Genomic DNA, 286501 nt, shown 5'->3' on the forward strand with positions numbered 1-286501 from the left:
GGGATGGGCTTCCGAACACTGCATGAGGGAAAAACAAGCACGAAATGTTTGAGTCTATAACTGTACCCTCACTGTGACTCACTAATTAAAAAATAGAAAAAAAGAAAAAAGAAAAAATATATATTATTTGAAGCAGTTGCCATAGTAGTTAGGTAAGGAATATATATATATATATATATATATATATATATATATATATATGTATGTGTGTGTGTATACATATATATATAAAGGCTATCCAGATAGGAAAGGAGGAAGAATTCAAGCTCTCACTATTTGTAGATGACATTATATTATACTTATAGTATCATAAAAACTCCTAGAAACAATATATTTATATAGCAGATTGCAAAGTTAATACCCATGGCTTAGCAATACCCCTACTGGGAATATACCCAGGGGGACCAAAATACACGCAGCAGAAATACCATATGCACACTTATGTTTATTGTAGCAGTATTCACAATAGTAAGAATCTGGAAACAACCTGGAGTAATAGCACAGCGGGAAGGGCATTTGCTTTGCACGCGGCTGACCCGGGTCCGATTCCCAGCATCCTATATGGTCCCCTGAGCACTGTCAGGGGTGATTCCTGAGTGCAGAGCCAGGAGTAACCCCTGTGCATCGCCGGGTGTGACCCAAAAAGCAAAAAATAAAAATAAAAAAAAAATAAAAGAAGAAACGAGGAAATGGAAAGACATCCCCTGCTCATGGATTGGGAGAATTAACATCGTCAAAATTGCAATAGTCCCCAAAGCATGGTACAAATTCAATGAAATCCCTATAAGGATACCCATGACATTCTTCAAAGAAATGGAGTAAACACTCCTGAAATTCGTATGCAACAACAAGTCCCCATGAATAGCTAAAGCAATTCTTGGGAAAAAGAAAATGGGAGGCATCACCTTCCCCAACCTCAAACTCTACTACAACGCGGTAATAATTAAAACAGCATGGGACTGGAGTGATAGCACAGCGGGTAGGGTGTTTGCCTTGCATGAGGCTGACCCGAGTTCGATTCCCAGAATCCCATATGGTCCCCTGAGCACCGTCAGGGGTGATTCCTGAGTGCAGAGCCAGGAGTAACCCCTGTGCATTGCCAGGTGTGACCCCCAAAAAGAAAAAACAAAAACAAAAAAAGCAAAACTAAACAGCATGATACTGGAACAAAGGCAGAGCTCCAGACCAGGATTGAATATCCTGACACACACCCTCAAATATATGATCATCTAATCTTTGATAAGGGAGCAAGAAATGTGAAGTGGAGCAAGGAAAACCTCTTTAACAAATGATGCTGGCAACAGTGGACAGCTACGTGTAAAACAATGGGCTCAGACCTCTACCTAATACCATGCACAAAAGTCAGAACAAAATGGATTAAAGACCTCAACATCAGAGCACAGTCCATAAGGTACGTTGAAGACAAGGTCGGCAAAACCCTTCACGACATCGAAGTTAAAGGTATCTTTAAAGGCGACACACCACTGGCCAAGCAAGTGGAAACAGAGATAAACAAATGGACTACCTTAAACTGAGAAGCTTCTGCACTTCAAAAGATACAGTGACCAAAATACAAAGACAGTGTACAGAATGGGAAAGAATATTCACCCAATACCCATCTGATAAGGGGTTGATATCAAGAATTTACAAGGCATTGGTTGAACTCCACAAAAAGAAAACATCCAAACCCACCAGAAAGTGGGGCGATTAAATGAACAAAACCTTTCTCAAGGAAGAAATCTAAATGGCCAAAAGACACATGAAAAAATGCTCCTTATCACTAATCATCAGGGAGATGCAGATCAAAATAACCATGAGAAACCATCTCACAACACAGAGACTGGCACGCATCCAAAAGAACAAAAGCAACCGGTGATGGTGCAGATATGGGGAGAAAGAGAATCTCATTCACTGCTGGTGGGAATGCTGACTGGTTCAGCCCTTTTGGAAAACAATATGGACGCTTCTCAAAAAACTAGAAATTGAGCTTTCATTTGACACAGCAATACCACTTCTGGGAATATATCCCAGAGATGCAAAAAGGTATAGTAGAAGTGCCATCGGCACTTATATGTTCATTGCAGCACTGTTTACAATAGCCAGAATCTGGAAAAAATCCAAGTGCCCGAAAACAGATGATTGGTTAATGAAAATTTGGTACATCTACACAATGGAATAGTATGCAGCTGTTAGAAAAGATGAAGTCACAAAACTTGAATATAGGTGGATCAACATGGAAAGTATCGTGTTTAGTCAAATAAGTCAGAAAGAGAGGGATAGAAATAGAAAGATTGCACTCATTTGTGGAATATAAAGTAACATAATGTGAGACTAATACCCAAGAACAGTAGAGATAAGTACCAGGAGGATTACTCCACAGCTTAGAAGCTGGCCTCAAATGCTGGGGGAAAAGGCAGCTCAGATAGAGAAGGGCCACCAAGTAAAGTGTGCTATGAGGACCCGTTCGGGATGGAAGATGTGGGCTGAAAGTAGACTATAGACCAAACATGATAGCCACTAATACCTCTACTGCAAACCACAACACCCAAAAGGAGAGAAAGAGAGCAAAAGGGAATGCCCTGCCATAGAGGCGGGGTGGGGTGGAGAGGACAAGGTGGGGGTGGAAGGGTGGGGTGGGAGGGATGCTGGGATTATTGGTGGTGGGAAATGGGCACCGGTGGAGGGATAGGCATTCAACCACTGTATGACTGAAACACAAGCATGAAAGTTTGTAGGTCTGTAACTGTACCCCACGGTGATTCACTAATAAAAATTTTTTAAAAACTGAACACAACTTTCTGCTGCATACAAGAAACAAATCTGTATAGTCAGTGTGAATGCATTTTCAAAGAAAAAGACTAGAAAACAATTTTATGGACAAACAATTCTTCTAAAAAGGCAGTGGTGATTAGATAAGACAAAACATACTGGGCATTATTTTTAAGGTTTTTGGCACAATAATATGAAACAAATTTATCATATGCCTGCCAATCGTGCAAAAATGCCACAATTATGACAGGGAAAATATGATGATTACTGCAAAAAGATTCATTCAAGTACAAAATAAAATTGAATGCTATATACTGTAGATGCCAGAGTTGAAAACTTCATTATGTAAGTGAGAATAGGCAGCATACCATATTGTATTAAATGATTTTCATTTCCTTATTTGCATAGTTTTAATCTATTTCATACAGAAATTAATCACTAGAAATTGAATTTTATTTTCTGATAATTCCATTTTTAATTGTTTTTTTGTATTTTTCTCTAATTTTATTTTATTTCAATAAAGTAGTTCACAGTAATTTACCACATTCAGTATTCCAACATCAATCCCACCATTATAACAACTTCCCACTGCCTTTAGTTACCCTACCACCCACCCAAGCTTATCATGGGACTGAAGTATTAAAAAAAAAACCTCACAGCCACTTCTACGGCCAGACACTCCAGGGAATTTGAGATTTTAGATAGGCTGATTCAACTTGTGGCTCTCTTGCGAGATTTACTTGTGAGTCTCTGGATCATGGCATTAATGAGTTTAAATGGCGATGGAGGTGGTTCATGGGCATGGCCACCAGGCTCTGGGAAAACAGGAATATGGGTGGAAGTCACCCACTCCCATCTCCTAAAGAGCCTGGAAGTTCTGGTCACAAAAGCCACATATCTGAGGTTTTCAACAGATTCATTCTAATGCGTGAGGGGTTTGACCCCAGCCCGTGGAGATCAGTAATGAGCATGGTGGCAACTGGGTTCGGGGGGGGGGGTTCGGCTGCTGGGTTTGATTGAGGCAGGCAGAGGGACTCACCTGCCCTGGTCCAGTTGTGCTGGATGAAGTTCAGCCTAGTGCAGCATCTGGGGTCATCTCTGCAGCTTGTGGCTCTCTCGCAAGATTTATTTGTGAGTCTCTTTGTCATTTCTTTAAGTTTTGTTGGAGCGAGCAATATGAAATAAATTTGTTATATTCCTGCCAAGAGAACAGATGGCAGAGATCCTTGGAATAATGGTCATGGGGTTAGTGTTGCAACAGTGTATGAATGAAACTATTCTCTTATGAACAACTTTGCAAATGACTGTGTCTTGACTATAAAATATATATATGTAAAACAACTTACTATTGTCAAAATAGCAAAGCATTGTACAGATTCAATGAAGTCACTATTAAATACCCATAAAATGTAAAAATATAAATCAAATGCTCTTGAAGTTTATATGAAGTAATAACTCCCCTCCCCCCCAAAAAGGCAAAGCAATACAAGGGAAATAGATAACTTAGGGATAGTTATAGATAACTAAGTTATAGATATCCATAACAAAGTTATAGATAACTTTGCCTTCTCTTTCCCCAACTTCAAACTGTACTATCAAGCTGAGGTGATTAAAATATTGTGGTACTAGAATAGGGACAGACTCTCAGAGCAGTGAAATAAAATTTAAAATGCAGAGACACATCCTCAGGTATTTGGACAGGTAATCTTTAACAAAGGAGCAAAAAGTGCAAGGAAAGCCTCTTCAGTAAATAGTGTGGGGAAAACCTGTTAGTCCCATTAAAAAAAAATTCAAACCCTTCTCTCACACTATGAACAAAAGCCAAATCAACATGGACTTAAAACCTTGATATAAGACCTGAATCTGTAATTACATTGAGGAAAACATAGAACACTTCATGACATTAAATCTATAGGTAATGGCCAATGCCACTGGCCAAACGAATGTAAGCAAAACTAGACAAATGTGGAACTACATCAAAATATTCTGAACTGCAAAAGAAATAATGACCAAAATAAAAAAAATACCCCCCACACTGGGTAAAATTATTTGCCCACCATTCATCAACAAAGGATTAATATCCAAAATATATAAAGTACTGGTACTTAATAAGAAAAAATATTCCATAAAAAATGGGGGAAGAGATGAGCAGAAACTACCTCAAAAAAGACATGCATAATTCTTTGCATCATTTGCAGTCTCTGATACTGGCACATATCAAAAAGAACAATAACAGCAAGCATTGTCCTAGATGTTGGGAGAAAGGACTCTCATTCACTTCTGGTGGGAATTCTGTCTGGTCCGTACTTTTTGGAAAACAGTTTGGTCACTTCTCAAAACACTAAGAATTGAGCTTCCACATGACCCAGCAATTACACTTCTTGGAATCTACCTCAGGGCCAAAAACTATATAGAAAAGCCATTTCTACTCCTATTTTCATTGTAGCACTATTCAGAATAGCCAAAATATGCAAACAACCCAAGTGTTCAAGAACATATGCCTAGATAAAGAAACTATGATACATATAACAGGGACTACAAGGAAGACAAAACCATGCATTTGCTGCTATCTGAATGTATCTGAAGAGTAACAAGCTAAGTCAGGAAAAGCTCAAATGCTGTTTTTCTTTTTTAAATTTTATTGAATCACTGTGAGATACTTACAAGCTTTCATGTTTGGGTTACAATCACACAATGAACAAACACCCATCCCTCCACCAGTGCACATTCCCCACCACCAATATCCCGGGTATTCACCCCCTTTCCCACCCTACCCCTGTCTCCACGGCAGACAATATTCCCCATACTCTCTCTCTACTTTTGGGCATTATGGCTTGCAACACAGACACTGAGAGGTCATCATGTTTGGTTCATTATTTAATTTTGGCACACATCTCCCACCCCGACTGATTCCTCCATCCATCATGTTCTTAGTGATCCCTTCTCTATTCCATCTGCCTTCTCCCCTCAGCTCATGAAGCTGGCTGTAGGCTTCCATCAGTGGGGCAACCCTTTTAGCCCTTGTATCTACTGTCCTTGGGTGTCAGCCTCATGTGATGTTATTCTATACTCCACAAATGAGTGCAGTCCTTCTATGTCTGTCCCTCTCTTCCTGACTCATTTCACTTAGCATGATACTCTCCATGTCTATCCATTTATAAGCAAATATCATGACTTCATCTCTCCTAACTGCTGCATAGTATCCATTGTGTATATGGACCAAAGTTTCTTTAACCAGTCATCTGTTCTAGGGCACTTGGGTTATTTCCAGATTTTGGCTATTGTGAATAGTGCTGCAATGAACATATAGATAAAGACGTCATTTCTACTGTGGTTTTTTGCATCCTCGGGACATATTCCCAGAAGTGGTATTGTGGGATCATATGGAAGTTCAATTTCTAGTTTTTGAAGGACTGTCCATATTGTTTTCCAGAAAGGTTGGACCAGTCGGCATTCCCACCAACAGTGAAAGGGCGTCCCTTTTTCCCCACATCCATGCTAGCACTGGTTGCTTTTGTTCTTTACTCCTCTCGGCTTCATCATGATTTTCTCTTGCTATCTGTTCCCCGATTGTCAGTCTCTTTTCCATTTTCTGTTCTTTTCTAGAGAGTCTCTGGACTTCACCTTTGAGCTCACTGATTCTGTCCTCAGCAGCTGTTACTCTGCTGCTGAGGCCTTCTACTGAGTTTTTTAATTCGCCTACCAGGTTTTTCAGGTCTGACATTTCCGTTTGTAATTTTGTTTGCCTTTTCTGCATTTCTACCTTCAAATTCTCTTGTATTTTATTGGCATTGCTTTCCATTGTTTCTTTTAGCTCCCTAAGCATTCTCAGTAGCTCCCTTCTAAATTCTTTGTCAGAGAGGTTATCTAGCACTTCATTGCTGTTGGGGTCTACTGTGCTAACCTCTTCAATAAGTAAGCTTGGTAGGGTTCTGCATTGCTTTATCATTGTGATCTATGTGGCTTAGCCCTTCACGGCTCACTGTTACTATTCTGCTTATGATGCAGTATTAATTGAGGTGAGTTACTGGCTAATGTATTTCTGGTGGTTAAGCTAACCTGGTGAAAGTTCCAACTAAAAGGGTAACTTATGGTTCTTATAGGATATGGAGGGCAGAGAATAACTCGCAGTTACATTAGCGGCTGCAGCTCCAGGAAGGAATTCTGACCCGGCTCGGATATCTGAATGGGATGAGCATAGGGTGCCCGGAACATTGCAGCTTGGAGTGCATGCACAGTGTGCCTCAATTCCCATCCCCCGCAGATCAAGGATGAAAACTGGCCTCCCCGGGGTCTGATTAGAATTGCGGCTCCGGGAAGGAGCTTTGACATGGCCCGGATACCTGAATGGGATCCAAATACTGTTTTCACTATGTTAGTGTAATGTTTTCAGTAATCTGTGGCATACATGACACAAACTGTACTATCTCTCCAGTTCCAAAGAACTTTCCTCAATATAATTACAACTGTTTAACACAAACCCACACATAACATCATACTCACTGGTTAGAAACTGAAAGTCTTGTTTCTAAGATCAGGCACAAGATAAGGTTGTCCACTCTCACCACTGTAATTCAGCATAGTATTGGAATTCCTTGTCATAGCAATTAGACAATAAAGAGATATTAAGGGGATCCATATTTAAAAGAAATCAAACAATCACTGTTTGACGACATGCTTCTATATTAGAAAACTCTAAATACTCTTTTTAGAAATAGTACACTTGTACAGTAAGGTCACAGGCTACAAAATCAACACAAATAAATCCACGGCATTTCTATATGCAATAAAATGAAAGACAAGGATTTTATTTTTAGATTTTTTTTCTCTTTTATTTTTTTATTGATGAATCACCATGAGGTACAGTTACAAACTTATGGACTTTCATGTTTGCATTTGGTTTACATCTCTCCACCAGTGCCCGTTCTCCCCCACCAATACAAGGATTTTTAAAATGCCATTCACAATTTTGCCTCAAAATAGCAATTACAGGGAAACAGATTAACAAAAAAGGTGAAAGACTTATACTATAAAACTACATCCTTTTATAAAGAAATAGAAGAAGACACAAAGAAATGAAAACATTTTTTTCTTATTTTTGGAGTCACACCTGGCAATGCACAATGGTTACTCCTGGCTCTGCACTCAGGAATCACCCCTGGCAGTGCTCAGAGTACCATATGGGATTCTGGGAATCGAACCTGGGTCGGCCTCATGCAAGGCAAACGCCCTACCCGCTGTACTATTGCTCCAGCCTCAGAAATGAAAACATTTTCTGCTCATGGATCTGAAGGATTAAGATTGGCAAAATAACCACCCCACCAAAGCACTACACAGAATCCATGTAATTCCTATAAAACTTTTATAGCAATTTAAGGAACATAAACCAAATGCTGTTAAAATTCATAAGAGTGGGTGGGTCACAGAGATAGTACAGCACGTAAGGTGCATTCATTGCATGTGGCTGACTGGGATTCAATATCTGGAACTGCATATGGTCTCTTAAGCCTCACCAGGAATCATCCTTGAGCACAGAGCCAGGAGTAAGACCTGAGCAAACTGGGTGTAGCAAATCTCTCCGAATATGGAATCATTAGCCTGTCCAAATATCCAGATAAGCCCTAAAAATTTAGGATACTTTTCTTTCCCTAACTTTAAATTATACTATAAATCTGTAGTAACTAAGAACGTGTGGCACCAGAATAAAGAAAATTGGCTCTCAAGCCAATGAGAGCCCAGAAAGAGACCCTTAAGAGTGTTAATAGCATATATTCAACAAAGGATCTAAGAGTATAAAGTGAAGCAGAGAAACCTCTTTGACAAATGATGATGGGGAAACTGGTCAGCCACATGCAAAATTTTTTTAATCCAGACCCTTTTGTCATCTCATACACAAAAGTCAATTCATAATTGGTAAAATACCTCTATGTCAGACCTCAAACCATAAACCATATTGAGAAAAACATAGGCAGAACTCTTTATGATAATGACTTTGAGGCATCTTTAATGATCAATGCCATTGGCCAAGAAAACAGAAGCAAAGATAAACAAATGAGATGACATCAAATTAAGAAACTGCTGCAAAACAAATGAAGTGATGACTAGAATATGAAGACATCCTGGGATATACATCCTACTGCAAAACAAATGAAGTGACTAGAATATGAAGATAGACTGGGAGAAAATATCTAGCAATTCATATGTAAGATATATAGAATAATTATAAAACTTAATTTAATATTCATCAAAAATGAGAAGAGATGAAGAGACGTTTCCTCAAAGACATTCAGATGACCAATATGTATATGAAATGTGTTATTAATAATCATAGAAATGAAAATCAAAAGAACAATGAGAAGATTGGCACACATAGAACAGAATAGAAACAGGACAAGAGCTAGTACAGTGCTTGCCTTGCACACGACTGACACTGGTTTGATTCCAAGCAACCCTTATGGTCCCTGATTCTACCAGGAGTGATTTCTGAGTGCTGAGCCTGGAGTAATCCCTGAGCACCACTGGTGTGGACCCCACCCCGCCCCCCAAAAACAAACAAAAAAACAGAATAAAAACAAACATTGATGGGGTGGGAGTTGAGGAAAAAGGAACCTCGTCCACTGTGTGTCAGAATGTTGAGTGGTTTAGCCTCTGTGGAAAACAATATGCAGACTTATCAATAAATTAAGAATTGAGCTTCCACATGATTCAGCAATTCCACTTCTTGGCCTCTGCCCCAAGGACCCAAAAATGCTATTTCAAAAAGACATTTCTACTCCTATGTTCATTGCAGCACTACTCACAATAGCCAAGATCTGAAAACAACCCAAGTGACTAAGAATAATGAGTGGCTAAAGAAACAGTAGTATACATATATAATGGGTTTTACTTAGCTATAAGAAAAGATGAAAAACATGTAATTTGCTGCTACGTGGATCAAACTATAGTATCATGATGCATGAAGTCCATCAGAAGAAGAGGGACAGAGAATGTTTTATCTCATATGTGGGATATATAGAATATAGTAAAGGAGTAACAAATGGCCAAAGGCAACAAAGTCTGAAATATGGCCAACAGGACTGAGTTTTACAAGGCAGAGAGGGGAGATGAAGGTGGTTAGGAGAGGATCTTGGGACATTGGTGGAGGGACACTGACACTCATATTGTATGTGGTATTAGAACATTGTATACATTAAACTTTATCTTTAACAGCATTGTAAACCACAGTCTCTCAATAAAATTGGAAAAAATCAAAATAAACAATTGCTATGAAAGAAACTAAAGGTCTTGTCAAAGAGTTATTACACCCATTGGAGCCAGAGTGACAGTACTGCAGATAATATACTTGCCTTGCACGAGGCTAACTCATGTTGGATCCCTGGTATCCCATATGGTCCCTTGAGCACCACCAGGGATAACTCCCGAATGCAAGTCAATCCTTGAGCATCCCCAGGTGTGGCTCCAAAAACAAACAAAAAGAATTTTTACTCCAGCAATGTAAGGTATTGAAAAAAGTCAAATTTTCAACCAAATTTTCAACTCCTCAATAGCACAGCAGGTAGGGTTAGCTTTGCATGTGGCTGACCCAGGTTTGATTCCTCTGTCCCTCTTGCTGATCCTGGAAAGCTACCGAGAGTGTCCTGCCCACATGGCAGAGCCTGGCAAGATACCAGTGGCATATTCAATATGCCAAAACAGTAGCAACAAGTCTCACAATGGAGACATTACCCGCTCGAGCTAATTGATGAACAATGGGATGACAGTGTTACAGTGCTATTTCAGTTCTCAAATTAAAAAAACCAATCTTTAAATTAAAAAACAATTCATTATCATATATGAATATTAATGCAAAACCCTATATAAAATATTTTTAAAGTTGAATTATTTCATTGAAATAGTAGCATGCCAAGTGGTTGTAATTCTGAAAGGACATTTTCCTTCCTATGTTATGTTGCCATTTTTGTGATGTTCAGGAGTTCCAACCTGACTGTGATGATTACATACATTTGCTTGTGGTACACTTGAGATCACAAGCTTTTTTGTGGTGCCAGAGATCACAAAATGTGCTACTAAGGTAACACTTGACATGGGTGTCAGTTCTGGGATTCAAACTCATGGCCTTATGCTTGCAAGGCAGATGCTCTACCACGGAACATGGCCCTCAGAAATAACGTCTTTTTTAACTTTAGTAAGCCATTAGTATAAATCTCTATATTAACAGTTCAAGAGTGAATATGATAATTTCCATAAGTGTTGAAAATGTATTTGATAAAACTTGACATCCATTGATTATCTAAAACAATAAACTAGGACTAGATATATTTGCTTAGCATTATAGTATTGAAAAGACTTTAATACTGATGTGTTAAATAGACAGAAGACATGGCAATGGAACAGAATACAATACAAAAATACAGTTAAATATAAGGTAACTATAGTAATAAAAAATACATTTTAGATCCTTACTGGAAACAGTTGTACTGAACAGATGGTGTAACAACTGGCTAGAGATATAACAGGACATCCCTATAATGTTCTTTATACCAAAACAAATTCCAGCTAGGACTAGTTTTATAGAAACTAAAACAGGAGTTAGGGTGTGTCTCAGTGGTCGAATGCATGCCTTCTGTGTGTGAGTCCCAAGGCTCCATTCCTGCCCCCCACCCACCCAAATATAGTATTTTAAAAATTCACTGGTTGTGTTTATGATCTTAGGATCAGAAAGAAGCATTTATTTGCCTGTTTGTTTATTTTTGGTTTGGTGTTCAAGGCTTGGTCTTTTCAGTGTCCAAAGGACCATATGCAGTGCAGGGGATAGAACTTCATATAATTCATGTTCATTTACAATCTCTGCAGCCCAGAAACGAACACTTAGGGGCCCAGTGATGTGAATCATTGGTAGAGGACCTCTTTTGTAGACATCGGTTCAGTCCCGAACATTCCGCCACTATAATTCTTGGCACCACACACAAAGTGGTTGACACATCCAATTAAATGTGCTTGCACTGCAATAACAGGAATGCAACCTGCATTCATTGTAATAATAGCAAAGGGAAATCCAGAGACATAATACATGAGTTAAGATACATGCTTTAAAAGTGGCTAACACTAGTTCCATCTTTGGCATTGCATGGACCCCCCAAGCAACTCAGGGAGTGGCTTTGAGCACTTCCATGGGTGGCCCAACCCCTCCCCAAATAAAATCACAAAAGAAACAGTAAATTGAAGGTAAGGGAAATACAATTAATTAAAATAAAAAGCCCACTGGGGCGGGGATGATAGTACAGTGGATAGGGTGTTTCCTTGCACATAGCTGACCAGGGCTCGATCCCAGGCATTCCATGTGGTCTCCTGAGCACTGCCTGGAGTTATTCCAGAGTGCAGAGCCAGGGGTAACCCCTGAACACAGCTGGGCATGGGCCCCCAAAGCAAACAAAAAAAGAAAAAATGCCCATTTCAACCAGATGTGAAATGCAAAATTCATAAGGAAAATTGATATATTTGACATTAAAATAATCTGCAAGACATTTACTATTTGGATGGATCTGGAGAATGATGGCTGAGTGAAGTTGGTCAGAAAGATACGGCCAGGCACAGAATGGTCGCTCTCCTATATGGGATATAAATCACAGTAAGTGAAAAATAAATGGTCAAAGGCAACAGAACATGAAAGCTTATCTACAGAATTGAGATTACACAACAGAGGCATGGGAGTTTGAAGTGGTGGAGGGAGACACTAAGACTGTGTGGATGGAATTGGACACTGGTGGACGCTGTCTTGTTGGCACACTGTAATGCATGAAACAATATCATTACAATATTATAAATCATTGTTTCTCAAATAAAATTTAGGAAAAAAATCTGCTGGGGAAAACACTATTGAGAGCAATATAAGTCTAGATTGATCAAATATTTAAACTTGCTTTGTTTTTTTGGGGGCGGGGCACATCTGGTGTTGCTCAAAGGAAAATCCAAGCTCAGTGATTGTGGTCACTTCTGGCATTTCTTAGAAGACCAAGCAGTGTTGGGATCAAACCTGAGACTTCTTGCATGCAAAACATGTGCTTCAGCACACTGAACTATCTCTCCTGTCCTAAACACTTCTTAATTATAAAAAATTATTTAAACAAATTTCATTGTTGGGAAGGATTTTTCCAACAGGGCATAAAATCCAGCACCCATAAAAATGCTGAAAAATGTAGCACTGTAGCACCGTAGCACTGTTGTCCCATTGTTCATCAATTTGCTCGAGTGGGCGCCAGTAATGTCTCCATTCATCTCTGTCACGAAGGCAAAGGAAAAGGAAAAACACTATAACAATGCAAATAATGCAAAGGAGAAACACTATAACAAAGTCATACGATAAGTTGGACCAACATTGGCAATTCATATTATAGTGCCTGTTTCCATAATGTATTTACAGTTCTTATAATAAAGGCCAATAGGTGTAAGATATGGGTTCATCATCATCATCATCATCATCATCGTTATCATCATCATCATCATCATCCCGTTGATCGTCGATTTTCTCGAGCGGTCTCAGTAACATCTTCATTTGTCCTAACCCTGAGATTTTAGAAGCCTCTCTTTACTTGTCCTTCCTAACGGTGCCGCATTGGGCACTGGAGGCTCTTTCAGGGTCAGGAGAATGAGCCCCATCATTGTTACTGGTTTTGGCATGTAAATATGCCACAGGGAGTTTGCCAGACTCTCCCATGTGGATGGATTGATAGTTCACAAAATAAAGAAACTGTGTCACAGATACAATACAGGAGTTAAGGTGCTTGTTTGCCTGAGACTGACCCTGCTTACATTCCCAGTACCACATGGTCCCCTATACTGTGTTTGAAATGAGCCCAAGCACAGTGCCTGGAATAGCCCCCCAAAACCTCCAAATGTCACCCTCACAAAAAGATAAAATTGCTTTGTTAAGGTCAAAATTACTGAAGCTCATCCACATTGAAAGAGACATGCATTTTTTTCTTTTTCTTTTTCTTTTTCATTTTTTCATTTTTTATCTTTTTTATTAAAAAAATTGAATCACTGGGACTGGAGTGATAGTACAGCAGGTATGGCATTTGCCTTGCACTCAGTCAACCTGGGTTTGATTCTCAGCATCCCATATGGTCCCCTAAGCACCGCCAGGAGTAATTCCTGAGTGCATGCGCCAGGAGTAACCACTGTGCATCGCCGGGTGTGATTCAAAATGAAAAAAAAATTGAATCACCGTGTGATACACAGTTATAAGGTTGTACATGAGTAGGTTTCAGTCATACAATGTTCCAGTACCCATCCCTTCACCAGTGTACATTTTCCACCACCAATGTCCCCAGGTTCCCTCCTGTCTCCCTCCCCACCTTCCCCCACCACCACACCTACCACAGAATACCTCTATGGCAGGCATTTTTCTTCTTTCTGAACTCAGGCTTCACTAATGGAGTGCTCAGGGGACAGTATGGAATACCAGGGATTGAACCTGGGTCAGCTGCATGCAAAGCAAGTGCCCTACCCACTGCACAACTGTTCTGGTACATAACAATTAATTTAATATTATTAATGAGCATGTATAAATCTGTATGTGCTAACTCCATGATGTAAGCACTATTCACAACTCAGGTCCAGAGAGATAACACAAAGGGCTGGGTGGAGTACATGGCCTGAATGTAGAGGCTTACGTTTAATCTGCAGCACCACGTGGTCCCTCAAGCACTAATATATGTGCCCTTAATGGGCTCTGTGCACTGTCAGGCCAAACACCTAACCATCAAGTCCATATAACCTGGACTGGGAGTGGCCTCAGAATCCCCAGAATTTCTGGCAATTCCCTTCAAAAAAACAAAACAAAACAAAGCAAAAACACCAATCACATTATGATTTCCAAGGGCCTAGGTACTTTGATCATTGTGGAACACTTCTACCCTCCCAAAAATATTTAAATTATATTTTACTACTGCTTTGGTATACAATATAAGCTGGATTCATTATTTTATATTCATTAATTATATATTTCTTTTTTCTAGATTTAAAATAAGTAAATCAGTCAAGGAGGGAGTTCTGTGATATAGCACATTCCTTGCATGTGCATAAGGACACTACGTTCAACCCCAGCACCCACTCAGCCCTCCAAAATTAAATACATTTTCATGGGCTCCTAAAAATATAACAATTCCTTGCCATTGTGCTTACTGTACCTACTATTATGGTAGTTTTAGACACAAAGAGATAAGCTGCCAAAGGTAATACAGTTAAGTGGTAGTACTAGGAACTGAAACCTGATAATATGGAGTCAGAATCCATGCTCTTAATCTTCATGCTAGATGAATAAAGCAAATCGTAATAGGAAGTTATATGATTCATATATGCTGGCATAAAGCTGCTACCCAAAATTTCACTGCAAATATCATGAGGGAATATTTTGTTCACATTATGACCATTTTAAATGGTTTATACACACATAATATGTGCCTAAATTTCCTCTCGAAAAATTCAGAAAATCTTGGTAGATTTTAATTCTTTTAAACTTTTTTTTATTGAATAAGTTTCTGTGTTTTACAATACTGTTGATGATGTGTTCTTATACATATAATTGCAGCACCACACTCATCAGCAGTATACCAAACTCCCATCCCCACCCCCCAAATTTTTATAATTCTATAGACTCTCATAGGGAAAGGGAAACTAGAAAACATGCGTTTCATTGTCCCTTTTCACTACTGGATTTTTTCACCATGAGTAGATACCTTCAGATTAGAAAACTGAGACCCAAACAATGTTAAGTAATTGGCCTAAAGTTGAATATATAGGAGACCAAGTAGAAATGACTAATCAATAAATAAATAATATATCACCATTCCCTAATAAAAACCTTGCAAAATATCCCTGTTAAATGTCATTATTTTAGCCCACATGATCAGGGTTTCTGTTTGTTTGTTTTTTTGCTTTTTGGGTCACATGCAGCCATGCTCAGGGGTTACTCCTGGCTCTGCATTCAGGAATTACTCCCGGCAGTTCTTGGGGACCATATGGGATGCCGGGGATTGAACCCTGGTCGAGTCGCGTGCAAGGCAAATGCCCTACCTGCTGTACTATTGTTCCAGCTGCCACATGATCAGTTTTTGTATACTGTTTCTGGATCCAATGCATTTATCTTTATGAAACTTAAATCTATCAAGTGCATTTTCTGTGTTTCCATCCAAGTGACTCTTGTTTTTATATTTTATTTTTTAATGAATCACCATGAGATACACAAACAGACTTACATACTTTCGGGATTATGTTTCAGTCATACAATGATCGAGTACCCATCGCTCCACCAGTGCCCATTCTCTACCACAAATGTTCCCAGTATCCCATCCGCCACCCCACCCCCCACGCCTCTGTGGCAGGCACATTCCCTTTTAATCTTTCTCTTCTTTTGGTGTTATGGATTGCAATACAGGAACTAAGTGGCCATCATGTTTGGCCAATAGTCTCCTTTCAGGGCCTATCTCCTGTCTGGAGCAATCACTCCAAGCATCATTTACTCAGTGCTCCGTTCTCTATTCCAGCTGCCTTTTCCCACAGCATTTGAGGCCGGGTTCCAAACCATGGAGCAATCCTCCTGGCTCTTATCTTTATTATCTTTGGGTGGTAGTCTCCCATTCTCTTACTTTATACGCCACAGAGCACTGCAGCCATTCTATGTCTGTCCCTCCCTCTGACTCAATTCACTTTGCATTATACTCTCCATGTTGATCCACTTATATGCAAATTTTATGATTTCATCTTTTCTAACAGCTGCATAGTATTCCATTGTGTAGATGTACCAAAGTTTTTTTAACCAGTCATCTGTTCTTGGGCAATCGGATTTTTTTCAGATTATGACTATTGTAAATATAAAGGTGCAATAAACATATAAGTGCAGATATCATTTCTAATGCTTTTTTTGCATCTGTGGGATATATTCCCGGAGTGGTATTGCTGGGTCAATTGGGAGCTCAATTTCTAGTTTTTTGAGAAATGTCCATATTGTTTTCCAAAAAGGTTGAATCAGTCGGCATTCCCACTAGCAGTGAAGGAGAGTCCCCTTCTCCCCACATCCACACGAATACCAGTTGCTTTTGTTCTTTTGAATGACTCTTGATTCTGTGCTCATGAATCACTCCTAGAGGTGCTTGGGGGACCATAGGCAGTGACTAGTATTGAACCAGGTTCAGTCATTTGTAAGGTAAACACCTTAATTCTTGTGCTATCTCTCCAGTCCTGAAACCACAGCTTTTGTTAACCATTCATCTGTATTCAGACACTTGGTTTGTGTACATATACTGGCTATTGTACTTAGTACTATAATGAACAAAGGTGTGCATACATCATTTCTAATATTTTTGTATTCTTGAAATAGATTGTAAGAAGTGGGATTACTGGATCATATAGAAGCTCTAGTCTTACTGTTTTGATATATCCTCATACAAATTTCCATGAAGGCTAAACCAGATTATATTCACATCAACAGTGAATTCGGTTCCTTTTTCACTACACTCCTGCCAATACTGGTTGTTTTCTTTTTGATAAACACCATTCTTGTGTTAGATGATATCTGATTGTTGTTTTTTTTATTTTATTTTCCCGATAACAAGTAATAATGAACATTTTTTTTTATTTTTTTTTTATTTTTTTTTAATTTTATTTATTTTTAATTAGAGAATCACCGTGAGGGTACAGTTACAGATTTATACACTTTTGTGCTTATACTTCCCTCATACAAAGTTCGGGAACCCATCCCTTCACCAGTGCCCATTCTCCACCACCCGTAAACCCAGCGTCCCTCCCACCCAATAATGAACATTTTTTTTCATATTTTTTTCATATGCCTCCTGTCTGACCATATGTTCTCTTCAAGGAAGTGTCTGAACAGAAAAATTTAAAGAGCAGAAATATAAAACTGTTTCCCCACTGGACTCTACCCACTGCCACCCAAAATAACCCAGACAGCTGAACACAGCAGCTGGCAAAAGGACTAGCTAGAGGGGAAAGGAAGCTAAAGGCAAGCCAAACAGGATTACCAACTAGTACTCTATGTTGTACTCTACATAGTATTCCTCGTCTCTTGCTCTATTTCCAGCTACAACACTAAAGTCATAATAAAACTCTTGAGATATAAATCTCTTTTTGCTTCGTGTGGTTCTCTGGGGAGGGGAGGGCTGGTGGTGTGGGGGGTAAAGGGGGGGCACTGGCTGTTTTAGTTCAACCAAGAAGCTGGGTGGACGCAAGGGCCCACGGAGAGAGGACTGCTCGGGCCTGCGGTTCCTGGGATGACCCACGCCAGCTCACTAGTGCTGGAGGGACTTGGGCTGGACCTGGTCGTGCGGGGGTGGGGGTGTGGGAGCTTTTAAACCACCCCTGGCGGGGCCGGGGGGGGGATGAGGTACAGGGCGTCGGATTCTCTCCTGTCTCCCGCCCCGGGCCATGCTCCCCTGGCGGTTCTGGGGAGAGGGGGTGAGGTACAGGGAGTCCGACCCTCTCCTGTCTCCTGGCCCCTGGAGGTGCTCGGGGGGATGAGGTACAGGGCATAGGACCCTATCCTGTCTCCTGCCCCTGGCGGTGCTTGGGGGATGAGGTACAGGGCGTCGGACCCCTGCCCTGTCCCGGCCCTCGCTTCACCTTGGCACGCTGCGTGATGCCCCCAGCCGTCCCCGACTCTGAGCTGCGCTCTACACTCTTCCCATAGCTCCCAGATAACTGTCCGAGACCCGACAGCGGGGTGTGTATGTGTGTCAGCCGCTGGGTGGCGGGGACAGGGGTGCCATTCCAGTGCCACGTGGAGCTGACTGTGGAAGGAAACCTGAGCCTCGTCTCAGAGGAGTAGGAGCAGCTCAGGGGACACACGTACGTGCAGAGTATGCGGAGACAGCGTTCCCCCAGGCCCGCCTGGCGTCGCGGGTATCAAAAACAGGCCATTGGCTCTGTGCTCAGGGATCACTCCTGGGGGTGCTCCAGGGACCATATGGGATGCTGGAGATCGAACCCGGGTTGGCCATGTGCAAGGCAAATGCCCTCCCAGCTGTACTATCATTCTGGCCCATCTCCTATTATGTTTAAATAAAAATTTAGGTTTGAACTGCTGGGTTATAGGATGAATAAATTACATACTGATATACATACACACATATATACATACTGATATATACACACAAATATATACATACTGATATATATAGACACATATATACTTACTGATATATACACACATATATACTTACTGATATATACACACATATATACATACTGATATATACACACTGATATATGTGTATATATACATATACACTGATATATACATACACATATACATATGCATATATGTACTGATATATACATACTGCTATACACACATATAAACATATATATACATACTGATATACACACATGTGAAATAAGAAATGTGGTTTAGAGACCGTAATTTTTTTTTCTCTTGGAAAAAACTGTCATAAGCACAGGGATGGAGCCGTGAGGGCTGGCATTTTCTCTATTTTTAGGTGGTTGTCAAAATCCCCCTAAAACTAAAACATGCCCTACTGGGTATCATACCGTGGCCCAGCTCTCAGCCTGTTGGCTGAGCTGGCCAGGCTGCTTGCAGCCCCTTCCCTGGGTGGCCTTGCAGGTTGGTTGGTTTTCGGGCCTTGGTGCGGTGGGGCCGATGCTGACCGTGGACACTGCTTTGGCTGATCTTGCCTATCTCTGCCTGACCCTTCAGGTGGTGCATTATGTCACATGCGCTGGCCAGTGTCCAGCTGGTCTATTCAGTCTTGGAAGTTCCAGTTAACCTGCTCAGTGTCAGGCCATTTCCTGCCAGGTCCTTGGCTGTGGGGTGGGGGTGAGGCAGGGGAGTCTCTCTCTCATTTCCTGGGGCTCGCGTTTCCTCCAGGTTCTGGCTTTCCAGGGACAGTAGGAAATCACTCCGACTCAGACACATTTTTGGCTTCTCTGGTGTGAGTAGGACTAGAGCAATAGCACAGTGGGTAGGGCGTTTGCCTTGCATGAGGCCAATCCGAGTTTGATTCCTCTGTCCCTCTCAGAGAGCCTGGCAAGCTACCGAGAGTATCCCACCCACACAGCAGGGTCTGGCAAGCTCCCCTGGTGTATTCAATATGCCAAAAATGTAACAACAAGTTTCACAATGGAGATGTTACTGGTGCCCACTCGAGCAAATCGGTGAAAAATGGGTTGACAGTGCTACAGTGGTTCCGGTCTTAATCTTGGCTCTGTTTTTAAGGATTATTCCCAGTCGTGCTGGAGTAATTTGGTTTGGAGGATCTAACTGTGATTGGCCACATGCAAGGCAAGTGCTTTAAACTCTGTAATATCTCTCTGGACTATGGAACCTATTTTTTGTTTCCAGCATCTTTACACATTTTTGACTGAATGCCTTATATAGGCAACCCTAACTGAACATACTGTTAAATTTCTGAAAAGCAAGTTGAATTTTCACTATCAATATCACTACCACTATCACTATCATTCTGTTGATCCTCGATTTGCTCGAGCAGGCTCAGTAACATCTCCATTCATCCTATCCCTGAGATTTTAGCAGCCTCTCTTTACTCGTCCTTCTCAATGGTGCAGCATCTGAGGCTCTTTCAGGGTCAGGAGAATGAGACCCATCATTGTTACTGGTTTTGCATATGAATACACCACGGGGAGCTTGTCAGGCTCTCCTGTGCAGAAAGGAAAACTCTCCATAGCTTGTCAGGTTCTCCGAGAGGGAGAACTAGCCTATAAGATGTCGCAAGGCCGCAAAGCGGTTGCACGCTTCCAGGAGCTTGATTTTATAGTCTCTGGATGTTGGCCATGGATGGGATTACACGGCGGGGGTAGTTTCTGGGTGTGATTGTCTAGCTACTGGAAAATGGGGGGATCTGGGTGGAAGAGGCCCAGTCCCGATCCGAGCAGGCTTGGAGATCTTAGCCCCGGGGCCTGCACACCTGGGTTCCTCTGCCAGTTCCTTCATGCGTGAGGCTCGTCCGAACGAGTGGAGAGGGGCCTTGAGCATGGCTGTGGCTGGTATCTGGAGGTCTTCAGCTGCCAGGGTTCTGCTCAGGGTGGGGAGGGAAACTCAACCCACCCCCTCTGAGGGGCACCAGTAAAGACAGCCAGGTGCGGGGACAAGAAACTCTGAATTTTATTGTTTTAAATTTATGTATTTAATGTTCCCCCTCTTTCCCTTTTTTGTTGTCACACCTAGTTGTCGCACTCACATATTTGGTTTTGGTGTTCAACTGCGGTTGTTCTCTTTAGTTATCATGCTTGCATACACTTGGCTGTGCTTTGACAGAGATGGCACACTTGGATGTGATGCTTGGGATCTCAATGATCCTGGCAATGATGATGGGATCAATCTCAGCATGTGGAGGCAGTTCTGGGGCTCAAACTGGATGCCTCAGTCCTATAAGACAGGAGTTCCACCACTGAACTCTTTCCAAGTCCCAATTTGGAATTTATCATACAAGGAACTTGTTTTTTCATCAACTTTCCATATCACATAACTCGACAAATAACTGGGGCACAAGAGTCTGGAGAGAGAGTACAATACATAAAGTACTTGCCTTGAGCAAAACTGACCTAGGTAGAATCTCTGGCACCCAATATAGTCCCCTAACAATGCCAGGAGTGATCCCTGACCAAGAGTAAACCCTGAACACTGTCAAGTGTGCCCCAAAACAAAAAAAAAAAAGAAATTTTGTCTTTGATTTTTTAGTAAGTTACAAATGCAGCAGATTTTCAGTTACATATTTTAGAGGAAAACAATATGATTAACACCAAAATAATAACACATTTTACTCAAATTGTCACAGCATAAAATGACTAAAAGAGAAAAACATAGTATAATATCAGGGTCTGGTAATAAGGATTAGTTATCTCATGTTGCTTCACATATTGTTTCACTATAAAAGTTCAGCTTTGTACCATTTCTAACATTGTCCCAATTTATACTCACCACTTTTTTATGCTTTTTGTGTTTTTTATCACATAAAGTCTCTATAGTTTGCTACAGTTTTTTAATAGGAAATAATATAAATGTATAAAGTAGGTGCATTTACACATAAAGTTGACTGGCAGCTGATAAATGTACCATCAAAATGAATAGTAAATTTTTATCAAATTTTTTACTAACCTAATGTTTAAAATGTTCTTTTAATTGTTTTAACAGTCTTTGTTGAGACCGACAAAATACTAATCATAATTCAAGATTAATTCTTTGACATCATTTCTTATTCTAGTGCAGAGTAAACAGATAACTTTTACTGAGCATTCATTGTATGGCTAGTTAATATTGGGGGACGTGTTTTACACATGTGTTATCACAATTTAGTCTGATAGCTATTCTAAAAGTGTGGCTTTACTTTATGGTCATCATTTTATAGAAGAGACACTTTGGAGCTAAATAATTTGATGAAGATCATGTATCTAATAATTAGTAGAACCTGATGTAAAAGAAGACAACACTCAGAGCCTGATTTCAACCACTAAACAAGGAAAGAAATTTGGCATTGACATTGCTGTTGATGATGGATAGGAGGAGTAAGTATTATGGTAGTAACTATGTTTTGTAAAAATTGAGGTAGATATGTGGATCTTTCAAAATGAATTTCTTTTCTGCCACTCACAAAGGTTATCAGGGCTCACTTCTTGCTCTCCACTCAGGGATCACTCTGGGGAGAGGGAGGCTGGGTGTCAGGGGACTATATGGCATACTGGGCATTAAACCTGGGTCTGCCATATGCAAGGTGGGATTATACCCTACCTGCTATATTCCAGTCCCTAAATTTCTTCATTTCAGAATTTCTTTAAATCAATCATCAAAATATGAGAGATATCTGTGGACTTAAGTTACACTCTGTTGATACTCTATGTATCCTGTCAATGGCTTTTAGATTACAATCAAACCCCCCACAACTCCACCACCCTTCCACCTCACCCCACTTCCACCTACAAGTATTGTAGCTTTGATACATTTAGAATAAATGGCTGAAAGAACTAGGAAGAAAAATGGAGAACATTGATTTTCTAGTGCTTAACCAAGGGGGAAGGGGGGTCTGGAGACACATTAATTCAATATTCTTTTAAAAAAATTATTGAATCACTGTGAGATAGTCACAAGCTTTCATGTTGGGTTACAATCACACAATGATCAAATACCCATCCCTCCACCAGTGTACATTCCCCATCACCAATATCCCTGGAATACTCCCCTCTTCCCCACCCTCCCCCTGCCTCCATGGCAGACAATATTCCCCATTCTCTCTCTCTACTTTTGGGCATTATGGCTTGCAACACAGACACTGAGAGGTCATCATGTTTGCACACATCTCCCATCCCGACTGATTCCTCCAGTCATCATGTTCTTAGTGATCCCTTCTCTATTCCATCTGCCTTCTCCCCTCCGCTCATGAAGCTGGCTGTAGGCTTCCATCAGTGGAGCAACCCTTCTAGCCCTTGTATCTACTGTCCTTGGGTGTCAGCCTCATGTGATGTTATTCTATACTCCACAAATGAGTGCAGTCCTTCTATGTCTGTCTCTCTCTTCCTGACTCATTTCACTTAGCATGATACTCTCCATGTCTATTCATTTATAAGCAAATTTCATGACTTCATCTCTTCTAACAACTGCATAGTATTCCATTGTATAGATGTACCAAAATTTCTTTAACCAGTCATCTGTTTTAGGGCACTTGGGTTGTTTCCAGATTTTGGCTATTGTGAACAGTGCTACAATGAACATAAGAGATAACTCTGCCCTGGAGAGATAGTTCAACAGGTTGAAGCACATACTTCATCATAGGATAACATAGCCTCAGGTAGCTTAGGTCTATTTGGGTTACTCCCATCACAGTACCCCTATTCCTCTGTATTCATTTGTAACTTATTCTTTATGTTATTTTAACTTTTAAATATTGTTTTTCTCTTCTCCTTGAGTCCTTTGCATAGTTTATTCAGAGCCATGTCCTTTTGTATGGGCATAGGAAGACTGTAGCAAATGCTATGCTTTTGTAACCTGGGAGTCATTTGACTCTATATGATATTTTCCTCCTGGGCATCTGTTCTCTCCACCTAAGCCTCATCTGCCCTTACTTCCTAGCATCCCCAAAGGCAGGGTCCCGACGAGGGAAGGGACGGACCCAGGGCAAGCGGTGAGTTGTGTGCTACCCTGGTATCGAGATGGGCCTAGCCAAAGTGCCTAATGCTTAACTATAAGTTAAGAGCTTGGTCATGGACAATGCTGTCATGATCCAAAAAGTAATAACTAGATTCGGACCCTGCTAGGGTTAGGAATGAATAATCTGGCCTGAGTGCTGTAGTCTGAGTCTGTGGCAAGATATCCCCAGGAGAGCTGCCCTATAAGCCTCAATGTGTCTCTTACTGTGTCCATACAAAAATAACTAGAATTAAGATGTTGATTGAGTTTTTGGACTGAGGAAAGGAGAAAAACATCTTAAGAGGTATTTGCCTGAGGGCAGTGGGGAAGGGCTTTGGAATACCTCTAGGTGGTGTTTCCTTTGAACCTGGTGGGCCCTCAGGAAGGGCTTTCTTATGTTGATTTTGCTGGGTATAGCTTGGGTCCAGAGAGACAAGTAAGGGTGGAGAGATTAGTGAAGAGAGGAGAATTCAGAGAGCTGGGATCAAGGATTGAGGGGCTAGGAGGGAAGAATCCAGGGAGGAAATGAGACAGTTGGAAGGGAAGTCAGGGAGTCCTTGAAGAAGAACTGGTCAGAGTCAGAATCCAGAGAGGGGAGAGAGAGCCCAGGCTGTGAGATGGAGTGCAGAGAGATGAGCGGGAGAGACAGGAGGAGATGGGAATGAAGGGCAGTGTGAGACTAGAATGGGGAGCTCAGAGAGACTGGAACAGGCGTGGGGAGAATGGAATAAATGGCAACTGATCAACCAGCTTGGCCCTCGTTTCCTCCTCCTCCCTCTGCCCCATGGCCTCAGCCACCCTGGCTGGGCGAGCAGACCCAGGACCGACCCCCAAGCCCGGACACCGATGGGGAGAGCCACTGAGGCTCTCCCCTGGCCGCCCCCAGGCAGAGTTTTTTACACTTTATATGTATTACCCACAGGTTTGGTCCCTGGCACCATATGGTGTCCTAAGCACTTCCAGAAGTGAGTTCTTAGCAAAGAGCCAAGAGTAGTCCTGAACACATGGCCCAAAAAACAACAACCAAAAGAAGTCAACTCTTTTGTATACAAATCATTGAAATTTCTCACATTGTTAAGAAAAAAATCCTCATTCTACACTATATTTAATAGAACACAATTCTAACTAGTGTTAATATAGCCAACACTAGGAGCCAGGGAGATAGTCCAAAGGGGTTTTGCATTCAAGGAGGGCCAGGTTAAATCTCATGTACCACATAATCTGGGAACATCAAGCCAGAAGTAGGCCCCAGACACCACCGGATGTACACCAATTCCAATTTGGGTGTGCCCCAAATTAATTTTAGATTTTGGTTCTGTTTATGTTTTGGGACCACACCCAGTGATGCTCAGGTTTTACACCTGGCTCTGTGGTTAGGGATCACTTGTGGCAATGTTCAAGGATCAACGTTCAAGGATCAGGATCAGGGTTAGCTGTATGCAATTCAGGCACTGTACCTACCATACTCTATGACCTCCCAGGCATTTTTATAGTTAAGAAGTTATATTGGAGAATTGCAATTCTAAATTAATAAACTTATTTTTCAGTGAATATTAGTACTCATATATATTACATATATATAGAGAGAGAAATTATGCTGTATCCTGAACTCCTCTGAATTGCACACAAGTCATTTCCCCCTACTTTCCTCTGAAATTTACTCTGAAATTTCTGAAATATCTTTCTTGAATGACAGTGGGCTTATTATCATAAAATCCATCCTTCAATTTCCCCCTAAACTAATGAAAATTACCTATTCTCACTCACCCCTAAAGAAATATATCTCCTTTCCACATCTGACATCAGCTGACATCTTTTATTCTGTTCTTTTTATTTAAGAGTGTTAACGATTATTTTTATTTCTAGTATTAGTCATGGTATTTGAGAGAGCAGTGAGGCTATAATTCATGCTTTGCTGCAATTGGTAAAACAGGCAAGTGAAAAATAGTGGAAGGCCATAATTTAAATCCTTTGGGGTTCTTTATCTAAGACTCTGACGTCTTAATTAGGCTCAGTAATATATTATTAAATTTTAATCATGAAGCAGATCTCTGGAAATTAATGTAAAATTCAACTTCACCATCTGAAAATTCATAAATTAAAAGTTGCGTTTTGGTTGCTGTTCAGGCCTCTGTTCTCCCTTGAACATGAATATCGCTTGCTTGTCTCTATGTTTCTTATTTCCACTGTGGAGAAGCCTGTGTTTTCTCTTCAACACATATTACTCTCTTTCTCTCCTCTCCCATCTTTCTAAACACTTTTCATTCAATAAAACTACATTGCTTTACTAATAAAAAAATAAAATTGAGATTGCAACTCCACTTTTACTCTTTAGTATTATATCTTAATGCTTTAGCACATATCGTGCAAAACCTATATTGTATTTTCATCTGTATTGGCCTATTACATGAATTGTGGCTTTTGTGTGTGTCTGTATAAGTGTGTGTGCATGTATGTATTTTGCTGGAAATCAAACCCTGACTTCATACATAAAAGGCAAGCAGTTAACCACTGAGATTCATTCTCAGTCTAAATTCAGGCCTTTTTCTCTAGACTAAAGTCAATTAATTACATATGACAAGCTATTCCTCTGAAAACATTTTTTCAATTAATGAAATCCCAGAGAACATTTTCATGTCAACAAATATACACTCCAACTCATCTAAGTAAAGTGAATTATATTGTATCTTCGTTCGATTGTGAATTATGTCTAGACTTTTTTCTCATCCTTTTATTTTGCTCTTGTTACAACCTGTTCTATAAGAATTGTGGATTAGAATTCAGATCAGGGGGCGAGAGCAATAGTACAGCGGGTAGAGCACTTGCCTTGCACGCTGCCGACCTGGGTTCAATTCCCAGCATCCTATATGGGCCCCCCAGCACTGCCAGGAATAATTCCTGAGTGCAGAGCCAGGAGTAACCCCTGTGCATCGCCGGGGAAGAAGAAGAAGAAGAAGAAGAAGAAGAAGAAGAAGAAGAAGAAGAAGAAGAAGAAGAAGAAGAAGGAGGAGGAGGAGGAGGAGGAGGAGGAGGAGGAGGAGGAGGAGGAGGAGGAGGAGGAGGAGGAGGAGGAGGAGGAGGAGGAGGAGGAGAAGGAAGAAGAAGAAGAAGAAGAAGAAGAAGAAGAGGAAGAAGAAGAAGAGGAAGAGGAAGAAGAGGAAGAGGAAGAAGAAGAGGTGGAGGAGGAAGAGGAAGAAGAAGAAGAGGTGGAGGAGGAAGAGGAGGAAGAAGAAGAAGAGGTGGAGGAGGAAGAAGAAGAGGAAGAAGAGGAAGAGGAAGTGGAGGAAGAGGAAGAAGAAGAAGAAGAAGAAGAAGAAGAAGAAGAAGAGGAAGAAGAGGAAGAAGAAGAGGAAGAGAAGGAGGAAGAGGAGGAGGAGGAAGAGGAGGAGGAGGAAGAGGAGGAGGAGGAAGAGGAGGAGGAGGAAGAGGAGGAAGAGGAAGAGGAGGAGGAGGAAGAAGAAGAGGAAGAGGAGGAGGAGGAGGAAGAGGAAGAGGAATAGGAGGAGGAGGCAGAGGAAGAGGAAGAGGAGGAGGAGGAGGAGGAGGAGGAGGAGGAGGAGGAGGAGAAGAAGAAGAAGAAGAAGAAGAAGAAGAAGAAGAAGAAGAAGAAGAAGAAGAAGAAGAAGAAGAAGAAGAGGAAGAAGAGGAAGAAGAGGAAGAAGAAGACAGATCAATAAGCAGTAGGCAGAGCTCTTGTCTTGTATACTACCAGTCAGCGTTCAATCTCTGGCACCCAAAATGTTCACTCAAACTCTTATCAGGTATAAATCCTGAACACCACAGGGGGTGACCCATAGCAGAAAAAAATAATAAATCATGTATTTAATAAAATTGCACGCAGTTGAAATATTTCTTCTGAACAGATTTACCAGAGTGTTTCAAAGGGTGAAAAGAGAGGAGGCTTTTTATTCTAAGTATCCATGTTGCAACAGCATTGAGGTGGACGGTAACATTGTTTCCTTCCTATATAACTGGAGTCCTCCTCTGCTTCTCTGGTTCACTACAAGATTGCCTATCACTATCCAGTATCTCCTCCACCTACTCCCTAGCTTTAGTCCTGGTTGGCAAAGTGAAACATGAAAAAGATAATGCTACTTCAGAAAAGAGACAACTATCAAATATTTTTTGGTATTAGGCCCTAAGTGAAGCAGTTTTTTCATGAAGGGAGGGGGTTCAGAGTGGGTAAATGACCTTAACAATATGTACCAAAGTAGTATATTTATTATTTTGAGGTAGAGTCGTTCAAGATATATTAGATGCAGAAATGATACTCCAAACAACTTTCATTCAAACTGTCTGTAGACAAGCAATTCCCCCACCCCCATCATGCAGAAATTCAGGCACTATATTATACAACAGGCTGAAGAATGCCAGGATTGTATCAGCTCTACTGTCAACTATAAATTGTAAAAATTCTTCTTTTTCCATGTTCCACCACATTGTTTTCTAATATTGTATTGTCGCATTGGAAAAGAAACAAGTTGGTAAAGAAGCTATTTCTTTTGTAAAGTATGAAACCCTACAAAATGGAGACAAAAGAAGTAAAATAGCAAAACCCTTTTAACACTCTTTAGTAAAAACAAGAACAATATTTGGAGAAAAGTAATTTATTCCTCTTTGATTCCAATATTTCACGTGCTGGAAGTATGCTAAGTAGTAGTAGTCCATCAAGCTTAGAAGAAATAAAGAAAAACATATAATTTGATACCTCAGAATGTGTAATATACACTAAAAAGAGAAAGGGAAACTTTGTTACGCATTAAGATAAGGAGTATGCAAAGACTGGCAGTGAACTACTGCCATGGCTTTTTTGTGTACTGTTACAAAACTGTAAAATGATGCTCTGAAATCTTCCAAGCTTGCTCATCATTTATTAGAGCATAGGCACTTTATTAGTAAATCACTGAGCTTTTTTTCAAAGATTATATGACCAGAAGAAAAGCCAGAAAATTCTGATAAAATGATAAATATTAGTGACACGTTGCTATTCTGAGCATCTTACTTGCTTTTCAAATAGCTAAAATTATCAGGACAGAAAATACACCATAGTTGATAAGGCATTGCCTTGCATGTGGGAAGCACAGGTTCGATTCTCAACATCCTATATGGCCCCTGGAGCCTTGCTTGAAGTAATCCCTGAGCATAAAGCAATGAATAAACCCTGAGCAGCATGAGGTGTGGCCCCCAAACAAACAAAAAACAAATAGCTAGAATGAAAAATAAACATTCACTTTTGGTGAAACAATGGAAAAGCCTTGTATCTTAGATGACCTGTGAGAAATATGGGCTCCTAAAGACACCAAAAAACGAGACACTATATCAGTTTCAAACACCGCCATTCAGGGCTGAATTGTTGATATCTCCACTAATACTGAAAAGCATATTGTATAAACACACAAAAAACAAAAGGGCGGGCGGAGGCACACCACAACGGGCACAGGGCAGCGGTGCTCTATCTCTCCCGCAGCCCACGTTTGGTAGTCCTCAACCGCTTCTCCCACCCCGGGGAGGTTGGTGGTGATGATGAGGCAGGCGAAGGAAGGAACGGAGCTAAGCTGGTTGGTCTCAGTTGCAGTTTATTCCATTTCCATCTCCATTCTCCTCTGATTCTCCTCCTGCTTCTTCTTCCCGCATGCTACTTCATTCTCCTTCTCCTCTGGATCTGGATGTGGATCTAGCTTCTCTAGATCTGACACTGGGACTCCCCCAGCCCACTCTTTCAGCCTAGTTAAATCCCCAAGCATGAGTGGTTGGGACTTACATATAGGTGTGGTCACAATCAATGGGAGTAAAGTTCTTTCCCTCAGAGGATTCTTCTTCTAGGACAGATTCTCTTTCAGCAGGACACCCACCCAAGAGCAGAATCCCATGGGTGTGTTTCTCCTCTCCTTGTCCAACTAACATACAAGCATTCATAATATTAATCATTTTGTATAGACATAGCAAGACATGCACTAAGCTTATAGAATTGCTCTCCTGGGGTCATCTTGATCTCAGACTACAGTGCTCAGGCCAGATTAGTCTTTCCTATCCCTAGCAGGGCCCTAGTCTTGTCGTTGTTTTTGGATCATCACATGACATGTCCATGACCAAACTCTTAACTTATAGTTAAGCATTAGGCACTTTGGCCAGGCCCATCTCGATGCCAGGGTAGCACATAACTCACTGCTTGCCCTGGGTCCATCCTGTCCCTCATCGGGACTCTGCTTTGGGGGGTGCTGAGGCTTAAGTCTAGAAAGCAGATGCCCTGGAATGAATAATATTTGAAGCCAATTAAATCCCATGTTACAAAAGCATATTAACAACTGTCTTTCTTTGTCCATACAAAAGGAACATTGCTTTAAAGTAAACTATTCAAAAGACACGAGGAGAGGAGCAAGGCAATATTAACTCATAATACAAGTTCAGTGTCCTAGCAAGGTCTGACCTTACAAATTAACAGAGCCTGATTAGGGGAAAAGCTGATTAACTGGTTGGGGAAGAGAGCATAGAAGTGGTTACAGATAGACAAAGGAATAGGAGTGACTCGGGAGCACTTTGATGGGTGTGACCCGATAAACCTAAGCTCCCTGTAGCAAGGAGAACAGGACATACCAATGTTGTCTTAAAATGTTTAGAGATTATTACCAGATATGCCTAAACTCTTTGTGGCAAGGGAGAAAGGACAAACCAATGATATCCTACACATATTGTAGAGGGGAAAAGAAATTGAGATACTTCACAATTAAACGTGATGAATGAAATGATATGAGTAACCATGCTATGCTACTTTGCTTCATGAAGTATAGTGAAGAAGAATTAAATGAAGAACTATATTTATCTTGAATACCTGGATGAAACACTAGTCCAGAGATATGTAATATTTTGACAATTATTTTCAAGCACAGGGCTTAGGTTGCAGCAAATGTGTCCAAATGTGTAGGGATAGTCTGCAAGCAAACTGGAAGCTGCTTAGTTGTTACAAAAATAAAGGAAGTGGTGTGCCTGGAGTATTTGTCCATATTCTGTATGAGCCACTAAGAGCCAGTTACAAAGAAGCTTTCAACTGAACAAAATACTGTGATTAATGACACAGTGAAGATAATTAATAAAATCTGTAGTCAAGCTAGGAACTCCAAGCTGTTCATGGCTCTGTGTGAATATGGATTCACACCATTAACATTACCTTCTACATGCAGAAGTAAGTGGTTATCAAGAGCAAAAGTTCTTGAGGCTCTTGAGGCTGGAGCGATAGCACAGCGAGTAAGGCATTTGCCTTGCACACGGACAACCGGGATTCGATTACCAGCATCCCATATGGTCCCCTGAGCACCACCAGGAGTGGTTCCTGAGTGCAAAGCCAGGAGTAACCTCTATGCATCGCCAGGTGTGAGCTCTGAACTGAAGAAGTAAAGAAGTTTCTATTGGAATGAAAATATGACATGGTGGAGCCTTTGTTTTATGAGAAATGTATGGCTAAGCTTGCATGTATGGCAGACACATTTAGCCTCCTTAATAAACTTAATACTTCTCTTCGGGGGGGGGCTTAGACAAATATTTTACATTGCAAAACAAAATGGATGTGTTCAAAAAATCAGTTGATTGGGACACTCATATAAGAGGAATATATAGAAAACTTTATACTTTGGGACGTGTGGGAAGAAACCTGGGAACAGGTAGAGAGATAGGTAGAGGGAAACTGATATTGTTGTCTAAAACTCAACTATAAAATATTGTAAACCATGACACTTTAAAAATAAATAAACTTTATACTTTGGGAAATTTTTTATTGCTGCTGATGTCGACCAGAAAGTCATTCTCAACATAATAAGAGAACATATCAGGGAGTTAGATGGAAAGATTAATAACTATTTCCTTAAAAACGAGGATCTTCATAAAGTAAATCTGTAGAGTAATTGTCTCTTCTTGGAAGATATAAAATCATGCTCGTTTCATGCTTCAGAAAAAGAAACACTAATTGTTTTCTTGTATCACTCTGTGCCCAGACACAGAATTCTATCATTATCAATGTTTGATATCACTCAAAAAAGAATATCCAACTCAGAGTTGTAAATCTATCATATTATTGGCCTCTTTTACAACTTCTTATTTATGTGAAAAGACATTTTCAGCCATGTCTGTAATAAAAACAAAACAGAGCAATATAACAGGTATTATTACAGAACTTTGTATCCCAGGAATAGCACTCCAGTCACGTATATCAAATATTCTATCCTGTAAGTAGCAGCAAATGTCACACTAGCTAAAAACTACAATTTATAGCATTGAATTTAATAAATGATATCCTATCTACACTGGTTTTTGTTTCTGCAAAACCAATAATCCAGCAGGTCCATGAAATGTTTTAGTTTTCCCCCAACTACAGGGGAAAAGTTAAAGAATGCTGCACTCTACCTTCTGCAATAGATAGGAGGAAATAAATCTCACACATGGAAGAGTGTTCTCCTTGTACTACTGTACCAGGAGGGAAAGATACACCCTTTTCTGTGCTTTACTTCTGGGGACATGGCTGGTGTTTCTCAGGCTCTGTGTCTGGCTTTGTGCTAAGGGACCATTCCTAGGGATTTATAGGGACTATCCAGTGCCAGGGTTCAAATCATGTTGGCTACATACAAGTCAAGCAGCCGATCCCCTGCAGCCCAAGAGGTAGAGAGCTGTTATGGCAAACACATGAAAGGACTATTTCTCTTCTGTAAATAAACTGGTTAGCAAAATTTAATTTAACTTTGGATTAAATTAAATTTGTGCGTAAACCAAAAATTTGGTGGTGGAAAATGTACACTGGTGAAGGCATGGGTGTTGGGACATAGTATGACTGAAAACCAATCATGAACAACTTTGTAACTGTGTATCTCATTGTGATTCAATAAAAAATTATTTTCAATGATAATTGGAAATGATCACTCTGAATAAGAACTGGGTGCTGAAAGTAGGCAAAGAAACAAACATAAGAACCTCTCAACACCTGTATTGAAAACCACAATGCCCAAAAGGGGGGAGAGAGAGAGAGAGAGAGAGAGAGAGAGAGAGAGAGAGAGAGAGAGAGAGAGAGAGAGAGAGAGAGAAGAAAAGTGTCTGCCATAGATACAGATTGTTTGGTGGTGGTGGTAGGGTTGAGGAAAACTGGGGACATTGGTGGTGGGAAATGTACACTAGTGGAGGGATGGGTGTTAGAATATTGTATGACTGAAACTCAACCATGAACAGCTTTGCAACTGTCTGTCTCATGGTGATTCCATTTTAAAAGTAAAAAAAATAAAAAATAAAATAAAGACTAAAAACTTTTAAAGCATATTTTTGTTGAAAAATTCTCTAAGTGTATCATAATTTTATTCACATCATGAATCTCATATTCATGAAACTCACCTCAATGCATGTGAAATTCAATTGGTCTTTTATCCTGCCTATCTGCCTCATGTCAATTTAATTATGTTCTAGCTTTAAATACCTTGCAGGATGAAGGAAACATCTTCTTCCTCAATATATATTACTTCAGTTAAATATATAGTAGCCCTATAAAGCTGGAGCAATTATCCTCAATGAAAACTAAAGTTAAAACACAGGTTTTCCCTGACCTTCCATTGTTGTTGTAGCTGTGATGTCTGGGGTTTGCATACTCGATTTTGATGCTTGAGGGAGGTCATGCCTGCTGCGCACACACTGCCTTGCTTGATGGGGAGTCACACGTTTGGTTGTAGTACTTGAGTACACTTGCTCCTGGGGTTAAACACTTAAGTGATGCACTAGAGGTCCCAGTTGTGATACCTTGGCTCACAAAGACATGCCATTGATCACGTTTGACAATGTGGTGCAGTTCTTCAGATAATTCATGGTCTCATGCATGCACAGAAGGCAATCTTGTACACATCCCTAGACCCCCAAAATATATTCTTTAGTTTTTTAATTATTGATTTGAGGGCCATACCCAGAGATGCTTAAGGTTTACTCCTGGCTCTGCATTCAGGCCTTACTCCTGGCGGTGCTCAGGGGACCATATGGGATTCTCAGGATCAAATTAGGGTGGGCTGCGGGTGAAAGACAAGCACTCTACCTGCTGTACTATTGCTCTCGCCCCCTATTTTTGGAATTGGGAACAAAACAACCTGAGCTGTTCTCAGGGGAAGCAATGCAAATGCCAAAGATAGAGCTCAAGGTTCCCACATGCAAAGCATGTGCACTAGCACTTAAAGTTCTCTCTTCAGTCCCTAAGCACTTTCAAATATGTATAATGTTCACTAAGATTTAAAAAAGTACCAGCAAGGAAGTACAGACTTTAAAACTTTAAAAACTGAATGGAAGATAAACTATGATTTTTTACACCTTAACCAGCTCTCTCCAGTCCTCACCAGGGCTCATCAACATGGGATTTGGTAATCCAGTTGCCTCCATTCTAATATTCTCCTTAAACCTTCTACTAAAACTCTTATCTTAAACTGAACTCTTAAATGGTATCTACAGAAAAATTCCATATATGGCCTCAGAGATAAAGGAATGGAAATATCTTTGAACTTACATTTCCAGAGGACTCCATTCCTGAAAAACCTCCTGCTTCCTAATAAGTAGAAATTATGTCCCATTTATTTCAAATTATGTTGATCTGTAACATAACTTACCCAGCAAGAGAGAAGAAATCCCTAGAGTCAAAAACAAGAGAAGATCTGGTAGTAGAAGAGTAAGCAGATGTTGTGTTTCAGCAACACTGTGTGATTTTGCACTTGTCAGTAATCAATGTTCAACAATTATTGTGGAGAAATTTTCATAATTTATGAAAGTGGTGAATTCCCAAATTCAGAAATAAAATTATAAATAAAATTTTAAAATATAAGTTCCACATCTAAACACATAGCTCTCAAACACCACAAAAATATCTTAAAGCAGCCAAAGGGAAAAGACAGATTACTATATAAAAGAAAACCAAGCTTGAAAGTAGATAACTCAACAGCGACAATAATATACAGAAGAAAGTCAAATATTATTTTCAAAGTGTTATGGGAATGAAAATGTTGGGTCCAGATAAATAGTACAGAGATTAAAGCACATGCCTTGCAAACAACCCTACTTACATCTTTGGCACCACATGATCTTTCCAGCATTGCTGTGTGCACCCCTGGAGGACTCTAAGCACCACTGTGTGCAGCCTTGAAGTGTCCTAAGCATCATCAGGTTGCCCAGGTAACCCCTGATGCTGAAGGACCCAAGCAGTACTGTGTCATCAAGCCCTCAAATTCAACCACTCTTATAGTTGGCCTAGAGTCACTGGGAGTGGCCACAGATCCTCTGGGGACTTGTTAGGAGGTACTACCAAAAAAGAAAGCAATTGTCAGTTTAGGATTGTATAAGCCCTAAAACAATCCATCAACAATAAGGGTAGGGCTAGGAAAGTAGCCAAGTGGTGTGGACTATCTACTTCACAGGTATATGCCCCTCGATTGAATTCCCCACAGCAAAAAAAGATAGAGCAGTGGAAGGGAAAATTCATACAAATGTGCTTAAGAAGATTTGCCAACAGCCTGAACTAAGGGGTATTTTTTATACAATTTTGATCTCATTAAAGAACTATGATTTTAAAAGTTACTGACAGTTGAGTTTTAGATATATAATATCTCAACACCAATCCCAGCAGCAGTATCAACATCCCCTCACTAGTGTTCCCATATACTATCCCCACGCCTAATAAAAAAACAAATGAACCTCAAAGGAAGGACTAATCTTTAAGAAGGAAACTAGAAAACATAAGGTGAGAAAGTCAAACAACCATTTACTGAAGAAATAATAGTAATGTGTAATTTCTATGATGTGGAAAATAGGGGATGGATGAATAGAGTTAACATGTTCTAAAGTTCTGGTTTTGTTTTGTAAGAGGGTAGAGACATAAATTTTATTAGTAGATACTTTGTTTTGTCAGTTATGCATCTCAGAAATTTAAGGTGACACAAGGATAACTCAACGCTGAAAAGCACCTGCCTGGTATGCATGAAGCTTTAAGTTTGATCCTCAGTGCTAATCACATGTGTGAGCACCATCCTGGTGACTACTATTTGGGACGTCTAGTGTGTCACTTCTTAACACATCACATCAGGGCCTGTCTGACTCAGTGGTAAAACCCCTGCCTTGCAAGCCTGAGGCCTCAAGTTTCATACTAAGCAACACTCCACAAGGATAATGAGTAAAAACATACAAAAGGTATAAGGATACTTCCTCTATCTAAATAATCCAGAAAGGAGAAACCTAGCAAAATAGAAATATTGTACCCAGTATCTCTTGTGCTGCTAAGGTTCAAGAATAACAGGAGAAATATGAAGGAAAAAACAGGGGGACAGAGAGGGTGGCAAAGCAGAAAGATCGTTCAGGGTTAAGGTTCTTGGCTTGCACTTGGCAGACCCTGGTTCAAGTCACAGCACCACATGGTCCCATAAACACTGCCAGGAGTGATCCCTGATAACAGACCCAGGAGTAAACACTAAGCACTGTCAGATGTGCCCAAATATACATATAGATAGATATGTATATAAACCTCTCTATCTATCTATCTATCTATCTATCTATCTATCTATCTATCTATCTATCTATCTATCTATCTATGGAGCCAGAGTTATATTATAGTGGGTAAGGCACTTGCCTTGCATGTGTAAATCCAAGGTCAATCCATAAAACCAAATATGGTTCCTCTGAGCAATGCCTGGAGTTACCCCTGAGCATAGACCCAGGAGTAAGCCCTGACCATGGCTAGATGTGGCACAAACCACCCGCACTAAATTAGCATTAAAATAACAGGAGGCCTAGTACCAGTCCTTTGGGCATAGGCTTGTAGGAAACCTAGACTTCTCTCTTCTTTCAAGGATGTAAAAAGGCTCCCCAATTACTTCTCCCTGGTTGAATCAGGGTGGTCTCTGATAGGGTGGCAGGACTTCTATCTCTTCTATCTATGCTAGGTGTTAACAACAAGTGCTCAATTTCTCCTTGACACAGTAGAAATGTGTTCACAAAGAGGAGCCTAGCAGTTGTAAAGTAGCCCTTCCTCTCCCTGCTGGAGTGGTGTCAAAGAAAGCCAGGTGAAGATCCAGACATTCACCATAAGTGGTATCAAAGTTAGTCAACACCTTCATTAGTGTGTCATTGGAGACTTTGTTGTAAAAGGAAGTCTGAGGGAGCCAGATTTCCCACCAATACCCAGAAATAACAAGAAAAAAATCACTCTCTATAAATGTAAATAGAAACCAAGTGGAGAACATTGGACTCCCCCAATCTATCAGACATAACTAGGCAATGTGCCTCTTTCCTTCCTATGGTGGTGTCAGAGGAAGTTGCCTCAAATAGTGAGTAAGCTCCACAAATATATGTGGGATTCCCAGCTGTCACAACAACAGTATCAACAAAAAAGGGAAGAGAAGGGAGAGAAAATGAAAAATATAAATACTAAAATTTATCTCAGAATGAGTAATAATTATATTAAAGTTACTCTTAAGAAAGAGAAAGACAGAAAGTGCCTGTCATAGAAGCAGGCTAGGGGGAGGGAGAATGGAGGGAAACTGAGGACATTGATGCTGGGAAATGTACACTAGGGATGGGTGTTGAAACACTGTATGACTGAAAGTCAATCATCATCAGCTTTGTTACTGTATCTCACGGTGACTCAATAAAAATATTTTTAATAACAATAAAGTTACTATTAAATTAAGATACTATTAAGTAAATAGAATCTACATAACAGTTTAAAACAGTGACTAGGGCAGTTAGGATAGAGAAGGGACCTCTATGACAATGATAGTTGAAAATGATCACCCTGGACAAGAATTGAGTGCTGAGAGGAGGTAAAGGGATATACATGATAACCTGTCAATATCTATATTGCAAACCATAATGCCCAGAAGGAGAGAGAGAGAGAGAGAGAGAGAAGAAAGGTGTCTGCCTGCAGGCTGGGGTGGGATAGGGTTGGGGGTGGTGGCAAGAGGAAAACTGGGGACACTGGTGGTGGAAAATGTACACTGGTGAAGGGATGGGTATTGGAGAAGCCTATAATTGAAACCCAATCATGAACAACTTGGTGACTGTGTATCTCATGTTTTTTTTTCAATTAAAAATTAATTTAAAAAACAGTGACTGGGGCAGAGTGACTCCACAGAGTGACTCGAATCACTGAGCCAGGAGCAGACCCTAGGCACCTGTAGGTGAAGCTTAGAAAGCATGACACTAGGCCTGGAGAGATAGTTCAAATGACTGGAGTACATGTGTTGCATGCAGAAGCATGTGTTTGATCCCTGAAACTACATGGTCCCCTGAGAACCTCACTAGTAGCAGCCCTTGCATACTGCCAGGTGTGGCATGGAGAGAAAAAGCAAAATAAAAATGACACTAATGCTAAAGTTAACTATAAATATATTCAAGAAATTCATTTTGTTATTTTGTTTTCCTTTTATTGGAAGGTTTTCTTTTCTCTTGCTGCTTTAAGTAGTATCCAAAACCATCAAGTATCTAAGAATCAGCTTAACAAAGACGTGGGAGAGCTACACCATGTTAAATTTAAATTGCTTAAGAAAAACATAAAATACCTTAGGAAATAGAAAAATACCTCATGCTCATGTATTGGAAGAATCAATAACATGGAAATTACTATCCCATATAAGACATTGTATAGATACAATGCCATCCCCATCCAAATTCAGATGATATACTTCCAGGATCTAGAAAAGTCAATAATAAAGTTTGTACAGGATCAGAAAAGACCACAAATAGCCAGAACCATACTTAAAAATAAGAAATTGGGAGGTATTTCATACCTACTTTGGAACTGTACCATAAAGCTATAGTAATCAAAAACTGCATGGTACTGGTATAAAGATAGATGATCTGATCAATGGGTCAGAATTGAATACCTGTGACAAAACCCCATGTATGGACAGTTAACTTTTGATAAGGGAGCTGAGAACACAAAATGGAGTAAAGATATCCTCTTCAACAAATGGTGCTGGTTATTATGTTTTTTCTTTACCTACTTTCAGCATGCAGTTCTTATGCAGAACAATCATTTCAAACTATCTTTGTCATAGTGGTCCTTTATCTATCCTAATTGCCTTCCGACCTTGGACCAATCCTCCTGGCTTTGTTTCTACTGTTCTTGGGTATTAGTCTAATATTATGTTTTTTGCAACCCAAAAATGAGTGCAACCATTCTATGTCCATCCTTCTCCTTATGACTTATTTCACTCAGTATTATTCTCTCCATGTCCATCCATTTATAATTTCAGTAGTTCATTTTTCCTAATAGTTGAATAGTATTCCATTGTGTAGATGTACTGTAGTTTCTTTAACCATTTTTCTGTTCTTGGGCACTTGGGTTGTTTCCAGATTCTGGTTATTGTGCATAATGCTGCAATAAACATAGAAGTGCAGAAGGCATTTCTGCTGGATGTTGGAACATTGTATGACTGAAACCAATTCATGAACATCCTTGTAACTGTGTATCTCACGGTGATTCAATAAAAAATAATTATATTAAATGAGAACAAAAAAATCCCAAATTGTGCTGGGAAAACTGGATAACTACATGTAAGAAATCAGAGTTGGATCCATATCTTATACCTCACACAAAAGTCAATTCAAAGTGGATCAAGGACCTTGAGATCCAACCAGAAACTCTAAAGTACTTGAAAAAATTACAGGCAAACTATTTGGACCTCAAAGATGTCCTCAGTGATATAATACCACTGGCAAAGGCAACACAATAAAAAACAAACAAATGGTACTACATAAAATTAAAGAGCTTCTGCATAGCAAAAGAAACACAGGCTAAAACTATAAGCTAACTGAATGGGAAAAATATTTGTATTTAACACATCAGGTAAAGATTTGATAACCAGGATATATAAAGTACCCACAAAGGTAAAAAAAAAATTTCAAAAACCCTATCTAAAATGGGGAGAAAGTGCTACAGCTCTTTAAGAACTTGTCTAGCAGGTTTTCTGGTTGTTACCAAAAAGCCTTCCCTTTACCCGCATTGCAAAATAATGGCGAAAGAAAATGAATACACACTTCTCAGACGAAGATAGGCAATGGAAAATAGGCACATGAAAAATGCACAGCATCACTAACCAACAGAGAAATTTAAATCAAGACAACAATGAGATACCATCTTACACCAGTGACAATGACACATATCAAAAATAGTAGGAACAATCTATGTTGGCAGGGATGTGGTTGAAAAAAAGGAACTTTCATCCACTCCTTGTAGGAATGTCATCTGGTACAACCACTGTGGAAAACATGGCAAGTTGTTAGTAAACTTAAAATTGAACTGCCATATGACACAGCAATTGAACTTTTAGGCATCTATCCCCAGGACTTAAAAACACTCTCTCAAAAGGACTTATGCACATCATTGTTCACTGATGGACACAACCTAGGTGTCAATGACAGATGAATGAATTATGAAGATTTGATATATATACACAATGGAATACTATGCAGTTGCAAGGAATGATGAAATCATGAAATGTGAGGCAACATGGTTGGAACTGGAATATATCATGTTGAATGAAGCAAACCAGATGTAGAAAGACAAACACAGAATGATTTCACTTATCTGTGGAATATAGACTACTGCTTGAGAAAAAGTATTGTAGTAAAAGGGAGATGCTTAGATCATCCTGGACCCCAATGTTTAGAGAGGAGACAAAGAAGAAAAGAAATCAAGGGGGGAAGAAGATAATGGGAAGTAATGGATGAACAGGCATTAGGGCTTAGTTATACCAATTACACAAGTGAGTGGAATAGCCACATATTCAAAATACAGACTCAATAACATTGAAGACGAAGGGGGTATGGTGCTGCCAGCAGGTAAACCTATACCTGTGGGCGAGTGCATCAGCAGTTTGATGATGCCTTCAGACTTCCAGGTACCCCAAAATTGCTGCTATGCCTTTGGCCAGACCCCAACAACTTGGCGTCAAGTTTACCAAGAATTAAACAGCCGAAAGTTAGGTATGTGGGAGACACACCCACAAACCAGCTCTGGCTCAGCTATATAAGCTCATTTATTGACCTTATTTCAGAGACACATAAATCTCGAAAGAGATCAAAAGATGCAGTTAGGGCCTGTAGCGCAGAGGTGAGAACCCATGACTGAGATCCCCAGGCTTGTTTGGATCAGGACTCGGCCTCCTCCCCCCAGGTACCCAGTTTTCCAGTAGCTTGGCAGTCACACCCACAAACTGCCCCTGCTGTCATGTAATCTCATCAATGGCCAAGACCTAGAGACTATAAAGTAAAGCTCCCAGAAGAGAGCGCCACAGGATGCCCTGACCTCGTACCAGGCTGTCTTCACCAGGGCACCTCGGAGGGAGAAGGGTTGAGTTTTCCTACCTGCCCCAAGAAGAACCCTGGCAGCCAAAAACCTCCAGAACCCTACCGCTGCCATGCACAAGGCCACTGTCCTCATGCTAGGACGAGCCTCACCCAAAACGGGATATAGCTCACCAGAGAGCGGACTGGCAGGAAAACCCACATATGCTGGAACCCGTGACTGAGATCTCCAAGCTCGAGGATTGGGCCTTCTCCCCACAGATCCCTAGTTTTCCAGAAGCTTGGCAGTCACACCCACAAAGTGCACCTGGCGCCATGTAATCTCATCAATGGCCAAGACCCAGAGTCTATAAACTAAAGCTCCTGGAAGAGAATGACACAGAATTTCCTAGATATTATATTCTATCCATAACAAGCAAAACAAAACAAATCGCCTAGCATTGCCTTTTCGGCAGGTTTGAGTGGTGGTGAGACTGATGTCGAAAAATCAAGTGTAACCAAATTAGAGAGATAGTATGGGGAGAATTGTCTGCCATACAAGCAGGGGAAGGGTTGTAATGGGGCAGGGGGAATACTGGGGATTTTGGTGGTGGAAAGTGTGCACTGGTGAAGGGATAGGTGTTTGATGATTATATGAATGAAGCTCAAACATGAAAGCTTTGTAGCTGTATCTTGTAGCTGTTTATGTGAATAAAAAAGAGGAAAATAATAATAAAATAATAAAAGTAACATTCAGAATAGAATAAAAAAAGTAGTGTGGAGTTCATGACCAATTCAATCAGCTTAACCAATGGCTGAATAAATGGCAGTATTTCTACATTATTTTAAAAAATAAAATTAAAAACGAGACCTAATCTGCAACCACTGGAATTCTGTAATGTGTCTGTCAAGTTGACAGGTGAGGGATGAAGGTGGAGTTGGGGTGGGGATAGAATATGGGAACACCAGTGGAAGGAAGTTGACACTGGTGGTGAGATTGGTGTTGAAATACTATCTGCCTAAAACTCAACTATTAATAACTTTGTAAATCACAGTTCTTCAATTTTGAAAAATAAAAAGATCATGTCCTGTCATGCTCTCAAAACTTTTTGCAACTGATATAATTTCCTTCCCAAAATTTAGTAAGATGAGACCTAGAGATAGTACAGTGGTTAGTTCAAATTTGGCACCCATCCAAGTATTGCCAGGTGTGTTACTGGAGAGCCCTGCACTTCCAGAGTGGCTGGGGTATCCCAGGCACTACACAGCCCAAATAGCATCATGTCTTCTGGATCCATCTGCTGAACTGAAAGTTCATTTGGCCAGTGAGGCCCCTGAACCTCCTGAGCACTGCTTGGAGCTACCCCAAATTAATAAAATACAGCATAAAGATATAAAACGAACGCAATACCTCTAATATGTCTAGGAAATTATACAACAAACTTAGATCAGTGATGTGAATAAAATGCACAATCTGTTGCAAGCTTTGCTGTTACAAAACTAACTGCCAAAGAATGAACAAAATTAATGTTTATTCCATCTTGTGTAATATTACTGAATATTTCATCAATGTTCCATGAGAAGAAACAAAACAGAAACACATGAAAGACTGAAATCTGAGTCATTAATACTATCAAGTAGGACAACAAACAAATTAAAATCTAGCATCCATCAGCAAGAGTACAACAAAGACAATGTTGTAAAAATATTAACCATGGAGACAGGGAGAGGGTGGGAAAGGGGGGGTATGCAGGGGATATTGGGGTTGGGGAACGTGCACTGGTCGAGGGATGAGTGTTTGATTATTGTTTGATTGTAACCCAGACATGAAAGCTTGTAACTATCTCATGGTTATTCAATATTTTTTTTGAATTTTTTATTAGTGAATCACCGTGAGGTACAGTTACAAACTTATGAACTTCCATATTTGCATTTCAGTCATACAGTGATCGTTGATATCCCTCCACCTGTGCCCATTTTCCTCCACTAAGGTTCTTAGTATCCCTCCCACCACCCCCACCTTATCCCCCACCACCCTACCCTGCCTCTGCGGCAGGACATTCCCTCTTGTTCTCTATCCTTTTGGGTTTGCAATAGAGGTATTGAGTGGCCATCATGTTTGGTATATAGTCTACTTTCAGCACGCATCTTTCAACCCGAGTGGATCCTCCCAACATCCTCTACTAGGTGTTCCCTTCTCTATCTCAGCTGCATTTCCTCCCAGCATGTGAGGCCAGTTTCCAACCTGTGAGGCAGACCTCTTGGTTCTTATCTCTACTACTCTTGGGTGTTAGTCTCCCATTCTGTTACTTTATATTCCATAGATGAGTCCGATCTTTCTATGTATGTCTCTTTCTTTCTGACTCATTTCACTCAACATGATACTGTTGATCCACTTATATGAATATTTCATGACTTCATCTTTTCTAACAGCTGCATGCTATTCCATTGTGCAGATGTACCAAAGTTTCTTTAATGAGTCATCTGTTTTTGGCCACTCTTTTTTTCCCCAGATTTTGGCTATTGTAAACAGTGCTGCAATGAACATACAAATGCAGATGTCATTTCTACTATACCTTTTTGCCTCTCCAGGATATATTTGCAGGAGTGGTATTGCTGGGTCAAATGGGAGCTCAATTTCTAATTTTTTGAGAATTGTCTATATTGTTTTACAAAAGGGCTGAACCAGTCGGCATTCCCACCAGCAGTGAAGGAGAGTCCCTTTCTCCCCACATCCGTGCCAACAGTGGTTGCTTTTGTTCTTTTGGATGTGGGCCAGTGTCTGTGGTGTGAGATGATATCTCATTGTTGTTTTGATCTGCATCTCCCTGATGATTAGTGATGTAGAGCATTTTCTCATATGCCTCTTAGCCATTTGAATTTCTTTTTTTGAGAAAGTTTCTGATCATTTCATCATTGCATTTTTTGATGGGGTTGGATGTTTTCTTCTTATGGAGTTTAACCAGTGCCTTGTATATTCTTGATATCAACCCCTTATTGAATGAGTACTGGGTGAATATCTTTTCCCATTCTGTAGACTGTCTTTGTATTTTGTTCACTGTCCTTTTGAGGTGCAGAAGCTTCTTAGTTTAAGATAGTCCCATTTGTTTAACTCTGTTTTCACTTGCTTGGCCAGTGGCGTGTCATCTTTGAAGATACTGTTAGCTTCAATGTCGTGGAGGAGTTTGCTGACCTTGTCTTCAATGTACCCTAGGGATTCTGGTCTGATGTGCAGGTCTTCAATAATCTTTTTAAAAATAAAAAATAATATATATTTTTTAAAGAACCAAAAAACTTTCTAGGAAACTATGCATCATAATGTGTTCCAAATACACTCCTGCATACAATGGAACAAAACCACCTTTTTCAGCTGTAAGGTCTGAAAATACTGTGGTTGGATAAAATACATCTTAAATTTTAATTCTACTAAGCTATAACGATAGCACAGCAGGTAGGGTGTTCGCCTTGCATGCGGCTGACCCAGGTTCAATTCCTCCGCCCCTCTCAGAGAGCCCGGCAAGCTACCGAGAGTATCCCACCCGCACGGCAGAGCCTGGCAAGCTTCCCTTGGCATATCCGATGTGCCCAAAACAGTAACAACAAGTCTCACAATGGAGAGGTTACTGGTGCCTGCTCGAGCAAATCGATGAGCAACGGGATGACAGTGACAGTGACTAAGCTATAACATGAAGGGACCGCATTATGGGTTCTGAAAACAATAAGCACATGTACTGTAATTCCTTGATTGGGATAGCAAACATACTAGCCAAAGTTTAAAATTTTAAAAATACAGGAATGAACACAAAAGAACAAGACAAAGACTTCTCTCTTATCTTAGGAACATTTGGTTATGAATCAACTTTAGTGCATTCCACTTTGCCTTTGAAGATGTATCAGTTCAGTTCCCAAATCTTGATTGCTTGACTCAGTCTCCTATACAAATATTCAGAAATTGTCTTTTTAAACCACAACTCTGTCTGCACTGTCATAGCACCGTCGTCCCATTGCTCATTGATTTGCTCGAGCGGGCACCAGTAATATCTCCATTGTGAGACTTGCTGTTACTGTTTTTGGCATATCAAATACACCACGGGGAGCTTGCCAGGCTCTGCTGTGTGGACAGGATACTCTAGGTAGCTTGCCAGGCTCTCCAAGAGGGACAGAGGAATTGAACTCGGGTTGGCCATGTGCAAGGCAAACACCCTACCCGCTATGCTATCACTCCAGTCCTACTCACACCAGAGAAGCCAAAAATGTGCCTGAGTCGGAGTGATTTCTTACTGTCCCTGGAAAGCCAGAATATGGAGGAAATGTGAGCCCCAGGAAATGGGAGAGAGAGACCCCCCCGCCTTTCCCCCACCCTACAGCCGAGGACCCAGAAGGAAATGGCCCGATGACGAGCAGGTTAACTAGAACTTCCAAGACTGTTGGGGCTGGAGAGATAGTACAGCGGGTAGGGCGTTTGCCTTGCATGCGGCTGACCCAGGTTTGATTCCCAGCATCTCATTTGGTCCCCTGAGCACTGCCAGGAGTGAGTCCTGAGTGTAGAGCCAGGAGTGACCCCTGTGCATCGCCAGGTGTGACCCAAAAAGAATTAGAACCAATAATTATCATTTACCACTCATTTTTTGACTGTTCTGGGGATCAAACCCCAGTCTCATGTACACAGGGTGGCACTCCCTGCAATATTCATTCCAGTGGTGTAGGGCTGACCATTTTGCTCAGGCCCAGTGAAGAGATGTTGCTCAGGTTCCACAGTGCTGGAATCAGCAAAAGCCAGCGTTTGGTGCCGTGGGGGATGCTATGTGGTGCCAGGAAACAAACCTAGGGTCATGCCTCATCCCTTGAATGTATCTCTCCAGTCTTATTAAGCTACTGTAAACAGAAATTATGCTACTGCTGCTTTAATCCATGACAGACTTTTTAAAAGTTTTGGACCATACTCAGCAGTATTCGGGATTTACTACTGGCTCTATGATCAAGGATCACTTCTGTGTTTCTTGGGGGACCATATGGGGTAACGGAGATGGGTCTGCCATGTGCAATGTAAGTATTATTTCCACTATACTACCTCTCTACCATTATCCATAATAAATATTTTTTATAACTGCCTGGAATAGCTATTATAATTATAGTTTGAAACTAAAGCCACTTGTAGGGACAGGGAGATAATTCAGAGGGACAGTGTCCATGCTTCACTTGCGGGAGGCCTAGGTTCAATCCCAACTACATGGACCCAAAGCACCACCAGAAATGACATTCAACCAATGTGCAAAAAGTAGTACCTGAGAACCACTAGGTGTGACAAAATAAAATAAAATAGAATAAAATGTCTTCTGGGAGCCAGGAAGTGGCACTTTTAGAGAGCTCACTGGGGAGAAAGTAGGAAGCCAAGCAATGTAAAAAATGGCTCTTCAGTAGTAATAATCATGCTAGTATGCATTAGGTGTTTCAGCTGGGCACAGAGGAGAGTTAGATGGATGAGAGACCCACAAAATAAAGTATCTGGGCATTCATACAAGATTCCTGACCTGAGAAACACAATGAAATGTTTGCCTGTGGGACTCAGGGATGTCTCAGCATGAAGCATCTGAGAACGAGTTTGATTCCCCATGCCAGACACCACCCAACATTGCCAAATAGGACCCAGCAGCTCTGCAGTTTGGGATATCTGACACAACAAAATGTGTGATCTTGGCTCATCACAGCAAAATATGTGCAAGAGCATGACAGCAAGTTTGTGACACTGCACCCCCTTCCAATCACTGCATACACAACAACACAAGGAAGGGAAGGAGAAAATTTTTACTTTATCTATTTTTATTTTATTGAGATACAATTACAAAATTGAACACCTATCCCTCCACCAGTGAAAACTTTCCACCACCAATGTCCCCATTGTCCCCCCCACCCCATCCCAGCCCTCACCCTGTCTTTATGGCAGACAATTTCTCAGATACTCTCTCTTTACTTTTCAGCATTATGTTTTGCTCGAATTTTCCCACCACCGTTCAAGCCTGCCTTCTAGGGGCAGACACTATATCATTTATTTTCCATTGCTCATTTTGCATATCATGAGGTCACACAGCCACATAAGCGGCCACACGCTTCTGAAATTCTAAGACTGTAAATGGCTGGGTTCCAGAGACATCTCTTTAGGGAGCTAATCCATTTTGGGATTCAATTGGGAGCTTCTGGGCCCAGGCTTTTGTTGCGCCAAGATGGCGCCCAGAGGCAGGTTGTGGGTGTGACATCCAGCATCAGGAGTGGACAGGGAGCCGGGGAGAGACTTCCAGCTCCACTGCCGCCATGTGACTTGGATACTTATTTCTGGAACCCACATACCTGGGCCTTGCTTATGGAAGCTCACGGTCGCCAGGATTCCATCTGGAGTAGGCAGGGAGACTGCACCTGCTCCATCTGGGGTGCCACAGTGAAATAGGCTTGATATGGGATCAGGAGAATTCTCTGGTGCTATAGTGCCCTCTGGGACTCGCTGCTGCTGTGTCTGTCTACTTTATCATTTTATTTTGTAGGAAAGGTCTTTCTAAAAGTGCTCAGGGTACCCAGAGGCCCCTCCTGGATATTATCAGTCAACTATGGCCTTGGTTCAGTATGAGTGTATGTGGATGATGTACTGCTCAAGCACTGCAGTGTTGAGCATTACAAAGGTCACTCTATCAGTGGTCAGGGGCCACCATGGCTACATCCAGTGGTGTCTGGGGGAACATTTGCTTTTAGATAAAGACAGAGTTATCTGCATGCAAGGCAACTGCACTATCCTTTGCACTATCTCCTGGCCCCTTATTTTATTTTTTTCAAATGACAGCCTGAGTAACTATTATTATGATGATAAGAAGCAGAGCTGACTTGGATGATGGAAGCAGTTTCACTGCCCTAGAAGAGTCCCAAACCAGTGAGAGTTTTTCCAAAGCCCTACTAAGGAACCCTTGCTGGAAGTTGGCATGGTCCTGGACAATAGATACTAAGTCCTTTCACATCTGTTTGGCCAAACTGCCTTCTAGGCCTGCCACTCTCAAATGCTTAGCTACTGCTCAGTAGGGGATTTTTGCATTTTAAGTAGTTTCTGTTTTGTTTTTCTTTGCATTGTTTCTGCTCAGTAGATTTTTGGGCCAAGGACCAAGAAACATCTGCGCTGAAAGGCTGCCCATCCATGACAAAGAACTGCTGTCCTCACCTCCACACTTGACTTGGACAACCTAGCCCTTGGTGTACTCCTTACTATACTCGGATCACTTTTCTATTGCTTTTTCATGTGCACAATTTTTCCACTGTCTTTTTGTACTCCACAACCATCCTCCCAGCTAGAGGACTTAACCCAGAAATAATACTTCTGGGAATCTATCCCAAAGAAATAAAACATTTGTTCTCACAAACACCTGCACATGAATGTTTATTGCAGTCTTATTCATAAGAATCAAAGACTGATATTGACCCAAATGTCCTTGTACAAGTGAACGGTTAAGCTAATTTTAGTGCACTCATACTGCAGAATAATACTCAGCAGTGAAATGAGATAAACTTCATCACCCATCCATTAGGAAAGCTACTATTTGAAAAAAAAACTGTTGGTAAGACTATAGATAAATCAAAGTCATTGTGCCCTATTTCTGGGAATTTTAAGATAAAAAACATACTGTCGCAAACAGTATACAGATTCATCAAAAAAATTAAAACAGAAACAAGCCAACAAGTTACCAAATAATCCCCTTCTTTGAAGATAGCTCCAGGAACTGTCAAACTCAACCTCCTGCCACATTTATATGGCCCAGCCCCATAGCTCCTGAAGCTCTCGCCTGCTTATGCAGCCATGTGACACCTCCTCCAAACTTCACAGTACTAATAAATTATAGCAAAATAGTATAGTAAATTTTGTGGGAAAATTTGTAGAAGCCCATAAAGTTCAATGAGCAAAATCAGTAACACATAAGGTGCAAACAACACCAAGCAGCTCAGTAAATCCTCAGAAAATAACTTTAGTAACACCAATGTGAGATATAATGATCAATACAAATTGAATTTTTTATTGATCTATTTTCTAATTATTCCAATTTCCATTTTATTTTAACAAGAAATATGAAGTATAGTATTTTGTGCTTACTAAGGGGCCAGGCTTGAGAGGTGGGTGAGAAACTGAGACACTAGTGGAGGACAGGTCACACTGGTGGTGGGTTTGGTGTTGGAATACTGAATGCCAAAAACAACTGTGTAATGGGCAACTTTGTAAATCATGGTTTTAAAATTAAAAATATTTAAAACATGGCTTAAGAGACAGTACAGGGGATAAATCGCTTACCTTTGCAAGCAGTTAATTCTAACTTGATTGTGGGTACCAAGCACCACTGGGTGAAAAACCCAATGAATGAATGAATAAATAAATACCAGAATTACCAAATAATCCATCTATCTCACCTTTGGGTATATGTCTGAAAGAACCAAAATCAGGGTCTCAAAAAGATATTTTCATATTCATGTTCATAGTAGCACCATTTTCAGCAATCCAATCATTGAAACGAACAGAGAGATAGTAGAGAGGTTAGGCACTTATATTCACTTGCCTAACCTCTCTACTATCTCTCTGTTTGTTTCAATCATTTGATTTCTAAAAATACTGCTACTATGGTTTGATCTCGGGCACTACAAGACACAGTGAGTACAGCCCTGAACGCTGTTGAGCACCACCCAGGACGGTCCAGGCAATCCCTACCACCACAGGGCTCACGTACGTACCACTTCATCCTCAGGCTCTTACATTGAGCCTGGTTGGCCAAGAATTGCTGGATGGGAACCCTGTGCTTCCTGAGTGCTGTTTGGAAGACCTCCCCTACCCCCCAAAAGCAGATGGAAGCCAGAGATACAACTCAGTAGAATATCGCATGTCTTGCTTGTTTGAAGAACTGAGTTCAATCTCCAGCATAAGAATGAGAGAGATGCAGAACCAACCCAAATGTCCACTATGAAAGAACAATGTATGAGATATATACATGCATATATTTATATACATACAATAGGTTAAAATTCACCCTTATATTTTATTTTTTATTAGTTCATCGTGAGATACAGTAACAATAATTTCATGTTTGAACTTCCATCCTACGGTCATCCAACACCCATACCTTCACCAGTGTACATTTTCCACCACCAAAATCCCCAGTACCCCCCCCCACCCCCGCCTATTCCATACCTCCCCCTGCCTGTGTAGCAGACAATTTGCAAGGTATCCTTTCTCTACTTAAGTTGCCTTCGATATTTTGAGACCAGTCCTACCTCCCCTCATACCTGCTGAAAATACAATTGCTAGACAATGTGTTTTTGTATTACCTGTTATGGATATAATATAATGTCACGTGGCTGCAAGAGCATCCACATGCTTTAGGACTTCTAAGATTTTCTTAATTAGGGTCTGAAGAAATTGCTGCCGTAGGTTGCTCATGTCCGAGATTCTGTGTGTGTCGCTGGATCATGGCCACGTGGGAGCTGGTGCTTCTTTCTGGCTTCTAGAAAATGATGACTGCTGGAGCTCTTAGAGGGCAGACAGTGGGACAGCACCTGCCCCCGTCTGGAGCGGCCCAAGAGGAGAAGGCCTATTGCAAAGTCCTGGGCCATCTCTGCCGCAAATTGCTCGCGTCCAAGATTTCTGTGTGTCTCTGGATCTTGGCCACATGGGAGCTTAAGTAGACGGTGGGAGGATGTGACATCATCTCTGCGTCCCATTGGGTGAGGGCAAGGCTGGCACACTCCTCCCCTGACCCGAGAGACACTTGGCATTTACCATAACCACGGCTTGTACCTGGTGCTTAATGCTGGCTTTTAGAAAATGGGGACCGCTGGAGCTCTTAGAAGGCAGGTGGTGGGACAGCACCTGCCCCCGTCTGGAGTGGCCAGCAGAGAAGGCCTATTGTAAAGTCCCAGGCCATCTCTGCCGCAAGTTGCTTGGGTATGAGATTTCCGTGTGTGTCTCCAATATTCACCCTTTTAAAAGGATGGAAGTTGACAGTATGTAATTCAGTGGTAGAGTGTGCATGCTTTGTATATATGATGCCCTGGATTTGATTCTTAGCACCCAAATAAAACAAAACTAAAACTAAAACAAGGGAAGAGGGATGGGGAGACAGCTCAAAGGCTTTGAATACAGTAGACAAGTGAAATCCCCAGCACTATACATTTGCCTGAGTACCTCCAGGATAGACCCTTGAGCAACAATTTAGAAGTAAACTAGAGCACTGCTGTATGTGATTCCAAAACCAAATTAAACAAATAGGTAAGTAAAGAAATCCAATCAATCACATGTTATAATATAGATGAAACTTAAGGGACATAATTCTAAGTAAAATGAACAAGCTACAAAGTTTCCATTTTTCCACTTACATGAGTTTATCTAAGGTCAGTTACATGGAGTATCTAAAAAAGCCAAATTCATAGAAACAGAAAACAGCGTGGTGGTTTACTAGGGGCTAGCAGAAACAGAAAATAGTGCGGTGGTTAACTGGGAACTAGCAAGAAATGGGGGTTATTTAACAGGCAAAATTTTCATATATAAGAGGAAAATCAGCGCTCAAGATATGTAGTACAACAGCATGCAATTTTTTTTCTTTTTTCAAATATTTATTTATTAATTTGTAATTGAAACATGGTGAGATACAGTTACAAGATTGCTCGTGATGGGATTTCAGTTAGACAATGTTCTAAAAACCATCTCTTCATCAGCATACATTTCCCACAACCAAGTTTCTCTCCCACCATCCCCATCCCCAGCCTCCCTCTATACAACGTGCAATTTAATACTCCTAAACTATACACTTAAAATTGATTTATAATATTTTTTATGGTGAAAAAGTTGTATTTAGGATTAGCCAGCTGGACTATTTATATGATCCCAATTTTGCTGGCAACATCCAAGGCTGCAGTCAGTAGCCAGCCGAACATAAGCCTTCTCTCCATTAGGTCTAATCAGTGTGTTGACCTTGGATACATCAGTGTCATCAAGCTTCTTCATGGCTTATTTAATCTGGTGCTTGTTGGCCTTTATATGCACAATGAACACATGTGTGCTATCTCTTATCCTCTTCATGGCTAACTTGGTGATGGCATAATGGTCAAACTTGTTTTCCCTGGAATTGCTCTTCTGAGGATGTTTGAGCTGCCTTCTTAGTTGCACTGTTTTGCTTCTTCAAAATGTGGGTGACATCCAGAGCTTTTTCTGGTGGCTGTAGGTACCTTTTAGCATTGCTTTCTTGGCCTTAAAGCTTTGTCTATGTCTTCAGCTTTGGGAGGGCCAGAGCTTCATTCTTGGCTTTTGGCACCATCTTCATAAAAAGGGTTTCTCTGGTTTTCATATATTTTATTTTCTATATTCGATCTCCTAAAGCTCTATATTCTATCACAATTTGAAAAATTTAAGATAGTCATAGTGAGAGTGGAGAGATGGTAGGGTTTGATCCCTGGGTTTGATCCTCAAAGACCCACCTAGAGTGATCCCTAAGTGCAGAGCCAGGAGTAAGCCCTGAACACCCCCAGGTGTGGCCCCCAAGAAAATATATATAATTTTCTATATATAATCATATAAGACTATGACCTTAATCTTATATATAATCATGTAATCTTATATATATAATCTTATATAATTTTAATCATGTATCTACATATAAAATCATGTAACTTATTTTTTATTATTTTCTTATTGAATCACCATGTGGAAAGTTACAAAGATTTCAGGCTTAAGTCTCAGTTACAATGCTCAAACACCCATCCCTTCACCAGTGTACATATTCCACCACCAAGAACCACAGTAAACCTCCCCCCCACACCCCACCCTCCCAGCTCTCCACCCCGCTTGTGTAGCTGATAAATTTCACTTTACTTTCTCTTTACTTTTATTACATTCAATATTTTAACAAAAAACTAACTATTATTGTTTGGAGTTCCCCCCCAAAGTCAGACCTGCTGGAAAGGAAGCATTTGATAATTTGTTTTACATTGCTGAGAATGAAGAGATATGAGGTTGTGTGGCCACAACAGCGGCCGCGAGGTTTTGGATTTCTATATTTTAGTATTTTAGTAACTAAGTCCAGAGAAATTTGTGCCAGAAGTTGCATCATTGCTAGCTTGTACCTCTCTGCTACATTATATTCCAATTCCACATAACTTTATCTTAGTGTTTCATTTTCAATAACTTCTTAAGCAGTACATTGTAAATACTTATTTTTCACAAAACTAGAAATTATGAATAATTGAACAATACTGTCTACATTAAGGAAACTTTATATATCTTATATATGCATAATCTTATATAATCATATATATGATCTTAATCTTATATATAATCATGTAATCTTATATAAGTTTTATATAAGCAAAATTCAGTGAGACAATGGCTCATGAACATGAGCAAAGAAAATACATATATGAGAGGGTAAAAAGCAAAGTTTTCAATGTTATTACTTTATTAACTTAGCTGTGCTGGGAATGAAACCAGGGACTCACAGATGCAAAGCTAAGTGATCTGCTCTGAGCCATAGCCTCATCCGTATTTTTCGCTTTAACTATAACTTTTCAATTTTAGCCTTTGCACTGGGACCAGCCAATTAGGCACAGAGTCCGACATAACCACCACATTTTCCCAACAAGACACCAAGAACTGCTGCTATCTGATATCTCATTACTCACTCTGTTTCAGTTAACTTGGAATTTCGTTGTACTTTGTGTTTTTCACTCCCTACTGAATTTCACAAAATATATTTTCTTAAGGGAAGATTTTAGATACAGTTCATCAAAAATAAAAACATAAAAAATCATTGCTATTCCCAAGATTCATGTCACTCAATATATGATTTTTATTTTCAAAAGGAAAGAATTATGTTGATTTTTCTTATCCCAGTAATAGCTCATTGGAGAAAAGTATCAGGAAGTTGAGAAATGCAGAGACAGAAAAGTGAAAACTGGGGCTGGAGAAAATAGATCAAAGGGGTGGAGAACATATTGCGAATGTGCTAAGCCCCAAGTTTGAGGCTCTGCACCAACATGATCTCCAAATTTCCACTGGTTATGGCCCCTTGGTCCCTGACTACTTCCAGGGAGGCTCCTTAAGTCGTACTTAATCTCACCATCTATAATTTAGAACAGAAACTTTGAAATCAAAGTACATATAAAATATTAAAATTTAACATATATATGTATGTAAATATCAATGTTTATATACAGACATATATGTATACAAAGAGCTACCTTGACACTAACAAAAATGGAAATAAGGAAAATCCTTCCACATCTTCAAGATGCTGAATCAGTTTTATTGGATTGGAAAACCCCCTGAACTATTAAGGATGTTAATCAGTTACTGGAGTTCCCCCAGTTTTCCACACTAGTGATCCTACCCCCATATTATTTCAAGGAGAAGAAAAGCTTTAACTTAGTCCCCAACTAAAATCACAGCATATTAGCAACTGCAGTCTTTTTTTTTAACCCCGCCTTTATCCTTTCCTGCCATATCCAAATAAACTCCTAATTAAGCCAATCACGTTTGCTCCAAAATGTATTACCTTGTTATATATATGTTGTTATATATTATATATGTTGATAAACATATATATGTTCATCCCTCTTCCCTTCCATTCTCTTGTACTTGTGACGACCCCTGACTCCGATGACTCAGGGGGTTGCACACATTTGGTTACGGTGCTTGTGCAATCAACCACACTACTCGCCACTGAAGATTGCATACTTTAGTAGTGGTTTTTGTACACACCTGACAGCAGAGATCAAATATTTTGTTGCAGTGCCAGGAATCCTAGAAAGCAATCAAGTTGACAACACTGAAGAACATGTGGTCAGCACCTCGGATCAAATGTGGGTACTCACAACCACAAGGGAGGCACATTTTGCCACTGAGTCATATCTTTAGCCCTCTTGTATATACTTCTTAAGAAATCTTGAAGGTCAGAGATAATATAAGGGTAAAGAGTTTGCGAGCTTGATCCCAGCGGGTCCTGCAAACACAGCCAGGAGTGATTCCTGAGTGCAGAGACAGGAGTATGCCCTGAGCATCATAAGGCATAGCCAAGAAAACAAAAGATTAAAGAGAAATATGTTGAGGTTGAAGAACTTGTATTATTTATATCACTTGTCATCTCATTTCTCATCGATTTGCTCGAGCAGGCACCAGTAATGTCTCCATTAGTCCCTGTTGTGTGCACAATGGCGTCCTGGCGTTGCTCATGCATTTGCTCGAGCAGGCACCAGTAATGTATCCAAGTGAGACTTGTTGTTACTGTTTTTGGCATATTGAATACGCCACGGGTAGCTTGCCAGGCTCTGCTGTGTGGGCGAGATACTCTCGGTAGCTTGCCAGGATCTCCGAGAGGGGCAGAGGAATCGAACCTGGGTTGGCCTCATGCAAGGCAAACGCCCTACCTGCTGTACTATCGCTCCAGCCTCCAGCAACATGAAGAGCCTCAACTCGTTCATTCAGGTTCTTGAAGAAGAAGTCTGACCATCTCATAGATGGGTGGCCACGCATTCTTTTGACGTCCCGTGAAATCCAGTTGGTAACAGCTCTAGTCCAGTAGTCATCTTCAAATCTCATCACGTGTCCAGCCCATCTGATTTTTAACCCCTTGGCAAACAAGACAGTGTCCGTGATTCTCGATTGTTGATGGAGGTTGGAATTCCGGATTCCTTTTCTCACTTGAGTGAAACGTGATACTCCAAGCATAGCTCTTTCGATTCCTCTTTGAGTGACCCGAATAGCGTTCTTATCCTGTTTTCATAGGGCCCAGGTCTCTGAGACATATGTTAGTGCACAAAGAATCATGGAGTCGAAAAGATGTGTCCGGAGCCAGAGGTTCTTCGTCCTCTTAACCACTTCTTCAAAGCTCTTGAAGGCATTCCACACCACTCTCTTCCTCCTGTGCATTTCAGGTGCCAGTTCATTTGTCATGTTGAGTTCTTGACCTAGGTACACAAAACTGCTGCATTCGGAGATGTTCATTCTGTTGAAAGCAAATGGAACATCAGGAACTAGTCCATTTCTCATGAACATAGTCTTTGTGCGATTCAGCTGCAGTCTGACCTTTCCACACTCATGGTCGAAGTCAGCTAGCATTCATGCCACTTGGCTAAAGTTTGGTGTTATTAGAACGATGTCACCAGCGAAGCAGAGGTGGTGTAATTGTGGACCATCTATTTTCACTGCCATTCCTTCCCATTCCAGTTGTCACATGACGTTCTCGAGGGTGGCACTGAAGAGTTTCGGTGAAATGATATTGCCCTGCCGAACCCCTCTCTTTTTTTTTTTTTTTGCTTTTTGGGTCACACCCAGCGATGCTCAGGGGTTACTCCTGGCTTTGCACTCAAGAATTACTCCTGGAAGTGCTTGGGGGACCATATGGGATGCTGGGGATCGAACCTGGGTCAGCCACATGCAAGGCAAACGCCCTACCCGCTGTGCTATTGCTCTGGCCCCCCGAGCCCCTCTCTTAATGTCGATGATCACTTCCTTGTAGAATGGTGAGATCCTGGTGGTGAATCCATAATACAGCTCACAGAAGATCCTGATGTAACAGGAATAGTAACAAAATGAGGTTGAAGAACATATAGCAAAAAATAAAGGGCTTTCTGTCTTCTAGTTGTCAACATAATAGAGCAAAATCTCACTTCCCTCTAATGCTAAGGTCATAACGCCAAGAGCAATGCAATTTGGGAACTGTTCCCACAAGGGGCAATACCACTGCTGGAAAGAGAGCTAGAATAATCCAGGGGCAGGACAGTGAGGACTGAAATGATCCTGGGAGTGCTGGGATAAACCAAAGGGGAATGAGTAACTTCTTGTGCAATTGGGCCAGGGAAGCATTTTTCTGTTTGCTGCCTTCAAGAAGCAGATTTCCAGAGGTCACTGAATCATCTTTCTCTTTGTCTGTTTCAGGGCCACACCAGGCAGTGCTCAGGGCATACTCCTAGCTCTGCACTCACGGATCACTCTTGGTGGGGTTTGGGGGACCATATGGAGTTCCAGGATCAAATTCAGTGGTGGGATTTAAAGGACCAATCCTTGGGCCTGAGAGATAGCTCAAAGAACTGGAGTGCATGCTTTATATGCAGGAACCCTGCGTTCAATCCCCAGCATTACATGATCCACTGAGCACCATCCCAGGATCAACCCCAAACACAATTCCTTCCCCAGGACTTTCTAATGTTGTCCCCAAACAAAGAAACAAAATAATTGAGGGACTGGAGTAATAGTACAGCGGGTAGGGTGTTCACCTTGCAAGCAGTCAACTTGGGTTCAATCCCCAGCATCCCAATGATCCCCCATCTACCATGAAGAATAATTCCTGAGTTCAGAGCAGGGAGTAAGCCCTACTCACAACCAAATGTGACCCAAAAAGAAAAAAAATCCAAGTACCAACTATCTCATCTAGTAGGTTCCCTAGCAACCAGCTCCCATCTTTATATGCTTTCCAAAATTCACATCATTCACATAAATTCAATTATAGTGGAAAAGGATGCTATGAATAATAAGAACACCCATTTCACATATACCACTTGAATCAATTTTCAGGAACTGAGGACAAGAACTAATACTATCACAAAAGAAGCCCCAACTGCTCTTATCACTCAGAAATTTCAAAGAATTTGGAAGCTATGAGCCAAAATATATCTAAGTCATCTGCATGTTCAAATACATATCTGATGAATCATGTACAGCAACTGTCCTCCTAATCCTTAATTTTCAAACATTCTTGCGCAATTGTTCCTATTGATAATATGATACAACTGTCCCTAAAACGGCAATTAATTTGGGGTAGCAGACTCATTAGCAAAAAAAAAAAGCTGTAATCATGAAACACATCTCCAATTCCTTGGTACATGTCAAATAAAGGTCAAACTCTTTGGTTAGTTTGGGAATCAATATCTTCACAATTTATATAGCTGTCATAATGTTCAGGTTCTGTTATTGGATCCTAGGTCCTTCCCAATGCACCAGAGAGATATCTCAGAGGGTTGGGTGTATGCTTTGCACAAGGAAGGTTTTGACCAACACTGGGCACCTAACTGTCCCCTGAGTACCCTCAAGAGCAACCCCTCAGTGCTGAAATTAAACACTGACCACCTGTGGTCATAAATCACTATTCCCTCCAAAAAAGATCCCTCTATCCTCCCCAAAGATATCATGTATTTTCAGTTTTCATACCAGTCTTCTCTTCCTGGATTTTGCTTCGCTTGTTTACAATTTTTCTATTCAAATAGGTCCTCAACCCAGCTAACATAATGGCTGTAAACATACCTCTGACCATGTGATTTCCTAGTGGTTCCCCTTTGGTTTCAGGATAAAGTTAGAGTAGGCCTTTTGTAATCTTATCTCTTTTTCTCTAATTTAATTCCTCACTTTTACCTTGTGCTTCATGCTCTGGTAATTTAAACTACTTATAATTCTCTATTTATACCATGTGACTTCTTTTGTTGTTGTTATTTTGAATACTTTTTGCTCACTTAGGGTGACTACATCCTGCTGGTGCTCTGGGACCTTTCTTAACTTAGTGTTTGGGGGTAATCCTCCCAGCAGTATTCGGGAGACTATGTGGAACTAGGGATGGAACCCAAGCCTCCCACATGCTGCAACCCTTTGAACCATCTTCCCCACAACCATACCACTTCTCTTTCTGCATTTGTTGGAGTTCTTTTCTGTTTGGGGGCCACACCCAGCGGTGATCAGGAGTTACTCCTAGCTGTGCACTCAGGAATTACTCCTGGCAGTGCTCGGGGGACTATGTGGCATGCCAGGAATTGAACCTGGGTTATCAGTGTGCAAAGCAACTGTTTTACCTGCTGTACTCTTTGGCCCCTGGAGTTCTTTTTAAAAAACTGTTAGTTCCTTTATTTCTTCAAAGAAGTTTTAAATGTTTTGCGGTTTTATGACATTTTTATATGTTTTATCAACAATCAACATCCCAGATAGTGCTATTTTTGGTTGACCAATAATATTTATGAATGTAGATTTAAACTGTTTACAAAATATTAGCAAAAAATATTTGCTGCAATCAGAGAGTTAGTAGACCTCTAAATGTTCTTGTCTTGCATTGGCTGACCCCAGGTCAAATCCAGATACCATTTATACTCCCCTGAGAACTTCCAAGTGTCACTCCCAAGCAAAGAGCTAGAAATAACCTCTGAGGATAGCAAGATGTGGCCCCAAACCCATCTTTCCCACAATTTATTCGCTGGAGTTTTTACCTCTACGAATGCCTGATAATTCCATAACTGCCACCGTGTAAACTCAACCATCAGCTTAGGTTTACAGACTCATGAATAAATCATTGATAAGATGCAAGCTGAGCCACAAAAATTCAAGGTTGTGTCAGTCTCCCAGCTTCAAACTCTGCCAAAACCCTGGATCTTCACCCAACCCCCACAGCTGCTGCCATGCCAAAAGCCTAACCCCACTGCTTCACAACTAGATGCCAAACTGCCCAAAATTCCAGGGACAATGATTTTCAAGCTGAGAACTCTGGGATGTTCTTGGAGTGGGAGAGGGAAGCCTCCCCCCAACCTACATATTTGCAGAAGCCCCAGCAATCACATCCACATCCCACCACTGCAGCCATGTAAACTCAGGCCCAATTCTAGAGATGCTAGAGCTCCTAGAGTACAGGCCTGCATATGCTGCAACACCTCCAAATTTCCCAATACTAACAGCCCAGTAAAAGCACACCAAATAGATGCAAAAGGCATATAGAAGTCAACTGAGCTCAATAAACAAAAACATTAAAACAGAAGGCTCAGCTAGCAAAACATCTTAGTAAAACTTTCAGACAAGGACTTACAATTAGATATAACAATTTTCACAAATTTTCTTTTGCTGAAGTATTTTCTAATAATTCCATTACCTGTTTTGTTGTAAAAAAGCAATATAAAATAAATTACTTTGTGCCTGCTAAGGGGCAATCTTGGGAGATGGTTGGGAAAATGGGGCCAATGATGGAGGGAAGATCACACTGGTGATGGGATTTGTGTTGGTATATTGAATGCAACTGTAGTATGAGCAACTTTAACTATACTGTCAACAGTTAATATTGTTAACTATAGTGTTTAAGCAAGGAAAAATTAATAAAGTCAGGAAATAAAAAAAGATTGCCTGTTACTGATACACCATCGAGCTGGTAAACAGATAATATAAATTTGCAATATTGATAAAATATGCAAAAAAATGTCTCAGTCACTACCACCTCCTTCATATGCCCAATTCCTGCAATATTCCTTAACAGTCAGTTCAGGAATCATCACCTCTTTCTTCCCTGGTATCTTCTCCCCAAGGGACGAAGGAAACATCTTTCGTTCATTCCCTTATATAATACAAAATGCAAAATTTTACCACTGGCTTAAATTTGTTTTGGGGGTGGGCAGGGTAGTGCTTCAGCTTTAGCCAGCTTACCTTATCCTAGAAACTGGAATGGGTAACCTTATAAGGAAATCACGCTTATCACCCTGTTGTTTCTTTGAACATTGTATAAAACTCCTCTTGCCCACTAGCACTCAGAAAGTGTGCCACAGCTTATAAGGCACTATACTTTCCCAAGCTATGGATAGTCTTCCCTTGAATACAAAACATAAAATTCACTACTAATTACACTAGCATCATCATTTTAACAAGGGAGAGAAGTCTGTGTTTCTCCAGGTTCAGCAATATGTGGCACACAAGTGGCCCTTCATAAATGCTTTCTGATTGCATTAACAACTAAATGAACTGTGTCCTCTCATTTCCTTTCCAAACCTGCTGCCTGCATCCAACAATGAAGAAGCACTTTGGGGAGGAAGAAAATCTGCTGCAAACCCACTCAAATCACATTTAGAGAAACTTAAATGCAGCTGAAACTTCATTATGCATATAATGCTTCTATGCCAAATGTTGTTCAGACCAAATGGACATCTTCATTGAGCAAGCAGGCTATTCTAATGATAAAGAAATTGTATGCTATACAATTTCATTAAAAAATTGTTTATATTTTCCTCTTCTCTTTGTTGTTCATGGTGTAATGCCATGGGTTCCCATACTTGGTTGTGGTGGACTGTGGCTATCATTCTTGTGGGGGTAACAAGGACCACAATAGTGGTGCCAGGGACTGCAGTAGGGATGGTACCCATGGCCTCATGTATGCTCTACCACTGTTACATTCCTGGGCCTCTACCTAATGTTTTATTGGATAATTTGCTTATGTTTCTGTGGGCCTCTACCTAATGTTTTATTGGATAATTTGCTTATGTTTCTGTCTCCCATAAAACTAAGAGCTTCTTGCATGCTGGAAAGATAACACAGGTGTATGTCATTGGCCCCTAGCGCTTTTATCCCTGGTGCTGTATATGGTTCTCTGTGAATTACTGGGAGTGATCCCTGAGCACAGAGCCAGGAAGGGCCAGGAGTGTCCCAGAACACAATCTGGTGTGCAACCCCCCACCCCAAAATAAACTCTTCTTTTGGACCACAACTGGCAATGCTCAGGGGTTACTTCTGACTCTACACTTAGGAACTCCACCTGGAGTTACTTGGGGACCTTATGGGATGCCAGGGATCAAAACTGGGTCAGCTATGTGCAAGGTAAACACCCTCACAGTTGTACTATTTCTCTAACCCCCCCCCCCACCAAATAAATAAAATCTTGTTAGTTGCACCAATGTGAATGGACCTTTAAGGCATTATGCACAGTAAAATACAGTAGAAGAGGAAATGAAAATATGGTATGAGTTCACTGAAATGTGGTAGAGAAACTAAGAAAATACAATAAGAACACAATTAAAGATTATGAGAAGGAAAGAGAATAGGGCTGGATGAAATAGGTAAAGAGGATTAAACTGTAGGGCAATAGATTGAAATTAGACTGTTGTAGTGATTTTTATGTAAAATGTATAGATGATAAATTTTAAAGACATATGCCACAAACATAGGGAAGTAATGAAAAGATAGTACAAGGGATATGGTATTTGCCTTGCTTGCAGATGACCAATGCAGTTTGATGCCCAGTACTACATAATGGTCCCTCAGAAACACCAGAGTACAATCCTGAGCACAGAACCAGGAATAGCCCCTGAGTACCTCAGGGTGATGCCCCACAAAATAAAGAAAAAACATATATAAGGCAACAAAAATGAGTCTCAGTACATATCAATATACAACTGAAAATTTAGTATGTAACAATGCATTATATCAAGTCACTGTATCACTGTCATCCCATTGTTCATCAATTTACTTGAGTGGGCGCCAGTAACATCTCCATTCATACCAGCTCTGAGATTTTAGCAGCCTCTCCTTACTTGTTTTTCCCAACTATTGAAGGCTCTTTTCAGGGTCAGGGGAATGAGACCTGTTATTGTTGCTGTATTTGGCATATCAAATATGCCACAAAGAGCTTGTCAGGCTCTTCTTTGCAGGCAGGATACTCTCGGTAGCTTGCCTATATGATGATGTGTTGGCCGCATGGTCCAGGAATATGTTCACTTATACGTGTGACTCGGCCTGAGCGTATGGAAAGCAGCCTGGAGCATGGCGGCAGTGGGGTAGTGGAAGTTGGCTGCTGGGGCTGGGTCGCTTGGGGCAGGGAGGGCTCCCACCCACCCCTCTCTTGGGCATTCCTGGTGCAGAGTCCAGTGGCATGGTTATGGAGGCCTCATTTTTTGCACCCTTCCAGGAGAAGCAAACATGAGTTCTGGAGGGTTACCAATGAGGAGATTATCTGGCACCAGCAGGAGGTGGCTTATGGGTGTGACCCCTGAGTCGCTGGAGATTGGGGGAAGCAGGCAGAGCATCTCTTCTCCTGGGTCCCGTTGAGACCAGAGTCCAAGATAACAACGTTCTACATTACATGGGTTCTGTGGGACTTCGCTCATGCGTGAGGCTCAGCCCAAGTGTGTGGAAAGCGGCCTGGAGTGTGGCGGCGATGGTGTAGTGGAGGTCGGCTGCTGAGGCTGGGTCCCTTGGGGTGGGGAGGGCTCTCACCCGTCCCCCTCTGGGACACCCCTGGTGCGGAGTTCGGTGGCATGGTTATGGGGCCTCATTTTATGCTCCTTTTGGGAGAAGTAGCAGTAAGTTCTGGAGGGTGGCCGATGAGGAGATTATCAAGTCATAAGGGAAAAATGAGTATTGAATAATGGTATTAGTAGGGTTTTCTTCATTTGTGGGAATTAGAATCTTTATTTCATACCATATATAGAAATAAATTCTGATGGACCAAGGATCAAAAAGTAGAAAAGAAAATACAAAATATTCATGTGACAATATTGAGATAAGAAAAGCTCACAAAATCTAGAAACTATATGGTGAAAAAATAATAGATATGATTGCAGACAAATTTAAATTTGAACAACAAATTTAAATGACAGCATAAACAAGTGAAATGCTTTATATTAAAAATAATAAATACAAGTGGGATATATATATAATTTTAAATTAAGAGATATATATACCTTAAGAATGAAAAATACAGAGCTCCCTCAAATTAACAGGAAAAGAGAATCCAAAGAGAAAACATAGAAATAGGCCATAAAAAGTTAAGATGTACACCTCTTGGACCTGGAGGAATAGCACCATGAAAGTATATGTTTATGAGTTTGAATTATTATACACAATTCTGGCAGTTCTACTGTTTAAGCCTGGAAGCCCTCCAGACTGTGATCCTGGAGTCACAGAAAAAGTGGGGAGTGGGGTATTCAGAGATAGCTATTTGAGTGAAAGAGGCCCAGGTTTCGGTTTCATTCCCCAGACTTCATGATACCACAAACACCACCAGCACAACCCCTCAGTGAACACTGACAGATGTAGAACAAAGACCAAGAAGCAAAAAAATTAAAAACCTGGAACAAGAACTACAGTTCTTCGCAGAATGACCTTAGACTCCTGTTGAGGCCCAAGATTGTGAAAAAGAGGATCATGATGTTCGAAAATCCAGCAATAGTCAGACTAATATGTGAAAGTTAAGTACAAATACCAGGCACCCAGGGGCATTAACAATAGGGTGCAAAGAAGATTCAAGAGCCAAATCTTGATGCTCAGAATTGGTTAAGGAAGAAGAAAACAAAGAACATCCTGCCCAGAAGCTACTGGAAGTTCCTAGGCCACAATGTAAAATTGATCCACATGCTGCCAAAGTGCAACAATCTTGCTGTGCTTAGATTGTTCATTATGTTTCCTCTAAAGCCTGCAAAGCCATTGTGAAAAGAGCTGCCAAGCTGGCTGACACAGTCCCCAATGCAAATACGAAGCTGCACATATCAAGACAGTTCATGTGCACCATTGTACTATGTCAATAAAACCATAAAACTGCCAGTGAGACAGACTCAAAGTCAAAGGATGAAAGACGATCCTTCAAGCAAACAACACTCTCAAAAAAGCTGGGATGGCCATACTAGTGCCCAACAGCAATTTCAGGCTGAAAAAAGACTAGAAGTGGGACCCTCTGCGGCGCTTAAAGACTTTGACTCCAAAGATTTAACACATTCGGGCATCCAGCGCAGCACCCGAGAGCAATGCATTGGGACACCAAACTGGGCTACAACTCGGTGCTGCTGGGGGTGGATTTTTTTTTTCCTCCCCACCCTGTCTTCCTGCATGGAAAGCGGCGGGCTGGCGGCACCATGTGGCAGGCGCCATCTTCTGATTCCAGACCCACAGGTATTCGGATTTTACTTTGGGGGCTCCCAGGAACTCATGGGAAGGGGGCGTAACCGGCACGCCCTCGGCCCAGATAAACCCGGAGCCGCTGAGCGCGAATCGGACCCTCTGCGGCGCTTAAAGACTTTGACTCCAAAGATTTAACACATTCGGGCATCCAGCGCAGCACCCGAGAGCAATGCATTGGGACACCAAACTGGGCTACAACTCCGTGCTGCTGGGGGTGGATTTTTTTTTCCTCCCCACCCTGTCTTCCTGCATGGAAAGCGGCGGGCTGGCGGCACCATGTGGCAGGCGCCATCTTCTGATTCCAGACCCACAGGTATTCGGATTTTACTTTGGGGGCTCCCAGGAACTCATGGGAAGGGGGCGTAACTGGCACGCCCTCGGCCCAGATAAACCCGGAGCCGCTGAGCGCGAATCGGACCCTCTGCGCCTAAAGACTTTGAATTCAGAGACTTCTTACAGCAATGCACTGGGACTGTGAGCTGGGCTATGTAATTTCTGGCAGAATTCTCCCTGGACTTTATACAGAAATCCAAAACCGCGCGGACGCGGCAGCTTAACTTAACATTTATAATTGTTCAGCAATGTGAATCGGTTCCATTTGAACAGGTCTGACTTGGGGGGGAAACTCCAAATAATAACAGTAAGTTTTTGATGAAAATATTGAAGGTTTTTAATGTAGCAGCCACCTCTGGACTGTGAACTAAGCAAAAGCCCCACGCTGGCCGACGTGGCGTGGCGTACACCATACTATGAGGTGCAGGAAGGGGGATGAGGGGGAAAAAGAAAAAAAAAAGGGAAAAGGAAAAAGAGAAAAAAAAAAGAGAGAGAGAGAGAGTTATGTCAACAATAGTGAGTTTTGTGTTGAATTATGGAATGTAATCAAGGTAAAGAAAAAATGAAGTGAGATTCATTAGTTATACAGTAGGGGGTAGGGGTGGGGGCGGGGGGTATACTGGGGTTTCTGGTGGTGGAATATGGGCACTGGTGAAGGGATGGGTGTTTGAATATTGTATAACTGACATATAAACCTGCGAACTTTGTAACTTTCCACATGGTGATTTAATAAAAATTTAAAAAAAAAAAGACTAGAAGTGACAGAGAAGGCCATGTTTTAATAATTAAGGGATATGTACATCAGGAAGAAATCACACTCCTAAGCAATGAGGGGCCAGCAAAATACTTAAAATAACTGTTTATAAACTTCAAGGAGGACATTGGTAGCAACAAAATAGTAGTCAGAGACTTTAATACTGCTTTATCACTTCTTGATAGATCAACAAGACTAAATCTCAGCAAGAAAGTACTGGCTCTGAAGGAAGAAATGGAAGAGAGAGGGCTAGTAGACCTATGTAGGACTTTTCATTCCTCCAAAACCAAACACACATTCTTTTCCAGTGCACACGGAACATTTTCTTAGACATACCTCAATAGAATCAGGAAAATAGAAATTGTATCAACTATCATTTCAGACCACAATACACTTAAGATAGAAGTTAATCACACAAAAAATGGTGAATCAAACCAAACATCTGAAAATTAAAAGCTCAGTGTTGAACAACCAGTGGGTTAGAGAGGAAATCGAGGAAGAAATCAAGATTCCTGAAAACAAATGAGAATGAAGACACGAGCAACTAGACCTTGTGGGACATAGCTAAAGCCGTCTTAAGAGGAAAATTTATAACTCTGCCTGCGTGCATTTATCAGGAAGGAAGAAAGTGCCCACAAAAACAACTTGACTTCACAGCTTAATATCTTAGAAAAAAACCAACAAAAGCAGCTCAAACCACATGAGAGGAAATAAATTTTAAAAAAAAACGTAGAGTAGAAATTAACGAGATGGATTCCTAAAAATAATCCAAAAGATTAATTAAACCAAGAGCTGGTTCTTTGAGAAAAGAAACAAGATTGATAAACCACTAGCAAGATTCATAAGGAAAGAGAGAGATAACCATAATAAACCAAATCAGAAATGAAAAGGGGGACATCACAACAGAAACCAATGAAATTCAAAAGATCATCAGAGATTACTTTGAAAGTCTATATGCCATGAAACAAGAGAACCTAAAAGAAATGGATAAAATTCGGGATTCCTATAACTTCCCAAAGCTGAACCAAGAAGGTTAGGTATACCTGAATAGACCTATCACTATCACGGAAATTGAAACAATAATCAAAAGTCTCCCCCCAAACAAAAGCCCAGGTCCAGAAGGATTCACTAGTGAATTCTTTCATACATTTAAAGAGGACCTATTGCCAGTACTTTTCAAGATTTTCCATGAATTGAATAAACAGTCCCAAACAGTTTCTATGAGGCACATATAACCCTAACAACAGAAGCAGACAGAGATACCACAAAAAAAGAAAATTACAGGTCGATATCCCTGATGAACATGGATGCAAACATCCTCAACAAAATATTAGCAAATAGAATCAAACAACTCATCAAAAAGACCATACACCATGATCAAATGGGATTCATCCCAGAGATGCAAGGATAGTTTAATGTTTGCAAGTCAATCAACATCATATCAATAAAAGAAAAGATAAAATCCATATAATCATATCAATAAATGCAGAGAAATCATTTTACAAGATCCAGCACTCATTGATGGTGAAAACTCTCAGAAAAATTGGAATTGAAAGAACTTTCCTCATATAGTCAAAGCAATCTCACAAGCCCATGGCAAGCACTATTCTCAATGGGGAAAATCTAAAAACCTTCCCTCTAAGATCAAGGACAAGACAAGGATGCCTACTCTCACCATTTCTATTGAATATAGTACTGGAAGTACTTGCCATAGCAGTCAGATAAAAAGATATTATGGGCATTCAGATAGGAAAGGAAGAAATCAAGCTCTCACTATTTGCAGATGACATAATACTATACTTAGAGAACCCAAAAGCTTCTAATAAGAAGCTCCTAGAAGCAACAGACTTGTATAGTAAAGTCACAGATTACAAAATCAATATCCAGAAGCAGCCAGGCATTCTGGTGAGCAACGTGGCCAGACAATGCTCCGGACCTCAGTCGGGGCCAGCAACACCAGGGATCCGGATGGAGGAGGTGCAGCCACCACACCTTCTCCAGATGGAGCCCTGGCGACACTGAGCAGCAACTAACATGGCTCCGGGATGCGGGAGTGGGACACATCCGAGCCTTGGGGGAGGGACACTGGAGTGGGGCGGCGCCAGCCCAGCCTCCAAGTAGTCCCGGCCTCTGGAAGTCACGCCCTCGACCCACCCTCGGCGCCATTTTGCCACATTCAACAGAGAAGCAGCCAGGCATTCTGGTTAGCAATGCGGCCGGACAATGCTCCGGACCCGAATCGGGGCCAGCAACACCTGGGATCCGGACGGAGGAGGTGCAGCCACCACACCTTCTCCAGATGGAGCCCTGGCGACACTGAGCAGCAACTAACACGGCTCCGGGATGCGGGACTGGGACACATCCGAACCGTTTCTAAAAACTGAAAACATACAAGCTTTTAATGGAAAACTAATTATCAAATGTTTCCTTAGTAGGGCTGTCTTTTTTGGGGGGAAACTCCCACAACAATAGTGAGTTTTGTGTTGAAATATGGAACATAATCAAGGTAAAGAGAAAATGCAGTGAAATTCATCAGTTATACAGTTGGGGTGGGGGGCGGGGATGGGGGGTATACTGGGGATTTTGGTGATGGAATATGGGCACTGGTGAAGGGATGGTGTTTGAATATTGTATAACTGAGACATAAACCTGAAAACTTTGTAACTTTCCACATGGTGATAAAATAAAAATTAAAAATTAAAAAATTTAAATTAAATTAAAAAAATCAATATCCAAAAGACCATGGCTTTCTTATATGCAAATAATGTAAGAGAAGAAAGTGATATTAAAAAACACAATCCTGTTCACAATCATGCCTCAGAATATCATGTACCTCGGAATCAGCTTAACTAAGGAGGTAAAGGGCTTAAGAAAACTACAAAATGCTACTTTAAGAAATAAGAGGACATGAGAAAATGGAAACACATCCCCTCTTCATGGATTGGCAGAATTAACATAGTCAAAATGGCAATACTCCCCAGAGCATTATACAGATTCAATGTGAGCCCTATAAGGATACCCATGGCATTTTTTTCAAAGAAATTGATCAAACACTCCTGAAATCATATGGAACAATAAGCGCCTATGATTAGCTAAAGCAATTCTTGGGGGGGGGGGGAAGATGAGAGGCATAACCTTTTCCAACTTCAAACTGTAATACAAAGTGGTGATAATAAAAACAGCATGGTATTGGAATAAAAACAGATCCGCAAACCAATGGAGTAGGGTTGAATATCCTTACACACACCCTCAAATATATAATATTTAACCATTGATAAGGGAGCAAGAAACACAAAGTGGAGCAAGGAAAGACTCTTTAACAAATGGTGCTGGCAAAACTAGCCAGCTTTGTGCAAAAAAATCAGACATCTATCTAACACCATGCACAAAAGTCAGATCAAAATGCCTCAATATCAGACCAGAATCCATAAGGTACATTGAAGAAAAGGTCAGCAAAAAGGTCAGCAAAACCCTCCACAATATTGAAGTTAAAGGTATCTTCAAAGAGGAAACCCACTGACCAAGCAAGTGAAACCAAAGATAAACAAATGGCTGGGGGTCAGAGAGATAGTACAGTGGGTATGGTGTTTGCCTTGCATGCAGCCAACCGTGTTCCGATCCCTGGCATCCTATATGGTCCCCCAAGCACCACCAGGAGTAATTCCTGAGTGCACAGCCAGGTGTAACCCCTGAGTATCTCTGGATGTGACCCTAAAAATTAAAATTAAAAAACTTAAATTTAAAAACAAAGATAAACAAATGGGACTATCTTAAACTAAAAAGCTTCTGCACCTCAAAAGAAACAGTGACCAGGATACAAAGACAGCCTATGAAATTGGAAAGGATATTCACCCAGTACCCTTCTGATAAGGATTTATTATCAAAGATATATAAGGCACTGGTTGAACTCTACAAGTAAAAATCATTCAATCCCATCAGAAAATGGGGTGATTAAATGAACAGAAACTTACTCAAAGAAGAAATTAGAATGACCAGAAAGCACAAGAAAAAATAATTTCTTCACTAATCATCAGGGAGATGAATATCAAAACAACAATGAAATATCATCTCACACCACAGAGACTGGCACACATCTAAAAGAACAAGAGCAACCAATGCTGGTATGGATGTGGCGAGAAAGGGACTCGCCATTGTTGGCGGGAATGCTGACTGGTCCAAACATTTTGGAAAACAATATGGACGTTTCTCAAAAAAGTAGAAATTGAGATCCCATTTGGCCCAGAAATACCACTCCTGGGAATATAGCCTGGAGGCCCAACATACAAGCAGAAACACCATCTGCACTCCTATGTTCATTGCAGCACTATTCACCATAGCCAGTACCTGGACACAACCTGAGTGCCCAAGAACAGATGAATGGATAAAGAAACTATGGCACATCTATACAATGGAATACTACGTAGCTGTTAGGAATAATGAAGACATGAATTTTACCTATAAATGGATGGGCACGGAGAGTATCATGCTTAGTGAAAGGAATCAAAGGAAGAGGGATAGACATAGAATGACTGCATTTACTTGTAGTATATAAAACTAATATATTGTAGAAGACTAATTTCCATGGCCAGTGAAAATAGGGGCTAGGAGGCATGGTCAATGGTTGAAACTAAGCAGAAGTGTGTGGGGGGCTGAGGGTAGATAAGATAGAGAAGAGACCAGTATGACAATAATAGCAGGGAATGATCACGCTGGACAAGATCTGAATGTTAAAAGGTGAAGGAATAACTTTTCAATATCAATATTGCAAATCGCAATGCCCAAACGGGGGGGGGGAGAGAGAGAGAGAGAGAGAGAGAGAGAGAGAGAGAGAGAGAGAGAGAGAGAGAGAGAATTATCTCTTACCATAATTATACTCCTTGGAGCCAGCAGCTAACAAGAAAGAGAAGAAAAGCGCCTGTCACGGAGGCAGGCAAGGGGTGGGAGGTGTGGGAGGGGTTGGAGGAAACCTGGGGACACTGGTGCTGGTAAATGTACACTGGTAGAGGGATGGTTGTTAGAATACTGTATGACTGAAATCTAATCATGAACAGCTTTGTAAGGGTCTAACTCACAGTGATTCAATAAAAATTTTTAAAAAAGAAATGGAATTGAATCCAAGTACTTCAGAGTACTTTTTCCTAACCAGTATTATACAATTTCTCACATATTTTTACTATTTAAACCAATAGCATATTAAAAATAAAACTTAAAATATTTATACAAAAAACTTCAAGTTCAAAAAAAATCAGAAGTAAAAATTTTCAATAAAAAAATTTTGCATGTTGGTCTGGAGCCATAGCACAGTGGGTAGGGCATTTGCCTTTCACGCAGCCAACCCGAGTTCAATTCCCAGCATCCCATATGGTCCCCTGAGAACCGCCAGGGGTAATTCCTGAGTGCAGAGCCAGGAGTAACCCCTGTACATTGCCAGGTGTGCCCCAAAAAGCAACAAACAAACAAACAAACAAAAATTTTGCATGTTGGAGTCAGAAAGATAGTTCAGCAGGTAGAGTGCTTGCTATGCATATGGCTGACCCAAGTGCATCCCATAAGATCCTCTTGAGCTCTACTAGGAGTGATCCATGAGTGCAGATCCAGGAGTAAGCCCTGAGCATTGTAGGGCATGGCTACAAACTAAAAAATGTAATAATAATATCAACGATTCATAGAAGAAATGGAAATAGCAAGCACATGAAAAATATTGAATCTTGCTAATATTGCGATTAAAACAAATTAAAGAATAATGAAATGTCAATTTTCCCATCTTGCTAGAAAAGATTCAAAAAGTGAATGATACCCAGTTTGGGTAATGAGAAATCAAGTGTCTCAAGTACTATTGGTGAGAGTACAATCTGGTACATTATTAAAGGCTAGTCTGCTCATATAGCTAACAAAACATTAAATGTATTTTTCAACCCTCAAATTCTCTTCTAGTGTGCTCATTTTCAGATGTGTTTGCACAGGCACACAAAGTTTAGGTGTAAAAAAACTGTCAATAGGTGGCTGATTAAATACATTATATTTGTACAATGGAAAATGCACATTTTCTGAAAAAAATTTAGTGATATGGAAAGAACCCTCTGGATTATTTTTATATTACAAAAAGCAACAAGCAAATAAAAGTGTATGGGATGGGGCCAAGGAGATTACTCAAAAGGCAGGAGGGTATGCTTTGCATGCAGGGAGCTTGGGTTTGATTTCCCAGCAATATATAGTTCTTCAAGCACTGAAAGAACTAACACCCTGGAACAGAGCCAGGAGCAGACCCTGAATATTTCCAGGTATGGCTTCAAAACAAAAAAAATTGTGGTCTGTTTATGGAGGGTTTTAAGGATTAAACCCTGGGACTCACATATGAAGTAATGCATCCCCAGTTGAATATGATTTTACTTATCAGATAACAATATATGTGTTTATAAATGTAAAATGATATTCATAAAAGTCACTTATATGCTTTACATGTGTGCTTCATGTGTAAACATACAGTAAAAAGTATCAGTACATAAAATAAAATTATGCTCAAGATATCTCACTAAGCAGTTCATTATGGCTACCTCTTATGAGGTGATGTGATTGGGGAGCAGCTAGAGAGACAAAATAATAATGTCTAGTTTCTGTATAGTCTGAATCTGTATTGTTCAATACAGAATTCTGTCAATTATTTATGGTTCAGACACATGAGCATAATCTGAATATTTCTTCCATTGTTCATAATTCTGTGTTGTTCAAATACAGAAGCATTTTTCTGAAGATTTCTAGTATAATTAATGTAGAAATGTTAATGATCATAATGCTATAATTATAAATGCTATTATAACATGAAGTGCTAATGTTTCCATAGTTGATGGAAAACTCTTACACAAAATGTGCTTCTTGATATTTCATTTAGTATAGCTTTGGTCAGGACCTCTTTTCAGAGTAATCCATATTCGTTTTGTCAAAAGAGCTTATAGATAATATGGGATCAGAAGCACAATCACGAAATGGTATGTCTCTGACTCCACTTCCATCTGTTCTGCAGAAGTTATAAATAATCCTTCTTAAGTTTTCACGACTATTTCTGGAAATAAAAACCCAGTGGCTATTTCACATATGCTCTGTAAATGAGTCTGCTTTGCTGCCATGTGGCACCTGCCATTTTCCTCTAGTACGGCTTTTTCTTGTTCCTGTCATCACCAAGAGCAGCTTATATGCCAACAATGTCCAGTTAGGCCACATGAGCTGAGGTATGAGTTGAGGCCCCAATTCTGGTTGCCAAAGGCACTGAAGAACTATTATCCAAAGAGCTGCTGCCAAGGACACCACCCCTATCACTAATATCTTGGTACCTCTCTTTCCCTCATCCTCACATCTTATTAATCTATGAGTCCTAGGGGTCCAGAAAAAAACTTTTAAATTTAAAATAAATTTACACTTTTAGAGTTTCTCCCCCCTAAAGTCGATCTGGGGGAGAAACTCCAAATCAATAATAGTGAATTTTTTGTTTAAATATTGAATGTAATCAAAGTAAAGCGAAAGTAAAGTGAAATTTACCAGTTACACATGCGGGGTGGGGGGCTGGGGAGGTGGGGGAAAGTGGGGAGGTATATCGTGATTCTTGGTGGTGGAATATGTGCACTGGTGAAGGGATGGGTGTTTGAGCATTGAATAACTGAGACTTTAACCTGAAAACTTTGTAACTTTCCACATGGTGAATCAATAAAAGAATTAAAAATAAAATAAAATAAAATAAAATAAATTTAAACTTTTAAATGCTAACTTATTGTATACCACCTGGTGCCTGACTACCTCTAAAAGCTCACTTTGTGCCTTTTTTCAATCAAGCTGGTCCAGTCCCAATGGCCTTTTTCTTTTTTCTTCTAATTTTTGGGGTCACACCTTATATATAAAAGGGGCCATTCCTGGCTTTGTACTCATAAGTAACTCCAGGCAATGATTAGGAGACTTTATGTGGCCCCAGGGATTCAAACCAGCATCAGCAGAATTCAATCCCTGTACTATCTTTCTAGCCCTACATTGGCCTTCTTTCCTTTCCTCAAATATGCAGAACTTCTTCTTGCTTTTGACTCAATGCATTCACTGTTCCCTTTACCCAGATTGTTCTTTTTCCTGAATTTCATGTGGCTGGATGCTTGTCATTTTATCCCTTACCATAATTATACTCCTTGGAGCCAGCAGCTTCCCCAAGGCACTAATCCACTCATTTGGGGTCATTTGCTCAAATATAATACCCTTCACAACCTGCACCTCTTCCTGATGTTATTTTGTTTGTTTGTTCATCCCACCACTAGGACCAGTAGAATTAATTATCCAAAAGAGAAAGGACTTTTCTGATCTTATTTCATACAGCACAGCCTTAGGTTGGTGAAGAATCTCTATCACTAACACTGTAAATGTTATAATCAATTACAAAATTACTGAGTCCTTGCATTCTTGCTATCTTACTGAGTTTTAGAGGGCACTGTTACTCTAGGTTTTGCTATCTTGTAGCTTCTTAGGCCTAGGTATCAGGCATGGAAATTCAAATATGCTCACAATAATGACTCCCAGAAGGCTGAGTCTAGGGGCAAAGTGACTGACTCTTACAGCATCCAGAACTACTCCTGTACTACCACAAAGGCCATTGTCCTTTATTCAACTTTGTATATCTATTAGGCACTTGCTTATTCTCCATTTCTCAACTCTGGCTACAAATAATAATTACCTAGGACATTTAATAAGTATTAATGCCTGACCAGGTCCCACATTTACAAATTCTGATTAATTAGTCTCGGATGCATTATGGGCACTGAATTTAAGTTCTCCAAGTGATTCTAAGTGCAGCCAAGGTTAACAAGTGCTGCTTCAGAATAAATTATTTCACAGGGGCTTCTTGGTTCCTTATATAAACAAACCTCTGTTAGGTCAATTTCAAATCTTAATGCCCCCCAAATTATAATGAATGATTTTAGGTTCATGCTAAGACCCTAGTCTCATATGAAGACACTAACATTGGAATATTAATATGGTAATATTTTATTATTCGATTTTTGTTTTTGTTTTCATTTTGGACCACTCCCAGAAGTACTGTAGCAAGGGCTAGGGAACTATGTTATGCCAGGAACTAAACACAGTGTTCCTGCATGCAACGTATGCACTCCAGCCATTTAAGCTAGTTCCCTGGCCTGTCTGATAACATTTTGACCAAATCAAGGTTCTGAATATCTATTTCATGATCGTGTTAACTGAACTGATGCACTTTAAATAAATGTAGTTTGTAGAGCTCAGTGATAGAGACTCTGCCTTGCAGGCATGAAGCTTTGCAAGTACAATCTCAATTATGCCCTATATGCCAAACGTGATCCCATTGGCACAATAAAATAGGTGGTTTTCAGTACACTGCAACCAAGAATGTGCAAGAACCACAACTAAAAACAAGTGTGATAACCGATGGTGAGCACTACAATCAAGTTTGTGGCACCTCTTGGTTCTGAAGAAACCATAGGAAGGGAAGGAAAATAATAATTTTTAAAGAAATTTAGCCTGAGGCTAGAGTAGGGTGTTTGCCTTGCATGTAGCTAATGTGGGTTCAACATCCAGCACCCCATATGTTCCCCTGACCACTGCCAGTACTGATCCCTGAGTGCAGAGCCAGAGTAACCCCTGATCACTGTCAAGTATAAGAGCGGGAAGGAGAGGGGAAGGGAAGGGAGAGGAGGGAAAGAAAGCAGAGGAGGGGAAGGGAAGACAGGGGAGGGGAGGGGAGGATAGGGGCAGAGAGGAAAGGAAAGGAGAGCAGGGAGAGGAGAGGAAAGTGGAGGGGAGGGAAGGGGAGGAGAGCGGAGGGGAGGAGATGGGAGGAGAAGGGAGGAGGATGGGAGGGGAGAGGAGGGAAAGAGGAGAGGAGAGGGGAGATGTAGATTGTGTTTGTTGTCACTGGAGAGCTGGTACGTAAGGTAAGCAACAGAGAAAGGAACAAAATTTTCAAATTTCCAAAATTTTTGAACATTAGAGAATCCACTTCCTCATATTTCCCATCATTTTGATGAGTACTAATTTCAATTTTCTATCACGTGCCCTGGCTCCCTGGCTATTTTTCAAATCTCCAGCCTTATGTATTTAAATACAACCTACAACCTATCAGTTTCTTTCCAATTGCCCTTCACCTCACATTTAACCAAGTGCGCTGGAGAGATAGTACAAGGGCTAAGGCACTTGTCTTGCACAGTTAACCAAATACTAACTTCCAAACATCTCTCCGCAACCTGACTTATTTCTGTCAATGAAGCCTATTTTATCTCAGTTACCCAAAGGATAAACACCTCTGCCTCCTTTCAGGAATCCTTTCCCTTCATGCTACAAGCTGCTTTTATTTCACTCCTACTGCTCTTATCCATTTCTTTCACTCAATACCCTTTCCCTCAATTTTAGAACAGACACACAAGACTCGCCGGGTTTCTGTAATAACCATTAAAGGAGTTCCCTGACCTACTTTTGGTTGTTTACATCTTTGTTAACATTTCCACCAGCATGACTTTTTTCATTTCCTTTAGAATTATTTTATTAAATTGCAAATGGACAATATTTTCGGGGGGGTTGGGCATTGGGGAAGCCTCCAAAGCACTGCTCAGGGGACTCAGAGAACATTCCTAGCAATACTAGGCTAAAGGAACCTGCAGTTCAGTGCCAGGACCTGAGGATAAGGTGCTGCTACTCAGGCACTATGGGGCTGGGACCATCAGAGACAACCCAGTGGTGCTTGGGGAGCCAGGTGGTGCCAGGCTTCCTGACTGATGAGCAATCTCCCTGGCCCCTATAACAGCATCTTACCTCTCTATAAGCACTTACATGTGTGATGCCAGGAATTGAATTTCAGACCTCATATAGGAAGCAAGCAAGGGGTTCTATCACCAAGCTACATCCCCAGTCCCAAGTCAATACATTTTTTATTTATTTGTTTTAGTTTGGGGACCACACCCAGGGCTTACTCCTGGCTCTACACTCCAAAATCACTCCTGGTGGAGCTTTCGGACCATATGGGTGAGATTAAATCTAGGTTGCCCATGTGCAAGGCAAGAGCTTTACCTGCTATACTATTGCTCGGGCTCCTCACTTGAACTTTTTAAAGAAAAAATACCGTGATCCAAACAAATAACTTTCCAAGCTTTGGGGAAAAATGTAGTTTCACATGCCCAGACTGGAGAGATTATATGGGTTAAAGTGCCTGCCTTGCACTCAGCTGACCCTGGTTCTATTCCCAGCACCACGTGGTTCCCTGAACAGATAATTGCTGATACTGTAGGGCCTAAAAAAGTATTGCATTCTCAGGCCCTTATGGGGAGCTGCTCTCACCTCATAAGCAGTGCTTGGGAGACTCCCCCCCAAATAAACAAACACACATGCCAGGATTGTGGCTCAGTGGCAAAGAATATGCGTTGATTGCAGAAGACATATGTCCAAGCAACCAACCATAAAAACAAAAGGCAAAAAAATTAACATTATAGAAGAAAGATTTTTTTTACATTCTTACTTAGACCATTAGAAGAAAAATAACGATTTTATTTATTTATTTATTTTTTATTTTGGGGCCATGCCCGGTGATGTTCAGGGGTTACTTCTAGCTCTGCACCATACTCGATGTTGGGATCAAACCCGGGTCAGCAGTATGCAAAGCAAATGTCTTACCTGCTATACTATCACTCCAGCCAGAAAAATAACAGTTTAGAAGCTAGGGGTGTAGGGTATGTAAGATAGAGAAGGGAACAGTATGACAATAACAGCTGGAAATGATCACAATGGACAAAACTAAGTCCTAAAAGTAGGTAAAGGGGCTGGAGTGAAAGCACGGTGGGTAGGACAGTTGCCTTGCATGCGGCTGACCCAGGTTCGATTCCCAGCATCCCATATTGTTGCATGAACGTTCTGCAATCGGAGGCGCTGAGATAGGAACGCGGAAGAAATAATCACTGATTGGAGGACTAAGGCTCGCTCTGGCTCTTAGCAAAGGCAGATGGCCTCATGGACCTCCTTTTATTGATCATGGTACCTCTAAAGGGCGCAATATAGTGACGTCACCAAAGGCATCAAAAAATGGTACAGGGAGAACATTGAGACAATGGGAACATATTGTTTCCTTGTATGGGTAGGCCTATAGCCTCGGGAAAAGAATACAGAACTGAGAAGGGAAAGATACAAAACCGAAACTGAAACCTACAGGCACCTGGATACAAAACCGAAACTGAAACCTTCTTCAGGCACCTGGATTTACATCCCAAAGACTAGGCTGTGCTTGCCACTTCAAATACAAACTGGGCAGGCACCTGAAATCTGCATCCCAAAGACAAAGCTGGGCCTGCACCTGAAATCTACAATTTACAATATCAAAGGTCAGGCCTGGCTAACACCATCTGCATGTCAAAGACCAGCCAGGCTTCTGTGAGAGAAGGAAAAACTGCTCTTTTCAGTATTCTGAAATTATTTTTCTGAAGGCAGCTTGAAGGGGGAAAATGTTCAGCTTCATCCAAACCAGTCAGGACACATGAGAAGTCTCGCCCATTTTCATGGGTCCCTATGTTCCTGTCCGTAGCACGGTACAGTATACATGGGCTCACCCTGATAGCTCAGTCCAGCCCCAACACATATGGTCCCCCGAGCACTGCCAGGAGTAATTCCAGAGTGCAGAGCCAGGAGTAACCCCCGAGCATTGCCGGGTATGAGCCAAAAAGCAAAAAAAAAAGTAGGTAAAGGGATATTCCTGATAACCTTTCAGTATCTGTATTGCAAACCACAATGCCCAAAAGGGAGAGAGAGAGAGAGAGAGAGAGAGAGAGAGAGAGAGAGAGAGAGAGAGAGAGAGAGAGAGAGAGAGAGAGAGAGAGAAGTGCCTGCCATAGAGGCAAGCTGGGGGCGTTGGGGCTGGGAGATGATTGGGAGGAAACTGGGGACACTGTGCTGGAAAATGAACACTGGTGGAGGGATGGGTGTTGGAACACTTTATGACTGAAACCTAATCATGAACAGTTTTGTAAGGGTCTATCTTAGAGTGAGTCAATAATTTTTTTTAAAAGAAAGAGAGAAAGAAACTGGGCCAGAGCAATAGTACAGTGGGTAGGGTGCTTGTCTTGCATGCAACCAACCCAAGTTCCATCTCTGGCACCCATACTGTCTCCCTAGTCCACCAGGAGTGATCCCTGAACACAGAGCCAAGATTAAGCACTGAGCACTGCTGGGTGTGACTAATAATCATAATCATATACTTTAAGATAAAAGCTAAGAATGTCTCAAAGTCTTTTTTTTTCCCTTTTTTTTTTATAATACTTCTTCCACAGTAAGGTAATGCTATTAAATAATAAAGCACCTACCTTGGTTGCATGACACTTGGATTGAATGCTTGGCAAAACAACAAAAGATATTAAAAGAAGAAGAAAAATGCACAAAATATTTAGGAGCCAAGGACATGGCTCCAAGGGTTTAAACACATGCTCTGAATGTGGATGTTCAGTCCCTGGCACTTCATGGTCCCATCCCTCCACTCCCTAGGCGCTCCCCATCCTAACAAGCACCACCAGTAGTGATCTGAGAGGACTGCCAGTTATGGCCCCAAACAAAAACCGTTTATAATATGCCTAAACATTAAATTGTTAAAAGGAATGGGAAACTGAAACTGTGGGATACTTGGGCGCTCCGTTCCACTGTTCTTGGTGGTATGTTGTCTTTTTGTTTAGATTCCAGTCATGCTTTCTACCCTTTGGAGGAGTAGCCATGTTGCTTAGAAGTCAATGTCCAATGGGAGAATGCCATTAGTGCTCCAGCGGCAGCACTGCACATGCGTCTTGCTGCCATGCTTTCCGAATGATGGTGCTTCCCCTTTCTTTATCTTGTTCCTGTTGCCCAGATCAAAGAACAAACTTTAATACTAAACAATATTCCAACAGTGTTTGATCTAAACACTAAGGCCTTTGATGGTATTCTGACTTACTTAGTTTTGCGAACCAAGTATATATGGAGAATAAATAAATGACTAAGTAAATAAACCCTACCAGTAACATAAAAATGCAAGCATCCATTCATATTTTATCATATCATACCCATAAATAACTCTCTTCTGTAAAAAAATGTGAGAGCACTACCTTATAAGAACCTAAGGTTCTTATGTTGCTGAATTAGACTAAATATTGCCCCCAATAGGATAAAGGAAAGTGATTGTCCTCACTGACATGAACCTTAAACTGCTGAAAGGTATGTCCATATGCATTCTAACTTTCTGAAATTTGTTACAAAACCACTCTAAGTTAAACAGGGGTCAAGGCAGCTGTCTTACATGGAGGTGAATCCAGTTAATTCCCTGGTCCCATGAGCACAGAGACCGGAGTAGCATCCTGAGGATCACTACCTGGTGTTACTTCAAAAACAAAACTTTTAGGTTATACAAAAAATCTTTTAGAAGTCATTTATAATTTAAAAAAATACTGATTTATTTTTAATTTTGAACAGTATCTTGCAGTGCTCAGGGATCACTACTAGCTCTAAGCTTAGCAGTCACTCCTGGCAGTGTTCAATGGAACATAAGCAGTGCCAGGAATCAAACCAAGTTGGCCACATGCAAGGCAAGTGCCTTACCCCCTATACTAATTTCTCAGCCCTATTTATAATTGTAGCTTGCCCTACTTGGTAGAGATAAACTTAGTATTTCCATACAACAACATTCCAGTATCTGGGAATAGAGCGGGAGTGCAATGAAGTCACCTAAAATACTCATAGATTAAAAAAAAAAAAAAAAAAAATACTCATAGATAGAACTCGATCCTTAGACCAGGGACAATTTATCTCTAGAGCAGCTTCCCTAGATGCCTACATTACAGCATCACATTCTTATCCACAGCTGCTTAACTGAAAAATCCTGAGGCCAGCGTGGCCAGCTCGGCCAGCTCAGCCAGTCCAGCCTAAAAAACTTGAAGACATTGCTGGGATTAGAAGAAAGTTACTAAATAGAACAAAGAAAGAGAGAACATCTGTTGTTGTCATTCCCTAACAGCAAAAACAAAAAGATGCCAGAAAATGAGGGCCTTTATTCTACGCAGGAATATTTAAACAAAATTTGGGAGTGAGGGGGACTCTGGCCACAGAATGTGAGGACCCAATGGGTGTTGAATCCAGGACACATATTATTCTTCTAATCAGCCACCTGCTTTGAGGAGTTGTGGAACACTCAAGTCTTTTTCACCTCATTTATCTAGGTGCCCATAGGCTATCTGCAGGTCAGAATCATTATTGCTGAAAGAACAGAAAGCTGAATATTTAATAAGGTCATGGATTAGGCAACAGCAAATACCCTGGGGCATGGGCAGTCAGAAAACCAGGGTTGGCAAGTAGTTTGAAAACATACCATAAACTATTATGTGAAGGCGAGAATGATAGTATAGCGGGTAGGGCTCTTACCTTACACACTGCAAACCTAGGTTCAACCCTTGGCACCAAAAATCATCCCCCCACTGCACTCACTTGTGAAGTGTAGGGTAGCATCACATGAGGCTGACACCCAAGGACCATAGATACAAGGGCCAGGGGGACTGCCCCATAGCTGGAAGCCTGCTTCATGAGCGGAGGGGAGAAGGAAGATGGAATAGAGAAGGGATCACTAAGAAAATGATGGCTGGAGGAACAGTTGAGATGGGAGATGCATGCCAAAAGTAGATAATGGACCAAACATGATGACCTCTCAGTGTCTGTGTTGCAAGCTATAATGCCCAAAAGTAGAGAGAGAGTCTGGGGAATATTGTCTGCCTTAGAGGCAGGGGGAGGGTGGGAAAGGAGGGGTATACCCCAGATATTGGTGGTGGGGAATGTGCACTGGTGGAGGGATGGGTGTTTGATCATTGTGAGATTGTAACCCAAACATGAAAGCTTGTAACTATCTCATGGTGATTCAATAAAATTTTAAAAATTGAAAAAACAAAACCAAAAATCATCCCCTGAGCCCTGCCAGGAGCGATCCCTGAGTGCAGAGCCAGGAGTAAGCCCTGTGCACACCTGGGTATGCCCCCCCATAAAACAAAACAACAACAACGCTAATATGAGAGAGCATCTAAAGTGACAATAGGCCTGCAGGCTAATTTTCACCTGTCTGCAGAGAAAAATGGCAAATATTCTTCCAATTTTAGCACTCGAAGGGTGAGCATCTTCTTCTTTTACTGAAAGCTCTGTTGGGGTCGCAGATAGAATGAGATGGACCTGGACAGCCTCAGGCTAAACTCCTCATTTGGCTCTACTCTAGATATAGTCAACTTTCAGAATTCAGAGGAAAATTGAGGGGGGAGGGCTGGGGGAACTCTATTTACACCTACAGTGATGACAAAATATTGCTTAACTTGGCACAGGCTGAAGAACTAACTAGATTCTTTTAGCATCACTGCCAACTCTCCCTATAAGATAGAGGTGTGGCAATGGTCCCTGGACCCAGACCTTGATGTCTTAGTTTTCCTAATGATTTTTCCCTATTTCCCCCTTCCAGTCTCAGGTTACAATATAAGCTGTAACTTCCCTTTTGTTCTCAGGGGTGGGGGAGGTGGGGGTGTACAGTCCATTGTTATCTGGCTTGCAACAGACACTTTTTTGGCTTCTGATTGAAACAGCATGAACTTCCTGGCCACCTCTCATCAAGCACTTGGCTAGTTTCCCTCTGGTTGCTCCCAGGATGTCCTGTTTCTCCCTATCTCCTCCTCCTTGTTGCCACAGAAGCTGGTTCATCCTCCCAGGATTATAAAACATCCTCAATGGTTTATGGTTTTTCTCTATTGTCTCTTCCCAGACTCGCTCTCAGACTGCTTTACTTTCTGTTTCATCTTAGACTGTCCCCAACTCTCAAAGCTTTTTTCTGGCCCTGACTGGTCATCCTGCATTTTTATGTTTTCCGCGTGCCTTTTTTCCAAAACAGTAAGTTGGAATTGTGTGCATATGTGCATGTATACATGCTTGAGTATGTTTTACCAGGAATCAAACTCAAGGCCTCACACGTGCAAGGTAAGTGCTCTAACACTGAGCTGCATTCTTGACCCTTGGATTCGTGTTAGGTTTTCTTTGGCTTTTTGGGTCACACCCGGCGATGCTCAGCAACTAACTACTCATGGCTCTGCACTCAGAAATAAGCCCTGGCGGTACTTAGATGACCATATGGGATGCCGAAGATCAAACCAGTGTGAGTCAGCTGCATGCAAGGCAAATGCCCTATCCACCGTACTATCACTCTGGCTCCTTTGATTTTGTTTCTAAGGAGTCTACTCCTATGTATCACCTATATATACATCGAGAAAGATCTATTTCCTTATCTTCTCCAACTTAATCTCTCCACCACCACCAGTTAAGGATTTAACAATACACAACTGAAAAATCTCTTCCTCTACCTCAACACACATACTCTAGTTGCCGTCAAGCTTGTACAAATGCTTCTTTTCCTGAATTTTGTTTTGTTGTCACTGAAAGTCACACACTTTGTTCTTAGGGGGGGTGTTATACCTGGAGATGTGGAGTGGTGATGCAGGGGCTGCAACTTTTGGACTCACACACAAAGGTAGGCACTCTACCACTGAGCCATTATTCTTATATTTGCACTTATATTTTGTTTGGTTGGGGGCCAAATCCAGCTGTGCTTGAGAGTTACTCCTGGTTTAGTGCTCTGGTCATTCCCAGGTGTGTTCAATGGACCACATGATGCCCAGGCCACCTTCAAGAAAAGCATGTGCTCAGACCATTGAGCTATGTCCCTGGCCCAAGGAGGCATTTTTTTCCCTATAGTTGTCTCTGAGTATACATGGCTTAAATCCGCAGTCTGATGACCAAATGGCAATCCCCAAAGTGTGAAAATAAAACTTGAAGCTCACTCAAATAAACCTTGATTAAGATTTTGTCTACGATAACTGCCATGAAATGCTGATTTTTAAGGTTCTCCCAGTCATCAAAAAACAATAGGTCTAGAATGAAGTAACAGAATCTATATTTTAACAGAATCCCTACATGAGAGTATAGTTTGAAAATAATTTCAGTGCTTACAAAGCTTTATTTACTTTACTTCTCAGGATTTTAATTTTGATCATCAGGAATGCACACATAACATAACTTGGTGAATATAGCTGTGATCAGAAACTAAACCTGAATCTTTAATTGCAAGAACTATTTATCTATTCTTTTGTGCACACAAACACACTTCTTGTTTACTTTGTACATATAATTACATAAAATAGAGGCCTTGGAGCTGGCTGAAAGGGCCAAAGCACATGGTTTGCACACTGGAGGCCCCAGGTTTAACACAGGGTCTCCAGAGTACTGCCAGGAGTGATCCCTGAGCAGCAGTACCTGAACACCACTGGATGTGGCCCTCAAACCAAAATAAAAACATAGGAATAAATAAGTGATAAGGATCTATGGTAGATTTTATTCATTTATTTATTTTTGCGGTGTGAGGGATAGAAAGAACTCAGGGCCTCACACATGTTAAAACAAGTGCTCTACTACTGAGCTAAATCTCTGGTCCCTATGGTAAGATTTAAACATCATTTGCCATTTCCTCTTTTCTAAGTAACTGGCCCTGTAAACATTTTACTTCCAGGTTCTGGGGATCATTGCCTATGTCTTCCAAGTTGTTATTATCCCATGCTGTCTGGGAGAGTCAATTCTTGTTTCAAAGTGCTTATTAAGAATCACATGCACTTGCTCTAAGTATCAAGAATGAATGGATTTCTTTGTTAAGCTTCATTTCCTTCCAATATGTTCTGCAAACAGCTAACTACCTACTGTACCAGTTAATTGGAATTGGCAATACCTTTTGTTAATGACTAATCTGATGGTTCCAAAGTAGGGAGCTAGGAGGAGGAAAGGGAATATATGAAAATCAGCTGAGAAATTTTTCAAATAATAGATGCCTACCTCTTTACCCTACCATACACGGCAGCTGAGATTTTCACATGATTCAAGTTTGTGGAAGAACGTAGAGAATCCAGGTTGAAAATTTCTTATTTAACCTCTATTCCAAATCTGTGTTTCCTGGAATACTTATATTTTAGATTCTCTCTCTCTTTCTCTTTCTCTCTTACTCTTTTTTCGAATCATCATTTTGCAAGGTGACACCATGGAACACAGGAAGTGGCTTTTAAATCATTTTGCTAGGAAAAGCCACTCATAGTTTAGAGTTTCACACTGAAATGAAATGCTTTGTTTCTCTTGCTATACAACGCAATTCCTCGTAACACTAGTAACACCTTCCAATATTATTCAAACCCTTTCTCCTGAGTCAGCATCAGTTTATGGTATTACTAGTTAATCATTTTTTGTCTTTCTATCCTTTGGCCTACCAAATAACTTTTGACGGGCTGGGGAGATAGATCAATAGGCTGAAGCACATGTTTTGTATGTGAGTGTCTTAGGTTTGATCTCTGTGTTCAGACCTTATTCCTATACTGTCTTTCCAACTTCCATGAGACTAGATATTCTTATACTCTTCTGAAAAGAATAGATTTTCATCTTCACCCAAAAGGGCTTGATCCACTTTATGCAATTCCCCAGCCCAGAAAGTATTCTCAGAATTTGTTGCGCTTAGAAGTAGCTATGGCATACTGCTTCATCTAGGACCTCAAACACAGATTTACAGATACAATATCCTTTTCAAAGACATTATAAATCTGGTTGAAACATATGTGGTGCAACCATTAGAAAATAGCCTAATCAGTATAAACCCAAAGATACAGCTTCTGCACCACTTTACTTCCCCTCCCTCCCTGCAAAGACTATTTCTATGACAATTCTACCAGAACTCAATTGGTTTCAAATCTCTATCTCTATGTAAATAGGAGTAAACTGAAGTAATATAGGAGGTGAAAAGGAAAAGAAACAACTCCACTAGAGAACATTTTTTTCATTTTTGTTTGGAGGTCACACTCCCCAGTGCTCAAGGACTACTCTCATCTCAGTACTCAGAGGTCACTCTTTGTGGTGTTTTAGGACTATAAGATGACTGGTATAAAACTTGAACCTTGAGCAAACAGAGCATGCATATCACAAACCGTAGGAGACTAACACCCAAGAAAAGTAGTATATAATACAAAGAGGTTGGCTCCATGCTTGGAAGCTGGCCCCACATGCTGGGGGAAAGGCAGCCCGGATAGAGAAGGGAACACCAAGTAAAATGTGGTTGGGGATCCTGCACGAGAAGAGAGATGCATGCTGAAAGTAGACTAGAGACTGAACACGATGGCCACTCAATACCCCTATCGCAAACCACAACACCCAAAAGGAGAGAGAACAAAATGGAATACCCAGCCACAGAAGCGGTATGGGGTGTGGTGGGGGATGGGATTGGAGGTTGGGAGGGATACTGGGTTCATTGGTGGTGGAGAATGGACACTGGTGGAGGGATGGGTTCTCGAACATTGTATGAGGGAAACACAAGCACAAAGATAGGTAAATTTGTAACTGTACCCTGATGGTGACTCACTTATTAAAAAATAAACAGAAAGAAAGAAAGAAAGAAAGAAAGAAAGAAAGAAAGAAAGAAAGAAAGAAAGAAAGAAAGAAAGAAAGAAAGAAAGGAAAGAAAGAAGAAAGAAAGAAAGAAAGAAAGAAAGAAAGAAAGAAAGAAAGAAAGAAAGAAAGAAAGAAAGAAAGAAGAGAAGGAAGGAAGGAAGGAAGGAAGGAAGGAAGGAAGGAAGGAAGGAAGGAAGGAAGGAAGGAAGGAAGGAAGGAAGGAAAGAAGGAAGAAGAAAGAAAGAAAGAACAGAAAGAAAGAAAGAAAGAAAGAAAGAAAGAAAGAAAGAAAGAAAGAAAGAAAGAAAGAAAGAAAGAAAGAAAGAAAGAAAGAAAGAAAGAAAGAAAGAAAGAAAGCTATAGGACCAGAGATATAGATGAAAGAAAGTGAATGCTTTGCATGCAGGAGCCCTAGGTTTGATGAATAGCACTGAATCATCCCACAAACACTGGTGGGAGCAATTCCTGAGGACCAAGATTGGAGTAGCCCCTGAGTACCTTGCTTGTGGTCCTAGCCCCTCCCCCCAAATATATAACATAAGATAAACCCTTTAAAACAGGGCTGAAGGTTGAGATAGTGGAAAAGTAAGAGCCAATAAAGGTACAGCTGTCACTGTCACTGTCATCCTGTTGTTCATCAATTTGCTCGAGTGGGCACCAGTAATGTCTCCATTGTGAGACTTGTTACTGTTTTTGGCATATTGAATATACCACGGGTAACTTGCCAGGCTCCACCGTGCAGGCGAGATATTCTCAGTAGCTTGCCGGGCTCTCCAAGAGGAACAAAGTACAGCAGCACCATAATATTTCCAAGTAAACCTGAGAGTAGTTTCAATTAGCCAGTAAGTGCAGGGGACAAAAAAAAAACCAGAAAACAAATTCTAGCATCCAGGCAAGGTTAGAAATGGCTCAAGCACTTACCATTCCTCTATTTACTTAACGTTTGACACTCAAAGGATGCTGTTCTTAATAGATGAAAGGAAACAGAGGAACACAAGGAGTGATGGGAGAGACATATATTTGTTTTATTTAGGCTTGGAGAAGAAGATTGGTGTGGTGGGAAGAAAAAATATTCTAGTTAGTCTGGGTTCAGAATTCACATTATCTGCCTAGCCAAAATATCTCATACCAAAATATAGCTTCAAAATAGTTCTGAATTGGATAGTCCCAGGAGTAAACACAATTCTACTCTTCAGACACAAGTCTCAAAAACTATCCAAAAACTGGAAAGTTGAATCAAAAGGATAGAGGTCAGAAAGACAGTACAGAGGTTAAGGCACTTGCGTTGCATGCAGCTGATCCTAGTTCCATCCCTGACACTGCATACAGTCCCCCAAACACTACCATGAATAACTCCTGAGCAAAGAACCAAGAGTAAATCCTGAGCACTGCCAGGTTCCCAACACCACCACCATAAAAAAGTATGGAGCATATTCCTTGCTTATATAAGACCCCAAGTTTGATCTCTGGCATCACATAAGTACCCCAGCACCCTGGGTGTGGCACTGGTGACCCCCAGCACTTCTGTACCTGACCCATATGGCCAAGCCCGGATATGGAACTGTCAGGCCTGCATAGCAGTATCACTGGGAGAGGCCATGGACTCCCTGAGCACCACTGGGCAGGTAAAAGAAACCCAAAGAAAACGTTTCAAATGTCTATGTGGAAACTAATGAGAAGGATCATCTAATGGGAGTTTTAAAAAATATTAAATGCAATAAGAGAATAGTTGGTGGCTGAGGTCTTTCCAAAATTAGTGAAATAAACCCTCATATTTAGGTATTTATAGAGCATCTTCACTCTACTAAACTTATGAAGATAATGCTAACCTTTCATTTGGTGACATTACAACTCTGAAATGACTGACTACAATCTGAGTACTGCGTGCTGAGGTCATTCTCCAAAGGAGCAAAGAACAATGTGTGCTGTTGCTTGAATAAGCCTCACAAGTTCTTTTCACAATACAAAACTGGTGTTACTTACAGTCAATGCAAGACTTCCCTTCAGAGTTTGAAGTGGTATCTGGTAGGTGAACTTTGGTAATTCTACAGCCTAGCTTTCCAAGTCTGCATGCTCTGAAGGAAAGATAGGGACAGAGAGAATACAGTGGTAAGGCTCTTGCCTTGCATGTACCCCAATAACTGCCAGGATTGATCCCTAAGCACAGAGCCAGGAAAAAAGCTCTGAGCAAGACAGGTGTAGCCTCAACCTGTCCCCACCCAAAAAAGCCACAAGTGGGAAAAATGAACTTTGGTGTGGTAGAAAAGCTTGCATTTAAGGGCAAATATACACCGAAGTAAAAATTCTGACCCTACCCTTTGCTTTCCGTCCACTCACATAAAATGAAAAGTTCCCCCAAAACTCAGCTTTGAAAGGGATCATGTGATTAGGTCAGATTCACCTGCATAATCTCTGGGACTGAACATATGTCTTACATGGATAATCTCCTTGATTCAAGCCCCTGCACGTGGCCCTCTAGCACCATTAGCAGTGTCTGCCTGCCCTAAAGTTTACAACACTTGAGTGTGCCCCCAGAACCATTTGAGGTGAAGTTCCCCCAAATAAAAGAAAAACAAAAGGAAATGAAAATGTAGTGGGTGATGATTGACGTAATATGTAAAACACCACTCAGTGGCTTAAAAATACCAAACTGGTCTGGGGAAATAGCTCTAAAGCTTGGTGTGCAGGCTGGAGGCTAGGTTTAGACCTCAGCACTGCATGGCCCCCAGAGCAATGCTGGCTACCCCTAACCCTAACACATACACCAAAACAAACAGGTTTGGGGCTGAGAGAGATAGCTCAAGTAGTAGGGCACATGCCTAACCTGTGTAAAGCCCCAAATAGCTGGTGGACTTTCTGCTCCAGATCTCACAAGGGTGATTAAAGGTGTCAGCTGCACTGTCTTCTGTGGCACTTGAGGCTCCCTTCCTGGCTCATTGGAGTCCTTATGGAAATTCAGTTCCTTGCACCATACTATCAGCAAGGGACCATTTTCAACTCCTAGAGGTCACATTCCACACCTCTAGGTCCCTGTCTGTAGTTCACAAACTAGCTGTTTGCTTTCTTCCAGGTCAGCCCCTGTGTCTTTCTTTGACTTCCTCTTTCCCCAGTCAGCAGAGAAAACTCAGCTTTGAAAGGGATCATGTGATTAGGTCAGATCCACCTGCATAATCTCTTTATCTTAAAGTCAACTGCTTTAGGGCATTAATTACATTGACAAAATCCTTTCACAGAGAACTTGGATTAGGGTTAAACTGGATAACTTGGTAGAGGTGGGCATACCCTAACAGTTAGGAAAACTCGGGATCTATTTAAAAATTCTGCCTAATACATATCCCAATGTTGATTTAGATGAGTCCATTAAGATACAGAATACAAGGCTGAGGAGATAGTAAAGATGTTAGGGTACATGCCTTGCATAGGACAGACCTGGTTTTGATTCCTGATACCACATGGCTTCTGAGCAACAACAGCTGCAGTCTTGGAGGCCCCTGAGCACCACAGAACATGCTTTTGGAGACCCCAAACACCATGGGCATGATCCCAGTATCACAGGTCCTGTGCAGCACTGTATGATTAGGCCCTAACCTAGAAGTTGACAGTGTCAAAGTGAGTGACTCCAAGACACCCTGAGCACTGCTTAGAAACAACCTCATCAACCCCAAAGGGTACAAAATACCACTGAAACAAAATTAAAACATTATCAACAAATGCTTTGTGTTGTGATACTATTTCACATACTTTATACATGAACTGGAGTGATATAGCACAGTGGATAGGTTGTTTCCTTTGCATGTGGCTGACCCAGGTTTGATTCCTCTGTTGCTCTCTGAAATCCAGGCAAGCTGCCGAGAGTATTCCGCCCTCAATGGCAGAGCCTGGCAAGCTACCCTTGGCATAATCAATATGCCAAAAACAGTAACAAGTCTCATAAATGAGACGTTACTTGGGACCGCTCGAGAAAATCGATGAACAATGGGACAACAGAGCTACAGTGCTGCTATACGTGAACATAGCTCATTTGCTACAAGCTAGTGGAACTTTGCACTGTACTCTGCACTGTTATCCCTTTGTTCATCGATTTGCTTGAGCAGGCACCAATAATGTTTCCATTGTGAGACTTGTTGTTACTGTTTTTGGCATATCGAATACACCACAGGTAGATTGCCAGGCTCTACCCTGAGGGCGGGATACTCTCGGTAGCTTGCCGAGCTCCCCAAGAGAGATGGAGGAATTGAACTCGGGTTGGCCATGTGCAAGGCAAACACCCTACTCGCTGTGCTATTGCTCCAGTCCAGTGAAACTTTAGTGAGACTTAAAAAAAGTGTGATCTTGGGCAAGTCTTGTAAGTTTTCAGTTTTCCATCTGCAGAGTAAAAATTTATCATATATTTTATAGTTTAAAATGCTTTAATGCTCAGATTCTGAATTCGCATTAACTTGGGTACAAATCCTAACAATTAAATAACTATTAAGTATAAAACTTTGGGTAAGACTGGAGAAATGACTCAGGACTGAAGCCCACACTCAACATGTAGAAGCTCTGAATTTACCCACCAGCATCTCATGCTCCCTAAAGAATACCCAAACACCAAAAATAAGACATGGGAAGTTATTTAAGTATTTAAACCTCAATTTACCTACCCATCCCATAAAATGGAAATTACAGTAGTATATTCCTCATGTAATATGAAATGAGATGAAAAAATATGTAAAATACTTAACATAATTTCTAACACTAATTTGATAATAGCAATTACTATTATTATCATTGAATGACATAGACCTGAAACTATCTCAGAAAGTGGAGTTATTAAGGGCCTTTCCTCTGAGATCGGGGACAAGACAAGGATGCCCACTCTCACCAGTTCTCTTCAATATAGTACTGGAAGTACTAGCAACAGCCATTAGGCAAGAAAAAGATATTAAGGGCATTCAGATAGGAAACGAAGAAGTCAAACTCTCACTATTCGTAGACGATATGATACTATATCTAGAGAAGCCTAAAACCTCTACTAAGAAACTCCTAGAAACAATTGACCTGTACAGTATAGTCGCAGGCTATAAAATCAATACCCAAAAAAACACGGCCTTCCTATATGCAAACAATGAGACAGAGGAAAGGGACATGAAAAAAGCAATCCTGTTCACAATTGTACCCCAGAAAATCAAATACCTCAGAATCAGCTTAACTAAAGAAGTAAAGGATCTCTACAAAGAAAACTATAAAACACTACTCCATGAAATAAAAGAGGACATGAGGAAATGGAAACATATCCCCTGCTCATGGGTAGGGAGAATCAACATTGTCAAAATGGCAATACTCCCCAAAGCTCTATACAGATTTAATGTGATCCCTATAAGGATACCCATGACATTCTTCAAAGAAATGGATCAAGCAATCCTGAAATTCATATGGAACAATAAATGCCCACGGATAGCTAAAACAATTCTTGGGAAAAATATGATGGGAGGCATCACCCTCCCCAACCTTAAACTTTACTACAAAGCAGTAACAATTAAAACAGCATGGTACTGGAACAAAGGCAGAGCCACAGACCCATGGAACAGAGTGGAATATCCCTACACACAACCCCAAATGTATTATCACTTAATATTTGATAAGGGGGCAAGAAATGTGAAGTGGAGCAAGGAAAGCCTCTTCAACAAATGGTGCTGGCATAACTGGACAACCACATGCAAAAGAATGGGCTTAGACCTCGACTTGACACCATGCACAAAAATCAGATCAAAATGGATTAAAGACCTCAACATCAGACCACAATCTATAAGGTACATTGAAGACAAGGTAGGAAAACCCTTCACAATATTGAAGCTAAAGGTATCTTCAAGGATGACACGGAACTAAGCAATGTAGTAGAAACAGAGATAAAGAAATGTGACTATATTAAACTAAGAAGCTTCTCCACCGCAAAAGATACAGTGACCAAAATACAAAGGCAATCTACAGAATGGGAAACAATATTCACCCAATACCCATCCGATAAAGGGTTGATATCAAGGGTATATAAAGCACTGGTTGAACTCTACAAGAAGAAAACATACAACCCCATCAGAAAATGGGCCAAAGAAATGAACAGAAACTTTTCCAAGGAAGAGATATGAATGGCTAAAAGGTACATGAAAAAATGCTCTGCATCACTAATCATCAGGGACATGCAGATCAAAACAACCATGAGATACCACCTCACACCACAGAGAATGGCACACATCTGAAAGAACAAAAGCAACCGCTGTTGGAGAGGATGTGGGGAGAAAGGGACCCCGCTGCACTGCTGGTGGGAATGCCGACTGGTCCAGCTCCTTTGGAAAACAATATGGAAGTTTCTAAAAAAATTAGAAATTGAGTTTCCATTTGATACAGCAATACCACTTCTGGAAATATACCCTGGAGAAACAAAAAAGTATAGTCAAAATGACATCTGCACTTATATGTTCATCGCAGCACTGTTTACAATAGCCAGAACCTGGAAAAACCCAGAACAAGAACAGATGACTGGTTAAAGAAACTTTGGTACATCTATACAATGGAATACTACGCAACTGTTACAAAATATGAAGTCATGAACTTTGCATATAAGTGGATCAACATGGAAAGTATCATGCTAAGTGAAATGAGTCAGAAAGAGAGGGACAGACATAGAAATATTGCACTCATTTGTGGAATATTAAATAACAGAGTAGGAGACTAATACCCAAGAATAGTAGTATGCAATACCAGGAGGTTGACTCCATAGCTTGGAACTTGGCCTCACACCCTGGGGGAAAGTCATACCAAATGGAGAAAGGAACACCAAGTAAATTGTGAGTGGAGATCCCACGTGGTAAGGGAAATGTGCACTGAAAGTGGACTAGTGTCCGAACATGATGGCCACTCAATACCCCTATTGCAGACCACAACACCCAAAAGGAGAGAGAGAGAGAGAACACATTGAAATGCCCTGCCACAGTGGCGGGGTGGGGAGGGGGGATAGGATTGGGGGGTAGGAGGGATACTGGGTTCATTGTTGGTGGAGAATGGACACTGGTAGAGGGATGGGCTCCCGAACACTGCATGAGGGAATAACAATCATGTAATGTTTGAATCTGTAACTGTACCCTCACTGTGACTCACTAATTAAAAAAATTAAAAAAGGGAAAAAAGGGAAAAAATGCCAAAAACAGCAACAACAACAACAAAAAAAGAAAGTGGAGTTACTATCCATAAATTATGAATGACAACAGTTATGTAACACATTATCACCAGTTAAAGAGAGTTTGTACCATTACACATACATAAGGTAGATACATCCAGTATGTGTACATACTTGTCTAATATAACACCTTAATTACACAGTTGAAATTTTAATTTATTTTTGTCTTTTGACACATTACATGTAAATACATCAGTATGTACCATCAAGATAAAAAGGAGGACTTCACCATCTTTAAATAAATATTTTGGGACCATAGAGAGTACAGGGTTCAAAGCACCCATCTTGCATGAGGTCAAACCTGTTTGATTTCAGTACCACATGGTAGGATGATACCTCAAGCATTTCTGAGTCAGCAACCACCAGCACAGAGACAAAGTAGCCCTCAAGACCACTGGATGTGACCACAAAACACCCCAGATTAATAAGTTAATTAAAGGCTTTATATGGATTTAGCAGCCAGAATTATAATCAGTGGATGGAAACTACAGAAATATAGGTTTTAGTTAAATACAATGAAGTTGGTTCATTCTTTTTCTTTTTCTTTGCTTTTTTGGGTCACACCTGGCAATGCCCAGGGACTTCTCCTGGTTCTGCACCCAGGAATGACTCCTGGCAGTGCTCAGAGTATCATATGGGATGCTGGGGATCAAATCTGGGTGGGTGGCATGTGAGGCAAACACATACATAATATTGCTCCGGCTCCGAAGTTCCTTAACAAAAAAATGGATTTGGCAGAGCAAGAAACTAGCTCAATACCTGGACCACATGCAGAAGACCCAGATCTAATCCACAGCACTGCATCGTCTTCTCAGCACTGCCAGGTGTAACCTAAAAGAAGAAAAAAGATTAGGTAAGTAGTAAACTTCAAGTGCCTGAAAATATTTGTAAAAGGAAATAATTTGTTACGTACGAGATGGACCAGTGAACTTAAAATCTCATCTAGTTCTAGAGATATAGCTCTATGGGTTGAGCAAATGCCTTGCACACACTAGGCCCAACTTTGACATCCAGTGCCACAAGACCTCGTCCAGTACCAAGATAAGAGTAGCCCTGTTGCGTGAACGTTCTGCAATCGGAGGCGCTGAGATAGGAACGCGGAAGAAATAATCACTGATTGGAGGACTAAGGCTCGCTCTGGCTCTTAGCAAAGGCAGAGGGCCTCATGGACCTCCTTTTATTGATCATGGTACCTCTAAAGGGCGCAATATACTGACATCACCAAAGGCATCAAAAAATGTTACAGGGAGAACATTGAGACAATGGAACATATTGTTTCCTTGTATGGGTAGGCTTATAGCCTCGGGAAAAGAATACAGAACTGAGAAGGAAAAGATACAAAACCGAAACTGAAACCTACAGGCACCTGGATACAAAACCGAAACTGAAACCTTCTTCAGGCACCTGGATTTACATCCCAAAGACTAGGCTGTGCTTGCCACTTCAAATACAAACTGGGCAGGCACCTGAAATCTGCATCCCAAAGACAAAGCTGGGCCAGAGCCTACATTTTACAATCTCAAAGGTCAGGCCTTGCTAACATTATTTGCATGTCAAAGACCAGCCAGGCTTCTGTGAGAGAAGGAAAAACTGCTCTTTTCAGTATTCTGAAATTATTTTTCTGAAGGCAGCTTGAAGGGGGAAAATGTTCAGCTTCATCCAAACCAGTCAGGACACATGAGAAATCTCGCCCATTTTCATGGGTCCCTATGTTCCTGTCCGTAGTACGGTACAGTATACATGGGCTCGCCCTGATAGCTCAGTCCAGCCCCAACATAGCCCCACCACCAGGTATGTGACAAAGTCAATTAAACCTTTCCATTGTAAGACTCCATAAAATTCTAGTTGTTATTATTGAGTGTATTCATGTGTATTAGCTTGGTGATTTGAATTTTCTTTTTTCCTTTTTTGTCCTTGGGACACACTTGGCAGTGTGCAGGGGCTACACCTGGCTAGGTGCTACTGGCAGAGTTTATGAGATCATTCGGTGGCTGGGACTGAACCCAGGTCTAGTGCATGCAAAGCATGTGATCAGCTCACTGAGCATCTTTCCAACTCCAGTGATTTACGTTTTGTTATAATATATGCCATTAGTTATCACTTGCATCACTTGTCATCCCATTTTTTGTCAATTTGTTTGAGCAGAAGCCAGTAACGTCTACATTCGTCCCTGTCGTGTGCTAGTGTAGCCCAATGGCGTCTGCTCTCTCCAGGAACACGAAGAGCCTCAAACAGTTCATTCAGGGTCTTGGCGAAGAAGTCTGACCATCTTGTAGGTGGATGGCCATGCAGTCTTTTAATGTTTCGTGGAATCCAGTTGGTAACAGCTCAAGTCCAGCAGTCATCTCTAAATTGCATTATGTGTTCAGTCCATCTGATTTTCGATGCCTTGGCAAATGAGACAGTGTCCCTGATTCTTGATCGTCAGTGGAGGTCGGAGCTCCGGATTCCTTCTCTCACTTGAGTGAAACATGATACTCCAAGCATAGCTCTTTTGATTCCTCTTTGGGATACCCCAATAGCATTCTCATCCTGTTTTCGTAGGGCTCAGGTCTCTGAGGCAGATGTTAGTGAAAAGATATGCCTGGAGCCAGAGGTTCTCCATCCTCTTAACCACTTCTTTAATGCTCTTGAAGGTGTCCCACGCTGCTCTCTTCCTCCTGCACAGTTCAGGTGCCAGGTCATTTGTCATGTTGAATTCTTGACCTAGTTACACATAACTGCTGCATTCAGAGATATTCATTCCGTTGAGAGCAAATGGAAGGAACATCAGGAACTAGTCCGTTTCTCATGAACATTGTCTTCATGCGATTCAGCTGCAGTCTGACCTTTCCACACTCACGGTCAAAGTTGAATCAATATCACTTGGCTGATATTTGGTGTTATGAGAACCATGTCATCAGCGAAGCAGAGGTGGTGTAGTTGCAGACCGTCTATCTTCACTTCCATTCCTTCCCATTCCAGTTATCACATGACGTTCTCGAGGGTGGCACTGAAGAGTTTCAGTGAAATGGTATCGCCCTGCCGAATCCCTCTCTTTACATCGATGATCACTTCTTTGTAGAATGGTGAGCTCCTGGTGGTGAATCCATAATACAGCTCATAGAGGATTCTAATGTATTGAGTTTGAACACCCTGTTTGGCTAGGACTTCGATGACCACTTCAGTCTCAACAGAATCAAAGGCCTTCTTTAAATCAATGAACGTTAGACAGAGAGGCATCTTGAACTTTCGCGAAACCTCAATGAGCTTGGTCACTGTGTGGATATGGACGATGGTGCTGAATCCTTTTCAGAACCCAGCTTGCTCTCATGGTTGTCCTTTGTCTAGTGTTCTGCCAACCCTATTCAGGATGACTCAAGTGAATAACATGTAGACGACCAAAAATGGAATGACAAGTGATACAAGTTATGCAAGTCCTTTGAGCTATCTCTCTGGCCCCTGGAATGATTTTTAAGCATAAAACTCATGTCTCAGATTATTTTTTCATATATCAGGCCATATATACTGCTTATTGCTTGGGGGAAAATTAAGTTCAGTCTATATTATTAAATATGCATCTTTTTAACTGGATCAAAATAGTTTTTAATTGAAAGAAATTTAGAGATGTGAGCTGAAAGAGAGAAAGATGCATGTTCAAAGAGAATAAGGCGGGGGTATGGTGCAGCCAACAGGTCAACCTGTACCTGCGGGGTAAATGCATCAGCATCTTGATGGTGTCTTCAGGCTTCCTGATATCCCCAAATTGCCGCTGTGCCTTTGGCCAGACCCCAACAATTTGGGACCAAGTTTACCAACAAATTAAATGGCCAAAAGCTAGATATGTGGGAGCCACACCCACAATTTACCTCCAGCTCAGCTATCCAAGCTCATTTATTGGCCTTATTTCAGAGACCCATAGATAAATCTCAAAAGAGATCAAAAGCCACATTTAATCTCGGACCTGTGCATGGCTGAACAGACTGGGGTAAATATGAAAGGGGCGGTTTGACCTGGTGGCCCACCGAAGCAGAGACCCCAGAAGCTACTTGCTTCCACAATCCAAAACCGCCGCCATACCCCTGAACTGACTCCACTGTCTCAGGACAGACCTCACTAAGATATAGTCTGCTGAAAATTCAGGTATGCAGGTTTTGTGACTGAAATCTCCAGGCTTTCATGGAGTTGGGGTGGGCTACCTCCCCCCACTTCCCAATACACATGGAGGCACTGTTAGTAACCCCCATGAACCAACTCCAGCGCCACCCTGTAAATTCTACTACCAGCCTTGCTTCAGAGACCCCTAAATAAATCTTGAAAGAGATCAACTAAAAGCCACAGTTAAGCTCGGACCTGTGCATGGCTGAACAGACTGGGATAAATTGGAGGGGACAGGTTGGTCTGTGCCCGCCCAAGCAGAGCCCAAAGCAGCATTTGCTTCCACAATCCAAAACCACTGCCATACCCCCAGCCTGACTCCATCATCTCAGGATGGACCTCACCAAGAGATAATCTGCTGAAAATTTTGTAATAAGGATCTTAGCGCACCAACAATCCCAGCCCAGAGAAACAGCAGCAAGTCCCTGAAGATTCTACAGTGCTGGCGATCTCTCCAGGCCTCATACTGAGTCAATTTCACCAGGACACCCCAGATAGAGCAGGTGCAGCATCCCTACCTACTCCAGATGGAATCCCAGTGACCAAGAGCTTCCACAAGCAAGGCCCAGATATGCAGGTTTCAGGACTAAATCTCTAGGCCGCATGGTGGCAGAGGACCCGGGCTGTCGCTTCCTGGGTCCCCACATGCCCAGAAGACTGGCTGTCATGCCCACAATTCACCTCCAGGCATCATTCATCTTAGCGCACCAACAGCCCTGGCCCAGAGACTCCCAACTGAACTCCAAAATGGATTAATGACATACAGAGATATCTCTGGAAACCAACCATTTACAATCTAGATATTTACATTTACAATCGCAGCCACCGCACAAGCTCTCATGATATTAAAAATGAGCAATGGAAAATAAATTATATAGCATCTGCCCCCGGCAGGGAGGCTTGAATGGTGGTGAGAAAATTCAAGCAAAACATAATGCCCAAAATTAGAGAGAGTATTGGGGAAATTGTCTGCCATAGAAGCAGGGTGAGGACTGGGATTTGGGGGTAGCGGGGGAAGTACCAGGGACATTGGTGGTAGAAAATGTGCACTGGTGGAGGGATAGGTGTTCCATCATTATATGGCTAAATATCAAACATAAAAGCTTTGCAACTCTATCTCACAGTGGTACCATTTAAAAAGGGGAAAAAAGTAATGTGGAGCTCATGCTCAATTCAATCAGCTAAATCAATGGCTGAACAAATAGCAGTACTCCTACTGTAGCACTTTCGTCCAGTTGTTCATCTCCATTGTGAGACTTGTTTTTACTGTTTTTATCATACTGAATATGCCATGTGTAGCTTGCCAGACTCTGCTGTGCAGGAGGGATACTCTCAGTAGCTTGCCAGGCAATCCGAGGGAGAGAGATGAAGGAATCGAACCTGGGTCAGTCACGTGCAAGGCAAATGCTCTACCCACTGTGCTATCGCTCCATTTCAGTACTCCTACATTGTTAAAAAATTAAATAAATAAATATTTCATACAAAAAAGAGAGAATAGGGCTTGAAAGGGGAAGCAAACAAGCAAAGAGACACAAGACATATGTGTTCAAGGAACAAGGAGAAGTATATCTTTTAACATTATACTTTGCTCCTAGAAGTGCTGTGTCAGTTCATCACTTTAGTCACTAAAAATTATCATTATTGGGTCTGAAATGTGGCTCAGTGGCAGCATATGTATCTTGCATGTGAAAGATGTGGAGAAAGGAAGGAAGGAAGGAAGGAAGGAAGGAAGGAAGGAAGGAAGGAAGGAAGGAAGGAAGGAAGGAAGGAAGGAAGGAAGGAAGGAAGGAAGGAGGGAGGGAGGGAGGGAGGGAGGGAGGGAGGGAGGGAAGGAAGGAAGGAAGGAAGGAAGGAAGGAAGGAAGGAAGGAAGGAAGGAAGGAAGGAAAGGAGGGAGGGAGGGAAGGAAGGAAGGAAAGGAGGGAGGGAGGGAGGGAGGGAGGGAGGAAGCAAGGAAGGAAGGAAGGAAGGAAGGAAGGAAGGAAGGAAGGAAGGAAGGAAAGAAGGAAGGAAGGAAGGAAATTATTACCATTCTTTCATGCAATAAGACTGTTATATAGAAAATATAACTTTTTACTAGCAAACTATATTTCAAGATTTCCTTTGTGGGTATATCATGAGTTTTCAAGTTCTTAGTGACATGTATTAAACTTTGAAAGATGCTAAGTGTGACAATTGCAATAGACCTAGGACCCATAGTTGTGAAACCAATATATTAGGAATCTTGAGTTTTAATTTTTTAATGACTATAAATGCAATGTTTGTAATCAAACTCTCACACATGCAAGTCATGTACTTCACTGATGAGCCACATCCCAGAGTCCTCAGGTTTTAATTTTGAATATCATTGATTTAATATTTTCTTTTTGTTTATAAAGCAACACATACTTAAGTGTAGAAAATATAATAGTTGGGTTTGAGAGAATAACTAAGTGGCTAGGGTCGCATTATCGACCCCTGGTGCCACCACATATGTTGAACATAATCCTGGCTGCTCTAATGCTTATCATTAAGTGATTTACGGCTGCACCAGGTACGCATATAAGCATCACAACATAAGATGTGACCCCCAATAAGCACTAAAAAGATGTGCAAGTACCATATCCAGGACAAGTGACCCTTGTCAAGCACATGTGTGAACACCACAGTGACCCTCAGTAGCACTTTAATCAGAGTATGCATGAGCACCATAATGAAATGAGTGTGACCCTCAGTAAGCACTATAATTTTAGTGTGACTTTTTTGCATAAACTGCAACTAAGTTCACAATCTGATGTGTGAGCTGCATTCATCGTGAGCACCACATTTAATATGTGCAAGCACCAGGTGTGTGTGTGTGTGTGATGACTGCAATCCCACAGTCATCACAACAGCTGCAACAAAGGAAAAAGAAGGGAAGGGGAAGGATAAAAGCAAATATTTTATATAAAGATAAAATGGGGGCAGAGGGGCTGGAGCAACAGCACGGCAGGTGGGGTGTTTGCCTTGCATGCGGATGACCCAGGTTCGATTCCCAGCATCCCATATGATCTCCTGAGCACCACCACTCAGGAATGGTTCCTGAGTGCAGAGCCAGGAGTGACCCCTGTGCATCACCGGGTGTGACCCCCCCCAAAAAAAGCTAAAAAAATAGGGGGGCAAAGAGATAATGAAGGCAACCAAAATATTTGCTTTGCATTTCACTGAGCCTTGTTAAAATCCTTAGCACTAGATAAAGTCCCCTGAGCACTTCTACGGGTAACTGCTGAGCACAGAACCAGGAACAACCCCTTAGTCACTGGGTATGCCTGATAACTCCCCCCATAAAAACCCAGAAAAACAAAACAAAACTAAAGCCAAAAACCAAAACCAAGCTAAAGGTTCAAATAAGGCACAAATGCCTTATTTTATTTATCTACCAGAGATAATCACCATTAATCGTGTATGGAGATTCTTCCAGAATGCCGTTTATATATAAATAAATCACTGTCACTGTCCTCCCGTGGCTCATCGATTTGCTCAAGCGGAGCACCAGTAACGTCTCCATTGTGAGACTTTTTACTGTTTTGGGCATATCGGATACAAAACATGGAGCTTACCAGGCTCTGCCATGCAGGCGGGATACCCTCAGTAGCTTGCCGGGCTCTCTGAGAGGGGCAGAGGAATCGAACCCAGGTTGGTCGTGTGCAAGGCAAACACCCTACCCACTGTGCTATTGCTCCAGCCCACATAAATACATATACTTGCATAAATTATTTTACAAAATGGAATTATTCTATACATAGTGTTCCTGTTTTGGTCAAGGGACCACAGCTGGTGGTAATCGGGACTACTCCTGACTCAGTGTTCAGATGTCACTCCTGGTGGTACAGGGGGAATCACTGTATTGTTTTGGGGATCAAAATAGCTACTCCTGCATGCAAAGCATGTGTTCCAGTCCTTTGAGTCATCTCCCTGGGCCACATCTAGCATATATTAACATCGAGTTTCAGCTAACATATTAGAAACTTTCGTCACTCAATGAACATAGATTTAGCCTTTAATAACTTGTGCTAGTAGCTCTTTCTTAGAAAAACTATCTACTGCGTATTCCATAGAATCTTGGAGAGGAAGACTATCTTGGGCTTACTCCTACCTCATTGCTCAGGGATTATTCCTAATGGAGCTCAAGAGACCATATGTGGTGCCAGGGATCAAAACTGGGTCCACCATGTGCAACTTAAGCATCTTTCCCCTGTACTTTCTCTGGCCAAGAAAAAAGCATTAGCTAGCAGGATTTCCTAAGACTAATCACAATCATCCCCAGGATTTAATATATGGAAATTGGGAAAGAGAAAAATCTTACTTTCTGTCGTTTAAGACTTACTAAGATATTATAAACTGAAGTTGCTTATAGCCATCTTTTCTGGCTCCAAGAAGGAAGCTGTATGCCACTGGAAAATTGAAGCCACAGCAGAGATAAGTAGAAATGAGAAATGGAGGGGCTGGGAAGATAGTTCAAAGGACTAGTGCACATGCTTTGTATGTGGGAGAACTGGATTATCTCCCAGTATCAAATGGAGTGGCCCCTTAGCATCACCAGGGTGACCCCAAACCAAACACACACACACATACTCACATACATACACACACAAAGATAGAAAATGATGATTCAATTAAAAGGGGGGGAAATGAGAGATAAAGAGAAAGAATGAGTAGTGGTATATCCTGGACCCCAGATCCAACCTGAAAATCTACTGCATCTGGAGTACACAATACAACATACACTTACCTGAAAATTACTGTAATACACAAAACTGTTAAACAAAATCCACTGGGGTTATAAACAAAATAGAGCTGGAATAAAGTTTCAAAGACTCTCAGTAACACATATACAAAAAGATTAAAATCTAATAAAAATGGTAGCAGTTTCACAAACATCAAATGGGACCAGGGATACTGTTTAGCTGAAGAGTACATGCCTTGCATGTGAGGTTCAATCCCCAACATTGCAAAAACCAAACACACAAATAAACATAGTGAATTGAGCATTTTGTATACTCCTTTCCAGCTGGGTGTAGTTTACTGCATTCTCTTAGTGTTTATAGCTGACAAAATTGCACATAAGCAAAAAAAATTGCACATAAGCAAATGTAAAATTCAGGGTCAGAGCTTAGCATATGGTTTGCATGTGTTTTGCATTTGAGGTACAGGTTTGATTCCTGGCTCAGGTCTCCTGAGGATTACTGGGAGTAGCCCCCAAGCACAAAGTCAGGAGTAGCTCCAGAGCAACACCAGGTATTCTGTGGCCCCTCCCCCATGCCCCCATCACTGGAAAAAAGGAAATTCACTTTATTCTCCCATTTCTTCTAAGATGTTAATCACAAGGGAAATATAAGTGCAATGGCAGACTATATTTTTGTCTGAGAGGGATTTGGGCCACACTTAGCAGTGCTGGTGGCTAGTCCTGGCTCTGTGCTTTGGGTCTGCCCTGGTAGTGCAAGGGCACTGGAATCGGCTACCTGTAAGAAAGTACCAAAAGCCCTATGCTATCTATCTCTGTGGCCTAACAGCCTGTATTTGATTACACATGCAAGCAAGTTTCTCATTTTATATTTAAGATCATTCCAGTTATTTTTCCCAGAGTCTTAAGCAGGGCTTAATACAGGGCTACAAAATAGTCTATCACATAACAATAACACAGTTTATTTTTACCTCTGTCAGTGCCAGGGATTAAATCTAGGATGTCCCACATTCAAAGCAAGAGCTCTACCAATGAGCTACATCCCCCAATCCATAGAAACCCTTTTTAAATCCCTGCTGGTTTTTTGTTTGCTTTTTCATCCCTCAATAACCTTCTAGACCATTTTTCTCCGTGAGTTTGACAACTCAATTTTAAAAAGTTTTGGTAACACTCAGAAGTGCTCAGGGATTACTCCTGGTTCTGTGCTCAGAGATCATTCTGGCAATGATTAAGAAACCTCTTGTGGTACCAGGGATCAAAATCAGGTTGACAGCACACCAGGTAAGTGCTTTATTTACTGTATTATCTCTTCGCCCCCCCAGAATTATTCTGATTATTTTCTAGTTACACCCAGCAGTGCTCAGGGATTACTCCTGGCTCTGTGCTCAGAGATACTCTTGGCATTACTCAGGGGACCAAATGTAGTGCTGGGAATCAAACCCAGGCATCTCTCTGGATCCTGAAATTTTATTTTAATATTAACTTAAATCAGCACTTAGAAGGTAGGCAATTTTGTAAAAGATGCAGTTTCTAAAGTCAAGTAAAAATGATTTTTGGAGTATTTGCTACTATAATCCAAACTACGTTTGACTTTTCAAACAGACCATTATGAATTGGTAGCTACATGTTCCTCTATATTTGTTTTGAGTTTTGGTCATACTCTGCAATGCTCAGGGCTTCCTCTAGGCTCAGTTCTTGTGGGTGGTCACTGGGGATCATGTAATGCTGAAGACTAAGCCTGGAGTCTGATGCATTCAAAGTATGCATTCTATTGTTGGCGAAATAGTACTATAGGTAAGGTTCTTGACTTTCATGCAACTGATCCAAGTTCAATCCCTGGCACCCCAAGTATGACAAAAAGGAGTAACTCCTGAGCACAGAGCCAGGAGTAAGCCCAGAGCACAGCTGGATGTGGCCTGACACTCCTTCCCCCCAGGAAAAACATACATCCCAGTATTTTTTCTTTTTGGTGTCACATCCAAGGATACACAGGGGTTACTCCTGGCTCTGCACTCAGGAATCACCCCGGCCATGTTCAGGAGACCATATGGGATGCTGGGAATCAAACCCGGGTCGGCTGCGTGCAAGGCCCTACCCACTGTGCTATTGTTCCAGCCCCCATCCCTGTCTTTTATGTTATCTTCTGGGCCTTAGAATTTTATATTCGACCTGAAAAATTTGTAATTTCGGAATTTTTTTCATGGATTCTCTTTCTTTAAATTTCATAAAAATCCTGGAATTGCACTATTAAATCTTTGTATGTCAATACTGTATTTCAAATATTTTAATCCTATATGTCCTTTCCTCCTTGAGTTAAGAAATTAAGCTGTTTATAACAAGAGTCTAGAAGCATGTCAGTGATGTTCCCAGTGATTACTCTTAGACAAAAAGAATACTGTTGGTTTGTAATACTGCTGCCAAGAAGAGAGAGCAAGTAGCCCACAGGAAAGTTGTTCCACATAAACTGCGACCTCCACCCTTTGGAACTCTTAAGTAGAATTTTTTCCTATGCAGATAAGGAGGCATTAAAAGTTGTTTTAAACTTCTAGCCTTAGATCATTGTAATTTTTATAGTCACAGACTAAGCCAGGTGGGAAATGTTTTATCCTTATTTTCTTTTCTCTCTTGTATGGGGAAAAGGGTTTCAGCCACACCAGGAGTCATTCAGGGACAAATCCCACCTCAATACTTCTGCATTGCTTCCAGCTGTGCTCAGAGACCACATGATGCCAGGGACTGAGCCCATGTCTTCTGCACGCAAAGCATGAGCTCAGACCTTTGAGCTGCTGCTCTGGCCGTTATCCTCATTTTTATCTATATGTATGATTCTGCAGCATTCTCAAGTGTGTTGTGAAACTAATTCAAATACTATTTAACTTGAATGTACTTTCAGTTTTTGGGGCAGCTAGAAAAAAATGTACCCTATGGACCAAGGGTCAGCCAAACTTTTCTGAAAAGAGTCTGTTAGTAAATACTTGAGATTCTGCAGGCCACATAGTCTCTGTCCCAATTACTCAACTCTTCTCTAAAAGCAGACATATACAATACACTAACAAGCATGACTGTGTTCCAATAAAACTTTATTTACAAAAACAGACTGGAAAAGATTTGTCTAGAGTGCCATTATTTTCCAACCCCTGCTTTGTAGCAAACATTTCCTATTTTATTTTTTTAATGGAGACTTGGAGCAGTCCCTGGACATTAGAAGGCCAAGCAGGTAGGAACCTGAACTATCTGAAATTTAGGTAGACCAATACTTATTTTTATCCAATGTGTATGTTTTATGAAATTATGTTTAATTAAAGTGCTCTCTTTCTAATGGAATAGCTTTGAAACCACTATCTTAGGCTGAAATTAAAACCTATTGTTTGAAAACTCAATAAAAGCTATTTTAGGAAAAATACAAGTATCTTTTGACATCTTTTAAAATGATAAGCAATACACATGTTTTGACATTCTAGGAACTCATATAAATCACAGAAGCACTTATAGAGATAACTCAATAGCTCTAAAAATGCTTACATGCCTGCCATAGAGGCAGGCTGGGGTGGGGAAAGTGGGGAATCTGGTGCTGGGAAATGTACACTGCAGAAGGGATGGGCGTTGGAACACTGCATGACTGAAACCCAACCATAAAAGATTTGTAAGGGTCTATCTCACAGTGATTCAATAAACAAATTTTTTAAATCAAAAATTTAAAAAATAAAAATGTTTATAGTTTATCATTCCTATTTTGACTTTGTCTAGGCATAATATCGATAAGGCAAATTTAAATGCCTAAGAGAGGTAGTATGGTCTAGTGATGGAAAAAAGGGCACCAAATTAACACTGTATATTTGTCTCCATTGGTAGATTGTTTGGTCCTGAAACTCAGGAATTAAGTCGTCTTCTTTGGTTATGAACTTTCCTCAGCAGCTAAAACAGTGCATGATACCAAACATTACATTTGAAGGGGGGATACTCAACAATGCTAAGGGAGGGGTTGAGCTATTACCCCAACCCCAAGCCCAAAATTATAATTTGTGAGCAAGAGTTCTGGGCAACACCCAGCAATGCCCGGGGACTACTGTGTTCGTACTCAGGGGTCACTCCTGCCAGCAATGAAGTAGTGTCAAGGACTAAACTGGCCTAGTAGCATTCAAGGCAAGCACCTTAAACTCTACTATCCCTCCAGCCCCAGACTTAAAAATATCTGGAAGGGGTTTGGGCCACACTCGTAGTTGCTCATGCAATACTCCAAGTTTAGTGCCCAAGGGTTCCTCTGAGTGGAGCACAGTGATCATGTGGTGCTGGGGATTGAACTCAGGCCTCCTGCATACAAAGCATGCCTCAGTTGCTGAGCTATCTGTCCAGCTCCAAACTTTCATTTTAAGGCAAACATTAATTCACTCTTAGATATCTCTGCAGAGAATACACTCATGTTGCTTATACTTAGATACTTATAATCCATTAGGAACAAAACCACCTTGCTCAGAGAGCAGTGAAATTAAAGTACTTCAAGATGTATTTTTATATGTAGAAAATTAACATTAACACCGGGGGGTATGGTGTCGCAGCAGGTCAACCTTTACCTGCGGGGTAAGTGCATCAACAGCCTGATGGTGTCTTCAGTCTTCCTGATACCCTAAAATTGCCACTGTGCCTTTGGCCAGACCCCAACAACTTAGGGCCAAGTTTACCAAAAAATTAAAGGGCCAAAAGTTAGATATGTAAGAGCCACGCCCACAAACCACATCCAGCTCAGCTATACAAGCTCATTTATTGGCCTTTTTTTCAGAGACCCATAAATAAAATCTAGAAAAAGATCAAAAACCACATTTAATCTTGAACCAGTGTATGGCTGAACAGAAGGGGTAAATCAGAGAGGGGTGGGTTAGATTGTTGCCCACCCAAGCAGAGTCTTGGCAGCTGCTTGCTTCCACAATCCAAAATTGTTGTCATGACTCCAGCCTGACTCCACCATCTCAGGACAGACCTCACCAAGATATAATCTGCTGAAAATTCGGGTATGCGGGTTTTGTGACTGAAATCTCCAGGTTTTCTCAGAGTTGGGGTGGGCTACCTTCCCCCACTTCTCAACACATATAGAAGCACTGAGTCAGCCCCACAAACCAATTCCAGCACTACCATGTAAGCTCTACTATGGGCCTCGCTTCAGAGACCCACAAATAAATCGCGAAAGAGATCAAAACCACGGTTAAACTCACACCAGCACATGAATAAACAAATGGGTGAGTCAGAGGGGGTTAGGTTAGGCTGGTGCCCGCCCAAGCAGATCCCCCGGCAGCTTCTTGCTTCCACAATCCAAAATCACTGCCATACCCCCAGCCTGACTGCACCATCTTAGGTGACCTCACCAAGATATAATCTGCTGAGAACTCGGGCATGCATGTTTTGTGACCGAAATCTCCAGGCTTTCTCAAGGTCGGGATAGGCTACCTCTCCCCACCTCCCTGTACTTCTGGAAGCATAGGCAGTCACATCCACACCTCAAAGCAGCTACCCAGTTGAAAAGCTACTCCAGCCTTGCCATTCAATAAAAATACTGAATGTCCTGAACAAACACCATGACCCCTTGGCACCTGTATTGCAAACCACAATGCATAAAAGGAAAAGTATAGAGAGAGCAAGAAGGAAAGTGACTCCCATAGAGGGAGGCTGGGGGTGGGGGGTGTTGGGGGATAGTGGTAGAGAGACGGTGGACATTGGTGCTGGAAAGCGTATACTGGTGGAGGGTTGGGTGCTGGATCATTGTATGACTGAAACCCAATTATGAACAGTTTTGTAATGGTCTATGACAATGGTCACGGACATTCAACTAAAAATTAATTTAAAAAATTTTTTAAAAAGTAATGTGAAATTCATGCTGAATTCAATCAGCATAATCAATGGCTGAATAAAAAGCACTACTCCTGTCACTGTCACTGTCATCCCATTGCTCATCGATTTGCTCTAGCGGGCACCAGTAACGTCTCCATTGTGAGACTTGCTTGTTTATGTTTTTGGCATGTTGAATACACCATGGGTAGCTTGCCAGACTCTGCTGTGTGGGCGAGATACTGTCGGTAGCTTGCTGGGCTCTCCAAGGTGGGCGGAAGAATCGAACCCGGGTCAGCCACATGCAAGGCAAACACACTACTGCTGTGCTATTGCTCCAGCCCAAAAAGCACTATTCCTACATTAAAAAAAAGAAAATTAACATTAACAGGGTTAAAACATAAAGAAATTGGTATAGGAGGAAGGGCACTTATATTTCACACTGCCAACCTGAATTTGATTCCCAGCACAGCAGAGGGGCCCACAAGCATCCTGGAGGAGCATAGGTCCCCCCCAGCACCACCAAAAGTGATCCCTGATCACCAAAAGTGATCCCTGATTATTGAGCCAGGCTTAAGCCTTTGTGTGTGTCCTCGAAACAAACAAAATAAAACCTATTAATTTCTATTTTTTAAAAAAACTAATAATTTCTTGATTGTAGCACCTTCACAAGGATCTACAACTGCTGTCTGCAACCCTGAAACTATAAAAACTGTGGAAACCAACATTTAAAACTGTTTAAACTTATTTGCGTTATGCATTGGTACATATACATGTACATGTACAAATACAACTCTTATCTGCCCTGAACTGAATGAATCTATTTACTTGAATTTATTTACTGCATGTGAATATTTGTATGGTTTGCTAGAAATAATTGCCATATTTGATTGTGCATGGTTTTCTCTGGACTTTCTGAGAATATCAAGCATACTTACTTTTAGACAAATCCAGTAGACTTGACCATGCCAGTTGTTTTTTCCTGATGTCTTTACAGAAAGAAATCTCAAGCTCCATCCTTGCTTTTCTAGCATTTTTCTGCCGTCCTCTTGGGTAGGAGGTGAGGCTGAAATAATGCTCAACTGTCCTATCAATGGGGGGAAAACGTTCTTTTCAATTTTACAGAAAGTCAAATGATCACCTTGATGGAATGATTCATTAAAGAACTGCTTAGTTTTCGAAAAAGCACATTTCTATTTTCATCACTGGACATTGGACACCCCAAGGTGAGACTCGAGTTACTAAGCTCTTTGCCTTGCCACGGTATCTGCTTAATATATATTTACCATATGACTGACGCACATCTTGGCCAGGGCGCAAGATTTTCTCTCACATTAAGTGTGGGCAGCCACCGATATTTGTAGAGAAAAAGTAACCGGAGGCCTTACACGGGCTCCGCTCCAGCAATAAAAGCATCATTATTACCCCATGGAACCGGCACACGGAAACTCGCTAATGGATCCCGCCCTCTGATCAGTGCATCACGTCTAGAAAGTCAATTAGACATCGTGTAGAATAGAAACGGGGGTTATTCCCCTAACGCTTGAGGTGGTGGACATGTCAGTGAACCCTTCTGTTGGGTTATCGGGAGTTTGGATAAATTAAGACGTATCCGCAAACCCAAGTGTCAACGTTTCCGGACATGTGTCCTCATTAAAAAAAAAACAAACAAACCAAAATAAGAGAGAGAGAGAGAGACAAAATCCCCGCCTTTGACACGCCTCTCTCTGTAAACGCGTACTTTTATGGGTCACGACAGCTGACCCGCTCCCACCTATTTCGGGGTGGCCCCCCTCAGAGCCGCGGCACCGCGCCGCTCTGGCGCAGACTCCCAACTCCTCCCCTTAGGCGGTGCCGCTCCACCCTCCTCGGCTACTTCCGGCCCTCCACGAACGCCCTTCAACGCGCTTGCGCTGTTTTGATAGGCTTCTCGGGGCCAAGAAATCCGAGCGCAGCCTCTCTGGAACCGCCCCCGGCTTCTCTTCGCCCCGCCCATGCCTTACCGACTCTCTCTCTCCCCCCCCCCCCCACCCGGCCCGAAATCTCGCGAGGGTAGGTGAGCGGCTGTACTTTGCGGGTAACTACCTCTCCCGGCAGCTGTAATTGCCGCTGCGGGAGAAATTGGAGCTGCTGTCGTTGGGCGCTCCCGCCCTCCCCCCTCCCCCCCAGAGAAGAGCCACCGCCTCTCCTCGGGCTCTCCTTCCATACCTCCCGCCGGCACGGACGGCAGCAACTGTCGCGAACCCGTCGCCGCCTCCTCCGGCGGGCCGCCCTGCCGGTCGTTCCCGCAGCCACGCAGTGAGCGGGTGGCCCCCCCTGCCCCTAACTGGATCTGCACTCCGGAGCGCCTGCCCCTCTGCTCCTCCTTGCCCGGGACCCTCCTCCCCACCAGCCCGCCGGGGTGGAGGACACCGAGAGGAGACGGGAGTCACCCTCTCTCCAGGCGCCGCCGGCCCCCTCACCCGCGGGTGTGTCCTATAAATGGCGTCGGAAAGCGACACCGAGGAATTCTTTGATGCCCCTGAAGATGTTCACCTAGGGGGCGGCTACCCAGCGGGGTAAGTACTCGGAGCTGCGGCTTAGAAGCCGGACGCCCCGGTGTCCCCGACTTGTCCCATACCTTCCCGCTTCCTCCTGCCAAGTCCCGCTGTGTCCGGCACCGCTGCTCCTCTCCGTCTCACTCAGGGGCACTTACAGTGACTCGGGGAAGGGGACTCCCCCCACCTCGGGCTGAACCCCCTTCTTGCCCGGGTGAACGGTCCCAGGGTTGATTTTTTTTTTTTTTTTGCGAGCTCCTCTCGCGTCTCGGCCAGCTTCTCTGCGAGATGGCACAGCTTCGCCAGCCGTCGAGCCGGCGGTTTGTGTTTGTGGGGTTCCGAGTTTACCTTTGGAGCATCCGTGTTGGCCTTAGGGATCGTGGATGAAAGGGCCAGGAGCAATTTGTGTCTCCCTTTCTCCTGCTGCGAACTTGCTCGTTCGGAGGTAGCTGTAACTCCTCTTTGCCGGTCTCCTTTCCTTGCTGGTAAAGGAGAGGGCATGGGGCGGAGGGGAGGGGGGGGACGGAAAACTGGGAATTTGCTTAGAAAAGTCCTTTAAGCTGGTGCCACGGTGTTGGATTCAAATAGCACCTTCCCCACTGGCAGAGGAAATCGAAGACATTAGGAAGAATGCGGTCTACAAGGGTAGCCGGTCATAAATTACACTACCGACTAAGTGATACAAACAAGTGCTGAGTAATCTGATGATCGGAAGGAGGGGCTCGGCTTGGTGCTCTTTATCTCATTCAGCAAAATGTTTTTGGGGTGATTAATTTGGACGATTTTGACTGAGAAGTCCGGTCGTTGGACTGTTCGGCTGGTTGGGGCTTCTGCTTGCCCGCTCCGGCTCCGCAAAGTTCCAACGTCTAAAGCAGTTTCGCCCAACTCCTCTACGGTGTGGACTCCTGTGGAGCTGAGACAGTAACAGGATTTTCATCCTGTTAAGAGCCTGACAGTTGCTAAAGCTTGTATGTTAATGCAAATCCCAAATTCAGTGCCTTCAATTCTCAAGCTGACCCCCTGGGTGAAATACCTTGATTGATGCAAATAAAGTTATCTGTACATTTTAGAAATCATTGTAGAGGCTATATAGAGAGATAGATGATATGTACAGAAAGTATATATAATAGTGAAATATATATCAAAGAAATTGCAGCAACAAAATCAGATATATATGTTGAGAGATGACAAATTTTCATACCATTACTATAGGATTGCAGGGGGCAATGACAGTTTTTACATGGCACAGAATTTTCTTCAAGCTCTGAGCAGAGCTTGATAGTAAAGAACAGAAAATGTATTTTGATTTCCAAAAATATTGTATTCCCTTGACATTAAATTTTTTGTGTGTGATTTTCTCAAAGTTGGTCAAATCAGGTTAAATGAAAGTCCATATCCTTTGACACATGGTGTGTTTGTGTGTGTATGGTGATGTATATGATTCAAATAATTTTAGAACTATATAAATACTGTTCTTTTCAATACATAAGGCAGATACAGTTTTTAAGGACAGTTTTGTCAGGACTTGTGCAAATTGCCTGACAACTACCTGGTGTGGAGAAAGAACTCAAAAGTCTGTTCCCTCGTTCTTCTTTTCTTATGAATAGCAAATTTATCTTCACCCAGTATTTGGAAGTATTAGAACTTGGGGCTGTTTAACTTATCTAAACTCAGTGAGTCATTTTGATATAACTGAAAGTCATTTCTTCTCTCATGGCTTCTCAAGCACTTTGATCCTTTGATACTGGGTGAAAAGTAAAAATATCCGTTGGGACTCAGTGCTTTTATTTTAACTCTTACTTGCCAATATAGTGAGTGTGCTGAGGTCTGCTGATAAAATGAGTGCCATTCTGTGAATTTTATGGGCTCCATCCTGTGGTGAAGGAACTTGGATGAAAATTAGACTCATTTGGAGAATGTATGAAGTGAATTAGCAGCGATTCTGAGAGGATAGAAAAAAAGATGGCTATCATTATCATTTCCTTTTTCTTGTGATAGTTTTTTCTTGTTGCATATGGCACTGTGATACTTGGCTAGGTAACTTAACTGCCCAGAAATTCAGTGACAGCTACAGTTTGTAGCAACAGATGGTATCAGTAGATAACATGGTCATCAGAAAGAACTATATTTCCCTTGAGAAGAACTGGAATTGCACACCATATAACTTATAATAGGTTAACTAAGTTTGAGCTCTCTTAAGAAACATCGCTTGCTTTTGCATGTTCCAAGTACACAAACCATTTCCCCAAATTATAGTAAACTTAGTAGGCAGTTTGGAATGATCTCAAATGTTTCATTAGCAGAATCCAAGTATACGATCTATTTCCTAAAATAAAATTAGTTTTATTTGTTCTGTTCCCCCTCCAATGGTATCTTCAATTTTCTTGTTTTATACTTTGAAAACAAATGTACATTTTTTTTAATTTTTAAAATTTTTAATTTTTTTAATTTTAAATTTGAAGGCAAATTTAGGGACTGGGGTTCTTTTCAGCGTTCCTTTGGATGCCTCTGTCTACAAAACCATGGATTCATTCCAGCAATTTCCCCACCCACACCTCAAAAAACCCCAAATTTAATAAGTTAAAAACCAGCTTAGTTTCTTTTATAACAGACTTGATTCTATGCTGCCTACTTTTTCACAGCAGCATATCATCTCTATTTGCTCGGCTTTACAATATAAACCACATTTATAATACTTTAATGTCGTAGGCCAGGCTTCCTTAATGTTCTATTTTTACATACAAGAGAATTTAGGCTTAGAGACTAATGAATTGCCCCAGGAGACAAATTTTGAAAGTGACAGAAATGGGATTTGGCCAGTTCTTCAAAAACCTAATTCTGGTATTTTTGTTCTAATATGTCTTGGTGTGCGTGCATGAGTGTGTGTTTATGTGTGGTAAGGGTATCTGGGGGAGGGAGAGAAAGGGGTGTGCCTGTGCGTAAGGTATCCTTTAAGTTGTGGGTGTGAAGTTTTTTGCAGTGCTGGGGATCAAACACAGAACCAAACACACAAAAGGCAAGTGCTTTACTACTGAGTTATTCTTAAGCCTCACTTGTTTTTTTGGCTTTTGGAGGGGGGGTTGGGCTCCACCAGGCTGTGCTCAGGGCTCACTCCTAACTCTGCTTAAGGATCACTGTGGCTGGACTCGGGGGACTGTATGCTGTGCAAGGTGCAGATCAAATTAACCTCTATATTTTCTGACCCTTCCTGGGGTCAGAAAAGAAAATATACGTTCCTTCAGGAGGGTGTATTTGGTTTTGTCAGAGAATTTTGTAAGATTGTAGCATGTTGGAGTTAGAAAGGAACTCTTACTTAAATTCCTTCTTTTCATATGAAAACCAAAGCCGGGTGAGGGAAAGTGACTTATCCGAGGTATCTGAGAAAATTAATTGCAGAGTTTGGAGTGCAACCCAGATCATTTTCAGTCTAGCTTTTATTTCTGCTGCTGCGCTGTCTTTTGATAAAGCAGGAAAGGGAGGAGGAAGTGTGGTGTAGTAGAAAAAAGTCCTGGTCTGTGAGTCATTTCATTTCCTCCTGTTTAAATTGAGTTGATTACACTCTGAAAACCCTTCCAACTCTAAAAGTCTGTCATTATATTGAGGTTTAATAGCATGCTTTTATTGATAAGTTTTTTTTCATGGGAAATCTTTCCAGTGATTTTTTTGGTTTGTTTTTTTTTTATATAACGTGATGCCATTTGGTACATGATTCTAGAGCTGTAGATATGAAACTAACATTTACTGGATAAATTAATCCTCCTGCTAATTTGTTTATATGTAACCATACTCAGTTGGCACAAAGCATATGCTCTAAAAATAAATGTGATAATTTGAGCGCTCTTCATTTTGGGGGTGGGGGCAACCAAAATGATATTTTATTATTTTTTTTTCCAAAATGATATTTTAAAGTAGAGTGTTATCCCCCTATTTTTTGAGGTACTATGATTTACAGTGCTGTTGATGATGGCTTCCTACATTGTTCCACCACCACACCTACCACCAGAGTGCTCACTTTTCTCCACCAGTGTCCTACATATTCTTCCCAGCCACCCCCTCCCCTTTCTGGTAAGATCAGTTCTGTAGACCATCTCTCCAGTTCTGTTGCCTTTGGCCATTTGTAGCTCTATATCCCATATTCAAAAGACATTGATCATTCTATATTTGTCCTTATACTTCACCAAAATGATTTTTGAGGCCTTTGGAAAACAGGATAGAATGGTAACGTTTCTCTTCCTTTGGTTTCGAGGCTACATCCCATGGTGCTCAGGGCTACTCTCAGTATGGTGCTCAAGGGAGCATGCAGTTCTAGTGATTGAAATCCAGGCCCCCTGCATGCCAACAATGTTCCCTAATCTTTTGAACCATCTCCCTGGCCTTTGAATGGTAACAATTTTTAGAATAAGAAGAAATGAGATTTACTTAGGCCAGCTCTCCCATTTAACTGGGAGAGAAACCTAGGCTCAGAGAGGGGAAGTACACATTGCTGACTAGTGGCAGATTTGAAACTAGAACTTAACTCCTGATTCCTCATTTATACCATGGTGCCTTTTTTGTGGAAAGGAAAATACTTTGGATAGATATACCTACTTTTCATGGTAGAATGACCGGTCTGAGAACAGTGCTTATTTATTTTAATTTTAGGAATCTAGTTAGTGTCTGCTGCTGTATATTATGTTAAGCACAGGATAATGGTGGTCTTATTTTTTTTTAATGTTTGTGGGTTGGGGCCACACCCAGCAATGGTCAGGCAGTACTCCTGGCTGTCCTCGGGAATGTGCCCTGGTGGCACTCATGGACTAAACAGGAATTGACCCCTATACTATCTTTCTGGCCCCTGAAGTCTTGATTTTTTTAAGCTACAAGAAAAAAGATCAAACTCTCCTGAACAAAGATTAGGTCTAAATGCAGAAAGTTCTTGTAGCGGTCATTGTTGAAAAGTCAGCATCCCAGAGTTTAGTGAGTTTAGTTTAGTATAAGACACATTTTTCTCTGAGTTGGAAATTGATGCAAGTTCAGTAAGAAGAAATTTATGTGAAACTGATTTTAAGGAGGAAAGTTTTTTTTAAAATTTTTTTATTTAAAGAACTGTGATTTACATAGTTATAGATAGTTGAGCTTTAGGCATATAATATTTCAACAACAATCCTACCACCAGTGTCAACTTCCCTCCACCAGTGTTCCCATATTTCCTCCCCACCCCTAAGCCCACTTCAACCCCCACCTTTCACCTTGAGGGGCACATTACAAAGTTTGGTGGTTGCAGTTTAGAGCTCATGCTTTCGGTGTGTTGAGTATGTGTTTTGGTTATGTAGATATAGATATAGATATAGATATAGATATAGATATAGATATAGATATAGATATATGCCATTCTCCCACATCACCAATATAACTGAAGCTTAAACCCCAGTTTACTTCCCTTTCACTTCTTCTTCGTTCTCCCTTGATTATTTTCCTTTTCTGTCCTCTTTAAACTTTGGGGCCAAGGGTGATCTAGGTATTTCTCCTATGAAAGATTCTTTAGAAGTAGCACTTTATTAGTTGGCATTTAATATGTAATATTGATTGCTATCGGCTGTGTGGATTATAGAAATATATTTATTAGTGTTCTTTTATCATACTCCTTTTACATCATATTGAAGTGGTGAAAAACTTTCTACATGTTAATTATTAATTCACATTCTAAACTTAGTGGCTTCCAACTGTGAATTGATGATTCTTGGAGGTAGAACAGTTCATAGCAATAAGGCAATTTGGGGGTCCAACTTGAATCTGTACAAACTCATAAACTGGAAAGTTGGTTGTTATAAAAACATATTGCATAGGGGCTGGAGCGATAGCACAGCGGGTAGGGCGTTTGCTTTGCATGCAGCCGACCCAGGTTCGATTCTCAGCATCCCATATGGTCCCCTGAGCACCGCCAGGAGTAACTCCTGAGTGCAGAGCCAGGAGTAATCCCTGTGCATCTCAAGGTGTGACTCAAAAAGCAAAACACAAAACACAGTGCATGAAATAGAATAGATAAGTTTTGATTTTTGAAGGCTGGGGAGAAAGCCCAACCAGTTGAGCACATACTTCGCAGGCAGGAGGCCCTAGCCTGATCCTAGGCACCACATGGTTCCTCACACTCTGCTAAAATAAATCCCTGACCGCAGAGCTGCGTGGAAGTTGCCCACAGCATCAGCAGGTGTAACCTCCAAACAAAACAAGAAATACAGAAAAATATTTGATTTTCTAAATGTTTTTAAAAAAACTAGATAATTTCAGGATTTCAGTAGTTCAGCTGTGGTCTGACAGAACAGATAATTTCTAGCTGTTGATATTTATTGTGTAAGCCCCTTGAAGAGATTATTTGTTTCCTCCTCATACTGTGCCTATATTTCTGATTATTTCTTCCTGGGGAAGTAGATGGATAGTAAGGGAGTGGTAAAGCTGATGGAGGTAGTGAAGGTAGTCTCAATCACAAGAACGGAGGCCATGTTATAAAGGCTGCTTCCTAGGGAGTAAGATAAGAAAAAAATCACACAATTTAGATATCCACCTTCACAGTGTGAATTAAATGAACCTCTATCTATAAGAGATTAATAGCATACAAGAAATCTCAAACAAAATTTAAAGTGATAGGTTTTAGAGAGATAATACAGCAAGTAGGGGGCTTTACTTGCATTTGTCTGACTCTGGTATCTTTCCGGGCACCCTATATGGTACCCTGCACCTCTCTAGGAGTGATCCCTAAGTTTAGAGCCAGGAGTAAGCCTGGAGCACTGTTGAGTATGGCTCAAGAACCAAAAAAAAATTTAAGTGATATAAATTGTAGGTATTTTTAATGCTCTGATTGCTGTTAAAGTGAATTAATAATCAACCTACATTTCTGTTTTTTTATCCAAAGTTAAGCTAATTTCTACATATTTTTCACTAGGTCTGTTCCCTCTGCCACATATTCTTCTAATGAGCTGGACCTTTAGTTGAGTGCTTTCCTTACTCTTTAAAGGGCCTGGGGAGATAACTCAAAGGGCTGGAATGCAGGCCTATCATGCACAGTGTCCTGGGTTGGACCCTGGTGCCCCACGGCCTTCCTAGCACCACAGGGTGTAGCCCTTGTGACCCCCAGCATTGTTGGGAAGGCTTCCCAAAAAGAGTAGAATGCTTTTTGTTCTTTTATTTCAAACTGAGCAGCTTTTATTTCAAACTGAATGGTCTGTCATCTCGTGATTAAAAATTGTGAGAAAAAAAAGCACCTAAAACATAAATGTAGGCCCTCATACCTGATGACAATCCTAGTGTTTTCCCTAGTCAGTATACAGATTTATCTTGGTTACTATAGTAACCACCCTATCAGTTATTCCAGCTCTTTGCCTTTTCTCTGATACTAGGGTTACCATATAATCAGGTTCGCTAAATCTCTTCTGGCCTTAGTATTTTATTACCAGCTGCAGCTGCCTGGCAGTTTACAGTTTGGCATTCCATTAGGGACAGTTGGTTTTAAGTTCACAAAACCTTTCTTGTCTCAAAACATTTTAAACATACAGAATTTAACAAAAATCACATGTTGGCATCAGTTTCCTCATACTAATTTTATCAATTCCATTGTTAGTCATTGTCTTAAGGATTGAATGCATTGCATCACTGACATCCAATGGCTATCCCTTTGTAATATTATCTAGCATATATTTCAAGATAAAAGAGTGACCATTTAAAGGGTCAGGGACGTAGCTCAAAGTACTAGACGTATGCTTTGCTGTGGGAACCCTAAGTTGTATCTCTAGCACCATATAGTGCCTCAAGTACAACAGGGTGAGAAAAAAAAACAAAAAAAAGGATTAACTATTTAAGAAATATATTTGTAAGACCAGAGATATACTACAGTAAGGTAAGGTAAGGTGCTTGTCTTGCATGTGGCTGAGCTGGGTTCAGCTGTTGGCACCATATATGGTTCCCTGAGCACTGCCAGGAATGATTCCTGAGTCCAGAGCCAAGAGTGAACTCTGAACACCATTGGATTTGGCCCCCAAAAGAAATATGTTTACAGATGTTATGTTACTTATTTTTGAGACAAACCTGGTGGTTCTCATAGTATACTCCCAGCTTGGTGCTCAAGGAATCATGCCTGGCAGTACCCAGGGAACCATACAATGCCGGGGATTGAAACCCTGTCTACTGCATGAAAAGCTTGATACACTATAGCCCATTGAGCTATCTCTTTAGCCTGCAGATGTGATTTTAGACTCTTATTATCACCAATTTGCCTGTGACTTCACAACTGTCAAATAGTCTGGCTTTTATCAAAAGTGATTTCTGTAGGTTGTAGTAAGAATGGTTTTTAGATTAATTCAATTTGAGAAAACTGTAGAAATGTAATAGATGTAATAAATGTAATAGAAATGTAATAAATAAAATGTAAATGTCTTTGAATTAACAGGAAAAGAAAAATTGAGTCTGAATAGTTCTATGTGTCTTTAGAGCCTTTCTACATCTTTCATTTTCACTTGATGAATATAATTCGTATCTTAAAAAACCTTGGCATTTATATAGCAAAAATATTTAAAATTATAAATCTATACCTGTCCTGCTAAAAAGAAATATTTTGGGTGCCAGGAATGTAGCTCAGTGGTAGAGTACTTGCATTGCATGTGGCATATCCTAGAAGGCTCTGGGTTTCATTTTTTTTTTTTTTGCTTTTTTGGGTCACACCTGGTGATGCACAGGGGTTACTCCTGGCTCATGCACTCAGGAATTGCTCCTGACAGTGCTCGGGGGACCATATGGAATGGTGGGAGTCGATCCCGGGTCGGCCACATGCAGGGCAAATGCTCTACCCGCTGTGCTATCACTCCAGCCCCCACCCTTTTTTTTGGTCTGGGTTTCACACCTGGAAAACAAGAATAGTAAAGATAAAAGAAATATTTGTGAAACAAACTCCTAGTTTATTAATGTTTGTATTAGGGTTTGAATGTTCATGCTCATTGCAATACTGTACGCTTTAATAGTTTTTAAACATTTAACTCATCCCAGAATTAACTGAGTTAGAAGTGTTTAGTCAGCTGATGGCAGCCAATATCAGTATCCATTTCCATACACGACAATAACGTAAATGAGGTCTTTTCAAAAATCAAAGTATAATTGTACTCTTTTTTTTTTTTTTTGCTTTTTGGGTCACACCTGGCGATACACAGGGGTTACTCCTGGCTCTGCACTCAGGAACCACCCCTGGCCGTGCTCAGGGGACCATATGGGATGCTGGGATTTGAACCCGGGTCGGCCGCGTGCAAGGCAAACGCCCTACCCGCTGTGCTATTGCTCCAGCCCCTAATTGTACTCTTAATACATTGTGTATACCTTTTATGAATTTTGGTTTGGGACCATACCTGGTGGTGCTCAGGACTAATCCCTGTCAGTGCTCAGATGACCCTACATGGTGTCAGAATTTGAACTTAGGTCGTCAACATGCAAGGAAAGCACCTGTCCTATCTCTCAGGCCCTATTGTGTACTTTTTGAGAAGTGTTTATCTTTCCAAACTAGATTATGTAGTAAACTTGTAAGTTTTACAATGTTTGAATTAAATTTCATGGTTTAGATTTTTAATCATTATCTAAATGATTGAACTTTAAGACTGGTGTATCCTGTTCAGAACTTGGTTGAAGTCTGGTAATACCACAAGGAGAACTTGATTCTATTGCACAAACTAAAAGCAGAAAACTTTGAGTTTTGTAGAGAACTAAAAGGCCTGAGACATATGCATTCATGATTGCGGCCCTGAGCTTAATTTCTAGCATTGGCTTACCCACCCCAGCACTGCCAGGAGTGGCCCTGATTGCCTGTCAGCACCGCTAGAATTGAGCAGCACTGAATCAGCATGCTCAAGCATTGAATATCTTGTAAGCTTGGGCAGGTGTTGTCAGGAGTGGCTCCTGAATCCCCTGAATACTGCTTGGAAGCCCTCCACCAAAGAGTGTATAATATGTACACACAAATGTGTGTAAATATATTGAGAGATTGAGATGGGTGGGTAGCAAGTTGGGCAATCGCAGATGGTGTTCAGGGCTCACTGTTGACTCTGTGCACAGGGATTATTCCTGAAGGGTTCAGGGAACCATATGCAATGCCTTGGATGGAACCCAGGTTAGCTCCATGCAAGGCAAATACCTTACCTACTTTACTATCTCTCTTGCTGTAAATTTGTTTTTTAGAAGCAAAGAAGAGGTTTACTTTCTTCACAGTGTCAAACCCTTTAAAATTTCTTTTAATAATAGGGTAGGGATGTGGCTCAGTGGTAGAACACTTTCTTTCCGTGTGTAAGGTCTTGAGTTTGGTCATTGACACCTCAAAAACAAAAAGATGAAAAAGAAGAAAAGAGGGGCTGGAGCAATAGCATAGCGGGTAGGGCGTTTGCCTTGCACGCGGCCAACCCAGGTTCGATTCCCAGCATCCCATATGGTACCCTGAGCACCGCCAGGGGTAATTCCTGAGTGCAAAGCCAGGAGTAACCCCTGTGCATCGCCGGGTGTGACCCAAAAAGCAAAAAAAAAAAAAAGAAAGAAAGAAAAAGAAGAAAAGATAAAAGTGGGAAGGGAAAACATCTTTTTTAGCCATGAGAGAAGCATAACATTTTTTTGAAAATTTTCTGATGGAAAATATCAATAATATTCTACAGTAGACAATCTGTTAAACCATGCCTGCCTTAACGCCGTACCTGCTTTAACTGTAATAGACTACTGCTGATTATAACAAACTATTAAAGTACAAACTCATTCAACCATGGGCATTCTTATGAACCACAGTCGGACTTTCTAGAGAACCAACAGATAAAACCTAGAAATATATTCATACTCACTTTCTCATTTTGGTTGATAAGTAGTCTCAAGAGAAGAGGTGCATCCTTTTTGGCATTGCTTCTTTTTCTTTCGGAGAGGAATGGCAATGTGGTTTTGGGGTGTTGGACTTGGTCCTGGAAGGGTGCCCCTGGCAATCCTCCTGAATCATGCAGTGCTGGGGATTGAGTTTGGCCCTCCAAAGCAAGCATTTAAGGGCCATAAAGATAATACAGGAGTTAAGGCACTTGCTTTGTGTGCAGCCAACCCCCGGTTTCATTCTAAGAACTTCATAAGGTCCCTTGAGCACTGCCAAGGGTGATGCCTGAGCACAAAGTCAGGAGTAAGCCCTGTGCACCACTGCTGGGCCTGGCCTAAAAACAAAAGGCATATGTATTCAGCCCATGGCATTGTTTGTGAACTACAGATTTAGCCATGGATAAACTTAATATTTGTAGTTCTTTTTTATTCATTTTTGTTATTTGGTTGTTTGTTACCTGGTGGTGGTAAGAGCTTAAATCCTAGCTTTGCATTCAGGAATCACTCCTGACTGGCTACAGGGACCATATGAGGTGCTGGTGATCAAACCCAGGTTGTATACATGCAAGGCAATTTCCTTCACTCTAGCCCTTATAGATCTCTTTTAAATTTGTTCCTAGAAGTGTTCAAATTGGGACCCTAAGGGAGTCATCTTTCTGGCTGTTTGTGGAATTAATAATTTGAGTTTTTAGAAAATGTGTATTTTTTTGTGCTTTTTGGGGAATGGTGGGTTGGTTTGGGGACCACACCTGGTGGTGCACAGAAGTCACTCCTAGAGGTGTTTGGGGGGATCTTATGTGGTATCTGAGATCTAACCAGGGTCAGCCACATGCAAGGCAAGTACTATAACCACTGTACTATCGCTCTAGCCACCACTCTTGACTGTGCTCAGAGAGATGTGTATTTAAAAATATGCATGTCAGTGTCAGACCAAAATGGCAAGTGGCTTGAATATTTCTCCTAAGTTATTGGGTTTGTGGAAGAGAGGAAACAGAAGGAATAGGTAAATAGTAGACAGAATTCACTTTTATAAGTGAGAATGAGTAAGTTTGTCAATATTTTGCAGTTGACATTTTATCTTTATTAGATTGGCTAGGATTAAGCCTAATGACTGAGATCAGTCTTTTCCCCTTTAAGTGGATTTACATCTATTCCAGGTCATACATCTTACCTGTTGAGTTTTAACCTTCGACTTATTTCCCAGCACAGAGCTTTGGCCAATTGATGTGTGGCGTGATAAAAGGTTTAGGTGGAGATGATACGGTGTTTAGACATCAGAAGTGTTCTATTTCTCACAGAATTTTCTCCTTTTGAATTTCATGGTTCTTTCTTCTCTGCCACCTCCATACCACATCCTTGCTCATACCACTTCTTTGAATAAAGAGGGAAGAAATGAAGGGAACTGAGACAGGAATCATTGTTTTGATTTCTGGGATCTTTGTAATTTAGAGACATCCTGATTTCAGTAAATATTAAATGCTAACAATGAAACCTAGGGTGGGGTTGCCAATTATCCTGCAATCCTACTAGTTCCTTGTTTACCAGCCCCTTTTTCAATAGTGAATCTGTTCACAATAAGAAAGAAGTATTTGTAGCCCATCGTGTTGTTAGTGGACAAAGTGAACTTTCTGTACTGTCCACTAATATTGGGCATTAGTTTTCTAAAGGCTTTTACTCACATTATCTCTTCTGATTATCCTATAGTTTCATGAGATACAAGGATACTTTTTGTGAAATGGGTAGAACAGTTATTACCCTCATTTTGCAAATAGAAGAAATTACCTCATGGTGGATGAGGGACCACCAGCAAAAATGATACTTCACTATTTTGGTGGTAATTAGATGACTTTCTGGGTGTAGTCTGAGTAATAGCCCAGGGGTTAAGCCTATTGAACACACTCACCGTGGTTCGATCCCCAGCACCACATTTGGTTCTCTGAGCACTGCTAAAACAGCACAGCTAGGTGTCGCCCCCAAATGAAAAGAATTAGATGATAGTTTTGAATAGCAATGTAAAACATTATGTGCAGTTTTTACTTTCATAAATTATAGACATGCTGTGACATTAGGTATTTTTATGGTTTTATTGAAGTGGCATTGGTTTATAACTTAAATGTGAATTATTATAATGACAGACTAGCTCTGCTGCATTTGGTTACATACCATTTGCTTTTTAAAATAGTCTTTTCTAAACTGTGTCACAGTTGATTATGTGAGAGTAGTTAGGTCTGATAAAGACCTTGCTACTATAAATATTGCAAATCCAGCCACTGCTAACTGCATTTCAAAAGGTATGGGGCTTTATTCCTGAGGGAAAACTCAAGCTATGAACTGCTCTTAATATGGGCTTCTGTGCTTCATTCAAAAGTCTTAATCCAGGATTTTTTCCCTACTTTGTGTGTGTGTTTCTGTATAACTCTGATTCATATATTTGGCTATCAGCCACTAATTGGAGACACAATGTTTCCTTTTTCCCTTCCTCTTCAAACATGTTTTCTAGCAAGTCACAGTGAATCCATGTGGTAGTTATTAATTTTTTCCACCTAATCAACATCTATGGGATGTCAGATTAATATGAACATGCATTTCTAGTAGATAGGTAATTGGAAAAATACACTATTGGTAACTGCTCTTTAAGATGTAAATAAGATTGACTAATATTTTTATGATAAACTTGACCTATGGAATATTTTACATGGGCAAGTATAATAGGCAATTTGAATTTTCTAGAAGATAAGGTCTTTAAAGCATTTGATAAAAGAATGTAGAGGTAGAAATTTAAATTCATAAAGCATAGAAATATGATTTGTGAAATAAGGTGCTTAAAATTAAATTTTACTATAAAGAATTTTCTATTTTCTGTTATTAATGATACTGAGAGAGAACATAAAGTTCCCAGCTACACCAAACCCTTTAAGTTCAGTCATTAATTTATACCTTTCTTTCTCACCAAACCTCTTATCAGATTACAGTAATTTGTGTGTTTGCTTAGTGGTGGCGCAGTAGACCCTGTCATGCTTAGTGTCCTAGGGTTACTCCCATCTGTGCAACACCACCTCCTACGTGTAAAATATGCACGCTCACACTTGGAGCTATCTCTGTGTCCTCAGCAATATCTTTTGTTAATTGTTTGTTTGGGGGGACCACACATGACAGTGCTCAGTAGATGCTCTGAGTTCTATGTTTGAGGGTTGTTCCCAGTCAGGGAACTGTGGTGTGCTGTGGGTCAAACCTGGGCCTCCTGCATGTGTTCACCCCACTAATATACCTCTCCAGGCCCAAATCCCAGTAGTATTTAAAATGGTTTTTTATTTTTTAATTTTATTTAGGGAGCCACGCCTGGCAATGTTCAGGGATTGCCCCTGTCTCTGCACTCAGGAATCGTTCCTGGCAATGCTTTGAGGACCGTAGGGGATGCCCAGGGTGTAATCTGGGTCCATTGCATGCAAGGCAAGTGCCTTACCCTATGTACTATCTCTCCAGCCCCTCCAATGGTATTTTTTAAATTAAATAATAATAAATGATGTGTTTTGAATTTTGTCTTTGATAATGAACAATAAAGCAGGAAGTGAAGAAAAAGTATAAAGAATCTCTGTCTAGAGAGAACCCACAGAATGGGAAAAATATTTACCCAGTAACCATTTGATAAGGGATTAATATCCAGGATATACAAGACACTAGTAGAATTGTACAAGAAAAAAACCTCCAACCCCATCAAAAAATGGGGAGAAGAAATGAACAGAAGCTCCCTCAAAAAAGAACTATACATATAAATGGATCAACATGGAAAGTATCATGTTGAGTGAAATGAGTCAGAAAGAAAGAGACAGACATAGAAAGATTGCACTCATATGTGGAATATAATATAACTGAGAAGTACAAGTTTGCAGTGATACAATTTCTGGCAGATATTTCTCTGGACTTAATTACTAAAATGCTAAAATACAGAAACCCAAAACCGTGAGTCTGCTAGTGCGGTCACTCAACCTCATATCTCTTCATTCTTAACAATGGAACAAATTATCAAATTATCAAATGCTTCCTTTTCAGCAGGTCTGACTTTAGGGGGGAGAAACTCCAAACAATAATAGTGAATTTTGTTGAAATATTGAATGTAATCAAAGTAAAGTGAAAGTAAAGTGAAATCAGTTACACAGGCAGTGGGGGGGAGGGGGATGGTGGGGGGGTGGAGCTATACTGTGATTCTTTTTTTTTTTTTTGCTTTTTTTTTTTGGGTCACACCTGGCGATGCACAGGGGTCACTCCTGGCTCATGCACTCAGGAATCACCCCTGGCGGTGCTCAGGGGACCATATGGGATACTGGGATTCGAACCCGGGTCGGCCGCGTGCAAGGCAAACGCCCTACCCGCTGTGCTATCACTCCAGCCCCTATAGGGGCTGTGATTCTTGGTGGTGGAATATGCGCACTGGTGAAGGGATGGGTGTTCAAGCATTGTATAACTGAGACTTAAACCTGAAAACTTTGTAACTTTCCACATGGTGACTCAATAAATAAAAAAAAAAGATAGAAAAAAAAGAAATATAAATGGCCAAACAGGCACATGAAAAAATGCTCCACATCACTAATCATCACAGAGGTGTAAATCAAAAGAACAATGAGATATCATCTCACACCACAGAGACCAGCACACATTCAAAAGAACAAAAGCAACCACTGCTGGCGTGGATGTGGGGGAAAAGGGACGCTCTTTCACTATTGGTGGGAATGCGACTAGCCCAGCATTTCTGGAAAACAGTATGGACAGTCCTTCAAAAACTAAAACTTGAGCTTCCATACGACCCCGCAATACCACTTCTGGGAATATATCTGGAGGCTGCAAAAAACACAGTAGAAATGACATCTGTAGCTACATGTTCATTGTAGTGCTGTTCACAATAGCCAAAATCTGGAAACAACCTGAGTGCCCAAAAGAAGACGAGTGGTTAAAGAAACTTTGGTCCATCTATACAATGGAATATTGTGCAGATGTTAGGAGAGATGAAGTCATGAAATTTGCTTATAAGTGAATAGACATGGAGAGTATCATGCTAAGTGAAATGAGTCAGGAAGAGAGGGACAGACATAGAAGGACTGCACTCATTTGTGGATTATAATATAACATAACATGAAACTGACAACCAAGGACAGGAGACACAAGGGCCAGAAAGATTGCTCCATAGTTGGAAGCCTGCCTCATGAGACAGGGGAGAGGGGGGAGAAGGCAGCTGGAATAGAGAAGCGATCACTAAGAAAATGATGGTTGGAGAAATTGGTCGGGATGGGAGATGTGTGCTGAAGGCAGATAAAGGACCAAACATGATAACCGCTCAGTATCTGTATTGCAAACCATAATGCCCAAAAGTAGAGAGGGAGTATGGGGAAAATTGTCTGCCATGGAGGCAGGGGAAGGGTGGGAAAGGTGGTATACTGGGGAGATTGGTGGTGGGGAATGTGCACTGGTGGAGGGATGGGTGTTTGATCATTGTATTATCGTAACTCAAACAAGAAAGCTTGTAATTTTATCTCACAGTGATTCAATAAAATAATTTTTAAAAAATTCAAAAAAGAATCTGTGTCTGAACAGCCAGTTCACTGACAATATAATTGATTTATTGAAAAACTCAACTATGAAGCACTAAATTGCGGTGCCTTAATAAAATATCCTAGAGGCTGGAGTGATAGCACAGCGGGTAGGGCATTTGCCTTGCACGCGGCCGACCCGGGTTCGATTCCCAGCATCCCATATGGTCCCCTGAGCACAGCCAGGGGTAATTCCTGAGTGCAGAGCCAGGAGCGACCCCTGAGCATCGCTGGGTGTGACCCAAGAAGCAAAAAAAAAAAAAGAAAAAAATTTAAAAAAATATTCTAAAAATTATTTCAAAGGGATGGTTGTAATAGGTTCTTTAGAATTCTTATTCTTTTATAGGGTGACCTTAGAAGTCACTGGCATTTACTTTTTAAGATTAGTATACCATTGGATATTTTAGATAACTTAGAAAATCCTGCTGGCAAGTTTACTTGATAAAACTTCTGTAATATGGCCTGTAGCCCAAGGTCTTATTTGTTTACTTTTTTAAAAGTCACAAAGCCATTTAGACTTACTCCATGGGGTGGCTTCTCTAGGAAGTCATAAATTCAGTTATCTCCGTATCTGGTGATTTTACTAGAAATTACTTTAAATCATGAATAAATGGACTTTTATCTGACACATTTTGACAAAATAAGACTGTGATTATCACTGACCTTTTCTGGAGTTACAATTTAATGTGGGGATTTACTGAATGGTTGTAAACCTGCAGAGTAGAATGTGTTTCCTTTAGGATTTTTTGAGAAGGTCCAGGGAAATGTTATGATTCCCACCCCCCCACCCCCACTCCCAGTATTTCATCAAGTAGTCTTATCAAGCAGCACTTTCAGGAATTACATAAATTAGTTTTGGAAAATTGGGTTCTTATTTTAAACTAGATACAACTCTTTTAATTATCTTATTTTTTGCTAATTGCCACATGCAACAGTGCTGAGGGGGATGGAAAAGCTAAATGTGATGGGGATTAAATTAAGGGTCTTATTAAGGGTCTTACACATGTTAAGCTTATGCTATACTACTTAAGGTATCTCTCTAGCCCCAAGTATGTTTTTCAGTTTGTTACTGATTTATATGTGAATGAATTTATATTTCATTATAGCCTCCCTTTATTTCATTTATTTCATTTATTTTTGACTACTGCCTCTAAAGCTGCTTTCCCAAAACAGAAAGCTGTTGTGCCAGATATTCTTGCCATCAGTGTCAGTTAATATTGGTAAAATAATTAGATGTTTAATATGAATTCTACTTCTTTTCTTCTTAGTATCTTACACTTAAAATGGTCTTTTACAGAATAATAAAAGAATGATTCAAATCTTGAGGATCAATTGATTCCCTAGTAATTATAATTACTATATTCTCATCTTTTTGTCAGTCTTCTTTCCAGTGTGTGTTGGGGCCACACCTGGCAATGCTCAGGAGTTACTCCTGGCTCTGCAATCAGGAGTTACTTCTGGTCATGCTTGGGGAACCATATGAGATGCTGGGGATCAAACCCGGTCAGCTCTGTGCAAGGCAAGTGCCCACCCACTGTACTATTTCTCCAGCCCCATCAGTCTTGTTAAAATATTACCACTTAGCTACAGAAATTTGAGCAATTTCTGTTTTGACTGGCTCTGTAAAATATGACAATCTAGGGGCCAGAGAGATAATGTAAGGTTTTAGACACTTGCTCTGCATGCAGCCTACCCTGGGTCAATCCCCAGCACCATATCCCTGAAGACCAACCAGGTATGGTCCCCAAACAAACAAAAATAAAACCACAGCATTCTAGGATATATTAGGAAAATAAGAGTTATTTATGATTGCATGGCATTTTTACCTAGACTTTGCAAGTTAAGTTGGAATTGTTATTTCTTGTTTTAGCAGCTTAAAATGAGTGGTAACTGTTACCAGTGATATGAGTTTGAAGGCCAGAATATAAGTTTTCTTAGATCTCTTTTCTTTAATTTTAATACTGATATTAGATTGAAGATACATGCTGCTTCATGCCCCTGACCTTTCTTGTTTTTCTCCCTCTTAGTAGTTAACTGGTAAAACTTGGCCAAGGGAATAATTATGTATATATATATATATATGTATATATATATTTCAGTTCCAATGAACAATATTCCATACCAAATTTTGCAAGATTAGAAGATGATTTAAGAAACGAAATGCTACCTTGTTGCTTGAATTTGAACTTCTTTTTTTTTGGAGGGGGGGGTTGGAGAGGGTCGCATCTGGCAGAGTAGGAACAGACTACACCAGACCTTGTCAAGAACATGCAGTGCTAGAAATTCAACCTGGGGCTCCTGCTTACAAAGCAGAAGCTCCAGCCTATTGAGATATCCATGGTCTCTGGATGATTTTTAATTTTATGTTCAGCCTGGGGTTTTGCTTTTGTTGTTTTCCTATCTGGCCTAAGAGTGGAGAAAAAATCTTTTCAGTGTTTCCTGAGCACCAGAACTCTCAGACTTTTAGTTTAGACTTAGCACTTTAGTGTTGGCCTTAGTTTGCTATTAGATCTTCCTATTTTAGCTTTGGAAAGCAAAGCCCTTTAATTACCTGCTTACTTTAATGACTGACTGAGGCCTTAACTCCATCCTGTTCATCTTGAGAACCTAGACTCCCAGTACCTTCTTTGTACAGGCAAGCTGGTTTTTGGTTTCTGCTGGATTCAGTTCCTTAGTATATTACTTGCTTGTGTTAATTTTATGTTTTCCTGATTGCACAGACAATAAAAGAGGATAAAAAGAAAAGCATACTATACGATAATTCCTTTAAGTCCTTGATAGTCATCTTCTATGAGAAAAAAATGTTTCCCAAGCAACAAGCTTTATTCCAGCTGACTCATTCCCTATTTCCATGTTATTGCTCCTTTTTACCTTTTCAGGAGTCTGTCAGGAATTTTGCAATCTGACAGGAAGCTTCTTCAGAACCAAACACCTTTTTCTCAGAACCAAAAAAAAGTCTTACTGACAGAAAAGCAAAAGACCGCATTAGTCCTTTTTCTGTGTGTTGCTTAATTATTTCATTATATTCTTTTCACACCATAGAGTGAGAAGTCTAGAAAGGGGAATGTGGGGTTGAGAGAGCTTGTATATTTTACTTATACTTAAAGAGTTGGATCTTTTGATTTTCTAGCTGAACTGTGAAGCCAGTAGCAAATGTTAGTTTAATTGTGTATAGTTAGTTCTTCCTTGCTTAGAATGCTTACAGATTGTGTCTGGTTTTAGAGGTTTGGGAGTTGTCCTTTTCCAGTTTTGGGGCCTCACCTGGCTCCGGGATCACTCCTGGCAAGACTCTGGAGACCATATGTGGTGCCAGGGATTGAACCCAGTAGTCCCTGTGTAAGGCACGTGCCCCACCTGCTTGCTGTACTATCTCTCTCACCCTTGTATGTATGTTTTTCAGATAACCCTCAGGTACAAGGTAGAGAAACACCAAGTCCAAAAGATAAAAGGATCTGTCCATAGCTAAAGGGTGAAAAGCTAGAGATAGAATAGTTCATGAGATATAAACTCTTTCAAACCACAGAAATAGAGTATTCTCTAAGTCCTTATTTCCCTAAAACTATTATGCATGAGCACTAAAGATTTGAGTTTAAAATTAGAAATGATTTCTTGGGAGAAACCACTCTCTGAAAGCTCTTAAAAACCAAGTTAGACTCCTACTTAGCCATGTCAGTAATAGATTTCAAAACATGCATTTTGCAGTAAGCCAAGCAGTGCCATGCAACTAGCTTCTCTTTGGGGAATCTAATCCGTATTCGCTCCTAATTGACTTGTATTGATTGCCATTCACATTTTGGAGCTATTAGTACTTCACGTTATAGGAAAGTATTAATATTATGCACAAACAGAATGGAGAAGCAAACTCTACTTCATTTTGCAGGAAGCTTGTCAGTATTTTTAATTGATAAAAAAGTAACATCTGAAATATTTCTAATGTCCTTTTTTATAAAGGAAGAGTATCCTAAGTTGACTTTTATTTGTAGTAACTTAATTCTTTTTTATGACAGTTTAATTTTCATTGCTATTTATCTAGAAGGTTGACTTGATATTTATTTGACTTATATAGGTTACCTTTATTTTGAGCACGTAGACTATGAACTATATCAAAATTATGTAAATTTTATAAACCTATAAATTAAGTTGATCACAAGTCAATTTGTATAGGAATTTTTTGGTTTTTTTTAAGTATATTTTAGTCTCTGTGTTTTTACAATTTCATAATATTGTTAATGGTAGGGTTTCATCCCAATACCACAGTTCCCTACCAGAGTGTTTGCTTGCCTCAAACCAATGTCTCAGGGTTTTCCCTCAGCCCCCACCCAAGTCTCACTACCATGGTAAGCTCTGTTCCATAGAGCAGTTTTTAGATTCTGTGGTTTTAGGTCAATTGCAATTCCCTTATTATGCTTCTGTATAGCCCACATATGTCGATATTATTCTGTATTTTTCTCTCTCTTTCTGGCTGACTTCATTTAGCATGAAATATTCCAGTTCTGTGAAGGGATGGGTGTTTGATCATTGTGTGATTGTAACGCAAACATGAAAGCTTGTAACTATCTCACAGTGATTCAATAAAAATTAAAAATAAATAAATTTTACAAAGAAATATTCCAGTTCTATTCACATAGCAGCAAATTGCATGGTCTTATCTTATAGCCAAGTAGTGTTACATTGTATACATATGCCACAGTTAGTTTCTTTATCCAGTCTTCTATTCTTTGACACTTGGGTTGTTTCCAAGTTTTGGCTATTGTGAATAATACTGCTATGAACATAGGAGCACAAATATCTTTTTTGAATAGAGTTTTTGGATCTTGGGGTAGATGCCAAGAAGTAGAATCTCTGTTCTGAGAGGGATTTTTTTTGGTTGCTGTTTAATTTGGGGGCCACATCAAGCAGTGCTCAAAGCATACTCCTGACTCTGCATTCAGGGATCACTCCTGGCGTGCTTAGGGGACCTTATGGGACTCCAGGGATTGCACACGCATCAGCTCCATGCAAGGCAAGCACCCTGCTCACTGTGCTATCACTCAGGCCCTTCTGTTCTTTGTTTTTTGAGAAGCATCCATTTTATTTATCCAAAAAAGTTGAAACTCTAGACAGCCCCATCAGCAGTAGATGAAGATTTATTTTTCCTCACGTCTACATCAACACTGGTTGTTTTCACCCTTTTTGGTGTGTATCAATCTCACTGGCATGAGATGATAACCTTGTTTCTATTTGCATTTCCCTGATATTAAGGTATGCAGAGAATTTTTTTCTTGTATGTGTTGGCTATCTGTATGTCTTTGAGAAAGTGTCTGTTCACCTCTTCTCCCTGTCTTTTGATGGGGGTAATTTTTTTCCTGTTAAGTTTTACAATACTTTATATACCTTGACTATTAACGCTTTGTTGGGGGAATGGTGGACAAATATTTCCTCAGTCTATGGATTTTCTTTTTGTTCTAGTCATAGTTCCTTCTGCAGTGCAAAAGCTTATTAATTTGATGTCTTATTTATTTGTCTTTGCTTAGATACCTCTAGATTCAGTGTCACAAACGGTTCTGCCTATGTTTTTTTCAATATAATTTTTGGATTTAGTTTTTTGTAGTAGCCATCTTTTAATTTTTTTTGTGGGGAGCAGTAATCTAAGCCAACAGAGGAATGTTGTTGGGCCAGAGGAGATAGTTCAGATGCTTCCGTTCAGATGCCTTACATGCAGCTGACCCTGTTTTGATCCCCGGTACCACATATGGTCGGTCCCCAAGCACTCTCAAGTTTGATTCTCAGCACTGCATGTGGTCAGGCCCTAAGCACTGCGAAGTGTGAACTTGGAAGCCCTCAAGTACTACTAAGGTGGTACCACCAGCACTGCATTCTCGAGCCCTTGTATTCAGTTACCAGTCCTCTTAACCAAGAATTGCTGAGGGAGACACTGGAGCCATAGTACTATGGTTAGTGTGTTTGCCTTGCACACGGCCGATCCAGGTTCAGCCCTAGGCATCCCATATGGTTCCCCGAGCATTACCAGAAGTAATTCCTGAGTACATAGCTATGAGTAACCCCCAAGCATCGCTGGGTGTGACCCCAAAATAAAAGCAATAAATAAATTAATAATTTAAGAGCTATTAAATACTTTCCTATTCCTGGCTGGAAAAAAATTTTCAGGGGTTAAGGCATTCAATGTCAGTTCAATCCCTGATACTACATGTGGTCTTCTGAGCACTGCCAGGAATTATTCCTGAGCACAGAGCCAAGAGTAGGCCATGAGTACTGTTGGGTATGGTCCCCAAACCAAACATATATATGCATATGTGCATATATGTATTCACACACACATATACAGTGTTTGCATTTGGGCGTATACACTGAAGACACTAGCAGGATAAATGTTGGCTACCATGTGTGCAAAGATTTTTTCAGTCAATAAACTGTCACTGTCACTGTCATCCCATTGCTCATCGATTTGCTCGAGCGGGCACCAGTAACGTCTCCATTGTGAAACTTGTTACTATTTTTGGCATATCGAATACGCCATGGGTGGCTTGCCAGGCTCTGCTGTGCGGACGAGATACTCTCAGTAGCTTGCCAGGCTCTCTGAGAGGGGTGGAGGAACCGAACCCGGGTCGGTCACATGCAAGACACACACCCTGCCGCTGTGCTGTCCCTCCAGCCCATACAGTCAGTAAACACTAGTGAATATTTATACAATGACATCAGCCTTGTTTCCCATCTTAACCATTTTATCGCATGTTAATAAAACATATGATTATTTGACTTGGGTTATGGCATTATAAGAAAACAGACAAAAGTCTCAATTCAGTCACAATTTCAGATAAACTTTCTGAAAATGTGAAAATATTTTTGTTGCATACCTTAAATTAGAATTTAACTGGGAAGCCTATTTTTGTAGCTGCTAAATCTGGCAGCCCGAGGTGGGGAAAAAGCAGGAGACTGGGCACAATGTGAGACTTAAATATAATAGTTTTTGTTCTGACAGGGATGTCAAGATTTTTATATGCTCTGTTTATTGAAGAGCCAGGCGCCTTTTTTTCTTTCCAAGTTTTAAAGTGAAACTTCAGTGAAAACAAAGCTCAGAAATAGTAAAAACTGAATAATATTTTGGGATGCTTGCATGTACGTTACAACTGTTTAAATATATATTGGTTTGGGCGCCATACCCGGTGGTTTGAAGGCATACTTTGTGTTCTGTGCTTGGGGATCACCCCAAACCCTGCACAGGACTGTTTTCTGAGACCAAATTCAGACCTCTTGCTTGCAAAGCATTCACTCAGCATATTGAACCTTGCCACATTTTAAAAAACCAAATATGCAGAAGAGATAGCACAGGGGTTAAGGCGCTTGCCTTTCCTGCAGATGACTCTGGTTCTATTCCCAGCACCACATATGTTCCTGAGCCCTGCCAAGAGTGATCCCTGAGCACAGTTGCCCCAGAGTACTCCTGTGTGTGGCTACAAAACCAAAAAAAAGAGCATCAGAGAGATAGCTCAGAGGTGTAGAGTACATGTTTGAGGGTTCAAATTTGATCCCAATTACTACATGATTTCCCACTATCCCTGACACTACCTGGTGTGGTCCTGTTAGCACCCAGAACTTCTGAACCTGAGCTGCACCACATGCCAGGCCTAAGGATCGACTGAACCATCAGGCAGGCCTACACTGCCAGATTCAGTATCAGAAGTAGTGGCCCCCAAGCACCACTGAGTAGGTTCCAATAAAATAAATATATTTACAAGTAAGGGAGCAACAAACTGATGAGTTGTTCCCTTAGAGGCACTGATATTGGTGTGGTTTTTATTTCCAGTCACATCTGAGTCATTGTTCATTTTATTTGTGGTTTATAATTATATATGTATGTGATACATATCATCTTTGTATGTATAAAATGTAGAATATGTTTAAAAGTTAAAACAATCTTTGATAAGAAAATTTGCCTATATGCAGTTTTATCATCTATATACTCCACAATCAATTCTAGCCCTTTTGTTTATTTTTGGGCCACACCCAGTGGTGCTCAGGTCTTACTCCTGTTAGTGCTCAGGGGACCCTAAATAGTGCCCATCATAGAACCATTTAATTGCATGCAGGGTGAGCATCTTAAATTCTGTACTATCTCTCCCGCCCACAAAATCAATTCCAAAAGTAAAGGAGCATTAATTTCTTCCTTACCTTCTCCAGTTTAGTTTTCTTTTTATTATTCTACTCATTTTATAGACCAGTGTTTCTTAATGGGAGCCATCTGACAATCTATAACCCCCCTGGATAGTCCAGGGTAAAAGTGGACTTAAAAGGGGGCCATAGTGGTCCAATTCATGGGATGGGGACCACAGAAAGAAAATAAGGTTGGGAGGAGGCCAGAGGAAAGAAAACGGAAAAACCCTATTCTAGGCCATTCCACAAGTTCTTTTCTCAGATACTTTTTTTTATCAGTGTAGTACCATAACATATATATAGATCATATCATAATATAATGTCATAGTGTACATCATAGTATTATAATATATAATGCACAACACTTTTTTTTTCTTTGTTTAGTTTTGTGTGTTATTTTATTTATTTATTTATTTATTTATTTTTGGGCTGGAGCCATAGCACAGCGGGTAGGGCATTTGTTTTGCATGTGGCCGACCCGGGTTCAATTCCTCCACCCCTCTTGGAGAGCCCAGCAAGGTACCAAGAGTATCTCGCCTGCACGGCAAGGCCTGACAAGCTACCCGTGGCATATTCAGTATGCCAAAAACAGTAACAAGAAGTCTCACGATGGAGACATTACTGGTGTGTGCTCGAGCAAATCGATGAGCAATGGGATGACAGTGACAGTGATTTATTTATTTTTGATGCTTGACTTGGGGACTACACTCAACAGTATTTGGAAACTATTCCCTACTTGTGCTTCAGGGGTGACTCCTGGCAATACTCTGGGTTTAGGGAATTGAACTTGTGGCTCTGATGTACAAAGCATGTGCTTGAGTCCTTTGAGTTTACCCTCCAGCCCAATGCCTAGTGTTCTTTAATGGTTCTTATTGCTAACAGGTAGAGTGGATTTTATGACTTGACTTGGACCTACTGGTTCTGTTAATTCTGCCTAAAATCACATTAGCTCCTCAGCAGCTGTATTTATTCTGTCCATACAATCAAAAAAATGCTCTAAGTGTTTTCACCTGCTTTTCTATTAGGCACTAGCTCCCCCATTATGCATTTTACATTTACTTCTACTATATTGCATTCTGTTAAGATTTGGCCATTTGTTTTAGCTTATTGATTTTTTTGGTGGGGGGGTGGGAGATCCTGACATATTTTTATCCCTCCTAGTTTTGTGCTTCTGTGAATTTGGTAGTTTTGCTGTCAGTGCCCTCATCCCAATATATCAACTAAGATGAAATTTCCAAAAGTAGAGATAACTTATTTATTATGTTTTTCATTGATCAGCATATCTTGAGTAATGTTCAACAGTTGCAAACTCATCTGTTTCTTTTTAAGTCTCTGTCACTTTGTTATCTGAAAGGAAAGGCTGTTATGGGAAAAAATGACAAAATTTGGCACTTACATTCAGGGATTTTTTGTGTGTACAGTTTTCCTTTTATATTTGAAACCAATACTCCTACCAAAAAAGAAATTAGGTTAGTATTTGGGGAAGGGTTCAAACCTTGGTCTCATACATACAAAGCATGTGCTTTGCTGCTGAACTACACCCTTGGCTGTAGGTTAGTCTTACATGATTAGCTTTTTGAAACTGCTTACTGACTCTTGGTTAGTATCTTTCCCCCATGCCTACGGATCTTTTAATTTATTTTTACAACTTTATTTTATTCCCTTCACCCCACCACCTTCCTTCTCTTGTGTAGATTGACCAGGGATTGCACAGATACCTGACTTCAGTGCTCACACATTTTTTTTAGCTATGCGATCCATCTGACACTCTATGAGCCCCCTGGATAGTCCAGTGGGGGCCCACAGGTAAAAGTGGGCTTAAAAGGTGGCCATAGTGGTCCAATTCATGGGATGGGGACCATAGAAAGGTTGCTCATTAGGTCATGTTTTTCACTGAGGTTTACATTCTTTAGTGGCAGTGTTTACATAGGTGCTCACCAGGGTGAGCTCTCTTACACACAAGTTACAGTTGTGGCGCTCACCTGGGTTTGCTTTGATCTTAATGCCCATGGTGCTCACACATACCTGACTATGGTGCAGGTGAATATCAGTGGCTGCTCCAGCTATCACAGACAGCATAGCTGACAGGCTCAAACAGCATAACTGGCAGGTTATGCTTGCCGTATGTGGGATGGGGGAATTCGAACTCTTGACCCTACACAGGCAGGCGTGTGTTCTGTACCCCTGCATTCCTCCAGGCTCCCCATCTAGAACTGTTAAGACTTTTTTCCAACACGCTTTAAAATTTTGCTTGGGATTCACATCGAACAAGTCTGTTTGGTTTCTAGCAACTATCTGCTACCTGGTGTTGACTATCAGGGTGTTTTTCTTACTGTTCTATTCCATCCACCTTGATTCTTCAAAGATCAGGGTTGGGCTCTGTAAATTCACAGATGTAGTTTGTCTGGGGCCAGACAACTGAACTATTTTAGATTGTCTTGGTACTTTTATCTGCTTAAATGCTTTGGGATTCAATTTCATTATTCTCGAATTTGTTTTTCTCTTTCTGGTTTGACTATCAGTAATCTTAATTGGAAAAACATAGTTGATGTGGACTTTTATATTATTCTATTTATCCATATAGCAGCAAACCTGTGCCTGTTTTTAGTTCTTACTCTGAATGTAAATTAATTCTTTGTTTCTGTTGTTTTTAAAAATTCTTAGCACATTCTGAATATCATGCTTTCTAATTCTGCTCATAAAGGTTATTTTTGCTTTTTTCCATATTTCCTTGGACGTGTGCCTCTTCCATCCCTCCAGTCTCTTCTGTGTTTTTCTTTAAAATACTTCTTATGACATGTCACCATGGTGATGTAATTAACACTATTCACACCATGAGAAATTAAACAAGATGAACAACCTGATTTTTTGTTTGATTTTTAAGACTATTTTTCAGAGCAGCAAAATTGAAAGAAAGGTACAGAAGTTTCCTATTCCCCTCTCCCCACTCATACTCAGCGTCCCCCACTGAGTGGCACATTTATTATACTTGGTGACCCACATTGACATATCATAGTCAGCCTATCATAAAGTCCAGAGTTTACCTTATGATTCATTCTTGGTATCTTATTTTCTACAGGTCTGTACAAATACATAATGGAATGTACCTATCATTATGGTATTATGCAGAATAGTTTTACTATCTCCTCAGAACCTAGTTCCTCAACAGAGAAATGCATGAGATTGGAAGGGAACATATACAAGCAACGTATCAACTAATGGCAACACGAGACTTGTTTTTCTTTTTTCTGTTTTTGGGTCACAGCTGGGGTTGCTCAGGAGCTACTCCTGGCTCTGTGCTCAAAAGTTACTCCCAGTGGTACTTGGGGGACTCACTGACCTTTTTTGGATCTTTTTGGATTGAAATGTACAAATTGTGAAAAATATTGAGACAATCTGGAGACGAATTTTGAGATTTGTATGATATATAGGAATTGTTGAGTATGTGATTTGTGTTGTGATTTGTTTTAGAGTTAGATAAGTTTTTTGGTATGTTTCATGATGCTGGAGATTAAACAGTGGAGATTAAACTCACTCATGCAAGGCATGCACTAAGCCATATACCCAGGGAGAAAGAGAAAGAGAGGGAATAGGGGTTAAGGCACTTTGTTTGCATACAGCTGACCCCTGTGCAGCATGGTCACTGCCAGGAGCAACCCCTACACTCAGACTGGGACTAGTCCCCAGCACTGACAGTTGTGACCCAACATTCATGCTCCAAAAAAGAAGGCCCTCAAAAAAGAGAGCCACATCCTTAGCCCTGTGATTGTGTTTTAAAGAGAAATCTTTTTTCAGTTACATACTGAAATTTTTTATAAGTAAAAAATTGCTTCAGAATTATCTGACATAGAATTGGAAAGATGTATTGAAATTGGTCATTATGAAATATGGTCAGCATGTGTGGGTTTATAATACTTCTTCCAATATAGTATATATTTGAAATAGCTATAATTAAAATTTGGACCATGCAGTGCCAGATATCAAACCTGTGCCTCCTGAATGCAAGGAATACATTTAGCCCATTGAGCTGTCGTTATAGCCCCACATTCTTTTTTGTTTAATAGCTGAAAAGTACTCTGTTGTATGTATGAATACCACATTTTTATGCACTCATCAGATGATAGACACTTAGGTTTATTTCCAGTTCTTATTCACTGTAAATAATGCTGCACTAAGTACTGGGGTGCATATGTCTCTTCAAATTAGTGTTCCAAAATATTTTGTATTATAACCTATGCTACTGCCAGAGTCAGTTCTAAATCTCAGAGTTACTAATACCAACTCATATTCTTTTATTTTGGAACTAAACATAAAACCATTCTATTTCAGCTTGATGTCTTATTGTCCTTTGTGTCTCTGGAACCCTAAGCCTTTCCAGGGAAATTTGTGTTGATGCTTCTAGATAATCAACACTTTAAATAACTAAATAACTGCCACACTTTCTCTTGACTAGCTGCCTACCCTCACGAAACTGTGAAAAGGATGTTAGAATTATTGGTATAAATGAAAATGCTGCATAGGTTATAAGTAGAAAGTGTTATTTCTAGTTTTAACTGTTCCCTTAATTTTAGTAAAAGCTCTAAGGGGGCAGGTTATGATGTCTGTTTGGTTCACTGCTTTACTTCCAGTACCAGCATATGTTGTTATATTGCTAAACACATTGATTAACCTTTTTGTTTTCTGGGTCACACCCAACAATGATCAAGGTGGGTTTTTTTTTCTTTTTTTTATTGAATCACCATGTGGAAAGTTACAAAGCTTTCAGGCTTAAGTCTCAGTTACACAATGCTCGAACACCCATCCCTTCACCAGTGCACATATTCCACCACCAAGAACCACAGTAAACCTCCCCCCACCCTCTGATCAGGGTTTTTTTTTAATTTTTAAATTTTATTTTCATAAAATTCTTCACAATAATTGATCATATTCAGTATTTCAACACCAATCCGACCACCATTACACCTTCCCACAACCATTATTTCGAACTTTCCCACCACCACTCACTCAAGCCTGCTGCACAGACTAGATAATTTATTTTGTATTGCTCACCATGAATAGTATGCGATTTCATGCAGCCGCAAAAGCGGCTGTGCACTCGTGGAATTCTAAAATTTTAAATAATTGGGGTCCAGAGACATCTCTGCAGCATGCTACTCTCTTCCAAGATTCATTTGTGAATCTCTGGATCTTGACCCTTATTGTGCTTAAATGATGCCCAGAGGCAGTTTGTGAGAGTGATTGCCAGGACACCGGAAGGGTGGAGAGATGGGAAGAGGCAGCCCATTCCCGAATGCCTGAGGCCTGGAGTTTTCAGTCACTGGTCTTGCATACCTGGGTTTTTGAATGGACTAATTATCATGCATGTGGGGCTCAGACGAGCCATGAGCATGGGGGCATCTGGGTTCTGTAGCTTTGCACAATGCTCTGGGTTTAGTCCTGACTCAGTGCTCAGGGATCATTCCTGGCATTACTTGGAAGATCATATGTGGTTCCAGGGATTCAACTAGGGTTTGCCACATGCAAGGCAAGCTCCTTAATCCTTATACGATCTCTTTGACCCCTAATTTATCCTTTATGGTCCACATTCATCACATGTGAAATGAGATATAGGAATGATCCTTAAGCTGACTTCAAACATTAAAAAGTTATTCTTCAGGGGATGGAGCATAGTACAGCAGGTAGAGCACTTGTCTTGCATTCAGCCAATTTAGGTTTAATCCCTAGCATCCCATATGGTCCCCAGTGCACTGCCAGGAGTAATTCCTGAGTGCAGATCCAGGGAGCCAGGAATAACCCCTGAGCACCGCTGGGTAACCCCCCCCAAATGCATATATTATATATTATGCATGTATATGTATAATATATCATACACAATATATATTATTATAATATCGTTATATAAAATATATAATATAATAAATAAAATAATATATAATATTATATATTATACATGTATATGTGTATATATATATATGTATTCTTCAGGGCTGGGGCAATAACTCAAAGGTCCAGGATGGCATGTCTTGCCTACCCAGGAATTGAAGTTCAATCCCCAGCACTTATATTTTATATTATATAAAATAAATATAAAATATTGTATTTTATATTATAACAATATTATAATATACAATATCATATTATATGATATATTATAACATATGATTATATTATAATATATGTTATATAATATAATATTATAATATAATATAAAATACAAGATAAAATAATATTATAAAATAAAATTTATATTATTATGATATAAAATAATATATTATTATAATATAACATATAATAAATAAAATAATATATAACATCATATATTATTTTAGGAATAATATAGGAATTGAACAGGAATCCAAGTTCAATCCCCAGCACTATATGGACCCCAGGCATCCTTGGGATGGCTCCAGTAGCCCCACTATCACTGGATACAAGCAGTACTGCATTCCTATTCCCAGCATTCAACTGCTTTGCCTGGTTGGCCTAGTAGCCTTGTATCATCATGTGTGTCTCCAAGGTCCTCTGAGAACTACAGAATGGGGAGCTATCCCAAATATTTCTTCTTCTAACTTGTTTTTGTAGTCTTTGTAGATTTGGGAGGTAAATGTTATTATTTTCATTAACACTAGGTAATATCAATAGGTAGTGTGCTCACTTCTAAAATTTGCATCAAAATTTCTTAAATACAGCCCCCTGTATTTATTGCTGACATATTTATACCACCCCTTGAACTGTATTGATTGTAATATTACTTTGCCAGAGGTCATAAAGGCTTTGACGTTTTACTTCCTATTGAAACTGGGGTAGGGAGACAACTATGGGTATATTTTGTCTTCTGCCACGAGATTCAAATACCAATACCTTGGAAACCTACTTTGGAGTCATAAGTTTATTAAAATTTTGCTTCAAGTAGCTAAAGGTTATCTGTGCTTCAAATCAGAGTTTACAAATCAAAAATAACCACTGTACTATCCTGAAAAATCAAAGATTAACATTTTAAGCAATATTTAAAATCAGGAATATTGTGCTGACACTAAAATGCATTGATACAGAACAGAAATACACTAGCTACAAAAGGAAAACTGAAAACTAAACTCAATGAATAGGGACTGGAGAAAGATATTTTTTTCTGCCCTCCACCCCCAGCCCCCACCTGCCTGGAGAAAGATTTTTGTGTCTAAGATATTTGATTTGAAGTGAGGGTTATACCATAATTCTTCAGTATAACATGCCACACATTATGTTTTATTCAAATCTGAGCTTGATATAAGTTTGCCATAATGAATATGTGAAAATAATATTTTTCTTTGGGTTTTTTTGGCTTTTTTTGGGGGGGGGACACCCAGCGATGCTAAGGAGTTACTCCTGGCTTTGCACTCAGGAATCACTCCTGGTGGTGCTTGGGGTACTATCAGGGATGCTGGGAATCGAACCCAGGTCAGCCATGAGCAAGACAAACACCCTACCCGCTGTACTATTGCTACAGACTTAATCTTTTTCTTTGGCATGTGTCAGGGACCAAGCCTAGGACCTTATACTTACAGAGCATGCTTCTACTATTGAGCCACATGCTGGCCCTGAAAATCCCTTCCTTAGGAAAAGCAGATTTAATATCTTTATTGAAAGTTGCTGAAGTACTAATCTAAAAATTGCTTTTATTTTCAAAACCTAAATGGAACCCATACTAAAAATAGTTTTACTATTTGAATTGTCAGCCATGTGGAGTTTTATTTTTAAATTAGAATGTTAATAGTTATTTATAGATTTATTTTAGAAGCTGTTTCAGAAATTGCTTATTCACATTTCTTGTATACTAAAACCCTGGGTTCAACCTTAGAACTGTATGGATCCTCAAGCATCCAGGTTATGGCCAAAAAGAACAAAGAAATTGCTTGCCACTCATGTTTAAATATAACAGTGTCATTGATAGACGGTATATTTAGTATCAGACATGATGGTGTAAAATTGAAGAATTACTGATTTTTTTTAAATAATTATTTTAAGTTTTGGGGCATCCTGAGTGGCGCTCAGGGCTTACTTGCTCCTGGCTCTGCGTTCATGGTAAACTCCTGGTGGGGTTTAGGGGACCATATGTGGTGCCAGGGATCAAACCTGATGCTGCTGGGTGTAAGACAAGCACTCTACACACTGTACTGTTGATCTAGCCCCTGTTAATTTAGGATTTGGCAGTCATGCCTGGCAGTGCTCAGGTCTTATTCTTGGATCTGCATTCAGGCAATCATTTCTGGAGGCGCTCGGGGAACTGTATGAAGTGCCAGGAATCAAGCCCAGGTCAGCCATGTATCAGGAAAGCTCTTCACCCACTATACTATATCTCTGGTTCCTTACTGCTTTCTAAAAAGAGATTTATATTAATATTTTGGGATTGATTTTTCTTTTACACTGTTAGATAATCAGGGGAGCTTAGCCATTAAAAAACAGAAAGTTAACATTTTTGTTCACTTTGTTAGAAGCACATTTATTATTTAAACGTTTTTGCTAGAATTTTATTTCATTTTGGGGAAGGGGTTGAGCTACACCCAGTGGTACACAGGGTTTACTCCTGTCTCTGAGCTCAGGGAAAACTCCTGGAAGGATTGGGGGACCATATGGGATGCCAAGGAACAAACCCATTTAAGGCAATCATCCTACCCTCTATACTCTCAGGTCAACACCCTTTGTTTATGTCTATTTGTTACTTACGATTTTTCATTTTCATCTTTTATTTTAAGGGTACCCATGCCCAGAAGTTCTACAGGGTAGAGAGAGTAGAGAGAGGCACCACTGTGAGTGGTACTCTGGGGACTTTGCAGTGCTGCAAAACCGAACTCAGGGCTCTCATATGTAAAGCTTGTGCTCCATCCAATCCTTTGAACAATCTTCCTGCCCCTACTTATGAGTTTCTTAAGGATTTTTTACTTGTGTGCAGTATAGTAAAATATAGTAATACTACTACTATTATTATGATTGTATGCTAATCTAGAAAATTCTAATAGTTATTTTATATAAATAGCTAGACATTTTCTGGTAGAAATTACTGAACTTAGCCTGTGAAATGGAAGAATCTAATTTGTTCTATTTAGTATGTACAGAAAATGTTGAAGAAATGTTTTTAATTTTGTTTTTTGTGATGTTGGGGATCAAATCTAGGATTCATTTATAGAAGGCCATTTGCTTAGCCACATTCCTGACCCGTGAGTATTATTCTCATTAACTAGATGTAGCGAAGTATTATTGGGGGATTGGAGCAGTAGTACAGCAGATAGGGCATTTACCTTGCATGCAGGTGATGCCAGGTTCAATTCTCAGCATCCCATATGCTCCCTCAAGGACTACCAGGAGCAATTCCTGAATGCAGAGCCACGAGTAACTCCTGAGCATCATCACATGTGACCCCAAACAAACAAAAAATAGTATTATTGGGAAATTCTGAATCAGTGTGCATAGCCCATATTTTCTATAATGTACCAAAAATTTAAGGAAAATCAGTCATAAATCGTTGTATTAATTACATTATTACTCCCAAACTAATAATTAAGGTTCTTAAGTTTTCCTAATATAATCAGAACTCCTTTTTCATTGTAATCAATTATTTCATTGTTATTCTCTTAATAATTGATAAAACAACCATGCAGATACTCAGTAAAGGTATAGTAAAATTTAGCAATGATATTGACTAAATGGTCAGTTTGTGTATAGAGACACATTCATTTCAAATGCTCCTAAAATAGTTATAAGATATATTCTATTTTTGATTTAGAGAAATCAGACATATGACATTAGTTTCAGGTATACAATAACATAATGATTTGGCATCTCTATATATAGTGAAATGATTCAGCAATAGTAAGTTTAGTTAGCATTCATCAGCATACAGTTACAATATTTTCCTTTCCTTTCAAGTCAAGAAAACGAAAAATGTTGCCGAACTCTAAAACTTTTGCTTAGGGGCAGAGAGATATCTCAACTGGCTGAGAGCTATTTGCCATGAGGGATGGCTGGGTTTAATCCCAGAACTGCATGAGTGACCTCCTGAGTACTACCCAATGTGGCCCCAAATGAAACAACGATAGCAATGACCCTTTGCTTTAGGGAGATATAGCTCAAATGGCTGGAGTGTCTTGTTTTGCATGTAAGAGCCCCAGGTTCAGTTGCATGGTCCCTGAAGCACTGCCACAAGTGAGGCCCCTCAAACTCTCCTCCAAACACCTAGTTGGGAGGAGCTGCTGAGCACCCCCAGGTGTGCTTGAAACAAACAAAAAGCCCTTCCTCAGTCTTGCAGCTGGTTGGGCAGGAACTTCAAGAGTAGAATTTAGTTTTTATGACCTTTAATCCCACATTTTATCCATCCCCAAACTTGAACATGAATAGCTGCTCTCTTTTGACAGATAATCTCTTGGCAATAGTACAGTGTTTTTATCCTTTCTTTGAAGTGGGAGACTAAGTTAATAGGAGCTGAGAGGTTGTCTTTGGATACTGAATATTAGTGACACCTCACTTATTTTGTGGACATTGTGCTCAGGGGTCACTCCTGGCAGTTCCCAGGAGATCATGGTCTTCTGAATGCAAAGTATATGCTCAGACCATTCAGCCTTCTCTCGAGCACAGGACATTTCTTTATTAACTCTGATTTTTCAATACAAGTACTAAGAAGAAATAGTCATTTGAAAAGCCTCTCAACAAACGAGAGAATGTCACAAAGTCCACAATAAGGTCATGTACATCAATTCTCACCCAGAAGACCCTTACTCAGGACATCTAGATTCTTCTTTTACCCAATAGTTCATGGTTTTTGTTTTCCCTATAGTTTTTTTTTGTTTGTTTGGAGGCAACACCTAGCAGTGTTCAGGGCTTACTCCTAATTGTGTTCAGGAATAATTTTTTTTGGCTTTTGGGTCACACCCGGCAATGCTCAGGGGTTACTTCTAGCTCTGCACTCAGGAATTACTCCTGGCGGTGCTCAGGGCACCATATGGGATGCTGGGAATTGAACCTGGGTCGGCCGCCTGCAAGGCAAACACCCTACCCGCTGTGCTATCACTCCAGCCCCTCAGAAATCATTCTTGGCATTACTCAGAGGGACCCTATGTGGTGCCAAGGATCAAATCAGGGTTAGCAGCCTGCAAGGCAAGTGCCTTAACCCCTGTACTATGTCTCTAACCCTCTCCTTTTTTTGAAACCATATTTACTGTTCAGTGTGGATTAAAAGCAAAAATTAGAAGGGTAGGCAAAGGAAAGCTTTTATTTTATTTTATTTTTTACTGAACCACTATGAGATACAGTTACAAAGATTACATGATTTTCAGTCATACAATGATCAAATACCCATCCCTCTACCAGTGTACGTTTTCCACCACCAATGTCCTTAGTATCTCTCCCCCTACCCCCACCCATTCCTACCCCCTGCCTCCGTTGCAGGTACCTTCCTTCTTACTCTCTCTACTTTTGGGCATCATGGTTTGCAATACAGAAACTGAGAGACGATCATATTTGGTCCTGTCTCTACTCTGAGCACGTATCTCCCATCCCGAGCGACCCCTCCAACCATCATTGACTTAGTGGTCCCTTCTCTTTCCCAGCTGCCTTCTCCCCCAGCACATGAGGCAGGCTTCTAACCATGGAGCAGTCCTCCTAGCTCTTGTCTCTACTGTCCTTGGTGTCAGTCTCAAACTATGTTATTTTATATTCCACAAGTGAGTGCAATTATTCTATGTCTGCCCCTTTCTTTCTGATTAATTTCACTTAGCATGATACTCTCCATGAAAGTTGCTTATAAGTGGATGGACATGAACATGTAGAGGAAAGCTTTTAAAGGCCGGCACACGGCCAGCTCTTAGAGCAAGGATGGAAACAAAACTATAAAGCACTGGCATTCCTAGCATGATAGTGTAGGATAGGTAGGGCTTCTTAAACTTCCCTCACTCATGACTCCTTTTTGACTATGAAATTTTTATGTGACCCTTTGTATACAAGTTTATAGAATAATTAGGTATACAGATCAAACACTGTCAATAAATCATTAATTTTACAGAAAACTTTTGTCTCTTTAAAACATTTTATTAATATAGCCTATTTAGCCAGTCAACCAAGAATATATTAACTTTGCTTTCCAATGCACTTGAATAAAGCAAACTTTTTAACTTCCACAGCCCCATTTGGGGTCACAACCCACAGTTTAAGAAGTTAGGGTGTAGAGTTCTATAGTATGAAAGTAAATCTCCTTTCGGACTTGAGGAAGGCAAAATTGTATTCAAGTATAGTGTAAGGCCAGAATGGTAGAGCGTATACCTTGTATGCAGCCAGCCCAGATTCAATCCCTGGCACCCCATGTGGTCCCCTGATACCAGGTTGGCCCTAAAACCATTCTCAAAAGTAAAATATAGTTTCGCTTTTTAGTGTTATAGTGCTGAGTCAGTAAGAAAGAGAAATTTGTGGGGTTGAAGAGATATTTCAGGCGATAGGGCACTTGCCTTGCATGTGTCTAACCCAGGTTTGACCCTTGGCATCCCATATGGTCTCCCGAGCCCTCTGGGAGTGATTCCTGAATGTGGACCCAGGAGTAAGCCCTGAGCACCATTGGGTGTGACCCAAAAAACAAAAATGAAATTTGTATATTCTCTCTCTAGGAAAGCATTTTAAAGGGAAAGATAAACTTATTTGTATCAGTTATTCATAGAGGTGTGTGGGGAATGGACCACTGCCAGTGGTGCTCAGGGGCTATTCCTGCTCTTGTGCTCAGAAATGATGCCCTGGTGGTGCTTTTGAGGATCGGGTGGGGGGATGGGACCTGGGATTCCTGGGATTCCTGGGACTCAGACCAGGTTCAGTTGAATGCAAAGGTAAATACCTTAATACCTGCACTGTCTCTTTGATCCCTGCATGGCTTTTTTTAAAAGAAAAAAAATAATTCTCAAATTTGGCACTTAGAGAGAAAAAGGAAAGTATTACATATGCAGCATTTATTTGTTCCCGCAGAAGAGCAAATCACTTAAGGATTAATTGTGATTCCTAAAACACATCAGAATTTAGAGCCTTTGACTTAATCACTTCAGTCCAATGAACAGAGCAGCACTTAGCTGCCTTTTCTTTGGTGATGCTCTTTTATACCATCAATTTGAATATTTTTATAATCATCATATAACCTTGTCATCAAGACCTTACCCAGAAGGAAGTAATGTTGCAGAAAAGTTGAAAGAATGGATGTTAGAGTTCATTTGCCTGAGTTTAAAATCTGGCTAATTGTTTAGCAGCATAGTAGTCTAAATTACTTAATTTGATCAAGCCTTGGTATTTTATTGTATAGACGAGGGAAGGTAGTATAACTACCTCACAAGAAAGTATTGAAGAAACAAAAGCAAGTCAAGTTTTATCACAGTTGTTGGCACAAGATTACTAAATGACAGCCATTGTTTCTTTATTATTATAGGATCCCTATTAGGAACACTTCCCATGGGAATACTCAATAATGATTTATTGTTTCTTTCTTGCTGTGAAATGAATTGCTCCTTTTTCTTGTTGGCATTACATACAAATCATTTTGGCCAAGCTTGCAGATTCTAAATATGCCCTCACTTTTTACTGGATGTTAATGTTCTATAAATGGATCAAAAGATGTATAATAGAAAAATCCTAGTCTTAGAGACGCCCCTGTTAAAAGACAAGTTTAGACTTAATCGACTGGAAGAAGCTGTAGTATTCTGAAATGTTGTACCACCTCTTTGAACCTTAAAGGCATTGAAAATGTTTAATATTTAAACGGTTTCTAATGTGAATGTCTTTTGTTATTAGTTTTTCGTTTAATGACACTGCTAATTGCAAGCAGGATCCCATTGTAATCACAGCTCAATATCATCTGACTTTTTCATGTTCCTATTGTAAGTGGGCTGGTGCTGGATGGGCTATAAAATATCTTTCCAATTTTAGTATATGTGCTGCTGAAGTGAGCACTTTGCTGCTGAAGTGAGCACAAAATATCTTTTCTGTATTCCATGAATTTGCTTCAGGCAAATCTATTGACAGATTGCCAAAAATGCCTTTGAGAAATTTGGTGAAGCTCTTCCTCTGTTAATTTCAGGGGAGTATTTCAAAGCGGCTAAAGAAGCTATCACTTACTGTGTATGCTTCACATGTCCTTTTACTTAATCCTTATGGCAGTCCTATGAAGTAGATAGTATTATTCCCTTATATAGAGGAGGCAGTTGCGGTTTGGAGAAATTAAATTATTTTATCAAGATCACAAATAGTAGAAATGGCAGAAACAGTATTTGAGCAAGGTTCATCTCTGTGAAAGAAGTTTTTGTTATTTCTCCTCACGCAGTAAGTTGTTCTTTTAGTTTGTATACCCAGTCCTAGGTAATTCCCCACATTTTTATTTCAGCAGTACCTTAGATCCTGTGAATCAAGGGCCAGAGAATGCTTTTAATCACCAGTTACATGCAAGACTCCCTATTTTGTTTGTTTGTTAGTTTTATTTTGACTGAAATCTGAAATCATGGTCTGATTTCTCAAAATGATTGTCATGGGGAAGGTAGATTTTCTTCCCTTCTCTACTATTTATGAGGTTCAGGTTTTTTGGTTTTGTTTGCACCACTGAGGATCAAATCTAGAATTTCAAAAATACAAGGCGAGTTCTCTGAGCTCCTTCCCTTTCCCCCACTTAATACTTTTGAAAAAGATAACAGCAAGGTAGCAACCAAGGTCCAGAGGCAGCATAATGGGAAATCTGATCCACACAGTTGAGTTGAGGGGGTTTGGGAGAGGGGTGGTTCTTGGGAGAGCGAGGGGGTATGTTGGAATTCTGTGCGTGAGAAACTATTAATAGCATTGTAAACCACAAATTCTCAATATAAAAATAAATAACATTAAAATGCATCATGTTGCTTTAGTTTTAAGAAACATCTTCTCTTACTACTATGCTTCCATAGGTTATTTTCTTTCCTGATAAGCAGCCAGAATATCTGTCAGATGGAAATTGAGCAATATCATAGATTTTTGGGTTTCTTGGGGTTTGTTTGTTTTTTTAAGTTTGTTGTAAAATTTTCGTTGTTGTTGACATCCTTTGTGGAATCTTTTTCTTTTAGTTTTTAGGCCACCTCCAGGGAGGCTCAGGGCCTACTCCCAGTTAGGTGCTTGGAGTTTTTTTCTGGTGGGGGACCACATGGTACAAAGTTAGAACTCAAGATTCCTACATGAAACTTGTACCCCCCAGCCTGTTAAGCCCCCTTTTCAACCTTTCTGTGGAATTTTTTAAAAAAAGCATTCAGCTCGTGGGCCAGAGAGATAGTACAGCAGTTAAAGCACTTGCCTTGCATGCAGCCAACCCGGGTTCAACCCCTGGCATCCCGTATGGTCTTCTGAGCCCCAGCAAAGGTGATTACTGAGTGCAGAGTCAGTATTAACCCCTTAGCAGTGCTGGGTATGGCCCAAGAACAAACAAAAAAGAGAAAGAAATAGCTTTGATTCTGATCGACTCTAATAAATAGATTTGTTATATTACAATGGTAGGTATGCCAAAGAATCAAAGTGCTTGGGGTTATGCAATTTTTCTTTCCAGAAATTTTTTTCCCTTATTAACATGATGCTTTGGGGGTTAGGTTTTGGGGACACGCTCAGCTGTGTTCAGAGTAAACTGGCTCTGTGCTTTAAAGTGACCCCCTGGTGGTGCTCAGAGACTATGCATAATGTCAGGTACTGAACTTGGGTCACTTGCACACAAGGCAAATGCCTTAACCTCTGTTAACTATCTCCCCACCTTAGCATGAAACTGTTGTCCTTGTGCTGTAGTTAAATGGGTAAGCATTAATTTCTTTGCCTACCTTTTTTATTGAAAAAGCTTAAAAAATGCCCTAAACTATAATTGTCCCATTTGGGGGGGTAGGTGTTGGGGTCACACCCGGTGATGCTCTGGCTCTGCACTCAGGAATCACTCCTGGTGGTACTCAGGGGACCATATGGGATGCTGGAGATTGAACCCTGGTGGGCCACATTCAAGGCAAATGCCCTGCCCCCTGTACTACCACTCCTTCCCCAAATTGCCTTGTTTTAATTTGAAGTAAATAATATTATTCAGCGGGGGTTAGGGGGGAAAGAGCACCTCATAAAGTAAAGGAAAAACCTTAGGTGTTGCAAGTCAGGGATTGGGCACTCCAGAATGGAAGGCCTAGAACTGAGTTTTGTTCTTAGTATATAGTACATAGTAGGTATGCCATAAGCGTTAATTAAATGAAGGAATTGATTTTTCTTGTTACGTGGTGAACCCATTGTGTACCAGGCACTAGTGGTATGATACTAGGGTCCATAGGGAACATATAGGTGTTACAGTGCTTGGTTTGTATGCAGCTCACCCCAGTCTGAGCTCTCAGGACTTACTTCTGGCTCTGTGCACAAGAATCACTCTTGGCGATACTCAGAGGACCGTATGTGGGTCCAGGGATGGAACCTAGGTTGGCCTTGTGCAAGCCCACTGTACTTATCTCTCTAGCCCAAATTAAAAATTTTAAAAGAGGGCTGCAGCGATAGCACAGCAGGTAGGGCGTTTGCCTTGCACGCGGCCAACCCGGGTTCGATTCCCAGCATCCCGTATGTCCCCCAGCACCGCCAGGAATAATTCCTCAGTGCAGAGCCAGGAGTAACCCCTGTGCGCTGTTGGGTGTGACCCAAAAAGCAAATAAATAAATAAATAAATAAAAATTTAAAAGAAAATGTAGGGGGCTGGGGAGATAGAGCTTATATAGAGGATTAAGGCACATGCCTCGCATATGTAGAACTTTGAGTCCGATCCCTGGCAATGCATCATTCCCCCCCCTCACTCCTAGGCATCACTGAGTATAGACCTGGAGACCCCTAGTACTACCTGAAATGGCCCCAGGGGCCTTCATCATTGCTGGACCTGACCCATATCATATTGCCTGCTTGAGCATTGAACCTTCCAGCCAGGTTAGCCATGTATTACTGAAGATTTTTGATGGACCCTATGAGCATTGCTTGGGAGGCCCAGCCCCCCCCAAAAAAAAACAAATGAAGAATAGTGTATTAATCATTTACAACTGTTCTTTCTGCACAGTAAGAATATAATATATATCCTACTACTCACTACGGTATACTTCCTATTCCTTAAATAGAATTCTCTATCTAAATGTGTTTCTCTCATAGAAATATAAATGTAGATATAGATATAGGTTTGAGGCACCATTAGAGATGCTCAGGACTTATCCTGGCTCTGCACTCAGGGATCACTCCTGGTGGGGCTTGTAAGAACATACAGGATGCTGGGGCTGGAGTGATAGCACAGTGGGTAGGGCATTTGCCTTGCACGCGGCTGACCCGGGTTCGATTCCCAGCATCCCATATGGTCCCCTGAGCACCGCCAGGGGTAATTCCTGAGTTCAGAGCCAGGAGTGACCTCTGTGCATCACCGGGTGTGACCTAAAAAGAAAAAAAAAGAACATATAGGATGCTGAGTATCCAACCCAGGTCAGCCATTTTCAAGGCAAGTACAGAGAGTGTACTATCTCTCCAGCCCTCTCTTAATTTTTTTTTTTTTGCTTTTTGGGTCACACCTGGCGATGCACAGGGGTTACTCCTGGCTCTGCACTCAGGAATTACCCCTGGCCGTGCTCAGGGGACCATATGGGATGCTGGGATTTGAACCCGGGTCGGCCGCGTGCAAGGCAAACGCCCTACCCGCTGTGCTATCTCTCCAGCCCCCTCTCTTAAATTTTGAAGTAGATGTCAACTCGAATATTTGAAGGGTAAGTGGGTTGTGTGAAAATAATTGGCGAGTTATTTTTTAAAATTACTGTATCTTTGTAGTCTCTCTTTAAGAGTAGAGAAGATCTTTGAACAAAAATGGGTATTTCTCTTCAAAATCAGTATAAATTCTAATGCATATAAAATTTTTTCCATCTTATAAATCAGATAAGTGCAAATGTTATCTGTGACAAGGGACAACAATGAGATGTACTTTTCTCTATCGAATTCATAAATAACACTACTTTTTGGCAGTGGTATTTCAAAATAGGCACTCAGCAGTTAAAATGTAAATTGACAGTTACTTTACAGGTCAATTCAAAAGTTTTTAGAATCCTGGAAGAGAATGTTCTTTTGATCTTCAGTTCTGCTTCTAGAGAAACTAATTTTAAAGAAATTTATCATAGAGAAGCACATATTTGCAAGATGTTTATGTCTTGTGTTAAATTTACTTACCTGGGAAAATCAAATATTTTCAGATATATGTGTAGATCTCTGTAATGAGATTATGGGTTCACTTGAATTTTATTATCTGCTTTTAAAAGGTTTTTAAACCCCAAAATGTATACATGATTTTTAAATGTGAGGGTTATCTTTAAAAGTTTATAGAAACATTTTCCTTCTCGCCTTCACTATTCAATACCTACTTTTATTTCTGAACAGGTCTCCAGGAAAGGTTGGGATTTCAACATTAAACGTAAGTTGTACTTTCTGGAAGTTACACATATGTTCATATAAATCCTGTACACTTTTCATTTATTTTTCTCTTTATGTAATTTTTTGCTTTAGCTTCTTTTTTTGCTGAATTATAATGTCTTTGAATCTTGTTATGGTTAGGTGCTGTGGAAATACCTAATTTCCAGTATTGTGCTATAAAAATAAGACCATTTTTTTAATTCTCCCTAATTTTTAGTTGGTCGATAATATTTAGAACAGAAAACACTATGATACCTATATTTGAATATGTTTTAATTGAAAAATTAATACTTGCATGACAAAAAGTGGTGTTATTAAAACACTTGATACTTTTTATGGACACATGTATTTGTGTCATCATTATATTCACCTGTCAATTCCAGACTTACATCCAAGAAAAGCAGTTGATTTTTTATACATTATTCCACTATAGCCATTTTAGGTACATTAATATTGACAAGCAGAACTTGTTATATCAAAGACTTGTTATATCATACAACTCTGTATATGTGTATGTATGATTATGTATGTATATGTGTAATCTCAAACGTGCTCTATTTTTTTCAGTTCCAGTGTCCCTATCTTCTATTTATACACATTGGATACTGATCTCTTTGATAAATTGTGGTATATTCTACAGCAGTGGAAATGAATTAGGTATACACAATAACATGAATGAATTTCAGCACCATAGTGTTTAGTGGGGGGAAAAAACAAGTCACAGAAAAATACATGCAGTAAGATTGCATTTATATTAAGTTCAGAACATGCAAAATTAAATAATATATTGTTTGGAAATGCAACCATATTAAAACTAAAGAATAGTAAGGGAATGGTGAAGTTTGGAGTATCAGTCATCTCTGAGGGAATGTAATGGAAAATGTAATGGGAAATGTTATTTGAGGCCTGAAAACTCATGGTTATAGTGTTCTTTTTCTTAAACTGAGTGTTTATGAAAGATTATATCATAATTCTATATTCTTCCATTTTACATTTTTGGGGGCCAGGCATTCTTTGGTGGCCAGGCATATGGCTCAATTATAGAACACTTGCTTTGAATGTGAGACCCTGAGTTCAACCCTGACATTGCAAAAAAAATTAACTCAATATTTAATAAAAGCAAAATGGGGGTGAGCTACACCCATCTGTGCTCCAGACTTACTTACTCCTGGCTCTGTGCACAGGACTCACTCCTGGCAGTACTTTGGGGGACTATATATACTCCAAGTGCCAGGGGTCGAACTGGAGCTGACTGCATGCAAGGCATATGCCTAATTTCTTGTACTTTCTCTATGGTCCTAAAAATACCATTTAAAAGTAATGCATGGTTAAAATGTGCTCAGTGCAAAATGTAGATAGTTGAAAATGTAGTTTCTTTTTTATCCTATACCTTTCTCTTCCCAGTCCCTTTATTCAGGAACAGTTGACATAATTATACTCATAGGTTTTAAAAACCATTATTTGTCAGATACTTTTGTTTTTGGGTTTTTGGATCAATCAGGGGGACCATGTGGTGCCAGGGATTAAAATGGAGTCTGTCACATGCAGAGCAAGCACCTTAACCACTGAACTATCTATTTTGCCTCAGCTATAGGATATTTTAAAGCTATATAGCAAATAGGCTTTAGAAAGTTATCTTGGTAATTATAGTTATTGTTAATGTGAATCAAACTAGAATATTTACATAGTTAGTAAATATGGAGTTGTATTTTTCTGTTTTGATTTTTATTTTGAAATAATTGTAGATTTTCAGAAAGCTAAGATAGTGCAGAGAAGTCAAAAGTATTCTTCACCTGTGTTCTCTGTTGTTGTATATCATAGTACAATAATGAAGCCAGAAATTTGACATAAATACAATGTGAGTGTATCACTCTGTCATTTTATTATATATGTATATTTATTTTGGCTGGAGCAATAGCACAACGGCAGGGCATTTGCCTTGCATGCGGCCGACCCGGGTTCAATTCCTCCACTCCTCCACCCCTCTCGGAGAGCCCGGCAAGCTACCGAGAGTATCTCGCCTGCACGGCAGAGCCTGGCAAGCTATCCGTGGCATATTTGATATGCCAAAAACGGTAACAAGTCTCAAAATGGAGATGTTACTGGTGCCCGCTCGAGCAAATCGATGAGCAACGGGATGACAGTGACAGTATATTTGTGTAACCTGCATCACAATCAATATGCAGATCTATTTTATCACTATTAAGATCTTCCTGTGCTGTGAAGCTATACTTCATGCTTGCCACCTCACCCACATTATCACTAACCCCAGGCAAGCACTGATCTGTTTCATTTCTATAATTTTGTTATTTTTAATTCTCCCATAATGGTATCATATAGTATGTGACCTTTGAGATCTACTGAAAGGATTGAGGTCTGTGCAAGTTTTTCCATATATCGACAATTTATTCCTTTTTTATAGTTTAGTAAACATGTATATTTATGTAAATATGGATTTACTCAGGCTATTGAATGCTTATTACATATAACAGGATATCTGTTGATAATTAAGCAATCCAAATGAAATTCTTCCATAGTCATCATTTTTTATGATTTTACAGTTTCACTAAAGAAATGTATATATCAAGAGATGATACATGAGGTATTGATTTTTATAGACCACAAGTACTACAAGGAATTTAAGGAGATGGGGGTGACAGAGCCACCTTAGAGCCCTTAGGCCACTATAACTGGAAAAGCAGAGAACAAATTCAGAGAGATATTTTTCAGTTTTCAGACGTACTTTTTAAAAAAAAATTTATTAGAGAATCATTGTGGTGTAGTTACAAACTTATGAACCTTTGTGTTTGCATTTCACTCATACAGTGATCATTTACCCATCCCTCCACCAGTGCCCATTCACCTCCACCAATGATCCCAGTATCCCTCTCACCACCCCCACCCCATCCCCCAGCACCCCACCCTGCCTCTGCAGCAGGGCATTCCCTTTTGTTCTCTTTCCTTTTGGGTGTTGTAGTTTGCAATAGAGGTATTGAGTGGCCTTCATGTTTGATCTATAGTATACTTACAGTTCACATCTTCTAACCTGAATGGGTCCTCCCAACATCCTCTACTTGGTGATCCCTTCTCTATCTGAGCCGCCTTTTCCCCCAGCATGTGAGGCCAGTTTCCAAGCTGTGAGGCAGACCTCATAGTCCTTTTCTCTACTACTCTTGGGTGTTAGTCTCCCACTCTGTTATTTTATATTCCACAGATGAATGTGATCTTTATGTCTGCAGAGACGTACTTTTGCTGGGTTTTTAAGGTTGACAGAGATGTACATAGGTAGATAGGTAAAAATTTGGAAAGTATTCTGGGTTAGGTAATAAAGAGTATGTATGAACTAAGTGATCTTTAAAGCGTCAAAATTTCTGGGAACATAAAAAACTGGTGGAACTGTTGTAAAGGTTGCAAGCATTGCTGTGATAGAAGGCTGGAAAGGTAAATTGGGGTCAGAATTTGAAACGTTAGGAGTGTTAGATTAAGAATTCTGGTCTTTACTAGATTTTTGAAACAAGACATTTAGAAAGTGATTGAGTTTTGTCTTGCAGCTGACTGCTCCAGAGGGTTTTTTTTTGGGGGGGGGCAGGGTACAGGGAGTAAATAAAAGATGCGTGATGCAAAGTTCGGGGAGTGTGTGCAGAAGAGATCAGAATGTCTTTTAATAGTAATAATTAAGGTTTTATTGACTAGAAATCATTTTTGTAGTTTGTAAAGCTGTTAAACTTTTTACATTTAAAAAATGATTAAAACTAAAAAGCTCAAATCTTAGAACTGAGTACTGTCAGAAGGGTACCAGCAACTGTGAGATACCCAGCACAGATGGAGATAAATGGGAATATGAATTGCTAAAAATTGAATAATCTACCATATAACCTTTAGGAAAGCACATTTGTGAGGGTATGGTAGGTTGAGACTGGGAAATGTCCTGACGTGAGAGGCTGTGATTTACTGTAATGGGAGTGGGGTGTGGACTAATCCATCTCCAGAAGAAGGTTGTAAATAACTGTCTGACATCTTAATTGGTGTTAATTACCTATAAGCACATTCTTGGCTTCTGATGCTTTATCTCCAAAGGAAGAATGAAGGGATGGATATCCTGCACCTTAGACATCAAGGGGACAGACTTGTACATGGCTTTATATATACCAAAGCAGGTTTTAATAAGAAATTTTCTCATGGGACCAGGGATATCGCAGTATATAGAGTATATAGGGCAGTATAGAGTAGAGTATAACAAGTAAGGAAGGCACTAGCCTGGCACACAGCCAACCCCTGTTCAATCTGTAGTACCACATGTTTCTCAAAGCACCACCAGGTATGATCACCAGAGATCACCAGGTGTGATCCCTGAACACAGAGCTGGGAGTAAACCCTGAGCACCACCAGGTATGGCCCATCCCTTCCCCCACAAAAAATAGATCTGATTAACTTTTATCGAGATCAGATCCTCTCATAGGCACCTGGAATTAAACAGCAATTTTATAGGAGTTAATATCTTTTAAAGTTCTAAGTTCAAGATAATTTTGTTAAAGCCAAATAAAACAGAAGCCTAATCGCTGTGAGGCAGTTTAGGTCAGTGTAAGAATGTTTATCTGTGATCTTTGTAAGTATTTGATTAAAATAAATTGAGGTACAAGGATTATGAATGTATTTTTGCTCTGGTTAATTTAGGCACAATATCCACAGACTATGATGTATAGTACTCCTGATTCTTCTACTAATGAGCAGTTGCTGGAGTCTAACTGGTTAACTATACTTCATTTATACTAAAATTGAATTTGTTTCTCTAATGTGCTTTAACTGTTTCTTTTGGGCAGAAATAGATTTGGGCTACTACATGGGTAGGGCATTTGCCTTGCATGTGGCCAACCTGGGTTTGATTCCTCTGTCCATCTCGGAGAGCCCAGCAAGCTACCAAGAGTATCCCGCCTGCACGGCAGAGTATGGCAAGCTACCCGTGGTGTATTAGATATGCCAAAAACAGTAACAACAAGTCTCCCAATGGAGAAGTTACTGGTGCCCGCTCGAGCAAATCAATGAGCAACGGGAGGACAGTGCTACATGGTTCTGTGCTCAGGGCCACTTGTGGTGGTACTGGAGATCAAATTTGGGTACAAACAGCCGCTTGGTAACACAAGTGCCTTAAGCCCTGTACTATCTCTCCGTCCTTCTGTTTGGGGGCTGATTTGGGCTACACGTAGCGGTGTGCAGGGACTTTCCGTAGCTCTGCTCAAGAGTGATGGCTGGAAGTGTTCAGTGGGCCATAGGTAGTACTGGGAATCAAACTAGGGTCAGTTGCATGTTAAGTCAAACCCCTTACCCCTTGTATTTTCTCTCTGACTGTTCTTAATGCTTATCAGTTTTCAAGTATTCTCTCCATTTTCATGTCAAGATTGTCTTACTAATGGGCTTTGATTAGAGTTTTTTCAGGTTTTTAAAAAAAGCATTTTTGTTTTGTGTGGGGGTCAAATCTAGTAGGGCCTCATGGGTTACTCCTGACTTTGAGGTCACTCCTGGTGTTGCTTGGGAGACCAACCCAGGCCATGCAAGGCAAGGGCCTTCGTCTATATATTGTATCTCTGGTTCTGTTTATGTTTTAGTTTATAACCAATTCCATTAAAATATTTATAAGATGGGCTAGTAAGATAGCTCAGAAAGCTGAAACACATGCCTTTTATATATCAGACCTTGCCGCAACATGCCTGCCTACCCCCAGCATTGCCAAGCCTGAGCAGTACCATATGATTGAGTGGCTTCTGGACCCCCTGCGTACTTCTTGAGAGCCTCCTGAATAAGTGAAATAAGTTAAATATAAGATTAAATCTACTATTATGTAGGTAAAAGATCTTGAAAGCAGTATGTCAGCAGAGCTGTTTTTTAAGGGTGACGGATTTGGGCCACACCCGGCAGTGCTCAGGGCTTATTCCTGGCTGTGTTCAGGGGACCATATGCAGTGCCAGGTCAAAGGAGGGTCAGCTGCATGCAAGGAAAGCATGTCCTATCTCTCCCTCCGGCCATGGAGTTTTATTTATTTTTATAAAAGGGATTTATCAACATAAAATACTTGAATTAAAGACTGGAGAGATGCTCAACAGGCTATGTGTATACTTTCATGCAAGAAACCCAGATTCAGTTCCTGGCACCACATATTAAGCAGCTAAGAGTAGGGCCTGCTCACTGCTGAATGTGGTCCCAAAGCAAACAAAAAGATATTTAAATTAACATTATTTTAATTAAAAGCATAAATTAATTATTGATAGTGTAATCCCATTGCTTCATAATAATTTAAGAGCATACATTATTTAAAATTTAGAAAATGATTAGAAAATGGTTACTTTTATCAAGTACTGGATAAGCAGTTATAGAATAAATAAGATCCCTGTTTCTTATTTTGGGGCCAAAGAGATGGCTTTGGTGGACTGGAGCACATCCTTTCCATGCAGGAGGCCTGGGTTCCATTCCCAACACTACATATGGTCCCCTGAAAATCACATGATATGACTCGAAAACCAAAAAAAAAAGAAAAATTCCTGTTCTTACTGAGCTTGCATTTTAGTGAGGCAGGAAGAGACAGAAAGTTAAGTCAGCAAAGTCATTTCCGATGTTGGTAAGTATCAGGAAGAGAAAAAGTATAGGTAGTTGTGGTAGAAAGGTAAAGGAATTTAACTACTGTGTCAGGGAAAGCTTTTCTGTAATCAGAGGCCAAGGATTTTTCTCCACTTTATGCAGTCTCTTCCCTTGTTTTGTTTGAAGGCTTTTCTGATACAACACTTGGGTCTGAGAGTGGTAAGGAATCATGCAGTTGTCAAAAGCATAATAATGGCGAGTGGTGAGAGAGGGGTAAGAAATGTAGATGTCAAAGATACAGACAGGGCCATTTTACAACGTTTACTCTGTTATGGGCTTTGTTAAAGTATGTGGATTTTATTTAACAATTAAACCACCATGAAATAACCTTCCTCAAGAACAATCTGTATAGGATTCAGTGAAACTTTTTCTCAGTTTAAAGGTACTGGAAGTTCTGGGGACGACACCATAGTACAGTAGATAAGGCAATTGCCTTGCATGTGACTGACCCAGATTCAATCCCCAGCATCCTATATGGTCCCCCCCATCCCTCCCCCGTCTTCTACCCCAGCACCAATGAGTGATCCCTGAGTACTGCTAGGTGTGGCCTCAAAAAAAAAAAAAAACCTGAAAAAGATACTGGAAGTTCTGTAGGAATTTCCTTCTTGTACACTAACGTTAGTAATATAATAATTTCTTAAATAATTTTATTATGGAGCCTATCATGATTATATTATGATTAAATCAACTCTAATATTTATATCCTCGAACCAATTATCAAAACTGGTAGTCATCTTGTTCTAACAAATTGTAATGTGCGCTAAAACTTATGATTATTTTTTCATGATTGGTAGTGATATTAAATTCCTGTACTTCTATAAATTTAAAGACAAAAATGTAAAGCTGCAAAAGAAAATATTATGGTATTTACAAATGTATGTTTGTCTTTTCTTGCCCACATTTTTTCCAGCAATAATACAGAATCCATTTCTACCTTTTCTAACCTCCCAAATATATATATATATGTACGTATGTGTATATGAATATATACGTAGATATATATGTATTTTTGGTGGGTTCGGATTTTTCATCAATTACTATCTGGGAGACTTCATGCAGCTTCTGATTAAGTTTTGATTCCTTTTATCTAAGGCATGTAGATTTTTAGGAAAATTATTCTCTAAGTGTTGTCTTCCTTTGTTAAAAATATAAATATTAAAAGTATAAAATATGTATTAAAAGTATATTTATAGATACTACTTTCATAAGATAACAATTTTGACTCATCTCTGTATAAGTTCTTAATCTTTTTGCGCTACAAAAGTACATGGTAGTTATCTTCTTGTATTTTTATGTTAAGGTGGTCACATATAAATGAAGATATTATTGCAGTAAAAATTATAGAAATTGCTGATTGCTAACAGTGTTAGCAAATCACATTGTCCCACTTGTCATAAAATGTCTGAGCATCTTTTAATATACAAAACGTTAAGCCCTTTATGGACTTTTCCTTTATCAACATTGTAGTTTCTAATTTGTGCCCATTTTAGCAGCACTTTTGAAAGAAAGGATGCCATCATTTGGTCTTTGTTTCTTTTCTTTTTTAAATAGGAAACAGAGAACACTGTGCACAAAGTTGAAAATGAGTCCCCTGTACAAGAATTGAAACAAGATGTTTCTAAAAAGGTTCGTAATATGCAATATTCTAAGTCTAAAACTCAACTATGAATAATTAGTAAATTACAATGCTTTGATAAAACTTTTATTTTATTTATTTATTTATTTATTTTTAATTCTTTTATTGATTCACCATGTGGAAAGTTACAAAGCTTTCAGGTTAAAGTCTCAGTTATACAATGCTCAAACACCCATCCCTTCACCAGTGCACATATTCCACCACCAAGAATCACGATATACCTCCCCCCTTCCCCCTCCTCCCCAGCCCCCCACCCCGCATGTGTAACTGATAAATTTCACTTTACTTTCACTTTACTTTGATTACATTCAATATTTAAACAAAAAATTCACTATTATTGATTTGGAGTTTCTCCCCCCTAAAGTCGATCTGCTGAAAAGAAAGCATATGGTAATTTGTGATAAAACTTTTAAAAATTAGTAATATATGTCAGTATTAGTTTAGGAAACATAATATTCATATATTTTTAATTAAATTTTTTCTACTTTTATTTTTTATTACAACAAAATGATTTACAAGTTGTTCATAATACAGTTGTTTCAGGCATCCAGTTTTCCAACACCAGTCCGACCACCAGTGTAACCTTCCCTCCACCAGTATCCCCAGTTTCCCACTCATCCCCCCAAAGCCTGCCCCCTTAATAGGCACAAACTTACTTCATTTTGTTTATTGCAACAAGATTTCAAATCAAATTATCAAATAGTAGATCAATAAAATTTAATTTGTAGTAAATTGAAATTTACCAGTTACACATGTGGGGTAGGGGGCTGGGGAGGTGGGGGGAAGGGGGGAGGTATACCATGATTCTTGGTGGTGGAATATGTGCACTGGTGAAGAGATGGGTGTTTGAGCATTGTATAACTGAGACTTAAACCTGAAACTTTTGTAACTTTCCACAAGGTGATTCAATAAAAAAATAAAATTAAAAAAATTTTAATTTGTGATAATAGTTATATTTCACAATGGTGTTACTAAAGTTATTTTCTGAGGATTTACTGAGGTGGTTGGTACTAATTGAGCCTTGTGTTACTGTTTTTACTCACTGAATTTGATGGTCTTTGACACAGTGTTCCCATCAGATTTGCTGTGCTCCTGCTAAGCTATCAGAACTATGAAATTTTGAGGTGTTATTCTAGGAGCTGTGCTTGGTGGCTTGATGAGGTTCACCTGTGGAGCTGGACCTGAGGATGTTGGATGTATATGGTAGTTGCTGGGCCTTTCAGTATGAAGAAGAATCAGCCCAACCATCCCCATTTCGAGAAAGCCTTAGTTAACCCAAAGACCAGTCCACCTAGGACAGTTCTTTTTAGTGTAGTGCTCTATCCAGGGTTGATGTGTCCATAGGATGTTAAGTTCCGGATTGAAAGCACATCGGGTTTCTTTAGAGTTTTTTTTTTAATCGCTAATTTATCCTTGGAAAAATCATTATAAAAATGCTCTACTATTTTTAAATTTTACTGAATCACCGTGAGATAGTTACAAGATTTCATATTTGGGTTACAGTCTCATAATGATCAAACACCCATCTCTCCACCAGTGCACATTCCCCACCACCAATATCCTGGGTATAACCCCCCTTTCCCACCCTCTCCCTGCCTCCATGGCATACAATATTCCCCATACTCTCTCTCTCTACTTTTGGGCATTATGGCTTGCAACACAGACACTGAGAGGTCATCATGTTTGGTCCATTATCTACTTTTGGCATGCACCTCCCATCCCAACTGGTTCCTCCAGCCATCATTTTCTTAGTGATCCCTTCTCTTCCATCTGCCTTCTCCCCTCCACTCATGAAGCACTCTTCCAGCTATGGGGCAATCCCCGTGGCCATTGTATCTACCGTCCTTGGGTGTCAGCCTCATGTGATGCTACCCCACACTCCACAAATGAGTGCAGTCCTTCTGTCTGTCCCTCTCTTTCTGACTCATTTCACTCAGCATGATACTCTCCATGCTTATCCATTTATAAACAAATTTAATGACTTCATCTCTCCTAACAGCTGCATAGTATTCCATTGTGTCAATGTACCAAAGTTTCTTTAAACAGTCATCTGTTTTAGGGCACTCAGGTTGTTTCCATATTTTGGCTACTGTGAACAGTACTGCAATGAATATATAGGTACAGATGTCATTTCTACTGTGCTCTTTTGCATTCTCGGGATATATTCCCAGAAGTGGTATTGGAATGGGCAAAATTCTTAATTCATTTTAGCCTTTTTTTTGGCTTTTTGGCTTTTTGGGTCACACCCAGCAATGAACAGGGGTTACTCCTAGCTCTGCACTCAGGAATTATTCCTGGTGGTGCTCAGGGGACCATATGGGATGCTGGGAATCGAACCCAAGTTGACAGTGTGCAAGGCAAATGCCCTCCCTACTGTACTAACGCTCCAGCGCCTCATTTCAGCTTTTGTAGAAGGGAGATAATCTATCTACCATGCAAGGCTTATGTGATGATTGAATACAGAATCTGTGTACTGGATCTAATATACCGTAGACCTTTCATTTATTCTCCAGAACTTTTTCCTTCTGTTGTTTCCTTGCTGCCTTTTACACTTATATACATTATTTTAGTTGGGAGACGCAACTAACAGTGCTCAGAGGCCACTCCTGTCTGTCTGCTCAGGGATCACTCCCAGCAGTGCTTTAGGGACCATGTCATGCTAAGACAAAATGTTGACATGTAAAGCATGTGCCCATTAAGTTACCTCTCTAGCTCTGAAACCTTATTAGAATGATGATTGTGTTGACTATTTCTGCTGTCAACTCTTACTCATTTTATAAATCAAATTTTACTTGGCTTGCCATTGTTTTTATAACGCCTTGTTTATGCTTAAACCAACTATAATCCATTTTCTGTTATTACTAAGGTATAAGAATAATAGTTACTTGATAACCACCTGACAAATTAGGTAGACTCTAGCCTCTAGCAAAAGTGAAGTAGATCTGGGAAAAAAATTGAAGATCCAGGGGCTAGGAAGATAGCCCACGTGGTCAGAGTACATGTATAGCAAGTATAAGGATCTGAGTTCAGTCCCCCGCACCACATGCCCCTTCCTCCCCACAGGATCACAAGAAGTAGCCCATACAAAAACAAATTTGAAGATTAGGAAAAGCTAACATATGAAATATGCTGGGATATAGGGAAAAATATTTATGAATAGCAACATAAATCCATAAATCCAGTTTAATGTAGCATGATTTTCTGGTTAAACAGATCAGGACAGTTCTGTGACATAGCCTGTTAACTTTCTGGAGCGAAGCAATTGATGATAAAGGTCATTTATGCTTGGGCATGGTGGAAATATGAGTGGCTTGGAAGATTTAATGTGTTAATTGTAACAAAACTGTGTAGAAAACTATTTTCTTCTAAATGTTGGTATCTAATCTGTATTTTCAGCTATAGATAAGAAATAAAGTGTAGAGGGTAGGCCAAATGAGCTGTGTGTTTTAACTTTTGTCATGGTCCTAACATCTCCCTGAATAGTATGGTATTGGGTTTAGTCTGTTTAAAAATATCAGTGTCCTTCACTTGTATGTGGTATTTAGAGTAACTGGATGAGGAAATGCAGTGGTTTAAGGGGGAATGCCTAGATCACCCTTGGCTCCAGAGTATAAGGAGAAGAGACATAGGGTGAAGGGCAAGAGGAGAAGAGATAGATGCGAAACAGTGGGGGTAAGGGGCCAAGGAGACCCAGGTACGTTTGTGGTCTAAGGAATCATAGAGCTAAATATCCACACTACACTCAAAAACACTGACATTTTGAGACCCAAACTTTAATAACCAAATTTAAAAGATGCCTGTCAAGATGGTGGACTGGGGCTGGGGTGGCGTAGGAAAGGGAATCTGGGAACCCTGGTGGAGGAAGTTGACACTGGTGTTGGGATTGGTGAGCGAACCTAAAACCCAGCTATGAATAACTTTGTAATTCATGGTGCTCTAATTAAATTTGAAAAGAAACAAAAATTTATATTAAAAAAATATTTATCAGTGTATATGTCTCTGCTGGATTTTCCTGTTACAGCTTTGAGTTCAGAACTGAACAGCTTGAATTCTTATACTGGGTTATTTGAATTTTCATGTCTTTCTTCAAGAGCTTAAACTGGCATATAGTTACTGCACTTGGCATAAATAGATAAGTGAAATATGACATGAATGATTTGTAAATTTGGGGGCTGGAGGGATAGTACAGCAGGTAAGGTGCTTGCCTTGCACGTGGTTGCCGGGGTTCAGTCCCTGGCACCCTATATGCCCTCCTGAGCACTCTGCCAGGAAATCTTTGAACACAGTACCAGAAGTAATGCCTGAGCACAGCAGAAAGAAAAATGTGTAAATTTGTTTTTTTATAGAGTTGGTTGCTTTTTTCTGATCACACATACTAATACAAATTCTCTCTTATAATGGTTATTAGTGTAGATTCTGGAACCAGACTCTAAGTATATGCCAGCTTTGTCATTTACTAGCTTCGTGAGTTTGGATGAATCATTTGATCCTTTTTATGTTTTCACTCCCTCATTTGCATAATGATCATGTAGGGGTACTGTCTTAGAAGATTTTGTAAAGATTATATACATAAAGTTTTAAGAACATTGCTTAGCACATAAAAATTGCTATCTAAATGGTTAGCTGTTCTTAGTTAGGGTTTTACAGTTAGCTTCATTTTTTTAACAGTTGCCTTTTTAATCATCCAATCAGATTATCGAAAGTATTATTGAGGAGAGTCAGAAAGTACAACAGCTTGAAGATGACTCTATGGATTCCCAGGGAAAAGAACTCTCTGATCAGGCTACTGCCAGTTCTATCTTGGCTGGAACATCAGATATTAGCAATATACCTGGACTATTAGCCATAGATCAAGTTCTACAGGAAGATTTCCAAAAGACAGAAAGTCAGAGTGCAGATGAAGAAATGGAAATAGATTCAAAAAAGTGTTGTCCTTCTGATGGTGCCTGTGAGAAGCCAATAGATGAAACCACTGAGTTAACCAAAATAAGTTCAACTGAGCAGCTTAATGTGCCTGAAACTGAAACAGAAGTATTAAACAAAGAAAGTATGGAAGTTAAAGAAAGTGATGATCAAGAACCTGTGTCCTCAGAGTCCTTATCAACTCATGAATTTGCTGCTGTAGAAGAAGTGGCTCCTGTCAAACCTCCAAGACAACTTACTCCAGAACCTGACATAGTAGCTAGTACCAAGAAGCCTGTTCCAGCACGTCCGCCCCCTCCAACTAATTTTCCACCTCCTAGACCTCCACCTCCATCTCGACCTGCTCCACCACCAAGAAAAAAGAAAAGTGAATTGGAATTTGAAGCTCTTAAAACACCTGATTTGGACGGCAAGTATTAAAGAAATAACATCTTTTTTTAGTTTTTTGTTTTTGCTTTTTGGGTCACACCTGACAATGCACAGGGGTTACTCCTGGCTCTCACTCAGGAATCACCCCTGGTGGTGCTCAGAGAACCATATGGGATGCTGGGAATTGAACCCGGGTCAGCCGCGTGCAAGGCAAACACCCTACCCGCTGTACTATTGCTCCAGCCCCCTAAAGAAATAACTTTACTATGGGGAACATTTTGGAGCTGAAACGGTTTAGCTTTCAGATTGTTTTCATTTTCTGCTATATAAAACTATACCAATGAGTGACTTTTGATTAGCTTTTTATTTTTGGACGGGTTAGGGCCATGTCCACTGGTACTCGGGCTACTCCCAGCTTGGTGCTCAGGAGTCACTCCTGGTGCTACTTAGGGAACCATGCAAAGCTAAGGATTGAACCCAGGCCTTCCACATGCAAAGCGTGTAATCCTGCCTGTTGAGCTATCTTCCAGGCCCTAATAACTAAATTTTAAAACTATTTTAGGGACTAGGTGTGTGACTCAGTGGTAGAGCACTTGCCTTGCATAAGTGCGGCCCTGGATTCAATCCACAGAACTGCAAACAAAAGTAAATAAATAAATATTTTAGTAGGGGCGATGGGGGATCCTCTAAAAGGCTGGAGTGTATGACTGGCATGCGTGAGGCCCTGAGTTCGATTCCTAGCATTGCATGCCCCACAACCAGCACCACAGGATGTGTCCCTGTTGTCAACCAGCACCTTCAGGACAGAGCATTAAACCTTCTGTGCCACATGTCCAGTCCAAATATTTTTGGGAGTGGGCCCCAGACTCCTGAGCACTACTTGGGTTTTCCCATATATTTCAGTAATAAGCCAAAGGTGAAAAATTTTACATTGATGTTACATTGCTATAATTTTTTCCTTTATTTTTACATTGATTGTTACATTTCTGTAATCAAACATTTCAGCAGACTTTAAATTTTTGAATCTTTTACTATTGAAGAGTCAGTGTGGCATGGTGAAGAAACATGAGATATAGAGACCTAAGGTCTGAATTAAAGTTCTTAATCTCCTAATGTTTAAGGTATATAGTCTTAAGGAATTTAACGGATTTTTTAAACTCTGATTTCCCCATATATAAAATAAAATAAACCACTTTTATTACAGGGTTATTGAAAGAATCAAAGATTTAACCACTTTCTGTGCTATCTATAAAGTTGTGTTAAATTTGGTTGTTATTGTTGCAGTTCCCAAAGAAAGTATTCCATCTGATGCTCTCCTGACTACCAGCATGGCTTCAGAGAGTGCAGGCAAAGATTCTCAGCCTTCGCTTGATTTAGCAAGTGCTACCAGTGGAGATAAAATAGTTACTGCCCAGGTTGGTGAATCCGTGTTTTATCTTATATTTATCAACTTTCTTGGACTGGCCAGTTTGTTGATTGTTTGGACCTTCTTTCTTCAAATCAATATTTCCTTGTCCCCCAAATCTTGCATCCACTGACTAGCTCCACTATTGCCTTGCTGAGTGACTGTAGCATTTAACAAGAATGCCAGGGGCCCTGTTGATAAAATGGGTGAACAAAAACTTCCTTGAAAGTTATTTGCAAGGATGGAAGCATCTAAGGATGAAAAGTATGCCAGGTAGCTGGTATGTAGTAGATATTTTAAAAATGACAGGTGCTGCTACCTGTGATATTGATATTAACAAATGCCAAATGTAGTCTTCATATAGTTTACCTATAGTGGTCAAAATTATTTTTTTAATAATTTCTATAATCATGAAAAAACCCTCATATTAGGATATGTGTCCAACTGTGAGACAAAAGAAAGAACTTGAGAACATAAATTTTTTACTCCAACTTAATTTTGAGATACAGGAGTTATTTATGTGGAGATTGGAGTTATTTATGTGCAGTTGGAGCTGGTTATCAGACTGGGAAATAAGACATATAATAAATCTTATCCAATGGCCTTAGTGCAGAGTCCAGTTTTTGTAGGGTCCCCAAGCTAAGAGTGGTTTTTATATTTTACAAGGATCGTTAACAAAAAAGAGAAGAAAGAAAAGTCTACAAAGATTTAAAGACTAATATGAAGTACAACGCCTAAAATACTGTCTTGTAACAAAAAAAAAGTCTGCCAAACCCAATCTTTGGATATCCCAGTAATAGCATTAGTACTGGCGTTCTAGTATTCTAACTGCTTTGGAGCCAGTTTCCAAGAGAGCATTTGGTTTTAAAACTACTAAAACACTTTACATGTCAGTTATACCTCAGTGGAAAACTACCAAGACTGCTTCATGGGCAGCAGTGTTTTGGCGACAAATATTTTTCAGCATGCTGAGAACAATAAAGGAGTGAAATGGAGTATTCCATTTCAGTTTTCAGTAAACTCCATTATGTGAATTATAGAATTCTTCAGAATCTTTAGAACTGTGTGTGATAATGAATAATTGAGTATTTATTTTTAAAAAGTGATCTAGTTTTCATTTCTCTTTATAAAATTATAATTTCAGGAAAATGGAAAAACACCTGATGGACAGACAATAGCAGGTGAAATGACAAGTCCTCAGAGACCTAGATCCAACTCAGGAAGAGAGCTTACTGATGAGGTAAAACTAATTTTGTTATTCTTAAAAAACAAAATATATAGTTAGTAAGAAGACATAAAAAACTTCTGGATATAAATGTTCATAAGGCAAAAAAAAGTTCATAAGGCAATGTGAATGTATACTGAGTATCTTTAGTTTTTTGTGATGTGTATTGAATTTAAATTGTAATAAGTAAACATTGAATCTGTACATGCTGTACATCATATAGTTTGTATAATCACATATAGCTGTAATAGCAAGTTCGTTTTTAAGCCCACTCTAGAAAATGTAGACCTTGCTTTCAATGCATTTAATCTACCATGTAATTATGTAAAAAAATAAGTTTAAGTCAGAGTTGTATCCAGCACATTAAGAAGGAAAACTCTGAGAAACTTTAATTTTCTTTTTGTTTTCTACTTACGTTTTACATAAAAGCATAAAAAAATTAAATCATAGTAAAAAATAAGTAAATTGCAGCCAATAGTATGGGGTTATGGTATGTAACTTGCATACAGCTGACCCAGGTTCAATCCCCAGCACTATCATACCAGGAGTGATCCTTTAGCATAGAGCCAGGAGTAAGCCTTGAGCACTGCTGGGTTGGCAAATAGAAACCTCTATATTTACCACTTTAATTAGTTTTAATTGTCTACAGCTAAGTGGCATTAAGTACATTATTTATACACATCAATTGGTTAGTTTATTCATAATGAAGGGTTTTTTGTTAGTTGTAAGGACCATGCCAGGTGGTGGTTAGTTGCAAGGACCATGCCAGATGGTGCTTGGGAGCCCCAAGTGCACATCAGCTGTGTGGGAAAGTAGTGGGCTTTTGGTTCTAGGGATGGAACCCAGGGGCTCACACTTGCCAGGCATGTGCTCTATCACTTGAACTACATCCTGGACCCCAAAATAAAGATTTGAGGCAAAATATTAATTTCTATTTCTTTTAGACAACACATTTTTTAAATTACTGTTCTTTGGGAAATTGCTTGACAGTTCCTCAAAATTGGACTGCCATGATCCAGCAATTCCATTTCTGTGTATAAATACACCAAAGAGAATGGAAAACATTGTCTACATAAAACACATACAAATGTTCATAATAGCCTGAGTGTGGAAATAGCACAACATCCATCCATGATGAATGCATAAATAAAATGCGGTATATCCATCTGCTTGCGATAATTTTTAGCAATTAAAAGAAAAAAGATTCTTTGCAAATAAGAGCCTCAAGGTTCAATCCTTGGTACCACCACTCCAAAATAGGCTTGAAGTTCTAATACGTGCTACAACTTGGATGAACTTTGAAAACATGATATTAGTGAAAGAAGCCAGTCACCAAAAAAGCCACACTGTGTTTGATCTAATTTATATGAAATGCCCATAAGAGGCAAATCCATTGACATAAAGTAGATAGATTAGTAACTGCTGGGTTCTGGAAGGAGAGAGGAGTGAAATAATGCGTTTTCTTTTGGTGGTGATAAAAGTGTTCTAAACTCAGATGATAATGTTTGCACAACTCTAAATGTGCTCGAAACTGTCATTTTACACTTTCAATGGGTTCATTTTGTGGAGTGTGAATTGTATCTCACTAATAATGTTAAAAACTTTGCACTTTTTCTAAGTATGTATAGACAGTCCTTAGCTTAATTTTTTGAGGATTTTGTACTCAGTATATTATTGAATCATACGGATCCTCTTGGTATTGTTTTCTACCTCAGGAAATTTTAGCCAGTGTAATGATTAAGAACCTGGATACTGGAGAGGAAATACCTTTGAGTCTTGCAGAAAAGAATCTACCATCAGGTATTAATCCTCTCACTCTACACATCATGAGAAGGACTAAGGAATATGTAAGGTATGGACTAAAGTTATTATTTATCATTTATACTATTTTAGTATACAGAAAATTTCTGCCTATCAACTATGATAGTACAGACACTTTAGTTTCATTCACTCTTCTATTTTTAAATATAAAGTTAAAATAGAATATCCTTATATTCCATTTTTTCCCTTTTTTTTTGTTTTTGGTTTTTGGGTCGTGTCCAGGGATTGAATCCAAGTCAGCCAAGTGCAAGGCAAACATCCTTCCTGTTATATTATCCCTCCTGCTCCCCCCATATTAAACTTTTAAAAAAATTCTTAAATTTTGTTCTCTCTTAAGACTATATAATGACTTGAGGGATATATATCTCAAATTATAGATACTATGAAAACATATTGAGACTAAAAATTCATGTGAGATAAATGTTGATCTTCCAAAATCTTGCATTGAGGATCACTAATTTGGGCTGGAGAGATAATTCAGGGGCTAAGGCCTTGTATGCAGCAGACCCTGGTTCATTCCCTAGCAATACATGGCCCCCAAATCACATGGCCCCAAAGCCCAAGGCAGAGTATGGACAATAAATTTTATAATCATATTGTCTTTGTAATGTCAGAAAGGAGATTAACTTTACTGTAAAGAGAAGATTTACTTTACTGTAAGATGTATATAGCTCTAAGGTAAATAGTATGTATGCAAAGAAAATGTATTTGTAAGTTAATTTCTCATTTCTCTGCAGCATCTTTTTCATTTTTGGTTTTTGGGCCATACCCAGCAGCACTTGGAGAACCATGTTCACCAACCAAACCCAGCACTTCTTGATCAGTGTGTGATCTGGCCCTTTGAACTGTCTCTCCAGACCTTCTGTGCAGCACATTTTGCGAAGCAAAGGCCCTTGTTTATTGTAGTTTTTCCCTAAAGACCCTAAATTGCATTCACTTTTTATTTTACACATTACATCCTGTGTAGTTTCTATTGTGTCTCTCTAGTCTTTAAATTTCTCAATCATCACTTAAATTTAAATTACATAAAGAGTGTTAACATAGTTTTTTCTTATTCTTATTAGCTATAAGTATAATTAGAGATTTTCGAGAACTGTGAATTGACTTTTTTATTTCTATGTGTGTTGAAATTTTTTTTCAATTTTTTGAGAGTTGTGGTTTACAATGCTGTTAATAATGGTTTCTCATGCACATAATTCCAACCCCTCACCCATCACGTGTATACTCTCACTTTCCTAAGAACCCCAAGACTCCTCCCTCCCAACTCAACCACCCCCAACTCAATTGTGTGGATCATTTATCCCACTATGTTGCCATTGGCCCTTTGTTGCTACTTTGCTGCTTTAAGTCCAACATAGGAGAAAGACCATTCTGTATCTGTCCCTTTTCTTCTGACTGACTTCATGCAGTATAATGTCCTCTAGTTCTGTTCATTTTCCTACAAATCACATGATTTTATTCTTAGAGCTGTGTAATATTCCTTTGTGTATATGTATACACACACATATATATGTATATATATATATATATATATATACCACAATTTCTTGATCCATTCATCTGTAGTTGGACCTTTGGGTTGTTTCTGTATCTTGGCTATTGAACCAAGTGGGGCTATGAACCAAGTAGGTGTGCATATATCATATCCTTTCAAATTAATGTTTTTGTCTTTGGGGGATCACTGTATCACTGTCATGCCGTTGATCATCAATTTGCTCAGGTGGACCCAATAACGTCTCCATTCATCCTAGCCCTGAGATTTTAGCAGCCTCTCTTTATTCATCCTTCCCAACGGTGCTGCATTAGAGTCTCTTTCAGGATCAGGAGAATGAGACCCATCATTGTTACTGGTTTTGGCATATGAATACACCACAGGGAGCTTGCCAGGCTCCCAATGTGGGCAGAAAACTCTCTGTAGCTTGCCAGGTTCTCTGAGAGGGAGAACTAGGCTATAAGAAGACACTTGCCACAAAGTGACCAAGCACTCCCAGGAGCTTGGTTTTATATAGTCTCTGTATGTTGGCTGTTGGTGAGATTACATGGCTCCGGGGGCAGTTTGTGGGTGTGACTGCCTAGCTACTGGAAAATGGGGAATCTGGGCAGAAGAGGCCCAGTCCCGATCCGAGCAGGCTTGGAGATCTCAGCCCTGGGTCCCACATACCTGGCTTCCCCTGCCAGTTCCTTCATGCGTGAGGCTTGTCCAAGCGTGTGGAGAGTGGCCTTGAGCATGGCTGTGGCTGGGTTCCGGAGGTCTTCGGCTGTCAAGGCTTGGAGGGAGACTCAATCCACCCCCTCCGAGGGGCCCTGGTGAAGACAGCCAGGTGCAGGGGCAAGAGACTCTGCATTGCTCTCTTCCAGGAGCTTGGTTTTATAGTCTCTGGATGTTGGCCATTGATGGGATTACATGGCGCTGGGGGCAGTTTGTGGTTGTGACTGCCTAGCTACTGGAAAATGGGGTATCTGGGCGGAAGAGGCCCAGTCCCAATCAGAGCAGGCTTAGAGATCTCAGCCCTGGGTCCCGCATACCTGGGTTCCTCTGCCGGTTACTTCATGTGTGAGGCTCGTCCAAGTGTGTGGAGAGAGGACTTGAGCGTGGCTGTGGCTAGGTTCTGGAGGTTTTAATTAAAAAAATAATGTTTTTGTCTTTGGGGGATAGATTCTAAGAAATGACATCACTAGATTGTATGGTAGTTCGGTTCCTATTTTTAATAGATCTCCATATCTATTAAAGGCTGTTCAGTAAAGGCTGAACCAGATGACATTTCTACCAACCATGGATGAGGGTTCCTTTCTTACCACAACCCCAACACTAGCTGTGCCCAGATTTTTGAATATTTGCCATTCTCACAGGTGTGAGATGGTATCTCATTGTAGTTTTGATTTGCAGGAAATGACTTTAAATTATTTCTTCCCCTTCTTGTAGCAATGATGCAGCACAGTCAGATGATGAAGAGAAATTACAGTCTCAGCCCACAGATACTGATGGTGGAAGGTTAAAGCAGAAAACGTGAGTTACAGCACATCCTTTTTCTTCATTTCAAACTTTCATTTTATTCTATTTTTTCAAAACTACATCCAGCAATGCTCTTGGAGGACCAGTCGTGGCAGCAGTGCCATGCAGGGATTGAACCCATGGCTCCCATATACAAAGTGTATACTCCAACTCTTTGAGCCATCTCTCTGACTGCCATTTCAAGCTTTCATTTTTAACAGTGGAACCCACAGAGCCAGATAGATGGTATAGTGGGTAGGGTGCTTGCATAGCACATGATCGACCCATCTGGCATGCCATGTTCAATCCCTGGCACTGCATATGGTCTCCTAAGCTCCACCAAGCATGAATCTTAATGCAGAACCAGGAGTAAGCCATGAACACAGCTGGATGTAGCCCAAAAACCAAAATAGAAATGGGGATCACTATACAATTTTAAATTTTTACTCTGTCTGGTTTGTGTTTGTGTCCATCATTACTACTCCTTGACCCTAGTCAATAGATTATGAGTTTCCTGAGGTTATATTGGTCAAATTTGTAATATATGACAATACAGTAAATGATAAATAAATTTTACATTATGCCTGTTATTTTTCTGACAGCACATACTAATGGTCTTAGTGGAAGAACATGATTTCCTTAAAGTTGCCTTTTTTCTTTCTCTTTCTCTTTCCAGTTTCCATTTGTCTCTTTAAATCCAAAACACGATTACCTTTTGGAATACTCCAGTTTATAATAAATTTCTTCTGTTTCTCAACCTCAGTGATACCTACAGTCAATATATCATACATTAGATCATTATATATATTTTTGTTTATACCCAATGATGCTCAGGGGTTACTCCTGGCTCTGCATTCAGGAAATACTCCCGGCAGTGCTGGGACCATATGGGATGTCAGGGATCAAACCCAGGTTGGCTGCATGCAAGGCAAACACTCTACCCACTGTGCTATCACTCCAGCCCTCTAGGTCTTTATATTAAACTTTTCTGATCTTTAAAAAGACGAATGTATAATAAGCCATACCATTAGCTGCAAAAGAATTTTGATCATGCCATGCTTGTTTCTCTTACAAGCATTAAGCACAATGACGGGCATGTGGGTTTTGCTTGGTTATACACATCACCTAAATGGTAATAATTCATTCTGAGCCTTAAAGCAGATTCTTCATTCAAGACTGATATTTTCCTGGAGCCAGAGCTATAGTACAGTGGGTAAGACTCTTGCCTTGCAGCCAACTGACCTGAATTCAATTCTAGGCATCCCATATGGTCCCTAGAGCACTGCCAGGACTTATTCCTAAGTGCTGAACCAGTAGTAACCCCTGAACATTGCCAATTGTGATCCCCAAACAAAAGCAAAACAATAAATGTTTTTAAAAAGACTTACTTTTCCTAAGTGAAAAGTGTAGCAAAAGAAGCACTGGGAGATTTTAGGAAAGATGAACCACAATGAAAATACAGGATAACACCAATGATACTTACTACATGGCTTTCTAGCAGTGGTAGCTATCAGAAACCTTAGAATTAGGAATTAGGGGCCAGAGAGAGAGTTCAGTGAGATGGGCATTGGCCTTGCATGTGGTTGACCAGGGTTTGATCCCCAGCATCCTATATGGCCCCCCAAACACCACCAGGAATAATTCATGAGTGCAGAGGAATAACCCCTGTACACAACCAGGTATGGTCCCAAAACAACAAATAACACCAACAAAGAATTATGAATTATTCTTTTTTTCCTAAGTTTTTGGGCCCACCAGCAGTATTTAGAGCTTACTCCCAGCTCTGCACTCAGGGCTTACTCCCAGCTCTGCACCTGGTGGGGCTCAGACTGAATTATCTCCATCCCCAGAAGAAATCATATAATTTCTAAAAGAAAAGTTGTTTGATATTATTCAAATGTACACACTATTAATTTTTCTACTCGAGATGTAGAATGCTTTCATGCACAGCACACACTTACTTAGGGATTATTCATATGCGTTTTGTTTGCTTCTTATATAATTAAGATCAGGTCATGTAGCTTCTGAATTCACGGCAAAATAGAGCAACAAACTGATAACATATAAGCCAACATCTAGGAACATCTGCAAATGCCCCCCAGATAGCCAAGAACTTGGCACATGTAATGATCTAAGGGTTGGGGGCAAAGAGATAGTACATGGATTAAGACATTTGTCTTGCAGATGACTGACCCAGGTTATATCTCGGCAATGCATATAGTCCTCTGTACACCACTGGGTGTGTGCCTCCCCACCCAAAAGAACTGAGACTTCCCTCATTTTATTATATGTCATCTTATTGATACTCTGTTACGCTCTCACTTATCTATTTCTCAATGATGAAAATTCAGTTTCTCTCTTTTATAATATAAAAAACTTTGTTTGAGAGCAGAGAGATAGTACAGCATGAGGTACTTGGCCGACCTGGGTTAGATCTCCAAAATCCCATATGGTCACCCAAGCCCCGCCAAGAGTGATCCTGAACATAAAGCCAGGAGTAAACCCTAAGCACTGTCAGATAGGGACCCAAAGCCAAACAAACAAAAAATTTCATCCTAGTGGTATCTGCCATGCTTTTTTAAGTGTGAGGGTTATACCCAATGGTGCTTAGGGGCTACTTCTGGCCCAGGAATCAAACCCAGGCCCTCACTTGCAAGGCAAGTGCTCTACCATTGAGCTACATTCCTGGCCCCTGCAATGTAATATTCTAATGCTATTTCCATCCCCAAAAATAAATCAAAGAGGAACAAAAAGATGCTATGGGGGCTGGAGTGATAGCACAGCGGGTAGGGCGTTTGCCTTGCACGCGGCCGACCCAGGTTCGATTCCAAGCATCCCATATGGTCCCCCAGCACTGCCAGGAGTAATTCCTGAGTGTAGAGCCAGGAGTAACCCCTGTGCAACGGTGGGTGTGACCTGAAAAGCAAAAAAAGATGCTATGTATGTAATTGCACAAATAAATCTAATTTCACATGTAGCAACCGCTATAAAAGTATGGGTGCTGTGGGACTGTGTCATAGGAAAGTCTTATCTGTAGAGTAAGGCAGGCCTTTGAGAGATGTTTGGTCAGAGACCTAAATTATGAGTAGATACTGGCCAAGGAAGGACTATTCCAGACAGAAGATCTTCAGTGCCACATTTCTCTAAGCACCACCAGGTATGACTCTGGTGCCCTCTTCCCTCATTACTAAGCTGTCAGGCCTGTATTGGAGCAGGAATTTCCAGGAGTAACTCCTGTCCTTCAACTACCCTCAGTATTCCTGGGGCTAGCCCCTACTTTATAAAGGTCAGAGAGATGGTACAGCAGGCAAGGCTCTTGCCTTACCTGTTACTGACCCAGGTTCAATCCCTGGCATCCCATCTGGTTCCTTGAGCCCCACCAGGAGTGAGCCCTGAGTGCAGAGCCAGGAGTATGCTCTGAATACAGCAGACTGTGGCCAGAAACAAAAACAAAAATAAAAAACACTCCTCTGCATACCTCTGATTATGACCCAATGACAAAAAACTAAATACAGTACAATCAGACTGCCATCTTATATATTTATGGTGGTTTTCCACAACTTAAGTCAATTTCCATATTTAAAGGCTAAAAAGATGGCCAGGGATGTAGTTTAATGATAAAATAATGTACTGCATGTAGAGGACCTGAATTTGATTCTTGACACTGCCAAGTAAACCTGAGATATTGTTTCTACTTTTATGGAGCTTCCAGTTAAACAGGAGAAAAAGATGCTCTGTATGTAATTGCACAAATAACTCTAATTTCATGTGTAGCAATCGCTATAAAAGAAAAGTATGGGTGCTGTGGGTCTATGTAATAGGAAAGTCTTGTCTGTAGAGTAAGGCAGGTCTTTGAGAGATGTTTGGTCAGAGACCAGAGACCTAAATTATGAGTAGATACTGGCCAAGGAAGGACTATTCTAGACAGAAGTAACCACATGTGGAAATGAACTTGGCACATTTAACGATCTAAGTCTTGGGGGCAAAGAGATAGTACAGGGATTAAGACATTTGCATTGCACATGACTGACCCAGGTTAGATCTTGTCAATGCATATAGTCCCCGGAGCACCACTGGATGTGTGCCTCCCCACCCAAAGGGGAACAAGAGAAAAATTATGGTACCATCTTAGAATAGACATTTATACAGTCTTTGGTAAAATAACCCAAGGAAATGACTATTTTACAATACTCTTGTTTTAAAAGGGGGAAAGTGGATACAACCAAGTGACTTGTATAATCACAGAAACTCTGGGTTTTTTTTAACCATCTCCAAGCAATGCTGTAGTGAACGTCTGTATACATATAGCTTATGAACTATTTCAGATGTTGTCTTTACTGTCATTAACTCCCATGAATTAGTAAAAATGTACCCCTGAATTATAGGTTTTGGGGTTTAAAATCTTAGCATATGATATTTGTGACTTAAATCCTTCAAAATGCAGTAAGTAAGTCCTATCTATGTATGGAAGCATGAGATGAAATGCATTCTTCCATTATATTGTGTTTAGGAATACCTCCTGGGAAACTGAAACTTAATTATATTACATGCATATGTACAGACACTGGTCACAGTTAATGAATGATCTGTGGGTTATTGAACTTCTGTGCCTATTTGAATTAATAAGATATATTTTGAGGTTTGGTTTGTTTTTCTATTACTTTTGTATTTTTGATCAGGACTCAACTAAAGAAGTTCCTAGGAAAATCAGTCAAAAGAGCAAAACACCTTGCTGAGGAATATGGTGAACGTGCTGTAAATAAAGTTAAAAGTGTTAGAGATGAAGGTAAGTGAGCTATAGAATATTTCAGCTAAGTATTTGGAATCTCCTAAAGTATAAGAAGCATCTTTTGTGTGTGTTTGGCACTAGGGTTCAAACCCATGTTTCTTTTTTTTTAATACTGAATATTTAGTTTATTTCCAACTTTTAGTAGTCTGAATAGCATCACAATGAATATACACCAATCTTTGTCCATTTGTGAAACAACTCAATTAAAATAGATGAACATTTATTTATTTGTTTGTTTTTTAGCTTTCTCTTAAGGAAAGCATTTTATTTTATTTATTTTAATAATTTATTTTTTAATTAGTGAGTCACAGTGAGGGTACAGTTACAGATTCACACATTTTTGTGCTTGTTTTTCCCTCATGCAATGTTCGAGAGCCCATCCCTCCACCAGTGTCCATTCTCCACCACCAATGAACCCAGTATCTCTCCCACCCCCCTCTCCATCCCCCCACCCCACCCTGCCTCTGTGGCAGAGCATTCCAATTTGCTCTCTCTCTCCTTTTGGATGTTGTGGTTTGCAATATGGGTATTGAGTGACAATCGTGTTTAGTCTCTAGTCTACTTTCAGCGTGCATCTCCCTCCCCGCTCGGGATTTCCAATCACATTTTACTTGATGTTCCCTTCTCTATATGGGATGACTTTCCCCCAGGGTGTGAGGCTAGCTTCCAAGCCATGGAGCCAACCTCCAGTATTATATACTACTATTCTTGGGTATTAGTTTCCTACTCTGCCATTTTATATTCCACAGATGACTGCAATCTTTCTATGTCTGTCCCTCTCTTTCTAACTCATTTCACTTAGCATGATACTTTCTTTCCATGTTGATCCACTTATATGCAAAGCTCATGACTTCATTTTTTTAACAGCTGCATAGTATTCCATTGTATAGATGTACCAAAGTTTCTTTAACCAGTCATCTGTTCTCGGGCACTCGGGTTTTTTCCAGATTCTGGCTATTGTAAACAGTGCTGCGATGAACATATAAGTGCAGATGTCATTTCGACTGTACTTTTTTGCCTCTTCAGGATATATTCCCAGAAGTAAACCCATGTTTCTTATATGCAAGGAAAGCACTTTAATATTTGAGCATCATCTTCAATCCAGAAGCTTTCTGTTTAATTAAAAATATTAAATCTTTTGCTGGGACTGTATCTCAGCAGTAGAGGGCATACTTTGGAGTAGGAATCTTTGGGTTCTATCCCTGAGACCACCAAAAAAACTTTCAACAAAGCTAGTACCTTATTATTTCAATATAATAAATTATTCTTGTTATTTAATTTTATGGCTGTGAAGAAAAATTTTTGCATTTTAAACATATTTTTATAGTTTTATGTGAATTAGTTGAGTGCTCAGAATTAAATAATTTTTTAAATTTTATGTCCATCTTAATCTCTTCTTTCATTATTATAGTTTTTTTTCTTTAATAAACTTATTCTGTGCCAGTGTTCTAATATGACACTTCCACTTGTATCAAACTCAATCCTTATAAAGCTCCTGTGAGATACATACTATTATATCTACATTTTTTAGATGAGAAAATAGAGGTCCTGAAAGATTCATTACTTAGCCTAATGTCACAGAGGTAAATGGTAGTTGGATTTGGACTGTGGTAGCTTGGCAGCAAATTCCATGCTCTTAATCAGTATCTTATATGGTAATAGATTTTGCTTTTTCTATTTGCATTTTTTGATAAGCAGTGGATATGAAAATATGATAGTAGCTATGTTTATATTAGTGATGATTTCTGTTGTGTTTCTGTTTAGTGTTTCATACTGATCAGGATGATCCTTCATCAAGTGATGATGAAGGAATGCCATATACAAGGCCAGTTAAATTCAAAGCAGCACATGGTTTCAAAGGACCTTATGATTTTGATCAGATCAAAGTGGTACAAGATCTTAGTGGTGAACACATGGTAAGCAACCTTTCTTAATTTTCATTGTTGATACTCTTTGTTGAAAGTAATATTTTTACTTCTGTAAAGCTTATATCTTATCCAGTTTTAGAGACTGGCTCAGAAGTATAAAATTAATATTATAAATAGTTAAAGCAGAACCTATCTCTAAATTATTTGTTAAGAAGTGAGTTATTGAATACATAAATTCTAAACCTCTTATCATTAAGATAGCTATGCCAGGCTTCCAAACTTAAAAGCATTTTAAGCGTGATTTGTTTCTTTGAAAAATGTTTAGGGCTGACGATGTAGCCCAGTGGCAAAGCACTTGCCTTGAGTGTGTGAAGTACAGGGATGATGCCCTGCACCTCAAAAAGTGTTTAAAATGTTCCCCCATGGGGCTCAGAAATAGCTGACTGCCTTACAGGCATGAGGCTGAGAGTTTGATCTCAGCACCAGAAATGTGTAATACCCAACATGTAATATCTACCAAGTGTGCAAGCATTGCAACCATGTATGTACAACCCACAGTCATCTTAACAAAAGGAAAGGAAATAAGAAAACCATTTTTAAGATAAAATGTACTTTTTAAGCAATTTACTCAGGGGGTCAGAATGATAGTACTGAGGCTAGGGCATTTGTCTTGCAAGTGCCTGTACCAAGTCTGATCCTTGGCATCCAGTATGATCCCCGATAACTGCCAAAAGTGAACCCTGAGTGCAGAACCCTGAGTGTAAGCCCTGAATGTTGCCAGATATCCCCCCTAAATAAATAATTTATACAGTGTTTCAGAACCTTAATATATTTTATAAAGTGACAACTAAGGTAGCGTGAGACTATGGAGGTACAAGACCTCTGTCGGAGTTAAAATATGCCAGAGTAGTTAGTACAAACATTATATTGCAGTTACCCTCTGAACAGTTGTAAAATTAGGATCAAATAAATGATGTCATGTGTAAAAAACTAAGGCTCGCCGCAGGGCGAGTACACTTGCAGGCTCTCCGGGCGGCTCTGTCTCACCACCCGCGTTCGGTGCCCTGGAACCGCAGTGTGTGGACTGAATCGGGACGGCCGGTGGTCAAGGAAAGGCAAAGGAAGACCGAGGACCAAGCTGGTTGCTGATTAGTTACCATTTATTCAATCTTCCATCTTTCTCATCTCCCGCACTCCCAGCTCCGTCCTCTCTCTGGATCCACTGCCGCTTCTTTCTCTTCTCTCATCTCTCCTCCTGCTTGTCTCTCCCACCTTGCCCTCTAGGCTATACCCAGCCAGGTAGCAAAATCAACATAAGAAAGCCCTTCCTGAGGGCTGGTAGGCAAAATACCTCTTAGGGTTTTTTCTCCTCTCCCCATTCCAAACACTCATTAACATCTTAATACTAGTTATTTTTGCATGGATATAGCAAGAGATACATTGAGGTTTGCACGGCAACTCTCCTGGCAACATCTTGCCACAGACTCAGACCACAGCACTCAGGCCAGATTAATCATTCCGCACCCTAGCAGGGTCCAATCTAGTATCACTGTTTGGATCATGACAGCATTTGTCCATGATCAAGCTCTTAACTTATAGTTAAGCATTAGGCACTTTGACCAGGCCCATCTCGATGCCAGGGTAGCACACAACTCACGCTTGCCCTGGGTCCTTCTTGTCCCACGTCGTCGGGACCCTGCTTTGGGGATGCTAGGAAGTAAGGGCAGCTGAGGCTTAGGTCAAGAGAACAGATGCCCTGGAGGAAAATATCATGTAGAGTCAAATGACTCCCAGTTTACAAAAGCATAACATTTGTTAAGTCTTCCTGTGTCCATACAAAAAGGACTTGCTATGAATAAACTATGCAAAGGACTCAAGGAGAAGAGAAAAACATTATTTACAAGTCAACAGAACACTAAGAAAGAAGCTACAAATAAACAAAGATGAATAGGAGCACTGTAACGGGAGTAACCCAATAAACCTAAACTACCTGAGGCTATGTTATCCTACAGTCATGGGTCTTTGATCTGGGAATATTTGTTTTAGATTAATGTGTATTTGTGTGTGGTGTCAGATTTTGAACTCTGTTTCAAATACATACTGACCATCTTTAGGTTTTAAATCTAAAAGTTGGCTTAGTTGACAGGAAGCAGCCATAAGCATATCAAATGGGGTTAAGAGAAATAGCACAGAGGTTAAGGCGCTTGCCTTATATGTGGCCAACTGCAGTTTAATCTGCACGGAGTATGGTCCCCCAAGCCTAGAGCCAGAAATAGCACTGCAGTGTGGCCCAAACTCTGTCAGCCTTTTTCCCAAAAAAAGTTTCAGATGTCAGCCTGATTAAAATTTGGTGGAGGCATGCATACCTGGCAGTGTCTAGGGCTTATTCCTGGCTCTACACTCAGTTATCACTCCTGATAGTGCTTGGGAGACCATTGGGGTACCCAGGACTAGACCTGGATCAGCTGCATGCAGGGTAATCACTTTATATGCTGTACTATTGCTCTGGTGCCTTGGTTGAAAATTTTTTGAGGGGAGTCCCCAAGCACTACCCAGGAGACACTGGGGCCCCATTAGCAATTCTTGGCCATCTAGGCCATTGGTTCAATACAAGGGCCCAGGGATACAATACAGCTCCAACCACATGATGCCAGGGACCTCACACTTGGTATTGCTTTGTGACCTCTAGGGTTGCAACTAGAAATGCTGGGGGGACCATGTGACATCATGTGGGACTAATACTAAGCATGCACCCTATCTCTCAGATCCCCAGTTGGAATTTAAATTTTAGTACTTATCACTAAGTTGATTATAATAGCTTCAGGAAGTTGTTAAAAGGAAACTTGAATTTTCATATACTGCCTTGATTTGTTATTCCTGTTATAGTAGAATCTCATTATAGTGGATCACAAACAATCATTTTTTTAGTATACTTAATTTCTGTGAAAATGAATATGTCAGCCTGTTGCCTTTAGTCATTTTGATCTCCCTGGATATATATGTTATAATAATAGCCAAAATGGTATTTATCATGATAGGATTTGACCTTCTGTATGGGTTCACATTCTTTAAAACTACTGCCCTTACCCCATCTCTCCACCACCCCCCCACACACATACATATATACATACATTTACCTGGTTTTGTAATTTGTCTAAGAGATCTGTTTATATGCTACAAAATCATGTGTCTGGGGAGAAAAACAGGATAGGACCATATCATTCCTACACCACTTGTATACTCAGAGTTCTCAGCTCTGCACACAAAAGCAGCCATCAGGCAACCAAATACCACCTATAAATGCTCAGCATGTTAGAGTCAGTGCCAGAGTTGGGCTTTACTCTTCCCTCAGTCTAGGTCAGGAGTTGTCATTGTTACGCTGGTGTTCTGCCCACTCCCCCTTATGTTCGAAACTAGGAAAATGAAATCAGAGACTAGGATTTTTGCTTTCAGGTTTGCAGGTTTCAGGCCATTTCAGAACTGGAAAAGCTTTGGGGTCCACATTGGTAGTTTGGAGTTGAGTTAGTGGTGTTGAGCCTTTTACAGCTATGGACTATATACTTGTGGTTGAAAACCACTAGATTAGATTATGACAAACTGCAATATCTTATCCTGTCTAAAATTTTCTCCTTGTATTTTAACACCATTGGACTATTGGTCTCAAATAGTGTTAGTATCGTCAATATATATATAATTTGGCATAGATTTTACTTTTGCTTAAAAGTTGTGTCAGCTTTTAATGTAATAACTTTGAGCCTTCCTTTGTTTTCATAGGGAGCTGTTTGGACCATGAAATTTTCTCACTGTGGCCGGTTACTTGCGTCAGCTGGACAAGACAATGTAGTGAGAATATGGGCTTTAAAAAATGCTTTTGATTATTTCAACAACATGAGGATGAAATACAATACTGAAGGTATTTCATTTGTGGATGCTAAAAATGTAGTGACGTATGGAAGTTTTACTTCTTTTTTTAATCATTTAATAATCAAGCTAGGACTGGAGCGATAGCACAGCCGGTAGGTTGTTTGCCTTGCACGCGGCCGACCCAGGTTCAATTCCTCTGTCCCTCTCAGAGAGCCCAGCAAGCTACCGAGAGTATTCTGCCTGCACAGCAGAGCCTGGCAAGCTACCCGTGGCATATTCAATATGCCAAAAACAGTAACAACAAGTCTCATAACGGAGACGTTACTGGTGCCTGATCGAGCAAATCCTTGAACAACAGGACGACAGTGCAACAGTGCGACCATGCTAATATTAAGCTAGGGAAATGGTTAAGCTATTTTATGAAAATTTCTATGAGGGGCCAAGAAGATGGTTCAGAGGGCTATAGGACATATTTCAATATAAGAGCCCAAGGATGCTATACTGGGTTTGTATTCAGGATCCCTGGGTTTGATCTGAACACTTCCAGGTGTGGCACCAAAACAAAAATAAATAGTTATGTGAAATGGTAACAAATATTTTTTGATGCTTGAAGAGTTGAAATTCACATGTTTAGAAATAAGATTTTTTCCAGAATGGGTTTTTTTTTCACTTTTTGTGTCACACCTGGCGATGCACAGGGGTTGCTCCTGGCTCTGCACTTAGGAATTACCCCTGGTGGTGCTCAGGGGACCATATGGGATGCTGGGAATCGAACCCGGGTCAGCCGCGTGCAAGGCAAACGCCCTACCCGCTGTGCTATTGCTCCAGCCCCAATTTTTTCCAGAATGTTATAGTCTCTGTTTGTATTACTGTGTCATTAGTATTTCGTGTGTGGATATGTGTACATATGTATTTTTCCAATTATTTTATTGGTTTTAGGACGTGTGTCCCCTTCACCTTCTCAGGAAAGTTTAAGTTCATCAAAATCTGATACAGATACAGGGGTAAGTTCATTGTTTTATACTTACTAATGAAATTCTGTCATTTGATTTGCTTACTATAAAGTACCTCACTGTTTATTAGAAATTATCTTTGTATGCAATTAAATGTAACATACAGCAGAAATGTTTCCTCTAATAGAAAATGATAAGTGAAAAGTTATAGAACTTAAGTGTTGTCAGACAGTGAACAGTATTACTCAGATTACTAATGCATTACCCAAACTATCTTGAAATTAAGTAAAAGAAAATCTCTGACTCTCAAGTCTATGTGAGATACTTTAAAACAGTAAAAGATACCTGAATAAGAGGTAATTAAGAAAAGAAAGTTACCAAAGTGTTTTAATTTTTCTCTCTTGGTGCTTTATCACAGCTTCACATAGCTTTAAAATTATCATAATTTTTATTTGGTTTTAGAACTACAAGATTAAATATAGCCATTTTAAACCTTAAAATAAAATATAAAATGCTATTCAATTGTTCCCTCTATTTCTTGTGTATTCATATAGATAGGCGCTATGTAAATAAAAAAAAACTAAAAGATCACCTGCTCAATAATTTTTTTTTTGCCTTTTGGGTCATGTCCGGCGATGCACAGGGGTTACTCCTGGCTCTGCACTCAGGAATTAGCCCTGGCAGTGCTCAGGGGACCATATGGGATGCTGGGAATCGAACCCGGGTCAGCCGTGTGCAAGGCAAATGCCTTATCCACTGTGCTATTGCTCCAGCCCCTGCTGAATAATTTTATCCTGCACTTCTTTGACTAACTTTTCCCTACTCTGTATATACTCACGGGTTTCTGTCAGGGTTGCACCTGTACAAGAGTTCCCTTTATGCCTTCCCATGTCCTATGTCTCTTCCTCCTCACTCCTTCGTGTTGGTGTTTTTCACAGTTCTGTCCTTCACAGTTCCTTACTGTCCTGAATTAGCTTTAGATCCAGAATTCTTGCCTCATATTAATCACTTGTATTTCCCTTTCTTTTGTTGTTGTTGTTATGGCTGGGGTGACACTAAATTAAGATGCTCACATACTTGGTTTGCACTTTATTTTATTTTGTTAAATCACCATGAGATACACAGTTTCAAAGTTGTTCATGATTGGGTTTTAGTCATACAGTGTTCCAACACCCATCCCTCACCAGTGTATTTTTCCCACTACCAGTGTCCCCAGTTTTTCTCCTTCCACCCACCCCCACTCCCAGTGTGCCTCTATAGCAAGCACTTTTCCTCTCTCTCTGTCTCTCTGTCTCTCTGTCTCTCTGTCTCTCTCTCTCTCTCTCTCTCCCCCCTTTTGGGCATTATGGTTTGCAATACAGGTACTGGAAGGTTATCATGTATATCCCTTTACCTACCCTACTTTCAGGACTCAATTCTTGTCCAGAATGATCATTTCCAACTATCACTGCCAAAGTGGTCCTTTCTCTAACCTAACTGCCCTCTCCCCCACAACTTGTGGCAAGCTTTCAACCGTGGGCCTTCATTTCTACTGTACTTGGATAATAGTCTCATATTATGTTGTCAATATCCCACAAATGAAGGAAGGTTTTTACACTTCAGTTGTGGTAGCCACACACATTTAGTTGTAGTGTGTCACTTTTATTTTACTGCAGGATACCACTCAGAGTGATGGGGTAATGCCAGAGACTGAACCAACTCGACAGATGCTCTACTACTGAGCCACATCCCCAGACCAGCTTTCTGTTTTTTAAAACAAGAATCCCATTGTTAATGCTGCTCTTTTGATACAGTAGTATGTAGAGAGTATTTTTCTCCACCTACGAGAGTATCCCACCCGCACGGCAAAGCCTGGCAAGCTACCCATGCGTGCGTATTCGATATGCCAAAAACAGTAACAAGTCTCACAATGGAGACATTACTGGTGCCCGCTTGAGCAAATCGATGAACAACGGGATGACAGTGCTACAGTGCAGTGCTATGTGTCATTCAAGCACATAGAGTTTATAGATATCAAACTGATCTTTCTCAACAAATGAATTTTGAATGCCTATTTCATGTGCAAAGTACTAACAGGCCCTATAAAATGTAGGAAGACATATTCTCTGGCCTCAGCTGCCTTGCTGACTAGGGGAATAAGTAAGTCCACAATTTACACATGGAATGGGAATAGTTTTATTACAAAAGTAGAAGAGTGTCAGGGAAAGCATCCTGGTGCTTTGATATTGGAGCTAGGAGTTAGCTTTGTGAGAAAAGGATGAAAAGGGACATATCTGATCATGTTAAGAAGTGCAAAGGTAAAGCCTAAAACATCTTGGCATGTTAAATATACTACTTAAAATGTCATGTGGCTAGAGCAAAGAGCACATGCATGAGAGTTGTAAGAGAAGTAGGAAGGATTGAAGTTTTAAATACCCTTTTTTGTATTAAACCAAAACATGTTGTCAGTTTTTTTTTTTTGATACCTAGGAATGAACCCAGGGCCTAACATATGCAAGGCAAGTGCTATAGGACTGAGCTTTATCCCCAATCTAACCAAAATATGTTTTAAAAGAGTATTCAGGGAGCCAGAGAGATTGCTCAGAGGACTGGAGCACATCCCTTGTATGAGTAGATCTGGGTTTGATTGTGAAAACTGCATCCTCTCCCCCACCAAAAACGGCATATTGGTAGATTGAATAGGGACTCTCGGCTTGAAACAGAGAAACGACTTGAGGAGCTATTAACAGTGCTGGGAATATGACTCAAAGGGCTGTGATGCAGGCTTTGCATGCAGAAACCTTAGGTTTGACTCTAGCACTGTGTGAGAAAAGGATGTCCCCTGAGCACTATCTACCGCAAATCTGCTTCTTCTCTTTCTGAAACTTTTTAACTGCATTAATATATTTCAGTTAACCTTTTCACTCAGTTAAAAGCATTCTATTTCATCCCTATACACATCAGATTAGTTGTAAATCCTATCTAATCTACCACCACCCACAAATGTCTTGAAATCGGTTTCCATCTCCCACCATCACTTGTATTGTCAGACCTCCACCCCCCAATGCTCAGTTAAGTGTTTCCTATGGCCTTGTCATTGTGTTTTCTGCCTCTGGTCTCTATCCAGTTCCATTTTCTGTACTAACACCAACTTACTTGTTCCAAAACATGATTCCATCTGTGCTATTTTGTGTTTTAAAATCTTCTGATGATTCCTTATCACATAAAGATTCTTTTCTTACTAGCTTCAGCATTATGTAAATAATAGGACAAAACTCTTCCTGATATTCCTCATCTAGTTAGTATAGTTGTAATTTCTAGTACCCAAGTGTATAAAAACACAAAACTAGAAGAGGGAGAGGGGGACACCGCACCGGGCAGCGGCGCTCTGTCTCTCCCGCCACCCACGTTCAGTAGTCTCCAGCCGCTTCCCCCACCCCGGGTTGGTTGATGGTGATGACGAGGCAGGCAAAGGAAGGAACGCGAGCCAGGCTGGTTGGTCTCAGTTGCAGTTTATTCATTCCCATCTCCATTCTCCTCTGATTCTCCTCCTGCTTCTTCTTCCCCCATCCTACTTCATTCTCTTTCTCCTCTGGATCTGGATGTGGATCTAGCTTCTCCAGATCTGGCACTGGGACTGGCCCTGGGACTGGCCCTGGGACTGACTCCCAGCCCACTCTCATAGCCTAGTTAAATCCTCCAGCATGAGGAGTTGGGGCTTACACATAGGTGTGGTCACAATCAATAGGGGTAAAGTTGTTTCCCTCAGTGGATGCTCCTTCTAGGACAGATTCTCTTTCAGCAGTACACCCGCCCAAGAGCAGAATCCCATGGGTGTGTTTCTCCTCTCCTTGTCCAACTAACATACAAGCATTCATAATATTAATCATTTTGTATGGACATAGCAAGAGATGTATTTAAGCTTATAGAATTGCTTTCCTGGGGTCACCTCGATCTCAGACTACAGTGCTCAGGCCAGATTAGTCTTTCCTGTTCCTAGCAGGGTCCTAGTCTCCTCATTACTTTTGGATCATGACATGACATGTCCATGACCAAGCTCTTAACTTCTAGTTAAGCATTAGGCACTTTGGCCAGGCCCATCTCGATGCCAGGGTAGCACAACTCACCACTTGCCCTGGGTCCGTCCCATCCCTCGTCGGTACTCTGCCTTTGGGATGCTAGGAACTAAGGGCAACTGAGGCTTAAGTCGAGAAAGCAGATGCCCTGGAATGAATGATATTTGAAGCCAATTAAATCCCATGTTACCAAAGCATATTAACAACTGTCTTTCTTTGTCCATACAAAAAGGACATTGTTTAAAGTAAACTATTCAAAAGACATAAGGAGAGGAAAAAAGGCAATATTAACTTACAATACAAGTTCACTGTCCTAGCAAGGTTTGACCTTACAGATTAACAGAGTCTGATTAGGGGAAAAGCTGATTAACTGGTTGGGGAAGAGAGCACAGAAGTGATTACATATAGACAAAGGAGTGGGGGTGACTTGGGAGCACCTTGATGGGCATGACTGATATACCTAAGCTCCTAGTTGGCAAGGGGAGCAGGACATACAGTGTAGTCTAGAATTGTTTAGAGATTATTACCAGATAAACCCAAACTCTGTGGCAAGGGAGAAAGGACAAACCAATGATATCCTATACCCAGGAATCATGCTTGCCAGTCTGAATGTTCTCTTCAAAACCTCATTCACATTTATGTCTTTGTCTATACTCTGCTTTGCCACCAAAGCCTTCTGTTATCTAGCCTCATAGGGCAGAGCTCTACTCATCCTTCAAGATTCAACTCAAATCTCTTATTATTTTCCAAAATCATGTAGGCAAATTTATGTTTTACTTGTGTTCTGATGGTTTAGGTGTACTTTAAGACTGATACTTGCATAGTACATGATCAATTTGTTGCTCTGGATAAGTCCAAAGCTAATTTCAGGCCAAGAACCTTATTTCAAAGATATTGGTATCTTTGGAACCAACTATGGTTAGGTTAATTTATATGGTTAGGCTAGGTTTGACTGTGGTAAACCAAAGGGTTTTCTTTTATTAGTTAAATTTACCATAAAGTTTCTAGGCACTGATTACAATTAAAAACAGGAAGTATGTGTACAATCATATATTTTGCTTATTTCAACAATATTACTTACAGATTTTTAATTGCTTCTACCCACCTCCACTTCTACTTATGTATCCCCAATAAATAGGTAACTGAAACTTCTTTGAATACAAGACTTTTTATGCCACCTTAATTTTTTAAATTTTATTTTACCAAAGTATCGTGATTGACAAACTAATTCATCATTGTGTTTTAGACATAAAGTGTTCATCACCAGTTCCACCAGCAGTGTCAACTTCCCTCCACCAGTGTTCCTAGGTTCCCTTTTTCACCCCTTCCCTCACTCTCAGCTTACCATCTCAACAGGCAACTTTTAAGTTTGATTATTAAAGATTGGGTCTCATGATTTCAATGTTGTTGACTCTGGTTTGACTATTTAGCTCTATCACTCACCAATGTACATTGGCCCTTGCCCTCTATTGCTTCTCATCTGTCTCTTCTCTGTCTCCCTTCCCCCTTTCCTTCTCCTCCCTATTATGTTGGAAATAGGGGTGATCTAGGTGCCCCCCTTTAAACTACTGCATTTCCTCATCCAGTTACATTTAATACCACATATATATGATATCATCCTTTGTTCACCCTTCTTTCATTGGCTTACTTCATTTAACTTCCACTTTCATCTTGCAGTAAATCACATGATTTCATCATTCCTTGCAACTGCTTAGTATTCCATCTGGGTTGATTCCAGATATCAGCTATTGTGCTGAGTGCTGCAATGAATAATGTTTTATATACATCCTTTTCAATGAATATTTTTTCTGTCCTAGGGATAGATACCCAAAAGTGGAATTTTGGGGTCATAGGGCAATGTTAAGTTTACTGAGAACCCTCCATACTGTTTTCCATTGAGTTGAACCAGAAAACATTCCCAGCAGTGGATAGAGTTTCTTTTTCACTTTTCCACGCCAACACAGATTGTCCCCAGTATTTTTGATATGTGCCATTCTCACTTGTGTGAGATGGTATCTCATTGTTGTCTTGATTTGGATTTCCTTAAAAATAAATGATGATGTTTTTTTTTTTTTTCATGGCCATCCATTGGTCGTCCTCAGAGAAGTCCGTGTTCATTTCTTCTCCCCATTTTTGATAGGGTTTTTTGAAATTTTTTGTTGTTCATCTTTGTGAGTACTTTATATATCCTGGTTTATATTCCCTGGTTGACATATATGTACTTTATATATCAACTCTTTATCTGATGTGGTGGCTACAAATATTCTCATCCATTCAGTTAGCTGTCTTTTAATTTTAGCCCATGTTTCCTTTTGCCATGCAGAAACTCTTTATATGATGTAGTTCCATTTGTTTATGTCGGATTCTGCTGCCTTTGCCAGTAGCATTGTGTCATTAAAGACACCCTTGAGGTCCAGGTCTTGGGGCATTCTGCCTACATTTTCGTCAGTGTATTTTAGGGATTCTGGTCTGATCTCAAGGGCTTTGATGCAGTTCAAATTGACTTTTTTTAAGGTGAGAGATATAAGTCCAGTTTTGATTTTTTTATACATGGTTATCCATTTCTACCAGCATCATTTGTTGAAAAGTAGATCTTTATTAACATGCTCTCAGTTCCTTTGTCAAAAATTAGCTGACCATATATATGTAGCACTGTATCACTGTCGTCCCGTTGTTCATCGATTTGCTCGATTGGGCACCAGTAACATCTCCATTGTGAGACTTGTTGTTACTGTTTTTGGATATATATATATATGTAAAGACAGAATTATATATGTATACATACACATATGTATCTATTTATATGTGTGTATACATATATATATATAGAGAGAGAGGTTTGTTCTTGCATATTCTACTCAGATCTATTGGTCAAATAGTTTATCTTTATTCTAGTACCATGCTCTTTTGATCACTATGCCTTTATAGTATAGTTTCAGATTAGGTAATGCCCATCTAGTTCTTTAAAACCATCTATAAAGTAATTTTTACCAATATAAAAACATAGAACTAAAATGTTTTGAATTAGTTTAATAAGTTTTAGGGGGCTGGAGCGATAGCACAGTGGGTAGGGCGTTTGCCTTGCACGGGGCCAACCCGGGTTCGATTCCCAGCATCCCATATGGTCCCCTGAGCACCGCCAGGAGTGATTCCTGAGAGCATGAGCCAGGAGTGACCCCTGTGTATTGCCAGGTGTGACCCAAAAAGCAAAAAAAATGAATTAGTTTAATAAATTTTAAAAGATAATATAAGGAAAGAAAATTCTAATGCTTTTTATAAAAGATTTTGGGCTATATCCTGCTGTCCTTAGGGCTTACTCCTGCCTCTGTATTCAGGGATCACACCTCATCGGGCTCAGAGGACCATATGGGATGTCAGTCATCTGTGTGCTAACCATGTGCTGAGCAGCCAATTTACCAGCTGTGCTATTGCTCATGCCCCAGTCCTATTGTTTTTGAACTTATATGTCAAACCAATCTCTATATAAATTAAGACAAAATGATTATTAACATAGCAATGTCAAGTACCTGTCCACATAATTTATCTCTGATAGTTCAATTAAGTGTGCAGATGATTATTACAAATAGAACTTTCAACAATATCAGTATTCACCAAAGATGCTAACAGTGATTAAGAACTAATAACTTCAATCTAATAAAAAACAACTATGAAAAAATCAGCTACTATTATAAAAATAATATTCACTGTAATATTTGAAGAATAAAGGACATCAAGATTATTGCCACCATTCATAAGTAACTGTACTCAAAGACTAATGTAATGTCCCAAAAAATCTTACATAAATAAGAATTTAACACAGTACAGAACCCAAAGATCAATATAATAATTAATTTTTCTCAAGATCAAAAATTGAACCCAGGGTGAATATAGGCTTTTTTTGTTTGCATTTGGTTTTGTGGGGGCCACACGCAGCAGAGCTTGGGGGAACTATTCCCAGTTCAGTGTTAGAGAATCACTCCCAGCAGTGCTCAGGGAATATATGGTGTCAGTGATTGAACCCAGGCCTCCAATATATAAAGCCTGTTTTCCAACCTCTTGAGCTATTTCTCCAGTCCAATTCATGGCCTTCAAGGGGGAGGAGGCCTCCTACAAAGTACCCAAGTGTCCCAGGGCCCTACCCATGATTCTCAGCCAGCCAAGCCAGTGGTTCAGTGCAAGGGAACATCGTGGTGCTCGGGGTAAATGAGACTCATAGTATTTTTCACACACACACAAACGGTGGCCCAACACAAGTACTGATTTTTTCTACAGTAGGCTGTCATTTGTATCAGTTGTTTTCAGATAAAGATTGGCACTTCTTACACTTCTATCATTTTATTAGGGGATGTTCTTAAAAGGTCTCTATTTCTTTTGCCTTTGGAGTTTTGCATCTGGTGTTTTCTTTGAACCAATTCCTGGCTGCTGTGAGGCACAGTAAGCACATTGGAGTTTTTCCTGATAAGGGCATTTCTTATTTCTTCTCATGTTAGTGATATCTTATATATCTCTTTTGAACCATACTCTATTTTATCTTCTTAGCAACTATATAAAATAGAATAGTTGGGCATACAGAGTTACATGCCTAAGATAATTTGCCTACTCATTGGTCATGCCAAGCATGAAATTCAGAAATGTAGGCTCTCTGATTTGCAAGAGGAGCTGAGTAAACATAAAGGAAGAAAGGAAGATAGATGTGCTTTATGCTAGACAGCTAGACACTTAGAAAATTTCTTGACTTTAGGTATGCTATCTACCTATCATAGAAATTAATACATTCCTTGGATAAATTTGGCATGCTTTATTAGTGGAATATTAATAGGGTGTGTTACTTATTTTCATTTTTATGTATTCCCTTTTTTCTTCCCTTTTCATTTTTGTTGTTGTAATGATCATCGGGCATACACATTTGGTTGTGTTGCTATGGTGCTTGGTTACTGTATGCCAGGGATTGCATACTTTATTGTTTTGATAATTTCTAACAGCATAGCCTCTGGGATCACGCGCAGACATGTGGCACAGTGCTGGGAATTGAACTTGTGGTCTCACTGGCCTCAGACTTTAAAGCAGGGACTCTTGGGGCCAGAGTGATAGTACAGTGAGTAGGTCACATGCTTTGCATGCAGTTGACCCAGGTTTAATCACTAGTACCCAGTGAGGTCCCTTGGTCCAGGAGTGGTCTCTGAATGCACAGTCACAAATAGTGCCCAACTACTGCTGGGTGTGGTCTCCAAATGAACAAAAAAGCAGGAGTCTTGCCACAGAGCTATCCCCAGGTCCCCAGTGTGGTGTCTTAGAATTTAATTGCTAATAGTGGATTATAGAGGAGTGAAAAACTTTCCTTCACAAGCACTTTAGTTAAGTGTATCACCATGATAATCCTAGCCAGCACTTACACCTGAGTGTGTGTGTGTGTGTGTGTGTGTATGTGTGTCCCGCCATTTCATGACAACAGCAAAAAGAAGGGAAAGAAATTTCCGTCTACCATCTCAGATTCTGCCACCAGGATCTATAAAGTAAACTGACAAAAGACAGATTGCAGGGCCAGGAAGATGGCTCAAAGGGCTGGAGCGCTTACCTTGCATATGGGATGCCCTACTAAATCCTGAGCACCACATGGCCCTTCGAGCACTGCCAGGGAGCAACCTAAATCAGTGTCAGGTGTGTCCCCAAAACACAGAGGGGTATTGTGGGGGAAAGATTTCTTACATATGCTCATGGAGGTCTTCCTAAAAATGGTGAAGATTCCAGAGAGAGTAGGCCCAGGAACTTATATATCATTTTAGCAGAGGGCAGTAAGTTTGTGGAGAAACTTACTTTTGTGGACAAGACAGAGGAGTTTGGACTTTGAATAGAAAATTGTGGAGAGTTAAATATATGGGGGAAACTAATGGATCGTAACGTTTATTTGGTAAGATGTGTGAATACAAACTTATTTTGGGGATACCTTTAGAGTTAAAATTTATTTGTAGGGAAATGGAGGAGACATCTCAAAGAGAATTTTATGCTCAACTTTTAGGTAGAAAGGGGAATACCAGAGAATTTTTCTTTGTTTCTTTTTCTTTGCTTTCAGTAAAATAATTATTATGTAAAGGGGCATCCATTGTGATGACATATTCTAATCTTCCCTTCAAGATCAGCTTGGGTAAAGGAAGTTAACAGTGAGAGTAAATGGTACTTTTTGTGAAATTGTATGTAAGCAGCATTTTATTAAAATATGTATTAATTATGGGTCAAAGAGATAATGCAGGAATTAAGGTACTTCCCTTGCTTACAGCCAACCCATGTTGCCAGGAGCAACCAAATCTCAAGCATAGCCAGATGGCCCAAACCCCTGCCCACTGGAAACAGTATGCATTGGCTTAGTTTTTGTTTATTCAAAATGATTGAATGTCAGCAATGCTTTAGACACAAAAAATACGTAGTAGACTGACCATGCAAAGGAGCTACATGTGTGAGGTGACAGAAATCACAATGAGAAATGTCCAAAATGAAATTCAGCATCATTTTCCTGAGAAAGCTATTTTTTTCTGGTTTTGGTTTTTGGGTCTCACTCAACTACATTCAGGGCTTACTCCTGTCTCTGTGCTCAGATATTACTCCTGGTGGGTTTTGGGGTGCCATATATAAACCCAGGTCAGCTGCGTACAAGGCAAGTGCTCCACCCACCGTACTGTCATTTTGGCCTGAAAAGCTACTCTTTTCATAGTATGTTTGTTTGTTTGTAAGCCAGAGCTGACAGTATTCAGACTACTCCCAATTCAGTACTGGTAGTTGCACCTGACAAAGTCCAGGGATCATACAGTGCCAGAATTTGAACCCAAACCTCCTGCCTGCAAAGCCTGCACGCCAGCCCATTGAGCCAGGTCTCCAGTCCTTTACAGTATATTTGATATCTGTTAATTATTTAACACCAATTATATCTGCTGAGTTAGAAGATGTCATTACTTTTTACTCTCCTCTCTTTAGTTTCTGTTCATTCACCAAACCCTAGCCACCTGATTATAAAATGATCTTTGGAATGTGACCATTTCTTTTCTTTCCACTGCCCATGTACCAGGTCTTTATACTTATCTGGACATTTATAGCTGTTTTCCAGATTCTAGTCTTTTAGTCACACTGCCAGTAGAATTACTTTTTTTTGTAAAACAAACATAACCTTATAACTCTTCTGTTTAAATATACCTTTTGATTCCTCTCCCTTTAAAGTTACATATAAATTTCTTAGCTTGATAGTCTGTGAGATCAACCTGATTTCATCACTTGTTTCTCACAAACCTTAAAGTTTGTTTCTGTTTTGGGGCCACAACCAGCTGTGCTCAGGGCTTACTCCTAGCAGTGCACTCAGGGATCATTCATGGTGGGCTCAGCGGACTATATGGGGTGCCGGGGACTGAATCCGAGTAGTCCCTGTGAAAGGCAAGCACCCTAACCACTGTACCATCTCTTTAGCCTCCATAAACATTGTTTTGAGCCACTCCACTGTTCATTGTTGGCCCAAAAAAAAATAAGATCCTGTTTTGATTCCACTAATTTACATATACTACTCCCCTTTAGCAAATTAATGTGATAGTTGTCTCCTTGCTAAAGCACTCCTTTTCTCACCTAATATATAATTACTCACCTGCTTCTTCTTCACTGTTACCATGGTACTGTGCCTGTGTTTCTGTTTAAAGCATTTGGTAGGATCAGAAAGTAGTACAGAAATTAAGATGCTTGCCTTGCATGCAGTTGACCTCAGTATGAACGTCAGCACCACATGTCCCCCCAAGAATCACTGGATGCAGCCCCAGAGACCCCCAAGCACCGCGAGGATGACCCTAGTAATGGCATGCGGGGCCCTCACATCAAGCCAATGATTCAGTTCACCATGAATTGCTTGGAGGGACCCTGGACTGCCTGAGCATTGCTTGGGAGAGAGCCCGCTCCCCCCCCTCCCACCCTCCACCCGCCACACACACACATGCACACACAAAGCTGGAAAAATATCTCAGCTGGCTGGAGCAAATGCTTTGAACCAGATGCCCAGGTTCAATTGCCAGCACCTCATGGTCCCCCAACTCTGCTGGGAGTATCCCCCACCACACTAGCTATTTCCCAAAACTTTACCTTACCACATGAATTTCTGTAAGAGCAGACAACCTTTTGTGAGTTCCTATAGTGTGCCATGTTTGCTAAGTCCATTTTATGACTCACCTCATTTAACCTCACAACAACCCATGTATGGTTGTTACTGTGAAGAATGATATTTTAAGGAATCAGAGAGTACAGTATAGAAAGTGCTTGCTTTGCATGCAGTCAACATGGGTTCAATCCCCAGTGCTACAGTGTGGGCCCCTGAACCCCAGCAGAATAATTCCTGAGGGCAGAGCACAGCCAGGTGTGGCTCAATCCCCACCCACCTCCCCACAAGTCCCATTTCAGTCTCTGGCTTCACCAGGATTGGTCCCTGACACAGATCCAGGAGTAAGTCCCAAGCACAGGTGGTATGGCCTAGAAACTAACAAGCATACAAACAAAAAAGATCTATGTTTTGGCAAAGAAGAAAAAGGTTTGAGAAACTTAAGTAATTCACTGATTTCACACAGTTAGATACAGTACCAGAATTAGAACCTACTCTGATCTGTCTATATACTTAAGCTCTCGACTATCATGTCCTGCTACTTAACATTTTGAAGTCTGGCACTGTGTTGTTGCCAGTGGCTCTGTAGTGAGAAGCAAGGGAGGTAGACTCAGTGCTTCCCCCTTTCTACTCAACCCACTTTGGGCAGCATCACTCAGAGAATGTCTGAACTGGGTCAAGAATTGCTCTTTGCAGGAAAGGAAAGTCAGTCCTAACCTGGGTATGCTGCCTTTCCCTCACAGAATTTCAGGAAGAGGCCAAATAGTGAAGCAAAATAGTTTTTATTGAATGAAACTTCCTTAGAAAGATATGAGGGGAGAAAAAAGAAAAGAAGTATGTGTTCAAGAGAGAACACAGACTTCTCTAGTGTGGAAAAGGGAAAGAGACAGAGACAAGCAAGGGAGGTTCGTGGTCTAGGGAAAACACAGACTTGAAGAGCAAGCTCCAAATCCTTTCCACTTTCATCCAAATGGTTTTTTCCTGGGAGTTTTGCATGCAAAAATCTGGGCACCTGCACAGGAAAGCCTTGCATATTAATGGTCTTCTCTTAATCTCATTTCTTGCACTGTTCTATGGTCTCTTTATAATCATATAGGCTCTTCTGTTACTTCTCCTTTTCTGAGGGGTTCACCATTCTCTAGGTGGGGCCTTGGATTTCTGCATCTGGGTGATGCCCCAGTTTCTCTATCTCCAAAGAAGATGTCAAAGGGGTGGTCTTTCATGCCTTTGAGCTATTTAAGGGCTAGGGAATCTCTTCTTAAATTTTATTATTTCCAAAATTACATTGAGGGGAGCTACTGATTTGCTACAACAGTGTCTTCACTTATTATACTTGTATTTATTGAGTGGCAGCTGTGAATTAATTACTATTGTGGGAACTGAGGCTATAGTAGTCAACCAATGAAAAACAAATATCTGTTTTGTGGGGTATCTGAATTCTAGTGGAGGGAGTATTAGGTGGTTAGTATCAGTATCTGTGTCAATATTAGGTGGTTAGGGCTGGAGAGATATCAGGTGTATTAGAGTACTAGGTGGTTAGGGCTGGAGAGATAAATCAAAGGGCTGGAATGCATACTTTGCATGCTTTGCATGTCGGAGGCCTGGGTTCAATCCCCAGCACCACATGGTCCCTTGACCACTATCAAGAGCACTGAGCCTGGAGTAGACATGGAGCACCACCAGATATGGGGCAAACACACAAAAACACACACAGGTTTTGTTTCAGGAAGTAAAGTAAAGCTGATAAAGTAGATGCACAGACAAAACTTCACCTTTTGTTTTTTAGTTATTTATATGAACACCATGATTTACATAGTTGTTTACTATGGATTTTCAGACATACAGTGCTGCCGCCTCCAATCCCACCATTCTTGTCTCCTTACCCCTCCACCACTTACTCCAGCTTCTCTCCCACCCCGCAATCTGACTCCTTGACAGATTTTAAGTTTTTTTAATTTGAAAGTTTGAGAGAGAAAGAGAGACAGAGAGAAGAAAAGTGCCTTCCATAGAGACAGGCTTGGGGGTCGTGGTTGAAGGGAGGGGAACTGGGGACATTGGTGGTGAGAAATGTACACTGGTGAAGGGATAGGTGTTGGAACGTGATGCGATTGAAACCCAATCATGAGCAACTTTGTAACTGTGCCTCTCACAGTGATTCCATTTTTTTTAAAGTTTTATTGTTGTAGTTTGGGTCCCATGCTTATAATAGTGTTAGATATAGTGCTTTATAAATATACTGGGGCCAGAGCAGTAGTACAGCAGGTAGGGCATTTGCCTTACACATGGCTGACCCAGGTTTGCTCCAGGCACCCCATATGTTGTGCTGAGCCTGCCACTAATGATCCCTGAGTGCAAAGCCAAGAGTAAGCCCTGAGACCGCTGGATATAGCCCAAAAACTAACAAAAAATAATTGGAAAAAATATCAGATACTTTGCCTCTATATCATAAAGGGGACCAAGACCCCTGTATTACTCCCAGACCTTTTGTTCTAGTTCCCTTCTTCATTTTTCTTTCCTTACTTACCGTATTTGTTTCTGAAATCTAGAGCTAGCATTTTGCCCACCTTTGCTACCATTCCCTAGACATGATATTCTGTGTACCACAGAGAAGTGAGAATATCTGGTGTTTGACCCTGTCCTTCTGGCTTACTTCACTAAGTTCAAGATCTTCCAGTTCCATCCATTTTATAGCAAATTGCATGATTTCATTTTTCCTTGTAGCTGAGTAGTATCCCATTGTACATGTGTACCACAACCTCATTATCCACTCCTCTGTCATTGGGCACTTGGGTTGCTCTCATAACCTGTTATTATACTAAGTTCTACAATGAACAGAGATGTGCATATGTCTTTTTGAATGCATATTTTTGCATCTTATGGGTATATACCCACCAGTGGGATCACCGAGTCATATGGTAGCTCTACTCTCACTTATGAGGAATATAAGAGCCGAACTAGACAACATTCTCACTAGCTGTTCATTAAAGTTCCTTTTCACCACATACTGGCCAATAGGTTGTTCATGTGATAATATGCTATTCTCACTGGTGTGAAGTAATATATCATTATTGTCTTAATTTGGATTCCCTTGATGAGTGACTGAACATTTTTTCATATGCCTACTGGTGGTTGTTCATCTGTCTTTTGAGAAGTGTGTGTCCATTTTCTCTCCTGATTTTTTAATGTGGTTATTGGATGTTGATCTTTGTGAGTGCTTTGTAGATCTTATATGTTAATCCTTTATCTGATGTATGCAAATATTTTCTCCCAATCGGTAGGGTGTCTTTTAATTCTAGCTTGTATTTATTTTGCCACATAGAAACATTTTAATATGGTATAGTCACTTTATTTATTTTTATTTCTGTTGGCTTTGCCCGTGGAATCATATCATTGGAGATACATGTGAGGTCCAAATCCTGGAGTGTTCTGCCTATGTGTGTCTTATAGAATCCAGTCAAGAGGTTAGATCCAATTTGATTATCTGTTGTGTAAGGTGAAAAATACAAATCCAGATTCTTTTTTTCCAGCTTTCCCAGCATCTTTTTTTGAAGAGGCTATCTTTACTTCACTTCATGCACCCAGCTCCTTTGTCATAAATTAGTTGAGGGTTTGTCACTTGGTATCAGTTATAACCCATTGGCTTGACATTCTACCCTTATTCCAGTACCATGTTATTTTGATTACTATATATTTATGGGCTGGAGCAATAATACAGCGGGTAGGGTGTTTGCCTTGCACGCTGCCGACCCAGGTTCGATTCCTCCGCCCCTCTCAGAGAGCCCAGCAAGCTACCGAGAGTATCTCGCCTGCACGGCAGAGCCTGGCAAACTACCCATGGCGTATTCGATATGTCAAAAACAGTAACAACAAGTCTCACAATGGAGTTATTATTGGTACCCGCTCGAGCAAATCGATAAGCAACAGGATGATAGTGACAGTGGTAGATTTATAGTAGTATAAATTAGTTCAAGTATAGTATAGTTTCAAGTCAGGAAACACAATGCCTCCTGATTTCTTATTTCTAAGAGTGGATTTGGCTACTCAGGGTGTTATTTTTTAATCCATACATACACATTTCATCAGTCACTGTTATAAACCTTTGAAGAATATCATTGGGATTTTGATGGGAATTGCAGTGAATCTATATAATAATTTATGTAGTAATTTGACAGTGTTGATTTTTCCATCCAGGAACATGAAATACTTTTTTAATTTCCTGAGGTCCTCTTTAGTGTATTTAAGTGACTTGTACTTCTCCAGGTCTTTAACCTCTTTTGTTAAGTGGATTCCTGGGTATGTGATATTTTTGGACACTGTTTTGAATGGAGTAGTCTCTGATCTCTTTCTCTCTAATTACTATTTACACATAAGAGTGCAACATATTTTTATGTAATTATTTTGTAGTCTGCTACTTTTCTGTATTAGTTTGTTGTTTCTAAAAAAATATTAGTAGACTATTTAGGATTGGCTATGTGTATTGGAGACAAGGATATGATCCTATGACTATCCAGTAGAACAGCATTACACATAGAGGAAATGGTTATAAGGCAGGACTTACTATGTCTTCAAAAATATCACTGAAATGGGGGCAGGATGGGACTGTGTAAGTGAAGTCACTCCATTGTCTGTGCCCAGGGGTTTCTCCTGCTGGGGCTTGGGGAACTGTATATGGTGCTGGGGATCAAGATGTAATTAAGTGCATTCAAGGTGATCTCCTTAACCCCTATAATATCTGACCTGACCCAAATAAAATATTGGGTTGTGTGTGTGTTGTTTTTTTTTTGGTGGGGGAACATTGGGGCCACACCTGGCAGTGCTCAGGTGCTTACTCCTGGCTCTGCACTCAGGGATCACTCCTGGCCATTTCGGGGGACCATATGGGATGCCAGAGATCCAACCTGGGTCATCCATGTGCAAGGCAAACATCTTACTTACTGTACTATATCTTTGCGCGCACCCCCCATGAGATGTTCTTAAGAAAATAATAGATTAAATCCATAATACATATAGTTTTCTAGCAACTAAGTGTTCAAAGACTAAGTAAGTGTTCAAAGTGTCCCTTTTAGTTAAATTGACAAAATTATTACCCACCTAACTCAGAGGTCACTCTAAGAAATACTGACTGGACTGACCCTAGAGGAAAATGGTAATACAGGAGGATTCTCCCTTTTTTTTTTTTTAAAGAAATATTTTATTGAACCACCGTGAAAACAAGAAAAAAAATACAAAGCTTTCAGGTTTAAGTCACAGTCAAATACTGATTAAACCACCATCCCTTCACCAGTGCACCCGTTCCACCACCAAGAACCCCAATACACCCCCCTCCCACCCCACCCCTCATCTAAGTACCTAATGATATTCCCATTATTCTCTCTATATATTGAGTACATTTCATATTTCCATACAGAACTCACTATTGTTGATTGGAAATTTTCCCCAACAATCAGGCCTGCTGAATAAGCATCATCTAATAATTTCTCTTCCTTGATAAAAGTAAAGACCTTGAGTCCGCGCGGCCGCAATAGCGGCCGCGCGTTTTGGGTTTCTAATATTTTAGCTCAGTTCACAGTCAAAATGGATGGCTGCAAGAATCTGCTCTGGTGCCAAAATGGGTTAGGAGACCTCAGGATCACAGTCAGTAGGCGGGAGGCTCTGCTTCTCGTGCCGCGGCTCTTGGTTCATCTCTGGGCGGAAGGCGCGCCGGGAACACCTCCCCTCCCAGGATCACCTACAGGCTACGTCACTAAAGAGAGTCCTACCTCCTGGTGTAGGGGTCCTAGAGGGTGGCTCTCACCTCGTGGCTGCTGCCACTGCCGCCATTTTCGCTCAGAAAAATGGGGTGGAGAGGGAAAAAAATCCCTCCCCGGGCTGCACGAGGTTGTAGTTCAGTTCACAGTCAAAATGCATGGCTGCAAGAATCCGCTCTGGTGCCAAAATGGGTTAGGAGACCTCAGGATCACAGTCAGTAGGCGCGGAGGCTCTGCTTCTCGTGCCGCGGCTCTTGGTTCATCTCTGGGCGGAAGGCCGAGGATTCTCCCTTTTACCCTTCCATGCACACATTGAAAATATGTAGTAATTGCCTCCAAGAGAAGCCTGCAATTTAACAAGTGATCCCAATGTATGTAGTTAAAAAGAACATATATATATGTATATATATCATAGTAGGTAGGAATAGCTAAGTAACCTCTTGCCGTAAAAGCAATCACTAGCCTAGCCCCTTACAATCAGGACAGAATCTCTAACTCCAGACTCTCTGAGGAGAAACAGATTTGGACTGCAATTGAATTTCCCAATGTTTAAGACTTCTTGTCTGAGGAACAGTTCCCAAAACACCTAGTTTTGTGAAAGACATAGTCTGAACTCAAGTCCCTCAGGCTTACAGCAACAAAGCTGCAGTCCTTAATGGGCTTTTTAATATGCCACTTGATACAATAATTCCCAGAGGTTCTTGGCAGTGTTTTAGAGGCTAGAAGTCCAGTTTCAAGTTTAGTTTTAGTGTAAGCCTTCTCTTTGGGTCTTGTTGATGTCTGTCTTCTTCCTCTGTGTCAAGATTTTTTCTCCCCTCTGTCAATATTGCCGCTCACGGGCGCCACCTGGTGGTGCTCGGGATCTTATGCAGTGCTAGTTTTGGAACCAGGGTTATAGCTGCAACTGCATGCTGACTAAACAAGCCTTTTAACCTTGTACAGTGTCTCTGAGCCCTATGTCTGTATTCTAATCTTAATCTCTTCTTGGGGTGGGGGGAGGCACACCTGATGATGCCCAAAGGCTACTCCCAGCGTGGTGCTGGGGATTGCTCCACATTTCGCTCAGGAACCATTGTGGTGCCAGGTTTTAAACCCAAGCTTCCACATTGGAAGTGTACATTCCAATCCTTCGAGCTATATGTATTTTTTCCCATTTTTATTTAGACACCATGATTGACAAAGTTCATTTTTATGTAGACACCATGATTGACAATGTTTTTAACAATTGGGTTTCAGGCATGAATCGTTTCCACCTCTAGTCCCACCACCAGTGAACCTAGATTCCCTACCACCCCCAACCTTATTCCTTAACAGATTCATGTTTAAGTTTAATTATTATTATTTGTGTCCCTGCTTATAGTAGCACTGGGTCTAGTGGTTTAGATATATACCAGTACCTCACCACTACAGCTCAGACAAGTCCAAAACCCTTGATCCTTATCCCTGTGTTACTCTCTTGACTCCCTTATCTTGCTTCCCCCTCTATTTCTCTCCTTTCCTGGCATTTTTGTTTCTCTAATATAGGGACACTTATTTACCTGCCTTTGATACTATCCATCCCCTAGACATATATATTCTGTATACGTCAGATTAGTGAGTACATCTGGTATTTGTCCTTGTTCTTCTATATATAATAATATTTTTATAAAGAATGTTTTCCCCTTTCCCCTCTCTTTGTTATTGCTGCAAGGACTGGCAGTTACATACTTCAGTTGTTGTGTTCAGATGCACTTGGTTGCAGCATGCCATATTGCCATTTTATTGTGGCACTGAGAGTGTGGAGTGGTACCGGAGATCAAACTCAAGGCCTTATTCATGCCACGCAGACTCTCTATCCCAGGCCCCTGGAGATTGCACACTTTGGTCACTATACCTGGCATCACCTGGATCACACTTGGCATGCAAGGAAGTTCCGTAGATCAAACTTAAGGCCTCCTGCCTATAAAGCAGGTGCTCTGTCTACCACTGATTGATCTTGGGGATCCAGATTAGAGATAATTTTTAGTTTTGGTTTTATTCCCGTCCCCACTTTCCCTTTCTCCCCCTTTCTTCATTCCCTTTCTTTTTGTTGCTGTGGGGATCACACCGAGCAGTGCTTATGAGCTACCAGAGTCACGTCAGCAGTGCTAGTGGGCATGTGGTGCTGGTGTTCAAACTCAGGGCCTCACCCCTCCAAGGCATGTATTCGACCACTTAAGACATGTCCCTTACCCTAGTTTTTTCTACTTTTCTTTTTAGCGGTGCCAGGGATTGAACCCAGAGTCTCACACATGCAAGGCAAGTGCTCTACTGCTGAGCTACATACCCGGGCCCTAGTTCTTCTACTTTCTGTGTTCTCATTTGTCTGTACTGAGCATGTATTACTTGATAATTTTTTAAAATTATTTAAGCATTTTTAAAAGAATACAAGAAATGGATGTTTAAGGCGAAAAAGACTCCTGGAATCATTATTAGAAGAACTATGGTAAGGAGTTCATGAAATGTGAATCATTATTAAACAGGAAGTTGCATTTTATTTTATGGGGCAGCCTATTTAACTGTGTCTCCTGGCAGTTTGTGATCATTAGACTGTCAGCGGGATGTAATTGTAGTCTTAGGAGTGCTTGCAAAAGGACAGCGCATCTGTGTTGCTGCTCCATTTCTGTGGTTGACATCAAGGCATTTTTATAAACTGTAAAGTCCTAGGAAAACAGTGGTGTTTATAGATTTTCAAAACATGTTTTCAAAATCTACCCTGTGGCCACTGTCCTAATTCAACCCTCATTTTTCTTTCTTAAATATACTGTTTTTTCCTGCCTTCACCCTTTTCAAATAATTTTGACAGTATTACCCAGCATTCTCTTTCTAAAGCACTTGTTACATCATGTTATTTTTCCTTTTTGGGAAACTGAGTTGGCTTTCCATCACATTAGAATGTCTGGATTTTTGTTTGTTTTTGTTTGGGGGCCATATCTGGAAGTGTTCAGGAGTCACTCCCAAGAATGCTCAGTGGACCATGTGGTACTGGGGATTAAACCCAGGGTTTCTGCATGCAGAGCAGTGCTCCAGCCTTTTCACTGTTTACCCAGCCCAGGATGTCTGAAGTTTTAAACCAAATTTAAGGCTATTAATTAGAAAGCACCTTTGCACCCTAAACTTATCTCCATGTCCTTTCTCCCCCATCCTCCTCATCCTACTTATCCTTTCTGAATATGCAAGGCTTAAGCTAACACTTCATATTTTTTGTTTGTTTGGGGGCTACCAGTGGTGTTCAGGGCTTACTCCTGAGCTCTGTGCCCAGAGGTCACTCCTGGCAGGCCTCAGGGGACACCATACTGGATGCTGGGAACTGAACCTGGCTTCACCACATGCACGAAAAGCACCCTACACGCTGTATTATCTCTCCAGCCTCAATACTTCATGTTTTTGTTAGTTCAAAAGAAGCCTTTGTACCGACAGAGTATTTTGTATTTGGTTCTGCTGTTTTCAGGTGGCTGAATAACCTTTAATGTATTATTTTAATGTCTTTAACTCTTAGTTTGTCCACTCATTTATTCGTCTTCATGATGTTAATACCTCACAGATTTGTTAGGATTCAATTCAGATAATGAGTGCAAAAACATGTTGCAAACTAAATGCATAGCACACATGTATGCCATTATTTTCTACCTACCTCTGTCAGGATGCTTTTGACTTCAAATAACAGAAATCCAACTGAAAATGGCTTAAACATTGAGGAAACAAGTTTGGAGGTAAGGCGGCTCCAGGGTTGGATAATTTAACAGCTTTGTCATCAGGAATGCAAGATCTAAGTAGACATCCTGCTTTGCTATCTCTTATCTCTTTTTCTCTTGGATTGGTTCCCCTCAGGGTCTGCAGATGGCTACTACAGTCTTAGGTGTTGCATGCAGACAACAGTGGTCAGAGGCCATTGTTAAAGAGAAGGAAAAGTTCCCTTTAGTGTGCCCATTTTTAAAAGGAGAAAATCTTTCTGGAAGCTTCTCCCAATTCCCTTACCACCCCCAATAAACTTTCCTTTATGTCTGATTAATAAAAAATGTAGCATATACCCACAGCTAACCAGTCATATATGTCATTGTAATTAGCTTAGACCTATCATGATGAATCCCTGGTTTACTGAAGGAAGGAGCACATACAGAGAAAAGTGCAAAGTAGGGGTTCCATGAGAGAAAACGTGTAATAACCCAATATTTTCAGAGATAAGCCTGATGGGTTAGGACAAGAAGTTGAAGTGTTGATAAGGAGACACTGCAGTATGAAAGGAACTTTGCTTCTGATCGATCAAGATTTCAATCGAGCATCATACAAAATGGTGAAAGAATGGTTTTCACGTTTGTCTTTATGTTTAAATAGGTATGCGGTGGAGGTGATGAAGACCCTGATGATAAAAATGCACCATTTCGACAAAGGCCATTTTGCAAATATAAAGGACATACAGCTGATCTCCTTGATCTTTCATGGTCCAAAGTAAGACATTTGAATTTGGCATTAATTCTATGTAAACATAACTTTAGGATGTCAGTGTTTTAGTTTTATGGTTTTCACTCTCAAGCATTTTACTGTTCTATATCCTTTGGGAGTTATTTATAAATTAAAGGTTTAAAAGAAAAATCATCAGATTGAGCCACTAAGAAAACGTTTACTATTACTTAATAATTTCCATCTGGATCTGTTTATATACGGGTACTTTTCCCTCTTTAATAAAGTAATTTTGCAAAGTAAATACCCTGTGAAAAGTGAGTGTGACTTCAACTACAAAGGTACAAGCTAATCTGTCTAATCAAGACTGCTTTTGGGCTAGTCTTTTATAACTCATAAAATTACTCATTTGGATTTAACAGTGATATTCCAGGATTCACTGATATGTTTTTAATCTCATGATTTTTCCCCCCTTCAAGCAAAATTGTTTCAGAAGTGGGGGGGATGTTTTGCAGCTGTGAGAAAATTTAAAGAGATGTTTTAATTTTTTTAAGTCTTTGAAGTATGAAGCAGTTTGTAGAATTTGTGTATACCATTTATTATTTATCAGAGTATTAAATATATTGAGTTGAGGGGGATAACATTTAAAATTTTGAATTGATAAAAATTAACCACGTAAACAAAATATCAGGGAGAGCAATGCTGTACAAGTAATTTAACAATGTCAAGAACCTCATGCACCACAAATGTGTCACAAGCATATGTTGGCAAGTTAAGCTTTCTCTGATATCCAGCTTTGAAGCACTACACTTAAGAATTTGTTGTTCTTGTCATACTTGTTTAGAAATTCTGGATACAGGATCCTTTTCCAGTTCATAAGCATGATAATCAGGTGTTCGAATGTTTGTGTGACATGTGCCTTTCTTAACTCTTGTTATACACTTGGCCCTTTACCCATCTGATATAAAGATAAGAAATTCTGGATGCCATGCATAACTCATCGATCACATTGTTATTCTCTAAGCTTTGGCCTTAACTGGTAATCTGGTTTTAAACTGATCCATAATTGTACCTTTATACTCCTTCCTCACTCTGTGCAAAATCTACATTGTTAGTTGTCAGGAAATCTAAAGTGTCCTTACCTAATTATCATATTCATTTGGAATAAGAAATAGCATGTATTTGGGAACTTGCACTCAATTCATCTTTTTTTTTTTTTTTGCTTTTTGGGTCACACCCGGCGATGCACAGGGGTCACTACTGGCTCTGAACTCAGGAATTAGCCCTGGTGGTGCTCAGGGGACCATATGGGATGCTGGGAATCGAACCTGGGTCGGCCGTGTGCAAGGCAAAGGCCCTATACGCCGTGCTATCACTCCAGCCCCACAATTCATTTTCTTAAAGCAAACCAATCTTTTTCTGAAACACAACTCTAATAAGAAAATAGATCTCCACTGACCTTTGCATTCATCAGTATTCTCCGGAATAATAGAACCAAGAGAATATAGATGTGGAAGGAGAATTATTTATGAATTTGGCTCTCAAAAATTGTGGGACCACAGAGTTTGAAATCTATGGGGCAGGCAGGCTGGAAACTAAGCAGCATCATTCTAGAGTCTTTTTTTTAGGGGAGTGATGTATTTTTTCACACTTGGCAATGTTCGGGGTTACTCCTGGCTCTATGCTCAGAGATCACTCCTGGCAGGCAGGATTCAGGGGATTGAACGCAGATCATCCACATGGAAAGGCAAGGTGCCTTACCTGCTGTATTATCTCTCCAGTCCCTGGAGTCTTCAGGCAGAATTTCTTCTCTCACCTTGGCTTTTGTTCTTAAATGGTTCATAACATTTTTATATTCCGTTTTTGTCAGTGTTAGAGCTCAACACCAGGGCTTCAGAGACACAAGGCATATGTGGCTCTACTGCTGAACCATATCTTCACCCACCATCTATTCTTTTGAACTTTCTTATTTACTGATTACTAATGTACATTCCTAGATCTTATTTTCAACAAGATTCTAAAAATGGACACTCCTCTTAAAAATAGAGGAGACTGGGGGCCAGGGTGATAGCTGAAGAGCTTTTGCATACATGCTTTGCATGCAGAAGGCCTGGTTGCAATCCTTCATATCATGAGGTTCCCCTAGTACCACCAGAAGTGACCCACAAAGCACTGAGCCAGCAGAAGCTGGGTGTGGCCCCCATAAAATTGGGATCTTTCAAATGAATTAACTAATCTTCTTCTTTCTGAAGTCATGTATCACACAAATAGTCTAAAACTAATGAGTACATAAGACAGAAAGTTCACTTTTATTGTATTTTTTAACAAACGGTGATAAAATAATCATTGTCTATTTCTCCATAGAACTACTTTCTTCTTTCTTCTTCCATGGATAAAACGGTCAGGTTGTGGCATATTTCCAGAAGAGAATGTCTTTGCTGCTTTCAACATATAGATTTTGTTACTGCTGTAGCTTTCCATCCAAGGGTAAGTAATTGTTTATACAATTATAGGTAATTATTTATACAATTGTTAATATATAATATAAGGAAGGTGAGAGAACCTGTTTTTTCTGGTAGACAGACTATATGGAAAAAGAAATTAACAGCCACACAATCACATGCAGCTATGTTTTTATATTCTTTGTTGTCAGTGGAGATAGCTCTAAGGGCCAAAGTATATGTTTTGCATGTGAAAGATCTGGATTTCATCCCCAGAACCACATGAACTTCCCAGGTTTTTCAGGTGTGATCCTTGAGCATCAGTGTGCCCCCACCCAATTTTTAATTATGGTTTCATTTTGCTTTTATGATGTTAAAGAAGGGGCTGGAGCAATAGTACTCTGGGTAGGGCATTTGCCTTGCACATGGCCAACCCAGGTTCAATCCCCGACATCCCATATGGTCCCCCAAGCACTACTAGGAATAATTCCTGAATGCAGAGTCAGGAGTAACCCCTGAGTATTGCTGGGTGTGACCAAAAAAGCAAACAAAATTAAATAAAATGTTAAAGGAGGGGCCAAAGACATGGTATAGGAGGTAGGGCACTGCCTCGCATGAAACTGACCCTAGTTTATTCTCCAGCACTGCATATGGTTTACTGAGCCCCACCAGGGGTCACTTCTGAGCACATAGCCAGAGGAAACCCCCGGGTGACCAAAACATAGAGGGAGTGAAGGAGGGAGGTAGAAAGAGAAAGGGAGAACTGGACATGTGGCTCAAGTGGGAATAAATTACTTTGTATTCTGATGCTCTGGAATTGAACCCTGATACTGCATGTACCCGACCACCACTGGATGTGAACTCCCAAAAATTTTGTGAAGAGAAATAAATATGCTAATATGTATTAGAAGAAATGTAAACATCATGGTCTAAATATCACTGTATCACTGTCATCCCATTGTTCGTCTATTTACTCGGGTGGGCACCAGTAATGTCTCTATTACATTCAGCCCTGAGATTTTAGCAGCCTCTCCTTACCCATCTTTCCCAACGATTGGAGGCTCTTTCAGGGTCAGGGGAATGAGACCTATCATTACTGTTTTTGGCATATCGAATACACCACAGGTAGCTTGCCAGGCTCTGCTGTGTGGGTGGGATACTCTCAGTAGCTTGCCGGGCTCTCCGAGAGAGTGGTCTAAATATAATAATAAAAACTATCACAAAGCTGTCAGACTGCACAGTGTAAATAAAAAATAAAGCATTACATTCAAGATGAAAGATATGAAGATACATAAAGGAAGAAACGGATAAATGAAAAAGGAAAGTATGTAGACAGGAATCATGGGAAGTGAAGACATGAGGAAAAGAAGGTAATGAGAAGATCAAATTGCAGTACAACACCTACTTATTCCTTTATGTCTATAGATAGTTGTTAATTTAGAGATCCTTTCTTAGATTTTCTTTATCCGGGTGCTCTTAAACAATGCTCTGGAGACCCCTCCCAGCACGATTCTCAGCCAACAGGGCCCAAGGACACATGGCTGCCTGGTTCTACAGCAGTGCTGGAGGTTATATCATGCAGTCTGGGAGTGCCACACCCAGTGGTATTTGGGAGGACTATGTGGTGCTAGGGATGAGCCAGAGTCATCTTCATGCCAGGCATGTCCCTTAACCCCTAAAGAATTTCTGGTCCACATATTCTCAGTATGGAAAAGCTTTTAATAATTTTCCTTTGAAAATAAATATTTCACTTTTCACATGATTTCAGCTGAAATAACTGTAGACCCATGTAATAATACCCTTATAAAATAGTCACCAAGTGCGTATATCCGGGGCCTGATAGATAACTTAGCAGACTTGAGCACATGCTTTGCATGTGGGAAGCCCAGTTTTGATCTCCACCACGAGCATATGGTTCTCCCACGTACTGAGCAGGATGTAGCCCCTGAGCACTGCCAGATGTGGTGTCAAACAAACAGAAAAGCATCAGGCTAAATGTTGGTAGTTCTTTATAACTTTAAACTCAAGGGAAAATTTATATTGATGCTACACCACTAGCCCTGGTGGAGGATTGAAGGACTTGCACTGCCTGACCCTATATTCACATTCCCTCGCCTACAATAAAGAATTTCTAATCATGTCTTCTTTATATTTTTAAACAACCACTGTTATTTTAATGTAACAATTTCATTATTTTCACATTTCTTCCCCTTTCATTCCAAGACTAAGAATGAAAAATGGCTTTTTTTTTTCTAAGTATCGTTTGCTTCCCTAGGAAGGCTAATAGTAATAATTCTGACTCCCTGGGAAACGTGGTTAAGTGAGTAGAGAATGTGTTGTTTTAGCTTTTAAGATTTTTACAAGTTAATTTCATTTTAATTAATTCTAACAAATTTAAATTAGTTTTCATTGATTTAAAATTAATTTATTTAATATTTTAATATTGTTATTCAGCTATTTTAACTTGACTTTTTTTGTTTTTGCTTTTTGGTTCACACCCAGCTGTGCACAAGGGTTACTCCTGGCTCTGCACTCAGGAATTACTCCTGGCCGTGCTCAGGGTATCATATGGGATGCTGGGATTTGAACCCGGGTCGGCCGCGTGCAAGGCAAACGCCCTGCCCACTATGCTATCGCTCCAGTCTCTTTTTTTTTTTTTTTTTTTTTTTTGCTTTTTGGGTCACACCCAGCGATGCTCAGGGGTTACTCCTGGCTTTGCACTCAGGAACTACTCCTGGCGGTGCTTGGGGGACCATATGGGATGCCAGGGATCGAACCCGGGTCGGCCGCGTGCAAGGCAAACGCCCTACCCGCTGTGCTATCACTCCGGCCCCTGCTCCAGTCTCTTAACTTGAATTCTTATGTTATAAAAAGTAGAACAACTTAGTTATAAGCATGGTTTAGTTTATTAGAATAAAGTTTCTCAACTTTAACATTATTAACATTTTATGTTGGATAAATCTTTGATATAAAGGTAGTTTGACTGCATTTTCAGTCTCTAGCCACTAGATGCCAGTAGTACTCCAACCTCCAGTGTGACCATCAAAAATGAATCCAGACATTTCTAGATATCACCTATAAGACCAAATTTCTTCTGGTGAGAACTTCTCGATTAGAGATTGAAAATATGAATAGTGAAATAACATGTTGCTGATACAGTGTCAGTTTATCCAAAAATGGCTGGTTCTGGTCTGGGGAAAGAGCTTAAAGTGGTAGAGTACATCTTGAGCATGTTAAGGCCCTGACTTGTATTCCCCACTTCTCAGGAGACGCCTAGCACTACCAACACAGGCTGCGCTCTCTCAGGTTTTGCCCCTATTTCTATATGATTCATTCTGCAAGCTACCTCTTTTTTTTTGCACTTGGCAGGAGGGGAGGAATTGAACCCATGACCTTCACACTTGTGAAGCATGTGCTCTGCCACAGAGTCACAGTCCCAGCCCCTGGCATTTCTCTTTTATCCAACTGTTACCCTGTGGGAAGGTATGGCAAAAGATCTAGAGGCTAGTGTTTCCCAAGCATGTTACTTGAAGGTGCTAACCGTGCTAGACATTCCTACCTGACTTCTTCCCAGTTCCCCAGGCCTAAATCCATAGTTAGGTAAGCTGGAAAACAATTTCTCATTACCATTTGGGTAGTTCATCGTGGTAACTCAGAACCCTGTTTAACTTTTTTTTTCTTTTTGGGTCACACCCGGCGATGCACAGGGGTTATTCCTGGTTCAGGCACTCAGGAATCACTCCTGGCGGTGCTCAGGGGACCATATGGGATGCTGGGAATCGAACCCGGGTCAGCCATGTGCAAGGCAAATGCCCTACCCACTGTGCTATCACTCTAGCCCCACCTGTTTAACTTGCTGTAAGGCAGAATTTCTCTAATTTGATCACAAAACCCTTCACCTATACAGAATCCACTCCAACACATCGTTAACTTCTATACCTAGAGATAAGCAGGTAAAGATATGACAAAATGTTTGGAAAGTCACTTCTGCAAAATGAATACTGCAGTTTCTCTTTTGGGGTTCTGGGGGCCTTATCAACTACTCCTGGCTGTATATTCAAGGAACCATGCCATACCCATGCGTGTTGAGCTATCACTCTGGTCCTCATTGTTAATTTTCATGTAAAAAGTAATGCTTGTTGGAAGAATGCATTAGTACTTCTGAGATAAAATCTACCTGTATTAACTATTATTTCTAATAGGCTTAATGCCCTGTTTTGCTCTATTAAGATTTTCTCATTTGGTGAAATATCTGCTTTTGCTTCTGTCACATTTTTAGGATGACAGGTATTTTCTAAGTGGATCTTTAGATGGAAAGCTTCGCCTTTGGAACATACCTGACAAAAAAGTTGCTTTATGGAATGAAGTAGATGGTCAAACAAAATTGATCACAGCTGCAAATTTCTGTCAGAATGGCAAATATGCAGTGATTGGAACATATGATGGCAGGTGTATTTTCTATGACACTGAGGTAAACACCATATTACTATGTGTAAATTACATAGCTGAGAATATTTAATAATAATACATTTTATACAAGACGATTTTGGTTTGGAACAAGTTGATACACTCTGTCTGGGTTTTAACTTCCTTTTCCGTAAATTATGGCAAGTAATACCATGTGTTCCTGTAAACTGCATCAAATGATCTTTATGGTTTCTTCTAATTCTGGTATTTGTGTGATTTCTTTTTAGCATCTGAAATATCACACACAAATACACGTCCGATCTACCAGAGGACGCAATAAGGTTGGAAGAAAAATTACTGGCATTGAGCCTTTACCTGGAGAAAATAAGGTGACAAATTTTTGTTTTGGGGTTTTTGTTGTTGTTGTTGTTGCTTTTACCTTTGGTTTTTCAGGGGCCCACCCCAGTGATGTCAAGAGTCATGAGAGGTACTCACGTGGTACTCAGGAGACCTAAGCCTTGTGCATAATATGCATGCACTCCAAATCCTTGAGCTATTACCAGACCACCTCTCTGTATTTATTTATTTTAATTCTTTTTTTGTATTAGTCACCATGAAGTTATAAAGTTATTCATGATTGGGTTTCAGACATACATTGTTTCAACACCAATCCCTTAACCATTGCCCACTTCCCTCCATTAACTTTCCCTCCTCACACTCCCCTCATGCCTCCCACCCACAGTCTGTTTTTGAGGAAACTTTTTTTAAAATATGTAAGATTTTCACTGTGTTTTACTGTAGTGTTGCTGATAGGGTCTCATATATAACACGTTACCACTTTCCAGCACCATCTCCTCCTTCCATATGATATTCTTTCCATTATAGTCATTGCTCCCTGCCTTTCCTTTGCCCAGCCCCTTCACATGGTATATTTGCTGCTGACTCCCATTTCTCATGTTCTTTGTTTCCATTGTCTTGGGGTACTCATTTTTTGCCCATTTTTTTCTTATACTCCACATATGATTGAGATCATTCTGTCTGTGGAGGTCTCTCCCTGTGACTAACTTAGCATGATATTTTCCAGGTCCCTTCATGTAGCAGCAAACTGCATAACTTTATCATTTCTTTTGACTGAGTAATATTCCATTGTGTATATGTACCATAGTTTATTTATCCAGCAGTGTATTCTTTTTTTTTTTTTTTGCTTTTTGGGTCACACCCAGCGATGCACAGGGGTCACTTCTGGATCTGCACTCGGGAGTTATCCCTGGCAGTGCTCAGGGGACCATATGGGATGCTGGCAATCGAACCCGGGTCGGGCGCATGCAAGGCAAATGCCCTACCCGATGTGCTATCACTCCAGCCCAACCAGCAGTGTATTCTTGCACATTTGGTTTGTTACCAGATTTTGGCTATTGTGACTAATGCTGCAAGGAACATAGGAGGCAACTGTATTTTCTCCATTTTGTTTTTGGACCCTTGTGGTCTATTCCGAGAATTGGTTCTGAGTCAAATGGATGCTCAATTCCTAGACTTTTTTAGTAATGTAATAATGTTTTCCCAAAAGGCTGGACCTTTTGACATTCACACCACAGTAAATAAGAGCCCCTTTTTCCCCTCATCTACTGCAGCACTGGTTGTTCTTGTTCTTTTTGATGTATGCCAGTTTCTGAGGTGTGAGATGATACCTCATTATTGTTTTGATTTTCATCTCCCTAATGATTAGTGATGTAGCACCTTATTCCTTATTTCACATGCCTTTTGGCCATTCTTATTTCTTCTTTGAGGACATTGCTGTTCATTTATTTTCCCCATTTTTTGATGGGGTTGGATTTTTTTTTTCTTGTAAAGTTCTGTCAGTACCTTGTATATGATGATTGTTGAGTAAATGGTTTCTCCTATTTCGCGGGCTGTCTTTGTATTCTGATTTTTGTTTCTTTGTGGTGCAGAAGTTTCTTAATTTAATGTAATCCCATTTGTTTATCTTTACTTTCACTTAGTGGTGTTTCACCCTCAAAGTTGCTTTTAGCTTCCATATCATGCTTACATTTTCTTTCTATACCTTATTGTTTCAGGACTGATATTAAAGTCTCTAATCCATTTTGATTTGATTTTTGTTCATGGCATTAAGAGATCTCAGTTCAGTTTTTTTGCATATAGCTGACCAGTTTTCCCAGCATCACTTATTGAAGAGGCTTTCCTTGCTCCACTTTATGTTTTTTGCTCCTTCATAGAAGATTAACGGGTCACATGCCTTATGTCCTGGGATATTCAACTCTATTCCATTGATCTGTTGGGTCTGTCTTTTTCCAGTACCATGCAGTTTTAATTACTACCACTTTGTAGTACAGTTTAAAGTTCAGGAAAGTAGTGATACCTCCCATCTTATTTTCCCAAGGATTGATTTAGCTATTTGGAGTTTCGGGTTATTGTTTCATATGAATTTCAGGAGTGTTTGATCTGTTTCTTTGAAAACTGTCATGGTATCCTATAGGGATTGCATTAAATCTACACAATACTTTGGGGAGTATTGCCATTTTGACAGTGTTATTCTTCCCAGTCCATCATTAGGGGATGTGTTTCCATTTCCTTGTGCCCTCTTTTATTTCTTGAAGTAATTCTTTGTATAATGCTATGTATTTATATAATTCCTTTACCTCTTTAGTTAAACTGATTCCAATGTACTTGATTTTCTGAATTACAGATGTGAATGGGATTGCTTTTTAATACCCCTCTCTTCTTTTTTTTGCATAAAGGAAAGCCACATACTTTTGCATATTTTGTAGCCTGTCACTTTGTGACACTGTCTAGATTTGTGCTACACAAATCTATTGTTTCTACAAGCTTCTGTAGAGTCTTTGGGATTTTTAAATACAGTGTTATCCACAAAAAGTGAGCGCTTGAATTCTTCCTTTCCTATCTAGATGTTCTTAATATCGTTTTCTTACCTAATTTCTATGGTGAGTTCTTCCAGTACTATATTGAATTAGAAGTGACAAGAATAAGCAAGTTGTCTTTTACTTGATCTTAGAGGGAAGACTGGCAGTATTTCCCCATTGAGTATATTATTTGTGGTAAATGGCTTTGACTATGTTCAGGAAAGTTCCATCAATCCCCATTTTGCTGCAACTTTTTTATCATGAATAGGTATTGGATCTAATCAAATGCTTTCTCTACGTCTACTAATATGATCATACGGTTTTTATTTTTCTTATATTGATGTGGTGAATTACATTGATTGACTTGTGTATGTTAAAACCATCCTTGCATCCCCAGGATGAATCCCACTTGGTCATGGTGTATGGTCTTTTTAGTGAGTTGTTGGATTCTGTTTTCTAGTATTTTGATGAGGATCTTTTTTTTTATTATTAGTTTATTTTTAATTAGAGAGTCATCGTGAGGGTACAGTTACAGATCCATACATCTTTGTGCTCATGCTTCCCCCATACAAAGTTCAATAACCCATCCCTTCACCAGTGCCCATTCTCCACCACCCGTAAACCCAACATCCCTCCCCCCTTCCCCAGTCCCGTCTCCCCCCACCCCACGCTGCCACTATGGCAGGGAATTCCCTTTTGTTCTCTCTCTCTGATTAGGTGTTGTGGTTTGCAATAAAGGTGTTGAGTGGCCATTGTGTTCAGTCTCTAGTCTGTATTCCGCCCGCCTCACCCTTCCCCCACATGACCTCCAACCACATTTTATTTGGTGTTCCCTTTTCTGAGTTACCCAGAATGAGAGACCAGCCTCCAAGCCATGGAAACAATCTCCTGGTACTTATTTCTACTATTCTTGGGCATTAGTCTTATAGTCTATTATTCTATATTCCACAGATGAGTGCAATCTTTCTATGTCTGTCTCTCTCTTTCTGACTCATTTCACTTAGCATGATACTTTCCATGTTGATCCACTTATATGCAAACGTCATGACCTCATTTTTTCTAACAGCTGCATAGTATTCCATTGTATAGATGTACCAGAGTTTCTTCAACCAGTCATTTTGATGAGGATCTTTGCATTTGTGTTCATCGGGAACATTGACCTGTAATTTTTTGTGTGTTGTCTCTGTCTGCTTTTGGTATCAGGGTGATGTTTGCTTCATAGAAGCTATTTGGAAGTGTTTCTGTTTCTTCAGTTTCCTGGAAGAACCTATATAGAATCGGCACTAGATAATCTTTAAAGGTTTGAAAGAACTCACTAGTAAATAAATTTGGGCTTTTGTTTTGGGGAAGACTTTCGAATAAAAGACCCTTGATAGTGATAAGTCTGTTCAGGTATTCCAAATCATTTTGGTTAAGCTTTGGGATGCTATAGGAGACCAAGAATTTATCCATTTCTTCTAGGTTCTCTCATTTCATGGCATAGAGATTCTCAAAGTAATCTCTGATGGTCCTTTGAACTTCTGTTGAGATACCTGTGGTGATTTCTCTCATTTCTGTTTTGGTTTATTAGGGTTCTCTTGCTTTCTTTGTGAGCCTTGCTAGTGGTTTATCAATCTTGTATACTTTTTCAAAGAACTAGCTCTTGGTTTTGTTAAACTTTTTGATCGTCTAAATTCATATTCATTAATTTCTGCTCTGACTTACTATATTCTTCTTTCTGACTACTTCGGGTTCCTTTTGTTGGCCATTTTCCACAGTTGTACGGTCAAGTTGTTTATGTGGGCCCCTTTTTCCTTCCTGATGAATGTTTGCATAGGTATGAACTTTCTTCTTTTGTGTGTGTGTTTTGATTCACACCCAGCGTTGCTCAGGGGTTTCTCCTGGCTCTGCACTCAGAAATTACCCCTAGCAGTGCTGAGGGGGGGAAACCATATGGGATGCCATGGATCAAACCCAGGTTGGCCACATGGAAGGCAAATGACCTTCCCACTGTACTACCACACTGGCCCCATGAACTTTCCTTTTACACTGCTTTGACTGTGTCCCACACATTTTGCTAACTTTATGCTATATTTAGCCTCCTACAAGTTCTTTATACCTTGGTTAAGAATATATATTCCTACAGACTAATGATTTTTCTAGTTTTGAAGCCTTTCTTTATATCTGTGACACTTTTATTAGTTCTATCTTAGAATAAAAAATTCTATTTTTAATTTGCTTTTTATTCTTTTTAGATACTGGTAACCTCAAATGATTCCAGAATTAGACTGTATGACCTTAGAGATTTGTCCCTTTCTATGAAATATAAGGGGTATGTCAACGGCAGCAGCCAGATCAAAGCAAGTTTCAGGTAAACTGGCAAAGAGAAATCTCCAAGACATCAAAATAATTCCCCCTGCTCTAGGTTTTCCATTGATGGAAATGTTATGGTTATATGACCTAATGTTATATGGTGTTTTTAGTTTCTTTTCACTTTTACAATTGACATCTTAACATTATGAAGTACCGTATCTGCCTATAAAGGAGGTAGAAGTTTAGTCACGCACACAGTGCAGAAACCAAGACCCAAAAAGTTCATTAATTTGCCTAAGGTTGCAGCACCAACATTAGAAAATTCCTGGCTTAAATTTGTGCTTTTGTACTTTGCTGTAAGCACTTATTTGGTGGTGTGGGAGGATGGTCTGGGGGCTGCATTCATTACTGCTTAGGGACTGTGCTGAGCTCTATAATCTTTCTAAGATAAGGTTTACTTCCCATCCACACACATGGTCTCCATCCTTTTAGGTATAGAAGCTAGTAAAGCATTTGGACACCCTAAATTACAACATTCTGTATCTGTACATATTGTTGTTTGAGCTTGTGATCTGGGGTCTGGAAGTTCTGAAATACCCGCCTTTCTTTGCCCCTGGCCCCCTTTCTATCAGCCTTTTCTCATCAGTTCTCTTTTCCTTTTAAGTAACCCAGTACTTAGTAATTTAACTGGTAAAATACTCTGTTTCTCTCTTTGATATCTTAAGTAGGCATTCCTCACAGCATAGGTTAACCAGTAGCACAATTATCTAAAGATTTGGTAAAGAAATGATACCTCTAGCCCCTGTGTTAGACCAAACTGTGTTGAAACTAGGAAGTCCGTCTCACAAGCTCACTCAGGTGTTTCCTTAAGTCTTTTAAAGTAGGAAGCTTTCATAGAGGGAAATCTACAAATAACCAGACCCTGATTTTTTCTTCCTTTGTTTCCAAATTTAGTCATGATTTTAGTTACATTGTTAGTGGCTCTGAAGATAAGTATGTTTATATTTGGAGTACCTACCATGATTTAAGCAAGTTTACTTCAGTCAGGAGAGATCGTAATGACTTTTGGGAAGGTATTAAAGGTAAGTAAATGCTCCTTTTGTGATTCTTATACATGAGTAAAGTTAGAGATATGTAATAATTAAATTTGTATAGGCATTATTTCAGAAAGACACTTTTGCACTTAGAACTGTTGCTTCTGATATCTGGCTCTGTTTGAGTTTTCTGTACCAAAGTAGAACTTAACAGTTCTTTAAAACTTGAGAAGTCATAGAATGTTAGAACTTATATGTGGTAGGTGGTGGTGGTTGTTGTTGTTATTTTACTAAGAAAATATTTTGGCAGGGCCACAGAAGACAGTTCAGAGGTCTGGAGTATATGTCTGACATGTGGAGGCCCTGGTTTTGATCTCTAGCATATCATAGAGAACCTTCAGCACGTTGCTGGTAACTGCCAGCGCCACCAGCCCAAGCAGCACCACATTGCTGGGCCTTGCATACAGCCTTCTAGGCCGCATAGCCAGACCAAGTTCACCATGAGTCGCCCCTGGGTCCCCTGGCACTGCTAAGGAAGTCCAAAAAGACAAAAAGAAAATATGTTACTTGGTTCTGTATATGCTAATTCTAAAACTTATTTGACATATGATTTACATGTGTACTTTTTTCATACTACACTTTTGATCTTGATGTTGAAGATTCAGTTTATTAGTTATTCTAACATAGAATTTTTTCCCCTAGCACATAATGCAGTTGTCACATCAGCTATCTTTGCTCCAAACCCAAGTTTGATGTTATCTTTGGATGTGCAATCTGAAAAACCAGAAGGGAATGAGAAAAGTGAAAATGCTGAAGCTTTGGATACAATGCCTTCTGGTAGGTACTCATGTTTTGTTCCTCCTACCTTTTTTCTTGTCAGCACTTAGTGACATCATTCACTCATTACAGGCATTCTGAAATTCTCATGAATATGGGGGATGTTTGTTTACAACATAATACTTAACAAATGTGTTTCTGAACATTTCTGTAACGTTTCTACTGTTTTACTTCTTTCAAATTCACATGGGAGAGGCTGGAGTAATAGCACAGCAGGTAGGTTGTTTGCCTTGCAAACAGCCTACCCAGATTCCATCCCTGGCACTCCATAGGATTCCCCCAAACCCGCCAGGTGTAAGCTCCAGTACAGAAACAGGAATACGCCCTGAGCACTGCCAGATGTCACCCAAAACCTAAACATAAATTTAATTCAAAGTAGTAAATTCACATGGGAACTAAAAATAACTTTGGGGCTGAGAGTCATTATAGCAGTTAGGGCACTTGCCTCTCATATGCCTAACCTGGATTCAATTACTCAAGGAACAACATGGTCCTCTGAGCATCTTGGATTGTATCCCTGGGGACACCCAGCAATGCCAGGGTAGCCCAGATATTCCCAGTGCTATGGAGCCCGAGTATTATCTCCTCCTCACACCCTTGTATTGAACTATGGACCTGGTTGGCTGAGACTTGCTAGAGGGCACTGAGCCTCCTTAGATCATCTACTTGAGAGTCTCACTTCCAGAAAAAGAAAACCTTGAAAGGTTCATGATTTTATTTTTATGGGCATTCTCCTTAGAGAAGCACAAATAAGACATACAAGCACAAAATTTCTTTATTTTCTGTCTCTTCAACTAGTCTGCATGCAATAACAATGAGAACAGACTTTGTGTTATTTATTGTTGAAGTGTTTGGGCCTAGTATGGTGCCTGTGTGCATATAGTAGGTGTTTAGTAAAGAATTGTTGAATAAATAAGTTAAAAAGAAAGCAGTGTTCTTTTCTATTTCTCATAGATTTCAAAATATGTAGCTATTTACAGGCCTATACTTTCTTGCTATTTGCAACATATCTTTTAGAGAATGACTAGTAATTCTAGCTATATAACATACTTAAATTGGGAAGAAAAAAGAAACCATCAGCAACTGGTATTGAATGCTACTTATATAAAAAGGGCCCTCTTTGTCGTTAAGAATTTGAATCAGGGTCCAGCAAGATAGTACAGTGAGTAGGGCGCTTGCCTTGCGTGTAAGCAACCCCAGTTCATTTGGTCCCCCAAGCACCGCCAGCATGTGGTACTCCTGAGCACATTCCTGAGCACAGAGCCAGGAATAACCCCTGAGTAAACCCTAGTTCATTTGGTTCTGGCCCCAGCACCACCACAGGGTGGTGATCCAGAGTACGAGTCCCTGAGTACACAAGCCAAGAGTAACCCCTGATAGATATGGCCCAAAAATAAACAACAAAAATAATTTAAACCATCTGAATGAGCTATTAATGAAAGCAAGTTTATGTTATTAAAACCAGCAACAAAATAGCATATTACATTTTACTCTAAAAACTATAACCAGGCCTTTCAAGGAGTTGTGAAGCCACAAAAGATACAATGCACAAAGGTTGCTTCTGAAATATTTTAATGCTTTATAGTTCTCTGTCACTGTCATCCCATTGCTCATCGATTTGTTCAAGCAGGCACCAGTAACATCTCTCATTTTGAGACTTCTTGTTACTGTTTTTGGCATATCCAATACACCCCGGGGAGCTTGCCAGGCTCTGCTGTGCGGGAGCAATACTTTCCGTCGTTTGCGGGCGCAATACTCTCAGAGGGGTGGAGGAATCGAACACGGGTTAAATTTCTCAAGCATTTTTATTTTATTTAATCTCAAGAGATTTCTCTTATAGTATAATTTGTGCTATACACTAAATACAATATGTCTTCTGTCTATGAAACAAAATTTTTAACAAAGATGAATTTCAGTCCAATACTTTTTTATTTAAATGATTTAAAAGTAAACTGATTAAGCCTTGTGTGCCATCCCACGAGCACAAATACACACACACACGAAGTCAAACCTATGAAACCTTTTGAAAATGCCTATTTGTAATAATTTATTTTCATTGTCTTTTTTATCAGATTAAACAAGCTTTTTTAAATTTAAGTCATCCCTCCACACTCTGTATTGTATTTGCATACTATACATATTATCCTACACATTCCACAGAAAATTCTAGATTTTAAAACAACCTGAGAAAAAATTAAGAAGCTTTTTTTTTAAATTGTATTTTAATGAATCAGACTGGAACGATAGCACAGCAGGTAGGTCGTTTGCCTTGCACGTCGCCGACCCGGGTTTGATTCCTCCACCCCTCTCGGAGAGCCTGGCAAGCTACCTGTGGCGTATTCGATATGCCAAAAACAGTAACAACAAGTCTCACAATGGTGACATTACTAGTGCCCATTCGAGCAAATCAATGAGCAATGGGATAACAGTGGTACAGTGATTTTAATTTTAATGAATCATTGTGAGATGCATTTATAGACTTACAGACTTTCATGATTGCATTTTAGTCAAACAATATTCAAGTACCCATCCCTCCACCACTGCCTATTCTCCACCCCAATATTGAGAAGGTTTTTTCAGTAGTGCTAAAAATCAAGTCCAAGACCCCACACATGCAGAGCATAAATTCTTCTACTGAGCCACATCCCTAGTGCCAAAGTAAAGTTTTTAATTTTCTTCAAAATTTTCCACATTAGTTTGGTTCAGTTAATCTGCCAGTTCTCTTTTTAACACCAGACTAGGGATAAGTAAGGTGGGTATTCTTCTACAACTCAAGCCATTATTGGGCACTTTTAAAGAATCACAACTTTTGATAATCATACTCAGATTTGTGTTTGCTATATATATGCATGTATGTATGTATGTATAATTAAGAAAATTTTAGAATAGACCCTTAAACCCATGCACGTGGTCATAAAATATAATTTTGCTCTCTCTTTAATCCTAACATATTTGGCAATCTAATTATTTCTGTTTTTCTGGTATAAAATGGTGATAGTACCAAGTTTCCAAGATTGTGATAAGATTTAAAAACAGGAGCCTCAAAGAGAAGAATTGAATTATAGGTTAATAGGATTACAGCAACTAACCTGAAAATCAGAGACAGCAGTTAGAGAAGAGATCTTCCACCTTAAAGCAACAGATCAAAGGGTGGAAAATCATCGCCCTAACCAAACCCTAAGGTCCAGATAGTGCTCTGGGCAAAACAGTTTAGGTCTTTTAGAATATAGTAGGGCATCATATGTGGAAGGGATAGAATAAGACACATTTTAGGGTCTTTTAGTTGTAGAGGACAACATAGGCAAAAATACAACAGGAAATTGTCATGACTATACTTTAAAGTGTGCCTGCTAATTGGTTATGTGAAATATCCCAGCATCTGCTCTTAATGCATCCATTGAATTTTGATGTGCTTACTGTCCTTAATGTGTCTGGCAGCTTAAATAATGTCTCAAGTATTGAGAGCCAGGACTAGGGAGTGATACTGAATTGAATAAATGATCAGTGTGCCTGTAAGTTCAGCCAGGGCTTCCCATGTGACCCCAAAGCTTGGACAGGCCTTGCGTGTTTGTCTCATTCTCTGAGACAGACTCCAGTGGGGTCAGGGTCTAAGATGCCTATCTTACTGGCTTTATCGTGGGAAATTGCCACACATGCGCATGTGACAGTTGGCAGGCTTCTTACTTCTCTTTAAAGTCAACTAAGACCTTTTTTTCTGCTTTTAAGGTATTATGAAGACAGAGAACACAGAAGTTCTTCTTTCTGCTGACTTCACTGGAGCAATCAAAGTGTTTATTAACAAAAGAAAAAATGTATCTTAGTTTGAAATGACATTTAAAATAAACATATCAGTAAGTTTCTATATGTATAAGAGCTGAGAAAAATATAGTGTTTCTGGCTAACATGTTTTTAAATTTTTATTGAAGTTGTTCAAATATAATATATTTTTTGAGAGGCAGTGTTAACGATCTAGTAAACCCTAGACAGATAGGCTAGAAGGGAATGTGGCTAGAATAACATTGCCAGATATTAAGCTTTACATTTTGTTATGTTTGTGTTTTTGTTATATAATTATAAACATGCACAAGTTTCTGCATGAAAATATATTAATATATTAATCTTATGTGTGTGCCTTTTGGTTACATGCACTAAATCTAACAGAGTTAAATTATTTCAGTGGCTCTTTCGGCCTCTTATTGGGGGAGAGTTTCTAGCTTAAACAATTTCTTTTGCACAAAATTTCATTTTTAAGAAATGTGGTATCTTTTGACTGAGTTATTATTTTAAAAATGTTATATAGGTTTTCAATAGGTCAACAACCATGTGTAAATGGTTTTTATAAATTTCTCAATTTTGGGGATAAGATTTTTTTTTTGTGGTCTAAATTGTGGACTTCAGATTTTTTTCTTTGTATGTGTATATATAATTTTTTTTGCCACACTGGAGCACAATGTTTCTATGTAAAGAATTCTTTTCATTCTTTATCCATGAGCACCAGGCTTTGCTCAGTTTAAAAAAATTAAGCCACATTAAGGAGTGAGTCTTCTTTTTTACAATAATGTAAAAAATGAACTGTTTACATTTTTTTAAAGCATTGTAGTTTTAAAAATTAAGCTGTTTTGTTTTGTGTTGTTAAATTTGAAAGCCTTTGTAAATGTTGATATAATGTACCAATGAAATAACATCTGGGGCAATGGAACCCAGATTATGTTGTTGATGGTTAGCATATGTTTCTGAAAATTAAAGATGTATTATTAAAAGTTGGTTGCCAACACTTGTTAAACATGTGACTTTATTTTCAAATGACTTTGTTAGATTGAAGAATATAAGAAAAATAAAATCTTGTTTTATCATTTGATTTTAAACAAGCAGAGGATTTTGGACACCATGTTACAAGGCATTCTAAATAAATCTTTGAGGAAAAAGTATGTTTTAGCACCACCAGAGAGATAGTACAGTGGGTAAGGCACTTGCCTTACATATACTCAACCTAGGTTTGATCCCCAGCATCTCATATGGGCCCCCAAGTACTGCAGGAGTAGCCCTTGAGCAATGCCAGGTAGAGTCCCCAAACCAAAAAAAAGAACTATGTTTTATTCTAGTTGTAGAATCAACACTGCTAAGAATGCATTTGTATGCATAAGTGATCTTTACCATATTTGCTTTCAGTATGTGAAAAACTGGAGATCTACAATCATATCTTCGGCAGTGATGTTACAATGTTCCAGATGATCTAGCTCATTGCACTTATTTGCCCTCTGCAATGCTTTCTTCCTCTTTCAATGCTGTCTTCCCCTCCCTCTCTCTCATCCCCTCCCCGTCTCCATATGGCTGTTCATCCTGACAGATTTTGTTATACAGTTGGTTTTCTAACTAACTCCTTATAATCTTTAATCTCAAAGTCTGCATACTAACTCCTTATAATCTTTAATCTCAAAGTCTGCATAGCAATATGATTGGTCCCTTGTTTCTGTTTTGAACTTGATGCCTTCAACTCTTTGAGACAGCTTGGCTTTCAGTGTCCTGCCTAAGGACTTGTAGTCAAATGTGGTGCTGGTTGTTAATAACTGAAAATAGCCAGCATTTTGCCATATGAATATTTCTTGAACAAAATAGCAAAACAAATTGGGTTGAGGGGTGGAGAAATAATTCAACAGACTGGAACGTAGACTTTGCATGCAGAAATCCCAAGTTCAATCCCTGATGACGCCTGAGTTATGCCAGGTGGGGTCTAGCCCCCCCAGATGCTTGCTCCACTGTATATATACAAATATACATATATACATATGTATGCAATATATACATATATATTGCAAAATGTAGCATTATTACTATTAATGTTTGTACTTATTATTAATATTTTTGTTATTGTGGTTTTCGGGCTACACTAGGAAGTGATCAGGGGCTATTCTCAGTGCTTGAGACAATGTGGTACCAGAGATTGAACCTGGGCCTACCACATGCAAAACACGTGTTGAGCTTGTTATATACATCCTGATGTATATAAAGAAAAACTGAGCAATAGTCCCCCCTAAAATAGGTATTAGGAACTCACTGTAATATGTGGTGGGGTCATGCTGAAGAGATAACAAGCTTAACATGTCTTTTGCATGTGGTAGGCCCAGGTTCAATCCCTGGTACCACATTGTCTCACACACTGAGAATTGTCCCTGACCACTTCCTAGTGTAGCCCGAAAACCACAATAACAAAAATATTAATAATAAGTACAAACATTAATAGTAATAACCACAAACATTCCATTCAAGTGAATAAACTAGCTTTTGAAAAAGATAACCATATTCCTTTATTTTCCAATTTCTCCTTTGGTGAAAATTTCATTCCAAACTTCTTGTGGCAGGCTGAGAGATACTGTGCTAGATGAACAAGTTGTTGTTTGCAGCTTGGAGTCCACACCCAAAAGCTTGGGGGAGTCACTCCCAACAGTGCTCCAGGGACCATGAGGTACAGAAATTGAACTCTGACCTCTCACATATACAACCTGCACTTCAACCCTCAGATCCATCTTCCTAGCTTTAAATAAAAATTTTATGTATACTTAATATATTACCAGTACCACTTTCACCATTATTCATGTCTTATTTTGCTAGAGCACCTTTTCTTACATCAAGGGACAGACACTGGATGTTACTATTAAATACCACATGATTCAGATTTTATTAACTGTTACCTAATATCCTTTTCTGTTTGGGGATTTCATCTACGTTATGGTAATATACTCCTCTTAGCCATGAAAATTTCTCATCCTCTCTATGATCTCACAGTTTTGAAGACTAATAGTCAAATTTATTTTGTTGAATGTTTTTCGGTTTATAGTTGTCTGATAATTTTCTCATGATTCAGCTGAGGTTAAAAATTTCTTCAGGGTAAAATATTATAGGTATTTTTTATTTTTATCACATCAAGGATATATATGATCAAATGATTTTTCACTTGGCTGAGCTATTATCCTTCAGACTTCTCCATGAAAAAGTTTCTCACAGTTGCATTTTAGGCAAACAGTAATTCAACACCAATCCCTCCACCCGTGTCAACTTCCCTCTACCAGTGAGTGTTCCAAGATTCCCTCCCCATCCCAACCCCCAACCCACCCTGACCTTGACAGCACATAGCAAAGTTTCAGTAGTTGCCACTTAGATCTCATGTTTTCAGTTCTGTTGAGTGGTTTGAGTATATGGCTATACCGCTCACACATATCACTAGTGTAACTGAAACCTTGCTGCCTGTGAGCCCATTACTTCTTGTTCTCTTCTTCCCCCTTGATTTCTTTCCTTCTCTGTCTGTCTCCTGTAAAAAACATCTGCCAGGGCGCAGCCAGGGGGAGCCCCAGTGGCTCTCCCTGTTGACCGCCCCCAGGGTTCAGGGGGTAGGTCCCTGGCCGCTCGCCCAGCCAGGGCAGATGAAGGAGGAAACGAGGGCCAAGCTGGTTGATTGATCAGTTGCCGTTTATTCATTCTCTCCACACGCCTGTTCCAGTCTCTCTGAGCTCCCCATTTCTCCTCTCTCCTCTCTCTCTCTGGATTCTTCCTCTATGGCTCCTCACTCCTCCTTCCCAGCTCTCTGGATTCTCCTCCTTCACTCTTCCTTCCTAGCTCCTCACTCCTCCATCCCAGCTCTCTGGATTCTCTTCCTCCACTAGTCTCTCCCCCCTACTTTCTCTCTCCACCTTGTCCTCTGGGCTACACAAGGTCTGGTAGCAAAATTAACATAAGAAAGCCCTTCCTGGGAGATACATGCTGAAAGTAGACTAGAGACTGAGCATGATGGCCACTCAATACCCCTGTTGCAAACCACAGCACCCAAAAGGAGAGAGAGAACAAAAGGGAATGCCCTGCCACAGAAGCGGGGTGGGGTGGGGGGGATGGGACTGGGGGGTGGGAGGGATACTGGGTTCATTGGTGGTGAAGAATGAACACTGGTGGAGGGATGGGCTCACGATCACTGTATGAGGGAAACACAAGCACGAAAATGTGTAAATCTGTGACTGTACCCTCACGGTGACTCACTAATTAAAAAATAAAAATTTTTTAAAAAGCCCTTCTTGAAGGCCCGCAGGCAAAATACCTCTTTTTTTTAATTGTTTTAATTTTATTGAATCACCGTGAGATAGTTACAAGCTTTCATGTTTGGGTTACAATCTCACAATGATCAAACACCCATCCCTCCACCACTGCACATTCCCCACCACCAATATCCCGGGTATAACCCCCCTTTCCCACCCTCTCCCTGCCTCCATGGCAGACAATATTCCCCATACTCTCTCTACTTTTGGGCATTATGGCTTGCAACACAAAAACTGAGAGGTCATCATGTTTGGTCCATTATCTACTGTTGGCATGCATCTCCCATCCCAACTGGTTCCTCCAGCCATCATTTTCTTAGTGATCCCTTCTCTATTCCAGCTGCCTTCTCCCCTCCGCTCATAAACATGGAGAATGTCATGCTAAGTGAAATAAGTCAGAAAGAGAGGGACAGACATAGAAGGACTGCACTCATTTGTGGAGTGTAGGGTAGCATCACATGAGGCTGACACCCAAGGATGATAGATACAAGGGCCAGGGGCATTGCCCCATAGCTGGAAGACTGCTTCAGGCAAAATACCTGTTAAGGTGTTTTTATCCTTTCCTCAGTCCAAAAACTCCATAAACATCTCAATACTAGTTATTTTTGTATGGACACAGTAAGAGATACATTGAGGCTTGCAGGGCAGCTCCTGGGAACATCTTGCAGACTCATACTAGAGCTCTCAGGCCAGATTAATCATTCCTAACCCTAGCAGGGTCCGAATCTAGTTATTACTTTTTGGATCATGACAGCATTTGTCCATGACCAACCTTTTAACTCAGTTAAGCATTAGGCGCTTTGGCCAGGCCCATCTCGATGCCAGGGTAGCATATAACTCACCGCTTGCCCTGAGTCTGTCTTGTCCCTCGTCGGGACCCAGCTTTTGGGGATGCTAGGAAGTAAGGGCAGCTGAGGCTTAGGTCTAGAGAACATATGTCCAGGAGGAAAATATCATGTAGAGTCCAATGACTCCCAGGTTACAAAAGCATAGCATTTGCTACAGTCTTCCGGTGCCCATAGAAAAGGACATGACTCTGAATAAACTATGCAAAGGGCTCAAGGAGAAGAGAAAAACAATATTTACAAGTCAACAGAACACAAAGGAAAAAGTTACAAATAAACACAGAGGAATGGGAGCACTGTGATAGGAGTATCCCAATAAACCTAAACTACCTGAGGCTCTGTTATCCTACAGTCTCCTCTCTAAACACTGGGGTCAAAGATGATCTAAGCATCCCCCTTTTACTACAGTACATTTCCTCATCCAGTCTGTATTCCACAGATAAGTGAGATCATCCTGTGTTTTGTCTTCTGGCTATTTCACTCAACATGGTATCTTCTAATTCTAACCCATGTTGCACCAAATGGCATAATTTTAGCATTCCTTGCAGCTGCATAGTATTCCCTGGTGTATATAAACAACATCTTCATAATCCATTCATCTGTCATTGGATATCTAAGGTTGATTTCATATTTTGGCTATTGTACTGAGTGCAGCAATAAATAATGGAATGCTTATGTCCTTTTGAGAGAGTATTTTTATGTCCTGGGGATAGATACCCAGAAATGTAGTTGCTAGGTCATATGGCATTTCAATTCTAAGTTTCCTGAGGATTCTCTATACTGTTTTCCAAAGGGGTTATACCAGACAACATTCCCACTAGAAGAAGATGAGTTCCTTTTTCACCATATTCCCACCAACACAGATTGTTCCTGCTATTTTTGATATGTGCCATTCTCATGATACCATAAAATTCACCCACTGAGATGTATGTCTGTTTTGTTTGGGTTTGGTTTGGTTTGGTTTGGTTTGGTTTGGGGCCATACCCTGAAGTGCTCAGGGTTTACTCCTTACTCTGTGTTCAGGGATCACTCCTGGCAGGACTCAGGTGACCATATGGGGTGCCTGGGATTGAACTTGGACCGGTGGTGTATAAAGCAAATGCCCTGCCTCTTATACTATTGCTCTGGCCCCAAAGTGAAATTCTTGAGCCCGGTATGTAGTTCAGTAATAGAAAGCATGCTTCACATGTGAGTCCTTGGCTTCAACCCTGCCTTCATGGGCTGGGCATCCCAACACCATTAAGGCCTGAGCAGCACCACATCCTTGGACCATTGCTTTAAACCTCTGGCCTAATTGAAAATCACCAGGTGAGACTCCTGGCTCCCCTGAGCACTGCTTGGGAAGCCCATCCAAAAAAATAAAAACGAAGTTGTATTGTTCTATATGTGCTCATTATAGAAAACTTGACAAATATCAAAAAATATAAATTAGCAATAATCACCTATAAGCCCCATTTCAAGATAGCTATTAGAAATATTTTAATATATTTTTGCTGTACTTTATATAAGCTTATATACTTATGTGAGATCATTTGAATGATATTAATGCTTGATACAAAGAGTAGTTTCAAAGCTTTTTCATAGTGCACAAATGTTCTTTCACGTGGATACAACATAAGCAATCTATTTAATATTCTATTCTGCTTGTGATTTATTCCATTGAATAACAGTGGTGCATAAGGATAAATAACTTGGTCACAAAAGGAAGGATGAAACAAACTACTATTTGTAGAGTACACCTGGTGGTGATGGGGGCTACTCCTGACTCCATGCTCAGAAATCGCTCTGCAATCTCAGGATCAAATACATGCCTACTGCATGTGCTCGCCCCCCAATCTATCTCCCCAGTTCTAAAGCATAAACTCTTAAGGATGAGCAGCATCCGAGATTGCAAAAACAAAGCTTATGAACAGGTATTATGAGCCCTAGTTTGAGGTACCAATTCTGGCAGCCTTGTAACTTCAGAAAACTTCATTCTGCAAGCCTAGAAAAATGAGGTGTGGAGATGAAGATTCCTTCCAGCTCCAATGATCCATGTGCCTGTCAGCCATCCTTCACGGGCAGTGCAGGTAGGATTGAAGATAACACTTTTTTGTTCATTAACTCAGCAGATACATTATAGGCATCCTGCTACCTATGAGACACTCATAGTTGAAGTCCTCAGAAAATCATAGCCATCGTTGGATACCCCGGAACTCACTGGCATGGCTGGGATTCCTGACAATAGAAATGACTGGCAGGAAAAAATAGGGGAGGGTGAGTGACAGTTTTTTACACTTTCCCGACCAGACCGAGGTGCATCATCTCTCCTGCCTGAATACTTCCAAAGTGTTCTTTGTTTGGATTTTAAAGAGTTTTTTTCCCAGGAAAGTTATAACTAGGTATCAGTTAATTTTCATAATTACTTTGCATATATTAATAGCTGAGTATTAAAAAGTAATGGCACTGAAGAAAGGGAAGCAGATAATACTGGGAGATTGGGATAAGATATGGAAGATGAACCTCACTTGTGGGCTTCCCCCCAAATGGTGCTCAGAAGACCCATGTTCCCTCCCAGGAATTTTTGTCCAACTGTGTTGGCAGTTCAATGTAAGGAACCCAATACAGTGCTGCTTAGGTCCTGCAGTGCCAGTGATCATCCAGGCCACCTTGTGGTGCTCAAGGGCCTCTAGGGCTATACTCATTGATCCTTGAGGGTCATGAAGTGCAGGGAATTTAACCAGGGTCACATGCATGCAAAGCAAGAACCTAACAATTATACTGACCACAGAAAGCTCAATTTTTGCCCATAGGATCTCTGTCACTGTTAGAAGTAATAGAAAGATTACTTTTGGATTATGTAATATTAATCCAAGTTGATAATAACCAGTGACTCACAACCCAACCTTAACAATAACCAAAACTATTAGAGACAGATACTAGTGATCCCAAGTCAGAGTATTCTTGAGAATTATATTGCAATACAACAATTTTAAGGGCTTACTCTATTGGATCCATAGTAACCAGGACCCAGTAAGCTCAAACTCATCTCTTGTCTCACCTAATTGCCAAACAGGAAAGACTTGGCACTGAATGCCTTTACAGTCATGTGGACATTTTGATTTCTGACCTCTGGCACCAGAGCAGCACAATTAGTAACTGGGTTCTACTCTAAGAATTTCTGATAATAACTGACCAAATCCCAGAGCAGTATATTGAGAATCATTTCTCCCAAAATATATTCATCAGCTGGATCAGTAAATATTATCTCCTCTGTGTTGTATTAAGCATTTAAAGCATTGCAGTACATGCTGTTTTATCATCTGCATAAGAAGACCAAAAGTATAACAAAATTGCTAGAGAACAGAGGCCGGGTATATGACTGAGCAGTAGAACATTTACTTTGTATGTGTGAGGCCCTGGGTTTGAACCCTGGTAGCTCGAAAACAAATTTCTCGAACAAAATGCCTTTGATTTTCACCTCCCTTGTTGAGGGAAGGGAAGAGGACTATTTCAGCAAGTGGCAGGTGATAGTCTGCTTCTTCCCCATCAGAAAGGGGACCGAAATGCAGGACTGAACTGTATTTATCTTCCGAAAGCACCAACCAATCTTGTGTTTGCCATGAAATATTTTGGTAAGCCATGAAACTTGTTATTTATCAGGGTGTTTAGTAAAGCAGTGCGAACCAGAACTAAAAATACTGTATAGCTACAGCTGGATTCCACCACCTCAAATGTAAGCTCTGCAGAGATGCCAAACTGCTGAAAATTTCAGATATACCGGGATAATTTTTTTTTGCTGAGAACACTGGGCCTTCTGAAAGTGGGGGTGGGTAGCCACTCCCACCCCCATGCTTCCAGAAGCCCTGGAAGCCACACCCACATTCCATAATCCCATTCATGTAAGCTCACCTATGGGTCGAGCTTCAGAGTCTCGTGATTAAATCTTTGATGAGATCAACTTGTATCACTTCACTTGCTCCGTTGCTCATCAATTTGCTCAGTGGGCGCCAGTAACATCTCCATTCATCCCTGTCGATTGCTAGTGTAGCCCAATGTTGTCTGTTTGTTCCAGAACACGAAGAGCATCAAACCATTTGTTCAGGGTCTTGACGAAGTCTGAGTGTCTTGTAGGTGGGCGGCCATGCAGTCTTTTAAAGTCCCATGGAATCCAGTCAGTAACCGCTCTAGTCCAGCGGTCATCTCCAAATGGCATTACGTGTTCAACCCATCTGATTTTCGACGCCTTGGCAAAAGAGACAGCATTCCTGATTCTCGATCATTGACCGAGGTCAGAACTCCGGATTCCTTCTTTCACTTGAGTGAAACATGATACTCCAAGCATAGCTCTTTCAATTCCTTTTTGGGAGACCCGAATAGTGTTCTCATCCTTTTTTCATACGATCCAGGTCTCTGAGGCATATGTTAGTGCAGGAAGAACAGTGGAGTTGAAAAGACGTGCCTGGAGCCGGAGATTCTTTGTCCTCTTAACCACTTCTTCGATGCTTTTGAAGGTGTTCCACACTGCTCTCTTCCTCCTGCACAGCTTTGATGCCAAATCATTCGTCATGTTGTGATCTCAACCTAGGTACACATAGCTGCAGCATTTGGAGATGGTCGTTCCATTGAGAACAAATGGAACGTCAGGAACTAGTCTGTTTCTCATGAACATTGTCTTCATGAGATTCAGCTGCAGTCTGACCTTTCCACACTCACAGTTGGAGTCGGCCAACATTCGTGCTGCTTGGCTAATGTTTGGTGTTACTAAAACGATGTCATCAATGAAGCGGAGGTGGTGTAGTTGCCGACCATCTATCTTCACTCCCTTTCCATTCCAGTCATTCCATGACATTCTCAAGGGTGGCACTGAAGAGTTTTGGTGAAATGGTATCACCCTGCTGAAGCCCTCTCTTTACGTCCATGATCGCTTCTTTGTAGAATAGTGAGATCCTGGTGGTAAATCTGTAATACAGCTCACAGAGGATGCTGATGTACTGAGTTTGAACACCCTGTTTGGCTAGGGCTTCAATGACCTCTTCAGTCTCAATAGAATCATAGGCCTTCTTTAAATCAATGAACGTTAGGCAGAGCAGCATCTTGGACTCTTGCAAAACCTCAGTGAGTTTGCTCACCGTGTGGATATGGTCAGTCATGCTGAATTCTTTTCAGAACCCGGTTTGCTTGCATGGTTGTCCTTCGTCGAGTGTTCTACCAGTCATATTCAGGATGACTCGAGTGAAAAACTTGTAGATGATGGAAAACAGGCAGATAGGGCAATAGTTGCCGATGTCATGGATGTCTCCCTTCTTGTACAACAGAATGGTCCTGCTGCTTTTCCACTGGGACAGAACCTTGCATTTAGACAGTTGGCATGTGAAGAGTTGAGCCAGATACCATGGTCACCCTCACCCAGAATCTCAGAGAAGATAGAGGCATCAGTTTATTTAATTTTTACTGAGGTAACATGGCTTACAATAGTGTGGCTGCTTATGCTTAGGGTATACAGTGTTAATGGAAAATGCTCACTGGTGTGCCAGTACCTTTCCACCACTGTCTCTAGGTCCCTTCTCACTGGCCTGTCCCATGTTTCCCAACAGCTTCCTGTTTGCAACCTCAGTTCAGTTTTCAGAGTCTGAAGGTTTATTTTCATTGGTCACTGTCTATTTCCTTGTTTTGTTTCTTTATATTCCACATATGAATGAGCCAATGAGATATCACCCCACATCAGTACATCAGTGAGAATGTCCTCTATCCAAAATACCAGAAACAACAGTGTTGCCTGAGGGGTGTGATGAAAAAGGAAGCCTCATTCACTGTTGTTGGGAATAGAAACTGGTCTAGCCTTTATGGAGATTTCTCAAAACAGTAAACCTAGAACTCCAATATGACCCAGCAATTCCACTCCTTGGTGTCCATCCCAGGATCACAAAGACATTCATTAGAAAACATATATGTAATCTACATTCATGGCTGCACTAGTTACAATAAAAAGATCTGGAAAAAAGACAAGTACTCAATGACAAATGAGTGAATAATTTACTACATATATTCAGAATGGAATACTACTCAGCTATAAAAATGAAACCTTTTTGTTTGGTATCACATGGATAGAAATAGTAGAGGTTAAACAAAGTAACAAAGAATGAATCTATTTGGGGCCTGGGTTTGGAGCCACACCCAGCAGTGCTCATGGGCTATTCCTGACTCTGTGGTCAGGAGTGACTCCTAGAGGTGCATGAGGGCCCATATACATAGTGCTGAGAAGTGAACTGGGGTCCTCAACATTCAAGGTAAGAGCCTTACCTTTGATACTCTCTCTGGCCCAGGGAGATTATTTTTGACAGTTTCCTAGGAAATTGCTTTTGCCCCCTCAAGTTTCAAAATCTCTTAAATGGGAATGAAATTTTAAGCATCCAGCTCATTTTTTGTGAAGGTCAAGAAACTGATCTATGAGGCTATATGTTTGCTCAATGTCTACAACCAGTGGAGTGTGCAGGTAAGTGTTGAATAGATACTCAATAGCCCAAATTTGTAACCTATACTTTTTGCATTGTGTAAATGTTCTTACTGACAAATTCCTCCTGGGCAAGCAGAGAGGGAGGATTTGGGCCATAGCCAGCAGTACTCAGGAGATGTTTCTGACTTTGTGCTCATCAGTGGCCTCTGGCTGTGCTCAGGAGGTCATATGTGGTGCCAGGGATTGGAACCCCAGTTGAAGTTGAGGTGGCCCATGCAGAGCAAGTGACAATACTCCTATATCATCTCTCTGGCCTCTCACTTGCTGATTTTGGTTGCCAGTGTGACGTCACCTAATGTGGACTTGAGAAAAGAGATATACTAACTCAGTATAATATGATAGTTCTCCCAATGATATACAATAGTATGAGTAATCTCCATTATAAATAAGAATGAAGAGTAAGAGAATCATTTGGAAGGGCCAAACTTTGAGTATTTCTATTTTATCTTCTTGTAATTTAATTTTTTAATTTTCCCCTTCCTTTTTTTCTTTTGATTTTTGGGACACACCCCACAGAACTGGCAGTGCTCAGGGGAGCAGAGATAGGGCTCAAGCCTCCTGCATACAAAGCATACATTCAGCCCATTATCTCTCTAGCCCCTTACCTTTTTTGTTGTAATTATTGGAGATCACACATGTGCTTGTGCCTCTTGCAACTTGGTTGCAGTACTCACACAGTTTATTTGGGTGGTCACTCACGTCTTAGCTGCAGTGCTTGCTGGGGATGGCACTCTTGGAGACAGCACCAGGGATCCCTAACAGTGCCAGCTTGGCTGACTATCAAACTAACAGCTTCATGCCTGCAAGGCAAATGCTCTAACACTGAGTTATTCCCAGGCCCCTGTAATTTAATTTTTAATTAACAGAAGAAAGCTTGCAAATATAATGATGCGATATTATAAATGAGCCCCCGCACACACCTGCAACCGTTTCTAAAACAGTCTTCCCTTGGTCTGTGAATCTGAGGCACATGAGCAGCCTCAGAGAATTTGCCAAGGAAGGAACAAGGTGTGGGGAGGCTTCGGGAAACACTGGTTATGGGTCATTTGGGCCGGTAAACAACATCCATGTGCAGCTCATCAGCAAAGTGCCTCCTGTACATTAGTCCAGCATTTCTTACTGAGGGGGCTATATGGTCCCGTATGGGTTGCCAGGATATTCCAAGAGGGTCGCAGGTGAAAATTGTACCAGTGGGAAACCATATGAAGAGACAAGGTGGCCAACCAGTTGGATGGGGGCCACAGAAAGAAAACAAAATTGAAAGGGTCCACGGTCAGAAAAAAAGATTGAGAAACACTGTTCTATTCCAACACTTAGTTTTTATGGGACTGGGGGCTCAAACCTGGCAATACTCAGAAGACCATATGCAGTGGCAGGGCTCAAAGGGTCAGCAGCATTTGAGGAAAGTGCTTTACCCTAATCAATAGGTAAAAATTTTTAAATTTGTGGTTATTTGGTTAAAAACAATACTGATAACCTTGGAGGGCCTGCTTTTAGGCAAGATGTGTATATATATATACATATAATACAATATATATGCAATATTGTATACAATTTTTGTATACAAAATTATATAGAATAATATTACAATATACAATATATGTATATGTCATATATTGTATTCCTACTACAGAATATTCACTGTCATGTCTTATCAGAATGAAATTAGTTAAGTTTCATTTGGAAGACTTGTTACAGTCCTATTTTATCTCAGATTTTAAGCTGAAGGTGAAATTGAAGTATCAAAAGTTTGACACCTCACCCAGCTCTAGAGAGATAGTACAGCAGATAGGGCATTTGCCTTGCATGCAGCCGACCTGAGCCTGGAGAGATAGCACAGCAGGTAGTGCATTTGCCTTGCACACTGCCGACCCGGGTTTGATTCTTTCATCCCTCTCAGAGAGCCCAACAAGCTACCGAAAGTATCCCACCCACACAGTAAAGCCTGGCAAGCTACTTGTGGCGTATTTGATATGCCAAAAACAGTAACAACATATCTCACAATGGAGACGTTACTGGTGCCCGCTCGAGTAAATCGATGAACACTGGGACAACAGTGATACAGTGATACTATCTCTTCAACCCATAATTCAGTATTTCTTGAGTGTAAATTACAGGTCACCTGCATCAGATGGGGAGAAGGGAATATGTTGTGTTTAGAATGCAGAATCCTGGACCTAGACACCCTCGCCTGACCCCTACCCACCATCATATTCACAGTAAACTGGCACCCAATTGAATTTGCATGTCGACAAAGTCATTGTGTGTTTTTTTTTAATTGGTCATTCCTGGTGATACTGTGGGGGCAAACAAGGGACCCATGTGGCATCAGAGAATAGAATCTATCTCTTTTTCCTTGAAGCGGTTGTAAGAAGTACTAAAATTTGAGAATCCCTAGGTTGTAGAATCCTCAGATAATTACACATGAGGCCAGAAAGATAGTACAGCAAGTAGGGTGCTTGCATTGCATGCAACTGATACAGATTCAATCCCCGACACCCTATATGGTTTCCAGAGTCCAGTCAGGAGTGATGTCTGAGCACAGAGCCAGGAGTAAGCCCTAAGCACCTCCAGGTGTGCCTCCAAAACAAAGCAAAACCGAAAGTAAAACAGTACCTTCAATGGTACAGAAAAACTTTCCAAAGCATTGCAGTCACACAGATACTTTTCTTTCTTTCTTTCTTTCTTTCTTTCTTTCTTTCTTTCTTTCTTTCTTTCTTTCTTTCTTTCTTTCTTTCTTTCTTTCTTTCTTTCTTTCTTTCTTTCTTTCTTTCTTTCTTTCTTTCTTTCTTCCTTCCTTCCTTCCTTCCTTCCTTCCTTCCTTCCTTCCTTCCTTCCTTCCTTCCTTCCTTCCTTCCTTCCTTCCTTCCTTCCTTCCTTCCTTCCTTCCTTCCTTCCTTCCTTCCTTCCTTCCTTCCTTCCTTCCTTCCTTCCTTTCTTCCTTCCTTCCTTCCTTCCTTCCTTCCTTCCTTCCTTCCTTCCTTTCTTTCTTTCTTTCTTTTTGCTTTATGGGTCACACCTGGCAATGCGCAGGGGTTACTCCTGGCTCTGCACTCAGGAATTACCCCTGGCGGTGCTCAGAGGACCATATGGGATGTTGGGAAAAGAACCCGGGTCGGCCGCATGCAAGGCAAAAGCCCTACCCGCTGTACTATTGCTCTAGCCCCCCCCCACACACACACAGATACTTTTGAAGGAATCCATTTCCAGCCCCTCATCTACTTCTCTGCATTCTCCTGTTTCCAAAAGTCTTGATGCTTGAGCCATTTGCAGCATTCCCTTCATTATCCCCCCATGTCTCTCTGAATCAAACAAAAATAGACATCTCATCCACAGCTTACTATAGTATCCATGCCTGGTGTGGGAAAAGCCTCCCTAGGGATGGAAGGGCAATTCGAAATACTGGTGCAGAATCTGAGAAAAAGAGTAATTACCGTAACAAGATAGTGAACCTCTTGCCACTCAATTGGCTTTTTAATTCTTTGCTCTCAAAAAAATTGAAGGAGCACCTAATTGTCAGCTAACCATTTAAAAATAACTTTAATAATAGAGCAGTTACAATTTTAAATATATATTCACAGACATTCAAAGAATTGAATGGCATTGCTATAACAAAATTCTCATCTAAATAAATTGCGAACATGTTCCTGAGTACTTATCTATAAAAGGGAAGAAAGGGGGAAAGAAAATTGATGCTGAACCCTTTCTCCTTTTAGTGGCTAGAAATAGTCTTCCCAATAAATATAACCACATCAGAAACAGTCCTATATATCTCCTTTAGGGTTGTGTTTCCAAAAAAATGGTATTCATGTTTAATAGTTATTGATTAAAATTGCTACATTTGTGTTGATCTGGGGTGTGGAGATCTAGCTGTAATTCTAACTCAATTCAGAAGAAAAGCATTAGTATTTAGAGAATTGTGGTCACCAGAAATGACAAATACAAGCCGAATATGTGAATCTGTGCTTGCTGTAAGGAATTAGGACAAGATGCTCAATACAACCAATTTCAAATATGAAAATTATGTTAGGCTGATTAGGGAGAAGAGGAATGGAAATGTGTTTTCAGGGATAAAATTGAGGTTTTTAGTCTGCTTCCTCACTTGTATTCTATAAGCGTCACCTTCTCTGGTTTGTCTTTTGACAGTACAATAGTAACAGACTGGAATCCCCCTAATGGTAGCTGAAAGTTGGGTGGTCTCAGGCTAAACAGGATATGTCCTAATGACAACATTGAGTAGATTATAGAGGTTGGAGAGATAGTATGGAGATTAAGACACTTCCTGCACGTGGCTGGCTCCTCTTCTATCCCTGGTGCCATGTATGGTCCACCAAGGGGCTATCACATATGCCCCGCCAGCACCACCAAGGGTTACTCCTTGAACACAGAACCAGAAATAGTCCCTGAGAACCATGTAGTGTGGCCCAATCCTCCCTAATATTAATTTTAAAATAAGCAAGGAACACCAGAATCTGAAAAGAAATCATTTCAATGGGTGTTGTGCTTGATCAATGAACAAGAAAGCTAAGAGACACAACTCCACCCTTTCTTGCTGATTCTGTCTCTCAGGGTGAGAACAGCATCATCTAAGTGGAAATGACACTGGATGATAGGATATTTGTGGACCTCACTGAAAAGGCATCCACCCCTCTTCCCATGTTAATTCATTCTTATGCATTCATGCAGACTGAGATTTCTTCTTTTAATCTCTCCCCTTCCCTTTATTGTAGTTGCAATGACAGTTTGTAGTGCACTGGAAATCACACCCTCTCTTGTGGTGCCTGGGATCCCAAATAGCAGAGCTTATAAGCAAATTTGACACTCAGGCATGTGGGGTACCTAGGGATCTTTCTCCCTCATGCCTACAAGGCAGACATTATATCAATTGAACTCTCTCCAGTCTCCTGGATTAACAAGTGTTTGTTGTGGGGCCCACACCGGGCAGTGCTGGGGCCTACTCTTGACTTTGTGCTATAGGGTTAAATCTCAACAATGCTGGTGGAAACATAAAACATGGGGATCAAAGCCAAATTCCCACATGCGATGCATCTACTCCTGCCCTTTGAGGTATCTTCTTGGCCTCTGTGTTATTTGTGATCAAAAAATTTTCAAGGATTTCTTTAAAATGATGGTGTATACCAAGAAGTAAGATAGGTTCTGGCTTTGTCATTAACTTTATGACTCTGGGTGGGTAAGTAGCACCCCCTGTTCCCTTCCCTGCCCTTCAATTTTTTTTTTTAATTTTTTTAAGGGCTTGGGCTCCAGGGCACAAAGGTATTTCAAATCCTTTCTCTTCTGACTGGTATCATGTCTTGTTCACACAATTGGTTTTTGGTTTTTGGTTTGGTGGGGGTGGGGTTTCCCTTCTCCCTCTCTCAGGCCAGTTTAGAATTTATGGTAATGTCCACTAGAGGGCAATCAGTGAGAGGAGATGAGCGTCAAAGCAGTGTTGTGGACTATGGAAAAAATAAGCTTATGGGATTGTCATTACAGGAACAAAAATGAAATTGAAATTTCGCTTGATTTCATTTGTCTGAGCTATTGTGCTCATATATTTCATAAACAAATTAGGAAATATTTGTACATGATGTTGCTTTTTTTTCAATATAAGTAATATTGCTTGGGCTAGGCTGTCTGGCCACAGCTAAGAAATTCATTCGGGTAGTTTGCAAGGGATTGGGGGGCCAGGGGTTCACACCCGGCTGTGTTTGGGGTATAGTCCTGGCTCTGTACTCAGGAATCATTCCTGGTGGGGCTCAGGAGACCATATGAGATGCCAGGGATAGGATTTGGGTTGGCTACATACAGAGCAAGTTCTCTGTTCTCAAGTATCTCTGTTCTTAAGAAATTCGATCTTGGTGACTCAAGCTAAGAAGGATGCTTGACATAAGGACGGTGGTGGAGGGTTCTGGGTAATTTGGTGGTGGCAGAAGTGCTGTAACTCTGTCTACCAAAATCATAAACATTAACACTATTGAAACTATGCTACCTCAATAGTAATAAAAAATCAAACTAAATTTTTCTTTAAAAGAGAGTCAGTCTTGGAGATGAAGAGATAGCTCAATGGCTGGATCGCCTCTTTACAAGAAGGATCCAGGATTCAATCACAGGCACCAACATGGTCCCATGAGCTCCACTGGTAGTGACTCTCTGAGTATGGAGACAGGAAACCACTAGCATCAGCAGGTATGCATCACCATCCAATAAAAACTAATCATTCGGGCCAGAGTGATAGTACAGCGGGTAGGGCGGTTGCCTTGCACGCAACTGACCCGGGTTCAATCCCCAGCATCCTATATGGTCCCCCAAGTACTGCTAGGAGTAATTCCTGAGTGCAGAGCCAGGAGTAACCCCTGAACATCGCTGGGTGTGACCCAAAAAGCAAAAAAAAATCTAATCATTTAATCTTTATTCAATCACTTTTCAAATCCATCATTTCCCATTTTTAAATGGGATTTCCAGCTGAGAATTCTGTTCAGGGGCCAGAGAGTTCAATGGGCTAAGCACATGCTTTGCATGCAGGAGTCCCAGGTTCCCTTCCCAGGGCTGCATGGGTGTGACCTCTAAGCACTGAGTCACATGTAGCTCCTGAGCACCACCAGGTATGGTCCAAATATAGAGACAGAATTTTGTTCATGAAAATTCATTGATTTCCATTTGCTTACTGCAAAACCATCTATTTTTGTGACAACTTTCTTATAGATTTTGTTTCTCCCCTCCACAGAAAAATAGTCTATCCCCAGAAATACACCTTTCCATAGTTTTGAGGGCTAACCCAGCTGTTGTATGCTAAACCCACCAGCTAGAGTCAAGAGATCTCATTATACTTGGGATCCTTGGAAATGAGTGATTTCTCTTTTTTTTTTGCAGGGGTAGGGAACACCCAGCAATACCCAGGGCTTATTCCTGGCTCTACACTCAGGAATTACTTTTGGCAGTGCTTGGGGACCATGTGGTTTGTCAGGGATCAAGCCCAGACTGGCCATTATACAAGAGAAGCACCCTACCTGCTCAACTATTGCTTTGGTCTCCATGACGCAGGTGATTTCAAGGCTAAGAATAGTTGGCATTGACTGGAATATGACCGGAATATATTGTTATGCCAGAAATTAAGGAAGTGCTTGAAATAAATTATGGGTATGTCACAAGGACAGGAACCAGCTTGAGAGAGCTCTAAGCCAAATCTGTGACAAATTTGAAAACCAAAATAATTAGGTTCAACAATGAGCTACGAAACACTGAAGAAAGAAAAGAGGGGTAGCAGCAAGATGGCTCAAAGGATTGAGGGCATGATTTGCATGCAGAAGCCCTGGGTTTGACCCTCAGCACTGCATAGTCCCCTGACCACAGCCTGGAACAACTGGGCACCCAGCTGGGAGTAGCTCCCAAGCACCACTCAAATCAAAAGAAATTTAAATATGTGAAAAGGAGATAACCACGAGTCCCTACCAATAATAAGCAGCTAATGATTAATTGAAATGGAAGGAAAGGATCTTAATTATGATAGAATGCAATGTGAAGGTGAAGGAATCACTTGAGTTCAACTGTCAGTCCCAGTTGACTGAGAATAACTGGGAGGTGTCCCTGAGCACTGCTTGGGAGTCCCTTACTCACAAATTCCTATTCTTATGTAATATACACTGAAGAGTAATGGGACATAACTTTTATAACTTATTCTCAAGTAGTTCCAAAAATGTGAGTTTGTCTCCCGAGGACATGCACAAATGAGCAATAAAGAGAATTAGTAGATTTCCCCCTTCCCTTTGCTGTTGTTATCTAGGGGTCACACACTTGGTTACAGTACTAGCTTGGGTTCACTCCTAATGAGGGCAGTGCCAGGGATAGAACTTGTGGCCTCATGCCTTCAAGGCATGTGTTATATAGTTTATTGGCAGCTCCTGCCCAAGAAAACAGGGCCATTTGATTTGTATCATTTTGATTTCTGCAACCATTATGTAAGTGGGGGAAGAGGGATTGGGTCACAGAGGGTGGTGCTCAGAGCTTACTTCTGGCTCTGTGCTTGGGGGTCGCTCCTGGTTCTGTGCTTAGTGGACCATGGGGACCAGGTGAAGCACCTTAATGCCTGGACTATCATTCCAACCCCTGGCTTCCTTTTTTGTGTTTTTGGGGTCACACTCAGCTGATCTCAGGGATAATTCCTGACTATGCTCAGGTGTCATTCCTGGAGGTGTTTGAGGGACCATATGTGGTACTAGGAATTGAACCTGAGTCAGTTACATGCAACATAAGCATCTTCCCTGTGGTACTCACTCCAGCTTTCTGATTTATTTTTTTCTGAACATTTTTCTGACTGGTTTCAGAAAACTATCTTATGAGTGCTTTTAATGCTCATACAAACATTAGATCTGTGTTTGTTGATTATAAAGTTAACAGCATTTTGTGTAATACTGTAGACTTCCAGTTTAGTTGTGGAAACATTTATGGAGCCTTCTACTACTCCCTTGACATCTTCAATATCACCTTCCTTGTCGATCTCAATGCATATGGTCAAAGGAATAATACCAGGTTTTCTAGAAGGCCAAAGGAACAGAGTAGGGACCTCTTTCCCTTCCTGTTGATCATTTTGACTACTAGAAGATAGCTATTCTAGATAAAAAGGAAGTGAAATTATTTTTACAGTTTCAAATGAAAGATGTAATTGCTGATCCCTGCCATGGCCCCAAGATCACTATAAACACAGGCAACACTTTGACTGTGGAGCAGAGGGAGACACCCATACTTGACTTCCAATGAAGTTTTTTGTTGTTTTCTTTGGTGGCCCCTGAAGAGATGCTGGTGGGCCACCAGGGTGCCACCCTGCAGTGCTGAGGAGGACCTGGGGCTCCAGGGATGGGACCTGGGGCTCCAGGGATGGGACCTGGGGCTCCAGGGATGGAACCTGGGGTCTTGGGCATGCTAGACACACACAACAGCCCTTTAAGTCATCTCCTTGGCAGAACACCTGGTTTCTTAGTGGTAGAATTAAGATTTGGACCCAGGTCTGATACCAATGTCCCATTTCCAATGAGGTTAAGAGTATACAGTCATAGCTATTTTGCTTTTATTTTAATTAATGACTTTATTAATTTTGGTCTTGGGGCCACACTGGCTGTGCTCAAGGCTTCTTCCTGGCTCTATTCTCAGGGATCACTCCTGGAATACTCAGGGGACCATATGGGGTACCAGAGATTGAACCCACGTAGACTGCGTCCAAGGTAGGCACCCTATCTACTGTGCTACCACTCCAGTCTCCATAGCTGTTTTTTGTAGGGAGGGCATACCAGGCAATGCTTAGAGGTTAATCCTGGCTCTGTGCTCATGAATTACTCGTGGCAGCAGTCAGGGAACAATATGGGAAGCCAAGGATCAAACCTACGTTGTCAGCGTGCAAGGTGAGTGCCCTACCTAAAGTACTATCAATCCAGCCCTCCATATCCATTTTAATATAATAATTATTGTGTTCTAAAGAATTCTTTAATTTTTTTAACATGTAATTGTTTCTTTTCTGTGTTCCCTAACTGCCTACTGGTTAAAATTCTTAGTGGGATTTTTCTAATGATGGATCATAAACATGTGATAATGCCTGGCACTTAGTAGATTGTGCTCACTAATATTTGGGAGGTTGTTTTTGTTTATGGGGGTATTAAGGCCATACATGGCCATGCTCTAGGGCTACTTTCAACTCTGTGCTCAGGTTTTCTCCCAAACAGTGTTTGGGAGACCAGGTGCTGAGTATCAAATCAAAATCAGCCACACACAACGCAAGTAACAACCCCTGTAGTATCTCTCAGTCCATAATACTTCTTTTCCTTCTTCTTCTCCTCCTTCTTCCTTTCTTTTGGTTTTTGAGTCACACACAACGATTCCTGATACTTCCTCCTGGCTCTGTGCTCAAGAATCACTCTTGGCAGTGCTCCCAGAATCATATGTGGTGTCAGAAGTTGAACTAGAATCAGTCACATGCAAAGCAAGAACCTCAACCACTGTACTAGCTTCTCAGCTATAATGATGTGGGATTTTTACAGGGCTCACCACAAGTGCTGAAGAGAGGTCCCAGGTGCCAGTGCCAGCTACTCTTCCTAGTGATGCAGACCTAAGGAGACAATGCTCTGGCCTTCAATCATGTGTTTCTCAAGTACTCAAACTCTGGGCCTTGGGCATGCCAAGCATGTGCCCAGCCCTTTTATTGATCTCTCTGGTCCTGCTCACTAATTCATTTGTTTGGGAGCCGCACCCAGTAGTACTTAGAGGCAGTAGTACTTAGAGGCTTCTCATTGCTCAGGAGACCATGCTGTGCTGGGGACTGACCCGAGGTCTCCCACATGCAAAGCATGTGTTGCAGACCATTGAACTGTCTCTGCAGCCCCTTGCTAATGACTTTTTGGTCATAGCACTGTAGCACTGTCATCATGTTGTTCATCAATTTGCTCGAGAGGGCAGCAATAACGTCTCCATTGTGAGACTTGTTACTGGTTTTGGCATATCAGATATGCCACGGGTAGCTTGCCAGGCTCTGCCATGCGGGCGGGATACTCTTGGTAGCTTGCCGGGCTCTCCGAGAGAGATGAAGGAATCGATCCTGGATCGGCCTTGTGCAAGGCAAATGCCCTACCTGCTGTACTACCGCTCCAGCCCCCGACTTTTTGGTCATACACATTTTTTTTAAATTTGTGCACCATGATTTAAAATTGTGCCCCTAATATAATTTCAGACAAACAATGCTCCAACACCAATCCCACCACGAGTGTCAACCTCCTTCCAACATTCTAGGCTGCTTCCTTAACAGGAACAATTTTGGAGATTAATTATTGTAGTTTAGGTCCCATGTTTCAGTATTGATGGATCTGTGGTTTAGATATATGCCAGACCTTTACGCCGCAATGTCTCACTAATGTATCTATTTATTCATTTTACTTTCTTGGTGGTGCACCTAGGACTATGTGGTGCCAGGGCTTGAGCCAGGGCCAACCACATGCAAGACCATAAGCACTGCACTAGTTCTCTGACCCTCAATAATTTGAAGGGATTGGGGGTTTGAGTCATATCTAGCAGTTCTCAGGGCTTACTCATGGCTCACTCCTGGTGATGCTCCTGAAAACCTATTCTGAAGATCAAAAACGGAATTACTCCTAGTGTACCCAGGAATTACTCCTAGTGGTGTTCAAGGAACCATATGGGGTGCCAAGGAACCTGGGTTGGCTGCGTGTAAGGCTGCGAACAAGGCAAATGTCTTAAACTCTACACTATAGATCCATTTTCTTAGTAGTGTTTTTAATGAAGAGCTAAACCATACAGTATTGAAAGGATTAAATAAGGTGATGGAAATCAACAACATATTTGGTGCTTTTTTGCTAGTAACTTTTAAAAGTTCAAGAGTTAAGCAAAGATCCTATCAGTTCTGTTTTCCTTTCAGAGTGATGAGTCTGTTCTCCTCATAGAACATGAGTGAAAGGCCTCCACCTTGCATCTTGTGATAAAGCTCCTGATACTGATGCAAAAAGCTATTCCAGTCCCAAGGTACCCATAACCCTCTCCCCATAGCCAATGTGGTCCAATATTCCTTCCATCCCACCTCTTATCCCATTATTTGGTAATTGATAATTATGGTTTTGGAGCAAACTGTTACTCCCTTAGCAAATGGTATGTGCTTAAGACCTTCCACTTGTGTTCTCATGTTTTTTTCTGGCAGCATATTCATTCCTCTTCCCTCTCCCCCCTAACTAGCACTCTCAAGTCTATATTCTATGATCCAGAGTTTGTTATCCATTGATATTTTCCATGCCCTTGATTTGTTTCTCTATATTCCACAGAAAAGTGAACTCATCCTGTAGTCATCCCCCCCAATCTTTTTTTTTTACTTTTTAGGTGACACCCAGAGATGCTCAGGGGTTAATCCTACCTCTGTACCCAGGAATTACTCCTAGTGGTGTTCAAGGAACCATATGGGGTGCCAAGGAACCTGGGTTGACTGTGTGTAAGGCATACGCCATACCCTTTATACTATTGCTCCAGCCCCTCAAATTTATTTTATTTTTAAAATTTTTAAAATATTTATATTATATTTATAAACATATTTAAATGCATAATGTATATATTTAAAATAAAATAAACATATTTATCAATATGAATGTATTATATTTAAATATTATATTTAAAATATTTCAAAATATTATTGTTCACAATAATTTGTTTTATTTGATATTTAAACACCAATTCCACCACCATTATACCTACCCACCACCATATTTTGAATGTTTCCACCCTGACCCCAAAACCCTGCCCCCAAAGCAGGACCTACATAGTTAAGTTTGTATTGCTTGTTATGAATAATCCGCTAAAAATTATCCAAAAATGTTTCCTTAGACGAAAGTGTGTGAAGATTGTTGCATTTCACCCTGGAGCCAGTAAGCTGTTTTATAAGAGATTACCAACATATAAAATGTTGTGTGGCCTTGAATGCAGTTGCATACTCCAGGAATTCTAAAATTTTAAATACATAACCATATTAATTAATTTTTAACTGGATGGTGACTTTGGGGTCCTGAGGCATCTCTGCTGATATTGTTCTGTGTTGCTCTCTTCTGAAAGTTTCATTTGTGTGTCTCAGGATCATGGCCCTTAATGAGCTTAGATGGTGCCAGAGGCAGTTCTTGGGGGTAACTGCTAGGCTACTGAAAGCACAGGGATATGGGCAAGGGCTGCCCATTACCAACTTCATTCAAACCTGGTGATTTCAATCACAAGTCCCACATAACTGGATTTTTCAGCAGATTCACTCATGGATGAGGCTGTCTGAGCCTGTAGAGAGCTGCCATGAGCATGGCGGCACTTGCGTTCTGCCCTAAAAATTTTAAAGGGGAGCCAGAGAGACAGTACTGGGATTAAGGTGCTTGCCTTGCATGTGGCCTATCCCTGTGTGACTCCCAGCACTACATAGCATCCCCTAAGCCCCACCAGAAGTGATCCCTGCGCACAGAGCCAGGAGTACCCATGAGAACCATTGGGTGTGGTCCAGTCCCCTGACTCCATAAAGGTAATTGAAAACAATGAGGACAGGAGATTAAACAAACAAGGCAGGCTGCTGTTTTCATGAGGTTAGTGCTAACCTTTTGGTAACCTTTTGGTGACCACTTAATCCCAACCCTCAGTCCAGTGTCTGGCACATAGTAGGTACTTATTAAAGGTTTTTAAGCTATTAGACTCTCAGCTTTTGCTGCAGTAACCATCCCTTAAATCTCAGACAGAACAATGCACCTTTATCTTGCTTGTAGCCCTGTAATCTACTCATGGGTCTACTAGACTCAACTAGCCTGGCGTGTTAGACTCTGCTTAGGGTCAATACTAATGCCAGAGAGGAGCAGGTACCTGAAGCAAGTCATCTGAGGCAGAGAGAGGGGAACCACGACTGGGAGTGCCTGTGGGCCAATCCCTACTCTGTGCTGGAGAGAGCTATTCCCAGCAGTGCTCAGGGGAAACTGTAGGGCCAGAGATGGAACAGGGGCTGACTGCATGCAAGATAACTGCTTTTACCCATGTCTTATCTCTCTGACCCTTTCAGATACATCTTTTAGTGGATGCAAGTAGTACAAGAAGGAAGCAAAAGTTCAAGAAGTCTTCTTTAGGCTCTGCTTAAAACTGATGCATTATTACCTGGGCTGGAGAATATTGTTCAACTGGACTCAGTGGCATTTGAGGGAGTTTTGGGCCATACTCAGTGGTGCTCTGGGCTTACTATTAGCTCTCAAAAATCACTGCTGGTGGGTTTCAGGAAGGATCAATATGGGGTGCTTGGGATTGAATCCCAGTTGGCTGCATGAAGGGAAACAACCTGTCCTCTGTATTACCTCTTTTGCCCCTCAGTGGAATTTCTTTTGTTAGAGTTATAGGATCATACTCAGTGGTACTCAGAGCCTACTCTCAGCTCAGTGCTCAGTGGGTATCACTCCTGGTGGTGCTCAGGGGATCATATAGTGCCAGGGATCAAAACCGTGCTCCCATATACAAGACCTGCACTCAGTTGGTTGCTCTCTCTGGCCTGTAATGGATTCTCTAATCAAAACAAGACACCAACGTTGGAATGGTGAGTCGTCACCTACTCTAGAGATTGGGTTGTATCGCAAAGTGGCACAACTCAGAGTGTAGATGTATAACTCCATTATGCAGAGAAGAGGTGAGAACTATAACTCCACATGCCAGGCGCTCTCGGGCATACACCAGAGGAAAGGAGGCTGTAAAGACCCGTGTTTGTTACTTTGTGTACAATTATACATGAATTTGGGGTGGGATCTCAGCATCCCATATGGTGCACAAAGCATCCCCACAAGTAATTCTTGAGTGCAGGGCCAGAAGTTGTCCAAAAACGTTACTGGGTGTGGCACCCCCACCCCCAAACAAAACAATTATTCATGAATGTGGTTGCTATAATGAAGGCCCAGCTCTTGCACTGAATCAGAGCTCCTGGAGAATGAGGAAGGTCTGCGCCTTGGCTTATCACTGAATCACCAGAAACAAGAACTGGTATGCAGCTGGGCACTTGAGAAGTCTTGTGGAAATAATGGATACATCAAGGTATCTCTGTGGGTTCCATTAAGGCTGTGTGCACTCACTGCAGAATCTCAGTTTCACAGTTCAGTCAGAAATAACCTGGGATGGCCTCAGAGAATATAGGTCCATACTGGAGTTTGGAAGACACTATCATAAAAGGCTTATTTAGGAGATTTGGGCTGGGATGGGGGTGGGGGGACATAGGAGGAAAACTGGGAACATTGGTGATGGGAAGTTGACACTGGTGTTGGGATTGGTGCTGCAATATTGTATGTCTAAAACTCAACTAAGAATAATTTTGTAAATCACGGTGCTTTAATAAAAAACTAAAATAAAAAAGAGGTTCTAGAAGAGAAATATACATGTAAGCTGGATTTTAGAATGAGCTCTGCAATCACAGAGTATATGCAGAAAGGCTTGTTTAGAAAAGGCCCTTTGGCAGCTGAGGAGATGGTTGAAGAACTGAGTACATGCTTTACATGCAAGAATCTGGGTTTGATCAACCTGCATTGCATGGTTCCCACGCACCACTGGGAGAGAGACTCCTGAGCACCAAGCAGAGAGAGGCCCCTGAACACCACTGGATACTATCTCCCAAAATTAACCCTACCCTCAAAATAAAGTTCCTTTTATAAAAATAAAGAACCCACACCTTTTCTAAATACTTTCACCTTCCACACTGCACTCTCAATAATGGTTCATAAAAATATATATATTTAGGGGCTAGAGTGATAGTACAGGAGGTAAGGCACTTGCCTTACATGTGTTTGTGTTGGCCAAGACCCTGTTTTGAATCCTGAACACCACATTCGGTTCCCTGAACAAAGTCAGAGATCACTCCTGACTGAGCACAGAGCCAGAAATAGTCTCTGAAAACTGCAGGGTGTGGCTCAACACTCCTCTAAAAACTTATTTAGGTGCCAGGGAGATGTCTCAAAAGGCTGTGTGGAGTCGGGGGAGGACGAGGTGGGGGTGGTGGGAGGGATGCTGGGACCATTGGTGGTAGAAAATGGGCACTGGCGGAGGGTTGGGCACTCGAACACTGTATGACTGAAATGCAAGCACGAAAGTTTGTAAGTCCGTAACTGTACCTCACGGTGATTCACTAATAACATTTTTAAAATTAAAATTAAAAATTAAATTAAATTAAATTTAAAAGGCTGTGTGTAGAAGTTTTGATTTCCAGAACCTCATAGTATCTCCAACACTGCTGGGTATGCCCCGGAAGCCAGAAAAAAGAAATTGTTTAAAGGATGGGCATGTGACTCAGTGATAAAGTGTGTGCATGAGACCTGGGTTCAATCCCTGGGACCACACAAACACACACACACACACACACACACACACACACAGTTTAATGTCAAGGAGGTGGCTCAGAGGGCTAGGGCATATGCTTTGCATGTAGGAGCCCTGGGTTTGAGCCCTAACAGTGCATGATCCCCCAAGCACAGAGTCTGGAATGACCCCAAGCACAGCTGGATATAGCCCAAAAATTTTAAAAAACAAAACAGTAAATTTCAAGAAGCTCCTCTGATGACACTTGATTTCTGGCATTCATTGAGCCACGTTGAATAAAATAACACGTTATCCCAGCTTGCTTAAAAACTCCAGGATATAAACCAAGTAGGCAAAGGAGAAAAATGCCTTGCACAAGTTTTGAGAGGAGGGGAATCTTTAGTCAAGTTGGATAAGTCTTTAAGTTATTAAGAAAAATGAGTCTCATTTTCAGTTAATCCTGTGGAAGGAAGCTTGCTGTTCAAAGGTGAAGAACCTAATTGCTCCAATAAAGGGACAGATCAAATGTATACCTAACAGAAAACTGGGATATATCTCACATTTTCATACAGAAATATTACAAAACAAAAGCACATAAATGCTGTAAGCATAAAATTTCATTAAAGTGGTTTTTTAAAAATTTTTGTTAAGACACTGTGATTTACAAAGTTGTTCATAATAGGGTTGTTTCAGGCATACAATATCCCATCACCAATCCCACCATTAATATTCCCTTCCTCCAACAATTTCCCCAGTACCCCCCAGTCTATCTCCTTGACAGGCATATATCAAACTTAACATTACTTCCTCCAGTAAAACTTAGAGGCATGGAAAATAGAATTATTATAAAGTAAATCAATAAAAGTAAATTTATGATGACTTATTGCTATTTTCAAAATCGTTTAATCTATAGAGGACAACTTTGTACCCCATTACTGAGTGCCATACTCAGTACCACATGCTGCGAAGTTTCTCCTGTCCTTTAAAGGAGCTCTTTAATGCTTCTTCCAAAATTGGTTTCAAGACTATTAAACAGCTATAAGATGTTGCCTGCCCATCTACAGAATGGGAAAGGATATTTACCCAATACCCATCTGATAAGGGGTTGATATCAAGGGTATACAAGGCACTGGTTGAACTCTATAAGAAGAAAACATCCAGCTCCATCAGAAAATGGGGCGAAGAAATGAACAGAAACTTTCTCAAGGAAGAAATACGAATGGCCAAAAGGCATATGAAAAAATGCTCATCATCACTAATCATCAGAGAGAGGCAGCTCAAAACAACTATGAGATACCACCTCACACCACAGAGACTGGCACACATCCAAAAGAACAAAAGCAACCAGTATTGGAGAGGATGTGGGGAAAAAAGGACCCTCCTACATTGCTGGTGGGAATGCCGACTGGTTCAACCCTTCTGGAAAATAATATGGTCGCTCCTCAAAAAATTAGAAATTGAGCTCCCATTTGAACCAGCAATACCACTTCTGGGAATATACTCCAGAGAGGCAAAAAGATATAGCCAAAATGACATCTGCACATGTATGTTCATCGCAGCACTATTTAATACAATAGCCAAAATCTGGAAAAAACCCGAATGCCCAAGAACAGATGATTGGCTAAAGAAACTTTGGTATATCTACACAATGGAATACTATGAATACTATGCAGCTGTCAGAAAAGATGAAGTCATGAACTTTGCATACAAGTGGATCAACACATGGAAAGTATCATGCTAAGTGAAATGAGTCAGAAAGAGAGAGACAGACATAGAAGAATTGCACTCATCTGAGGAATATAAAACAACAGCCTCACATGCTGGGGGAAAGGGCAGCTCAGATAGAGAAGGGAATACCAAGCAAAAATGTGGTGGGAGGACCCGTTCGGGATGGGAGAGGCATGCACGGAACAGACTATAGACCGAACACATTGGCCACCCAAGACCTCCATTACTAACCACAATGCCCAAAGGGAGAGAGGGAACAGAGGGGAATGCTCTGCCAATAAGGCGGGGTGGGGAGGGGAATGGGGTGGGAGAGGGTGGGAGGGATGATGGGATCAACAGTGGAGAATGGGTACTGGTGGAGGGATAGATACTCAAGCTGTATATGACTAAAACACAAGCACGAGAATATGTAAACCTGTATCTGTACCCTCATGGTGATTCATTAATAAAAAAAATTTAAAAAAGATGTTGCCTGCCCAAGAAGCTCTGTATAGTTCCTTCATATCTGAAAGATAATCTATCTGGATAGAGTATTCTTGATGAGGTGTTCATTTCATTGAATTTTTGCACTGTATCCTTCAATATTCTTCAAGCTGGTAGAATCTCATTTGATCTTATGTGCTTTCCTTTGTATGTAAGTTCCTTTTTGATTTTGCTGCTTTCAATATTCTGTCTCTTTTTTTGGATTTTGTCATTTTGTGAATAATGTGTCTTGGAGTTTTCCTAGCTGTGTCTATTTTCACTGGGACCCATTGGGCTTCTTGGATCTAGGTGCCTATAATCCTCAACTCTGGGAAATTTTTATCAATGATTTCTTTTAACTATTGTTTCTTTATCACATTTGCCTTCCTGTTCTTGAGAGACTCCAACAATTCTTATACTGTTCCTCTTGAATTTATTGTAAAGTTCTCTGGTATGCTGTTCATTTTTTTTTTTTTTGCTTTTTGGGTCACACCCAGCGATGCTCATGGGTTACTCCTGGCTTTGCATTCAGGAATTACTCCTGGCGGTGCTTGGGGGACCATATGGGATGCCGGGGATCGAACCCAGGTCGGCCGCGTGCAAGGCAAACGCCCTACCCGCTGTGCTATCGCTCCGGCCCCGGTATGCTGTTCATTTGCATCAGACAGTTTTCCACCTTCTACTGTTTCCTAATAGTTTTATCCTTCTCTTGGAACTCCTTGATCTTTTGCTCAGCTGCTGTTACTCTACCGTTATAAGTATCTATTTTTTTCATATTACCTACCATGCTCATTATTTCTGTCACTTTTCATTGTAGTTTTATCATTTCAGCTCTCATAGTTTGTTGTGCTCTACTGACTCCCTGTGCTATTGTTTCTTTGAGCTCATTGAATATCTTCATCATGGTGTCAATGAAGACATTGTCTGAGGATTTAATGAGTTGATTTGTGTTGTTTATGTCTTCAATGATATTGTTTTTGCTCATTGAACTTGGTGATCTTCTACGTGCCTACCTTTGGTTTTCTAGTGCTATTGCTGTGTTGGGAGTGAGTCCTTGTAGATAAATCTTCTGGAAGATGCTGAGGGATTAGGCTAAAGGTTTCTTTCTTTTTTTCTTTGTCCATCCTCATAGAATGACCAGAAGCAAAACGGTGAGCAGTGTGTAATTTGTTGAGAAGATCTGCTGCATGGTCACTTATGCAGGTGTAGGTATTTCTGGAACCCATCTGGTAGGTGAGGCTCTGCCTTCAGTTCTGGAATAGATCCGATGATGTCAGCCAGAGGTAGTCTCATCTGGGATGGTGAAGCAGCAAGCAGAAGTGTTTGATTTTTACCGTAACAACCCACATAAGCTCAAGTGATCTACCACAGACATGCTCAGGCATGCCCAAGACCCTGAGTTTGATCCCCAGCACTACAATGCCTAAATCATCAGACCCACACCTGGCTTGGTGGCCTCAGGGCCCTCAGAATGTCTAGGGGTGGCCAATAGTTAGAAATATGTAGGTGCTGTTTTTTTATTATACCCAAAGTTTGTCATATGGTATAATTTTCTCTTTGGTTTTTGGGCCACACTTGGGGTGCTCAGGAGCTACTTCTGGCTCTGTTCCTGGGGGACACTCCCAGCATTGCTCATAGGATCAAAGAATGCTAGGGATTGAATTCAGGATTCCTGCATGTATTCCAGCTCCTTGAGCCATCTCTATATCCGCAAGTATGTTGTACTATTAAAATCCCAGTAAAAATGACTCATCATCAAAGAAAGAGCAAAAGAAGACACATTCTTAGTTTCTGGTTTATAAGGTTACTAGAGGGGAAAGGGTTGTGGGAGAACAAGTTGGGTCAAGGAGCTCATCTATCTGTATGATGGCAGAGGGAATCTATAATTTTGTTCATGATCTAAAGGTGGTCTTTATAGATACCAACCTAATAAAACCTATAGGGGTTGGTGGTGTGAGTCAAGAGGTAGTGCACATACCTAGCTTGTGTTATGCCGTGGGTTTTATTCCTAGTACCACGTGATCCCCTCAGCACCACAGGGTGTGACCTGGTGGTCCCCAGGGCCTCAAGATCCCCTGGATATGGATATGACCCCTATGTATTAGCACAGAACAGTAGCACAGTCATTCCATTTTTCATCAGTTAGCTCAAGCGGGCACCAGTAACATCTCCATTGTGAGACTTGTTGTTCCTGTTTTTGGCAAATCAAATACTCTCGGTAGCTTGCCAGGCTCTCCGAGAGGGACGGAGGAATCCAACCCGCTACCCGCTGTGCTATCGCTCCAGTCCATGACCCCTATATGTTATAAATAAATAGATTAATGAAAATCATCTTGAAGCAGAAAGAAAAGTGATCATAACCTGTTGTCAATGCTGCTGTGTGTACCTATGCAGTTATGAAAGTCACTTCCAGCTTATGACTAAGAATACCATTTTGAGGAAGTTAGATCTGAAGTCAGGTTCTTTTTTTTATTCCTTATTTTTCATAATATATAATTTTTATAATGCAGAGGCTGGCAAGCTACCTGTGACATATTTGATATGCCAAAAACATAAACAACAATGTGCTCTTCATGTTACTGGAGCGAGCAGATGCCATTGGGCTACACTAGGACACAAAAGGGACAACTGGAGACGTTAAAGGTGCCTGCTTGAGCAAATCGATGAACAACAGGATGACAGTGATACAGTGATACAATGTAGGAGCACTACTATTTATTCAGCCATTTATTAAGCTGATTGAATTAGGCATGAACTCCACATTACTTTTCCTTTTTTTTTCTTGTTGGGTCACACCCTTCGATGCTCAGAAGTTACTCTTGGCTTTACACTCAGGAATTACTCCTGGCAGTGATCAGGGGACCATATGGGATGCTGGAAATCGAACCCAGATAGGCTGCATGCAAGGCAAATGCCCTACCCGCCGTGCTATCGCTCCAGCCCCTCCACATTACTTTTTTTAAATTTCTAAAAATTTCATAAGTTAGTTCACAGTGTTTGATTACATTCAATATTCAGACGCCAATCCCACCACCATTACACCTTCCCACCACCAAATTCGGAATGTTTCCATCCCAAACCCCAATCCCTGCCTCAAAACACAACTGAAACAATATATTTTGTATGTTCTATTATGAAGGACTGCTGAACATGCTTACAAAAAAGTGTTCATATAGGAAACAGTGTGAAGATTGTTCTATTTTGGCAGAGCTATTAAGACATTCTATAGGATGTCACTAACATGTTGTTAAACTTTGGGTGATGTGAGCTTTGGATATCTGAAAATATGTATATATATATGTATATATATTTCCCTCTATGATTTGTTGCCTACTATCTGAACCCCATTAAATGTGGTGTGGTAATTATGGTGAATGGGCCTTTTGGCCCTGCTGCGGAGCGAGCATGATGGAAGAGCCCAAAAGAACGCCCTTGGACTCCAAGCAACCCACTGAACTAATTCCGGCACAGGATCGGAGACCCCACGGCGGGCTGAGACAGTGGAAACCGGGCATCCCCCAATTCTTTTAACCTCTCTCTCTCAACCCCTTCCTCCCAAGCACAGCGCAGGGTCCACGGCTTTCTGAGCGCAAAATGTAGACGCCGAGCCTCTCTCTAGGTTTCTCCATCTTATGAGCACCATAAAAGGGTAAAAGTTTGTAGTGATGTTATTTCTGGTTGTACTTTCCCTGGACTTTATACAGAAAGCCAAAACCGCGTGGCCGCTGCCGTGGCCACGCGACCTAATGTCATCTTAGCATCAGCAATATGTAATGGTTCCTTTTTAATGGGTCGGACTTTTGTGGGAGATCCTAACAAGAATAGTAAGTCTTTTGCTGAAATATTGAAGGCAATCAAAGTGGTAGCCATCTCTCTAGACTGAACTAAGCTATATCCCCACGCCGGCTGAGAAGAAATATCCTTCTTTCTCGGGAAGAAACGCGGCGTGGCGTCAACCATAGTGTGATGTCCATTAAGCAAACAGACCTGGTGGCCTGGGAATGGGATATAAGGGGAAAAATTATGCACATGGAACAGTGGGACGCTGGTGGAATCTCGAGCCGGAGCCGATACCAGCACAAGACCTTTGGTTCCAGAAACTGCTTGCAGACACTCTACTAGACTATCAACTAAGCCAGAGCCCCACGCCGGCTGATGACGGGAAATAACCATCCTTTTCGGTTTTTTTCCCTTTGTCAGACAGCGTGGTGATTACTAAACAGGTGTGAACTCGGTGGCACGGGGCAAGGGGGAAAAAGAAAAGTTATGTAACAAACAGCGGGACTTAATATCTATATTCTTAGCAATGGAGAACTATCAAATGCCTCCTTGGCAATAGGACTGTCTTTTTCTTTTTGGGGGGAAACCCCAGAAACGGTAGTGAGTTGTGTGTTGAAACATGGAATGTAATCGAGATAAAGCGTAAACGAAGTGAAACTTATCACTTACAAGGGTGGGGACTGGGGAGGTGAGAGGGGGCGGCAGGTATACTGGGGGGGTTGGTGATGGAAGATGGGCACTGGTGAAGGGAAGGGTGTTTGAGTATTGTATAACTGACATAATCCTGAGAACTATGTAACCCTCCACATGGTGATTCAATAAAATAAAAAAAAATAAAAAAAACTCTTTATATCAAAAAAATTATGGTGAATGGGTAAGGGGTTTTTTATGATGTGTCCAGGAATATGTTTACTCATATGTGAGGCTTGGTCCGAATACGTGGGGAGCGGCCTGAGTGTGACGGCGATTGGGTTGTGGAGGTTTTTGGCTGCTGGACCTGGGTCCCTTGGATCGGGGAGGGTTCTCCCCTGGCCCCCTCTGGAGTGCTCTATGTGAAACAGCCTGGCACGGAGTCCAGTGGCATGGTTATGGGGGCCTCATGTTATGCTCCCTTTGGGAAGAAGCAACTGTGTGATCTGGACAGTGGCTGATGATGAGATTATCTGGCGCGGGCAGAAGGTGGCTTATGGGCTTGACCATGAGTCACCGCAGACTGGAGAAAGCAGGCAGAGGATCTCTGCTTCTGGTCCCTTTGAGCCAAGAGTCCAAGGTCACAAAGTTCCGCATTACCTGGGTTCCGTAGGACTTCACTCATGCATTGAGGTTCAGCCCGAGTTCGTGAGGAGCGGCATTGGTTGGGTTGTGGAGGTTTTAGGCTGCTGGAGTTGGGTCCCTTGGGGCAGGGAGGGCTCTCACCCCCCTCTGGGGCGCCCCCATGAGGACAGCCTGGGGCAGGGTCAGGGCATTCTGTGACACTCTCTTTCATGAGTTTTAGTTTATAATCCCTGGGTCTTGGCCGTTGATGAGATTACATGGCACTGGGGGAAGTTTGTGGGTGTGACTGTCAAGGTACTGGAAAACTGGTTACCTGGGAGAAGGAGACCCAGTCCGGATCCAAGCGGGCCTGAAGCTCTCAGTCACAGGTTCCCGCCTACCTCTGTGCTACAGGCCCTAACTGTGTCTTTTGATCTCTTTTGAGATTCATGTGTCTCTGAAATAAGGGCAATAAACGAGCTTATATAACTGAGCCAGAGGTGGTTTGTGGGTGTGTCTCCCACATACCTAAGTTTTGGCCATTTAATTTCTTGGTAAATTTGGCCCCAAGTTGTTGGGGTCTGGCCAAAGGCACAACAGCAATTTGAGGGTATCTAGAAGTCTGAAGGCACCATTAGGCTGCTGGTGCACTTGCCTCACAGGTACAGGTTGACCTGCTGGCAGCACCATACCCTCATGAAGTTCTTTAGTTTCTTCCTAAACTGCCCATGGGACTCTGAACTATCAACCATGTTGACCACCTTATTGGTAAGTTTCCTTTTCACATGGAGCATAAAAGATTCAATTATTCCCATCGTTAGAGGAAATTCATATGGATAGAAGGGTCAATTGTACAGTGGTAGAGGGTCATGGACTCTGGTAGTATGGGTGATGTAGCATTGCTAGTATAAAAATAGTATGGGAACTGTTGTAAATCATGTTATATCAATACAAATAGTGGAAAATACTTCTAAGTGCTAGAATTTATATTTTTAAATTAAAAATATACTTATTCTTGTTAGTATATAGAGAGGTTGATTTATATTGATTCAGGCATGAAACCTACATAATGTCATAATGCATTGTCATTTAAATTTAAGAATATTAACCACTCATCAGGAGCTGAAGATATAATATGGAGCTAAAACACTTGCCTTGCATGCAGCCAATCCCTGGCACCACAAAGTGTCCCCTGAGCACTTCCAGGTGTGATGTTTATTTGTATAATTGGGTGACACCCAGTAGTACTCAGGGGCTAATGCTGGCTGTTTGCTCAAGGAAATCCTGAGCACAAAGCCATGATTAGAGCTGAGCATTGCAGGCATGGTGAAAAAGAAGGAAGGAACAAAGAAAGAACATACTCCATAGATTTAAAGAGATCAGAATTATATATATAAATAATCACTGTAATAACTGTATCACTGTCATCCCATTGCTCATCAATTTGCTCGAGCGGGTACCAATAATGTCTCATTGTGAGACTTGTTACTGTTTTTGGCATATCAAATACACCACGGGTAGCTTGCCAGGCTCTGCCGATATATAAATGATATGTATATATAAATATATATGTTATGAATAGAATAAGGCACTATGAATGTTCATGGGTACAACACTGACTTGAAACTTCTGACTCAGAATTCAGATGCCTTTATTCAGCCTTTGTTTAAGTTTGCTTATTGGTTGTATTGTCATAATAATTATACCAATGCTATAAAGTGTGAAGATGAAATTATTAGCACTTGTAAAATATTTATGGAAGCCTAACAAAAACTCTAACATACCCCCACCCAACAAAAATCTCAAGGTCCGGATAGTCCCCTGGGAAAAACAGCTTAGCACTCAGGCAGGAAAGGATAGAAGAAAACAGTTTAGGGTCTTTTATTTTATTTTATTTTTAATAGTAAGGCAGCCATCACTATAATATGCTCAATAACAATACCAATCATATTAGAAAAAAAAATAATGAAATGAAATGTCTCCTTGAATTTGCATAGTTTTTCTTTCCCAAACCGAAAGTGCTACACTTGAGTTTGATGTCCAAGAACCTCCCAGGATGGTCACATGCTCTCAGCATTTCACAGCAGTTTTCTGTACTTTCCATATCCCTTTTACCTCACAACTCTGCCTGACGTTTTTCTTTAATTTTTATTAGTGAATCACCATGAGGTACAGTTACAAACTTATGAACTTTCATGTTTGCATTTTGTTTACATCCCTCCACCAGTGCCCATTCTCCTCCACCAATGTTCCCAGTATCCCTCCCACCATCCCCACCCGAACCCCCACTACCCCACCCTGCCTCTGCAGCAGGGAATTCCCTTTTGTTCTCTCTCCTGTTGGATGTTGTAGTTTGCAATAGAGGTATTGAGTGGCCATCATGTTCTTCTATAGTCTCTACACAATGGAATACTATGCAGCTGTTAGAAAAGATGAAGTCATGGAATTTGCATATAAGTGGATCAACATGGAAAGTATCATGTTGAGTGAAATGAGTAAGAAAGAAAGAGACAGACATAGAAAGATCGCACTCATCTGTGGAATAAAAAGTAGCAGAATGGGAGACTAACACCCAAGAGTAGTAGAGATAAGAACCAGGAGGACTGCCCCACAGTTTAGAAACTGACCTCACATTCTGGAGGAAAAGGCAGCTGAGATAGAGAAGGGAACACCTAGTAGAGAATGTTGGGAGGACCCATACGGGTTGAAAACAGTTTAGGGTCTTTTAGATGTAGAGGTAAACATACAAAACAATCACTGTCACTGTCATCCTGTTGCTCATCGATTTGCTCGAGTGGGCACCAGTAATGTCTCCATTGTGAGACTTCTTGTTACTGTTTTTGGCATATCGAATATGCCACAGGTAGCTTGCCAGGCTCTGCTGTGAGGATGAGATACTCTCAGTAGCTTGCTGAGAGGGACGGAGAAATCAAACCTGGGTTGGAGAAGTGCAAGGCAAATGCCCCACCTGCTGTGCTATTGCTGCAGCCATAAATTTATACAAAAAGAGAATAAGAAATTATCATGACTATACTTCAAAGATGCCTATTGATTAGCTGTGTGAAATATCCCAGTCTCTGCTCTTATTGTACCTATTGAATGTTGATGTGCTTACTAACTTTCCTTAATGTTTTTGTGAACTTAAACAATAACTCACATGCTGGGAATCAGGAAGTGAGAGTGACAGAGTACTGAATGGGAAGCCTCTAATCTTACTAATGGCTGCCTGGGGAAATGGAAAGCTTGGATAGTCCTTGTGTGCTTGTCTTACTCTCTGTGACCAACCTCCACCGAATTTGGAGGCTGAAGATGCCAATTTGATTGGCTTTAGTGTGGTAAATTGCTATAGAATCTGGTCTATGTGATTGAAGCAGTAGTCATATATGTGATTACAATTTACAACTCAGGACCTGGAAAATAACTCAAAAGGCAAACAAACAGAACACACACAAAAAACAAAACAGAAAATGGGGAAATATCAGAAAGATGGCTCAAAGAGCTAGAATGTATGCTTTGTGTGTAAGAACCCTGCTTTCTACCACTGACACTGTATGGTTACCAGAGAACTTCCAGGTGTGGCACAATAAACTTCTTAGTTTATTATTAGCTATTCTTAGTTTATTATTAGTTTATTCTTTTCTTAAAGAAGAAGACAAAAAATAAAGAAAGATGGTATTTCTGTTCTTTTGGGGCCCCCATGGTATGCACTTCTTTGTTCATTGCAGCACTATTCACAATAGCCAAAAATCTGTAAACAATCTGAGTGGCCAAGAAAAGACCACTGGATAAAGAAACTATGGCACATCTACACAATGAAATGCCATGCAGCTGTTAAGGAAAATGAAATCATGAAATTTGCTTACAAATGGATGGACATGGAGACTATCATACTGAGTGAAATGAGTCAAAAGAAAGGGACAGGCATAGAATGACTGCATTCCCTTGTGGGATATAAAAATAAATAGTACAAGACCAGGGAAAACAGGGGCCAGGAGGACTCCTCAATGGTTGAAAACTTACAACAAGTGTGTGTGTGGGGGGGGTGTATTGGGCAGTTAGGATAGAGAAGGGACCAGTATGACAATAATGGTTGAAAATGATCACTCTGGACAAGAACTGAAAGTTGAAAGTAGGTAAAGGGATATACATGATGACCTTGTGAGGAAATGGGAAGGGAAACTGGGCATATTTATTGGGAAATGTACACAGGTGAAGGGAAGAATGTTGGAATATTGTATGACTGAAACCCAATCATGAGAAATTTTGTAAATGTATCTCACTCTGATTAAATTAAAAAAGCTAAAGAAATAAATCAATCCTAGAATTCCACTATTAAACTCCCTAATAGTAAAATATCCATATATCTCTCAGTATTATTCACCATCATACATGGGTACATGTGTGCAATATAAACAGATAAGAATGTTGTCTTCTGGATTTGGTACTACACCATGTAAAACATAGCAAATATTTGAACCTGGTTCAATTTCATTGTGGCCAGCCCCCCCCTTAAAAATTAGCATCTGTCATAGTTACTAATGATAACGGCTATGTCTAGACCATGTGAAATATTTATGTCTCAGCAACTAATCTGTGAAAAAATGTAATGAATTTCTTAAAAACTGTTCAGGATCACAAACAACTGATTACCTATGGATACATGAAAGTTTAATAAAATCTTCTGAAATTTAGTTACATTTTCCCCTATTTTATTGGTCATAGTTAACAGAACAAGGTATAAGTTTCAGGTGTAAAACATAATTTTTTGATATCCATATGTGCTGTGAGATAAAGTACCATGAGAAGTTTAGCTAACATTCACTACCTCACATAATTAGAAACTTTTAGTATTCCATTGTGTAGATGGACCAAAGTTTCTTTAACCAGTAATCTGTTTTAGGGCACTCAGGTTGTTTCCATATTTTGGCTATCGTGAACAGTGCTGCAATGAATATATAGGTACAGATGTCATTTCTACTGTGCTTTTTTGCATCCTCGGGATATATTCCCAGAAGCGATATTGTGGGGTCATATGGAAGCTCAATTTCTAGTTTTTTGAAGGACTGTCCATATTGTTTTCCAGAAAGGCTGGACCAATTGACATTCCTACCAACAGTGAAGGAGCGTCCCTTTTTCCCCACATCCATGCCAGCACTGGTAGCTTTTGTTCTATTGAATGTGTGCCAATCTTTGTGGTGTGAGATGATATCTCATTGTTGTTTTGATTTGCATCTCCCTGATGACTAGCGATGAAGAATCCACACTTCTAAGTGATTGACATGGTGTGGGGATGAAATCAAGAGCATCAGGTTTGTTTCTGGTGATGATGTCACTGACCAAAAAGGTAAGCTAGGAATGATGGCTTTGCGGGAGATAAGGAGCTATATTTCTGACTTTGGTACATCTACACAATGGAATACTATGCAGCTGTTAGGAGAGTTGAAGTCATGAAATTTGCTTATAAATGGATAGACATGGAGAGTATCATGCTAAGTGAAATGAGTCAGAAAGAGAGGGACAGACGTAGAAGGACTGCACTCATTTGTGGTGTATAGCATAACATCACATGAGGCTGACACCCAAGGACAGTAGATACAAGGGCCAGGGGGATTGCCCCATAGCTGGAAGACTGCTTCATGAGCAGAGGGGAGAAGGCAGATGGAATAGAGAAAGGATCACTAAGAAAATGATGGCTGGAGGAATCAGTCAGAATGGGAGATGTGTGCTGAAAGTAGATGATGGAACAAACATGATGACCTCTCAGTGTCTGTGTTGCAAGCCGTATGCCTAAAAGTAGAGAGAGAGTATGGGGAGTATTGTCTTCCATGGAGGCAGGGGGAGGGTGGGAAAGGGGGTGTATACCAGGGATATGGGTGGTGGGGAATGTGCACTGGTAGAGGGATGGGTGTTTGATCATTGTGTGATTGTAACCCAAACATGAAAGCCTGTAACTATCTTGCAGTGATTCAATATTTTTTTTAAAAAGGAGAGATATTTCTGTCACATTGTAGCACTGTTGTAGCACTGTCCTCCCTTGTTCATCAATTTCCTCGAGCGGGCACCAGTAACGTCTCCATTGTGAGACTTGTTGTTACTGTTTTTGGCATATAGAATACGACACGGATAGCTTGCCAGGCTCTGCCATGCGGGCCAGATGCTCTCGGTAGCTTGCAGGGCTCTCGGAGAGGGATGGAGGAATCGAACCTGGGTTGGACACATGCAAGGCAAATGCCCTACCCGCTGTGCTATCGCTGAGTCCTATCACTTCTTTCAAACCAAGCAGGAGGAAAGCTAGAAATGCACATTGGGATGGGAAGCTGGAAGTCAGAAGAGAAAACTAGGCTATAAAGAGAGGATGGCAGAGCAGGGTCATGCTTTGCATGCAGAAAACCTGGATTCAATTCCTAGCACCACATGGTTCTCTGGGCACCACAAGTAGTCGTCTAGAGCATGAAACTGGGAATAACCCCCAAGCACTGCTGGGTGTGGCTCAGAAACCAAGCGCATATATATATACACACACACCAAAAAAACAACAACAGAAACACAGGATATTTTCCCTTAAGCCCAGTCTTTCATCCAGAGTCACAGGGAGCAGGCCCTAAGAACATTTTATGGATGAGAGATTTCAATGTGTGTGTGGTGGGGGGCAGGGGGACGGTGTCGAGGAACAGCATGCAGTTAGGTAACTCCTAAGTGCCCATCTACTGAGGAGGAATAACGAAGCTATGGTATAGATCCACAATGGATTACAACTCAGTGCTGAGAAAAAAAAAGATAAAAGGGAGCCCTTTGGGAGAACATAGATAGCCCTAGAGGAAGATTTTGCTGAGTGGAATAAGTCAGAGGATAAAGATAAATGCAGAATTGTTTCACTCTCTCTGGAGGACAAAAAATTAACAAGACAGGGAGCATGGCTGAAAGAGCTGGGTGCATACTTAGCATGCACAGTCCCCACCAGTCAGTCCTTGGCAACGCATCATCTCCCAAGGTCTGCTGAGTGTGGCCCTGGTGGTCCCCAGCATCACTGGGGAACTCGTCCTGAGAATTAACTTTTACATCTTGGCATTAATTTAGGAACAATTTACTGTTCTTTTTTTTCTTTTTGGGTCACACCTGGCGATGCACAGGGGTTACTCCTGGCTCTGCACTCAGGAATCAACCCTGGCAGTGCTCAGGGGACCATATGGGATGCTGGGAATCAAACTCAGATCAGCCCCATGCAAGTGCTATCGCTCCAGCCCCACAATTTACTATTCTGTGAACAAAATAGAGATTTTAAAGGTATTTCAACCTAACAGAAATATTGAAGAAAAGTTTAAATTTTCTCTTTAGAATTTCTGCCTAAGGTGTAACTCTAAGTGGCCCCTGACACTTCTGGGGATCCCCCAAAAACAAAGAATAAAGCAAGCAAAACAAACAAATAAAAAAAACTATTGTGTGAAAGTATAATGGTGTGTCCATAGAGATATTTCAAAGGGCCTACTCTGCAAGCAGGAGCTTGAAGTTTGATCCCAAGCACCACATGGTCCCCTGAGAACCATGAAGAGTGAATCCCAATCAACAACCCAGGATTCAACATCTCCCAAAACTTAAAAATATGAGAATTCTAATACCCTAGATGAGTCTGAAGATGATGCACTGTGGCAGAGAAATGAAGTAAACACATATAATCTGACTGGCGCTGAGGATGGTGTGTTGGAAAATGAAATCAGTGACAGTGCAAAATCTTCTGCCACAGAAGATTAACTTTTATAAATCTTTACTTCTGACAAAGATTGACTTTTGTAAATCTGTGCTGCAATTTTGACTATACTGCACAAATCAATAACAACTAATGTGCTCCCCCTTTCTCGGGCTGTAAAAATGTTCACTAAACTGTGGTAAAGATACAATGTCTATGGATTTGGACTCTACAGTTTTAGCATGTATTCAAAAGTATTACAGAGAGAGTTTAGTGAGAAATGATTTTTAAAATAATACCAGTACAATTTTTTTAAGTATTGCATAACTATCTCACTACACTGTTTAGCCAAAAAAATGATTAAAAAGATTTTTTAAATGTGCAACAATAGTAGGGTGTGATATGGTGCAAGATCATTAATCTCATTCAAATCTCATCATTTCGGAAATGGTCTAATGGCCATCTCAGAGACCCCACCTCCTAATACCATCACAATTTGGCATTAGGATTTCAACAAAAGAATTTGAGGGAACACAGATATTCAGAAAACAGCAATATATATATACATATATATATATATCACTGTCACCCTGTTGCTCATCAATTTGCTTGAATGGCACCAGTAACATCTCCATTGTGAGACTTGTTGTTACTGTTCTTGGCATATCGAATTCACCACGGGTAGCTTGCCAGGCTCTGCCATGAGGGCAAGATACTCTCAGTAGCTTGCCAGGCTCTCCAAGAGGGGTGGAGGAATCAAACCTGGGTCGGCCGCATGCAAGGCAAACGCCCTACCTGCTGTGCTATTGCTCCAGTCCAATATATATATATATATATATATATATATATATATATATATATGGGGGGGTGGGTGTGGGTGTGTATTCCATCATATATTTTAAATATGTAATAGAATATAGTACATGTATTCCATTATATGCTATATATAATGGAATATATTTTAATCATTCTTAACACTAAATAATAAAATGTTCAAAATCTGAGTGGGTCCAGGGCCTATACCAAATTTGGTTTAACCATATCAGAAGCCGATATGAAATCTAGATGAACATTGGTTTCATAGCAAAGGATAAAACGACAGCATAGGGGGATCCTGAGGTCAGGCTTAGTGGAAGAGCACCTGCCTTTGGGGCATGAGGCTCTGAATTTGATCCCTGGCACCACCCCACATACTAAGCGCCACAAAAAAGTATGTGATCTCTAGTGCTGTGCTCACACAGCAACCTATGGTGAGTATGAACAACAATGAAAGTGAGAAATCCCTGAGAAGCACCACAACTAAAATGAAAATGTCTTGGTACCATCCATAACCAAGTCTGTAATCCCAGTCCTCACAACACCAACAACACGAAGGGAACAGGAAAATAATTCTTTAAATAAAGTTAAATTAATAGAAGGGTAGCATCCTAAAGGATAGGGGATCCAGTCCAGAAGAGAAAACATATCAGATCTCACATTTACAGCATCAGAATGGGAGATTAGAAATTATTGGGAATAATCTGGGGTCAGAGTTACTGACAGATGTCATCTTGGTGACCTTGCACAACCTTGCTACTTGCAGTGCTGGTGGATACTGTATTGGAACCCACTCCACTGTAACACAGCCTGAGGGCAAATCCCCAATGAGAGCTCCACCCGTTCCTAGGAATTTGCTGAGCTAGATGCGGGCTGAAAGACAATTATCAAGAGTGTTGACCCTTGGCAGAATAACAAACCCAGTCCTTCCTTGACCACACCCGCAAGAAAGCTAGCTACATCCTTATACAACTAGCAAGCACGCTGTAGACTTCTCAAAGCTTAGCCAGTTACTACCAGCTCGCAGACATCCAGATGCTATTTCCTGCCAAGCCTCCAGTTAGATTTAATACCTTCAACCTCAAGACTTCTGGTTCTCCTGCAGCTGTCCAGGTCTCACAACTGCGGCAGGCACTCAGCAGGCACTCACGACAGCACTTCAGCATCCACCACCTAAGCCAACAGAGCTAACAGAGACAGCACCAGAAAAAAGAAAATTATTGATGGCTGGAGAAGAAAATTTTTACATACAGTGGGTAGCATCTTGCCTTGTACGAGGCCTACCTGGGTTCGATCACTGGCATCCCATATAGTTCCTGAAGCACTACCATAAGTAATTCCTGAGTACAGAGTCAGGCATAACCCCTGAGCATCACTGGGTGTGGGCCAAACACAAGGAAAGATGGAAGGAAGGAAGGAAGGAAGGAAGGAAGGAAGGAAGGAAGGAAGGAAGGAAGGAAGGAAGGAAGGAAGGAAGGAAGGAAGGAAGGAAGGAAGGAAGGAAGGAAGGAAATTAATTTACCACGCTGTGGAAAATTTTCCTGAGCACTGGTTTGTATATCACGACCAAATGTAGGTTTTAGTCTATGTATACAATGATGGCTCAACGATTAATATAATACAGCACTTTTGCAAAATGAATGAAAGAATAAGTTGGTCACATCAGTACATGCAAAGAAATGCTTTGATAAGATTCAGCTGTTTATGATAAAAAGCTCTCAACAAAATGGGGATAGAAGGAATATACTGTAGCATACTAAATATAACATATGACAATATCGCAGCAAAAATAAAAAATGATCGAAAACAGAAGGTCTGTCCTCTAAGATCATGCATAGGTCACTTGTACTACTTTTACACAACATAGTCTGAGCCATAAGGTAAGATAAAGAAACAAAAAGAATACAAATAGGAAAAGAAACAAGACTATCACTGTTTGCAGATTATATGGTAATACACATGGAAAACTAAGGATTTCACTGAAATCTACTAAATATAAACTAAGGGGCTGGAGACATAACACATAGGGTCAGGCACTTGTCTTGCATATGATTAACCATGGTTTAATCCCCAGCACTCTGCATGGTCCTTAGAACACTGCCAGGAGCAATCCCCTAAAAACAGAGCCAGGAATAAACATTGAGCATAGTCAGGCAATGTTTTAGGCATGGCCTAAAAACCAAATTAAAAAAAATAAAGGTGCAAGCTACAAAATCAATATACAAAAGTACGTTGCATACGTATATACGCACATATATGCATATGTATATGCAAGTAAGAAATTTGGAGATAAGTTAATCAAGGAAAGAGGGACAGGGCTCAATAGGCTGGAACATGTTTTGCATGAAGAAGGCCTTGATTCAATTCCCAGAACCACATTATCCTCCAAAACACTGCCAGGAGTGACCCCTGAGCATCAAAATTGGAGTAGCACTGGACTTAGTTACTTAGTTACTAAAATACTAAAATACAGAAATCCAAAACCGCACGGCCTCTATTGCGGCCACACAACCTCATATCTCTTCATTCTCAGCAATGGAAAACAAATTATTAAATGCTTCCTTTTTAGCAGGTCCAACTTGGGGGGGGGACTCCAAATAATAATAGTGAGTTTTCTGTTGAAACATTGAATGTAATCAAAGGAAAGAGAAAGTAAAGAGAAATTTATCAGCTACACAGGTGGGGTGGAGGGCTGGGGGGTGGGGGAGGTGGGGGTGGGGGGGAGGTATACTGTGATTCTTGGTGGTGGAATATGTGCACTGGTGAAGGGATGGGTGTTTGAGCATTGTATAACTGACATTTAAGCCTGAAAGCTTTGTAACTTTCCACATGGTGATTCAATACAATTTTTTTTAAAAAATGGGAGTAGCATCCAAGCATCACCATTGTGTCCCCCCAAAAAAAGAAAGAAAAAGAAATCAAGAAAAGAATCCTATTTCAATTGCAATGAAAAATTAAGTTCCTGGGAATAAACTTAGCAAAAGAGATAAAAAGACTTACACATCAAAAACTATCAGACAAAAAAAATTTATTAGGCAATGTTAGAACAGCAAGGGAGACAGCTCAAGGGTCAACAAAGGCACATGACTTGAATGCACAAAAGACACAAGTTCAATCCCTGGATCCACATGGTCCCTCAAACACTGCTACTGTACTATAGAAGCATCACATTGGTAGGCCTGAGCATTGAATAATCAGGCCCATTTGGAAGAGTATCACCAGGCATACACGCAGGCCTCCTTGAAGTTCCCCTCAAACATACGAAAGAGGTAGAAGAAGACAAAAGGACATATAAAGATATACCATTGCTGTGGTTCTGAAGAAACTAGCATTGTTAATTAAAGTCATCATCCTGGGCCAGAGAGATAGCTCAATGGGATAAACATATTCTTTGCAATGGGAGATACTTAGGTTTGATCCCTGGTATTGCATGGTCTCCTGAGCACTGCCAAGAGTAAACCCAGAGCATTCAGTCAGGAGTAAACCAGGAGTAGCACCAAATATGGCCTGAAAACAAACAAAAAAGAAAAAATCTTGTACAAATGTGACATCAAGTTTTTATAATTGTGTAAAGTTTGTGCAACGCTTTTATATTTCTTTTAGTTTGTGAAAAGAGGATATAGAGACAAAATTTAGTGCTTGGGATAAACTCAGAATTAATGTTTCAAATGGAAATCTGGTCATAATGGCAGGAAAAGACCATTTCAGAAAGCTTTTCCCAGGGAGTACTGTGAGAGGGATAAGAAGTCGAAAGCATACTTACCATGTAGACATTTCCAGCCATTTCAAGAGAAATCTAAAACCAAAGTCAATAGCCATTAAGGACCAAATACAAGAAATAAATCCTTTTAAGTAGGAAAAATAACCATTACTCCCTAACTACTAGTGGAAAAATAATGCAAGGGCAAAGCTCTTGATGTAGAGACATTTGAGCTCTTACATTTAGAAATTAGAAGAACAAGGGACTATTCAATATTGTTCAACTGGAAGAAGTCAAGACAAATAAGTAAAGAACCAAGGAGATAAAATTGTTTCCACAGGATAATAAACTATATAGCACACGTATTTGACTAAGGGGTACTCTTAAAATTATCAGCGTGTAGCTGGAACCCCACCAGGAGCTTAATATACAATGCACATTTTAATTAAAATTGACAGGCAAACAACATAAATGTTCTACTGATGAATTAATTCCTATAAGAAATGACGACTTTGATTCACATGCTTAACAAATCTTATAACTTATTGAGAAAATGAAAACCTTTTTGTTTTATCATGAGCAAAATATTGAGGACTTTGTACAGTATTTAGAGCCATGTGATTGACCTAGGTTCAAACTCCTGCATTACATGATCCCCTGAGCATCACTGATTGCAGCCCTGGGGGTCCCCAGCATTGTTGGAGTGGGAAGGGGGTAGCAGTTATCCCTAGTTTACTGCAGACCCTGAGCAGTATTGCATCCCCAAACCCTTGTATTGAACCACCAGCCAGGTCATCGTAGAATCACTGGTCCTTGGGTCTCCTGAGCATCCCCTGGGATGCCCCTTCACCACACAAAAAGAACAAAATATAAAACTGAGAAATGGCTTTAACAGTAGAGCACTTGCGTTACATATGTGATTTCCTGGGTTCCATCTCTGGCATCCCCCAAAATTATTAAAAAAGAAAATATATCAAACTCAGCTATATTACATTTCAAGCTTTATCATAAAAAAGCAATGTTTTAAAATGAGAAAAATAATTTTGTGTCTTTTGTCACATTCTTCTTTGTACTATCAGCAGTTGGCACTGAATAGGAATTTTATAACATTTAATTATTTAGGAACCATTAAGTGTTTATTGTGTGACAAATATTTGGTCTAGGTGTTATGGGTAAAGCAATGAATAACCCGGACCGGAAAAAAATCACTGATCCCACAGAACTAATATTCTACTCAGGAGTGAAAAAACACAAAATAAAATGCATAGGTTATAAATGCTTAAGGGAGACTAGAGATTGTACAGGACTTAAAATGCTTGCCCAGTCCCAACTCAGTCCCTGGCAGCAAATGATCTCTTAAGCCTAGCGAGGAGTGACCCCAGAACACAGAGTCAGCAGTAACCCCCAGGCATTCCAGGTGTGGCCCAAAACCTGGACTGGAGAGATAATAGTGTAGGGCATAAGTGCCTGCCTTGCACATAGTCAACCCTGGTTAGATCCCTGGCACCGGCATAGTTCCCCAAGCACTGTAATATGATTTAGAGTTTTCCCTAAGCACAAAGTCAGGCATAGATAGATTTTCAGCACAGCTCATTGTGACCCCAAACCCTCTCCCGACCAAAAAAAATGAAGAAAATAAAGCAGAAAAACAGTAATCAAGGGGTGGAGAGATAGCTCAAAAGGCTAGCTGCCGGCTTTGCACGCAGGAGGCCTGGATTTGATCTCTTGCACCACCTGGTCCCAGAGCACCACTGGGAGTGGCTCCCATGCACAGAGCTGGGAATATTCTTCAAACAACTCTGGGTGTGGCCCCGACACCTCTACTCAGATAATAAGTGCTTGAAGGGGGAACCTAACAGGGCAGGGAGGGGGAAAAACTGGCGTATCTGGGAGAGCAGCTAGGTTGCAATTTGGAGTTCAGAGTGCCTTGCTGAGAAGGGGACATTTGAGTGAGAGAAGGCTGGCAGGAGAGAGAGACAGCCTGGTGTATGTAGGAGGGAATCAAAGAAGGCGATGCCATGAGGTGAATGCATGCCTGGACCCAGAGGGGTAGTCAGTACGTCTAATGTGAGCCATAGGTCTGGATATGATGGGTTGGCAGAATGGAGGAGAGGGTGAGAGGAGGGCAGAGGAAAGCAAGGTAGACAGAAAGCAGTGTTCATGACTACGTTTTTTGTTGAGCTGCAATGAACAGTCAGTAGAGAGTCTTTTACTTTAATTTGGCCCACAACCAGCGATGCTAGGAGTGGGGGCGTGTGGGTTGGGGAAGAAATACAGTAGTGAGGATTGAACCAGGGGCTCTCACATACAAAGCTTGAGCTCCAGACCTTTGGGCCGTCTCTCTGGCCCCAGACAGTTTGTTTGCTTGTTTGTTTGGTTGGTTGGTTTGGGGGCCATACCTGCCAGTACTCTGAGCTTGCCCCCATCTCTGTGCTCAGTGATCTCTCCTAGTTGGGCAGAGGGGCTATATGAGGTGCCAGAGATTGAACCCGAGTAAGCCACATGTAATGCAAATGCCCTACCCACCATTCTATCACTCCACCCCCATCCCCTGCTCCCTGCCAGTTTTTTTTTTTTTGCTTTTTGGGTCACACCTGGCAATGCACAGGGGTTACTCCTGGCTCTGCACTCAGGAATTACTCCTGGAGGTGCTCAGGGAACCATATGGGATGCTGGGAATCCAACCTGGGTTGGCCGCATGCAAGGCAAACGCCCTACCCACTGTGCTATCGCTCCAGCCCCCCAGCCAGTTTTAAAGCAGCCTATTTCGATTTAACTTTCGTTGCAACAGGATCTCTCTGGCTTCTGTTGGGTAACAAAATTCAGGGCCCAAGGCTGCCGATAAGGAGATAATTTAGGAGGTTGAGGCATAATTAATTGAAGTGAGAGAGGCCAGTGTGTTGGACTGGGGTACTGGCGGTAGAGAGAAAGATATTTTGATGGTATAGAAATATCACTCCAGTCCTGGAGCACAGCAGGTAGGGCGTTTGCCTTGCATGCGGCCGACCTGGGTTTAATTCGTCCATCCCTCTCGAAGAGCCCGGCAAGCTACCGAGAGTATACCACCCTCTCGAGCAAATTGATGAACAAAGGGACGACAGTGCTACAGTGCAGTGCTACAGAGAAATATATATATATATTTTTAATTTATTCTTTTATTGAATCACCATGTGGAAAGTTACAAAGCTTTCAGGTTTAAGTCTCAGTCATACAATGCTCGAACACCCATCCCTTCACCAGAGCACATATTCCACCACCAAGAATCACAGTATACCTCCCCCCACTCCCCCACCTCCCCAGCCCCCCACCCCGCATGTGTAACTGGTAAATTTCACTTTACTTTCACTTTACTTTGGTTACATTCAATAAGAGAAATATATTTTTAATGATGGTTCACATCCCACAAAGAGAGGTGTCTAGGATGGCTCCAAAGCTTGAGGCCTAAATAAGTGGGAGAATGGAGTTGCCATTTGCTGAGGAGTATAAACCTTTGCAATGATGTGGAAAGAAGATGAGAAGCTGTGATTTGGACATATGAAGTTTGAGATGCTTATGCTAACCCCCTGGTCGCACACTAGAGTGGTCTCTGAGATGTGAAAATCTTGCATTTCAGGTGGAGAGGTCTGAGATCAAGAAGTAATTGGATGGGTGTTCGATCATTGCAAGGCAGAATCTCAAACATGAAAGCTTTGTAGCTGTATCTCACAGTGATCCTATAAAAAAAGTGAAAAGAAAAAAGAAGTAATCAGAAGCCTTTGGTGTATAAATATACCCTCTATAGGTAGTAGCCACCAGTTACATGTGGCTTCTGGTGTTTTTTATTTTTTGCTTTGTTGTGCTTTAGGGCATACCTGCTGGCATCACTCTTCAGGCTCTGTGCTTAGGGATCACTCCTGGCATTACTCAGTGGATCATATACTGTATCAGGGATCAAGCTGTGCAAGGCTTATACCCTCTGGTCCTTGAATGTTTAAATTCTGTTTTTTTTTTGTTCATTTTTTAGGGGAAAACGCACCTGGCATTAGTCAAAAGCTACTTCTGGCTCAGTGCTTGGAGATCACTCCTGGTGGTGCTCCAGGTACCATATGGAACCAAACCTGGGTCTCCTTCACGCAAAACAGGCTCCAGCTCTGAAAACCATCTCCCCAACCCTATATTTTGTTTTAATTACAACTTAATTTTTTTTGCTTTTTGGGTCACACCCGGTGATGCTCAGGGGTTGCTCCTGGCTCTGCACTCAGGAATTACTCCTGATGATACTCAGGGGACTATATGGGACACCGAGGATCAAACCCATGTTGGCTGCGTGCAAACGCCCTACCTGCTGTGCTATCGCTCTGGCCCCAATTTCAACTTAATTTTAAAACACCATTTTCACTAGAAGCAAAGAAAGGGAGGAACATAAACACTCTGCTTAACAATATTTAGGTTCTTTTAATTAACAGTTTCAGACATCATTATTATTTCATTCTAGATAAACCAGCTCCTGACTTTTTAGAAATCAAAGACTTTCAATGTTTTCAAGTCCTTTGTAACGACTCTGTTAGATTCAGACTCCGTTTGAGTACCTTAAGACACAGTTTTAAGTTTCTATTTATTTATGGAACAACATTCAGCGATGCTCAGGAGCTATTCCTGATTCTGTGTTCAGAGGTCACTCCCAGTGGTGCATGCATATGGAACCTGGGGCTCCTGCATGCACTCCGACCCGTTGCACTATTTACCCTCTCTTTGGGTTTTGTTTATCATTTTCCATTCACCCAAAATAGCCCCGTGGAGCAAGGAGGGCCACTTGCATATGGCTCAACAGACGGAGCTTGCCCATCTCCTGGGAGGTGAAATTCGCAGTCTAGGATGTGATTGGCATGCTCTAAAATTGTTCAGCGTGGCAACGTTGGTGGTGCACATGCCTAATGTGTAGTTCTGAATGTTACAGGAACTGCATTCACTGGGGAGGCCAATATATTCAGTCTGATAGTAAGTGTTGCTCGTGCATCAATATTCTCAATCATGTATTCATTCTTCTGGTGATATTTCAAGGTGTTTCTGTAGTTTTGTTGTTTTTTTTATTTGTTGGAGGAAGGGCTGCGATTGCTCACTGTTGCTCAGGGACTACGCCAAATTTGGTTCACAGAAGTCACTTTTTGTGTTGATTGAGAGACCATGAAGGGCTGGGGTTCAATCAAGGGCTCTCACGTGAGTAGTATGCACCTTGGTCCTTTGAACTATTTCCCTGTCCCCAGTGTACCTTTTCAAAGGTCAGATTATGGGCTCAAAGGGCTAAAGCACATGACTGGGATCAACTCCCAGTACCACATGGCCTTTCTGGGTACCACTGGGTGTAGCCCTAGTGGCACCCAGCACTACTGGGGAGGACCTCTCCCAAAGAAATAAAAAGAAGACAAAAATCAAACAAAAATGGACCAGAGAAGTAGTACAGTGAAAGGGTATTTTCCTTCATGTAGTCAACCCAGTTTCAATCTTCAGTACTTTATATGCTTCCCCAAGCCCTGCCAGGAGTAATCCCTGAGTGTAGACCCAGGCATAAGCCCTAAGCAGAGCTTGATGTGCCATCACACTCCTCCCCCCCCCGAAAAAAAACCCACAAAAAGTAAATTATTTTGCTGGGGATGTGACTCAGTAATAGAGATCATGTCTGGCATGTGGGAGGCCCTGGGTTTCTCCTCCACACTGTAAACAGAAAGCAGATTATCATGTATTAAATATAAGTATATGGATGCATATTCCTTTTGTCATCATTTCTTTCTTTCTTTCTTTCTTTTTTCTTTTTGCTTTTTGGGTCACACCCAGCAATGCTCAGGGATTACTTTTGACTCTGCATTCAGGAATTACTCCTGGCGGTGCATGGGGGAACCATATGAGATGTCAGAGATTGAACCTGGGTCAGCTGCATGCAAGGCAAACACCCTAGCTACTGCACTATCGCTCCAGCCCTGTCTTCATCAATTTCTATGTTTGCCTTGACAGTCTATGTTATTTGTTTTTCTGTCACTGTTTCCACTTCAAACCAGCAGTCATCAGGACCTGATTACTGTAAACATTCAGAGTGAGAAACTACAACAACCCAATGAGCATGATAAAGAAGCAGGCTGAGTAAGGGAGGGAGCGTGGGGACAATGGTGGAGGAAAGTTGACGCTGCTGCTGGAATTGGAGTTGGAACACAATATGCCTAAAACTCTATTATAAACAACTTTGTAGATCATCTGCCAATTGAAAAAACAAAAATACATAAAACAATATTTTGAAAATAGGCAGTATGTATTAAATTGCTACAGTTGCACAAGCACCACTTATCTCATTACTTCTAAGAAAAAGTTTATAAACATGCAAAGAGAAAAGTTGGATGAATTCTCATGTCTCCTCAGTAGATTCAACAATTCTTAGCCTGATACTAACAGCATTTTATCTACCACCAATCCTCTTATTTTTGTCTGTAGTGTCTTTGGGGTGGAGCGATAGCACAGCAGGTAGGGAGTTTGCCTTGCATGTAGTCAACCCGGGTTCGATTCCTCTGCCCCTCTCGGAGAGCCCAGCAAGCTACTGAAAGTATCTCCCCTGCATGGCAGAGCCTGACAAGCTACCTGTGGCGTATTCTATATGCCAAAAACAGTAACAACAAGTCTCACAATGGAGATGTTACTGGTGCCCGCTTGAGCAAATTGATGAGCAACGGGGACAACAGTGATACAGTGATACAGTCCTTGTGGTGGGGGTGGGAGAAGTCACACACTGCAGTTTGTAGGGGATAGTCCTGACTCTATGTTCAAGAGTAACCCCTGGCTATGGGGACAATATGTGGGGGACCGTTTGTGGTACCAGGGATTTGATCAGGGTTAGCAGCATACAAGATCAATGCCTAAGCTCTTGTACTATTGTTCTGACCTCTGTAGTGTCTTTTAGTTGAACTGAAATTCATATAAATATAGTCAACATTTTTTTGTTGGTTTGGGACCAACACCTGGTGGTGCTCAGGGTTTACATTGGGTTCTATGCTCAGGGATCACTTCTGTTTGTGCTCGGAAAACCACATGCAGTGCCAGGGATCAAATCAGGATCAGCATGTGCAAGGTAAATGCCTTAACCATTGTACTGTCTCTCCAGCTCAAAAACTTTTGTTTTTGTACATTATCAATGAAGAGACTATGTAGAGAATGGAAAATACATTTAAATTCACATATCATAAGAGGATAATTCCAAAGTATATAAATAATTCATCACTGTTATCACTGTCATCCTGTTGTTCATCAATTTTCTTGAGCGGGCGCCAGTTACATCTCCATTTGTCCCAGTCCTGAGATTTTAGCAACCTCTCCTTACTCATCTTTCCCAACAATTGAAGACTCTTTCAGGGTCAGGGGAATGAGACCTGTTATTGTTACTGTTTTTAGCATATCAAATATGCCACGGGGAGCTTGCCAGGCTCTGCCATGCAGGTGGGATACTCACGGTAGCTTGCCGGGCTCTCCGAGAGGCATGTATATATTTCCCTCTATGGTTTTATGGAAAATGGGTAGGGAATGTCTTATGATGTGTCGTCTGACTGCAAAAGCCAGGAATATGTTCACTCATGTGTGAGGCTCGGCCCGAGTGTGTGGAAAGTGGCCTGGAGCATGGCAGCAGTTAGGTAGTGGAGGTCGGCTACTGGGGCCAGGTTCCTTGGGGCAGGGAGAGCTCTTACCCGCCACCCTCTGTGGCCCCCTCGAGTGGAAACAGGCTCGCACAGAGCCCGTGGCATGGTTATGGGAGCCTGATTTTATGCTCCCTTCCGGAAGAAGCAGCCGTGAGTTTTGGAGGGTGGCTGATGAGATTATCTGGCACCAGCAGGAGGTGGCTTATGGGTGTGACCCCTGGGTCATTGGAGACTGGGGGAAGCAGGCAGAGAATCTCTGCTCCTGGGTCTCATTGAGCCCAGAGTCCAAGATCACAAAGTTCCGCATTACCTGGGTTCTGTGGAACTCCGCTCGTGCTTGAGGCTCGGCCTGAGTGTGTGGAAATTGGCCTGGAGTGCGGTAGTGGCTGGCTAGTGGAGCTCAGCTGCCAGGGCTGGGTTCCTTGGGGCAAGGAGGACTCTCACCCGCCCCCCTCTCGGCGCCTGAGTATTTGTCCTTCTGTTACTGGATTCTTTCACTCAACATTTTCTCAAGGTTTGTCCATATTGTAGCATGTGATTCCTTCTCCTCCTTCTCCTCTTCCTCCACCTCCTCCTCCTTCTTCTCCTCTTTCACCTTGTCCTCCTCTTTCTTCTTCCTCCTCCTACTCCACTTCCTCTCCCTCCTCCTCTTAATCTCCTCCTTCTTTTCCTCCTCCTCCTCCTCCTCCTCCTTCTCCTCCTTCCTCATATTCATCCTTATTCTCCTTAATCTTTTTCTTTTCCTCTTCCTCTTCCTCCTTCCCCTTCTCCTAGCTTGGTGCTTAGGTATTGCCTTCAGCAGTATTTGGGGACCATACAGTGTTGGTTATTAATTCCAGTTGTTCTGCATACAAAGTATGTACTCGAATCTGTTGAGCTATCTCTTTTACACTTCCACTTCTCTCTCCCCTCTCCCACTACAAAATGGAGGTGTTTTTTTTTGTAATGTTAGGGATTGAACTCAGTGTATCATGCATTTCCCTTCTTTTTTGAGGCTGAATAACATTCTACAGCTAATCATTTAAAAATTCAGAATTGTGGGCCAGAAAACTAGTACAGAGTACAGGGTGCTGGTCTTGCACACCGTCTACCCTGGTTTGATCCTCAGAACTCCATATGGTTCCCCCAGCACTGCCAGGAGAAACAAAACAAAGATGTACAATTGTGCATCACTCACTGCATTCAAACTGCTGTGTAACTGCCATCTCTCACTAGTTTCAAAACATTTCAAAAGTCCCAGAATATTGTTGGCCCATTATATAATTATTTCTTAACTTACCCCTCTGCCGACCCCTGGAACCACTAATCTGCTTTTTGTCTCTTTTCTGTGTATTTCATATAGAAAGGATCACACAACATGTAGCCGTTGCATCTGGCTTATTTTAGCAAGCACTCTGCTTTCCAGGTTCATCCATGTTGCAACAGGTCTCAGAAATTCATTCCTTTTATGCCTGAAAAGATTTTATTATATGGCTACCCCACACATTGTTTATCCATTTGTCTATGGATGGGCATTTGGGCTGTTTCCCTCTTTGGGTTGTTATGAATAAAGCTGCTGTAAACATTCATGCACAAGTTTATGGATGGACATATGCTCTCATTTTTCTTGGATCTATACCTAGGATTGGAATTGCTTGATCATATGTTAATTCTACACTTAAATTGTTGCAGAATGATCAAAATGTTTTTTCACACCAGCTGAACCATTTCTGCTTTCCCACCAGCATTGAATAAGGATTCCAATTCTGTACATCCTGGCGACACCTGTTACTTTCCTTCCTTCCTTCCTTCCTTCCTTCCTTCCTTCCTTCCTTCCTTCCTTCCTTCCTTCCTTCCTTCCTTCCTTCCTTCCTTCCTTCCTTCCTTCCTTCCTTCCTTCCTTCCTTTCTTCCTTCCTTCCTTCCTTCCTTCCCTCCCTCCTTCTTTCCTTCCTTCATTCCTTCCTCCCTTCCTCCCTCCTTCCTTCTTTCTTCTTTCTCTCTATCTCTCTATCTATCTATCTTTCTTTCTTTCTTTCTTTCTTTCTTTCTTTCTTTCTTTCTTTCTTTCTTTCTTAACTTAGTGGATGGGAAGTGGTATCTCATTGTGGTATTTATTTGTATTTGTATTTCTTTAGTGATCAATGATATTGAACATTATTTTTTGTGCTAGTTGATCATTTGCATGTCTTTAGTGCCTAACTTTGTAACCTGTAGTTCATATGAGATCATGTAACTTAATATGGGGGTTTCCAAAATCTTAAAAATCTTTCCAATTTTGTTTATGATTCATTGTCAGTGAGTGTTTGATTTGTATAACTATTATATTTACCTATATGCCTGGGGTCACATGAAAATATCCTTTTCAGTGGGGAGCGTTTGGGCTATACCTGCCAGTGCTTAAAGGTCTCTCCTAATTCTATTGAGGAGAACATATGTGGTGCCAGGATTAAACTGGAGTTGGTTGCGCGCAAGGCAAATGCATTAAACCCTGTAATGTCTCTCTGGCCATATGTAGCAGTACTTGAGCAGGTTGTAGAGCAGTACAAGAGATAAGGCACTGCCTCTTTATATGACTGTAGTGGTCACAAACTTGATCTGTGACACCACATATGGTCTCTTGAACACAGTCAGACGTTATTCCTGAGAACGGAGCCAGAAATATTCCCAGTATTATTTCTGGCCAAAAGGAATTAAAAAGAAAAAAACAAAAATACTTTGAACAATTAGGGATCACAGATGGATAAAGTTTAAGAAGACCTGCTTTAGAGAAACATCTACTCATCCTTTGTAAGACCTTTGTGAATTTATCTCATTAGGTGTCGGGACAGTGAAGAGAATTAAGCCCGGGACCTTGTACACACAAAGCATACACTTTACCACTAAGTAGCACTGCCATTGACAATTTGTATATATGTTTAAAGCTGTCAGGGGTGGGCGGGGGGGGGAGAATGATAGTATAGTGTGTAGAGCATTTGCCTTGCATTCGGCCAACCCAGGATCAATCCCTAGCACCTCATATGGTCCTCCAAGCCCACCAGAAATGATCTTGGAGCACAAAGTCAGGAGTAAGCCTTGAGTACATCTGGGTATGACACCAAACCGAATAAAATGTGATGAGTTATTTACATATTCTGGGTATGATATAGGATTTGCAAGGAACTTCCCATTATCTTTGTTGCCTCCTCATCTTTTTTTTTTCTTTAGCTTTTTGGGTCACACCCAGCAATGCTCAAGGGTTACCCTTGGCTCTGCACTCAGGAATCACTCCTGATGGTGCTCAGGGGACCAAATGGGTTGCGGGGGATTCAATCCAGGTTGGCCATATGCAAGTCAAACGCCCTACCCACTGTACTATCACTCTGGCCTTCCTCATCTTGATAATGTAGCACTGTCACACTGTCGTCCCATTGTTCATCGATTTGCTCGAGTGGGCACCAGTAACGTCTCCATTGTGAGACTTGTTACTGTTTTTGCATATCGAATACGCCATGGGTAGCTTGCCAGGCTCATCTTGATAATATACAAAAGCAAAAGTTTTTCGAAATTTCCCCTGTTCCTTTATTTTCCCTTTGCTGTTGTGGCAATGACTGAATGACTGGGTCACAAAAGCTTGGTTGCAGTGCTCGCAACTCAACCATAGTGTTCTCATGTTAGCTGTGAGGCTCCCTCACGTCCTCATTGCAACGCTCGCTGGATTTTACTGTGGTACATGCACTCCTGCTTTCTAGGAGTCAAACTCCTGGCCAGAGCACTCACATATCTTCAGTTGTGGTGCCTGTCAGGGGGCCTCATATCTTTTAGTTACATTGCTTACACACATCTAGCTATCTGCAAGGTACCACACACATTCTGTTATCTAGACAGCAGAACTGTGGGCACAGCATTTGGCACATGTCTCATATGGATTGCACTGTGGTTCAAATACGTGGCCTTACATTTGCAAGGCAGGTATTTCTAGCCATGAACCATCCCCTGGGTATCCAGCATTTTAAATTTTGACAAGGTCCTATATGGTTTTTTTTACCTTTAGAACTAATGGTTGTTTTACTTTGTAAAAATTTTTGGGTCACACTGGGAGGTGTTGGGGGATCATGTGCTGGAGATTGAACCCTGGTCTCTTGCATCAAAGCATGGCCCTGATCCTAGTTTTTGCACTAAATTTGAGAAATAATTGACAAATTCAAGGTGTTAAACACATACTCTCCCTTTCCTCCTGACCAGTTAGTAGCTTTCACTCTTATAGTTTGATCATTAATCCATTTTAAGTTCATTTTAATACCTTGAGTGAGGTAACATTTCCAACCTCACTATTTCACATGAGGAAATCCAATGGTCCTGGCACCATTGGGTGAATCAGGCATTTCTTCCATTGAACATCAGACTTTTAAGGGTATCTTAAGGCAGTAGATTTCAGGTCTTCTCATCTGTAAATAATTTACAGCCCTGGGACAAAGTAGCTTCTAAGAACAACCAGGTATGACTCCCAAACAAATAAAAATAGGTCCCAGTCCATATTCAAGCATTTTTGTTAAAAAATTCTCTTAGGGCTGAAGCAGTAGTATTTGCCTTGCATGTGACCAACCCAGGTTTGATCCCTGGCACCTCATTTGTTCCCTCGAGGAGGCCACCAGGAGTAATTCATGAACACCAAGCAAGGAGTAAGCCCCAGTCACAGACAAGTGTGGCCCAAAGAAACAAGAAGTTGGTTATCTTAAACCCCTATTTGATCCTTGAAAATGTATAGCCACACGAGCATCACCGGGTGTTGCCCTGAAGATGCATACCCCCCTAGCCCCCGCAAACCCAGAACTACCAGGATGGCCCTTGTAATTCCAGGCACTGCAAGGCCCAGGGAGTCCAACTGAGTTCAAAACTAATCATTTGGCCTGGTTGGCCAAGAACCCCAAGGAGTGTCCCCAGGGTCCCCTGACTACTGCCTGGGAGCCTCCTGCCCTGTCAAGGTCAGGATAGTCCCTTGGGTAAAACAGTTTAGGTCTTAGAATAGAAGTGGGCAGCAGTTGTGAACCCAGGGAAGAATAGAATAAAATACTTTAGGTCTCATTCCCCTGACCCTGAAAGAGACTCCAATCATTGGGAAAGACGAGTAAAGAGAGGTTGCTAAAATCTCAGGGCTGAGAGGAATAGAGTCGTTACTGGTCCCTGCTCGAGTAAATCAATCGACAATGGGATGACAGTGACAGTGACAGATGTAGAGGGAAACATAGGCAAAAATAGAATAGGAAATCATGAAGACTTTATATCTTAAGAGTGCCTGCTTACGAGCTATGCAAAATACTCCAGCCTCTGCTCTTCATGTACCTATTGAATGTTGATGTCCTTATTAACTGTCCTGAATGTCTCTGTCAACTTAAACACTGGCTTCCCCGGTGACCTAAAACTTAGAAAGTCCTTGTGTTTGTCCTCTTACGTGTATGTTTTGCCTCATTCTCTGCAACTGACCCCCTACTGGATGGAGGGTGAAGGTTTAGACAAATACACTCCACCAAAGGAAAAAATAATTCTTCAATCTGACTTGACTGAAACATGATTTGGACAAGTTTTACACATTCTGCCATCATCTTTTCATTCTTAT

General features: G+C 40.7%; 1 protein-coding gene and 2 non-coding genes across 7 annotated transcripts; all 3 read left to right on the top strand.

The window, feature by feature from the left end:
• The first annotated feature begins 39858 nt into the window (after positions 1–39858).
• On the top strand, positions 39859–39920 carry LOC129400572 (U7 small nuclear RNA). The gene has a single exon (XR_008627785.1). It is a non-coding gene; the product is annotated as a U7 small nuclear RNA (small nuclear RNA).
• A 70503-nt stretch (positions 39921–110423) lies between these two features.
• WDR44 (WD repeat domain 44) lies at positions 110424–227384 on the top strand. 5 transcript variants are annotated; one of them, XM_055122876.1, is made up of 21 exons: positions 110424–110901; positions 153873–153906; positions 162087–162161; positions 166864–167503; positions 168748–168878; positions 170013–170108; positions 171809–171945; positions 174838–174921; positions 179586–179692; positions 181460–181611; positions 185338–185476; positions 186367–186431; positions 206540–206578; positions 208655–208768; positions 211085–211207; positions 215441–215632; positions 215856–215957; positions 220682–220797; positions 221694–221821; positions 222476–222610; positions 226337–227384. In XM_055122876.1, the coding sequence occupies exons 1-21, from the start codon at positions 110825–110827 to the stop codon at positions 226429–226431; spliced, it is 2781 nt and encodes a 926-aa protein (XP_054978851.1). In that variant the 5' UTR covers positions 110424–110824; the 3' UTR covers positions 226432–227384. The 5 variants fall into 5 exon arrangements, with proteins under 5 accessions (XP_054978851.1, XP_004614522.2, XP_054978852.1 ...); XM_004614465.3 differs by lacking the exon at positions 206540–206578; XM_055122877.1 differs by lacking the exon at positions 162087–162161.
• On the top strand, positions 209581–209684 carry LOC129400232 (small nucleolar RNA U13). Its single transcript, XR_008627547.1, has one exon. It is a non-coding gene; the product is annotated as a small nucleolar RNA U13 (small nucleolar RNA).
• Positions 227385–286501: the final 59117 nt, after the last annotated feature.

Source organism: Sorex araneus, chromosome X, assembly GCF_027595985.1.
Source record: "Sorex araneus isolate mSorAra2 chromosome X, mSorAra2.pri, whole genome shotgun sequence".
NCBI lineage: Eukaryota > Metazoa > Chordata > Mammalia > Eulipotyphla > Soricidae > Sorex > Sorex araneus.

What these genes read in the sequence shown, in the direction of transcription:
- WDR44 (XM_055122876.1), top strand. Translation starts at nt 110,825, where the DNA reads ATGGCGTCGGAAAGCGACACCGAGGAATTCTTTGATGCCCCTGAAGAT. An exon ending in ATAAAATAGTTACTGCCCAG is followed by an intron (nt 168,879 to 170,012) that starts GTTGGTGAATCC and finishes TTATAATTTCAG; the next exon opens with GAAAATGGAAAAACACCTGA. An exon ending in GGAAGGTTAAAGCAGAAAAC is followed by an intron (nt 174,922 to 179,585) that starts GTGAGTTACAGC and finishes ATTTTTGATCAG; the next exon opens with GACTCAACTAAAGAAGTTCC.